Below are 275,409 nucleotides of genomic sequence, written 5' to 3'. Positions count from 1 at the left end.
TGGTTTATAATCCCCCACCAAAAAAAGAAAGCGGATTTTTAAAAGGCAAACCCCCCAGTTAGTTTATAAGAAATGCCCAAATTTAAAATGCCAAACCAAAATCCCCCTTTTCAGATTTTTCTGGTTTATAATAAACCTTTTTTAATGTTTTTTTTTTTGTTGGGTTTGGGAAAAAAATTTCCGTAAAAAAAACTGGGTTTTGGAACCGCTAAAAAAAGGGGGTTAAAAGGGGGGTTTCTCCTGGGTTTTATTTTTTTGGGGAACACCCCTGAAAAAACCCCTTGGGTTCATTTGGTTAAAATTTGAAAACGGGAAATGGGAAACCCTTTTCCCAAATTTATAGTTTAAATCATTTAATGAATTTCCCCAACAAACAGTTTTTTTTTAATTTAAAAAAATTCCTTTATAGGGTTTTAACAGGGGTTTTTTTTTAATTTTAAAAAAAGCTGTTTAAAAATTTTTACAAAGAAAAAATAAATTTCATTGCCACTTTTAAAATAACCCCCCTAAAATTTTAAAAAATTTTTGTTTTTTTTAAATGGTTGAAATAAGAATTTTTTTTGGGTTTTTTTTAATTTATTACCAAAAAAAGGAAAAAAAATTTTTATTGAAAACTTTGTTTTTTTTTAATTTTAAAGAAAAGGCAAAATTTTTTAAAAAAGGGGGTTTAACCCGGCCAAAAACCCTTGGGGATTTTTTAAAACTGGCCCGGTGGGGGGAAATTCCAAAAACCTTTTTTGGGGGGGTTTTCCTTTGGGGGGGTGGAACCTTTTTCCAAAAAAAAGGTTTTAAAAAACCCGATTTCCAAAAGGGGGGTTTTGGGGTGCCCCCTTGGGGTTTGGGAAGAAATTTTCCTTTTTCCCCGTAAAATCAAAAAGGTTTCTAAAAATTTATGAGAGACCCCCATGAAAAAAACCCACTTAGGTGTTGGGGATTTTCCCCAAAAAGGTGGATTTAGAGGGTTGTTAAGATGAAAAGGGAAAATTTTTGGTCGGAAGTGCCCTTTTTTATGTGGTGGGGTGGGGCAATGCAAGGTTAAAATGGGAAAAAAAACACGTTTCTTTTGGGGAAATTTTAAAATGTAAAAAAAGCTTTAATAAAAGGGGCCAAAAAGGGTTTGGGTTTTTGGGGGGGGTGTTTTTTGGAAAAAAACCCGTTGGAATTTAAAAAAAAACCCGTTTAAAAATTTACAAAAAGAAAAAGGGGAAATTTTGTCAAAGGCATTCAACTTGGGAACCCTCCACTTTTTCCAAAGGTTCAAATTACCCGAACAAACCGAAAAACCTGCAGGGGGCCAAAATACCCGAAATTTTTGGTTTTTGGATTCAAAAAAGGAAACCCCGAAAAAGTTTTTACAGAAAAAGTCTTTGAAAATTTTCCTAATTTTAAAATTTGGAAACTTGGGCCAAAAAAATTTTACCCTAAAAAACAAAAGGAAAAGGGTTAAATTTTTCCCAAAAACCCTTTTAAAATTTTAAAAAGGGAAAAAGGATTCAGGAAGCCGAATTTAAAGGAAAATTGCCCAAAAATTCCTCTGGGAAATTTTTTTAAAACAGTGGACAAAAACCCTTACCCAAATAGAAGAAATAAAGGTAAAAACCTCCCTTTAAAAAAAGACCCCAACACAATTCCCCAAAAGGGGAAACCCTTAAAATTCAGGGGTGCCGAGACTGTCCTTCAAGTTTTGGATAAATGATGGGAAAAACCTTTTTTAAATGGGGTTGGGCCCCTTTAAGTTTAAAAACATTTTTTGGGTTTTTGGCGTTTGTTTTTTTATGAACCCTTTAAATGTCAAAAAAAAAAGGGAAAAAAGAAGGAAAATGGAAATTTTTAACAGGGTTAAATAAGGAATTTCATCAAGCCGAAGGTTTGAAACCCCCCAATTCGGGTATTTTTGGTGATTGCTGGTGAGGGTGGTTTTTAGGCCCCCAAATTTTTCAAAATAAAAAAAACAAACACTGGGTTTTCTTTTGGGTCAAAAGGCCCGGGAAACATTTCACAAAAACCAAAACTGGCTTCAGGCTTAAAGGGCCCCGGGTTTTTGGTTTTTTTTGGACTGCAAAACTGTTTTTGGAACCCCTTTTTGAAAAACCCTTCAAAACCCAATCCAAGTTTAAAAGGATTCCTCAAGGCAAGGCGGGGTTTTGTCAACCTGCCCTAAATCTTTAAATTTTTTAAAGGGTTTTAAAGCTTAAAGGGGTTAAACCAGGGGGCCCAAGAAAGTGGTGAAACAAGGTCCGAAATTTTTTTAAACCAAAAAAAAAAGGAGACAATTTATTAAAATTTTTTAAAAAAGAAAGAAACCCCAGAAATAAGACATGGTTACACCCAAAAGGTTTGGTCTTGAACCAAGGGTTAAAAGGGGTTAATTCCCCTTAATTCTGGGGTTGGGTTCCATTAAAAGGAAAAAAATTTTTTAGCTAAAGGATTTTTAAAAAAATGAAATAAAAAACAAGAAAGGAAAAAAACCAAGGGGTTTTCTGAACCTTTATAAAAAGAAAGCCCAAAAAACTTAAAACACTTGAATTTTAATTAAAGGGAAAAAAACCCAACCCCCATCTCCTGGGAAAGGGAAAAACAGAAAATTCCCCTGACAAGTAAAAAGGAGTTTGCAAAAAATTTAAATGCTTAAAGGGAAAAAACCTGTTTTAAAAAGGGGTCCTTTTACAGGGACCCATAGGGGGGATAAAACAAAAATACCAAAGGCATGTGAAATTCCAAAAATTTTTCCCTTTTCAAAATTTTTTGTTGGCCCAAGCTTAGTAAAAGGGAAAAAAAAAAACCAAAAGAGAAGAAATTTTTTGAAATAAATTTCCTTTGTTTTTAAGGGAAATTTTCCCCCCTTAAAAACAGGGGGTTTTCCTTAAGTTTTTAACCATTTTTTAAATTTTTAAAGAAAAAGAAAAAAAATTTAAAAGAAATTGGGGTTTAATGTTTTTAAAACAAATTGGAGGGAAACCCCCAATTTTATTTTGCTTTGGAATTTTTATTTTTTGAATGGAAACCCAATTTTTCAAGGGTGAAGGGAAATTTAAATTTTTCTTAGGTTTGCAGGGGTTTGATAGGGTATTTTTGAAAATTTAAAGGTTTTAAAAATTTCATTTTCTAATTTGGCTGGGTTATGGGTCAAGGCCCCGGAAAACCCCTTTCCCTCGAACCTTTTTGTTTTTCCAGTTGGCATAAGGGCCCCGGGGTTTTTGGCCCTTGGGGAAATTTGTGTTTCGGCCAATTCTCTTTTTAAAAGGGGAACCTTAAATTCTTCAAATTAAAACCTTTTGGCTCCCAACCTCTGGGAAGCAAAGGATCCCCTTTAAACGAGAAGGGGGAAAAACTTTTTTAAAGGTTTATTTTTTTCCAGACTTTTTTGGAATTTTTTTCCCCAACCACAATGTTTGAAGGGGGGTCCCGGAAGGGATAAAATTCCCTTGGGTTTGGGCTCTGACTTATTTAGGCTCCTATTTTTGGAAAAATGAAAATAACCCGAAACCTTTTAAATTTTTGGGGACCAAAAAAGTGGGTCATTTAAATTTCTATTAAATTATTTTTTCCCCCCAGTTTTTTTCCCTACTCTCCAATGACCCGAAGCCCGGGTTCCCCAAAAGTGCCGACCCCTGGGGGCCCCTTTAAAAAGGGGTGGTTCGAAATGACTTAAAAAATTTAAGTAATGAAAAATTTGTTTTAACTTCCCCAAAGGTAAAAATTAAAATATTTTGTGGTTTTCAAAAAAATGTTTTTTAAAGCCCTCAAATTTTCCCCAGCAGGAACCCCCGAACTGTTTAAGGGGAAAAAAAACATTGGGCCAAGAAATTTTTGGGAAAAAAAAAATGAATTTATCAGGAAAATTGTAATTTAAAGGGGGAAAAGGCCAATTGGGGGTGATGGGGGTCCGGCAAAAAACCCGTTCCCAAACCAAAATTCACAAAACAGAAACCCAAAGTTTGGAATTATTGGGAAAAAGAAAATTTTCCCAAAAGCGCACCCAATTTTTGGGAAAGTTAAAACTTTTATTGGGCCCAAAGGGAAACATGGTTTTTTCCATTTTTTCATTTTCACCCAAAGGGGTTTCATTTGGCTAACAAACCAAAAGAAAAGGCAACAAAAATAATTAAAGGGGAAATTTTAAATTTTAGAAAGGTTTCAGGTAAAATTTTGGGCCCCTTGCCCCAGGCAACCTGACTCCCTTTCTGGTTTTTGAAAACAATGGTACCCTTTGATTGCTCTTTTAAAACCTTATTTTTTTTAAATTTTTTTAGGTTTTAAAGAAAAGCCCTTTTTTTATTTTCCCGGGGGGGAATTTCGAATAAAAAAGGGTTTTGGAAATAATTCTCTTAAAAAAGTTCTTTTTTTTAGGAATACGTTTTGGGGGGTTTTTAATCATGCACCGGATTTCATGTTTTAAACGCAGGGGAAAACCATTTGAAATTGGGGAATTAAATATTTCGAACACAATGTTTTAAAATTTTTAAAAATTTATTTTTTTTTAAAAAAAGTGGATTTTATGGGTTTAAAAAGGTTTTAATTTTTTTAATGGGCCCCCCTTCAACCTGTTATTAATTGAAAATCAGGGGGGTTTTGTGAGAATTGTTCCCCCCAAATTTTTAACCTCTGGGCCAAGAGGCCCTTTAAAAAGGGTGGCGCAAAATTCTCCCAAAAGGGGTGAAGCCCCTTTTGGGTTTTAGAAAATGTTTTTTTGAAAATTTAAAACAAAATTTCAAAGTGGGTATGAAACGGGGGGTAAGTTTTTGGGTTTTTAAAAAAATTAAATTTTTTTCAATTAAAAAGTTTCGGGGTAATTTTTGGGCCCACAAAGATTAAAAGATTTTTCCCTATGGAAAACCAAAAAATTCTCTTTTTTCCCGGTGCCCCCGGGACCGGCTTCCAGGTTCCCCGGAATTTTATAAGGAAAGGAGAAACTTTCCCCTTTTAAATTTTTTCCTTTTTAAATTTTATGAACGGGACAGGCTCTTAAAATTTTTTGGATCAAGTTTATTGACCCAATTTTCCCCGTTCTTTTTCTTTTTAAAAAGCCCCTTTTAAAACCTGCCCTGGTTTATAAAGATCAAGGGGGAAAAAAAGGCTTTTGGGCTTTTAAATTTTTGGAAGGAAATTAGACAAATTGGACTCATAAAAAAGAGTAATTAAAAAATTCCTTGTATGCAACACAACTGGATTGGTTAACTCCATCACTGTACATCAGATCATTGCTAATATAACAAATAAGAATGGGATTCCTTGATGCTCACAAACTTAGTTCTCGACTTGCCTAGATGGCCAATTACAACAGCATGTTATAATTGATAAATCAGCGCCGGCTTTAGGTTTTGGTGTGGCAGCTCAATATTTTCAGTGGGCCCAACTGCACACCACTAGAAACAATATTTGGATGAACCACTGGTAGTGTGGGCCAATCACAGGCCTTTATCTCGGTGTGACTGCAGCTTTGATTCTCCCACAAATTGGGGATGAATTGCATCCAGCTGTTGTCTCCATGTGGTTTGATTTATCTGAAATGGGAAGTATAAGAGTGTTTGAACCTTCTGCATCCACAATTTAAATCTACATAACTATATCAACAGTGGACTATGATCCCATACAAGGGCTGGCTGAATGTTTTGAAGAAATCAACAACTGGATGTGCCAGCATTTTATCCAATTACATAAAGATTAAACGGAAGTAACTGTTTTTGGTCCCAAGGACGAACGATTAAAGAGTCATTGCTCCGCTTCATTCTCTGATGCTAAAATCCACAAACCAAGCCAGACATCTAGGTGTAGTTATGGATTCAGACCTTAACCTGAACAGCCATATCAAGACAATTACAAAATCAGCCTATCACCTGAAGAATATATCAAGGATTAGGAGAAACTTGTCCATGCATTTATCCTCAGGAGACTTCACTCCTGTAACGGTGTGTTTACAGGTCTCTGTAAAAACTCAATCAGAACGCTGCAGCTCGAGTCCTCACTAAGACCAGGAAAGTGGATCACATCGCTCCAGTTCTCAGGTCTTTCCACCCACTTCCTGTCCAACAAACGATTAACTTTAAAATCCTGCTCCTGGTTTATAAAGCACTACAACTGGGGAGACGTGAGAAGAGCATTTGGTCTTTGTTAGCAGTCTGGCTGCAGAGTTCTGCACAGTCTGATGTTTATCTACATCTCGGCCACTGAGGCAGGTAAACAAAGCATGACAATAGTCCAAAGTAAGCAAACAAGAGCAGAAATATTTTCTCTGTATCGCTAAAAGATCAGATTTTCAGATTTTAGAGACATTCCTGATTTGGTAGAAACATGATTGTATCAAATTATTGTGTTATGTCCAAAGCTTAGCTCACCGTTGAAGGTAGCACTCTTAGCACAGTGCCCTTAATATTTGAGGTAAAGGGACCAAGCAGTGACTGGACTTGAATACGGAGGTGTTCAGGGCCAATGAGAAGGACCTCTGTTTTGTCAGAATTCAACGACACAAAGTTTTCCGACATCCAATCTCTATGCAGCTCTGTAGTTTGACGAGCTTTCTTTTCATTCAGAGGGTTTAATGGACAAATATAACTGTGTATCGTCCACATAACAGTAAAATGAGATGTAATGGTGCTGAATGATATGACCTCAAGGAATTATTATATAGAGAGAAAAGAAGTGGTGAAATTAGTCAGTTGAGACATAACATTTTCATTTTGAGAGATAGGAGGAGAACTACCCCAGAGCAGTTCCAGAAATACCAACCCAATCCTTCAATCCAACTCAACTTTAATAAATAGGTCTGTGTGAATGGGATTGTGCAACGCCCCAGAACAGACATATCAACTTTTTTCCGATTTATATCTTTTAAAATGTGACTTTATTTCTTTAGATATTCTTGAATGCAAATTATGTATTGGCATTTTTTAAAGAAACTTCTTAATGTTTGAACTGCATTTCTGGTTTGATTCACTTCTTACACTTTTTAGTTAGTTATATTTGAATTTCCAAAGAAAAAAGCAATAAAGACTTGTGAAAATTTTTAACAGATTCAAATATGGTTGAATCCCCCTCAATTTCATCAGACCTTGGTCTACTCTAGAGTCTTAGAAGATGTGAAACCAATTACAGGCTGATTAGTGGATGATTAGACTCAGGTGTGCAGGCCTGCTTTGATGAGGCTGATTGTCTGAATATAAAGTAAGACATGTTCACTACTCAGAGTATTGTGCTGCTTAGTGGGTCAGGCAGGAAGACAGTTTACAGTCTGAACCAGTTTGCTGTTCTTCAGTGCTATGAAGACCTCGTGTTTTTTGGTTCTCCTCCTGGTTGGACTGTGTTTCAGGTCATATTCTGCTTTTCCTGGCCAAGGTTACACTCAACATGCTCAACGTCCTCAGTTCACAAGGAGCTCCCAACACACTCTGCAAGCAAAGGATCCATCTGAGGAACAAGAGCAGGTGAATACTGTCCGAGTGACCTGCCATCCAGACTCATTGGAGATTATTATCCAAGCTGACATGTTTGAAGTTGGAGCTCCTGTCAATGGTGATGAATTACGCCTTGGAGTGGAGCTCAATGACAACTGTAGAGCTACATCGTCTTCAGAAGATGAGTACAGAATCCTTGTTGGACTCTTGGACTGTGGAACCAAACAAAGGGTAATGACTCTTATTTGCTTTCTTTTTAAATTAAAATTATTTCACACTATACAGTTTTAAGTGCATCTACTCTCCACAGATGACTGAAGACACACTGGTCTACACAAACGTGCTCGTATACTCTCCTGTGGCCTCTCCAGATGGGGTGGTTCGAATGGATGAGGCTGTAATTCCAATCGAGTGTCAATACGAAAGGTTTGTCTTTTAAAGTTAATTCCTTTAAAGTGCTCTAGATCCTATCTCACTTATGTTTTTCCTGTTTCTTAGGAAGTACAGTTTGTCCAGTTCTTCCCTCATGCCCACCTGGATCCCCTTCATGTCTAAACAAGCTGCAGAAGAAACTTTGGAGTTTGACTTGAGCATTATGACAAGTAGGTTTCGATCTTTTTCTAATGTTTTGATTTATTTTCCATCACTATTTGTATACATTTTTATTTTTGTGCAGATGACTGGCTTCATCGAAGAGGCTCTAATGTGTTTTACCTCGGCGAGCCCATCTCCATCGAAGCCTCCGTCCGAGTTGGACATCACACGGGGCTCCGAGTGTTTGTGAGCAGCTGTGTGGCGACACTTTCCCCAGATGTATCCTCTGAGCCGAGATACGTCTTTGTTGAAAATGGGTAAGAACTTGGAAGATTACTGCATGTGTGAAGCCTTTTATGACTACTGTGAATGCCGTGTGAAGGCGAATCAATTGTCTCAAGTGATGTTATGTTAGTTGGTGTTATCGCGTCTGAAGACGACAAAGTTATAAACAAATTTAGCTATTCAAGGGACCTTTAGCCGCTACTGGAAGAACGGACTAAATTCTCCCTTCTCTTCGCAGGTGTTTGGTTGACTCTGAGCTTCCAGGTTCTAGGTCACGCTTCTTATCCAGGACACAGGATGACAAGCTCCACTTGACCATTGATGCCTTTAAATTTCATAATGAGCACAGAGGAGAAGTAAGGCTCTACTTTAATGTGCGTAAGTCATTATTACACATGTAGATTTTTTTTTCTTTCTAGCGTCTACTTGTTTCCTCATGCAGCTCTACATCACATGTCACCTGAATGCTGTAGTAGCAAATGATGCAGAGGCAACAAATAAAGCCTGCAGTCTTGTAAATGGAAGGTAAGATCCAGTCCTACATTTGAATCATAGTAAAATGCAGAGTAAATGAGGGTGCGTGTGAATATTTCATTGCGTTTCAGATGGAGGTCAGCTGATGGTAATGACTATTTATGTGGCTCTTGTCAAAGTCACGATAAGCCGAGCAGCCCTGGCAAGTTTGGTCCTCGTGGGTTTGAGAAGCCACAAGAACCTGAACTGTTTTGGAGTGGACAGAGAACCAATACAGGTTGGGTTCCTTATAGGAATGTGAATGATGAGAGGGGGGGGGGGTGCAATTTCAGTCTTCTCACATGGTTTTGGACTTAATTATTTAGTGTTGGAGCAGGATGCACGAGTGGGTCCGATGATTGTCTTGCCAGCCAAGCAGAACAGTGGGCCAATACCTGTGGAGGATCTTCCTCCTGGTCTGAATAAATTCATCAGACCTTCACTCTCTGGCAGCCAGTGGAGAAGTGGAATAAACGACAAAATTGGTAAAGTTGTACTCTAAAAGCATTTTGTGCTCTGTTAAAGATCTTAACCTAATTTTCTTCTAGATAAGGGACTCCTTGTTTCACAGTCTACACCAGACGAGGTTGTGGTTCAGGCTTCAGATTCTAAGCAGATTCAAGATGAAAATGGTGGAACGCATTTAGAAGGTAACATTTGGAAAGATTTAATGCATCCAATTTGAAATCATGAATAAATGACAGTCATATAATTAAAATGACCTCTACTTGCAGATGAAGATGCTGTAGAAGTCTCTCTCCTTCTAGAAAAGGAGTCTCCCGAGGTTGACTCTGACTCGAAAGGTGCGGCGGTGGCCGAAGACGTCTTGTCACCCCTCAACGATGTCAGCCCAACTGTTCAGTTTACTGTGGATGTGACCAAAATGTCAAATGCTACTGAAACACAAAATGCCCTTTCAGATACAAATGACTCTTAAATATAATAAACTATTTCTTTTAAATTGACTCCTTGTTGTGTGCTGTTTTTCTACAATGCACAAAAACCTTGTTGCAGACTAGCGTGTAGTTTTAGTGGCAGCTCAAGAGGGTCCAGACTTGCAACCAGCTGAATACCCCTGCTTTCTAAATGTTTAAAGGAATGCTTTTGCCACCTGTTGCAGTTTCCTCCTGGTGCAAAAGGTTAGTGTGTACTAGCCACTAAAATGTTTGACATTGGGCCACACCAGAAGCAGTCAAACCAACTATAAAATGCCACAATCTAAACTTCAGAGAAGGGATAATGGATTTCTGAATGCTTCAGCTCTCAGTTTCTTGACCTTTTTCAACAAACCTGGTCATCTGTTGCAGAGGAGCTTCAACACTTCTCTGAGATAAGCTGCCTTTCCATTGTGCTTCAAGGCCATCACCATCATACCTGTGCCAAAAACCCAAACCGTCCTGCTTCAATGACTATCGTCCACCATAATGTGATTTGAACGGGTAGTCTTGGCACAAATCAAATCTATTCCCACACCCCGGACCCTTTCCAGTTTGCAGTCCACTGAGGATGCAATCTGCTCTGCCCTCACACATGGACACGAAGGACTCATGTGAGAATTCTGTTAAGTGACTTTAATTCAGCGTTCAACACCATGAGAGCCTCCTGACCAGCTGCATCACCGGGGGGGGGAGCTGCTCGGATGACAACCGAATGGCCCTGTGGCGTATAGTGAATGCAGCTGGATGCATCATTGGTGCTTCACTCCCCCCCTCACCTCCCTACATTTCACATATAACACCTGCCTCACCTTCAAAGGGACCATGATTGTGAGCAACTCCTGCCACCCCTCACACGGTCTCTTCAGCCTCCTGCCCTCTGCTGGACCAGACTGTCCAACAGCTTCATCCGCCAGGCTGTCAGGAAGCTGAACTCTCTCCCCACTCTCCCATTTCTCCGCCTTTAGACTTTTAAACTCAATGTCAAATGCTGCTAAAAAATAATTTTAAAAAAACTACATGTCTGATTGCTGCTAAAACACATATGCAAAGTCATTTTTTAAAGTTCTTAAATTATCAAATATATGTTGTCTAAATGTGCGTTGTTTACTGTTTGCACTGTATTACCTTATCACTTTAGCACATTTTATTATTACTATTATTTACTTTAAGTAGGACAAAAAAGAGAGAACCATACTTTTGATTTTCTGTAAATTCAACATTGGAATATTGATAATAAAGATGACTTTGACTTTGACAAAGTAACCGGATCAAGAGGATTCAGAAACAGAAGAAGACCCAGAAATCAAGACCTGTGTTACAGTCGTTAAGCGCAGCCCAAAGGCTAGCCTAGAACCAGTTAACAAGCTTATCGCTTACTTCTCGGGGTGCCTACCATAAAAATTAAAAAAAAGGCAGTTGCTTGCTAAGGGATACACTGAAGCACCTAAAAAACAAGAGAAAGGAACTCCAAGCTACTATCTGTCACGCTGAAAACATCCCAGAAAAGCAGAAAAGGCGTATTATACACCAAGTAAATAAATTGAAGTCAACATTGAAACCAAGTCCACCATCTCTGGAACATTTGGTTAAAGCAGAAATAATAATAATAATAATAATAATAATAACTTTATTTATATAGCACCTTTAAAAACAATGTTTACAAAGTGCTCCACAAAGAGTCAAAGCAAAACAAGTGGATTAGCAAGAAACCAATATTACATTTAAAAGTATATAATCAAATGAAAAATGAAAAAATGGAGCTCATACGACTAAGTCAGCTCCAGGAGTACGGAGATGTGAGAGGCAATACTGTATTGCCAATAATGTCCTGTTCAAGGGTTAAGCCTGACGCGTAGGGATGAGAGAATCTGAATAACAAAAATATGAGGTTGAATGTTTGAACTGTATTTTTGTATTTTTTTATAAATGTTCTTCATACAATTTTTAGTTAGTGTCTCACATATTTGAATTTCCAAAGAAAAAGAGAAAAGCAATGGAGAAAATATGTGTGAAATGTTTTAACAGATTCAACAGAATCAACCTCAACTTTATCAGACTTTGGTCTTGATTCTAAGACGGTGTGAAAACAATTAAATGTTGATTAGTGGATGATTAGACTCAGGTGTGCAGGGCTGCTTTAATTAGGCTGATTGTCTGAATATAAAGTAAGACATGTTCCCTATTCAGAGTATTGAGCTGCTTAGTGGTTCAGGCAGGAAGAAAGTTTGCTGTCTTAACTCGTTTGTAATTCTTCTGTGCTATGAAGACCTTGTGTTTTTCAGTTCTCGTCCTGGTTGGACTGTGTTTCAGGTCATATTATGCATTTCCTGGTCAAGGTTACACTCAACATGCTCAAAGTCCTCAGTTCACAAGGAGCTCCCAACACGCTCTGCAAGCAAAGGATCCATCTGAGGAACAAGAGCAGGTGAATACTATCCGAGTGACCTGCCATCCAGACTCATTGGAGATTATTATCCAAGCTGACTTGTTTAAAGTTGGAGCTCCTGTCAATGGTGATGAATTAAGCCTTGGAGTGGAGCTCAATGACCACTGTAGAGCTACAACGTCTTCAGAAGATGAGTACAGAATCCTTGTTGGACTCATGGACTGCGGCACCAAACAAAAGGTAATGTTCATTTTATATATTGCACATTTATATATTTTTTTTAATGCATCTACTCTCCACAGATGACTGAAGACTCTCTGATCTACACAAACGTGCTCGTATACTCTCCTGTGGCCTCTCCAGATGGGGTGGTTCGAATGGATGAGGCTGTAATTCCAATCGAGTGTCAATACGAAAGGTTTGTCTTTTTAAAGTTCATCTCTTTAAACCGGTCAAGAAATAGTCTCACTTGTATTCATTCTGTTTCTTAGGAAGTACAGTTTGTCCAGTTCTTCCCTCATGCCCACCTGGATCCCCTTCATGTCTACACAAGCTGTAGAGGAAACTTTGGAGTTTGACTTGAGAATTATGACAAGTAGGTTTCGTTCGTTTGTAATGTTTTGATTTATTTGCCATCACTGGTTATATACATTTTAATTTTGGTCAGACGACTGGCTTCATCGAAGAGGCTCTAATGTGTTTTACCTCGGCGAGCCCATCTCCATCGAAGCCTCAGTCCGAGTTGGACATCACACGGGGCTCCGAGTGTTTGTGAGCAGCTGTGTGGCGACACTTTCCCCAGATGTATCCTCTGAGCCGAGATACGTCTTTGTTGAAAATGGGTAAGCACTTGGAAGATTACTGCATGTGTGAAGCCTTTTATGGCTCCAGAGAACGTTGTGTGAAGGCGGATCAATTGTCTCAAGTGATTTCATGTTCTCTCAGTTGGTTCTGAAGACTATAAATTGGACTAAATTCTCCCTTCTCTTCACAGATGCCTGGTTGACTCTGAGCTTCCAGGTTCTAGGTCTCACTTCTTATCCAGGACACAGGATGACAAGCTCCACTTGACCATTGATGCCTTTAAATTTCATAATGAGGACAGAGAAGAAGTGAGGCTCTACTTTAATGTGATCAAGTCATTATTACACTCTTGGATTGTTTTCCTAAATTTACTTTTTTCCTCTCGCAGCTCTACATCACATGTCACCTGAGTGTTGTACTAGCAAATGATGCAGAGGCACCAAATAAGGCATGCAGTTTTGTAAATGGAAGGTAAGCGATCCGCCCGACATGTGAATAATAGAAAAATGCAGGGTGAAGTGTGTGATATTTTAATCGCTTTTCAGATGGAGGTCAGCTGATGGTAATGACTATTTATGTGGCTCTTGTCAAAGTCACGATAAGCCGAGCAGACCTGGCAAGTTTGGTCCTCGTGGGTTTGAAAAGCCACAAGAACCTAAATTGTTTTCGAGTGGACAGAGAACCAATACAGGTTGGGTTTCTTATAGAAATGTTTCTACTTGGAAAATACAATGCAAGGTTTCACATGGTTTTGGACTTTTAATTATAGTGTGGGAAAAGGCAGCACGAGTGGGTCCGATGATTGTCTTGCCAGCCAAGCAGACCAGTGGGCCAGTACCTGTGAAGGAGCTTCCTCGTCTGAATAAATTCAGCAGACCTTCACTGTTTGGCAGCCAGTGACTTTAAACAAATGATAACGTTGGTGAGTTTAACTCAAGTTCCATGATTTTGGCTCATATGTTGAAACTGTTTAATCACTTTGTGATCTGCAAAGAACTGTTGATGGATTTCTCTTCTAGCTGAGATAAGACTGCTTCTTTGTTCATAAGCTACCAAAGATGAGGTGGTGGTTCAGATTAAATAACTTGACACATTGTTGCACTGGCATGGCAGTTAAAACCTACTCTTATTTACAGGTGGGGATGGTGTGAAGGTCTCTGCCCTTCTAGAAAAGGAATCTCCCGAGTTGGACGTGGAATTAAAGGGAGAACCGCTGGATGAAAACCCCATGTCAACCCTCGACTGTCCAGTTTACTGTGGATGTGACTAATGTCAACTGCAACAGAAAATGCCTTTTCAGATACAAATGACTAACATATAATAAATTTGCTTTTTAAATGTATACTTGTTTGTTGTTGCTGAATGGTTATACTGCAATGCACCAAGAACTGGACTGTATTTGCAACCAGCTGAATACCCATTTTAGTTCAAAAGTTTTCCTTTTGCCACCTATAGTTTCCTCCTGGTCCAAAAGGGACTGGTGTATACTAGCCACTAAAACATGTATAAAATGCCACAATACGAACTTCGGAGAAGGCATACTACTAGATTTACAAAAATGTTTTCTGGTGGTTCTTTAACTTTTCCCAGTTGCCATTCAACATGTTTGCCGAGTATAATTGATAACCCTTCTCAGTTTACATTCTCCATATACTATACTTAGTTTGAGACTTGTTTGCTGTTATGGAAGTGGCCAGATGGTTTCAAGTATAGAAAGCAGAGACCAACTGCAAATAAATTGTTCAGTACAGAACTGCAAGAGATAAAAAGATGTGTCTTCAGTCAAACTCATAAATATTGAGACTTTCTGGTTTAGAGGTGAAGTCCTGGCCTGTGGTTTTGGTAACTTTTACTCCCGTCAACGTGAATATCGGATTGTTATGACTACAGGATAGTGCATGTATTTGAAGCATTGGGGAATAACTACAGCCAGATGGCATCAAGAAAATTTGAATAGGAGCTAGAAAGACCTGTCAAGCCCAAACGGGTAGTGCGAGTGAACTGGGAACATCTGGTGGAGGACCCTGTCACACATCCCGAGAGAGGTTGGGGACATAAAATCCGAGTGGACCATGTTCAAAGCTTCTATTGTGGAAGCGGCCGATAAGAGCTGTGGTCAGTAGGTCATCGGTCCCTGTCGTGGCGGAAACCCGAAAACAGCGGGGGGAGGGGAAAGCCGGCAAGCTGAAGAAGGAGGCCTTCCGAGTCTGGTTGGCCCACGGGTCTCCTGAAGCAGCTGACAGGTACTGGCAGGTTAGAAGGGCTGCAGCTGCGGTGGTCGCGGATGCAAAAACTCGGGCATGGGATGAGTTCGGTTGGCCTCAAGGAGGTTCTGGCAAACCGTCCGACGGCTCAGGAAGGGAAAGCAGGGCCTACCCCAGGCTGTACTCAGCAGGGTGGGGGAGCTGCTGACCCAGACGGAGGACATCGCTGGATGGTAGAAAGAGCACCTCGAGGAACTTCTAAATCCGGCCAACATGTCCCCTCTAGAGGGGGCAGTGCCTGTAGACTGGGGGGGGGGGGGGGGGTGCAACAATATCCTGGCAGAGGCAGCTATACAGTTGTCAAAAAGCTCCTTTGTGGCAAGATGCCGGGGGTGGATGAGATCCGCCCTGAGATGCTGAAGGCGCTGCACCGCACCGTCTTGGTGAAGAGGGAGCTGAGCCGGAAGGCCAAGCTCTCGATTTACTGGTCGGTCTACGTTCCAACCCTTACCTATGCTCACGAAAGAACAAGGTTGCAGATACAAGCAGCCAAAATGAGTTTCCTCCGTAGGGTGGCCGGGCTCAGCCTTAGAGATAGGGTAAGCAGCTCGGACATCAGGAGGGAGCTTGGAGTCAAACCGCTACTCCTTCACATCGAAAGGAGTCAGCTGAGGTGGTTCGGGCATCTAATTCGGATGCCTCCTGGACACCTCCCTTTAGAGGTTTTCCAGGCACGTCCAACTGGGAGGAGACACCGGGGAAGACCCAGGACATGCTGGAGTGGAGGGATTATATCTCCAAACTGGCCTGGGAACGCCTCAGGATCCGCCAGAATGAGCTGGAAAATGTTGCGGGTGAGAGGGAAGTCTGGGTCAGCCTGCTGGGTCTGCTGCCCCCGCGACCTGACCCTGCATTTATGCGGATGAGAATGGATGGAGATTGGAGAACTACCCCAGAGCCGTCCCAGAAATGCCATAACAACATAAGCATGTGTGGAGAGAATTGTGCGACGCCCCAGAACAGGCAGAACAACTTTTTCCTGATGTATATCTTGTAAAAAATTACTTCATTCAATTAAAATATTCTTTCATGTAAATTATGTAGTGGCATTTTCTGAATTGATTTTCTTTTTACAATTTGTTGTTACTTTAACGCATAGTTGAATTTCAAAACAAAAAAAGCAATAAATGTAGGCCTATGTGGGAAATGTTTTACCTTCAACTTCATCAGACTTTGGTCTTGACTCTTAGAAGGTGTGAAACCAATTACATGCTGATTAGTGGATGATTAGACTCAGGTGTGCAGGGCTGCTTTGATGAGGCTGATTGTCTGAATATAAAGTAAGTAATGCTACCCTACACAGATTGAAGTGCTGCTTAGTGAGTCAGACAGGAAGACAGTTTGCATTCTTAACCAGTTTGCTGTTTTTCTGTGTTATGAAGACCTTGTGCTTTTTGGTTCACCTCCTGGTTGGACTGTGTTTCAGGTCATATTCTGCATTTCCTCCCAAAAATTACACTCAACATGCTTCAATTCAAAGTCCTCAGATCACAGGGAGCTCCCAACACACTCTGCAAGCAAAGGATCCATCTGAGAAACAAGAGCAGGTGAATACTGTCCGAGTGACCTGCCATCCAGACTCATTGGAGATTATTATCCAAGCTGACATGTTTGAAGTTGGAGCTCCTGTCAATGGTGATGAACTACGTCTTGGAGTGGAGCTCAATGACTACTGTAGAGCTACATCGTCTTCAGAAGATGAGTACAGAATCCTTGTTGGACTGGTGGACTGCGGAACCAAACAAAGGGTGACTATTTTATGAAATTAATATATTACATACTAGACTAGTTTTAAATGCATCTACTCTCCACAGATGACTGAAGACACACTGGTCTACACAAACGTGCTTATATACTCTCCCGTGGCCTCTCCAGATGGGGTGGTTCGAATGGATGAGGCTGTAATTCCAATCGAGTGTCATTATGAAAGGTCTGTCTCTTAAATTTTATCTCTTTAAAGCACTCTAGACACTGTCTCAGTTTTTGCTGTTTTTTAGGAAGTACAGTTTGTCCAGTTATTCCCTCATGCCCACCTGGATCCCCTTCATGTCTACACAAGCTGCAGAGGAAACTTTGGAGTTTGACTTGAGAATTATGACAAGTAGGTTTCGTTCTTTTCTAATGTTTTGATTTATTTGCCATCACTACTTGTATATTAAAATTGTTGTGTAGATGACTGGCTTCATCGAAGAGGCTCTAATGTGTTTCACCTCGGCGAGCCCATCTCCATCGAAGCCTCAGTCCGAGTTGGACATCACACGGGGCTCCGAGTGTTTGTGAGCAGCTGTGTGGCGACACTTTCCCCAGATGTATCCTCTGAGCCGAGATACGTCTTTGTTGAAAATGGGTAAGCGCTTGGAAGATGACTGCATGTGTGAAGCCTTTTATACCTCCAGAGAATGACGTGTGAAGGTGTATCAAGTTTTGTCAGTTGAGTCTGAAGACTAAAAATTAAAAAAATAATGTTGGTATTTGAGGGAAGATTAGCCACTAAAAACGGACTAAATTCTCCCTTCTCTTCACAGGTGCTTGGTTGACTCTGAGCTTCCAGGTTCTAGGTCTCACTTCTTACCCAGGACACGTGATGACAAAATCCACTTGACCATTGATGCCTTTAAATTTCATAATGAGCACAAAGTAGAAGTAAGGCTCTACTTTAATTTGCTGAATTATATGCATGTAAATGTTTTCCCACATTTAATATTTTCCTCTCCCAGCTCTACATCACATGTCACCTGAATGCTGTAGTAGCAGATGATGTAGAGGCACCAAATAAGGCATGCAGTTTTGTAAGTGGAAGGTAAGAGATCAGCCTAAAATGTGTATCATAGAAAAATGCAGAGTAAATTAGGGTGTTTGTTTGTTTTTATGGCATTTTAGATGGAGGTCAGCTGATGGTAATGACTATTTATGTGGCTATTGTCAAAGTCAAGAGAAGCCGAGCAGCCGTGGCAAGTTTGGTCCTCGTGGGTTTGAGAAGCCAGAAGAACCTGAATTTGTTTCAAGTGGACTGGGAACCAATACAGGTTGGGTTCCTAATATAAACATTTATAATGAAAAAATGGAATGTCAGGTTTTACACATGATTTTGGACTTTTAATTATTTAGTGTGGAAACAGGAGGCAAGAGTGGGTCCGATGATTGTCTTGCCAGCCAAGGAGAACAGTGTGCCAATACCTGTGGAAGAGCTTCCTCCTGGTCTGAATAAAATCGGCAGACCTTCACTGTTTGGCAGCCAGTGGAGAAGTGGAATAAATGACATAATTGGTAAGTTGAACTCTATCATGTTGTGCTTTGTTAAAGATCTTACCTTATTTATCTTCTAGATAAGGGATTCCTTGGTTCACAGTCCACACCAGATGAGGTTGTGCTTCAGGCTTCAGAGTTTAAGATGAATCAAGATGATGATGTTGGAACAGATTTAGAAGGTAAAATGTGGAAAGATTGACCAAATCTTGATATTTTGAAGTTTTAATTAAATGTCAGTCATGTCACTTCAAACCACCTATACTTACAGTTGAAGATGCTGTGAAAGTCTCAGCACTTCTAGAAAAGGAGTCTCTCGAGGTGGACTTGGACTCAAAGGGAGCGGCGGTGGACGGCATGTCAACCCTCGACGATGTCAGTCCAACTGTTCAGATTACTGTGGATGTGACCAAAATGTCAAATGCCACTTTAACGCAAAATGTCCTTCATGATACAAATGACTCTCAAATATAATAAACATTTGCTGTTAAATTGACTTCTTGTTGATTCAGAGTTTTCCTGCAATGCAAAAAGAACCTTGCTAAAAAGACCAGTGTGTAGGTTTTAGTGGCACCTCTAGCAAGAGGGTCCAGACTTACAACCAGCTGAATACCCCTGCTCTCTAAATGTTTATAGCAATCCTTTTGCCACCTGTTGCAGTTTCCTCCTGGTACAAAAGGTTAGTGTGTCAGTCAAACCAACTTTAAAATGCCAAACTTCAGAGAAGGATAACTATGAGATGTTAAATACTGTTCAGAGCTCTTTGTTTCTTGAACTTCCCAACTGTCCAATTTCCACAGCAAAATTTAATTTTGTTGTCGTGGAGAAAATGTTTAGAATTGGGTGCTGCCACAACATATAGGGTAATGTGTGTTATACTTGTGCATAGTTTCATATTAGGCTTGTATTACATCTACAAAGATGATTTGGAGCGTATGCACACCTCTCCCCCTGACATAAGCGAGTGACCAGGAGGGAGACCAAAGCAACAACCTCCACATTCCTTAAAGTAACCTGATAGAACTGGTGCAGAGGTTAAACTGAGTGAAGAAACATGACATGACGGAGGTGGCACATGCATTCAGTTTATTTTGTATAGCCCAATATCACAAATTTGCCTCAAAGGGCTTTACAATCTGTGCACATACGACATCCCTGTCCCAGGACCTCGAATCAGGAAAAACTCCCAATAAATGGAAAAAAACCCTTTCACAGGGGGACAACAAAGGCAACCCTTCAGGAGCGCAACAGAGGATCCCTCTCCCCGGATGGATAGAAGCTCTAGATGTCATGTGTACAGAAGGAAGCATTGCATAGTTACATTAACACTCTGACAGATTGTATGAAAACTTTTTGGTAGGCATGGACCATGATCCAGACCTAAACAATCCATCAGGCAGATGGAGGTAGAGTGGGCGGGGCACATCAGCAGGTCCAATGGACCCTATAAGATGTGAAGTCACAAAGACTTTGGGGAGGAAGCAGAGTTAGTAATGTGCAATGGAGAGATGAAAATTCATCCATAACTAGAGTGAGAAGAGGAGATAGGTGCTCAGTGTATCCTAAAATGTCTGCCAGCAGCCTATAGCAGCATATCAAGTGGCTGGACCAGGTGAACCTGATTTAGCCCCAACTATAAGACTATCGAAGAGGAAAGTCTTAAGTCTACTCTGAAATGAGGTGACTGTGTCTGCCTCCCGAACTGGAAGTGGAAGCTGGTTCCATAAGAGGATCTTGATAACTGAAAGCTCTGGCTCCCATCCGACCTTTAAAGACTCCAGTAACCCCCGCATTTAGTGAGCGCAGCTCTATAGTGGGGCAATATGCTACTACAAGCTTCTTAACCCTTGTGTTGCCTTAGGGTCATTTTGACCCGAATCAATATTACACCCTCCCCCCGCCTTTGGGTCAATTTGACCCCATTCAATGTTTAACCCTTCTGTTACCTTTATATTTACTGACATATTTTACCCTCGGGGTCAATTTGACCCCAGCAATTAAAACCTCCAGAAAATTATTTGAATTAATATTGTTTTCCAAGTTTAAGTGTGAGGTACTTTATGTTTGTTTGTTGACTACCTAAATAGCCCTTTAAATATATAAAAAAGTTGATATTTCTTATATGTTTGACACAGTGAAAAACAGCCTGGGGTCAAATTGACCCGAAAGAACACCGACATTAAACATTGAATGGGGTCAAATTGACCCTAAGGTAACAGGAGGGTTAAAGAGAAAGATTAACTGTCTCGAAAATGACCAATGTATGCACCTAGTTACAGGGTCAGCAAAGTTGGTAGATGGACACTGCTGCATGAGTTTTCTGCGGAAAAATTCAAACTGAGTGCCAAATAATGGTTTCATTGCTCAGCAGCGGGTTGATACTCCAATCAAGAAGTCTATTAAGATTAGAAGGTCTTCATAAAAGGCATTTTTGAAAGTACCCACTGAGCAGCTAAGTTACAGTGATGGTAAAGCGTGGTACATTACTCGTCATGGGGTGTACCGCCTGAAAGAGTCTATTTGCACTGCTACATATCGGGGAATGGCCCTGAATGAGCAATTACTCAAAGGACCTAATCTCACTAACTTGGTCATTGGTGTCTTAAGATTCAGGCGGCACTTATGGCAGACATAGAGTTCATGTTCTACAAGGTGAAGATCCAGGAGGAAGATGCAGATCTGCGATGGCTTCTGTGGAGGCCAGAGGGTGATCTGGATGGCAAAGTGAAAGAGTTTAGGATGAAGGTTCACCTTTTTGGTGCCACATCTTCACTTAGCTTCCTATGCTTTAAGAAGAACTGCAGAAGTAGTCGAGACGGTGCAAAAAACCTGTCTAAAATCAGTGGCAACAAAGGATCAGGCAATCGGCCGAGACCTACAAGACTTTTTTTCCAGAGGAGGATTCCATCTGACCAAGTAGGTAAACAACAGCTTTGTTTTCCATACCTGAGATAGAAAGAGTTTCTGAAGTAAAAGACCTAGACTTCAGCCACAACACACTTCCCATGGAACGTTCCCTTCGAGTTCAGTGGTGCACAGAGACTGACAACTTCAAGTTCCAGATAAGTGTGCAGTACAAGCCTGTTACTAGAAGTGGAATCCTGTCCACTGTCAGTTAAACTTTATAATTAGTTGTGTAAACATTTAGAAATGAAGTTGCTTACTCTAAAGACTCATTACGCGTCAAGCTCACAGACCATACACAGTGGTTTGACCAAAGAGACATGGCATCATTTTTGATTAAGGAGTCTGGAGGGAAACAAAGACCTTCTGATTTTTTTTTTCGTAAACTAGCTGGCCTCCCTCTGTTTATGTGTGCTGTGGCTGCTCATATGACTAAGTCAGCTCCAGGACGACGGGGGAGAAATCCGTGCTGTGCAAGGAAACTCTTCTGTCAAAAAAAGAGTCCAAACTACAGAGTTGAGCCCATTTTGCAGGATGTGATACTTAAGCAATGAGGTACGAAAGGCAATACTGTATTGCCAATAATGTTCAAGGGTGTTCTTAGGCTCAGCGCGTAGGGATGGGAGAATCTGAAGAACAAAAATATGAGATTAATAGGGTTAATGTTTGAACTGAATTTTTTTTTTTTATGAACTTTCTTGATACAGAATTTAGTTAGTGCAATAAATATTTGAATTTCCAAAGAAAAAAGAAATAAAGGATATATGTGTGAAATGTTTGAACAGATTCAAATATGGTTGAATCCCCCTCAACTTTAGCAGACATTGGTCTTGACTGAAGGTGTGAAAACAATTAGAGGCTGATTAATGGATGATTAGACTCAGGTGTGCAGGGCTGCTTTGATGAGGCTGATTGTCTGAATATAAAGTAAGACATGTTCACTAATCAGAGTATTGTGCTGCTTAGTGGGTCAGGCAGGAAGACAGTTTACAGTCTGAACCAGTTTGCTGTTCTTCAGTGCTATGAAGACCTCGTGTTTTTTGGTTCTCCTCCTGGTTGGACTGTGTTTCAGGTCATATTCTGCTTTTCCTCCCAAAGGTTACTCTCGGCATGCTTCAATTCAAAGTCCTCAGATCACAGGGAGCTCCCAACACACTCTGCAAGCAAAGGATCCACCTGAGGAACAAGAGCAGGTGAATACTGTCCGAGTGACCTGCCATCCAGACTCATTGGAAATTATTATCCAAGCTGACATGTTTGAAGTTGGAGCTCCTGTCAATGGTGATGAATTACGCCTTGGAGTGGAGCTCAATGACTACTGTAGAGCTACAATGTCTTCTGGAGATGAGTACAGAATCCTTGTTGGACTGATGGACTGCGGCACCAAACAAAGGGTGATTTTTTTTTTTTTTATAAATTGTTTCACGCTATACTAGTTTTAAATGCATCTACTCTCCACAGATGACTGAAGACACACTGGTCTACACAAACGTGCTCGTATACTCTCCTGTGGCCTCTCCAGATGGGGTGGTTCGAATGGATGAGGCTGTAATTCCAATCAAGTGTCATTATGAAAGGTCTGTCAATTAAAGTTCATCTCTTTGATACACTCTAGAGTCTAGACCCTGTCTTTTTCTCTTTCTTAGAAAGTACAGTTTGTCCAGTTCTTCCCTCATGCCCACCTGGATCCCCTTCATGTCTACACAAGCTGCAGTGGAAACTTTGGAGTTTGACTTGAGCATTATGACAAGTAGGTTTCGTTCATTTTGTGTTTTTGAGTTATTTGCGGTCACTATTCATCTCTTTATTTTTGTTCAGACGACTGGCTTCATCGAAGAGGCTCTAATGTGTTTTACCTCGGCGAGCCCATCAACATCGAAGCCTCAGTCCGAGTTGGACATCACACGGGGCGCCGAGTGTTTGTGAGCAGCTGTGTGGCGACACTTTCCCCAGATGTATCCTCTGAGCCGAGATACGTCTTTGTTGAAAATGGGTAAGCACTTGGAAGATTACTGCACGTGTGAAGCCTTTTATGGCTCCAGAGAACGCCGTGTGACGGTGGATCAATTGCCTCAACTCATGTCACGTGAGTCAGTGTCTGATGTGTCTGAAGACTACAAATTGTATAATAATGGTTGGTATTGAGTGTGTTTAGCCACTACTGGAAGAACAGACTAAATTCTCCCTTCTCTTCACAGGTGCCTGGTTGACTCTGAGCTTCCAGGTTCTAGGTCTCACTTCTTATCCAGGACACAGGATGACAAGCTCCACTTGACCATTGATGCCTTTAAATTTCATAATGAGCACAAAGGAGAAGTGAGGCTCTACTTTAACGTGCTCAAGTCATTATTACTCATGTAGATTGTTTGCCCACATTTATTTTTTTCCTCTCCCAGCTCTACATCACATGTCACCTGAATGCTGTAGCAGCAAATGATGCAGAGGCACCAAATGAGGCGTGCAGTTTTATAAATGGAAGGTAAGTGATCAGCCTAAAATGTGTATCATAGAAAAATGCAGAGTAAATGAGGGTACGTGTGAATATTTGAATTGCATTTCAGATGGATCTCAGCTGATTACTCTGAATGTGGGCATTGTCAAAGTCACGATAAGCTGAGCAGCCCTGGCAAGTTTGGTCCTCGTGGGTTTGAGAAGCCAGAAAAACCGGAACCGTTTTGGAGTGGACAGAGAACCAATACAGGTTGGGTTCCTTATAGAATGTGTATGATGAGGAAAATGCCATTTCAGGCTTCTCACATAGTTTTGGATTTAATTATTTAGTGTTGGAGCAGGATGCACGAGTGGGTCCAATGATTGTCTTGCCAGCCAAGCAGCACAGTGGGCCAATACCTGTGGAGGAGCTTCCTATTGGTCTGAATAAAATCAGCAGGCCTTCACTTTCTGGCAGCCAGTGGAGAAGTGGACTAAATGACAACATTGGTAAATTGTTCCCTTTTGGGGGGGGGGGGGGATATATGATATATAAAAGAGATCTTAAATTATTTTTCCTAGATGACAAAGGACTCCTTGGTTCACAAGCTACAACAGAAGAGGTGGTGGTTCAGGCTTCAGATTCTAAGCGGAATCCAGATGAAAATGGTGGAACAGATGCAGAAGGTAAAATATGGAATGATTTATGTTTTACACAAACGACTGTCATAGCAATTAAAACCACCTCTACTTGCAGATGAAGATGCTGTGACGGTCTCTGCCCTTCTAGAAAATGAATCGCCCGAGGTGGACTCTGACTCGAAAGAAGCAGCGGTGGACGCAGACGGCATGTCGCCCCTCGACGATGTCAGCCCAACTATTCAGTTCATTGTGGATGTGACTGAAATGTCAAATGGAACTGATACACAAAATGTCCCTTCAGAAACAATTGACTCCCATACATAATAAACACTTTTTTTTTTATGTACTACTTTGTCTGCTGTTGCTGCATTTTCCTGCAATACACGATTGGACATAAAGTCAGTCATCATGAAATCGCAAAACAAATATCACCCTTATAGTAAAAGGATTTACAGCATGCATTTCTTGTAATGCCAAGTTAATGGCATCTGGTATTGCCAGCTTTGAATAAATCACAGACCTCATATATAAAGAGAGCTTAATTCAGGGAACTTTCTGGAAAGTTTACTTTCACTAGATATCTCCATGTATCAATCAACAACTTGAAATTAATTTGGAGCCACAGTCTTGCAGACTAGCGTCAATGCGATATTCAAAATCAGTTTTTGTCAATTTTTCATGTGTGCAAACATACAGAAGATTGCAATTACATTTCTCTTCTGTCCAAAGTGAATTGAATTGTGCAACATATAGACAGAGTGCAAAAATAGTAAAAGAACATGTAAACATATAGACAACATAAATTGAACTAGCAGCATTCAGACATGTGAGTCTGAAAGAGGACGGAGTGGGAGAGTTCAGCTTCCTGTGAGCCCGGAGGCTCCGGTATCTCCTCCCAGAGGGCAGGAGGCTGAAGAGACCGTGTGAGGGGTGGCAGGGGTCACTCACAATCGTGGTCACTTTGCGGGTGAGGCGGGTGTTTATGTCCTGCAGGGGGGGGAGTGAGGCACCCATGATCCTTCCAGCTGCCGTCACTATGCGCTGCAGGGCGTTCCTGCTGTGGTCTGTGCAGCTTCCGCCCCACACAGTGATGCAGTTGGTCAGGATGCTCTCCATGGTGCCGCGGTAGAAGGTGCACATGATGGATGGGGGGCTCCCTGCTTTCCTCAGTTTCCGGAGGAAGTAGAGGCGCCTCTGTGCTTTCTTTGCCAGCGATGTAGTGTTGGCTGTCCACGAGAGGTCCTCACTGATCTCCACCCCCAGGAATTTGGTGCTGCTGACCTGCTCAATGTCCGCACCGTTGATGGTCAGTGGTGGGTGATGGGTGTGGCCTTTCCGGAAGTCAACAACGATCTCCTTGATCTTGCTGTTGTTGAGCAGGAGGTTGTTGACTCCGCACCACGTGGTCAGAAGGTTGACCTCCCTCCTGTAGAGGGTCTCGTCATCCTTGGTGATGAGACCTATCAATGTTGTCGTCTGCAAACTTGACCATGTGATTGGTGCTGGAGCTGGATTTGCAGTCGTGAGTCAGCAAGGTGAAGAGCAGGGGACCGAGCACACAGCCCTGAGGGGCCCCTGTCCTCAGTGTGATGCTGCTCGAGGTGTTGTTGCCAACACATACTTTTTGTGGCCTCTCACTGAGGAAGTCCAGCAGCCAGTTACACAGCGAGGTGTTGAGCCCCAGCTGGTCAAGTTTGCAGATGAGTTGTTGTGGGATGATTGTGTTGAATGCTGAGCTAAAGTCTATGAACAGCATTCTTACATAGGAGTCTTTTGTCCAGGTGGGTGAGGGCTGGGTGGAGAGCAGAGCAGATTGCATCCTCCGTGGACCGATTTATATTCCCTTCCTTCAGCATCGATCATAGGCCCATCTTTCAAAGTTCGAATGGCATTTCAAACACCAAAAGCAAAAGATATCAGCAGGGCAAGAGAGGCTGAGTGAACTGCGTTCACCATTGTGCTCAAAACACTGCAAAGCCTTCTTCTCAGCACAATCAGTAAGACAAATAGGCTAAATTCAGAAATCCAAATTGTACTGAATTTTAAGTAAGGATGCAGAAGGTTCAAACCCTCGTTCCTAAATACAGCAACAGCTTGAAATTACTCATTAACTGATGTGGAAGAATTAAAGCTGCCGTCACTAAGATACAGGCCTCTGATTGGCCAAATTGACAGATATTGTATATAGTGGTGTTCAGATGGGGCCACTGAAAATATTGGCAGCATACCGAAACCAAAATATGTTAGCCGATTCAGTAATTCTAATATGCTCTTGTATCTAAGCAAGTAGAGATCAATATGAGGGTCAAATAATCCCATACTAATGTACTTTGCCTTCATGTTTCACAGTTAATGTTAGTAATGCTGATGTGCATTGACACATGGTACAGTTTTAATGTGTCCAACAAGCGATTTGTTTATCATGTTGTCCTGTCTCGACAAAATGCGCTTAAATTTGGAAGAAAACATTGACCAGGAATAAGCGTACTCAAGCTTAGAATCAGGCCTATAATTCTGCAAAAGCAACTTGTGGGTCAAAACCCACCACTTGGCAACCATCATTATACAGGTCAATATCTAGAGTTTACACTAAATCCTTTTCCATATGCATCAATTCCATACTTTATAAATCACTGAATATGTTGGCAACACTCAAATCTACAATTTTGTTCACTTTAGTTTAAAAGTTTTAGTTTGACTGACACTTCGGTGGACCACTGGAAAAAAAAAAAAAAACTACAATATTAAACCTAAAGCGGTATTCAGCTTGTTGCAAGCCTTGACCCTGTTGCTACTAAAGACTACTTCCACAAGGTTCTGTGCAGGAAAACTATGCATAAACAGTAATGCAGTCAAAAAGCAATAGTTTATTATATTTTAGTCATTTGTATCTGAAAGAGCATTTTCTTTTGCAGTTAACGTTTTGTCACATCCACAGTAAACTCAACAGTTGAGCTAACATCGTTGAGGTTTGACATGTTTTCATCCAGCGGTACTCCTTTTGATTCCAAGTCGACGTCTGGAGATTCCTTTTCTAGAAGGGCAGAGACCTTCACACCATCCATCTGTAATTAAGAGTCGGTTTTAACTGCCATGCCAGTGCCAAAATATGCATAAAGAGTTATTTAATCCTTCCACATATATATATCCTGCATATAATCTAAAGCCTGAACCACCACCTCATCTGGTGTAGATTATGAACCAAGAAGCAGTCCCAGTCCCTAGAAGTACTTTTACTTGCAAAGCCATTAAGACTATTATTTAATATTTCCACATATTGATTCTGCTTAGAAACTAAAGCCTTTAAATTGTGACCCAAGAAGCAGTCTCTTCTCAGCAAGAATAGACATGTATCAAAGTTCTTTGCAGAACACAATGTGGTACAACCACATTCAACATAAGGGCACACAAAAAAAATAATCATGCAATTTTGAGGCTCAACTTACCAACTTGGTCATTCATTTCAATTCACTGGCTGCCAAACAGTGAAGGTCTTCTGATTTTATTCAGACGAGGAAGCTCCACCACAGGTACTGGTCCACTGGTCTGCTTGGCTGGCAAGACAATTATCGGACCCACTCGTGCCGCCTTTTCCCACACTAAAGAATTAAAAGTTCAACCATTTGTGAAAACTGACATTGCAATTTCACATTATACACATTTCTATAGGGACCCCAACCTGTCTTGGTTCTCTGTCCACTCCTCCAAAATGGATTAACTGGCTTCTCAAACCCACGAGAACCAAACTTGCTCGGGCTACTGGGCTTATCGTGACTTTGACAACGACTACATGAATAGTCATGATCATCAGCTGACCTCCATCTGAAAAGCAATTTATAATAATTACACGCACCACAATGAGACATTTTGTGCTGGTCTCACTTACCTTCCATTTATAAGACTGCATGCCTTATCTGGTGCCTCTGCATCATTTACTGGTACAGCATTCAGGTGACATGTGATGTAGAGCTGCGAGAGGAAAAAAGTAACTGTGGGAAAACAACTAGATGTGTAATAATGACTTGATCACGTTAAAGTAGAGCCTCACTTCTCCTCGGATCTCATTATGAAATTTAAAGGCATCAATGGTCAAGTGGAGCTTGTCATCCTGTGTCCTGGATAAGAAGTGAGACCTAGAACCTGGAAGCTCAGAGTCAACCAAGCACCTGTGAAGAGAAGGGAGAATTTAATCTATTCGTCCAGTCTTGGTTAATCTCCCCTTAATACCCAAAAGTATTTTTTTTTTTTCTTTCATTTGTAGTCTTCAGACCTAACTGACATCACTTTGTTTCTTTGGCAATAAAGAGTTTTACCGAGTTGTACAATGCTTATCTTTTCAAAACAAGAACATGAAACACAAAATATGCAGATATGTGTGAGCCATCACGTTGAATCAGTCCTAGTGGCCGGAATGACGCTGCTCTACAAGTTTTTTTTAAACTGGGTTGCAGGCTTGATATGGACACCCGTGCTCAATGTGGAGCATTTATTTTGAAGGGAAACAGTGATCACAGAAGTAGGACGTGGCGAGTCTTCAAGAATCGTGGCAGTCACTTATTACGGTGCAACTTAAAAATGTACAGGCATTTGATTTCGCCGTGCATTTATTAATGACTTAGTTTTAATGCTGTGTACTTTGGTATTATGTGTAGTTCTCAATAAAAAGGTTGTGAAATAAAAGCTTCATTTCCCCTTGTACCACACCTGTATTACCTTCACACCCCACAGTTTGAGAACCACTGCTTTAGGAAATCCAGCCGCCTTCACACGGCATTCTCTGGAGCCATAAAAGGCTTCACACATGCAGTAATCTTCCAAGTGCTTACCCATTTTCAACAAAGACGTATCTCGGCTCAGAGGATACATCTGGGGAAAGTGTCGCCACACAGCTGCTCACAAACACTCGGAGCCCCGTGTGATGTCCAACTCGGACTGAGGCTTCGATGGAGATGGGCTCGCTGAGGTAAAACACGTTAGAGCCTCTTCGATGAAGCCAGTCAGCTGAAAAAAAGTAATATACATACATACACATACCTCTAAGTCCAAACATAATGAATAAAGAATACTTTATGAGTTAATAGTGACTGCAAATGAATAAACACATGAGAAATTAATGAAACCTACTTGTCATAATTCTCAAGTCAAACTCCAAAGTTTCCTCTGCAGCTTGTGTTGACATGAAGGGGATCCAGGTGGGCATGAGGGAAGAACTGGACAAACTGTACTTCCTAAGAAACAGGAAAAGCATCTTAAGATCGTGAAACAGCATCTAGAGCACTTTAAAGAGATGAGCTTTAAAAGACAAACCTTTCATATTGACACTCAATTGGAATTACAGCCTCGTCCAATCGAACCACCCCATCTGGAGAGGCCATGGGAGAGTATACGAGCACATTTGTGTAGACCAGTGTGTCTTCAGTCATCTGTGGAGAGTAGATGCATTTTTTTTTAAACTGTATTGTCACATTATTTAATTGAAATAAAAAAAACATTACCCTTTGTTTGGTTCCACAGTCCACCAGTCCAACAATGATTCTGTACTCATCTCCTGAAGACATTGTAGCTCTACAGTAGTCATTGAGCTCCACTCCAAGGCGTAATTCATCACCATTGACAGGAGCTCCAACTTCAAACATGTCAGCTTGGATAATAATCTCCAATGAGTCTGGATGGCAGGTCACTCGGACAGTATTCACCTGCTCTTGTTCCTCAGATGGATCCTTTGCTTGCAGAGCGTGTTGGGAGCTCCTTGTGAACTGAGGACGTTGAATTGAAGCATGTTGAGAGTAACCTTTGGGAGGAAAAGCAGAATATGACCTGAAACAAAGTCCAACCAGGAGGTGAACCAAAAAACACAAGTTCTTCATAGCACTGAAAAACAACAAAGTGGTTTAGACTGAATATTCTCTTCCTGTCTGACCCACTAAGCAGCACAATACTCTGAGTAGTGAACATGTCTTACTTTATATTCAGACAATCAGCCTCATCAAAGCAGCCCTGCACACCTGAGTCTAATCATCCACTAATCAGCCTGTAATTGGTTTCACACCTTCTAAGACTCAAGACTTCAAGATTCAACCATATTTCAATCTGTTCAAAAATGTCCCATATATTTGCTTTGTTGCTTGTTTATTTGGAAATTCTATAACGTGTTATAGTAAATCAAAACTGTAAAGAAAATGAATAAAATCAATACAGAAATTCAGTTGAAATATGAAGACATTTATTCAAAATGTGCCTCAACATAATTTACATGAAAGAATATCTAAACGAAATGAATTCCATTTTTAAAAGATATAAATCAGGAAACAATATCCAGCCGTCACTTGCATATCTGTTTTTGACAAGTTCCAGTTTTCTAATCTGTTACTACAGAGCTTCACGGGCGACTGTGGCTGCCTGTGACTGTGTGCTTAGCAGTGTCGTCCTTCAATCAGAGGACCAGTGTTTTGATCCCCGGTTCCTCCTATCCATGTCGATGTGTCCTTAGGCCAGACATTAAACCCCAAAATTGCTCCTGTAGCTGTGCCCATCGTATGTGTGTGAATAACAGTTTGTCCTAATGGGCAGGTGGCCATCAGTGTAGGAATTGGTGTAGTTAAAGTGTTTTGAGTGGTTGGAAGACTAGAAATGCGCAATACAAGTACGGGTCCATTTAACATTTAATCCAGGAGCTGCCTCATTATCATTAACTATGTTAGTTGTTCTGCCTTTTCTGGGGCGCTGACTTAGTCTGTGGCTGTTAAATTGTGGATTTGAAATTGTGCACAATGTTGTCCACACAAGCTTATTTATTTACGTTTTGTTGGATTGATTGGGTTGGCATTTGTGGAACAGCTCTCTTCAGATCTCTCAAATATAAAATGGTATGTCTCAATTGATTCAGTCATCTCCTTAACTGCACAGCATCAAGTGGTATACCTCAAGGATCTATTCTTGGAACACTTTGTTTCTCTCTGTATATGATTCCTTTAGATCATATCATTCAGTACCATAACCATTTTACTGTTATGCAGACGATACAGTAATATCTGCCCTCTGAATACATCAAGCTAGCCAAACTACAGAGCTGCATCGGTGATGTGAGAGACTGGATGTCACAAAACATTTTGCTATTGAACTCTGACAAAACAGAGGATCTTATCATTGGCCCTGGGCACCTCCGTAATCAAGTCCAGCCACTGCTTGGTCCCATTACCTCAAATAGTAAGGGCACTGCTATTATTTTTGTCATATTGTGTTTTCTCCAGTCAGCTGACTTGCCTGCCTGTTTAGATGCTATCTCATAGATTGCCACAATGGCCTGATATGAGCCTGGCTAGTCATATTCCAAAAAGGATGTTCACTGGAAACTGGGTTGTCCTGCCAAATAACAAGAAGAATGGAGTGTACCCCGTTGCATCACTCGATGTGCAATTGTAGGCATACAACACTTGACACTTGTCAAATCTTTCAGTCCTTCCTTTCCCTTCTGGGTGATGGGGAGTGGTGCGTAATCCTTTGATTCCATAGAGTTCAGCTGCTGATGCTATCCCTTGACAGCTCTACGATGAATTTCCCCAGGAAACCTACATTTCATAGCAAAATCGTTAAATTGTTTGTAGTTGCGCAGGCTTGAGCTTCGACTTTTTCAAGAGCAGAAAGTCCACCGAGACTAATATGATTGGGTGAATGGTTTTGATACTCATTGGAGCTTGTGTTGTTCGGTTTAGTTTCCTTTTCTTGAGGCCTTCACACATATTTGTCACGATGTGCTCCTATTACATTGCATTTTTGTCCAAAAGAAACAGTCTCTGATCAGATTAACTGTCCTTTCTGTGCCCAAATGACCAATTTGCATGTGAAGTTCTTTGAGCTGACATCTAGACTGACTCCACCTCTGTAAAATTCCATCTGCCTTGATCTCCAGTTTACTCCGTTCCCAGTGAAAAGGTATAAAATATAATAAGACTCTAGACTTGTGGATACTGGTCAACAAGAAAGCTCAGAAAAATCTTTAATCTCATAGTTGTCCTGTGATTTTTAAAGTTGGTGTCCCAAATTCACATTTTAGTAGCTAGTATAGCGGCGAACCTTTTGTACGAGCAGAAAACAACGGGTGGTAAAATCAAAACTGTAAACAACTAAAAAGCAGGGGCATTTTCCTGGTTGCAAATGTGGACCCTCTTGCTAGATGCCACTAAAGCCTGCACACAGAAACGTAACAAGGTTTTCTGAGTGCTTTGCACCAACAGCACACAAAAAGTACTTTTTCAAGCAAAAGTTTATTTTATGTAGGCTTCATGTGCATCTGAAAGGGCTTTTTGTGCAGTTGCATTTGACATTTTTGTCTCATCCAAAATAAACAGAACAGTTTGGCTGACATCTTCGAGGGTTGAAATGCCGTCTTCGTCCACCGCCGGCCCCTTCGATTCCAAGTCGACCTCCGGAGTTTCCTTTTCTAGAAACAGAGATTTTGCAGCATCTCCATCTGCAATTAGAGTCGATTTTTAATCGCCGTCTGTCGGCAATCTTTTTAAAAACATTACAAATATCTTACCTTCTAGATCTTTTCCACTATAGTCATGATTATAATCTAAAGTCTGAACCACCACCTCATCTGGTGGAGATTGTGAACCAAGAAGGAGTCCCTTCTCATCTAGGAGGAATAATGTATCATGATTACTTTGCAGAAAGTGCCAACAAATTAAAATCATGTAATGCATTTGTCAACTTACCAACTTGGTCATTTACTTCACTTCTCCACTGGCTGCCAAACAGTGAAGGTCTGATGATTTTATTCAGAACAGGAGGAAGCTCCTCCACAGGTATTGGCCCACTGTACTGCTTGGCTGGCAAGACAATCATCGGACCCACTCTTGCCTCCTGTTCCCACACTAAAGAATTTAAAATTCAAAACCATGTGTGAAGCCTTCCTTTGCATGTTCCCCAATGTACAAAATACAGAAGGAACCCAACCTGTATTGGTTCTCTGTCCACTCCAAAATGAGTCAGGTTCTTGTGGCTTTTCAAACCCACGAGGACCAAACTTGCCAGGGCTGCTCGGCTTAATGTGACTTTGACAAGAGCCACATAAATAGTCATTACCATCAGCTGACCTCCATCTGAAAAGCAATTAAAATATTCTCAGACACCAATATTTACTTTACATTTTTTCTATGATACAAATATTGGGCTGATCTCAATTACCTTCCATTTATAAGACTGCATGCCTTATTTGGTGCCTCTGCATCATTTACTGGTACAGCATTCAGGTGACATGTGATGTAGAGCTGGGAGAGGAAAAAAGTAAATGTAGGAAAACAATCTACATGTGTAATAATGACTTGCGCACGTTAAAGTAGAGCCTCACTTCTCCTCTGTCCCCATTATAAAATGTAAATGCATTGATGGTCAAGTGGAGCTTGTCATCCTGTGTCCTGGATAAGAAGTGAGACCTAGAACCTGGAAGCTCAGAGTCAACCAGGCACCTGTGAAGAGAAAGGAGAATTTAGTCTGTTCTTCCAGTAGTGGCTAAATGTCCCTTAAATACAGTTGTGGTTGGGCAAAGACCAGAATAATGCCAATTAAGAAGTCTAGAAACAAGTCAACACTCTAGGCAACTAAAACTAATGCATTTGCAACACCAAAACCCCGGAGTTTCCAATTTATAGTCTTCAGAACCAACTGAGAGAGAACAACATGACATCACTTGAGGCAATTAATCCGCCTTCACACGGCATTCTCTGGAGGTATAAAAGGCTTCACACGTGCAGTAATCTTCCTAGCGCTTACCCGTTTTCAACAAAGACGTATCTCGGCCCTGAGTATAGACTTGGGGAAAGTGTCGCCACACAGCTGCTCACAAACACTCGGAGACCCATGTGATGTCCAACGCTGACTGAGGCTTCGATATCGATGGGCTCGCCGAGGTAAAACACATTAGAGCGTCTTCGATGAAGCCAGTCATCTGCACAAAATTGTAAAAAATACTTTATTTGTTAATAGTGACTGCAAATAAGTAAAGACATGAGAAATGAAGGAAACATACTTGTCATAATTCTCAAGTCAAACTCCAAAGTTGCCACTGCAGCTTGTGTGGACATGAAGGGGATCCAGGTGGGCGTGAGCAAAGAACTGGATAAACTGTGCTGCCTAAGAAACAGAATTTAAAGTGAGACAGGGTCTACAGCACTTTAAAGAGATAAGCTTTTAGAGACAAACCTTTCATAATGACACTCAATTGGAATTACAGCCTCATCCATTCGAACCAACCCATCTGGAGAGGCCACAGGAGAGTATACAAGCAGGTTTGTGTATACAAGAGTAGCTGCAGTCATCTGTGGAGAGGTGAGGAGCTTAAAACTAGTATAGTGTAATAAAATTAAAATAAATGCATTACCCAATGTTTGGTGCCGCAGTCCACCAGTCCAACAAGGATTCTGTACTCATCTCCTGAAGACGTTGTAGCTCTACAGTTGTCATTGAGCTCCACTCCAAGGCGTAATTCATCACCATTGACAGGAGCTCCCACTTCAAACATGTCAGCTTTGATAATAATCTCCAATGAGTCTGGATGGCAGGTCACTCGGACAGTATTCACCTGCTCTTGTTCCTCAGATGGATCCTTTGCTTGCAGAGTGTGTTGGGAGCTCCTTGTGAACTGAGGACTTTGAATTGAAGCATGTTGAGCGTAACCGTTGGGAGGAAAAGCAGAACATGACCTGAAACACAGTCCAACCAGAAGGAGAACCAAAAAACAAAAGTTCGTCATAGCACTGAAGAACAGCAAACTGGTTCAGACTAAGCAGCACATCGACCTAAATATTGGAGCATTTCTTACTTTATATTCCGAAGCTTCATCAAAGCAGCCCTCCACACCTGATTCTAATCATCCACTAATCAGCCGGTAATTGGTTTCACACCTTCTAAGAGTCAAGACCAAAGTCTGAAGAAGTTGAGGGGGATTCAACCATATTTGGATCCGTTAAAAAGTCATATATATTTGCTTTATTGATTTTTTCTAAGGACATTCAAAATATGACAAACTAAAAACTCAAAAAAGAAAATCAATGCAGTAGAAACATTAAGAAATAAACCCAGAAAATGCCTCTACATAAATTTCATGAAAGAAAATCTAAACTACATAAAATCCCTTTTTAAAAGTAATAAATCAGGAAACTATATCAATCATTTTCATCCGTTTTTGACAAGTTCCAGTTTTCTAACCAGTCACCCCAGGGGCTATTATCATAAACTATTTAAGTTCTGCCTGTTCTGGGGCGTTGCCATAGTCTGTATTTTTATTCATCATGTAATTCGGTCCAGAGACGTTTACATATATTTCAGTTCTCTGCCAATGTATACTGTGTATAATGTTTTCCCCTTTTCAATACAACCAACTTTTAAAATTACAATTTATTTTCCACGTAGCCCTCAGCATAGTGACGCCTGAGTTATGAATTCACGATAATAGGTTCTTGGATATTGCATGAAAAAGTTACCAGAACAGTTAAATGAAAATACAAATGTTCTGCTGCTTATACTTGGACTGCTTCAAAAAAATAAGCAGCTTCTTCAGGACATTAGGGGGAAAGCTGTTTATATTTCTAACTTTTCAAAGTCATGTATTTTTAAATCTTGTTTTTATTAATTCATTAGATCCTAAGGACAAAATATTTTTTAAAAACTTACAGTATCTTCATATTCTCAGCCAATTCAATTATTAGATTTGTTTAATGTTCACCTATTACTTGTCTCTTTTCAAATGGGATCCAATGGCAGAAATCTTGAAAGCCATATCAACTTTTAAAAAACTCATAAGAGCCTCAAAAGGGGCATGTACTGATGCATTTGATATCTCTGGGGGGAAAAAGTTAAATGTAGCTCGTTTTAGCCACAGCACTTATATTAAGACAACTTTACTTTGTACCAAGGTACCCAGGTATGTAAAAATGAATCCTCTGAGTTAACAGTCTTCCAGCACTCTGTTGCCACTATTACACTTTTTATCCAGTAAAAAGCAAGACAGCTAGAACAGTCAAATAGGTTATCAAAAACAACAAAGAACTTAGGCCAGTTGATTTTAATGTCACAACGAAAATAAAGAGAATCATCATAATTGACATTGATTGTCTGGATTTCAGTCGTTTGCCTACTTGCTGGGGAAAACCATCAAAGGACCAAGTGTTACACTTCTACATGCCACGATATCTGAAACACAAAAATGGGCATAAGGACATTTTGTTGGGACTTTTACACAAACAGGTTTATACCGACATTGCGATTCAAATCTACAACATACCTTCAGGGATCAGACGTCTCAGATTTGTGTAATAGTCTGGAGTACTTTTGTAGCAGATACTGTCACAACATTGACACACATCACTGGCATCCACATTTATCCATCTAGAGGGAGGATACAGATTTTCACAATGTTATTTTTTGTTTTAACATTTGCAACAGCCAATGTATTTGAAGTTTGTTGTATTGTATTCCCAGACCTATAGTTCTTAGTTTCCATGTTTGCTCAGTTTCATTGTCGAAAACCAACTGAGTCATAACGTTTGTTTTGTTGCATTTGAATGGTCTAAATTTGCTGTGCGGACATTATGGTAGACAGTAGCTAGTTTTGATTTAAAACAATATAGGATAGACACTGACATTAGCTTTTAAATGTATATGTCCATCCATTCGAACCAACCCATCTGGAGAGGCCACAGGAGAGTATACAAGCAGGTTTGTGTATACAAGAGTAGCTGCAGTCATCTGTGGAGAGGTGAGTGAGCTTAAAACTAGTATAGTGTGTAACAAAATCTAAAATAAATGTACATCAACGCGTTGGTGCCGCAGTCCACCAGTCCAACAAGGATTCTGTACTCATCTCCTGGAAGACGTTGTAGCTCTATTAGTTGTCATTGAGCCCACCCAAGGCGTAATTCATCACCACATTGACAGGAGCTCCCACTTCAAACATGTCACGGATAATAATCTCCAATGAGTCTGATGGCAGGTCACTCGGACAGTATTCACCTGCTCTTGTTCCTCAGATGGATCCTTTGCTTGCAGAGTGTGTTGGGAGCTCCTTGTGAACTGAGGACTTGAATTGAAGTATGTTGAGCGTGAACGCTGGGAGGAAAAGCAGAACATGACCTGAAACACAGTCCAACCAGAAGGAGAAACAAAAACAAAGTTCTGCATAGCACTGAAGAACAGCAAACTGGTTCAGACTAAGCAGCACATCGACCCAAATATTGGAGCATTTCATTTATATTCAAGCTTCATCAGCAGCCCTCCACACCTGATTCTAATCATCCACCACCAGCCGGTAATTGGTTTCACACCTTCTAAGAGTCAAGACCAAAGTCTGAAGAAGTTGAGGGGATTCAACCATATTTGGATCCAAAAGTCATATATATTTGCTTTATTGATTTTTTCTAAGGACATTCAAAATATGACAAACTAAAAACTCAAAAAAGAAAATCAATGCAGTAGAAACATTAAGAAATAAACCCAGAAAATGCCTCTACATAAATTTCATGAAAGAAAATCTAAACTACATAAAATCCTTTTAAAGTAATAAATCAGGAAACTATATCAACTATTTTCATCCGTTTTTGACAAGTTCCAGTTTTCTAACCAGTCACCCCAGGGGCTATTATCATAAACTATTTAAGTTCTGCCTGTTCTGGGGCGTTGCCATAGTCTGTATTTTTATTCATCATGTAATTCGGTCCAGAGACGTTTACATATATTTCAGTTCTCTGCCAATGTATACTGTGTATAATGTTTTCCTTTCAATACAACCAACTTTTTAAAATTACAATTTATTTTCCACGTAGCCCCCAGCATAGTGACGCCTGGAGTTATGAATTCACGATAATAGGTTCTTGGATATTGCATGAAAAAGTTACCAGAACAGTTAAATGAAAATACAAATGTTCTGCTGCTTATACTTGGACTGCTTCAAAAAAATAAGCAGCTTCTTCAGGACATTAGGGGGAAAGCTGTTTATATTTCTAACTTTTCAAAGTCATGTATTTTTAAATCTTGTTTTTATTAATTCATTAGATCCTATGACAAAATATTTTTTTAAAACTTACAGTATCTTCATATTCTCAGCCAATTCAATTATTAGATTTGTTTAATGTTCACCTATTACTTGTCTCTTTTCAAATGGGATCCAATGGCAGAAATCTTGAAAGCCATATCAACTTTTAAAAAACTCATAAGAGCCTCAAAAGGGGCATGTACTGATGCATTTGATATCTCTGGGGGGAAAAAGTTAAATGTAGCTCGTTTTAGCCACAGCACTTATATTAAGACAACTTTACTTTGTACCAAGGTACCCAGGTATGTAAAAATGAATCCTCTGAGTTAACAGTCTTCCAGCACTCTGTTGCCACTATTACACTTTTTATCCAGTAAAAGCAAGACAGCTAGAACAGTCAAATAGGTTATCAAAAACAACAAAGAACTTAGGCCAGTTGATTTTAATGTCACAACGAAAATAAAGAGAATCATCATAATTGACATTGATTGTCTGGATTTCAGTCGTTTGCCTACTTGCTGGGGAAAACCATCAAAGGACCAAGTGTTACACTTCTACATGCCACGATATCTGAAACACAAAAATGGGCATAAGGACATTTTGTTGGGACTTTTACACAAACAGGTTTATACCGACATTGCGATTCAAATCTACAACATACCTTCAGGGATCAGACGTCTCAGATTTGTGTAATAGTCTGGAGTACTTTTGTAGCAGATACTGTCACAACATTGACACACATCACTGGCATCCACATTTATCCATCTAGAGGGAGGATACAGATTTTCACAATGTTATTTTTTGTTTTAACATTTGCAACAGCCAATGTATTTGAAGTTTGTTGTATTGTATTCCCAGACCTATAGTTCTTAGTTTCCATGTTTGCTCAGTTTCATTGTCGAAAAACCAACTGAGTCATAACGTTTGTTTTGTTGCATTTGAATGGTCTAAATTTGCTGTGCGGACATTATGGTAGACAGTAGCTAGTTTTGATTTAAAACAATATAGGATAGACACTGACATTAGCTTTTAAATGTATATGTCCCATCGGTGGTGGCGATACTCTCAAGCACCCTGAAGATAAATTATTAAGAGTAAAAACAAGAAAAATCACCTTGAATTGACATAATTGCAGGCCTTGTTGGTGGGGCTGTTCTTCCACATTGCAGAGGTTACTTTCAGCTGGCAAGTTATAAATATCTTTTTTTTTTTACAAAAAAATAGAAATGTCACCATACAACCTGGAAGAATTTCCAAATGTTGAAATCAACAAAGTTCTGAAAATGCCTCACCGAGTTCCTTGAATCCTGGTGGAACAAGAAAGCGTCGAGCTGCAATTGAAGCGACGAAGCACTCTTTCTTCGTTGGAATAGTGCATTGGATTTATACTCTTTAGCATCAGTGAGGCATCTAAAAAAAATATATATTTAAGTTTCTCAAAGTCGAAAGCCAGATTTGTTTCATACTAGAAGTTACCCTTACCCATGGTTTTCAATGAAGTAGTATCTGGGAACTGACATTGTGTCAGGTGACAGAGTGGCGACACAGCTGTCAATGAAGAGCTGTTCTGGTCCTGACTCAGGACCAGTGTAAGATGCCTCGAGGTGCAGGAGTTCTCCAATGTAGAAGACCGGTGAGAACGTCTCACTCGTCCAGTCAGCTAAATGTAGACACGGACGTTACTGCATGCACACTAGTCAACACAAGCACGTTGCACACACACACGTACCAGTCATCAGCTTTAGAGAGAACGCAGCAGGTGAAACCTCTGCAGGAGTGGAGGCCAGTTGTGGCAGTTGATTAATACTGCTCACAATCTGGGTCCTGTCAAAGTAAAAAAGATCAATCATGAAGTCACACAACAGCTTCATTGCAAAACAATTATACAAATATCACCTTTTATAGTAACAGGAAACAGGAACTGCAGCATATGACCTTCTTGTAATGCCAAGGTAACCAGCAGATGGTGATATCATCAGCTCATTGGAGTAAGTCACGTAGTCATCATATATCTAGAGACAAATATTTTAAATCAGGGAACTTTCTGGAAAAGTACATTTTCAATCATCATCATGTATCAAGCAACAACTTACAGTTAATTTGGAGCCACAGTCTTGCAGACGAGCTTCAATGCGATATTCAGCATCACCAGTAGCAACAGCTCGGCACTGACTTTTGTGTGAATGCTCTGGTTCTCCTAAAAAAAGCTCCTCTGGAGACACAAGACGTCCATTTTTATACAGGTCAGCCTTTACCAAAATGATCATGGAGGCGTCTGTGCATTGTACACGGACTGTGGCTCCATCATCAGGTTGTGGCCCGCTGTCTTCCGCCTCAATTCTGAAATTGCCGGTTTTATATTCCCTTCCTTCAGCATCGATCATAGGCCCATCTTTCAAAGTTCGAATGGCATTTCCAACACCAAAAGCAAACGATATCAGCAGGGCAAGAGAGGCTGAGTGAACTGCGTTCACCATTGTGCTCAAAACACTGCAAAGCCTTCTTCTCAGCACAAACAGTAAGACAAGTAGGCTAATGATAATTTCAGAAATCCTAATTGTACTAAATTCTAAGGATGCTGAAGACTCAAACACTCAATCTTAAATACTTCCCAGTTCAGAATAATTAAATCACATGGAGACAACAGCTGGATGAAATTACTCATTAACTGATGTGGGAGAATTAAAGCTGCAGTCACACCGAGATACAGGCCTGTGATTGGCCCACACTTTGCCAGCGATGCGCCCAGATATTGTACATAGGGGTGTTCAGATGGGACCACTGAAAATATTTCTGCAATTTTAAATGCTGTTGTAGTTGGCTATCTAGGTTAGTTGAGGAATCCCACACTAATGAACTTAATGGCTTCATGTTTTACCGTTAATGATTGTTCTCATGTGCATCGACTAATACCGGGACAGTGACCATTTTGAGTTCAACAACAATCCAGTTTCAATGTGTTTCCTACATTGTTCTTAAAATTGTCCTTTCTCTTAAGACAAACATATAGCTTTAATTTGAAGGAGTACATTAATTGTAAGGAAGAAAACATTTAACAAGCATACCTAAGTTTAGAAACACCTCTCAGAGGCAAATATATCAAAAGTATACAAAAGTCACGCTTTCACTTATCTAAAAAATGTACTTTAAAAACACTTTAAAATATTTTTACTGTAGTATACATTTAAGAAATATATTATCAGAAAAAATATACTTTAAGTGAAAGTTCTGTGCAATTACTTTAATGTACTTCTTTGAACTTTGTTTTCAAACATTGTTTTGTATATTTCAAAATGTACACTTTAAATTACCATTAAAACAATGTATTTAAAGCACATTTGATTAATCATGTTTTTAAATATACCACTTTTTTGGTATATTTTAAGCAATATTTGAGTGTACTTTTTCATGTTATTATTTCAATATATATATAAATATATAATATATATTGTAATGTGTTAAAATGTGTTACTCTGAAAATGTACCAAAAGCTAATTATTTTAATATATTTTATATCTTGTCGTTTTAGTATATCTTAATCATGTTTATATTTCAGTACATTATGGGTACATTTTTCTAAATGTTAATTATTATTGATTGTGTGTGTGTGTGTGTGTGTGTGTGTGTGTGTGTGTGTGTGTGTGTGTGTGTGTGTGTGTGTGTGTGTGTGCGTGCATGCGTGCGTATGTGAGGGGTCAGAGAGAGGGCCAGTGTGTGTATGTGTGGTGGGTGTGTGTGTCTGTGTTAGGGGTCAAGAGTCAGGATACGGGGCCTGGTGGTCAGTGTTCCACTATGATTCTAAAGTGTCTATATACAAGCTATTTTCTATTAATTTATTTCTACAGATGTTAACTTTATGTCTTAAATTTTGGAAAAAGCTAACATTAGCTAGCATTTAAGCTAGCTAGCCCATCAAGTACAATGTGTGAAACCCCCCGAGAAGAGCTTCAGTTTAAATGTAACCACAACTTGCGTCTCAGCAAACGCAGCGTGCTTATTAGCAGGTGCAATGATATTTTTTTCAATCTTTCAGGGCCACTCTTGAATTCAGTAAGCATGTTTTTTATTTATTGTTGGTGTACGTGGCTTCACCGACCATGAACGATGCAGTAACATGGAAGTCAGGGAAGGGACCTCATTGGGAAATGAGTCCAAATTCGAAACAAGTTTATCTGTTTACTAATTTAAATGTAATGTACAGTGCACTTCTATTACGTAACTTTTCACTTCTTACTTTTGATGAAACGGAAGCATTTTTTTTTAGTGCTGTGAAAAATAACGTGTTAACTCAGTTAATTAAATTACAGGTTTAACTAGTTATTTATTTTTTACGCATTTAACGCATGCGCAGAATGAGCTTCCAATCCTTCTGTTGTTGGTCGTCGGGACGAAAAAAAAGTCACTTGCAAAATGAGCTTCCAATACACCACTTCAATCTGAACTATGTCCGCTCTCATGCAGACGGTCTGTTCATCGGTAATGATCCTTCCGCAGGTTCACCTACGGAAACCTTGTTACGACTTTTACTTCCTGTAGATCAGGGTCTCAACACGTCGATCGCGACCTGCCAGTCGATCGCGGCGTAGTGTCGGTAGATCGATGACATTAAAAGATTGGCCCGCCTGACATGTTCTCTATAGCACGTCTTTGTTCTTTTATTAAACTAAACGCCTGTTGTTGATCGATCTCCACAGCAGCATGTCATTTCTGTCTCTTCGCTGCGTTAACACTTATCGATCTCCGCCTCGCGCCACAGAGCTCCGTGCGCTCGCATCGGGACCGAGCAAAAGAAAAGTCACTTGTCAATCTGTCCACCTGTCCGGGCCGGTGAGGTTTCAGCTTTGCAGCGGTGTCCCCGCCGTCCCTTTCATCACGGCCCAGTTCATGAAGAAAACCCACACAGTCAGTTTGCCTCAGCAACTGCTAGAGGAAGACTAGAGGCCTTTAGATTGTATCATGGTGGAGTTAATGGTTGACAAACAAGAGAAAAATTTTCTGTTTAACCCTCCTGTTACCTTTACATTTACTAACATATTTTACCCTCGGGGTCAATTTGACCCCAGCAATTAAGACCTCCAGAAAATTATTAGAATTAATATTGCTTCCCAAGTTTAAGTGTGAGGTACTTTATGTTTGTTTGTTGACAACCTAAATAGCCCTTTAAATAAATAAAAAAGTTGATATTTCTTATATGTTTGACACAGTGAAAATCAGCCTGGGGTCAAATTGACCCCAAAGAACACCGACATTAAACATTGAATGGGGTCAAATTGACCCGAAAGGTAACAGGAGGGTGAAACATTCTGTTTAGGATGAAGATGTATTAATGTTCCATATGGAAGAAAACTGCTAAATAACTGCTGAGTTGCAGCACCATTGTATAGAAGAATGTATAAATGTATATATCCGTCTTTTGTCATAAATCTCTATGTTCTCACAAAATATACCGAGAATATCGGTAATATGTGATTAATCATGATTAAGCCACAAAAACCTGTGATTAACCCGATTAAAAAATGTTATCGTTTCACAGCCCTAATTTTTTTAAATGGCAGAGGACGGTAGCGGTAATTATTAACCGTGGCTGTGCGACCAGGGAAATATTTGTTTGACCTGTACAAGTAGAAATATTGGCATATTGACAGTTCCTCAATGTTAGACCTGATTTACTGTTAAACCAATATTGGTTCCACAATATTTCTTGTCTAGTGAAAATAAGAAAAAGATGAATGTACACTACCATTCAAAAGTTTGGGATCACCCAGACAATTTTGTGTCTTCCATGAAAAATCACACTTTTATTTATCAAATGAATATAAAATATAGTCAAGACATTGACAAGGTTAGAAATAATGATTAATATTTGAAGTATTAATTTTGTTCTACAAATTTCAAGCTCAAAGGAAGGCCAGTTGTATAGCTTATATCACCATCATAACTGTTTTCAGCTGTGCTAACATAATTGCACGGGTTTTCTAATCAGACATTAGTCGTCTAAGGCGATTAGCAAACACAATGTACCATTAGAACACTGGAGTGATAGTTGCTGTAAAAGGGTCTCAATACACCTATGGAGATATTTCATTAGAAACCAGATGTTTCCACCTAGAATAGTCATTTACCACATTAACAATGTAGAGTGCATTTCTGATTAATTTAATGTTATCTTTATTGAAAAAAAGTGCTTTTCTTTGAAAGTCATCCCAAACTTTTGAACGGTAGTGTATGTTGTTCCAATTTCACACAACAAAATGGGTAAATATCTAGAGTGAAGCCTTTTCTTTATTTTTAGATACATATTTTATTTAAAAATCACTGAATGTGGTGCCCAATTGATCATATTTGCAACATTTACACCGGATACTTTTTTAGACAGTATTTGTACGTGGCAGAACATAATATTCTTGATACCATCTGGCTTTAGTCAGTCCCCAAATGCTTCAACTTAGATGCTGCCGCCATACCTGTTTGACATTGTTTTCATGAAATGATTAAAAAGGTTTCACCTAAACCACGCTCAGGACTTCACTACCTTTGAACCAGGATGGTCTTACTAATGTTCATTTTAGTAGAAAAGTTCACGCCACCGTTCAGTACTTCTGAAAGATTTGACATTCTACATCTTCAGAATCAAGTTTAATATTCAGACTTTTATCTTGACAGTTATGCACTGAACCATTTTTTTTTTTTTACAGTCTGTGTGCAACAATTTAACCTTTTTATGGCCACATCTATAACAGCAATGAAACAAGTGTCCCAAACTAAGGCCAAGTAAATTGTGCAGTCACTGGAAAATATATCCAGTATACACAAAGCAGACTATGAATATGGCCTATTGATGTGGAAACTGGACCATTGGGTAAAGTTCAGGAAACACTGGTGCTCAGAGAAGCCAACACTTGCATCCCAAAATCACATTATAGTGGCTGCTATCCACCACTCACCTTTTGTACCAGGCAGAAACTAACAATTGGTGGCAGAACCACATCTTTAAACCTTTAGAAATAAAACAGGAGCATCTTGCTAGAGGTGCTACTAAAGCCTAAAGACTGATCTAACATGGGTATTTTTGCATTGTAGGAAAACAGCATCGAATGGCACAAAAAAGTCGTAATCTAGAAGCAATAGTTTATTATATTTGGGAGTCCTTTGAAGCCGAGATGGCGATTTGTGTTGCATTTGACATTTTGGTCAAATCTACAGCAAACCGAACAGTCGAGGGTTGACATGCCATCTTCGTCCTCCACCGGTCCTTTCGATTCCAAGTCAACCTCGGGAGATTCCTTTTCTCTAGAAGGGCAGAGACATTGACATCATCATTAGCTGTAGGTAGAGGTGGTTTTAATTTCCTTACCGGTGCCACAATGTGCATTTTTATTTAATCTTTCCAAATCTCAATTCTGCTAAAGCCTGAACCACCACCTCGTCTAGTGTACAATATGAACAAAGCAGTCTCTTCTCAGCTAGAAGAGAAAGTCATCATTAGTTTTCTTTGCAGAGCACAAAGTGCTTGAACATTCAACATTTGGGCTGGAGAAGAAAAAGAAAAATCGTGCAACTTTAACTCACCAACTTTCTCATTCATTTCAATTCACTGGCTGCCAAACAGTGAATGTCTGCTGATTTTATTCAGACGAGAAAGCTCCTTCACAGGTACTGGCCCACTGGTCTGCTTGGCTGGCAAGACAATCATCGGACCCACTCGTGCCACCTTTTCCCACACTAAAGAATTACAAGTTCAAAACCATGTGAGGCCTTGCATTGTATTTTCCCCAATCATGCACGTTGATATAAGGAACCCAACCTGTATTGGTGCTCTGTCCACTCCAAAACGGTTCAGGTTCTTCTGGCTTCTCAAACCTACGAGGACCAAACTTGCCAGGGCTGCTCAGCTTATCGTGACTTTGACAAGAGCCACATAAATAGTCATTACCATCAGCCGACCTCCATCTGAAAAGCAATGAAATATTCACACGCACCCTCATTTACTCTGCATTTTACTTTGATTCACATTTTGGGATCATCTCTTACCTTCCATTTATAAGACTGCATGCCTTATTCGGTGCCTCTGCATCATTTACTGGTTCAGCATTCAGGTGACATGTGATGTAGAGCTGTGAGAGGAAAAAAGTAAATGTGGGAAAACAATCTACATGTGTAATAATGACTTGATCACATTAAAGTAGAGCCTCACTTCTTCCCTGTCCTCATTATGAAATTTAAAGGCATCAATGGTCAAGTGGAGCTTGTCATCCTGTGTCCTGGATAAGAAGTGAGACCTAGAACCTGGAAGCTCAGAGTCAACCAAGCACCTGTGAAGAGAAGGGAGAATTTAGTCCAATTTATAGTCTTCAGAACCAACTGAGAGAGAATAACATGAAATCACTTGAGGCAAGTGATCCACCTTCACACGGCGTTCTCTGGAGCCATAAAAGGCTTCACACATGCAGTAATCTTCCAAGCGCTTACCCATTTTCAACAAATACGTATCTCGGCTCAGAGGATACATCTGGGGAAAGTGTCGCCACACAGCTGCTCACAAACACTCGGAGCCCCGTGTGATGTCCAACTCGGACTGAGGCTTCGATGGAGATGGGCTCGCCGAGGTAAAACACATTAGAGCCTCTTCGATGAAGCCAGTCACCTGAAGAAAAAAAAGTGTAGGTATATAAATAGTGATGAAAATAAATCAAAACATTAGAAAAGAGGAAACATACTTATCATAATGCTCAAGTCAAACTCCAAAGTTTCCTCTACAGCTTGTTTAGACATGAAGGGGATCCAGGTGGGCATGAGGGAAGAACTGGACAAACTGTACTTCCTAAGAAAGAGGATAAACATTTAACCAACAAAAATGGGAACAAAATGAGGACGTTGTCTAAAGCTCTTTAAAGAGATAAACTTCCAAAGACAAACCTTTCATATTGACATTCAAATGGAATTACAGCCTCATCCATTCGAACCACCCCATCTGGAGAGGCCACAGGAGAGTATACGAGAACGTTTGCGTAGACTAGTGTGTCTTCAGTCATCTGTGGAGAGTAGTTGCATTTAAAACTAGTTTTAAATAATTTACTTGAAGAAAACAAAAATTAATATTACCCTTTGTTTGGTTCCGCAGTCCACAAGTCCAACAAGGATTCTGTACTCATCTTCTGAAGACATTGTAGCTCTACAGTGGTCATTGAGCTCCACTCCAAGGCGTAGTTCAGCACCATTGACAGGAGCTCCAACTTCAAACATGTCAGCTTGGATAATAATCTCCAATGAGTCTGGATGGCAGGTCACTCGGACAGTATTCACCTGCTCTGGTTCCTCAGATGGATCCTTTGCTTGCAGAGTGTGTTGGGAGCTCCTTGTGAACTGAGGACTTTGAATTGAAGCATGTTGAGTGTAACCTTTGGGAGGAAAAGCAAAATATGACCTGAAACAGAGTCCAACCAGGAGGAGAACCAAAAAACACGAGGTCTTCATAGCACTGAAGAACAGCAAACTGGTTCAGACTGGTTCAGACTGTAAACTGTCTTCCTGCCTGACCCACTAAGCAGCACAATACTCTGAGTAGTGAACATGTCTTACTTTATATTCAGACAACCAGCCTCATCAAAGCAGCCCTGCACACCTGAGTCTAATCATCCACTAATCAGCCTGTAATTGGTTTCACATCTTCTTAGACACCACGGTCTGATGAAGTTGAGGAGGATTCAACCACATTTGAATGTGTGAAAACTGTTCACACTTATATGCTTCATTACTTTTTTCTTTGGAAATAAAATATGTTAAACTAACTAAAAACGGTATCATTAAAATACATACAGAAATGCAGTTCAAACAATAACCCTTGTGTGGTGTATTTCAAATTCAACAAACTATTTTTTCAAAATATTCTGATATTTACTTCATCCCAATTACAAATATAAACAGCATATATGGTTATTTTCCTTTTACCTTTGTTAGATACTATTGAGGAGTTATTGTGCTACATTCTCTCACTCATAATTTAACTGCCATAAATATTATTTGTCATTTGTAATAAGTTTGGTTATATATTATTATTTGTAGGCTACAACTCGTTCTGTTGAATATTGGTTTGTTTTATTTTGCATTTAATGGGAACTATTTGTGTCCTATGTTGCTCTGGGACGCATTTGGTTGCAACCATCTCAAAGAGACATGTGGTTGTAGCTAGTTTCTAAGAAGTGTAAGTAAGCGAATCATAAGTATTTAAAAAGTTTCCCTCGTGGTTGTGTGCAGCCAGTGAGGTACGTTCTTTATGTTTTGTATCATTTTTGGGGGAGAATCAAAGCTGCAGTCACACCGAGATAAAGGCCTGTGATTGGCCCACACTTTACCAGTGGTTCAGCCAAATATTGTTTGGTGTGCAGTTGGGCCCACTGAAAATATTGATCTGGTACACCAAAACCTAAAGCCGTAACTGATATCAATTCTAACATGCTGTTGTAATTGGCTATCTAGGCAAGTCGAGAACTAAATTCATGAGCATCAAGGAATCCCATTCGTATGTACTGGTTTCACTGTTATATTAGCAATGATCTGATGTATAGTCATAGTTGAACAATCCAGTTGTGTTGCATACAAGGAATTTTATTCAAGTTCATTTTCTGGATGCCATCTGGTTAGAGTTATTCCCCAATGCTTCAAAAATATGTATAGATCCTGTAGTCCTATGGTATTCATAAAAAGGTTGCCCCTAAAACAGATCAGGATTTCTACCTTTCAACCAGAAGGTCTCACTCTTCATAAGATGCAATATTCTGCCTAAAACCACATCTTTATATCTCTGCAGTTCTGCACTGAAAATATTTAATTCCAGTTCTTTGTGCATTGCAGGAAAACCATGAAGCAACAACAAACAAGTAATACATTTAAAAAGCAAATCATTTATTATATTTTAGAGTCATTTGTATCTGAAAGGGTATTTTCTGTTGCAGTTGACTTTTGGTCACATCTACAGCAAACTGGACAGTCGAGGGTTGACATGGGGTTTTCATCCAGCGGTTCTCCATTTAATTCCACGTCCACCTCGGGAGATTCCTTTTCTAGAAGGGCAGAGACCTTCACACCATCCACCTGTAATTGAGTGTCGGTTTTAATTGCCATTTAACATTTGGTTCTGCTTAGGATCTAAAACCTAAACCGCCACCTCATCTGGTGTAGAATAAGAACCAAGCAGTCTCTTCTCAGCTAGAAAGAAATCCATCAACAGTTTCTTTGCAGAGCAACAAATGTGCCTGAACATTTCAACATATGGGTCAAGAATTAAATCATGCAATTTTGAGTTCAACTCACCAACGTTATCATTTATTCCAAGTCAATGCCTGCCAAACATTGAAGGTCTCCTGATTTTATTCAGACGAGGAAGCTCCTTCACTGGTACTGGCCCACTGGTCTGCTTGGCAAGATCATCGGGCCCACTCGTGCCGCCTTTTCCCACACTAAAGAATTAAAAGTCAAAAACAATGTATAAAGCCTTGCATTGTATTTTCCAAGCAGACACATTTCGATGAGGAACCCAACCTGTATTGGTTCTCTGTCCACTCCGAAACGGTTCAGGTTCTTCTGGCTTCTCAAACCTACGAGGACCAAACTTGCCAGTGCTGCTCGGCTTATTGTGACTTTGACAAGAGCCACATAAATAGTCATTACCATCAGCTGACCTCCATCTGAAACGCAGTTACAATATTCACACGCACCCTCATTTACTCTGCATTTTTCTATGAGTCACATTTTGGGCTGATCTCTTACCTTCCATTTATAAGACTGCACGCCTTATTTGGTGCCTCTGCATCATTTACTGGAACAGCATTCAGGTGACATGTGATGTAGAGCTGAGAGGAAAAAAGTAAGTGTAGGAACACAATCTACATGTGTAATAATGACTTGATCACATTAAAGTAGAGCCTCACGTCTCCTCTGTCCTCATGAAATTTAAAGGCATCAATGGTCAAGTGGAGCTTGTCATCCTGTGTCCTGGATAAGAAGTGAGACCTAGAACCTGGAAGCTCAGAGTCAACCAAGCACCTGTGAAGAGAAGAGAATTTAGTCCGTTCTTCCAGTAGTGGCTAAACTTCCCTTCAATACAGTTGTGGTTGGGCAAAGACCAGAATAATGCCAATTAAGAAGTCTAGAAACAAATCAACACTCTAGCCAACTAAAATTAATGTATTTAACACCACAACCTGACTTCTCAGTTTCCCATTTGTAGTCTTGAGAATTTGACATCACTTGAGGCAAGTGATCCGCCTTCACACGGCGTTCTCTGGAGCCATAAAAGGCTTCACACATGCAGTAATCTTCCAAGCGCTTACCCATTTTCAACAAATACGTATCTCGGCTCAGAGGATACATCTGGGGAAAGTGTCGCCACACAGCTGCTCACAAACACTCGGAGCCCCGTGTGATGTCCAACTCGGACGGAGGCTTCGATGGAGATGGGCTCGCCGAGGTAAAACACGTTAGAGCCTCTTCGATGAAGCCAGTCATCTGCACAAATTAAAAGTAAAATAAATATATATGTAGTGACCACAATTAAGTCAAAACATGAGCAATGATCGAAACCTACTTGTCATAATTCTCAAGTCAAATGGTAAAATTTCCTCTGCAGCTTGTGGAGACATGAAGGGGATCCAGGTGGGCATGAGAGAAGAACTGGACAAACTGTACTTCCTAAGAAACAGAAAAGGATTTTTTAATAAAATGTTGAGACAGTGTTTTCAAAAGATGAGCTTTGAGACAAACCTTTCGTAATGACATTCAATTGGAATTACAGCCTCATCCATTCGAACCACCCCATCTGGAGAGGCCGCGGGAGAGTATACAAGCACGTTTGTGTAGACCAGAGAGTCTTCAGTCATCTGTGGAGAGTAGTTGCATTTAAAACTAGTATAGTTTGAATTAATTTAATAGAAATAAATGAATAATTACCTTTTGTTTGGTGCCGCAGGCGACAAGTTTAACAAGGATTCTGTACTCATCTCCTGAAAATATTGTAGCTCTACAGTAGTCATTGAGCTCCACTCCAAAACATTCGCACCATTGACAGGAGCTCCAACTTCAAACATGTCAGCTTGGTTGTTAATCTCAATATGGTCTGGATGGCAGTCCTCGGACACCATAAATATTATTTGTCATTTTGTAATAAGTTTGGTTGTATATTATTATTTGTAGCACGACAAGGCCTAACAACTTTAAACCTTAAGTAAAAGGGCATTATGACTGGTTGCAAATATGGACCCTCTTGCTAAAGGTGCCTGGTCTGCTTGGCTGTAGACAATCACGGACCCACTTGTGCACGCCTTTTCCCTACTGAAGAATTAAAAGTCCAAGACCATGTGCTTGAGCATGACATTGCATTTTCCCAATCCTTTAAGTTCCTATAAGGAACCCAACCTGTAATAGTTCTCTGTCCCACTCCCAAAACAGTTCAGGTTCTTGTGGCTTCTCAAACACGGACCAAACTTTAAGTAGTAGGCTTATTGTGACTTGACAAAACCATAGATGATCGTCATTATCAAGCAACCTCCATCTGAAACATACCAAAATTCCACACACAACCTCATTTTTAATCTGCATTTTCCTTGATTCATGTCAGACTGGATCTCAATTACCTTCCATTTATGGACTGCCGCCTTATTTGGTGCCTCGGCATCATTTTGCTACTACAGCATTCAGGTGACATGTGATGTAGAGCTGGGAAGAGGAACATATTAAATGTGGGAAAACAATCTACATGTATAATAAGGACTCGGGCCATTTAAAGTAGGCTCACTTCTCCTCTGTGCTGTTATGAAATTTAAAGGCATGTATTCAAGTGGGCAGTGTCATCCTGTATTCCTGGATAAAGCGAAGTTAGAACCTGGAAGCTCAAGTCAGCAGGCACCTGTGAAGAGAGGAGATTTAGTCTGTTCCTCAGTAGTGGCTACAATCACCCTTCAATACAAAAACATTTTCTAATTTGTAGTCTTCCAGACCAAAACTGACATCACTTGATTAGCATTGCAACGTTCTCTGGAGCCATAAAAACCCACACATGCAGTAATCTTCAAGCGCTTACCATTTCCCAACAAAGACGTATCATCCAGAGGGATACATCTGAGGAAAGTGTCGCCACACAACTGCTCACAACACTCGGAGCCCGTGTGATGTCCAACTCGGACTGAGGCTTCGTGCCCATAGGCTGGCAGGTGAAACTACAGCTAGAAACCTGCCAGTGACCAGTCGTCTGCGTATTACATTCCTTATATTTGTATATACCTATATCTAAAGTCAAAACATTAGAAACTACTTGCTCATAATTCTCAAGTCAAACTCCAGTTTCTACAGCTTGTTTTAGACATGGAGGATACCGGTGGGCATGGGAGAGAACTGGATAAACTGTACTTCCAGAAAAAACATTTAAATGAGCCAGGCCAAATGTCTAAAGCGCTTTAAAGAGGAGTTTCTAAAGACTGGACCTTTCTATTGGCACTCAAATTAGATTACAGCCTCATCAATGAATACCCCATAAGGAAGAGCCAGGAGGTATCACGAACACGTTTGTAGCAGACAGTATGTCTTCACAGTCATCTGGAGAGCAAATGCATTTAAAAACGACTATATAGTGTGAAATAAATTAATTCATGTCACAACCAACATTACACGTTTGGTTCCACAGTCCACCAGTCCAACAAGTTCTGTACTCATCTTCAGAAGGCAGTCTTAGCTCTACAGTGGTCATTGAGCTCCCTCCAAAGGCGTGGTCATCACCAGTGACGGGCTCCAACTAGCTTATGTCAGCTTGGATAATAATCCCAATGAGTCTGGATGGCAGGTCCTGGACCAGTATTCCACCACTCTCTCGTTCCTGAGTGGATCCTTTGCTTGTTGGGAGCTCCTTGTAGACAGGGACTTTGAATTAGGCATGTTGAGTGTAACCTTTGGGAGGAAAAAGCAGAATATGACCACAAACACAGTCAACCAGGAGAACTGAAAACCTTAGGGTCTTCCTTCCTTTTTGAAGAACAACAAACTAGTTCAGACTATAAACTGTCTTTTCCTGCCTGACCACCTAAGCAACACAATACTCTGGTAGTGAACATGTCTGACTTTATACTTCAGACAATCAGCCTCATCAAAGCCCTGCACCTGGGTCTAATCATCACTAATCTGGCCTGGTTTCTTTACCTAAGGCTCTAAGGTAGACCTAGGTCTGATTCATTTGAGGTTGATTCAACCATGTTGAATCTGTTAAAACATTTATTATTTCACAATATTTGCTTTTTTCTTTTTTCTTTGGAATTGAAATATGTATTACTAACTAAAATCTGTATACAGAACATTTTTTAAAAGCAGAAATTACAGTTCAAACATTAGCATAATAACCCTCATATTGTTTATTCAGATTCTCTCATCCCTATGCGTCAGGCCTAAAAACACCCTTAGACAGGACAGTGTTAGTAATCCAAATCACCCTCTGGCTCTGAGAAATCATATCAGATCTGCATCTTCCTCTGGACCTTCACCTTATAGACATGAACTCTATATCAACATAAGTGCCACCTGAATCTTAATAGGACTGTGTCCGTGAGATCAGGTCTTTTGAAATCGTCATTTCGATGGAGCCAATTCCTGATACGTAGCCACAAACAAAAATCAAGAATACTTGTATCTTCAGGTAGTACAACCCGTGGTGAGAATGTACCAAGCGTTTGCCATCACTGCGACCGAGCGCTGCTCAGTGGGTATTTCAATAATTACTTTCATAGAGACCTTGTATTTATGGGAAATTCTTGATTTAGCTTTCACCGTCAAACTCATGCAGTAGTGGTCATCTACCAACTTGCTGGCCTATTAACTAGTTGCATTGGTGATCCCTATCGGAGTTCATTCTTCTCATCGCTTCTGATAAATCCATGCTTGACCAGAAGGCTGAGATGACCAACTCATTTGCAGTCTCATGCATTGAACCAATATGTGTCAGATTATATAACCGCGATGAAACAAGTGTCCCGAAATAAGTCCAAGTAGTCAAAATATACAGAAAATACTCCTCTACCTCCATCTGCCTGATAGCTCCCTTTCTCACAACTATTCATACACCATCATATTTCATTGGATACATTTTAACTCTGTCCTTCATACATGGCATCTGTACCCGTCCATCCAGAGGGATCCCTCCTCTTGCTCTCCTGAGGTTTCTTCCATTTTTATTTGGGAGTTTTTCGTGATCTGAAGTGAGGTTCTGGGATAGGGTTCTCAGAGTACACATTTTAAAACAGAGGAAATTTTATAATTTTGAGAATGGGCTATACAAAATAAAGAAGTGAATTTAGTTTGGAAATGGAGGAAAGGTCAACGTAGAGAGCTCAGAAAATTTTCAATCTCAATTTCCCTTCTGAAGTTTAGATTGTGACATTTGATAGTCGATTTGACTGAAGAACTGGTCCCAAATTTAAACATTATAGTGGCTAGTATACATCATCCTGCCCTGTTATTGGGAGGAAACTGTAACAATACAACAACTTTAAACCTTGAAATATAAAGAATATTAAACTGTGGTTTAAATAGTCCATTTTATTTGTGCATTGCAGGATAACTGCATCAACAGCAAATTATACATTTTAAAAGAAATAGATTATTGTCATTTGAATCTGAAAAGGCATTTTCTGTTGCAGTTGACATTAGTCACATCCACAGTAAGCTGGACAGTGGGGGTTGACAGGGTTTCATCCAGCGGTTCTCCTTTAATTCCGATCACCTCGAGTTCCTTTTCTAGAAGGGCGAGACCTTCACCATCTACCTAAATAGAGTCAATTTGGTGCCATACGAAATGACATTTAAAATCTCGAATTCCATTTAGAATCTAAAATCTGAACAACCACTTTATTTGTAGTTATAAACCAAGAAGAGTGTCTTCTCAGCTAGAATAGAGAATAGTTTGCTTTGAGCAAAACCTAGAAATAAAAATAGTAGGCTTGAACATTCAACATGTGGGCGAAAAATTTATCCTGCTGCGTCAACTCACCAACTTTGTCATTATTCCAATTCACTGGCTGCCAAACAGTGAGGTCTGCTAATTTATTCAGGCAGGAAAGCTCCGCCACAGGTACTGGTCCACTGGTCTGCTTGGCTGGCAAGACCAGTTATCGGACCCCTTTCGTGCATGCTTCCCACCTTTCTAAAATTAAGTTCAAAACCATGTGTGAGGCCTAGCATTATATTTTCCCCAATCATGCTGCGTTGATATAGGGAACCCAACCTATATTGGTTCTGTCCACTCCGACAGTTCAGGTTCTTGTGAAGCCTTCTCAAACCTCGAGGACCAAACTTGCCAGGGCTGCTTTCGGCTTATCTGACTTTGACAAGAGCCACATAAATAGTCATTACCATCAGCTGACCTCCATCTGAAAAGCAATGAAATATTCTGCCGCACCCTCATTTACTCACATTTACTTTTGATTCACATGTAATTTAGTCTTACCTTCCATTTATAAGACTGCGCCTTATTTGGTGCCTCTGCATCATTTACTGGAACATTCAGGTGACATGTGATGTAGAGCTGTGGAAGGAAAAAAAATTAAATGTGGGAAAACAATCTAATGTGATCAGAGTATATGCATGTAAAGTAGAGCCTCACTTCTTCTCTGTCTCATTATGAAATTTAAAGGCATCAATGGTCAAGTGGAGCTGTCATCATGTGTCCTGGAAAATAAGCGTGACCTAGAACCTGGAAGCTCCAGAGTCAACCAAGCACCTGTGAAGAGAGGAGAATTTAGTCCGTTCTTCAGTAGCGGCTAATCCCTTAAATACCAACATTTTATTTTCTAATTTGTAGTCTTCAGACCCAACTGACTGACATCACTTGATCCATGTTCATGGCGTTCTCTGGAGTCATAAAAGACTTCACACATGATAATCTTCAGAAGTGCTTACCCATTTTTCAACAAAGGCGTATCTGGCTCAGAGGATACATCTGGAAAGTGTCATCACACAGCTACTCACAAACCTTTCGGGCCCGTGTGATGTCCAACTCGGACTGAGGCCCGATGCCCGATGGGCTCGCTTCCAGGTGAACTACGTTAGAGCCTCTTCGATGCTGTGGTCGTCCTGAACAAAAATAAAACATATATAGTGATGAAATAAGTCAAACTTGTTAGAAGAGGAACCCTACTGGTCATAATGCTCAAGTCAAACTTAGTTTCCTCTACAGCTTGTTTAGACATGAGGATCCAGGTGGGCATGAGGAAGAACTGGACAAACTGCTTCCTAAAACAGAAAAACATTTAAAGGTCAGACTGAGTTCAGAGTGCTTTAAAGAGATGAGTCTTAAAGACAAACCTTTCCTTGACATTCAATTGGAATTACAGCCTCATCCATTCAACCACCCCACTGGAGGCTACAGGAAATTATCACGAAACACGTTTGTGTATTATGAACCAGTCGTCTTCAGTCATCTGTGGAAGTAGTTACATTTAAAACTAGTGGTTTGAAATAATTTAATAGAAATAAATAGATCATTACCTTTTGTTTGGTGCCCATGATCACGAGTTTAACAAATTCTGTACTCATCTCCTGAAAATATTGTAGCTCTACAGTTGTCATTGAGCTCCACTCCAAAGCAGTAATTCAGCACCATTGTGGGAGCTCAACTTCAAACATGTCAGCTTGAATAATAATCTCCAATATGAGTCTGGATGGCAGGTCACTCGGACAGTATTCACCTGCTCTGGTTCCTCAGATGGATCCTTTGCTTGCAAGTGTTGGGAGCTCTTGTGAACTGGGGACTTTGGATGAAACATGCGGAGTAACCTTTGGGAGGAAAAGCAGAATATAGTACAAACACCAGTCCAACGGGAGGAGAACCAAAAACCACGGGTCTTCATAGCACTGAAGAACAGCAAACTGGTTCAAGACTGTAAACTGTCTTCTGCCTGACCCACTAAGCAGCACAATACTCTGAGTAGTGACATGTCTTGCTATGTTCAGACAATCAAAAAGCCTCCATAAAACGGCCACACACCTGAGTCTAATCATCCACTAGTCAGCCTGTAATTGGTTTCACACCTTCAAAGAGTCAATACCGAAGTCTGATGATAAAGTTGAAGTTCCTCCCATATTTGAATCTGTTAAAACAGTTCAGACATATTCTCTTTATTGCTTTTTCTTTGAATTTCGTCACGTGTTACACTAAGTAAAAACTGTATAACGAAATTTCAAAAAAAACACAAATGTATTTCAAACATTAACACCATTTCATCATTTTACATTGTTGGATTTTCCATCGATAAACAGACTTGTGAACTTAAGAACAGGACGATGTGGCAATACAGCACTGCCTCTCGTATCTTATTGCTTAAGTATCCCATCTTGCAATATGGGCTCCTCTGTGGGTGGAGTCTTTTTATTGACAGGAGAGTTTGCTTGCACAGCATTGATTTCTTCTGCATACTCTGGAGCTGACTTCGTCATATGAACTCCATTTCTGCTTTAACCAAATATTCCAGGATGGTGGACTTGGTTTCCAATGTTCACTTTAATTCATTCATGTGCTGTTTAATAAGCCTTTCCTTTTCTCTGATATTATCAGGTTACAGATAGAATCTTGAACTCCCTTTCTCTTGTTTTTTTAGGTGCATCCGTGTATCCTTCAGTCTAGACAAACCACTGCCTCTTTTAATAGTATACCCCGAGTAAGAAGTGATGAGCTTGTTAACTGGTTCCTAGACTAGCCTTTGAGCTGTAACATGTCTTGATTTCCTGGGTCTTCTTCTGTTTCCTGGATCCCTCTTAATCCAGTTGCTCTGGCCGTTCACTTTGGTTTCAGCAAAAATGGGGACCTTGTCTCTACGTCTCTCTTGCTCTGGATGAACTTCTCAGCTTTCAACCTTGAAGCCTGGTCAGCAGGGATTTACTGCAGAAGGTTGACATATAGCATATTGTTTAGGCTGAGAATGCTCCACTATTGTGGTAACTCTGATGACGTCTGAAGGTTTTGAAATAGCGTTTTTCATTTTAAAAGGTGCCTAAGCACCGTGGTTTTTCAGTCCAAAAGCTGATTCCATAATGGAACCCTGAAGTTCCATTTTGACAGCCTGCTATTAGTTCCAGTCTTGGTTTGTGACATGTTTTCCAGTGGTGTCACTCTTGGGTTTCCATTAGAGAACAGTGTCTGTTGTTCTACTCCATGTTGGTGAACACATTATAGGAGGAGCAGTGTCTAACCATCCTCACCAGCATCAGCAACAAGGTGCAGCTGTATGCCACATTGTGGGAGTTCCTAAATCGTTCTGGCTTGATGCATCTGGGTATATAGTCCTGCTAATACCTCAAGTCTATTTTCCTTCTCTGTGTCACAGCCATGCTTCTTTTGCACAGACCTCCCGAGATGGCTTAGCTGGCATCATAGAAAGCAACGCCAGAAGCCCAAAAGAGGTGCAGTAAATAGAACTGACAATGGACAGGATCCCACTTCTAGTAACAGTGTCACACATTTATCTGGAACTTGAAGTGATCAGTCTCTGTGCACCACTGAACTCAAGGCACGTTCCTTGGAAGTGTGTTGTCACTGTTGTGTCTAAGTCAGGTCTTTACTTCATCATCTCTTTCTATATTAGGGATGAAAGCAAGGCTGTCCAACTGTTGTTCTTATAGTCAGATAGGAATCCTCCTCTGGAAAACAAGTCTTGTAGTTCTGACACATTGCCTGATCCTTTTTGTTGCCACTGATTTTGAACATACAAAGGTTTTAATACTTTCATCCCTCCTGTTATACTGTGGGTCAAATTGACCAGTTTAAAGTTTGAAAATCTAGGAAAAATATTTTAAGTACTTTTCTGTATACAACTTTTCTGCTTACATATTTAGTGTAATCAACGTTAAAAACAATACAATAAAAATATCATGTATTTACAGCCTACGGGTTTATATATGAGATTATGTTCAGGGTCAGACGACTGGCGGTGAAAGTGGAGGCGCTACAAGTGGTCAGAGAGTGTCGTTAGACTATTTCTTTCTTTGTAAATGTGGGACAGTCTTTCTGACTCCCTCACACAGGTTTCAACACACTCACACACAAACACCCCTCCCCCCCCAAAAAAAATACACAACCCTGTTCAAAGCCCCATATAAGTTATTTTTGTTTCAAACTTAAAACAAAAGCTTATGTTTGTTATAGAACCATCTCTATCGGATATACCCCATCACCACATATGAGAAAAACACTTTCAGACCAAACATTCTCCCTAAATACACCTTTGTGGACCTTACCTTGTACTAATGTAGGTTTTATTTCTGTGGGTGTCTCTCCTCATAAATATAGTACTTCTAATTGACTGGGAGAGACACACCCCATTCATCAAACTCAGGCGCACACTCCAACGACCCCACCTGTGAGAGAGAAATACAGATACTATTTTATTGGGAACCTTGGTTTTCCTCTTGGAAAAGTCCACACATTATAAGGGAAGGCCAAACGCTAAAGGTTGCTGAGAAGTACTATAACGTACACTCTGCAGATAAATACAACTGCACCAAGAGGTTGACTGTGCGGCCTTTAGTCATCTTTTATAATATATGCATCTTCCATTCTAAGTAAAACATAACTAACGTTTACTTTCAATACAAATCCTTTGACTCATTTGGCTTGATTTTGAGTAGCAGATCATTATAACCCAACTTGTATTGAGCCTCTTTTCTCTACACTGACCATTTTAAAATAAGCTTAAAAAATACAATTTGGAGAAATATGTTGTATGAGCAGATACGTTTTAAGATTTTTCAATGTGCCACAAAAAGTTTGAATATGCATTTTCTCTCATTAAAATGACAAATTCTCCTGATTGGTCTATGAGGGTGAATAACTAAATTCCACTAAAAACTGATTTGTTTGTAATGTCATGAGTGATGAGTTTAAACTATAATTAGGATTTTTTGGTTTCCACGATATACTTTTGGGTGATTCAATATTAACGGGTCAAATTGACCCAGGAACATCATGGCTGTATACGAAACAAACATAACGGAGGGTTCAACCTTTTTAACTAAAAGGGTATTTAGCTAGATTTAAATCAGTCAGTTCTTTGTGCATTACAGGGCAAATATGCCTCAACAACAAACAAGAATACAGTTAAAAAGCAATGGTTTTAGCGTATTATACTTTGGAGTCATTTGTATCTGAGCATTTTGTTTGCAGTTGACATGTTGGTCATATTCACGATAAGCTTCTGAACACCAGTCGAGGGTTGACATCGGTCCCATCCAGCGGTTCTCCATTTGTGTTGATTATGAACCAAACGGTCTCCTCTGACTGGAAATAGAAACCAGTTTTTTTAGAATATCTGTTTTTTTAACATATGGGCCAAACAAAGTTAACTCACCAACACGTCATTGTTCCTTTGCCAAACAGTGAAGGTCTGCTGGTTTATTCAGACCAGAAGGAAGCTCCCTTCACAGGTACGTACACTGGTCTGCTTGTGGCAAGACAATCATAGGGACCCACTACTTTAACCACCACACTAAAAATTACAAGTCAAAAACCATGTGTGAAGCATGACGTACATTCTCCCCATCGCACACGTTCTATAAAGACCCAGCCTATTAGTTCTCTGTCACTCCAAAACGGTTCTAAGGTTCTTCCTGGCTTCTCAAACCTCCGAGGACCAAACTTGCCAGAGGGCTGCTCAACTTATCGTGACTTTGACAAAGAGCCACATAAATAGTCGTACCATCAGCCGACCTCCATCTGAAAAGCAATTAAATAATACACACCCTGTTTTACTCTGTTTTCTACGAGTCACATATCGGGCAATCCTTACCTTCATTTACAAGACTGCATGCCTTATTTGGTGCCTCTGCATCATTTAAATGCAACATTCAGGTGACATGTGATGTAGAGCTGTGTGAGGAAAAAAGTAAATGGGAACACAATCTACATCAATAATAATAATGACTTGATCATTAAGTAGAGCCTCCTTCTTCCCTCTCCTCATTATGAAATTTAAAGGCATCAATGGTCCAGTGGGCTTGTCATCGTATCCTGGATAAAGTGAGACCACCTAGAACCTGGGCTCAAGTCAATAAGCACCTGTAGAGAGGAGAATTTAGTCCGTTCTTCCAGAAGTGGCTAAATGTCCTCAAATACTGTATTTCTTTTCTAAATAATAGTCTTCAGGTTGACAACATAGACTACCATGGGGCTCTGGAGCCATAAAGGCCCCACACATGCAGTAATCTTCAAGCACCATTTTCAACAAAGACATCTCGGCTCAGAGGATACATCTGGGAAAGTGTGGCCCTGACTGCTCTGAGCACTTTCATGGACGTGCTTGATGTCCAGCTCGGACTGAAGCTTGATGTCAGCAGGCTCATGAGGTAAAACAGGCCGACCTCGATGAAACCAGTCATCACTCCCAAAATTAGAAATGTATATAAATAGTGATGTAAATCGTCAAAAGCATTACAAAATGGCTGAGTCTACTCCAAGGCTGCATTCAGCACTACTGAGGAGCTCAACTTCAAACATGTCAGCTTGATAATAATTCTGATGGCAGGTCACTCGTGACAGGCTCACCTGCTCTGTTCCTCAGATGGATCCTTTGCTTTCAGAGTGTGTTGGGAGCCCTTGTGAACTGAGGACGCTTGAATTGAAGCATGAGTGTAACCTTGGGAGGAAAAGCAGAATATGACCTGAAACAGAGTCCAACCAGGAGGAGAACCAAAAACACGGGAGGTCTTCATAGCACTGAAGAACAGCAACCTGCCTCACATTGTAAACTGTCTCCTGCCCACTTAAGCAGCTCAACACTCTGAGTAGTGAACATGTCTTACTTATATTCAGGACAATCTCGCCCACCGGGGCAGCCCTGCACACCTCAGAGCCTAATCATCCACTAATCAGCCTGTAATTGGTTTCACACCCTTGGACACTATGGTCTGATGAAGGAGGATGATTCAACCACATTTGAAATGTGTGAAAACTGTTCACACTTTTTATATGGTTCATTACTTTTTCTTTTGGAAATACAAATATGTTAAACTAACTAAAAAACGGTATAATTAAAATACATACAGAATGCAGTTAAAATAATAACCCTGTGGTGTATTTCAACACAAACTATTTTTTCAAAATATTCTGATATTTACTTCATCCCAATCACAAATATAAAATAGTATATATGGTTATTTTTAATTTTGTTAGATACTGCTATTGAGGGAGTTATTGTGCTACATTCTCACCATAATTTAACCGCTATAAATATTATTTGTCATTTGTACAAGTTTATTGTATATTATTATTTGTACAAGGAACTCGTTTTGTTGAATATTGGTTTGTTTTATTTTTGCATTAATGGGATCATTTTGTGTCCTGTTGCTCTGGGACGATTTGTTGCAACCATCTCAAAGACATGGTCAGAAGTAGTTTCTTTGAAGAAGTGTAAGTGTTTAACCGCAAGTATTTAAAGTTTCGTGTTGTAGTGTTAAAGTGAGGTACGTTCTTTATGTTTTGTGTCTATTTTTACCGTGTAATGTCAACGCCAACCTTTTGCGCTAAATGTATTTTGTACAGTTCGATGGATTGTGAAAGTGGATGGTGATTTGAGGTTGATTGAAGTGCTACAGCCACAACCAACAGAACACAAGAATGATGGTGGCGGTAATTCCTGGAGGAGGATACATAATTTCATTAATTTGTTCTAAAACATTCTAGAAACTTAATCAAAATCAATCAGGCCCTTTGAGCATGAATATGATGATCAGTTTAGATACACCACACCGCAAAACTATTTCTGTGTCCCACACCCATTTAGCTGAAGAAGTAGTAACAAGATTTGTCTCACAAGAAATGTGGTGGAATGCGAGAGAAGACAGGTGTCAGGATAACTTGTGCACTCTAATGCTAATTACCACAAACACCTGAGACAGGATTACATGCCAAGTGGCACGAACAGGCCACAACAACTTAACCTTAAGTAAGGCATTGTTGGTTGCAAATATGACCTTCTTGCCAGTGCTACTAAAGTCTACACACTGGTCATTTTAACAAGGTTATTTGGGCACTGCAGGAAAATTATAGCAACAACACACAAGTAGTCAATTTTAAAGCAATAGTTTATTATATTTGGGAGTCATTTGTATCTGAAAGGGCATTTTGTGTTGCATTTGACATTTCGGTCACATCCACAGTAAGCTGGACAGTTGGGCTGACATCGTCCAGGGTTGACACGGGCTGACTGACGTAATGACATCGTCCAGGGTTGACACGCTGGCCCACAGCCCGTCTTGTCCACAGCCCTGCTTTTGTGTCCATGTCCACCTCGGGAGACTCCTTTTCTAGGAGTGTAGAGAGGATCCCAAAATCTTCATCTGCAAGTAGAGGTGGTTTTAAGTGAAAATGCCATTTATTTAAAACAGTAAGTGTTATAATCTTTCGATATTTTACCTTCTATATCTGTTCCACCATTTTCATCAGGATTCTGCTTAGAATTTGAAGCCTGAACCACCACCTCTTCTGGTGTAGATTGTGAACCAAGGAGTCCTTTGTCATCTAGGAAAAAGGATTTAAGATCTTTCTTTGAAGAGCACAAAGTCTTTGAACAGCATTTCCAACATCTAGCCAACCCACCCCCCCAAAAAAGGAAAGATCAATTCACCAATTGTATCATTTAGTCCACTTCTCCACTGGCTGCCAGACAGCGAAGGTCTGCTGATTTTATTCAGACCAGGAGGAAGCTCTTCCACAGGTACTGGCCCACTGGTCTGCTTGGCTGGCAAGACAATCACCGGACCCACTTGTGCCGCCTTTTCCCACACTGAAGAATTAAAAAGTCCAAGACCATGTGTGAAGCATGACATTGCATTTTCCCAATCATACAAGTTCCTATAAGGAACCCAACCTGTATTAGTTCTCTGTCCACTCCAAAACAGTTCAGGTTCTTGTGGCTTCTCAAACCCACGAGGACCAAACTTCCCAGAAGTAGTAGGCTTATTGTGACTTTGACAAGAGCCACATAGATAGTCGTCATTATCAGCTGACCTCCATCTGAAACATGTAAAAATTCACACACAACCTCATTTAATCTGCATTTTTCCATGATTCACATGTCAGGCTGGATCTCAATTACCTTCCATTTATAAGACTGCACGCCTTATTTGGTGCCTCGGCATCATTTGCTACTACAGCATTCAGGTGACATGTGATGTAGAGCTGGGAGAGGAACATATTAAATGTGGGAAAACAATCTACATGTATAATAAGGACTCGAGCCCATTAAAGTAGAGCCTCACTTCTCCTCTGTGCTCATTATGAAATTTAAAGGCATCAATGGTCAAGTGGAGCTTGTCATCCTGTGTCCTGGATAAGAAGCGAGACCTAGAACCTGGAAGCTCAGAGTCAACCAAGCACCTGTGAAGAGAAGGGAGAATTTAGTCTGTTCCTCCAGTAGCGGCTAATCTTCCCTTCAATACAAAACATTTTCTAATTTGTAGTCTTCAGACCAAACTGACATCACTTGATGAGCATTTACACAACGCTCTCTGGAGCCATAAAAGGCTTCACACATGCAGTAATCTTCCAAGCGCTTACCCATTTTCAACAAAGACGTATCTCGGCTCAGAGGATACATCTGGGGAAAGTGTCGCCACACAGCTGCTCACAAACACTCGGAGCCCCGTGTGATGTCCAACTCGGACTGAGGCTTCGATGCCCATGGGCTCGCCGAGGTAAAACACGTTAGAGCCCCTTCGATGAAGCCAGTCGTCTGCAAACATTACATTCATATATATATATATATCTCAAAGTCAAGACATTAGAAACCTACTTGTCATAATTCTCAAGTCAAACTCCAAAGTTTCTTCTACAGCTTGTTTAGACATGAAGGGGATCCAGGTGGGCATGAGGGAAGAACTGGATAAACTGTACTTCCTAAGAAAAAGAAAAGGCATTTTAAATAAATAAGACCGTGTCTAAAAGCGCTTTAAAAAGAGGAGTTTCTAAAGACGGACCTTTCATATTGACACTCAATTGGAATTACAGCCTCATCCATTCGAACCACCCCATCAGAAGAGGCCGCGGGAGAGTATACGAGCACGTTTGTGTAGACCAGTGTGTCTTCAGTCATCTGTGGAGAGCAAATGCATTTAAAACGAGTATAGTGTGAAATAAATTAATTCATATTAAAGCAACATTACCTTTTGTTTGGTTCCACAGTCCACCAGTCCAACAAGGATTCTGTACTCATCTTCTGAAGACGATGTAGCTCTACAGTAGTCATTGAGCTCCACTCCAAGGCGTAATTCATCACCATTGACAGGAGCTCCAACTTCAAACATGTCAGCTTGGATAATAATCTCCAATGAGTCTGGATGGCAGGTCACTCGGACAGTATTCACCTGCTCTCGTTCCTCAGATGGATCCTTTGCTTGCAGAGCGTGTTGGGAGCTCCTTGTGAACTGAGGACGTTGAGCATGTTGAGTGTAACGTTGGCCAGGACACGCAGAATATGACCTGAAACACAGTCCAACCAGGAGGAGCACTGAAGAACAGCAAACTGGTTCAGACTGTAAACTGTCTTCCTGTCTGACCCACTAAGCAGCACAATACTCTGAGTAGTGAACATGTCTTACTTTATATTCAGACAATCAGCCTCATCAAAGCAGCCCTGCACACCTGAGTCTAATCATCCACTAATCAGCCTGTAATTGGTTTCACACCTTCTAAGACTCTAGAGTAGACCAAGGTCTGATTCATTTGAGGTTGATTCAACCATATTTGAATCTGTTAAAACATTTATTATTTCACAAATATTTGCTTTTTTTCTTTTTCTTTGGAAATTGAAATATGTATTACACTAACTAAAATCTGTATACAGAACATTTTTTTAAAATACAGAAATGCAGTTCAAACATTAACCTTAATAACCTCATATTGTTGTTATTCAGATTCTCTCATCCCTATGCGTCAGGCCTAAAAACACCCTTGAACAGGACAGTATTGGCAATCCAAATCACCCTCTGGCCTCCACAGAAATCATATCAGATCTGCATCTTCCTCCTGGACCTTCACCTTATAGAACATGAACTCTATATCCAACATAAGTGCCACCTGAATCTTAATAGGACACCAATGTCGTGAGATCAGGTCTTTTGAGTAATCTGCCATTTTCATTCAGGGCCAATTCCTGATACGTAGCCACACAAAAAAAATCTAAGAATACTTGTATCTTCAGGTAGTACACCCCGTGGTGAGGAATGTACCAAACGTTGCCATCACTGCGACCGAGCTGCTCAGTGGGTATTTCAATAATTACTTTCATGAAGACCTTGTATTTATGAAATTCTTGATTTGGCTTTCACCGTCAAACTCATGCCGTAGTGGTCATCTACCAACTTTGCTGACCCTGTAACTAGTTGCATTACCTGGTGATCCTATCGGAGTTCATTCTTCTCATCACAGCTTCTGATAAATCCGTATTGTACTGCTTGACCAGAAAGGCTGAGATGACCAACTCATTTTGCAGTCTCTGCATGCTGCATTTGAACCATTCTGTGGCAGATTATATAACCGCGATGAAACAAGTGTCCCGAAATAAGTCCAAGTAGTCAAAATATACAGAAAATACTCCTCTACCTCCATCTGCCTGATGGCTCATGCCTACCAACTATTCATACACCATCATGTTCATTGAATGCATTTTAACTCTGTCCTTCTGTACACATGGCATCTATTGCACCCGTCCATCCAGGAGAGGGATCCTCCTCTTGCTCTCCTGAAGGTTTCTTCCATTTTTTATTTGGGAGTTTTTCGTGATCTGAAGTGAGGTTCTGGGATAGGGATGTCAGAGTACACATTTTAAAACGGAGGAAAATTTATAATTTTTGGGTGGGCTATACAAAATAAAGTGAATTTTAGTTTGGAAATGGAGAAAAGGTCAACGCCAGAGAGCTCAGAAGAATATTTCAATCTCAGTTACCCTTCTGAAGTTTAGATTGTGACATTTGATAGTCGATTTGACTGAAGACAGAGTCCCAAATTTAAACATTATAGTGGCTAGTATACATCACTGCCTGTTGGCCCAGGAGGAAACTGTAACAATACGACAACTTTAAACCTTCAGAAATATAAAGAATATTAAACTGGTTGCAAATAGTCCATTTTTATTTGTGCATTGCAGGATAACTGCATCAACAGCAAACTATACATTTAAAAGAAATAGATTAGTCATTTGAATCTGAAAAGGCATTTTCTGTTGCAGTTGACATTAGTCACATCCACAGTAAGCTGGACAGTCGAGGGTTGACATGGGGTTTTCATCCAGCGGTTCTCCCTTTAATTCCACGTCCACCTCGGGAGATTCCTTTTCTAGAAGGGCAGAGACCTTCACACCATCCCCACCTGTAAATAGAGTCAATTTGAATTGCCATGCAAATGACATTTTAAAATCTCGATTCCATTTAGAATCTAAAATCTGAACAACCACTTTGTTGTGGATTATAAACCAAGAAGAAGTGTCTTCTCAGCTAGAATAGAGAACAGTTTGCTTTGTGAGCAAAACCTAAATAAAAATAATGGGCTTGAACATTCAACATATGGGCCGAAAAATTTATCCTGCAACGTCAACTCACCAACTTTGTCATTTATTCCAATTCACTGGCTGCCAAACAGTGAAGGTCTGCTGAATTTATTCAGACGAGGAAGCTCCGCCACAGGTACTGGTCCACTGGTCTGCTTGGCTGGCAAGACAATTATCGGACCCACTCGTGCCGCCTTTTCCCACACTAAAGAATTAAAAGTTCAAAACCATGTGAGGCCTTGCATTGTATTTTCCCCAATCATGCACGTTGATATAAGGAACCCAACCTGTATTGGTTCTCTGTCCACTCCAAAACAGTTCAGGTTCTTGTGGCTTCTCAAACCTACGAGGACCAAACTTGCCAGGGCTGCTCGGCTTATCGTGACTTTGACAAGAGCCACATAAATAGTCATTACCATCAGCTGACCTCCATCTGAAAAGCAATGAAATATTCACACGCACCCTCATTTACTCTGCATTTTACTTTGATTCACATGTCAGGCTGATCTCTTACCTTCCATTTATATGACTGCACGCCTTATTTGGTGCCTCTGCATCATTTACTGGAACAGCATTCAGGTGACATGTGATGTAGAGCTGTGAGAGGAAAAAATTAAATGTAGGAAAAATCTAATGTGATCAAGTATATGCATGTAAAGTAGAGCCTCACTTCTTCTCTGTCCTCATTATGAAATTTAAAGGCATCAATGGTCAAGTGGAGCTTGTCATCCTGTGTCCTGGAAAATAAGCGTGACCTAGAACCTGGAAGCTCAGAGTCAACCAAGCACCTGGGAAGAGAAGGGAGAATTTAGTCCGTTCTTCCAGTAGCGGCTAAATGTCCCTTAAATACCAACATTTATTTTCTAATTTGTAGTCTTCAGTCCCAACTGACTGACATCACTTGATCCGCCTTCACACGGCGTTCTCTGGAGCCATGAAAGGCTTCACACATGCAGTAATCTTCCAAGTGCTTACCCATTTTCAACAAAGACGTATCTCGGCTCAGAGGATACATCTGGGGAAAGTGTCGCCACAGCTGCTCACAAACACTGGAGCCCCGTGTGATGTCCAACTCGGACTGAGGCTTCGATGCCGATGGGCTCGCTGAGGTAAAACACATTAGAGCCTCTTCGATGACGCCAGTCGTCTGAACAAAAATAAAAACATATATATATAGTGATGAAAATAAATCCAAACATTAGAAAAGAGGAACCCTACTAGTCATAATGCTCAAGTCAAACTCCAAAGTTTCCTCTGCAGCTTGTTTAGACATGAAGGGGATCCAGGTGGGCATGAGGGAAGAACTGGACAAACTGTACTTCCTAAGAAACAGAAAAACATTTAAGAAAGAGGTCAGACTGAGTTCAGAGTGCTTTAAAGAGATGAGTCTTAAAGACAAACCTTTCATATTGACATTCAATTGGAATTACAGCCTCATCCATTCGAACCACCCCATCTGGAGAGGCCACAGGAGAGTATACGAGCACGTTTGTGTAGACCAGTGCGTCTTCAGTCATCTGTGGAGAGTAGTTGCATTTAAAACTAGTATAGTTTGAAATAATTTAATAGAAATAAATGAATCATTACCTTTTGTTTGGTGCCGCAGTCCACGAGTTTAACAAGGATTCTGTACTCATCTCCTGAAAATATTGTAGCTCTACAGTTGTCATTGAGCTCCACTCCAAGGCGTAATTCAGCACCATTGACAGGAGCTCCAACTTCAAACATGTCAGCTTGGATAATAATCTCCAATGAGTCTGGATGGCAGGTCACTCGGACAGTATTCACCTGCTCTTGTTCCTCAGATGGATCCTTTGTTTGCAGAGTATGTTGGGAGCTCCTTGTGAACTGAGGACTTTGAATTGAAGCATGTTGAGTGTAACCTTTGGGAGGAAAAGCAGAATATGACCTGAAACACAGTCCAACCAGGAGGAGAACTGAAAAACATGAGGTCTTCATAGCACTGAAGAACAGCAAACTGGTTCAGACTGTAAACTGTCTTCCTGCCTGACCCACTAAGCAGCACAATACTCTGAGTAGTGAACATGTCTTACTTTATATTCAGACAATCAGCCTCATCAAAGCAGCCCTGCACACCTGAGTCTAATCATCCACTAATCAGCCTGTAATTGGTTTCACACCTTCAAAGAGTCAATACCAAAGTCTGATAAAGTTTAGGGGGATTCCTTCATATTTGAATCTGTTAAAACAGTTCAGACATATTCTCTTTATTCCTTTTTTTCTTTAGACATTTAAATACGTGTTACACTAAGTAAAAACTGTATAAAGAAAATTTCTAAAAAACACAGAAATGTATTTCAAACATTAACCCGATTAACTTCATCATTTCGTTATTTGGATTTTCCCATCACTAAGCTTCGGGCTTAACAACAAACTTGAACAGGACATTATTGGCAATACAGCACTGCCTCTCGTATCTTATTGCTTAAGTATCCCATCTTGCAATATGGGCTCCACTCTGTAGATTGGAGTCTTTTTATTGACAGGAGAGTTTCCTTGCACAGCATTGATTTCTTCTGCATACTCCTGGAGCTGACTTCGTCATATGAACTCCATTTCTGCTTTAACCAAATATTCCAGAGATGGTGGACTTGGTTTCAATGTTCACTTTAATTCATTCATGTGCTGTTTAATAAGCCTTTTCCGCTTTTCTCTGATATTATCAAGGTTACAGATAGAATCTTGGAGCTCCTTTCTCTTGTTTTTTTTAGGTGCATCCGTGTATCCTTTAGTCTGAACCAAGCCACTGCCTCTTTTAATGGTAGCCACCCCGAGAAGTAAGTGATGAGCTTGTTAACTGGTTCTAGACTAGCCTTTGGGCTGTAACACATGTCTTGATTTCTGGGTCTTCTTCTGTTCCTGAATCCTCTTGATCCAGTTGCTCTGGCCGTTCACTTTGTGGTTTCAGCAAAAATGCAGGACCTTGTCTCCACCACGTCTTGCTCTGGATGAACTTCTCAGCTTTCAACCCTTGAGAAGCCTGGTCAGCGGGATTTACTGCAGAGTTGACATAACGCCATTGTTTAGGCTGAGAATGCTCCCTTATTGTGGTAACTCTGTTTGATACGAAGGTTTTGAAGCAAGCGTTTTCATTTTAAAGGTACCTAAGCACCGTAGTTCTGTCAGTCCAAAAAACTGATTCCCATAATGGAACCTGAAGTTCCATTTTGACAGCTGCTGTTAGTTCCAGTCTTGGTTTTGTGACATGTTTCAGTGGTGTCACTCTTGAGTTTCCCATTAGAAGGGAACAGTGTTTGTTGTTCTCCATGTTGGTGAACACATTATAGGAGGCAGTGTCACAACCATCCTCACCAGCATCAGCAACAAGGTGCAGCTGTACCGACTGTGGGGTTCTAAATCGTTCTGGCTTGATGCATCTGGGTATGCTAAGTCCTGCTAATACCTCAAAGTCCATTTTCCTTCTCTTTGTCACAGCCATGCTTCTTTTGCACAGGCCTCCCAAGATGAGCTTCGCTGGCATCATAAGCAACGCCAGAAACCCAAGAGGGTCGTAAATAGAACTGACAGTGGACAGGATCCCACTTCTAGTAACAGGCGTGTCTTGCACATTTATCTGGAACTTGAAGTGATCAGTCTCTGTGCACCACTGAACTCCAAGGGCACGTTCCATGGGAAGTGTGTTGTCACTGTTGTGTCTGAAGTCTAGGTCTTTTACTTCATCATCTCTTTCTATGTTAGGGATGGAAAGCAAGGCTGTCCAGCTGTTCACCCACTTGGTCAGATGGAATCCTCCTCTGGAAAACAAGTCTTGTAGGTCTCGGCCGCTTGCCTGATCCTTTGTTGCCACTGATTTTAGACATACAAGGTTTTTAGTACTGTTCAACCCTCCTGTTATGTAGCGGGTCAAATTGACCAGTTTCAAAGTTTGAAAATCTAGGAAAAATATTTCTAAGTACTTTTTCTGTATACAACTTTTTCTGCTTACCTTATTTAGCGTAATCAATGTTAAAAACAATACAATAAAAATGTCATGTATTTGCAACCCCCCCTGCAGGTTTATATAACAGAGATTATGTTCAGGGTCAATTTGACCTGGCGGTGAAAGTGGAGGCTACAAGTGGTCAGAAGTGTCACGTTTAGACTATTTCTTTCTTTGTAAATGTGGGACAGTCTTTCTGACTCCCTCACACAGGTTTCAACACTCACACAAACACCCCTCCGCCCCCAAAAAACCACACAACCCTGTTCAAAGCCCCATATATAAAGTTGTACACATTTCAAACTTAAAACAAAAGAAACGTGTTTGTTATGGGAACCATCTCTATCCTGATATGTGCCCATCACCACATATGAGAAGCACTTTCCAGACCAAACATTCTCCCTAAATACACCTTTATTGGACATGCAACACTAATGTAAGGGTTTATTTCATGTGGGTGTCTCTCCTCATAAATATAGTACTTCTAATTGACTGGGAGAGACACACCCCATTTCATCCCAAACTCAGACGCACACTCCAACGACCCCACCTGTGAGAGAAATACAGATACTATTTTGACGGGAACCTTGATTTTTCCCTGCGGGAAAAGTCCACCCACATTTATAAGGGAAACCAAACATACAAAAGGTTGCTGAGAAGTACTACAACATTACACTGCAGATAAATACAACTGCACCAAGAGGTTGACTGTGCTGGCCTTTAGTCATCTTTTATAATATATGCATCTTTACATTCTAAATAAACATAACTAACGTTTACTTTCAATACAAATCCTTTGACTCATTTGGCTTGATTTTGAGTAAACGGGTCATTATGACCCCGAACATGACGGGCGCCTCATCTTTTATCTACATGACCATTTAAAAATAAACTTACAAAATACAATTTGGAGAAATATGTTATTGTAGACAAATGCAATTTTGAATTTTTCAATGTACCTAAAAAGTTTGAATATGCATTTCTCATTAAAATGACCAAATTCTCCTGATTGATCTATGAAGGGGTGAATAACTAAATTCCACTAAAAACTGATTTGTTCGTAATGTCATGGTGATGAGGTTTAAACTATAATTTAGGATTTTTTGGTTTCCGACCACTTTTGGGTGATTCAATATTAACCGGGTCAAATTGACCCAGGAACATCATGGCTGTATGCAAGAAACAAACATAACAGGAGGGTTAAACCTTTTTAACTAAAAAGGGTATTTAGCTGGTTACAAATCCAGTCCAGTTCTTTGTGCGTTACAGGCAAACTATGCATCAACAACAAACAAGAATACAGTTAAAAAGCAATCGTTTATTATACTTTGGAGTCATTTGTATCTGAAAAGGCATTTTTGGTTGCAGTTGACATGTTGGTCATATTCACAGTAAACTGAACAGTCGAGGGTTGACATGCGGTCTTCATCCAGCGGTTCTCCATTTGTGTCGATTATGAACCAAGAAGCAGTCTCTCCTCAGCTGAAATAGAAATCCAGTTGTTTTTTCCAGAATATCTGTCTTGAGTGCTTGACTATTTTTAACATATGGGCCAAACAAAGTTAACTCACCAACTTTGTCATTAATTCCTTTTGCCAAACAGTGAAGGTCTGCTGATTTTATTCAGACCAGAAGGAAGCTCCGCCACAGGTACTGGCCCACTGGTCTGCTTGGCTGGCAAGACAATCAGAGGAGCCACTCGTGCCGCCTTTTCCCACACTAAAGAATTACAAGTCAAAAACCATGTGTGAAGCATGACATTACATTTTCTCCCTCCTCCTCCCCCTATCATACACATTTCTACACCTCACCAGGACCCCCACATAGACCCACACAACTGCCCCTCTTAGGCACACACACGCACACTTACTGTAAATATTGTGTTGTTTTTTATTGTAAATAGTGTGTACTTGTTGCCCTTGCACATTCCTGCTGAGCATTGCCACTTTCATTTCACTGCACACCCTGTGTGTGTATGTGACAAATAAAACATCTTGAATCTTGAAGGAACCCAACCTGTCTTGGTTCTCTGTCCACTCCAAAACGGTTCAGGTTCTTCTGGCTTCTCAAACCGCCGAGGACCAAACTTGCCAGGGCTGCTCAGCTTATCGTGACTTTGACAAGAGCCACATAAATAGTCATTACCATCAGCCGACCTCCATCTGAAAAGCAATTAAATATTCACACCCTCATTTACTCTGCATTTTTCTACGAGTCACATGTCGGGCTGATCACTTACCTTCCATTTACAAGACTGCATGCCTTATTTGGTGCCTCTGCATCATTTACGAGTACAGCATTCAGGTGACATGTGATGTAGAGCTGTGTGAGGAAAAAAGTAAATGTAGGAACACAATCTACATGTGTAATAATGACTTGATCACATTAAAGTAGAGCCTCACTTCTTCCCTCTCCTCATTATGAAATTTAAAGGCATCAATGGTCAAGTGGAGCTTGTCATCGTATGTCCTGGATAAGAAGTGAGACCTAGAACCTGGAAGCTCAGAGTCAACCAAGCACCTGTGAAGAGAAGGGAGAATTTAGTCCGTTCTTCCAGAAGTGGCTAAATGTCCCATAAATACCAACATTTCTTTTCTAAATAATAGTCTTCAGATTTAACCAACATAGACTACCATGGGGCTCTGGAGCCATAAAAGGCTTCACACATGCAGTAATCTTCCAAACGCTTACCCATTTTCAACAAAGACGTATCTGGGCTCAGAGGATACATCTGGGGAAAGTGTCGCCACACAGCTGCTCACAAACACTCGGAGCCCCGTGTGATGTCCAACTCGGACTGAGGCTTCGATGGAGATGGGCTCGCCGAGGTAAAACACGTTAGAGCCTCTTCGATGAAGCCAGTCATCTGAACAAAAATATATACAAATAGTGATGGCAAATAAATCAAAACTTTAAAAAGATTGAAACCTACTCGTCATAATGCTCAAGTCAAACTCCAAAGTTTCCTCTACAGCTTGTTTAGACATGAAGGGGATCCAGGTGGGCATGAGGGAAGAACTGGACAAACTGTACTTCCTAAGAAACAGAAAAACATTTAAGAAAGAGGTCAGACTAAGTTCAGAGTGCTTTCAAGAGATGAGTCTTAAAGACAAACCTTTCATATTGACATTCAATTGGAATTACAGCCTCATCCATTCGAACCACCCCATCTGGAGAGGCCACAGGAGAGTATACGAGCACGTTTGTGTAGACCAGTGTGTCTTCAGTCATCTGTGGAGAGTAGATGCATTTTTAAAAACGGTATATTGTCAAATAATTTAATTGAAATAAAAAACATTACCCTTTGTTTGGTGCCGCAGTCCACCAGTCCAACAAGGATTCTGTACTCATCTTCTGAAAATATTGTAGCTCTACAGTAGTCATTGAGCTCCACTCCAAGGCGTAATTCAGCACCATTGACAGGAGCTCCAACTTCAAACATGTCAGCTTGGATAATAATCTCCAATGAGTCTGGATGGCAGGTCACTCGGACAGTATTCACCTGCTCTTGTTCCTCAGATGGATCCTTTGCTTGCAGAGCGTGTTGGGAGCTCCTTGTGAACTGAGGACTTTGAGCATGTTGAGTGTAACCTTGGCCAGGAAAAGCAGAATATGACCTGAAACACAGTCCAATCAGGAGGAGAACCAAAAAACACGAGGTCTTCATAGCACTGAAGAACAGCAAACTGGTTCAGACTGTAAACTGTCTTCCTGCCTGACCCACTAAGCAGCACAATACTCTGAGTAGTGAACATGTCTTACTTTATATTCAGACAATCAGCCTCATCAAAGCAGCCCTGCACACCTGAGTCTAATCATCCACTAATCAGCCTGTAATCGGTTTCACACCTTCTTAGACAGCACGGTCTGATGAAGTTGAAGGGGATTCAACCATATTTGATTCTGTAAAACATTTCACATATATTTTCTTTTTTTTCTTTGTCAATCAATAATGTGTTACACTAACTAAAAACTGTAAAAAGAAAATTGAAGAAATGCAGTTCAAGCATTAAGAAAAAACGTAGAAAATGCCTCCATATAATTTACATAAAGAGTATTTAAACCAAAAGTCTCTTTTTAAAAGATATATATCAGAAAACAATATCCAGCAATCCTGTGCATTTCATTTTTTGACAAGATCCAGTTGTCTAACCAGTTACTCCAGGAGCTGCCTTATTATCATAAACTATGTTAGTTTTTCTGTCTGATCTCGTATGTTTATGTAGTTTGTACTTGGCCGTCGTATTGTAAATTTAAAGTTTTGCACAATTTTGTCAAACAGATAAGATATATACTTTATTAATCCCCAAGGGGAAATTAGTTCTCTGCATTTAACCCATCCTTAGTTATTAAGGAGCAGTGGGCTGCAGTGATGCACCCGGGAAGCAACTGTGGGTTCAGTGCCTTGCTCAAGGACACTTCGACTTGCAACTAATGGGGAGAGCCGGGATCGAACCGACAACCTTGGGGTTGCAGGACGACCCTCTTACCCCACTGAGCTACAGCCGTCCCCAAACAGGCCTATTTATTTAGGTGTTGTTGCAATGGTTGTGTCAGCATTTCAATAATTCCTCTCTGTCAAATAGAATATTTCATGTGTCATCGATTCATTCATCTCCTCAACTTTATTTAATGTACATATTAGTTCATGTAAATTATAGAAAAGCACTTTCTACATTTTGTTCTTAATGTTTGAACTGCATTTCGGTATTACATTTTAATCGTTTTTAGTTACTGTAACACAAAAGAAAAAAGCAATAGAGCAACTATGTGTGAAATGTTCTTTCATGTAAATTATGTAGAGGCATTTTCTATATTTATTTATTAATGTTTGAACTCTGCAGCATGTGTACTCACACAAACTAAGAAAATAGATCACATTACTCCTGTATTAGCGTCAATGCACTGGCTCCCTGTAAAAGCAAAAATCACATTTAAAATGTGCCTTGATTGGTGATGCACCATAATATCTTAATGAGCCTGTAGTACCATATTGCCCCACTAGAGAGTTGCACTCACTAAATGCAGGGCTACTTGTGGTTTCTAGAGACTTAAAAAGTAGGATTGGAGCCAGAGCCTTCAGTTATCAAGCTCCTCTTCTATGGAACCAGCTTCCACCTTCAGTCCAGGAGGCAGACACAGTCACCTCATTTCAGAGTAGACTTAAGACCAGTGTTGCCAGGTCCGCGGTTTTCCCGCGGAATTGGGCTACTTTTGAAGTGTTGCCGCGGGTTGAATTTTTTGTCCGCTGGTTCAGGTAGACCTATTTTTCATGCAAATTACATGAATATCTTTAAATAAAAATCCATATTTTAAATGAAATAATTTATTTATACCCAAATCCTACCAAACTGACTCTAGATCAGCACATACACACATTTTATTTATGATAATATACTGTATCTAATTACACAAGGCCATTTTAGGACCTAGGTGAAATAACTGTTTTGGGAATACTGCTTTTAATGCTGGCATACTAAACATTTGGTGTTACTTTGTAGATATTAATATACATTTGGCAATGATAGCAATGCTGTTGGACTTTAAAAGCAGTGTATATGGTTTGGCACGGGCATATTTTGAGTTCTGATATTGGGCTGGTTTTTGGGCTGGTTTTATTGGCCATTGGGCTGGTTTTGTCACACAGACCTGGCAACCCTGCTTAAGACTTTCCTTTTCGATAGTCTTATAGTTAGGGCTGAATCATTTTAGGATACACTGAGCACCTATCTCCTCTTCTCTCTCTCCTTATGGATGAATTCACATCTCTTTATTGCACATTACTAACTCTGCTTGGGTCTATTGGACCTGTCTGATGCTGTGGCCCTGCTGATATTGGACTATATAAAATAAACTGACTTGACTTGAATTGCATTTCTGATGTGATTTTGTTTTTACAGTTTTTAGTTAGTGTAATACCTCATGTAATTTCCAAAGAAAAAAACAATGAAGCAAATATTTGAGAAAAGTGACTTCATTTAATTTAAATATTCTTTCATGTATTCTTTCATGGTATGGAGAGGCATTTTCTATGTTTTTTTCTTAATGTTTGAACTGCATTTATGAGTTGATTTTGTTTTTACAATTTTTAGTTAGTGTAACATTTGAATTTCTAAAAATAAAAGCAACACATAAATGTGAAATGTTTTAACAGATTAAAATCTGGTTGAATCCGCCTAAACTTCATCAGACCTTGGTCTACTCTAGAGTCTTAGAAGATGTGAAACCAATTACAGGCTGATTAGTGGATGATTAGACTCAGGTGTGCAGGGCTGCTTTGATGAGGCTGATTGTCTGAATATAAAGTAAGACATGTTCACTACTCAGAGTATTGTGCTGCTTAGTGGGTCAGGCAGGAAGACAGTTTACAGTCTGAACCAGTTTGCTGTTCTTCAGTGCTATGAAGACCTCATGTTTTTCAGTTCTCCTCCTGGTTGGACTGTGTTTCAGGTCATATTCTGCTTTTCCTCCCAAAGGTTACACTCAACATGCTTCAATTCAAAGTCCTCAGTTCACAAGGAGCTCCCAACACACTCTGCAAACAAAGGATCCATCTGAGGAACGAGAGCAGGTGAATACTGTCCGAGTGACCTGCCATCCAGACTCATTGGAGATTATTATCCAAGCTGACATGTTTGAAGTTGGAGCTCCTGTCAATGGTGCTGAATTACGCCTTGGAGTGGAGCTCAATGACAACTGTAGAGCTACAATATTTTCAGGAGATGAGTACAGAATCCTTGTTAAACTCGTGGAATGCGGCACCAAACAAAAGGTAATGATTCATTTATTTCTATTAAATTATTTCAAACTATACTAGTTTTAAATGCAACTACTCTCCACAGATGACTGGAGACGCACTGGTCTACACAAACGTGCTCGTATACTCTCCTGTGGCCTCTCCAGATGGGGTGGTTCGAATGGATGAGGCTGTAATTCCAATTGAATGTCAATATGAAAGGTTTGTCTCAAAGCTCATCTTTTGAAAACACTGTCAACATTTTATTAAAAAATCCTTTTCTGTTTCTTAGGAAGTACAGTTTGTCCAGTTCTTCCCTCATGCCCACCTGGATCCCCTTCATGTCTAAACAAGCTGCAGAGGAAACTTTGGAGTTTGACTTGAGCATTATGACTAGTAGGGTTCCTCTTTTCTAATGTTTTGATTTATTTTCATCACTATTTATATATATATTTTTTTTTTTTTGTTCAGGCGACTGGCTTCATCGAAGAGGCTCTAATGTGTTTTACCTCAGCGAGCCCATCGGCATCGAAGCCTCCGTCCGAGTTGGACATCACACGGGGCTCCGAGTGTTTGTGAGCAGCTGTGTGGCGACACTTTCCCCAGATGTATCCTCTGAGCCGAGATACGTCTTTGTTGAAAATGGGTAAGCGCTTGGAAGATGACTGCATGTGTGAAGCCTTTTATGGCTCCAGAGAACGCCGTGTGAAGGTGGGTCAAGTGATGTCAGTCAGTTGGGTCTGAAGACTACAAATTAGAAAATAAATGTTGGTATTTAAGGGACAATTAGCCACTACTGGAAGAACAGACTAAATTCTCCCTTCTCTTCACAGGTGCTTGGTTGACTCTGAGCTTCCAGGTTCTAGGTCTCACTTCTTATCCAGGACACAGGATGACAAGCTCCACTTGACCATTGATGCCTTTAAATTTCATAATGAGGACAGAGAAGAAGTGAGGCTTTACTTTACATGCATATACTTGATTGATTGATATATTTATTTGTCGTTTGCCAGAGTACAGGTACAAAAGCATCGAAATTACAAGAAAGGGTGGATGAAAGATTACAGCATAACATGAGGGAAGAAGGCGAGAAAAAACACCAACCCCCCGACTATGCCCCGAGAGGGGTACAGTGTGGGAGCAGGAAAAAAACACCTGAGCACATAAGCACATACATTTTAGACATGACTTGCAACGAGTAGGAAGGGGGGAGGGGAGGTAATCCAACAACTGGGTGATCTAAGCCCATCCATTGGGGGCAGAAGGTAACCAGCACCGACAAGCAGCCAGCCGGTCCGGCGCCAACACAGCAGCGCCAGCCACAGCCCCGTCCGGTCCCACTGGGGGTAAAAAGCAGGCGAAGGCGTGGGATGGGGGGAGGGGGGTAGTGAATGCAATCAGTATTATTGAAAGTGCGTGTTCTGGTATGTCGTCCTCCCCCAGGCCACAACAGACAGAGTTCTCAGTCCGCAAGATGGTCGTTGCCATGGAGATAGCCTTGAAAGGTCCTGGGAGAAAACAACCACAGGTGTCTGTGGATAGGGGGAAGGGAATGAGAGAGGTTCTCACTTCAGCGATCTTCAGGGGAGTTGTTGTTCCAGTAACGGCCTTGGCCAAGGCACCGTTCTGGTTGAGGAGCCAAGCAGATAAGATTGGGATTGTTTGGTCTGCCAGCAGCTACATCCAATTTGCGCACCTGCTATTCCACCACTTTCCTCCCATTTTTCAAATCGATCCAATTTCGTCGGGCAGCCTTAGGGGGCTTTTAACGGCTGTCACCGTTTCCTTAATTTTCCGATAAACCAGGGCAACGCCAAATCCAAACAGCAGAAATCCTGTAATCATAGTTCCGAATAGGTAGATGTCATCTACGTCCTCCACGGAAAGGCTGCTAGGCACACATTAGATTGTTTTCCTACAATTACTTTTTTCCTCTCCCAGCTCTACATCACATGTCACCTGAATGCTGAACCAGTAAATGATGCAGAGGCACCAAATAAGGCATGCAGTCTTATAAATGGAAGGTAAGAGATCAGCCCAAAATGTGACTCATAGAAAAATACAGAGTAAATGAGGGTGCGTGTGAATATTTTATTTGCGTTTCAGATGGAGGTCAGCTGATGGTAATGACTTTTTATGTGGCTCTTGTCAAAGTCACGATAAGCCGAGCAGCCCTGGCAAGTTTGGTCCTCGTAGGTTTGAGAAGCCAGAAGAACCTGAACTGTTTTGGAGTGGACAGAGAACCAATACAGGTTGGGTTCCTTATATGAACGTGCATGATTGGGGAAAATACAATGCAAGGCCTCACATGGTTTTGGTCTATTTATTCTAGTGTGGGAAAAGGCGGCACGAGTCGGTCCGATGATTGTCTTGCCAGCCAAGCAGACCAGTGGGCCAGTACCTGTGGCGGCGCTTCCTCATCTGAATAAATTCAGCAGACCTTCACTGTTTGGCAGCCAGTGAATTGGAATAAATGACAAAGTTGGTGAGTTGAAGTTGCATGATTCAGTTGTTCGCCCAAATGTTGACTATTTAAGCACATTTTTCTTTTTTTTGCTCACAAAGCGAACTATTTGATTTCTTTTCTAGCTGAGCAGAAACTTCTTCTTGGTTTATAATCCACAACAAAGTGGCGGTTCAGGCTTTAGATTCTAAGCAGAACCAAATGTTAAATGGCAATTAAAACCGACACTCAATTACAGGTGGGGATGGTGTGAATGTCTCTGCCCTTCTAGAAAAGGAATCTCCCGAGGTGGACGTGGAATTAAAGGGAGAACCGCTGGATGAAAACCCCATGTCAACCCTCGACTGTCCAGTTTACTGTGGATGTGACTAATGTCAACTGCAACAGAAAATGCCTTTTCAGATTCAAATGACTCTAATCTATTTCTTTTAAATGTATAGTTTGCTGTTGATGCAGTTATCCTGCAATGCACAAATAAAAATGGACTGTATTTGCAACCAGCGTAATATTCTTTATATTTCTAAAGGTTTAAAGTTGTCGTATTGTTACCGTTTCCTCCTGGGCCAACAGGCAGTGATGTATACTTGCCACTATAATATTTAAATTTGGGACTCTACTGTCTTCAGTCAAGTCAAATGCCACAATCCAAACTTCAGAAGGGTAACTTGAGATTTAAAAACACTTCTGAGCTCTCTGGTGTTGACCTTTTCGCAGCTGTCCAGTTTCCAAACCTAAAATTAACTTCATTTTTCAAATATTACACATTTGCCTCAGGGCTTTACAATCTGTACACAGACATCCTTGTCCCAGAACCTCACATCGGATCAGTAAAAACTCTCAAAAGAGCCTTTCACGGGGGGAAAAATGGAAGTCCTTTAGGAGAGGAACGGAGGAGGATCCCTCTCCTGGATGGACAGGTGCAATAGATGCCATGTGTACAGAAGGACAGTTAAAATGCATTCAATGAATAGTTGGTAGGCATGAGCCATCAGGCAGATGGAGGTAGAGAGGAGTATTTTCTGTATACTGACTACTTGGACTTATTTTGGGACACTTGTTTCATTGCGGTTATATAATCTGCCACAGAAGGGATCAAATGCAGCAGGCAGACTGCAAAATGAGTTGGTCATCTCAACCTTTCTGGTCAAGCAGTACAATACAGATTTATCAGAAGCTGTGATGAGAAGAATGAACTCCGTTAGGATCACCAGTTAATGCAACTAGTTACAGGGTCAGCAAAGTTGGTAGATGACCACTACGGCATGAGTTTGACGGTGAAAGCCAAATCAAGAATTTCATAAATACAAGGTCTTCATGAAAGTAACTTGAAATACCCACTGAGCAGCTCTGTCGCAGCGATTGCAAAGTTTGGTACATTCCTCACCACGGGGTGTACTACCTGAAGATACAAGTATTCTTTGATTTTTTTCTCTAAAATCAGTGACTACAAAGGATCAGAAGGTGTGAAACCAATTACAGGCTGATTAGTGGATGATTAGACTCAGGTGTGCAGGGCTGCTTTGATGAGGCTGATTGTCTGAATATAAAGTAAGAAATGTTCACAACTCAGAGTATTGTGCTGCTTAGTGGGTCAGGCAGGAAGACAGTTTACAGTCTGAACCAGTTTGCTGTTCTTCAGTGCTATGAAGACCTCGTGTTTTTTTGTTCTCCTCCTGGTTGGACTGTGTTTCAGGTCATATTCTGCTTTTCCTCCCAAAGGTTACACTCAACATGCTTCAATTCAACGTCCTCAGTTCACAAGGAGCTCCCAACACACTCTGCAAGCAAAGGATCCATCTGAGGAGCAAGAGCAGGTGAATACTGTCCGAGTGACCTGCCATCCAGACTCATTGGAGATTATTATCCAAGCTGACATGTTTGAAGTTGGAGCTTCTGTCAATGGTGATGAACTACGTCTTGGAGTGGAGCTCAATGACTACTGTAGAGCTACATCGTCTTCAGGAGATGAGTACAGAATCCTTGTCGGACTGGTGGACTGCGGCACCAAACAAAGGGTAATGTTTTTTATTTCAATTAAATTATTTAACAATATACCGTTTTTTTAAATGAATCTACTCTCCACAGATGACTGACGACACACTGGTCTACACAAACGTGCTCGTATACTCTCCTGTGGCCTCTCCAGATGGGGTGGTTCGAATGGATGAGGCTGTAATTCCAATTGAATGTCAATATGAAAGGTTTGTCTTTAAGACTCATCTCTTTAAAGCACTCTGAACTCAGTCTGACCTCTTTCTTAAATGTTTTTCTGTTTCTTAGGAAGTACAGTTTATCCAGTTCTTCCCTCATGCCCACCTGGATCCCCTTCATGTCTAAACAAGCTGTAGAGAAAACTTTGGACTTTGAATTGAGCATTATGACTAGTAGGTTTTGATCTTTTCTAATGTTTTGATTTAGTTTCATCACTATTTATATTTATATTTTTGTTCAGATGACTGGCTTCATCGAAGAGGCTCTAATGTGTTTTACCTCGGCGAGCCCATGGGCATCGAAGCCTCAGTCCGAGTTGGACATCACACGGGGCTCCGAGTGTTTGTGAGCAGCTGTGTGGCGACACTTTCCCCAGATGTATCCTCTGAGCCGAGATACGTCTTTGTTGAAAATGGGTAAGAACTTGGAAGATGACTGCATGTGTGAAGCCTTTTATGGCTCCAGAGAACGCCGTGTGAAGGTGGGTCAAGTGATGTCAGTCAGTTGGGTCTGAAGACTACAAATTAGAAAATAAATGTTGGTATTTAAGGGACATTTAGCCGCTACTGGAAGAACAGACTAAATTCTCCCTTCTCTTCACAGGTGCCTGGTTGACTCTGAGCTTCCAGATTCTTGGTCTCACTTCTTATCCAGGACACAGGATGACAAGCTCCACTTGACCATTGATGCCTTTAAATTTCATAATGAGGACAGAGAAGAAGTGAGGCTCTACTTTACATGCATATACTTGATCACATTAGATTGTTTTCCTACATTTACTTTTTCCTCTCAGCTCTACATCACATGTCACCTGAATGCTGTTCCAGTAAATGATGCAGAGGCACTGAATAAGGCGTGCAGTCTTATAAATGGAAGGTAAAGATCATCCCAAAATGTGCATCATGGAAAAATGCAGAGTAAATGAGGGTGTGAATATTTCATTGCTTTTCAGATGGAGGTCAGCTGATGGTAATGACTATTTATGTGGCTCTTGTCAAAGTCACGATAAGCTGAGCAGCCCTGGCAAGTTTGGTCCTCGTGGGTTTGAGAAGCCAGAAGAACCTGAACCGTTTTGGAGTGGACAGAGAACCAATACAGGTTGGGTTCCTTATAGGAACTTGTATGATTGGGGAAATGCAATGTCATGCTTCACACATGGTCTTGGACTTTTTAATTCTTTAGTGTGGGAAAAGGTGGCACGAGTGGGTCCGGTGATTGTCTTGCCAGCCAAGCAGACCAGTGGGCCAATACCTGTGGAAGAGCTTCCTCCTGGTCTGAATAAAATCAGCAGACCTTCACTGTCTGGCAGCCAGTGGAGAAGTGGACTAAATGACAAAGGTGTGTTAAAGTTGTTTATTTTTGGCCTATATGATGTTAAAGCACTTTGTCCTCTGCAAAGAAATATCTAAGATAAATTATGTTCTAGACAAGAAGGGACTCCTTCTTGGTTCACAATCTACACCAGATGAGGTGGTGGTTCAGACTTTAGATTCTAAGCAGAATCAAGATGAACATGGTGAAACAGATATAGAAGGTAACATTTTGAAATATATATTTATATTTTTTGGGATAAATGACACTGTCATGGCATATAAAATGACTTCTACTTGCAGATGAAGATGCTGTCCAAGTCCCAGCCCTTCTAGAAAAGGAGTCTCCCGAGGTGGACATGGACACAAAAGGAGGGGCTGTGGACGAAGACGTTGTGTCAACCCTGGACGATGTCAGCCCAACTGTCCAGTTTACTGTGGATGTGACCGAAATGTCAAATGCAACACAAAATGCCCTTTCAGATACAAATGACTCCCAAATATAATAAACTATTAAATTGATATACTTTTAATTTGACTACTTGTGCTGTTTTCCTGCATTGCTAAAAGGACCAGTATGTAGGATTGTGGCATCTAGCAAGAAGTTCCAGATTTGCAACCAGCTGAACCTCTGCTTTCTAAATGTTTACGTTGTATTTGACCCTCAGTACAAAAGGAGTTGTATAACCACTAATGTGCCAATTTTGGACTTTCCATTAAGTCAATGAAAAATGTTCATTGAGGATGATGGGTCCCACAGCCAAACCAGTTCAGAACACTGATCCGGACCACATCTGTCACACATGTTCTTAGCTCCTCACTAGTTGTTGGCCTAGAGTTATGCTTTGAATGCAATGTGTTTTACAGTGTAAATGGATTTCTTATAAAAAAATATGGTGTACAATATTTTCTCAAACTATCAAATGCAAAGACTTGATGTGTTTGTAAGAGTTACAACCGGCCCTTTGAGGGCAGCCATGATGCTGATGTGGCTCACGGAGAAAATGAGTTTGACACCCCTGCTGTAGATCCTCATTGCATCTTCAGTGTAAAACTTATTTGGAATAATGCATTTATTTTAAAGATGTTGGGTCACAAATGTATTGTACCATATTCCATTTCTCTCATGGATCCCCTGAAATGCTGCTCGCCACCTTTTCTGATCGCATTAACATTTAAATGACTGCAGTTCCCCACTGTGACCAGTAGAGGTCAGTGAACACTCGACTGTCAAGTTCACTGGCCAAGGAAGATGCAACATTTCCAGTGATGACTATAAAAAGTAAAGTAAATATAAAAGTTATTAGATTTCACAGGTAAACACTTTTTAACAAGTAGTCTGCCGTCATCAGTAATTCAAGTTAGGCTGGAAATAAATGCATAAACTACAATTCTGACCAGCTGAAGCTAACGTAGGTTACTATCATTCACAATGTCAAGTTAAACCACATAATGTACAGGTATTAAAATAACCTAATATTTATAGATACGAATAAAAGAAAAAAAACCTTAATAAAAACACGATTCCTTTCAAAGTGTAGATCTTGGGCCAGGAACAGGGAAGTCGGATACAATTGAGAACGTACACAGATGACGCATGCGCACAAGGTACATACACGAGAATACCTTTAATACTACTGCTGCAGTTGCTTAGACGCTGCTACAATATCACTATCAGCCGGAGAGCCGCACGTCAACTACACCTCTCTCTCTACACTGCACAGCTAGAAACACGTCCTTGTGTTGTTGATTTGTTTGTGTTGCCATTTTAGCCAGCTGCTCGCTTGCTCCGGGACATCATGTTTACCTCCCAGACCTCGTCCTTCCAGGATTCGATCGACGTGGAAGAGAGAGATGACTTTGACAGCGAGGAAATTGCAGGATACAGTCAGAAACATCTGTTGAACTGCTACTACACCATCTATCTCTATCAGGGCACACGGTAATGCTCGATACTGCTCGTCCCAATGTCTGTTTTCCAATCGATAACAGCTCTGTTGCCACTTTCGGTCTGTGAAGGAGATTTGCAAACGTGTTACGTCACGGTGACATGTTCTACGTACTAGGAATAAGGCTAATATGTAATAATGTTATAACGTGATTTTATATATATATATATATATAATTTTTTCTCGTTTGGGTTACATGCAATCCTAAACATATTGTAATCCTACAGGACTTCACACTGTGATTGTTATGTTCTCCTTGATACAACCAGCTCCCTGTGAGTCTCCCTTTCTGTATCACGGTTCAAATTATTATAAGGCCAATGATTCTTACCCCCTCTAAAGTGCTGTTCAGGATTTCTGGTGCTTTGTTGTTCCTGAACCTGCTGACCGTGACACTCGTGCAGGCAAACCCAGATGCACACTACAATCTCACCAGGTGATGAGTAAACTGTCGATTGTCGTAGATCTGAGGCTTCTGTGGAAACTGGGGCATGGAACCAGAGCCGAGCCGACTCCACAACCAGTCAGGAGGACTTTAGGTAACAAAGGAGCCATCGCCTACCTTCTCGTTTCTCTTTGTGCATTGGTGTGTCCACGGGCCGCGTCCAGACATCCACTCTCCATGGACTCAATGCTGTGTTCACTTGTGGTTTTGTTCTGATTGGTCATTGTTGTCCTGCTGAGTGACATGGCCTTCAGGTCGCTCACATTGTTGAACCTGTCTCCACTTCCAAGTGTCGGGTGGAGTTGGCAGTGTTGAAGCAAAATGGCAAAGTACGTTCTGCGTGTGACTGCGAGCTATGTGACTCCGTTGTGTGTGTGTGTGTGTGTGTGTGTGTGTGTGTGTGTGTGTGGCTAACGCTCATCAGCTTTCTCCATCTGTTCTCATTTGTCTTTCGTGACTTCCGAACTCCTCATTGTCTCCACTGACCGCTCGTATCCGCACTGATCTTTCTGCCCTGCCCACAGCCTGACGCTTATTGACAGCAGCCTTCCATCGGAGGCCGAGCCGGAGCTGCAGACGTACATTTCAAGGAGGCTCGGCAAAGGTGCCCTGCTCGGAGGCATGGGCAACATCGCCACCGTGGAACTCAGGTGACGACAATGTTCCCTCACGTGACACCTTGTTATTAATGGTGTATTATACAATGCGTGATCTGTTCGCTTACATCACAGTGATGCAATACGTTCATTCAGCTGGAAATGTACGTTCAGACGTGGACAACATAAGTTGATTGCCAACAAATGTTTTTATTATGATTGTATCTGCTCTCCCCAGTATCCCAGAGCAGGCAGTGGGCTGCTACTGCTGTCTCCTGGAGCACGCCCGGTCTCCTGAACAGCCCGATGCCGACGGAAACGGATATGTCATCTGCTTCATGGGCGGCTCTGAAAAAGGACTCAACATATATCCTTTGGGCACAGTTATATATTGCATAGTGTCCTCATGAAATAAACCTTCATTCTTAGCATCATGCAAAGTCCTCCAGACGTACACTACCGTTCAAAAGTTTAGGGTCATCCAGACAATTTTGTGTCTTCCATGAAAACTCACTTTTATTTATCAAATGAATTGAAAATTGAATAGAAAATATAGTCAAGACATTGACAAGGTTAGAAATAATTATTCATATTTGAAGTATTAATTTTGTTCTTCAAACTTCAAGCTCAAAGGAAGGCCAGTTGTATAGCTTATATCACCAGCATAACTGTTTTCAGCTGTGCTAACATAATTGCACAAGGGTTTTCTAATCAGACATTAGTCTTCTAAGGCGATTAGCAAACACAATGTACCATTAGAACACTGGAGTGATAGTTGATGGAAATGGGCCTCTATACACCTATGGAGATATTTCATTAGAAACCAGACGTTTCCACCTAGAATAGTCATTTACCACATTAACAATGTATAGTGTGTATTTTAGATTAATGTTATCTTTATTGAAAAAACTGCTTTTCTTTGAAAAATAAAGACATTTCTAAGTGACCCCAAACTTTTGAACGGTAGTGTAATTGTGTAGATAATCCTTGTTCTTGTCTGCATTGTTGTCTGACCTCCACATTGTTGCGACGTTGTACAGATAACCAGGCCACAGCATAAAGTCCTTGACCCGATGCACGTTTAGATTAGAACTTGATAAATACGTCCAAGGCCTGCATAGCAGCCTGCAGACCCCAGAGGTATGTGGCTGTATGAACAGTGCGATGACGTTATATGAATGCAATATTGATTTGTGTGGGTGCGCTTGTTTGTGTGTCAGCTGCAGAACCTGGAGACAGAGGTGCGTCCGTATCTGAGCCGGTGGTTCGAGGAGTCCGTGATGCACATTTATCGGGTGGTGCAGCTGGTCCAGGGCAACATCGGCTTCTTGCTGCACGCTGTGAGTCCCGCTTCTTCCCTCGAGGGCACGCCCAATACAGATGAAGAGAATCGTTTCTCTCTCTCATAAGAAAATAATCGCCGGTGGACCTTTACAATGAAAACAGTATTCTAATTGTTCTGGTTTGAGCCGTAGCACAAGTTTCTGAGCCTCGGTAAATCAGAGGATGCACCTTGGTTAAGGCGGACAGTGGATCGCTGTATTTTTGTTGGAACATTTCCTTGAGCTACTGCGATCCAATGTATTTATTTAATCCTTCATAATCTGTGTGAATGCATGACTTGCATTCTCCAGCACAACGTGTTTCATCCATTAAATGTTCTGCACACAGGCGCTGAGTCACACACTTGTGGAGCTCCATAATTCCGACGAGAGGACAAAGGCTGACGTGTCCCGGTGAGTTTGGTGACTCTGGTTTCTCTTTGGGTTTGTTGGATGTTAAATGCCCGTTGTGTTCTGTACCAGGTTCATCAAAGCGGCCGGTTTGCCGGGTCTGTCCCAACACGACACGGCGACGGCTTCTCTGTGTCCGGCCATCTCCGAGGACGCGCCCTGTGACCTGATCATCGACTGCTCCACCAGCCCACCCACACTCTCTAACACGGGTAAGCCCCGACATGAACCAGTTGAGGACAACTCGTTTTGTGTCTCCGTCCTGATGAAGATGTTTCTCCCCCAGTCAGTAATCGTTTCTGTGATGACTGGACTCAGGCGTTTCTCAACGCTGCGGAGCGGTGCAATCCTTTCCTGCTCAGGCAGATTCTGGAGAACTTCAAACTTAAGGTCAGAAAACCAGCACCGAGACAGACGATAACATGTGCAGGTCGAGTGCAGCATACTTTTGTATTTTCTGTATAATTTATTTGGATTGTAGCTGCGAATAAATTTCGAATAAAAAAAGGATATAACAATGCCTCTGGCTCACAAGATAGAGAACCAGCGCTCGGTTCCTCTCGGCAGATACACAGCGCAACATTGTTTTCCTTCTACTCAGATGCTCGAACTGTCCGTCATTCAAATTGCTTTCCCTTTTTTTCAAACATCTCGTTTCCTCCTCTCGACCGACGGCCACTCGCACTCCGCAGGCCATCCAGGACATGAACAACCTGAAGCGCTTTGTGCGCCAGGCGGAGATGAGTCACTACGCCCTGTTTCGCTGCTGCCTCTTCCTCCAGGGCTGCGGCAACGGGGATGTGTTGCTGCAGAACGCCCGGGCGGAGCACAGCGACCTGCCTGAAGCCTGCAGCATCATCGGCGTGCTGGAGGAGTTCCTCAGGGAGCAGGCCCGGGCCCGGGCTCAGGCCTGAGTCCATAGATCACCTGGTCACTTCTGAGCCCAGGACCACGTCCTATGTTCGGATCTGCTTTGGCAGATTCAACATTTAAATGTTTTCTATGCTTCCAACAACAAATGTGTCTTTCATTGGGGGTTAATAATAGTTAATTGATATATGTAACATAATTTATTTTAACAATGGTTATTGAAGATGATGCTAAAACTGAATTGTGGCTGTAGTGGCTCATTCTCTTCGTTTCTCTTGTAAATGTGTTCTATCAGTGTTTCACAATACTTTGAACCAAATATTACTACTAGTGTGGAATTATCTTATTTAATATCCAAATGTTATTATTTAGTATTTAATTGATAGTACTTGTTTTTTGATAAACACATTGAGAATGCACCAATCACTTTTATGCATTGCTTGTTACATAGGCCTTGTTTGTACTTACATTTAATCTCAATACATGCACTACAATATTATTTTTTGTTATGAAAACTTTGACTGCACATACATACGACTATCAAATGATATTAGATGTAATCCTTATATGTGAATACAGTGTTCTAGATAGTTTCATTTTTGGATAACATTTCATGTTTGCATTCACCCGCTGAAGACGACATTTAGTCTTCAGCTTTGTATGTTTAGTTTCAAACGTACAATAGTAATACCCACAGAAAAATCGTCTGTTTAAAACAATTTAAACAAATGAAATTAAAATGGAGAATAAAAGATAATTAAAAGTGCTCACAGTAGATGTTGGCATGCCTTTATTTTCCTCTCATTGTATCTGCAACATGTTCTGATATTCATTACACAAAGGGTTAATACAGCAATATGATGTTTACACTGTCGAGCAGGGGACATGTAAACGTCTTTTGACTTGTGAACCACCGTGTGACCGAGCTGACCACAGTGCGTCTGTGTGAACACGTCTGTGCCGTCTTCTCTGGAGTTATAAATGGCTGTTATTCTTAGTCTGAAATAAATACCACAGTTGAACCTATTTATTTTGTGTGTATATTTACATAAACACAATTTATATATATTATATATATATATTATTCTATTCTTTTATCTGTTGCATGAACACAGTTTGTTTTGCTCAAACCAGTAAGATAATTAAACACAAAGTTTCAGATATCAGGCAGCACCCGTCCTGCTTCCCTCCAGTCCATCGCTCTCATATCCTCCAGACGACCCCGTGCTCCGGCTGCTCCTCTGCAACCACAAACAAACCGCTGAAAGCTTGCAATATAAAGATGATCACAAATATGCAACAGCTGCACATGTGGCTTTTGTTACATAAATCATGATGTGTCACTTTAAGCAACTGGCTGGCGCATAAGAAGTAGTGAGAAGACAATAACGTGGAGCAGGGTTTACCTAAAGTGTGATCAGGCATGCTCCTCAAAAGAGAGTTCGGTACTTCATAGATGCTCTCTGCGGGGTGGGACATGATGGAGAGAAAAAAATGTTTTGGTATAACCAATATATTAAAAGCAATCTGCTGGGGAGTAAAAACAAACCTGTTATCTCACTTGGATGTTCAGCAGCCCTCCTGTAAGAGAGAGGAACGTCGTACTCGCCCATCTCCGTTGAAGCGCTGCTCTCACAAACCTCTACAAAGACACATGCTGGACATTTAAACCTCTTCATACTGTGTGTTACATCATGTTGAACACGACGTCTAAAGAGTTTCTACGATTGTACCGTTTCTACGTGGTAGTATGTCGTAGTCGCCTTCTGGTGTGTCCTCTGCATGGCTCGGCCCGCTGGCCCGCTCAGGACTCTGAGGACTGTCGACGCTGTGGCCTGAAAACACAGAAGTTGGTGAGTAGAACCAACCGCAAGATTACCTGTGAAGCTGGAACTGGACAAAACCATTTAAAGTTCACCATTATGATGCTGGGAGCTGCGGTCCGGAGGTGTGTTGGGGGACGCGGCCTCCTCGTGGTTTGGCTCCTCAGACCGCCAGGTGAGGGAGGAGATGCCGCTGGTCTCAGGCTGGATGTGGTCCGAAGGGGCCGAGAGGGGCCGAGCAGGGAGCGACTCCATCGCACCGTGTGAGGAGGCGGGCGTGCTGCCGCTTATTCTCTCTCGCTGCTCGCACACGTCGAGGCTGAGCGGAGGAGAAATGGTCAGGACTGTGGATCATTGCAGTGAAAGTTTAGATCCGCCGTGAAAGGAAAAGGCCCTCTTCTAGCTTACCGTGTGCTCCTGGAGCCTGTGACCCCGGAGGTCAAGAGAGTCATGGCTTGCCATAGGAGTCCTACCCACTGCTTTCTTTGAGCTGCGGTCTCTGCTGCCTACACACGTACACACACACAGCTTTAAGTTGGCACCCTTAAATCAGACCTGCCTCACTCAGTCTGCCAATTGATCGGCTTGCGGTTGAACCACAGCGATGATGACTCACCAACACCTTCCTCTTTCCATTCGTCATGATGATCTCAAACAGGAAGCGCTTGCCATCAACTCTGTGGACCTCTCGCACGGACTGAACCTGGTCCAGGAAGCGGACGGATAGGTAAAGACTTAAGACCTCGCCGTAGAGACAAAGCGACAGCGGAGGAGGAAGTACCGATGTTTTACAGAAGTAACGGGAGCAAAAACACGCAATCATAACTAACAATCTAATGCTCACTTAAATTACAAGTATTAGCATCAAAATATATACTTCTGAATAATATATATTGTCAGAATATAATCAATAACTGAAGCTGTCAAATAATGTCGTAGTCGACGCGCGAACAATTACTTTAAAATGTTACTTTGCTTCTAAAAACTACAAAGCGGTTTCCCATAATGCAACAGTGCTGGTGGAGGACTCACTGTGTACATGTAGTAATGGCCTCTCAGGTGTGACTGTGAAGAGAGCAACATCAACATCACTTTTGTGTCGAGATCTTTAAAAAGAAAGAAAAAGAAAACTAGCCTCATCAGTGCGCTGTGAGCTCACTTCAAAAGATTATTTTTGGCTCCAGAAACAAAGTGGACAAGAAATTCCACACTCAAATTCACTTTTGAGCTTCTCTAAAGAACATCAGAGCAAAAGTCTACTCACGGCGCAGCCGTTCTTCTGTGTATAGAAGAACAAGGTTGTATTTTGAAGCCTGAACCAATAGGTCACCCATCTCAATTTCTACGGACAGAAACATTCGACGACACAAAGTCCTGTTTTTATAAACACACGCCCACATTTAATACCAAGATAGTTTGCCACTTACCAGATTATCTTTTCTTTTCTGCAGGAAGCCTTCAAACAACAACGTAGTCCCGTCTGCAGACATGTCACCCCTCAGTAGATGGACACACACACCCACTGGTATCATGAATACCTGTGGAGGGACTTCCTGCTCGCAGCAGCGCCGCTCACTTCTCCATTCTGCCCACAACAGTTCATCTGACATCTGTCACCCATCTGCTTTTACAATGACCACGACTGCAACATCAGTGGGTGAAAATGTCATTTATTACAGATATTTAAAACCATTTCTTTTCCGGTGTTGATGTTAAATTAGGCTTCATGTCAGCCAATAATAAGCATACACGGCCGCGCCGCATCAAACTATGTCTTTAGTGTAAATGCTGGAGAAAAAGAAGCACTTTCATCATGTTAAGGTGGGAGAGGTGCACCGAATGGCTGTTTGTTAGTCGCAGAATCTGTTGCTCTAGGGCGCTTCTAACTTCATGAAAATATAACATGAGGGACATTTATTCAAACTCTAAAATAAAAACAGAAGCCGAAGATCATGACACACCGCTTCAGACAGCGAGAATACTAAATACAAAAATACATGGAAAATATAAATCCCTCAGACTGCTTCACGCGAAACAGTCAACAAAACAGGTTAATAAATTAACACACAAAATAAACAAGTGCATGCCAATCGTGATCGTCCTCGTGTAACATGTACCTCTAACGCCTGTCAGGTGTTGCCTCTGGCTTTTGATGCGGCCTACGGGTCCAATCCTAAAATCTTTGAAGAATACATACATAATATACTGCATATGCACATCTATTAACAGGGTCAAGTCCCTTTGTGGTGGTGCTGTGTATGGCCGCCTCGCTCTGCTCTCCAACCATCACTAATAATACTGACCTGAGAAAACAAGGACTGGATCAGCTGGAAACCTCCAGTGACTAGAAATGTCTGGACTAGACTCGACCAACAGATCACAGAATTCCAGTCAGCATTTACCAAGTGAGCGATGGACACGAGATCTCCAATGTGACCGGCTCCTTTTCCCACAACTTTAACAAACAAAACAAAACCCCACTTTTTTTTTTTTTATGCATATAAAAATTTACCTACGATTTTACTCAGTTGTTTCTTGCTCGTGTTGCATTGTGGGAAGGGGATGAGGTGAGGTTGGGGGCTGAGGCAATGGGCCTGGTTGGTTAGGCAGCCAGGCTCTTGAGTCTTTCGGGTGGGGGAGGCAGAGTCAACGGGGGGGGAGGAAGCAGCGGTCTGGAGCCGTCCGATCACCGGTGTTTGAGCAGCGCTCTGTACATGGCGAAGCCCAGCACGGCGAACACCGTCGCCCCGACGCTCGCTCGCAGCCAGAAGGTGGAGTTCTTCAGGTCGGCCTGAGCCATGTGCCTGAGGGGGCGGGGCCAGAGACACAGAGCGGATGAGGCAAAACACAGGAACAAATACAGCCAGACAAAACCGCTTCATCAGAACTGGGCCATAAGCCATTCTTATTATGACTTATCGTCTCTCAATAGAACCATCCAGTTGTGCGTCAAAATATTCATCATTGATTAATTGTCTATTTACTTATTAACTTAACTATTCATTTATTGAACTACCTGAAAACATGACAATTTGTGATATACATTGTTTTTGAGATATGAAATGACAAAAGATAGAAGATTGTGGCCATATTGTTCAGCCCTGACACAATGCAACTCACTGAACTAAAGTCTCAGTGGGATCAGGGGCCAAAGGACAAAACAAGGTCATGTGCAAACTTCCTCAAGTCATCATAAATGATGAACATCAGCGCCCTGTGATACCAACTTGAAACAGGAACACATGTTTATCTTGACAGTTGGTTTAGTTTGGGTAGACAAAGGAAAGGTGTTGCACTATGAGGAGCAGCTAGAGTTGCACTGGGAGGCAGAAACTAGAAGAAGAACACCGAGCTGGCTAAGGAAGTTGAATCCATCAAACGCATACTCGCTGTTCCGGGATAAAACTATACCCCCCCCTCTCTCTCTCTCCCCCTTTACCTTTATGGGGGCATTAGCTGCTCAGCAGAAACCTCCATAAAGTTGGACCCCTCCACGTTGGAGACGACTGAAACCTGCTGCGTCAGCTGAAATCCTCCTGACGGCAGGCGCCCCCCCCCCCCCCCCCTCCACCCAGCCCAGCAGCCTTCAACACACGGTTGCCCATGTTGTGCTCTCACACACACACACACACACACTGAGATACAGAAGGTAGAGCCGAGTGATATTTACATTTAATATTTTCATCAGTGAATAATACGTTTCTTGATTAATTTGTCTATTAAAAAAATATAATATATAATAAAACCGATATTGTGGTCAAAGACTTTAAATCATCAAGATTTTGGTTGAATGAGATTCAGTTGGTTCAGTTTCTTGGAAGCATTGTGGGTTTTTTCTGGGCAGAGGAAGTTTAGATTCATATTTTGTTTAAGTATCAATAGTTAAACCAACAACACTGTAAGTTTGTCAAATAATATGGGTCAAATCTGATCGGATCCATATCACTCAGCTCTACCAAGCCGGGACATAGATCCCTAAAAACACAAGCTCAATACCTGGTCACTGCACACAAACACACACACACAAACGTCGAGTTTCTTTGGAAATATCGTTCATCTCCAATTTGAAAGAGCAAACAAAAATAAAACTAGAGGAAACATTTTGTATTCCCTCTGCACCAGTTCCCTAATTGCCCTCACACATTTTACTATGATTACTTATCATTCCTGTGACTTATGAAGATTTTAATTTTGCACGATGACTTCCCAGTCAATGAACCCGCCCCCTCTAATTAAAAACACCAAGCTCTCAATAATGTAGCTATGGACAGACGAGTGACCCTTCCCAGCGAAGGCCCGAGGCGTGCCGTCGGTTATCCGGAGAGCCATGCGACATAACAGCAGCAGATTAGCAGAGAGTGAACACGTGCAAGAGGAAGAGGAAGAGGGGCAGCCAGAAACATGCATTAGAACACCTACGGAGTCGAAGGAAACACACAAAGACAGGAAATACAAGATGGGAAAAACAGGATGAAATAACAGGGTGATTGAAACAGTACAATCAAATTAAACATACAAAAAACACATTTTGATTTTAAACATCAGCCAGTTTTAGGAAGTCTGAACCCAAAGCAGTTATCATTATAATTGATTCAAACAAAAGGTCCTTTTCAAAATAAAGCGTCTCCTGTGGGTGTAGACTTCCGGATTAAGAATAGAAATGAAGACAAAGGGAGACTGAAAACATCATAGACAATGCATCCAGCACTCTTTGATAATGGGTTATGGCGGGTGACAAAGAAAGCTAAGAATTGTAATACTGGTATGCGATGACAAAGACATCACATATCAAACATGCAGACATCCATGACGTTTTCAGTTCGGCTGAAGCACAAACTGAAGAGAACGCTGGTTTCTCTCATTCTGTGTGCGAACATGTGCCCGTTAGTCCAGGTTTACAGTTTGCATATCCACTGCAGGACAGGAGGGGGCGAGCACCGCTGAGGGAAGCGCCAATCACACCATACTGTCAATACTCATTTTTAGGGATTACTTTATTATTTAAATTAAATAGAAACACACACCTCTGAATTAAATGAAACTGTCTTGCAAGTGAACAACATCTTTGTGTTTTCTACGGGTTAGTCGGGGTTAATCTGCACTGCACAGGCAAACGGCATCATGCGCTCCCCACACGGTCACCTCCCTGGCTAGCAGCCTGAGCGTTAGCCGGCACAGCGAGGACACACTTGGCCGCGTCGCCCCGTGCAGAGAGCGGCTGGGCCGGCTGGAGCTGGAGCTGAGACCAACACACCTCACGTGACCAACGGGTTTCAGGCAAATGACAAATGAATGAATTCTGAGCTCGCGAGCATCCATGGAGGATTCATCCGAAGAGCATTCGTCTCCCCTAAGAGAGGCTGGCGGAGCGATCCTGTTGACGTCATGTTTGATGAGTGAACTCCTCACTATGTCGAAACCATCACGTCTCGGACCCATGGTTGAGAGGATAACTTTGAACTTTGTCTTTCTTTTTACAAGCTAGGTACAGCACTAGCCTACTTACTTACTTATTATCTCTGCACTCTCCTTTCTTATGTTTATTTTTGATAACCTGTTCCTGTACTTAATACTGTTAATACTGTTAATACTGCATACACTTTACCACTATGTACAGTGTGTTTTCTGTACAGTGTTTTATTTTTTACATATATTTTTCATATTACTATCATTATTACGGTTACCATTATTACTATTATAGTGTGTTTGTTTTGTACCTCTGTTGACTCGGAGAACCCTGCAAAAATAATTCCGATGTGTCTGGACTGCTGGTCGAGGCACAGATGGCAAATAAAAAACCTTGAACTATACAACCAGAGATGGTTCCACAAGCGTCCCCTTGCTTAGGGGCAGCAGTGAAACCCTCCGGATGGCAGCTATGTGGCAACACGGCCAAGCTAAGGGGGAATTTCTCTCAAAGCAATCGCCAGAGTATTCTATTATTCACTAAAGGAAATCTAAAGCACATGCTTTGTCCCAAGGCATCGCCATCGCCACATGTTCAATCGCATCCCAAAGTCCCGTTGTCTTCCCTGAAGTGGATATGCAGCGTAAACCTGAGCCCAGCAGAGCACTGAGGGGGAGCGGAGCGGCCGTCACCATCAGCGGGGTTAGAGAGCTCGGGTCAGAAAGGAGCCTCTCTGTGACCCCAGAGGAGAGGGAGGAGTCTATGTTACGACACGAGAGCTTATTCTAGGTATGGACCTGTTGAACAGGACCCGTCGGAGTCGGGCCTTAAAACTGCGCAGCAGCTCCAACTTGAGGAGGTTCTGACACAGGCAGTACGTGCACCTGCTGGAGGCGCACATGCAGCGGAGGCGGGCGTGGCTGCGGAAAGACACACAGAAAATGCGTGTATTCACCACCACAGAGCGACAATATGTACCACACAACACGGGGAGGGGGGGGGGAGGAGGAGGAGGCCAAACCCAGACTGAGAACACACAGGAGCTGAACCCTGCACTGCTGCCATTTACCTTCACTTCTTCATCTCGTAAAGTAAACTACGTTATTAAATATATTAAATACATATCTAGATTTAACGGTCAAGGAGAGTAAACACAAGGAGAGGAAAACCACAAAGAAAGGAAGGTATCAGTCAGAGAAAACAAACTAAATACATCCTCAGGAGGTAAATAAGGCGAATAAAAAAATAAATGTAGAAGCTCTAAAATTCTGAAATGTTTGGTTTCTGGGCACTGGAACATTTCTGGGACCAATTTGGCTCAAAAGAGCAAAGATGTTTAGCTTTGTCTACAGTGTTACGACGTTATAATTATTATTTGAACTTCTTTTAAACCTAAAGCATGAGCTAACTCAGGCGTACTCAGATCCAGATCAATTGTGATCCGATAACAATGAGTCGTTAATGAGAACGTCCTTAGAAACCACACGGAAATATAAAACAGTGAGGACGTCGTCAGCGTCGCACCGAGCGCTGCCGCGTCACGACGACGAGGCATCCGTCTGCCGTCTTAAGTTCATGGGCTGTGACCTATCGTAAACATGTATAACATGATATCCATGTTATACATGTTTTGCTGGAGTTAATGAAGCTCAGTGATTTGATGAATTTCTTTCAGATTAAAATAAATGTCTTCACTGCAAATTGGTGCAACCTCAGAGGAGATGAACATCTATTTGAACTGTGACTGTTAGTTTGATCTGAGTCCTCAGAGTTTACCTTTATAAATGGCCTTTTATCGTAATATTAATTAGATTAGTTTCATAAAGGTTGGGATAGTGTATGTGTTTTATGAATATATGTAGTGCTGGTAATTAACAATTCTAAATGTGTGAATTATTTTCCACAAGAAGAGAGGCTTAGCTACAAAGAATCCTTTTTTTTTTATCTTATATAAATAGATGAGAAATCCCCTCAGAGTTGAAGTCCTGTGCTGCGTTGACATCTTAAAAAAGGAGCAATGTGTAGCATTTAGTGACATCAAGTCACTAAATGCTACACATTGCAAGCATGTCAGAACCAGTGTGTTGGGTTTGTCCATTCTGGGCTCCCGTACTGGCTACTGTATTACGAGACATGGCTATGCAACATGGTAACAAGAGGACCTCCTCCCAAATACACAAACTACAATCATGAACTAAGGAAAACATAGTTCTGAATATTCTAATGAATATTGCAAATTCATCCCTCTAAATCCTCCACCATGTTCCTTTAAATAACGAGTTCATATTCACCGTCTGAAGCACACCGAGATGCAGCTGTGCACGGGGGACACGGTTCACTCAGGTGTAAAGGGTTAACGATAGGAGCCCACTAAGAGGAATACTCACGGATACATGGCCATGGTGGTGATTCTCGTGTAGATGTCTTTGTTGGGTGCGTCGGTCATGCTGCATGTGAACGGCTGGGGCGGGTGGAGCTTGTGCTTACGGCAGAACTCGTGCGGCGAGAGGCTGTAGTGCTGCCGTACCTCGTGCAGGTCCGACTTGGCGGCGAGCACCACGCACGGCGTCTTGCTGTCCATGAAGTGTTGCTGCCAAACACAACCGCTGACCGTTACTCGTCAGGGCGTGCGCAGCAGGAGCCGCCAGGTGCATCGGAGCGGCGGACATACGTACCTTGTACACTTTGGCGCAGTATTCAAAAGAGCTCGGATTGTTGACGTCGTACACCAGGCAGACCACGTCACAGGCGAGGTCCGCCTCGGACAGGAAGTCAAAATCGGGCATCACCTCATGGAGCTGAACGCGTGCAGACGAGGAGATGAGAGTGCGGCAGAGTATTCATGGATGAAGTGTCAAACACACAGATCACGCAATCGTCTCACGAGTAAAGAGTTCTTACCAGCAGGTACTTCTCCTGACCGTAAACATAGGTGGTGCTGATGGCATAGAAGGACTTGTGGTCTTCTCTAATCCGCCTCTGTCCCTGAGGTGGACCACAAACCAGGTCAACAACAGACGCCCAGCGAGACTATTTACTTTAGTCAAGACACGGGTTTGAAGAGGGACTTGTCCGCCATGATTTCCACTGACCTGCAGGTTCTTGCCCAGGAAGGCTTGGAGGAAGCCGCTCTTCCCGCTGCCTCGGTCCCCCAGGACGTTGCAGCGGAAGACGCTGCGCTGGGTCTGTTTCTTCTGCAGATCGATGCGCTTGTTACGCGTCACTGACAAAAACAGCAAGAGCAGACATGATCAACGCGCTGGAACATCGATGACTTCTTTTTTTCTCCAAACCTTTAACATTTAAATATCCATTTAAAATGTAAGACACATAAATGAAGAAAGAAAAGGAAACGACACGATATAAAAGCAGAACTGTATTTTTTTTATCCTATTACTTTTTAAAAATAGGAGTTGAAAATAGTATAGATCTCTTACCTGTGATGGCTGCAGCTTGGGACTCCTGTTCATAGATGATAGAGTAGCCAAGGTAACCCAAGTACTCCAAACTACGCTGGACATCTAAATATGTTGTTAACCTGCCACAGAAAAAACACGAGCCCCGATGAGACAGACAGCGCGAGACATGGACACCGGCATGTCTTTGTCGGATCCGTGTGCTCGACGTCATCGCGCCGTGCAGCACCGTCCATGTGTCCAGGTTGTGTCGGGACCAGACGTGTGCGAGCGTGTTTGTTCATAAATGCGTGCCACACTCACGTCCACTGGGAGAGGTATCCCTGGTATGTGATCCATCCCTGTTCGTTGGTGCCAACCGTGTGGTTGACGTCGGGACCCCAGGGCATGTAGGGGAACACTTTGAACAAGTCCTTCACCTCCTCTGGCGACAGCGCACAGTCCCTGTCCTGAATCACGAGTGGTCGAATGCGTAAAAAGACACAGGATATATTTTATAAAAACTCATTTTTGCAGAAAAGTGGTTCTCTGTCAAAAATATTAACTCGATCTTTAAATACAAATTTTTAAAAAAGGTATTATATTTCTCCCCACTGACTTTGTCGTGCTTGTCAAAGACACTCTGGAGGAAGAGGTAAGCATTGTGGTTCAGCTCTGTGGTGCAGTCTGGGGGCATCTTGATCCTGAGACACGGGGACGCACAGAAACCATCAGTCAACAGAACGCTGAGGCACTGATTCGGCTTTCAATCGTGTCAAAGACACAAACAGTGTGCCCGAGTCACTGCAGGTCATATCAGATCATATCAGATCATATCAGTCTACCAGAGCAACAACGATCGAGAGGAGGAAACGATATGCGATCACAAAATGAGGTCATTTCAAAAGAGGAACATCGATACGACTATATATGATAACATAAAGATGCTATTATATCCACACTAAACACCCTTTTGGATACAGCATCTACAAATATGTGGGATCTCTGAAGTCAGTGTAATAACCTGCAGTGCACTTTTAATACATTTAACATGAGGGTTGCAATCACATTACTCAAATCAATCAGAAATGGGAGGAAAAGGATTTTGTAAAAGGATTTTTTTTCCGCAACATACATCAATCGGCATCTATTTACCTTTAGATTATTATTATTAATATTATTATTTGGTGTTTTTGTCAAATAGTTCCATCTTCTCAAATGAGGATTTTCTTTGTCGTTTATGAAAGTAAACTGAATATAATCGGGTTTGAGACATTTGTTCAAATCAAAGAAGCAATTATAAACGTAGAATACATCTCATTGGGCTGTGGGGAAATTAACAAACTTTCACCACCATCTGTCATTTTATAGACAAAGAAATGTCAGCAATTGATTAAAAAAATAACCTGCAAATCATACGACAAAGTAAACAATCATGAGAAACAGCCCTAAACATAGAATTATAATACAAGTGTTAGTGATGTACTTGGCATACAAATACTTAGTTTGCAAAGCTTCTACAGCCGTTGGTGAGACCTGGTCACTCATCACAATAAACCCTCTTAGCATCAACACTGTAAAACCATCACAGGGCTGATTCAGCCAAGTAAAAGTTCCTCTTTCCTGCCTCCACCGTATATAATAATAATAATATCATAAAAACACAAACGATCTGTACGTCTGCACTCACATGGGGAACAGGTACTCCTGTGTGAGCTCCAGGTCGTCGTCATAACCAAACCTCCGCAGCACCGTCCAGGTGGTCTCGTGTCGGCCTCGCTGTATGAAGAGAGTGTGCAGGAACAGGAAGCCTACAACCAGGAGCCACACACAGGAGAGCGGATGAGGTCATGTTCATTAACTAAATGGATTAAAAGGATAAGCAGAAAAGAGGGATTGTCGAGCGGACATGAGAACAAGAAACCCCGCGGGGTGTCGGACCTTGAAGTGAAAGTCCGTTGTCCTTGACTCCGTCCGCCATGTTCCTCCTGACCACGTTCTTTACATCCTCTAAGGCCTGAGGCGCCAGCGGCGTGTTGAAACAGGTTCTCTGCAGACAGACGCAACAAGCGGAGCGTTAACGTGCGTCTGCAGAAAGGTTTTCAGTGATGTCACCAGCTGCCACCTTAAAGCAAAAAAAACATCCACAATTTAAAAAGAGGCTTCGTAGGAAGTGGGAAACCATTACCTGGAAGAAGTTGAGCTCGTTGTCATTGAGGATGCCGTCGTTGTCCAGGTCAGACACTTTGAAGATTCTAGTTAACGACTTAATGCAAGAAGGCTTCAACTGTAAAAGAGAAGACACACACACACACACGTCACTGAGGCGGCTGCATCAAAGTGCAACAAAGAAAGTGGCGTGTGTGGAAGGAAGAAGAAAGGAGGATTTGGAGGAGGAAAGTGAGAGGGAAGGTGTGAGAGGAAGGTGGAAGAGTGGGGGAGGAAAGGGAGGACAGAGGGTGGAGGTGGAAGAAATTAAAGGGTGTGCATGTAGGGTGGTGTATGCGTGAGTTAAGAGTGAGGGTGGTCTTTGTGGAGGGAGGCAGTCAAGAGGGGTGGGGGAGGGGTGTGGGGGAGGGTGTGGCTAAACAGGAGGACCTCGTGGAGAGTGACCTCCCGGGGGACAGGGGAGCAGGGAGGTGACCTGGGGCCGAGGGGGGTGCAACGTGACCCCTCGGCGAGGGACCTGAAGTCTTGGTGTCAGCTGCAGGAGGCCGACGGGCTCCGCGGAGCACAGTGCTCCACGGTCTGCCAGGTGCGGGAGGTACCCAGGTTACTAGTGGCGGGCCTGATCCCCAGTGGATGATGGGATTGATGCAGCTCTGGCTGGCCTTTAAGCAGCATCCATTCTCTCAGCTCACCTGAGGCTGCAGGCCCAGTGGCTGGCCGATGAGGTGCTGGGGCATGATGGAGCCATGGTCTCAGCTGCCTTGAGGGCATGGGGCCTGGCGAGCCTGCTGGTGGGGCTGCATTCCTCCTCTGCAGGAGAGGGACAGATGAGGCCGGGAGGGGGAGGTCAGGTTTCACCTCTCCCCCAGGTCACCAGGTTAGGCGTTGAGCTCCCACCCAATCAGGGGTGTCTGTCCCACAGAGGTGTGCAGTGGAGGGTGTAGTCAGCTCGTCACTGGAGTTGCCGGAGTGGCTGTTGTGCAGAGGAGCTAGCAGATATTGGCTCCCACGAGCTGGAGGAGGAGTGCTGTTGGTGTGGTGGGCTCAGTTCCAGTGGTGGACAGAGGGAGTCTAGGTGTCCTATGCCCAGGAGCCTGAGAGGTGGTTCCAGCCTGTGGCGTGTTTCCCTGCAGCAGTCAGTGAGCATCCCACCTGCCAGGGGAGGGGAACGTGGCAGTGGGGGGCTCTGAGATCTGTGAGCTCAGATGCTGATCGTAAACAGGATCCAGTCGTGTGAGGATGTCGGAGCCTGTCCTATTAGCTCTGTTGAGGAGGAGCCATGTAGACTGGGCAGATCTGTAGTGGTTAGTGGTGGGTCTTTGGGTGGGTGAGGGTCTGCAGGCAGAAGGAGGACCCGTGGGGTGGTTGACTTCATGACCACAGAGGCTGGAAGGGTCGGCCTGTAGTCATTGAGAGCTGTGGATCTTGGGTTTTGGGGACGGGGATGATGGGCTTTTTTTGGGGGGAGCTGGATGATGGTGTGAAGATGTGGGGTGAACAGGAGGGATGGAGCAGGGAGGTGTGATCAGTGTGGAGGAGGTGGAGTGGAGCTGGTCACAACAGCTGCGGGGGTGGAGGGGAGGCAGGCCAGCCTGGCGCTGCTGAAGTTGGCTGCTTGAGAGGATGTGTTGCTGTCTCTGGAGGGATGAGCTGAGAGGTGTGAGCCTGGGATGGGTGGTGTGGGTGGGGTGATGGTCTGATGGGCTGGGATGATGGGCTGGGGGGGAGGGCTCAGACTTTGGCATGGCTGGAGGATTGTCTCAGGACTGCTCCATTGCTCCGCAAAGCACACATTGAGTTTGGAGGTGATTTGGGGCTGCAGTTGTGTGAATGCCTGAGCCCTGGGCTGAGGGTGCTTAGAGCTTATTGGCCCCTGCCAGTTCCAGACAGAAGAGTAGCTGAGAGAGAAGCAGTTTCTCAAATTTTGCTCGCCAACTATCTCTGTACAGGCTAAACCTGTATTTGCTCCTTCTGTACTGGTCCTTTCCCAGTCTCTCTTAGACTGGTCTGAACCTTGTCTTAGCTTCAGGCGCTGTTATAACTGGGGATTGATGGTTATTCACCGTCACCCTGGAGAGCTGCTGAAGGAAGCTGTCAGCAATCAGTTGAAGGGAGTGTAGTTACAGTACTCATCCCAAAGACATCCCACGTGGCATCCACAAGGCATCCCCAGCAAGTACAGCAGAGCCTCAAACCACACTCAGAGCCTCACACTTCCACTGTTCACTTCAGGTCTCACCACAGGTTTGCACCAGGGTCTAGTCTCCTGTGGTCAGATGGTCCCAAGAGGGTTCCAGCTTCCCAGTGCAGCAGGGGACCAGTGTAGGGGCCCTTGTAGGTGTGTGGCTCTTCAGTGGTTCTCTGGTTCTCTCTCGCATAACTATTCTATATGGGAGTTCGTACGAGTTCGTGTTTTATTTAGATCCTCAATAAACAAAGACTAAAGGGAAGGTCCGCTTTCAACTAATCGTCGGGAGCCAGGGTCCGCCACTGTAGGCACGCGTTCGCCGCTGCGACATGAAACTCTATGAAATGAGCCAGAGCGAACTCCGTGGGGGGATGAAGGTTTTGAATGAATGTCCAAGATTCCCAGTGAGTGCGTGCTGAGTCCAAGTTTTTCACACCGCTGTGCCGTTGTTGAGGTACCAGTTGAGGGTACCACTTTGTTTTTCCGGAGACTCGGAGGATCCGGTCCGCCGGTCCGCTGCTGGAAGTAGCAGCGCTGGGGAGAAGCTGCGATATCCTTTCGCCCACCATGCCATGAGTCCGAGGACAGAGGATGAGAGAAGCATCTCCCCCTCCCCAGAGGCAGCTGGAGTTCGGCCCCAGTTGCTGGGACAGTGGAGCGGTTGTGGAGAAAATATGCCCGCAGCCCCGGCACGGATCCGAGATCCCCCCTGAGTTAAGCCCTCTCAGCTATTTCGTCGGCCTCTCTCAAGCTGTCTGTGACCTTGCACAAAATTACAAAAATGTCAGTAACTCCACAGAAGTTAAAGGCGTTGGAAATAAATCCGTTGTGTTGTTCACAGTGTTCATCTCTCTGGTGAAAGAGCTCAGGAATCACAGCAGAAAACATATTTTAAGGCGAAAACAACAAAAAAACACATCCGCCTGCGCGCGAGGCGGCCGTCCGCGGCGCCATCAGCATGACCAACATGGAGCTGGGTGGCCGTCAACGTATCCTTAAGTGAAGGCAGTGTGAGGCCAGGGGCTTCTGCGCGGTGGGTCGCTCATGTCATCAGGTTCACTTTCAAAATGTTTATTTTTCCCTTGGCTGCTGCTCGTGACCGGGCTCGTCAGTTAACTCAGAGACTCGGGTGTATTTGGGGCTCCTGTGTAGCGACTTTTGGACTGAGAGAGAAACATTTTGTCTAATTGTTTTTTTCTGAGGATCATTAAGCCGACAACCTCCGAATGTATTCATCACCTTTAGGACCAACGACAGAATTGGGAACAAAAACTTATTTTTTAGGAATGTCGTCTCTCTTTTAGGACCAATCGTAGAGCTTTTGCTTGAGCTCGACACTGATTATGACTCGAGGTGAGCCTGAAGATACCCACTAATCGACTTTAATGACTTTCCTTTTAAGCATTTTGGTATTTTTGAATGAATCTTACAAAGACATTATTTAAAAGCCTGTCGGATCGGCGCATCCTAAATTCAGGAGGGATCATTTTACACTTGGTATAATCCTGACTGCTCTAGATTTGTAGACTTTTTCCACAAAAAGCATTTTAGTAGAGAAAGCACAAAATAATGAAGGCTCTCTTATAAACCTTATCAGAGCTGAAATGTCTCCTGTAGAGCTCACCTCCTTCTCCTCTGGGCAGTACAGGGGTCCTGTCGGGTGGAGAACAGCCTTTTGGGCGTAGTAGAACAGCTCGGAGATGTTCTTCAGGTTTTTGGCAGAGCACTGAGGGAAAAGTACATGTGTGTGAACTCTGGACACTTATTTGCACTGTGGCTATACAGTGTATATGTTTGAAAAACATATTTATTATATTTCACATTCCTTATTTCTATTATGTAATCTATTGTAGCTTTATGGACATACTTTACATTTCTCATATACACACATTATATATATATATATATACACACACACATATTTATGTATGTATACATATAAATAAAGAAATAGAAGAACACAAAATAATAAATATATGAAAATGTAACCTACTGTACCAAATTAAATATTTCCAAATTCATCATCAGGAATCCACACAAAACTGCAGACTTAAATAATTCACAAAGAAATAAAAATAAAGAACCAATTAACTTCACTGTAAAATTTAAAAGTACTTAAACTTGAGTCCTGTTTTCAATACAGAGTTTTTGCAGAGTAGTTCTAAATTGTCAAATATTTGAGTGCATCTTTCGCACGGATGAAGAAAGACAGAGAAGCAGGACACTGGTCGAACTCCGAGGTCACATGTTCATACGAGTCGAGCTCTCACCAGCGGAAGTGTCCTCTCTCAAGTCATCTTGTCTTTTTAACCTTGTAACTAATCCATCCGAGGAGGGCACGACACGAGACGTGTGCGGAGGGAAGTTTTGAAAACACTAATGCAGAGTAAGAGACACACAAGCCTCTCAACACACTCACAGTCCATCAGTCCGCGGCCTTGGAGCGACGGGTGGAGCAATGTCAATCTATAAATGACTCCGAGTGGAAGTGGAGTCCGGGGCTGGAGTGCAGCCCGGGAGCAACTGGGGGCCAATCGGCCCCGCACACAGCCGGCAGGTCACTCGTGTTAGAGTTCATAATGCATCCCACAATTCATCGCTGCGTCGTCAAAGTGCTTCCTTTGACATTTAACTGAGTGGGTTTGTATATGAATGTTTTTATTGATCCTTTACCTCTACACAGGTCTCGATATCCTGGTATTGATTCATGATTGGCAGGATGGTCTCCATGCTGCTGTGTTCCACCAGGTCCGACTTGTTGCCCACAAGGATCAACGGTACCCTGAAGAGAAGACATTCATCACTGATAGAGCCACAACGTTCAGTCAACTCATCAATGAGTTGATAGGAAAATAACAGGCCGCTATTTTGTAAATAGATTCATCGTTCAAGCAATAGTTTCTCTATCTTGCTTGATATACTCGCAGGCTCTCCACAGGGAGGATCTGCTAGTTTTGTTTTCAAACTGAATATATTTAGGTTTTAAACTGTTGGTTGACCTAAACTAAAAAATGTAAAGTTGTCAACTAGGACCCAAGTAGGAAGTGAGGGGCAATTACATATTTTTTGTCATTCAAACAATTAATTGAGAATTGCTGATGAGGACAATAGTCAGTACTACTACATTATGTTCTCATGTAACCCAGGATCAGCTTTTATCACCTTGATGACATCTTTAAATAAAATCATTGCTCAGCATATCAACAAATCTATATTCATTCATATAGTTTATAATGTTGCAAAGGCAAAAACGGTACTGTATTTTTAATATAGTTTGGCAAAAGGTTTAGTTGGCATCAACATAATGTAAATCTCTAGCTCCCACCACCCTGACATGACCCACAGTCAACACACAAACACACATCTCTCAAAGTGACACACACCTGCTATCCTTGTCCGTTCTGTCATTTATGAGTGGAATCCAGTAGCTGGTCACCTAGCGGAGAGTAAAGCACAACTTCAAACACTGCAGCCGCACAAACATTCATCAGAATCAGAAACACATTTTCTCAGCTTGAGCTGATGACATACAGCAGTTATGTGTTTGATTCACTGCGCTGAGAGAAACCATGCTCACCTTTTCAATGGACTTCTTGTTGTTGACCGAGTAAACTATGCAGATCACATTTGCCTGTCAAGACAAATAGCAATATTAACACTTGGACTACAGACATTACAAGCACGGATGAGTGCGAGAGAAGTGAAACCAACCTTTGATATTTCTTGGTACAGCTGCTCGTCCGACTGTTCTGCCTCTGAAAAGGTGTCAAAAAGACTCATCGGTACCGTGTTTGACATGTTATCAAGCCTTGCGGTTTAATCCATCGATTGCTTCTAATATAGAGGAGCATTAGAACTATAACATTGTTCTATATCGTTAAAAAATGCTTATCTACAGATTTGCCCAAATTAAATAAGCATATTGAATACATTACTTCGACCGTTAGCTTTGGGCCAATAGAAAATAGAATATGATTGTAACATGTATCAATTACTTCATTGTTTTTTACATAAAGCATTTAAATATCATTGTAATTTTTCTCACCATGTGATGAATAAGTTATCATCAAATTTTTATCTCAACATGATTCAATTGAATTATGTTTAGGACTATGAAACAGATCTGATGTATTTAGGTTGAAGCGTTTTTGAAGAGAAATAGTACCAATGGCATATAAGAGCACAAATCGTGGAAAGCAGATGCTTAATGTGCGTGTGTGTGTGTGTGTGCGTGTACGTGTGTGTGCGCGCATAGTTACCCGAGTAGTCCACTATGTGTGTGGGCACCCTCTCTGGGGTGACATCGGCTGGGATGGTGATCTCTTCAGCTCGGAGAGGAACCTGGAAGACAGAGGACGATGACACAAACTTCTGACAACAAGGAAGCCGTATGCGATATTGCATTCGTCCTGTTTTTTCATCTCTTTACTCTCATGTTCTGAATTCAACAAATAACAATCAGACAAATCAAAAAACTGAACCGCTACCAGGATGATTTATACCGTTTCTTCGATACATACCTCATCAGGAAACTCCTCACTAACCAGAGACATTATCAGCGACGTCTTCCCCACCTTGGCTGTACGGGCAAAGGGGAAATATATATTTAATTACAATCTGAAATTCCACACGTCTTTTACTGACACTGGGTCATTGACATGTGACCCCTCTACAATTTCTATTGAGCATTCTGGGTAATATGTTAAGTGGCAGGGCACAGATAAGATGTTGAGAGCTGCAGCAAAGTGCAACGGCTCCCAAACAAACACTCCAAATTCTGTCACAGAGCAAAACCAAAAAACACAAGGTGGAAAAATAGTTTCTGAAATTAAGACCATGAAAGGTAGATTTGACAATGAGAGGCACGTTATTCAAGATTAATTGGAATACATATTCTAAACCCAAGATTTACTTTTTTACTCAAAGTTTACGCATTATGTTTTTACCACATGCTATGAGTAAACAAGCAAAGAATATCAACCAAAACAACAACAAACCATTGACTATATTATATATATATATATATTACATCATGATGTTACTATTCATATTCACAGATACATATTTGACAGCCATACTCTGCTGGGCCTTTTGTGTTCGAGTATAAAGCAGTCGGGTTGAATGTATTACTTGATTAGCCTGTTCATACAGTTATTTTGTTATTCAAATTTGGTAATTGATTGATCAAGCAGAAAGGCCAAATATGTGCGTCCACCTTACACGGTGTTAGGAGTAGCTGGTCTGTTTTATATTATTGGAAATTAAATAACTTTAATTTTCAGTTAACGTTTTCAGTTAAAGGACAAACTGAAGATTCAGGCTGCAACTCCCTCAGTACGTGGCAGTAACCTGCACAGCATGACTGAAATATAAATAGTCCTGACAACATATGAAAACCTAAGAGAACAAACAGACCAGGTGAAACCCAGTTAGGTTAGGTCGGAATTTATTGACTGCTCTTAGTCCAGTGTCCTGGGAAATGGCACGATCTTGTAATTACATAATATATACCCATATTCTATTTAGTATACAGTGCACCTCTATGCCAACTTTTGCTGGAACAATTAGTTGAAAAACAGGGAATTTCTTGGCAACTATTTTCAGAATGTATGAATCTTTAAGGTCACTATATATTAATTTTTTTATGAATCGGAATATATTCTGCTTTTAAACTGTTGGGTGTACAGCACAGGCGATTGTAAGACACCACCTTAGGCTTTAATACATTATTATTGTGGAAACTCTGACTTTCACTGTTTTCTGATATTTGTAGGACCAAACAATTTTTAAGAAAACAATCAGCAGATTAATAAATACAAATATTATGACTTTTTCACTGATCAGTTTTTCTGTTGATTTATGTTACCGGTCAAATACCGAGTTTATATTAGGTATTTCAGGCACAATCTAATCAAGTCCATCACGACAGGGCTGCAATAATAAACACCTCCTTCATCATGCCCATCACAGGAGGGCATTCACAGCCTCTTCCTCAAATGATATCTGGTTATCAGAAGTAATGTATCGAGTATAAAGACATGGAAGTTCATGGAAACACTCGTGATTAACACTCATGCACCACGAGATACTACGATACTGATGAATATTGACTTCCCCAGCCCCTCGCCGCTCGGACATAATCCCAGGGCGGAGTACATTGTTGGATTCACAGGGTTCATCTGCTAACTGTAGCTTCTAGCTCGACTAGCATGTTAGCTCGCTCATAAAGCATTCAACCGCCTCGGGATTGAAGACGCGTTCTACTTACGTTCCCCTACAAGTAGTATCCTCACGTCCTTCCTCATGTTTGACCTTGCTTCCCGCTACAACAAGGGCAGTCTGTATTGAGTCGTGAAGTCCTCTGGAGGCCGTCCTCCTCCAGCTCCCCGAGCGTCAGGCCCGCGCGGTGAAGTCCTGCCGCTGTCAAATCTTTGTAGGACAAACCGGACGGACAGCTTTAGGTGCTGCTCCGAGGTTTCTACGCGCTTCTACTCAACGTGGGACTAATCAGCTCCGGAGTAAATGCTATTTAAACAGTAGTTTGTGGCACGTGTCGCTGTAATTTCGTGTTAATCACACTCTTTTCGGCGCTTGCATAGCATTTCGCAGTAGATGGGTAGACCCGACCTCCAACACCCGGCAACTACAGTAAGTCAGAAGGGACAAACTTCCGCTTGAATTTAAAAACGCGTTATGCTGTCCTCTGGCTCCAAAGACACGGATTTATAGACTACATTCTTATTATATATTTACTTGCAAGTCAAGGGGCTACATTTATATTATCGATCATCTGCAATATTTTATAAAAGTGTTTTCATTAAAAAAAAATTTTTTACTTTTATTCAGAAATAAGATTCAGAATATGATTCATATCTGTGAGATTGGTGAAGGAGAAATAGCATTCATTAAATTAATGTATTTTATAACTACTGTACAAAATGAAAAAAACAACTTTGTTTGGTTTTTATGTTTTTATCATGTGGGCTTTTTAAATTATAGACAGCACCTTGTTTGTTGTGTACAACATACATTTTTAAATTGACATCCATCAGCAATAGTCGCAATTGTATATCGATGCACTGAGCAGCTCACAATTATGTTAATGATAATAATGAAAACATGGTTGCACACAAGTTAAAGCAAAGTAACATAATCATGGTCTCTCAAGTTACTCACACTTTAAATGTCATGTATTCTATTGAAATATATTGCATGTTTTATAATATCTGAAAATAGATCATATATATTAACTAATCCACACATTTGACTTAGAAAAGGCAGTTTATTTTTCTGGGGTTATTGTCAAAATACATGTTCAAAATGTAAAATAAAATGCTTATTCATTGCGTAATTGAAAATGTAAAAAAGTAAGAAACGTCATAAAAATAGTATGATGTTCACCGAGTATAATCTTCTCTTCCAATATAACAGTATTGATCTTGTATATATATATATATATATATATATATATATATATATATATATTGGTCATGAGAGTGGATTTTAGACAATCTGGTGAAAGTCTCAAATCCATCCTGTGGTACAGAGGACGGTCAGGATGCATTACCACAACACAAATATGAGAGTCAGTTATGATCCAGCGATGTTCATCTGATGTGCTGCAATAGTTCAGTCACATTTGTGTTTTCAAACGCTGAAGTCTTCTCCCTCTCGTCCTGTTGGCACACCGGTCTGCTGTTCATCTTTTAAACTGAATGTTGGCTTCAACTGGAATGAGAAACCAGGAGTATTAGAGCGAGTTCATACGGATGCATAATGCAACGTTTGAATAAAACAACTTTTTCCCACATAAGTGAAGAAACAGATGCTTTGTTTGAGGTCCCCAGAGGATGAATCCTACTATTCCGGTGTGACCCTGGCTGTTCCTTTGCATGCACCCATCCATCCTCTCATACTCCACTGGGCTTACCCAAAATGCAAAAAGTTTAAGCTTTCACATGAACAGTAATGACTATTATGCCCACTTTACACTGTGGACGTGTTGACTGCATTCTGCAGCCTTGCTTACTGGAATAATCCTGCGGGGCCATGGGCCTAGAGAGGACCTGCCGGAGGGCGTCCAGCCACTCCTTCTGCTCCCTCTCCTGCTCGCACATGAAGACAAACTGTCGCTGCGGCGTGGTCACCGTGACGCCACACTTCCACTTGTTTCCCTGAGAATGCTGTGGGACACACTCCTTCGCGGAGTAACCATTGTTCTCTGTGCCGATGAAAATGACCCCCAACTCCTCTGCATCCTGCGCCTCACAAGCATGAAAACACATTCAAACGCGATGGTGGTTAAAGTGCTGGACAGACGTCCTCACAGCGACGCACAGCATTGAGTCAGAATGAGAAGTCCTCACCAGCTGGTCTTTGAAGTACAACAGCTTCCTCTTTTGAGAGTCCAAAACAAACCACCTCTTTTTGAACTGCTCCTTTTGCTGTTAAAAAAAACACAGCATGAATTAAAATATTTTCCATACCATACACATCTATTCTTATGAAAATGAAGTTCAAGTGTGTTTGAATATGTAAGAGGAATCGAAACACACCATCAAGAGTTCTACGACTAACGCTGCTGATAGAAGCAGTTCAGTGCTGACGAAATAAATGTACAAACAAAATATATAAAAACATGCATCTGCGTATGTTTCCCTTTTTTTTCTTTAATAACTTACCAATGGCCCCGTCTTTTCCATGTATCCCTCTTTGAGGTAGTTTCTTGTTATCTTTGGTATCAGCTGACAAAGAGGTGTAAAGGTACACGAGTGTTAAGCTTAAAACTATAAAAGCCACTTTGCTGAAAGGAAACGTTTTCTTAAAATATTTAAAGTGCATTTTAAAGTGCATGAACATCTGGAAAACTTTGTGTCTCTTTATTTGGTGACGAGAAGGTTTGATGCTCACTTCTTCGTCGCTACCAGTCGGGTACGCCGTCTTCAGGTACGCATAGCGAGCCGCACGAATGGCGTTGAACCATGTCACGATCACCTAGAGTAGAAGAAGAGACTCTGAGCTTCACTACAGAACTACAGAACGACAATCATTATTCCTGTTTTTATACTTTGGATGATCATGCAGTCCCACCTCAGAACTCTTGTGATAGACATAGAGGTTCCTGGTGTGAGCGCCCTCTTGGTAGCTGATCTGCAGCCCTTGAGGATGACCGATCTTCTCCGGTTGAAAAGTGGCGTTGAGGTCCCTGATGGAGATTATGGCTTTTGGGCCTTTGGACTCCTGCATCACAAAACATAGCACATCAGATTTTGAAGAAAGGACGCCACAGCTGGATTAAATTAACATGCAACTGTTTGTGCACTCATGATAGCAACATCGGATGGCAGAGTTTCGATGTATTATTTAGTGGAGACATTCATGGCCACTAGAGGAGGGAGTGTAATAACTTCAGCGATCCACAACCTTTCCTTTTTGGGCGGCAGGTCAAAATGTAAGTTTCTCCAATACTTTTGGTTTATGTCCTTAAACTTTCTAATACACTTTCTAAATATTAGCGTGTTAGCGCACAAAACCCAGTTGTAGAAATTGGTCAACATTATACCCAATAAAAATATCCGTTGTTACTGTGAGCACTTATCTCAAAGCACCACTGTGCCTCACATTAAGTTTCGGTGGAATAAGATCCAATAGAATAAATGGGAACACATAAGAAATAATAATAAAAACTCAGCATCTTTTACTATGAAAGAATATAAACGGTTTGATTTATGTAGTATGTATAAGTATTATCATTTCTTCGTTGTGTCTTTCCTATGCCTTTGCAACTCAATACCACCGGCCTGTCACATCCCTGTAAAGGTCCTCGGGATCAGATTTGGGATCAGATTTGGGATCAGCTCATGACCGACTGCGGTTCAATTGTGTCCGAGCTGCCGGGAACTCACATCTTTCTTGTTGTAGTAAGTCAGGGTGAAATCTCTCTCCGATAGCACAAACTTCCTCTTCAGAAACTGTGTGTTCTCTTTCCCTTTCTTCCACAGCTCCCCTTCGTAGAAACCTGGTAACAGATCCATGAACAGAAACTGAGTCACTGCGTTGTAATGTTTCACAAAGAGTGGCCAGCTTTTACTTCCTGTCGGTTCTGTTGTGCAAAGAACAGGTTTTTCTTGCACAGTTGTGCATGTGTATGAGGAACCACATCGGCTTTACACCAAAAGACCGATTAGGGTAGATGTTCCACGGTAGACACGTGTGTTATAAAACAGAGGAAACATCACCTGTGGTGTATGAAATTGGCGGATACTTGGTTTCTCCTGTGAATTCCAGCCTTTCATATTTCGCCCGAATCCACTGCTCTTTTAAGACTCTGCGGTTCAAAGGCGAACATAAAAATCATCTTAAGACGGGGAAAACCACAGAAAGCCGTGAACATACGCTGCAGTGTCACCACGACAACGTGATCTTTGATCTCGCAGACACCATATGAAGAATGTTCCTTCTTACTTACGCACAGTCGTGTTCCTGGGGCCGGTAGTAGTACGCGGGAACAGCTTTCTCAAACCGAGCTCTGGCGATGTCGTTGCCATTCGACTTCATGAACTTCCCAGATACCCCCACCCCCAAAAAAAGACACACATGAAGATTACACACAGACACAAGTTGTCCCTTCACCTGAATAACGACTATGTTATTACCATAGCAATGACAGCATGGGTGGGGACCATACCTCCACCAGCTCATCCTCCCAGAAGTCCAGCGTTACGGATTTGACCCGGCTGCACAGGCTGCGATGGATGCCGGAGCAGGTCAGACACACGAACACCCCGAGCTTGTAGGACGCCCAGTGTGGATCTGGGATGTGCAGAAGAGGCGGGATTTAGATTAAACGCTTTTCAACCATAACCCCCTGCTCCTCTCACTCTGGGGGCCATGAGTACAACGCATTCCTATGCTGGAAATGCAGTGTTCGGTGCCAGGTTTTGTTTATGAAAGAAATCTATTTAGGAATAGTTTAATATGTAATAACTTTGAACCAATATTTTGACACAAAGACCTATTATGCCTCATTGAGATTAAAAATCTCCTTTACAAGAGTGTCCTGTCCAAGACAGCAGCAGTAGCGCATTACAACGTTTCAGACAATACAATATAAAACAGTGACTGACAATATATATTACAATTTAAAAAAAATTAAAAGATAATTTAGATCACAGCATGAATAAAAACCAAAACTAAGACTCAAGTCATCATAACCCAGTTCACCCATGTGCACATACCTCCCCCAAAGAAAACATCTAACCAGATGAACCTACTCCAACTCTTTTATTATAGTAGTTGACAACTTGACGTCATGTATTAAAGTGTGTAATGCTGTTCAATATTATATAAAATCAAACTACCAGTAAACACGACCTGCTTGGCATGCTTTGATAAAACGACAATCACTCTCATCTGAGACTAGCTTCATAACTGTCAACAATAACAACAATAACAACACTCTGAAACTTCCTGTTGGTCACTTACAATTTGTAAGTGACCAACTGTAACAGGGGAGATTCTGATAAATATATAGATGTATGTTTATTTGAAATAAACTTGAAAGAGAAACCGAGCCTGGTAAAGACATGAAGAGCCCTCTTACCCGGAGCTCCGCAGTCCGCGCACCGGTCGTTGAGCGGCCGCTTCAGGAGCTCCAGCAGCAGCCTCTTGTTCCGCTCATGATGCGCCATTTCGGCTCCAAGTCAAAGTTTCTTCTTCTGGAACGACGATGAATCAAAAAGTAAACATGGCGGTCACATAGTTGCACACGTTGCAAAATATGCAACTGACAAAAATTAAAACTGGAACTTGAGACAGAGATTTATGGTGGGGCTGTTCCAACACAGAGCGTCCAGCTGCGCGATCTGAGCCACAGCAGACCGAAACACTGCGCGTGGATCCTTCCTGACGCCGCACACATACACACACACACACGCACACGCACGCGCACACACGCACACACACACACACACGCACACACGCACGCACGCACACACAGTCGCAATCAGCCGGAACCGGTCGAGCCAAAGAGGTATTCAATGCGCTCACACCCAAATACCAGCCACCCTATAATTACGGACTGAGGTTAAGCCAAACACAGCCAGCCCGCCGGATTATTTTCATGAAATATTAGTTTCAGACTTTCATAAAATTAGTGTTAGTCAGCTCAAAATAAATATAATCAATACTAAATATTATTTATTATATATATTATTTATTTTTTAGATGACTTCAACTTTAATTTTCTGAAAGTCTGTACAATAATATTTCATGAAAATAATCATGGACACATCAGGTCATAAATAACAAGAATGGAGTGTCATTTTTGTATATATTTTTATTCATCTGCTTTAAAAAGTCAAATATTAATATTATTTTATTTTTGACATTTCATTTAGAAATCAAACATCACAATATCTTGATTGTCTCTGAGTGACACCTTGAGGTGGTCTTCTATGAATCAGAAGTGAAATGATGTTGTAACTATGCACCATTTAGTTCTAAATCTATTCTGAAATTAGAGACACATTTACTCATGAATATGAATTTCTATGTTTTATTTAGAAATTCTAAATCAGAATATCCCAATATTGGAATAATTAACTTCTTTCTTTTATTCATCATTCATACAATTCATGATTTTTCATCCATTCATTTAGTTTAATCTATTACTATATCTGGATTTAAGGGCGTATTCCGTCATATCACGTTCACCGTTGCTCTTATTTTGAAGAGTTTTCACACGCTCGTACCGGTAATGCCTGCTATATACATGTACTGAAAAAAATAAAATAATGCACATACACTTCTTTATTTAGTTGTTATAAACCTTTATTTGGTCACAACAGATACCCACTGTGAATAATGTGTACATACTGAGAAAAAAGATTCATTTAAAAAAAGAAACTCATCGCTGAGTTATGTGAAGGTGATTTAGGGCTGACGAATACAACAGATCTTTAACACACACACCGCCTTTACAAATTCTATTTCACACATTAATGATACACACTTGCTCCTCAAAATAGATTTCTACGAAATAAAAACACTTTGCGAGATGCAAAGCAAATTAAGAAGAAGCGTCGATGTATAAAACACTACTGTACAAGACTCACGGCTTAATATTACAAAAATCATATAAAGTAAAATCTTTAGTGCATTCTTTGAAAGCACCACAAGATGCGCCGAATGAGACCGCATTTGACGTCAATTAGCCGTGAGCCCTTCAGGTGAGAATACCTTCAGTATTCAGTCATTTCCATCTCAGAAGAAACATGTGGAAGCCGACGGTCCTCTTTGCGCAGGCGGCGCCGACCCGCTCGTCCAACGTCGAGGTCTCGATCATAAAGAGACAAAAGGCACCAGTGACATCCGTTGCTGCCTGAACTCCTCGGGTCACAACACAAACTCTAAAAGTGTTCCTTCCTACAAATCTACAGCCAAAATTCATGGACCTTAGAAGTGTGACCACTCGGAAGGGAATGTTTGTTTCGGGCCTCGGTGTGATCGGGAACACGCGTGTTCAGGGGAAGTCCTCAGCAAGCTGCTGTCGAGTGCTCTTGTCGAGACCCAGGTGGATCGCATCCAGGTAGTGCAGGAACCTGGAGGGCAAATAAAAACAGCTCAGTTTCCTGTGGACCCATTTCCTCAGACGTGGTTGCATTTATACGAGCTGCATGTATAAGATTACAATCAAGTTGACACTTTAACACATGTATAAGAAGCCAGATGCTTGGACATACAACTAAAACGTGCATCATTATACGAGTTAGCTCCATCCACTGTAAACAAAGACCTGATGGAGAGACGAGCTACGGTTTCTGCATGCTCACCTTCGTTTAACTTTGCCCTGCTCCTTCAGCTGCTCTGATTTGCAGATGGTGCGAAGGGCTGGCAAGTAGTCGAGAGCCGCTGCTTGTCTGTTGGCCGGAGTACCGAACACTCCTCTGAGCATCAAACACTCCATCGCTTCTCTCCTCCGCTGGACCAGCCTGGAACAGATCGGTCCACATTACCTTTCTGTGCTCTGGTTGAACTCGTCAGGATTAGAATTATTCCTGCGACTAATATCATGCTGCTGACTGAGCCCCAGTGCGTTAGGTTTATGTTGTACAGAAGATGATATTATCGAGTAAAGAAAGGCTAGTCGGACTCACTGTGGTTGACTGGGACCGTCCTGAGTGAAGCTGTAACCTTCTCGATGAGCGGCCACAGGGAGGGTGAGTGCTGCTGCAGCCTCCTGTCCCACCTCGCCCTCTAGTGGCTGGACTTTGTCCCAAGCCGCCGCGACTGAAACCCGACACTTGTGGAAGCTTAGAGCCTCCACAGCAGCCGGGATCTCCAAGACGTGCGTTACTCTTTCCCAGCTGCCCCGGTCAGACTCGGCCCTCGACTCGTCCGTCATCCCGTCTTTCACCACTGCACTGACCAGTGGCATCCTTTTTGGATCGTCGCCTCCTTCCGGATGAACCATCAAAGAGTCCATGTACGACATGTTGTCGAAAAAGTCAGCTATTGATTCTAGACACTGGGAGATCGGGACACTTTTTACCCGCTCCTCAGGAGTCAGTGGCTTCCTCTTTACCGCCTCCGAAACTAAACTCCTTTTGACGTCCTCTTTAGCCTGAGGAGCTTCCTGCGGCTTGCAGAGAGAAATAAAACCGTCTTCTGAGTCCGAGTCCGAGTGCAATCCATCCTGGCCGGGTAAACTGTGCCGCTTCTTGCTCTTCCTCATTCTATGGGACATCTTGATTGGACTGCCGTCGTCCGAGCACTCCGCTGACTCCGCCGTGTGCAGCGGCCCCGCATGTGGAGGCACCTCTGTTGCTTTAGCAGAAGGACGGTCCTGCGATGCAGAAACAGATTGCTCTGCTTTGAAGGTGGAGGTAGTCAACTGTGTGAGCGGGAGAGGTAAGAGTTTCTCAAAGTTGGAATAGAGCAGGTCCACTCCTCGCCGCTTGCTGTTGGCCAGCAGCTCCCAGCACATCTCCTCCACCGGACTCTGTTGACAACGCATACCCGGTCATTCAAAGAAACGCTCACTTTATACCTGTTCTGAGCTCAGAAGGGAAATGTAGGAAATTAAGAATTTACCTGGAGCCGCTCCCAAATGTCTCCGTCGGGTTCAACGTTCAGCAGACCCAGCATGCTCTCAGTGCAGCCGGTGTCACAGGGAGGAAGAGTGTCAGTCACTGCACACGCAGACTCTTCATCAGCCTCTGGCTTTAGTTCAGCTTTGAATGCAAATGAAGGAAGGGGGGGAATACTTATTAGAGTAATAAGGCAAATTATTTGTATTGCACTTTTCTTAACACCATTGTGGCAGCTGTGTCTGATTTGGCCTCGGCTGCTGGTGATTGGCAATCAGTCAGCAGCCGAGGCCACCCTTATAAAAGCTCCCACTTGAGAGTGGAGGGGGAAGGTGAGCAGAGGCGCATGTTTGGCGGTCTGCTCGGTGTGTGTTTCGAGAATAAAAGCATGTCTTCGAGCAAAACCTCTCTGTGTCTGGCGGATCCTTGGTGCTGGTGGGGGAAGCCCACGGGTGGCGGGGTCAGGCCTGCTACAACCATTACAAAGTGCTTCTGACATGAGAGCGAGAGAAAGTTATTTAATATACAGGACTGTCTCAGAAAATTAGAATATTGTGATAAAGTTCTTTATTTTCTGTAATGCAATTAAAGAAACAAAAATGTCATGCATTCTGGATTCATTACAAATCAACTGAAATATTGCAAGCCTTTTATTCTTTTAATATTGCTGATTATGGCTTACAGCTTAAGAAAACTCTAAAATCCTATCTCATAAAATTTGAATATTTCCTCAGACCAAGTAAAAAAAAAAGATTTATAACAGCAAAACAAAATCAAACATTTGAAAATGTGTTTCGAGTTAATTCGACGATTCAAGTGATTTGTTTAATACCCTACTAGTATACTTTTTCATGATATTCTAATATTTAGAGATAGGATATTTGAGTTTTCTTAAGCTGTAAGCCATAATCAGCAATATTAAAAGAATAAAAGGCTTGCAATATTTCAGTTGATTTGTAATGAATCCAGAATGCATGACATTTTTGTTTTTTTAATTGCATTACAGAAAATAAAGAACTTTATCACAATATTCTAATTTTCTGAGACAGTCCTGTACAGCAAAACAATTGAAATATATAATATTGTCGCCGTTAAAATAAAAGAATGTTGTGCTTTGCGGTTTTGAAACAGTATTTCACTCCATGGTCACCTTCGGTTGAAGGTCTACATTTAGGTGAAGCCTGTGTACATACGAGCTTAGCTGGTCAGAGAATTAACTTGGAGCTTCATATCATATTTAACTCTTTTCTAAAGGCAACACAAAGCCAATGAAGGGATGAGAGCAGAATACAGAGTTACAGTAAGATGGGATGAAGTAAAGGCATGGAGAACTTTCTCCAGGTCAACAGCACACTGAAATAAATGAATCTGAAGAAAGCTGGTTAGTTATCGAGAGAATAAAGCAAAGCTAAGTGACCAACATTACTATTCTAACGTGTTCGTCGGTTGCCACCAGCTCAGCTTCTCACCATGTTTAATAGTGTGCGTCAGCGGTCTGGTTACGTGGCGGCCGCCTGCGCTCCGAGCCCAGAACTGCAGCTGCAGTAAACTCTGCCGGATGTCACATCCATTGAGTCGGAGCAGAGAGCCGACGTCCTCTCGGTCGGTTCTCGTGTCCTCGGCCAGACACAACAGCCGCAGGAAGCTGCCCACATCCAACTGCACCAGAGAAGAAAGACGAGAAACGGACAAGTGAAAAGACGAGAAACGGACAAGTGAAAAACCGACTGAGACTTACCGATCTCTCCTACTTTTTAATTAGGATTAAAACATTTGTGATGAATAATTGTCCACTCACCACTGAGGGCGTTTTGAAAAGGATCTCTTCAAAGTTGCCATCAAACATGGTGGTGAAGGCAGGATCTAAAAAAAACACCCACGATTTAAATTAAATTCAAAAGACCAGAAAGAAAGTATGAATAAATCCAATCAACGTTTGAAAGTTCTCCTCCTGCTCACCGCTGGTAGTGAGGATGACTGGCCTCTTCGTAGTGGTCATAAAGGTCTTGATGGCAGCTAGAAACCCAGAGTCATCATCAAAAATAACATCAACTTCTTCAAACAGGATAAGCGAGGTGGCCGTCTTCTTGCTCTGTTCTTCATTGTTCTTCTCTTTAGCGGTGGGAGCTGATTTGCAGTCTTTTTTCTTATTGGCACGCTCATTTGCTTTTAGAACTTTCTTGGAAGCCGCTATGTGAAGAGAGAAAAGAAACACAAATACTTACTATTGAAGTGCTGGTATACACTTTTCATTAAGGTTACCCTATAAAGGCAAGTAAACAATTGGCACATCTGAAGATGAAATGAACCTGTTTGGTCATTCTTCTTATCGTTAGGGGTCTCCTTGGTGGGTTGACCCGTTTTGAAGAAGTTCGCCAAAGAGGTGGGAGCCAGGCTTCCTCTTTTAGCACCTCTTGGGGACTGGGGGTGTTTCCTGGGAGAGGAAACCACTCTACGGGGAGAGTTAACCTTTCCTGGAAGATGAAGTTGACAACCAGGAATAAATGTACAACAGTTCAAATCACACAATATGCAAAAAGAAGTTCCTCAATCACAAGCTCATTATAAAAAGGGTATCAATGTTAGCCCGGTACGTACTGGGCGAGGATCCAAGCTTGAGAGTGTCAGCGCTGCTGCCGTAACTGTTGAAGTAGGTGGGTTTGTGGGCGTTGACCCCCTGACTGTCCACCTGGTGAGACTGAGTGGCTTCCTTCAGCTGGGACAGAATGAGACGGCCACTACGCTGAGATGAAGCATTCACCTCAAATACCTTGAGGGAGCAGAGAGACGTTAGGGAATGCAGTTCCCTCACAGACGTCACAGTTCTGGAGCGTGAAGCGGTCGTACCTTGAAGCCCAGCTCCTGGGCACAAGCGTAGACGGCAGCAGTCTTTCCTATTCCAGTCGGTCCTGTGATGAGCATCGTATTACACAACATGTCCTCTCCGTCCTGGGAGACCTCTTCTCCGCAGTCCCAGTCCGAGTCTGAGTCTGGACACGAAGCGACATCATTCCGTCAACACAAACACACTACAAGCCGACAGAACTAGTTGTAAAAGAAAGAAGAAAAAAAGGATATTAATGTCTCTAATCTCCCACCGTTGCTGCCTTCCTCTTGTTTCTTGTCTTTCTGCTTCTTTCTCTCTTCTCGGTCTGCACGGAGTTTCCATTCCTTTAGCCAGCTGTATGAAAAGGAGAAACATTAAACATTTGTCTAAACGTTCCTTATACGATGGCCCTAAGCCCATATTGTGCTTGTAGTTATGCAATAGGCCGACACCATTGAAGAGATAGAGAATAAAGCAAATATGCTAAATGATTAGTGGACTGTAATTTAGATTTCTAGTCTTCCGACCACTCAAAGCACTTTACGAGGGGCCACCTGCCCATCAAGACTCTAAACTCATTCGAGCATATGTTCACACCGATGGCACAACCTTCCAGAGCATCTGAGGTTCCTTATTTTTGCCCAAGGACACGTCGACATGTGGACTGGAGAATCGAATCGCTTGGAAGCCGACCCGCTCTCCCGATTGTTTCGATAGAGGTGCAGTGAAAGCTGTTCTAGTTCCTCACCTGTGCAGCCTCCTCACTGAGGCAGTGTTACCGATGATGTCACTGGAGTGCTGGGGCTGATATTTGTCCGTCCATAGCACGTCCTCTCTTCCCACATCTGTAGAAACAAACACGTTCTACATTACTTCTCACAGACAATGACGTCAACAGACACCTACGGGATCAATTAGGCGAGCAGGTGAACAACGAGGACACTAGTCCCCTCTCACTGGTGTACCTTCGAAGATATTCTATAATCTTTTTTTCATAGAAAGTGTTTTTTCACTTGTTTTTTCTCATACTTACACATCGGTGTGGTACATTACAGTGGCTCTATTTTTAGGACTAAACCTCTAATTCTTCAACTTTGCCCACACTTCCCTATGAGAGCCAATCAAATGTGTCTTTGATAATAATAATAATGAAACATTTGCAACAAAAGCTATATCTGGAGGGAAAGTAAAAAAACAAAGTGAAAAAAGTTTTAGCTGAACATGTCAGCCTGTCCAAGACATTTAAATATATTTCTGTCTTTCTTTGCAAGCTTGCATTGACTTAAGGTTTATTGGACGGACGCAAAAGTTTCTTATGTCATTGATGTTGCTTCCCATTGGTTAATTTGCCATATTGTTTATTGATCCCAAAGTTCATAAAGAGAAACTCATTAATAAAAATGTGTCGATTCAGATGTTAAATGTGATATTTCACCTTTTCTTCCAGTTTTCTCTCCCAAAGGCGAGTCATCAATAAAGACCACAGAGTCGTCGTCATCAGACGGGACGGGAGCAGTTTCGACAGAAGGCAGAGCGTTCTCCTCCTCCTCCGGACTTGCTCTCCGAGCTCGTCTGGTACGCCGCCCCCTTTTGGTTGGCTCAGGCTCGGATTTCTTTTCTTCTGCACAGTTGGCCCGTTGCTTCTTGGCCACCTTCACAGACATTCCCCCCTCGTCATCCATCCTCTTCCTCTTCCCTCCGACTGGTTCAGCTGGCAGTGTGGTGCTTGTGACTCTGGTTACAGCCTCTGCTTCCAGTAAGTAACATGCAATGGATGTTGAGAATAATCTTTTAAATTACATTCAAATTGTTTTTCTATTGTGGCTGGTTTGGAAGAATTAACTTATTAAATACTGAACACATTTGTGCTTTAACAGCACATTAAATAACAATTCAAAGAGCTGTGTTCTGATGGCAGATATCAGTGAATAAATACGGGATAAACACTGAATAGTGTCACAATGAAATCAAGCTCAGTAACAGCCGAATACAAACTGTTGAATACATCACATCTAATCAATGAGTGCCTGCCAGACTGACCTGAGGCTGGGCTCTGCTGCTGGTCAGCGCGTCTCTTGAGGAAGCGAGTGGTAAACATCTGAGCGGGGAAGGGAGGGTTAGAGGCGCTGACCTCCTCCATTAGAAGCTGCCGAACACTTTCAGAGATCTCAGGCCTCCAGCCAGAGCCCTTGGAAAAGGGAGAAGGTACTTTCATCAAATAGTGTGTTTGCTGTTTAACCCGAATACACGACGTGATGCTCAAAGATACAAACTAAGATAGAATCAAGAATTCAAGTATTAAAGTAAATAAATACAACACGGGGAACCTGGCAAACAGGTAGCAGGTATTGCTCCTGCTAAATGAGAGACTAAACCATTGCTCATTTCGACATACCCGTTCAAAGAAGGTTCTACGTTCTGGTTTCGTCCTCACACAAAAGGAACCGCTCACAGATGGAATTGAGTTGGATGTTTGACACCAAATCTCTTTCAGATGAACCAGTAACGAAGACTCGGGCCACAGTAGACTCCAGAGAGGGCAATCTGTCAATACACAATAATAAATCACTTAGGAAATACATTTAAGTTAAAGCAACAAGTCCTGCATTCAAAATAATTAGTTAGTTGTACTGTAAAAGTAAAGAGTACTTATTATGCACAATTGCTCATTTTAGAATTATTAATATAATATTAATGAATTAAAGCTGATTATAGTCGTCAGTTTTTTTTTTATTGTGTACATTATTTAAATTTCACTTTAATGAAAGTGAAGCTATTCTTATTTGATTTGTATATGTAATATTATATCAAAATGTATGATTTATTATATTTTTTAGTATGAAGCTTAACATACAAATTTAAGTTGTCAAATAAATGTACTAACATGTTGTAATGTTTTCCACCACTGTCAACATGAAGATGCCAACATTTATGTATTTCTATGAAGATTGTGAGTTCACCGTTTGATGATTGCTTTATGTGAATAACTGGTTGAAAGGAGGAACAGGAGAGCGAGTAGGTCTCCCTGCTGGCGTCCGTCTTAGCGATCTGTTTCCTGAACGACTCGGGCAGGCCACTCTTCAAGAACTCTTTGCGCGCTTTGAACTGCTCATCATCCTGGGAGTTTTCAGGGCTGCTGTCATCAAAGATGGAAATCACCGCAGACGCCTTGCGAGCAGTCTCCTCTTCGCCCAGCGAGGCCACTTTGGAGCCTGTGAGAAAGAAAATACAGCAACAATAGATTAGATTTCTCCTAAAAGCTAAACGGTAAATGATGATCTTAGAGCGGGAAAGATTACCTGTGACAGTCTTGGTCTCTTTGCCAACAGATGCTTTTCCAAGAACTTCATTTAGACTGCGCAAAGGCTTCCGGCGTTTACTCTTTGCTGGAGCCGTCTGGTCCTCCTCCAGGTAGATGACAGAATCCTGAAAATCAAAAACAAATAATTATGAGAAATAAAACATGAGTGAAGTACACAACTTGTTGTGTTGTATTGTGGACGTGTCCCAATGTGGAACAAACCAAAACAATACAAGATGATAAAAGGGTCTGAGAGAAGAATCAGTTACACCAATGATTTGATATTAAGTTAGCGAATTGGTTTAACTTTAAAAATTGCTTTATGGGTCTGTTTGAACGGCAGTGATTACCAAAGACTGAGTGGACACCGACAGGTGGGTCTCATGAGATGTTTTTGCCCAAAACATTTGCATCATTCCTTCCATAATCTTGAATTTAACATTCATATCTACAGTACACCTTTGAGCCACATGAGGGAGCCATATTAGTTTGTTTTACTCAAGAGGAATAAACAAGAGCCTATTCATGGTATTTAACATGTGGATACATTTTTTTAAATAACGGATGCTTAAAACGAAGTTGTCTAATTTCCAAATTACTGGTCAGGAACATTGATAGTCAGGAACATTAATTTAAGCACAACTTTGTTCTTCTCCCGATTTATATATACGATTTGGGAGACAATGGACGACACGACTCCCTGCCAGAGAGTCTGTTCGTACCATCACTATGATGGCCTTTCAATAACTCAACCAATTCATCTACAAAAATACAGACCACCCCTTCAACAGTGGAAAGTGATTCATCTTGTGTGTATTTAACTGTACCTCATCGTCACAGTATCTCATCTTGCTGGAGGCCTCATTTCGCGACGAACGCCTTACGCTGCTCTTTTCCTTGTCGGCTGTTTTTTTACTCTGCTGAATCACTCTGGCTTTCTCTACCAACTTCTTTGCTTGTCTCCTTTTTTTAAAGTCATTTGATGTCTGAAAAAAAAAAAAAAACTTGTAATTATGATGTATAAAATATGTTGTTCCTTGTCAAGTTAGCACAGCAAACATAACATTAACAATCGGTTTAATCTGTAATATCATACTTACTTTAGTAGCTAAAGAAGTGTTTACGCCACTTCCACTTTCCGGCTTGGTCGTGGGAACATTTTTATGGACTCTTGTGAATTTAATTCTTATGAAAAAGAAAAAATAGAATTAGAAAATGAAAAACATAGGCAACATTAAAAAGAACCATTACACGTAAATAAATTCATGCACACTCAGTTTATTGGGTCGCTAAAACTCATGGAGGCAAAAGACAATCTTTGTTACAATGTTCTGGTGTTTAAACTTTTATAAAGATGTAGAATGACGGTTTGAGAATGTAGTTCGAGGTGCTGTTGAATTGCATCGCATTACCGACAGGTGTTTACAATATTTTGCCACCCCGTTTATTCATGCCAACGAGAGTTCCCAAAATAAAAGAAACAACTCACTGCATGCATCATGAAATTCAGTCCTCAAAAATGACCATAGAGTTGAATACTTCTCCAAAACAGTTGCAGCAAAGTGTTTTACAATATAATCTTCATGAATGCAGGACTGTTATTAGACTGAAATAGTTTACGCTTTGTTTTACCCAAATAATTGGCAGCTGAGTGTATACATGCATCCACAATGTTTTTCACGGATGAGTAAATGTATGCATGTGTCACCTGATGGGGCTTTCTTTTGTGTCAGGTGGGCACACCATCTCTGCTACAAAGACTGTGCGTTTGGACCTGCGTCTCTTTTGGGTGGACATGTTTGCAGGACTGTCATTGGTGGATGCTGATGGAGCAGCAGCAGCAGCAGCAGCAGCAGCAGCCTCGTCTTTTGACTCGTTGCATTTCCTGGTTTTTCTTATAGAGCTTGTTGGGATGAGCTCTGGTGCTTCTCGGACTACAGCTTCTCTTTTGGACCGCCGCACTGCCGGGATGGAGGGAGTTGAGGTGATACGAATCTCTTCTATTTCATCATCAACGTCACCAACTGCGGCCACCGTTTCTTCCACAGCTGCAGCATCATCATCTGATGGAATGGTGATTGCTGCTTCATCTTCTTCTTTAGCCTTCCTTTTGCCTTTTCTGGCAGGTCTCTTTTTAACTACCTTGTCTTCCTGAGAGGTCGCAGGAACTTGCTCAACAGAGGGTGGAATTGCATCATCAGCATCTGATGGAATGGTGATTGCTGCTTCATCTTCTTCTCTAGCTTTCTTTTTGCCTTTTCTGGCTGGTCTCTTTTTAACTACCTTGTATTTCTGAGAGGTCGCAGGAACTTGCTCAACAGAGGGTGGAATTGCATCAACATCTTCAGCAACTTTGTCTGCATCATCCCCAGCTTTGTCTCCGGGTTGCTTCTGCTTGCTCTGGCTCTTAACAGTTTTGCATTTGGACCCATCCTGACTGGGCTGTTTGAAGGCAGCCATGAACTGCTTCCTCTCCACCACACTGCACTTGGGCATGGATTCACTCTCAAGCACAAACAGCTCTAGATCCTCCTCTTGAAGAACCACATTGGATTTACGCTTGACGGTCAGAGAGGAAGAAGGAAGTTGGTGTTCGGCCTCCAAGCGAGGAGACGATGCAGGGCTCATCGATCCTTTTCTCCTGGTGAAGATAGAAGCTAATTTCCCCCCCGCCATGGCTGCTTCTTGTTTTGGTGAGATGACATGCACTTCAGCCTGGATGGTGACAGTTCGGGCTGAGACTTGAAACGGTGACTGATAAGAAGCAACACTTTCTTTAGCTTTAGGGATGGCCAACTGGTCAGTGTCCATTTCTTCCGCCTCCGTTGAGATTTTACTTTCGTCTCCTCGGCCCCGTTCATCTTCTGTGTCCTCCTCCCCTTTGCCTCGGCTCTGACTCCGCACAAAATCTTCAAAGGAGATCGTGACTGTGCTATTGTTTAACACCGAGACCTCGTCCACATCGACCTCCATACTGACGTCACACAAGGAGCTCTCTTTTTCCTTCTCTGGTTCTGAATGCTTTGCCTTTCGTGAATTTCGTGCAACAGTTTTCACTTGTTTTGCTTTGTCTTTTGACGGTACGATTGGAGATAATTCAATACCGGTTAGTAGTGGATTCAGTTTGACATTGTTCCCACATTTGGGACCATCCTCTTCAAACTGCTCCACACTGACAGTCTTAGTGGCAGCGGCACAAGCCTCAGCACTAAACTGGCTAATGAGGGCGGCTGTCTCACTGCCCAGCAGACCACAGCTGCCGATTGCTTCATCTGCCGAGTCCCTGCTATCATGTCGTTTCTCTACTACCGGGCTGCTCGCCTCTTCTGCGGAGCTAAAGATTTCAGCCTCCACAAGTTTTCGTACAGCTTTGCTGGCCTTTCTCCTCTGTTTCTGAGACTGCCGTTTCACGGCTGCCTCTGGGCCTGTGGGTTTTTCTGAAATCTCAGGCGTCTGACAGTTCTCTTTCAATTGTTCAGGGGTGCTGGTCTTTTCTTTAGAGGACGGTGTCTTGTGGCCAAAGTAGTCAGTGATGCTGTTGGAGCGCGGAGGTGAAAAGGGTTTCTCCGCAGGCTTGGGCACGGGAGAGAAATAGTTTGTGATTGTCTTGACAATAGGACTGCCGCCATCTTTGCGAGATTTCTTGCAAGGCTGTCAAGAGTGAAAATACATAATGAATGAAAACATTTTATAACAGCTACCGAATGCTATATAAGGTCCAAATCAGAGTCATCAACATACCTGGGTGTCAAAGTCCTCAATGACGGATGCCATAGCTACAACACCAGCCATCATTTAAGAGACCTACAGCAAAAAGAAATATTAAGCCAATGCTGACTGAGCTGGGCAGACATTAGGTACTATTATTATCCAAACATCAGTGTTATGTGTTGCAATCTCATTGTCCCGGTATCAAATCCAGTTGGAAAGCTTTATCACGTTTACATTTCCAGTCCCTTTTTCCCAGTTATTAAATAAAAGGCAAAAGCGCCATAAGTGTTATTATACACAATTATTATTTTTGTTTTCAATAACCTCTCATGCTTCATCACTTAAAATGAAAAACCTCAACACTATGTAATGTTTACAACAAACACTGCACAGTTCATTTCCCATCCATATATTTTTCTATCGGACAATGTTGACACTGTAAATAGTTACAATGCACAAAGTACTATGAAACAGCATCAATAACACACTATGCAGGAAGGCAAGAGTGCAGGTGAAGCAAAGTATGGATACAAAAAGTTCATACACAGCATTTCATAGAGGGGTCAGGGGCCTCTAACATAATTTAAACGTATGTTATTCGTGACATGGCGCCATGTTTTTGCAAAATGACAGACGGGTAAATAAGGTTAAACACTCACCGATAAAAGTGAACCGGTAACTTGCTGCTACTTCAAATAAAGTCTTCTTGCCTGTTTCCTGTTTCTTATTCACTTCTCCGAGTGAGTGGCTGAACAACAGACGCAGAGTTCATTGCGTGAGGCGGACATGTGTGCCCTGAGCCGCCACACGGATGAATTTCACTGTAAAACAACAAGCTAGCAGACTTCGGTCGACGCTACTCTCGGAGCAGCTTCGCTCCTCGCGGGTCCCAAAAGTGGTCCAAACATCTTCAACATGTCAGCCACGGACATACGGACGCCAGCTGGAAAACGTTACGCGGATACTCTCCAAATTGGTCCAAGTAGGAATACAGAATACATGTTTCTTGACGTATGTTGGTCTTTCAAAAACGCGCCAGAGCAGTCGAGGACGAAGAGCGCCAAAAATACGTGACGTATTTTGCCTGACCGGATTCCACCAATCACAGAGAGGGAACTACCGCCGTCATCACCTGGCGGGGTGAGCCCCGAAACAAAGATGGCGTCTGGGCTCGCATTTAATGGAGAGGAACAACTGACAGCTACCTCTGCTGGCTGCGCCAAGCCGACTCAACATAGAGGTCTCATTTATTTTACAAGTATGAAATAGCTTACTTTATCATCACACAGTATGTTAACACGTGTTTGTCAAGATAAAAATAATTACAATGAAGGCAATCAAACTATATTTAACTGTCCCCAGTAATAGGTTATGTGATTGTTTTACATATAATTGGTTACAGCATAAAATTGCTGCAAAGTTAAAATATTTACTCTGTACACTCTGAAGTTTTACAAACATGTAACCACTTACAAGTTACAAATTCACATAGTTTGACATTTAATTAATCTATTTGCATCATCTCTCTGTACTTTATTGATGTTGTGTGTTGTTTTCAATGCCATATGTAAAGCACTTACAGCTGCATATGAAAGGTGCAATATAAATACACTTATTATTATTATGATTATTATCTTGATACATAGACACACAATAACTGGTACATTCAGTCCAACTGTTTTCCATGTTTACCAAGGAAGATTGTTTTAAGTTCAACAACATTAATGTCAGTCAGAGTGGATGGAATGTCTGTGTACTTTTAAGATGTGTTTTATTTCTGTTATATAACAAAGCTTTAATAGTACTATGTCTGTATTTTATTGCATAGTTGTGTACTTTGGTCTCTCACCACCTTCAAACCTTGTCAATAGAGAAAGATCAAAAGAAACATGTCACACCCTGAATCTTTAACAATGCTCGGTAAAAAAAGAATAGCTTTGGAATACTGGTATTGTATAGTATAAATTAATACAGATATGCCAGTGACCTGCAGAATAGGTTCAAGTGATGTTGTGGCACTATCTGGCCCAATTCATGAATTAAAGTTGCAGTTGACTTTCACAACAAGTTTTCTCAAAAAAGATTTAATACAACATTATATTTGGTACTCTGTTATGTAACCACTTATGGAGTGCTGTACAGATTTATAATGCCACTTTACTTTTTACTATTTATTTTATATTTAAAAAAAAGCTATTATTACCTTGAGGCGTGGGTTTTATACTCATTATTTTAATCTGATTTTTAAAAAGAGAATGCGCCTTCCCGGCCGCCGTAGCAGCTCCGATGTTTGCCTTGACCCGTTAGTTTCATGATTTTCCTTCCTACCGCCGCTGCAGCTCCCGGTTTCGTGCCCTCGCCTCTCTGCTCGTCGACATGTCGGAGTTCAACGCGGTGCCCCCGCCCGGATCCGAGGACCCTCTGGAAGCACAGGCAGTTCTCGGGAACGGAGCAGGTGCCATCATAAAAGATGCGTTTGCGGATGCGGTGCAAAGGGCCCGGCAGGTGAGGAGATGTGACGGGCAGCGACGTGTTTGGGTTGGAGGCAGGGCGAGCTAACGAGTTAGCTTGAAGCTTGACTTCGGTGACACGGCGTGTCACATGACACGAGGATAATTCTCCTGAATTCACTTCTGTTCATGAATTAACTGTTGTTCCTAAACGCACAGTTGAGTTAGCGTTACGTCTTGTAGTGCTTGTTGTTCATCAGCGAGCTGCAAGACTATGAACAATAGCTTACGAGAAAGTGACATGGGGGATACAGACTCGAGATGATATGCATTTTATTAACTGTGGAGGTGGTTTATGTCGAAGTAATGCAGGCAGTAGTTCATCAAACTAGCCAGGAAAAAAAGCCAACAGTGCATCAACGTATAATGATCCAATGTAAAAGCTAACGTGACTGAATAAAGTCTAATGTTATGGCATCCACATAATCATAATAATGATGATGATAGAAAGATAGATTAGCAATGCTACCGCAGCCACCTCGCCAAAAAAGTCAGAAAAACTAAATCAGACAGTTATAAATATATAATTTAAAGCCAAATCATAGACAATAACTAAGATACAGTGAATATACCAATAAACTGATAATAGACTTTAATATCGACTGAAAACACACTGTCCAGACTGTTGTAAGAAGCTCAGTCAGATGTGTAACATATACTCATACACTTGTTCAATACATGTTTTTTTTTCTTGGCTCAATTGTCATGGTGAATCTTACACTTGTGTTTCAGATCGCAGCCAAAATTGGGGGTGACGCTGGTCCTCCCATGAACAACAACACTGCATCGGATGGCTTTGCATTCACTGCACAGAAACGCCAGCTGGAGGATGCAGGTACTGGTGACTGCGCTTCTCAGGGCGCAGTCTCCTTGATCTCCCGTGGCTCGGGTTGTGCCTCATTTGTCGCTTTGGTCAAAAGCGTTGGCCAAATGAATAACTATGAATGTTAACCTTCTGTGTATTGCACCCTGATGACGGCTGTAGATGCAGAAGGTATTCTCTCTGCAGTCCTCAAGGACACGTCACACTCGCACAATTGCAGTAGTTCTTTTCTGTTTTTTCCTCACCTGACAGATGAACCGGAGAGCAAGAAGCTGGCTGGAGAGAGCGACTTGGATTCAGCCAATGCATTGTGTGAGTTCATCCCGCTACTCTTTGCTTTGTGATTTTGTTTGTCTTTTGGGACGACAGTAGCTCTGTCTGTGTGTGTCGCTGGTTTAAGTCCTATCACAGACCAATTATGCCGCGCGGACTGGAAGCCGGAGAGGTGCCAGTTCGCCTCCTGGTCATTACCGATCAGCCTCTGAGCAAGGCACTGGAACCTCCAAAATGATCCCCAGTGCTCTATAGTAGTTGACCCCTGCCCCTAATCTTAGGTTGGGTTGAATGCAGAGATTAGATTTCACTGAGTGCTGTGCCGTGTGACAAAAAAAGTTGATCTATATTTCACATGTTAATAACTCACAGTGGACTCTATTAAATAAAGACATCCAGTGGTGCAGTACTCCTGTTCCAGTAGTTTGCCCCTCTACCCTTGTCCGTCCATGTGTCTCCTCCTCTGTGTGTCTCTCAGACAATCAGTAATACAAAACCTCTCCTGTGCTCGGTTTTCTCCCCTTCTCTCTTCTCTGGTGTCCCTTCTCAGCTATTGGTGCACAGCTAGCTGCTCTTTCACAACAAAGGTGAGATCTCATAGCGTTCAGTTGATTGCGTATTATGTAGAAGTGTTGGGCCTTTGTTTCATGGCAGTGGCCATACAAACAAGATTGTGGCAAACATTTTTATTGAAAGTCTCCTTTTGGCTGACTCTGTTTCCTCTGTTTCCTTCATTGTCATCCTCGCATGCCGATGGTGTCAGGCCCGCCTCCAGCACAGAGGAGTACAGCGTCCCCGACAGCATGGTGGGACTGAGTGAGTGCAGCCCAACTGCTTCTGTTTCTGCAATATAAGACACAATCGGACCCCCTACTGATAATGTCTCCCACCAATAACAGACAGTTTGCTCTCTCTTTGACCCCAGTTATTGGCCGTGGAGGTGAACATATCAGTAAGATTCAACAGGAGTCAAGTTGCAAGGTTCAGATAGCGCCAGGTACCGTCTTCTGTTAGCCGTAACAGTTATCCACAGTTATACATTATTTGTATAGTTTACAATTCAGTATTTTCCTTTTAGATTTTTAACTTAATGTCACATTTGTATGTACTCCATGTGTGTGTCCAGACAGCGGAGGCCTTCCAGACAGGTGTGTCACTCTCACAGGTTCCCAAGACTCCATACAGTAAGTGTCAGTCTTAATGGAAATAATAATAATAACTTTATTTATATAGCACCTTTAAAAACATAGTTTACAAAGTGCTCTACAGAGAATCAAGGCAAAACAAATAGAATGGTAAGATACACATATAAAATAAAAAACAACAGACAAACTAAATTAGGGGAACCAAAAAACTGCATAAAAGGACGGCATCACTTAAAAGCTGTTCTATATAAATGGGTTTTAAGATGTGATTGAAAAGAAGAAATAGGCTCATTTTAGTTTTATGTGGAAGAGAAATTATTACTTATGCTTCCGTGGGTTGGCCTGTGTACTCGTCTCCCCTCAATCACAGAAGTGATGTTTGGCCCAATAATGTTGAGGATGATGGAATTTGTTTAAAGCCCGATTCTTTTATGACAATATTTAAGAGAGTAACCTATAATGACAATTGCCATCGTATCAGCGTAATAACATAACTTAGTCAAATGTGCAGTAACTGGTAAGCTTTGCCCTGGCCAGGAATGCCAAGAGTCTGTTGGATGAGATCGTGTCACGAGGGATGGGTACCCCCCCCTCCTCCTATCACGAGTCCACCAACGGGGAGAACGGCACGATGCACGAGATGATGATCCCAGCTGGCAAGGCCGGCCTCGTCATTGGCAAGGGAGGAGAGACCATCAAACAGCTACAGGTATAGTGCATTACTTTTGCATTTGTAAACTGTGACTATCTTTAACCCTTGTGTTGCCTTCGGGTCAATTTGACCCGATTCAATGTTTCACCCTCCTTGGTCAATATGACCCGATTCAATGTTTAACCCTCCTGTTACCTTTATATTTACTAACATATTTTACCCTTGAGGTCAATATGACCCCAGCTATTAAAATCTCCAGAAAATTATTAGAATTAATATTGTTTTCCAAGTTTAAGTGTGAGGTACTTTATGTTTGTTTGTTGACTCCCGAAAGAACACCGACATTAAACATTGAATCGGGTCAAATTGACCCGAAGGCGACAGGAGGGTTAAATATTGAATCGGGTCAAAATGACCCGAAGGCAACACAAGGGTTAAGGATCTCTGAGATAGATTGAACTGAACACTTTGAAAAGTTGTGTTTTCAGATTGGCAATTTTGCAATGTGGTAACTTTAGTTTTACACATTTAAAAAATGGATTTGTATAATTCATGAAGACGCACACAACCATCATTTTTTTAATTGTGTGATATTCCAGGAGCGTGCAGGGGTGAAGATGATCCTGATCCAGGATGCCTCTCAGGGAGCCAACGTTGACAAGCCCCTGCGCATTATCGGAGAACCTTATAAAGTCCAGGTACATTTTTATGAAATCATCTCAACAACATAAATGTGGTTCTGCGATGCCGTTCTTTCTAATTATCATGTTTTCCTGTTTAGCAAGCCCAGGAGATGGTGCAGGAGATTCTGAGGGAGAGAGACCACGGTGGCTTTAGTGAAAGAAGTGACTTTGGCTCCCGAATGGGGGGAGGCATGGATGTGAGTGTGAGTGTGTATGAGAGTGAGTGTGAACGATTAGAAGTAGGATTAGTTGTTTTAATCCAAGTTTTAAAAATGTATGTTTCCCACTCAGATCCCTGTACCAAGACACTCGGTCGGTGTGATCATCGGGCGCAATGGAGAGATGATCAAGAAAATCCAGAATGATGCTGGAGTTAGGATACAGTTCAAACAAGGTGATGACATCATAAATATTCATCTATTTTATCTCATCAATGTCAGGACCACATGGCGGTTCGATGCCTGACGCCACCGACACGACGCAGATTCATAAAGAAGTAACCTTAAACGACACTCATGGGGCTCCGCCTCTTGTAGTCTTTTACAGAATGATAAATGCAAATGAAAGACACCCGAGCGATACACTTTGTGTGCTTTTTTACACAAGACTTTGTACAGAGCCGGTTTTTCTCGTTCTTGCTTTTCTATTGACTAGAGGTGCTTTATTGAACAGGCTGTCCTAGTGATGGGTGTGTCTGCAAAGATCTAGTGTTACAAACGACAACATTCTGTTGAACTGGTATTCCACCTCCACGGCTTGTGTGAGCTCTTGTGTTGGGTGTTGACTCTCAGAACTACACGTGGCCCTTCCACATGAGTGAGTCAGAATATCAACGGTGCAGCGTAATGAAGATTTAATCTTTCTTACAGATGACGGGACTGGTCCAGAAAAAATTGCCCACGTCAGCGGTCCCCCTGACCGCTGCGAGCACGCCGCACAGATCATCAACGAACTGCTGCAGAGCATCAGGGTCAGGGAGGAGGGACAAGGGGTATGAATCACTCTGTCACGCAGTGTTTATAAGGCTTTTGTCCCCTCGTCAACTAACACGCACAAACAAACCCTAAAAAGCAGTAAATGATGATGATGAAGATCTTCATCAGTTGTGGATAACAGTAAATGTACAGCAGTAAAATAACATAGGATGTTATTTTACTAAGGCTTTCTCTCTCCAGCCACAGGGTCCCCCGGGACCACCAGGCATGCCGGCAGGCAACAGGGGCCGAGGCGGGGGTCAAGGCAGCTGGGGGTCCCCTGGAGGGGAATTGACCTTCTCTATCCCTGCCCACAAGTGTGGACTCGTGATTGGCCGGGGAGGAGAGAACGTCAAGTCCATCAACCAGCAGACGGGGGCCTTTGTGGAAATCTCTCGACAGCCGCCCCCCAACGGAGACCCCAACTTCAAGATTTTTATCATTCGAGGCTCCCCGCAGCAGATCGACCACGCCAAGCAGCTCATTGAGGAGAAGATTGAGGCACTGACCATTCTTATTTTGTAGTTACATCTAGTAAAACTTTTCTTTTGTTCTTCTTTATTTGACGTGTGATTATGTCACGTGCTACAGGGACCTTTGTGTCATGTCAGCCCCGGGCCAGGTGGACCAGGTCCTGCTGGTCCAATGGGCCCCTACAATCCCAACCCATACAACCCCAGACCGCCTGGGGCGCCCGGACCACCGCAGTGAGTAGCTACAACTAATGTGCAGCTGTTTGTATCACTTTCCAGTCGCATTTAAGGAGGTGTTTTATGTCGTGGTGATGTTCCTGAGAGGTTATGAAGGATAAAGTATCTATGTTCTCCTCAGCGGTGGCCCTCCAGGTCCTCAGCAGTACAGCCCACAAGGCTGGAGCAACAGCTTCCAGCAGTGGCAGCCCCAGGCACCCCATGACCCCAGTGAGTCACCTTTGACCTTTTCAGGGATCAAGGTTTAATTGTGCTCACTTTTGCATGTTGGGTCTAAACGCTTCAACCCGACGACGGTACTTTCATTCCAGCCTTTAGGTTTTTGTGTTTACCCTCCCAGTCATTTCAGATGAGTAATGACATTTCTTCTGATTCTGGGATGGTCAACAGGGGTACTGATGGAAATGTTGTCATGAGATGCAGATGTCTTGACCTTGAGCTGCGCTGGCTAACCCTGTCTCTGTTTCCCCCCTGGTCTGCAAGCCCGGTCTCCAGGCCAGTAGCAGGGGCTCACCCTCATCCTATGAGGACCTCACACCCTCCACCCTGCATCTTTTCTAGGCAAGGCAGCAGCCAATGACCCCAATGCAGCCTGGGCAGCCTACTACACTCAGTGCTACCAGCAGCCATCGGGGGCTGTGCCGGCCCAGTGCCCCGCTGACCCAGCTGGCCCAGCTGGAAGTGCCCAAACTTCAGGGGACCAGACCCAGCCTGCCCAGCCTGCCCAGCCTGCCCAGGCGCCGGGGGGCCAGTCGGACTACACCAAGGCCTGGGGGGAGTACTACAAGAAGATGGGTGAGGCTGCACAGGAACACCATCGTCGCTTTGTCTGCTGAGCAAACGATTGCGTTTGTACTGGTGCTAAAATGATTTGGTGGTTTAAACCACCATCAATCAATTAATAATTTAAAAAAGCAAATGCTGTTATTACATAAACGATAGAAATCATCAGATCAATCAATTTGAATAATCAATCATTTCTATTTAAGTGAAAACAAGGGAGTCTTTTTCTTTGGTGTGCTAAAATCAGGGGTTGGGGGATTTATTTATGTTTTAAGTAAAACCGTCATCTCAATGTTTCATATCACCCGATGCATTCTGGTTGCTCGGAGTATTCTACATCGAGTCACTTCAACACATCGCTGCATACTCAAAACCGGATGGAGAGCGAGCATGCAGTGTGGATTTGGGGACACTTTGTTCTCCAAGGGGGAACTTTGACTGGTCCTGGAGTCGAGATGAATGCCGTGGTGAGCGGGCTCATGTCTGCTTTGTCTGTCACCTCTAGCCCAGGCAGGTGTCTCTGCTCCTGGGACAGCAGCTGCAGCGCCAGGAGCAGCAGGGGGGGCGGCATCCCCACCGGGGGGGCAGCCGGACTACAGCGCAGCCTGGGCGGAGTACTACAAGCAGCAGGCTGCGTACTATGGACAGACGGGACAGGCCCCCGGGCAGCAAGCCAACCCCCAGCAGGGACAGGTTGGTACCGAGGCTCCAGTGGGGGTTTTCTATCCTGACCCGTTGCATCCGACACACAGCGCTCCCTTTCATCCATCTGAATACATTTCATGATAAAAAGTTGATCCTCATCACACAAAGGATGTGCCTCTTTTCAATCGTTTGTGTTTTAGACGCAGTGAGAGTTCACGGCAGACGGGAGAGACACGGGGAGACGGGACGAGGAAGACCACCCGGACCTTGAGGCCAGGATCACGCCTGTTTTTAATTCCTTGTGAGGGGAAATAAAAACCGTCCTCGGCACCAAACACCACCGGGATACTTTTTAATAGAAATATGAACTGAACGAATGTTCTAGTGCTTTGCTGCTGGGAGGGAGAAGACTGATAACCCCTCCATGACCGGTGCACAGCTTCTCAGCGCTTCTGCGTATGTTTATATGTGCCGTTATGAACATGGAAGCCTTGAAGCGTGTACATTATAACGGAGGAGTTGCCAACAAAGCTGTCTCATCTTCTTTTTATTTACTTCTTAAGGCCCATTTTTATAGCACTTCATACCCCTGTGTAATGCACATAGCCATTAGGACTATAAGCCTGTTGTGTATCTGGTACAGGTGATAATACGTCAGAGAAATCCTTTTTGAACCTGATTTGCTTAATGTCTTGACTTAAAAAAAAAAAAATCTGAAATAGACCATTTCCCCCTCAGCTGAGGCGTGCATGTTATTTCAACGTGTGTACAATTGGATTCTTTTGCAATATTTTGTACGAACGAGCCTGTTTGACGATGTTCAGATGGAATTCCAGTGTTGATCGGTGCATGTGGGCTGACTAATAACTGCTGGACCGCTTCAAAGGAAGACTCAGAACAACCCTTCACCTGCAGAACGGCTTCTGGTGGGGGTGACATGCCAGGTATGGGAACATGTGTCCATTCAGGAGGCCACGACAGGCAGTGAGTACTTGAAGGTTACAGGAGTTATGGGCCTCGCACCTGGTGAAGCGTCTTTGTTCGACCCTGCCGTAAATACCAGTGTGTGTGTGTGTGTTTGGGGGGGGGGGGGGGGGGTTCTCTCCTTGTCTTAGTTTGTTTTGCATTGTTTTTACACACCATCTGCAGTTCAAGCAACTCTTCTGCATCTTGAGAAGTCCAATCGGCAGACGGGAAATAAAAAATGCTTTTTTAAAGAATTTGGCCAATCCGAGTTATCTCACACAGCTCGGAAACACGTGGTGCCAGTGGGCAGTTTGACATGTTGGGACCTTGATTTGGAGGTTTCTGTTACCCTCTGCGGTTCATCATGCTGCAGGTCATGTAAAGAATATGATCACGACACACTTGAACCAGGCTGTGATTTTGTTTCATCTCGAGGTTGCACTCGATTGCTTTTCTGATGATGGATGCCAACAAGAATGTGTTGATCTTTTTTCCTTCCCCCGAGTCATTGTGTGCAACCGATTTGAAACGTGGTCTTCCAGTGGGTCTTACTTTAATATATATTGTATATTTACAAATATTCAGCAATACAATGCTGTTGGTTTTGACTTCCAGATATGTATCAGGTATGAATCATGTATTCTGAATGGCAGCTGTGAGTCTGCCCTTGGCAGCAGTGTTGATATTGTGAATAGATGACCACCAGCAGCAATACTCTGAATTAAATTGAGGCAAATGTTGATTACTGTCATGTGTGTGTTGAACATTTTGTTGTCTTTGGTGTTCTATTACAAACAGTATGTACATAAAAGCCCGGTCTGCGGTACACAGTTGCGATAAATCGCCACTGCATGTCACTATTCGTCTTCTGCAGATTAATCCGACAGTCCTGCCAAGATGAAACCCAGATATTGAGAAATATATTTGTTAAGATCTCTTTTGAAATAAAAATGTGCGAGGATGATCAAGTTTGGTCCTGCGGCCCAACAGCGGAGTCATTGCAGCCGTCTGTACGTGGATTAGACCTTCAAACCTCAGGAAAGTATTTGTGCCATAACACATCAGACACAATTGGTACTAAACCCAGAACATGTAAAATACACATGTTTACCTTTTTATTTCTGTAATGCAGCATTTCCAGTTAACATATTTGTAATTGTCAAAGACTGAATGTAGTGGTTTTTCCTCCAGTGTCGTGTGTGTGAGAGCCAGGAAGTCCGTCCGTTTGACGTCTGACTGCATTTAACAAACAATTGCTGAACCTAAAAGAAAATAATGTGCAAGAGGGCAATTTTAAAAATTCTTTAATTTATATCTTTAAAATTAAAAACATCTGAATTGCATTCTACCACCTCCAAAGGCACAGTCATACTTAGAGCAGACCCAATTCATAAAACACTGCCACTGAACATCTTTTTTTTTCTCAATTAGTTATGTACATGAGAAACAATGCATAATAAAAATGACTAAACATGTTCCTCTTACCGGGTAAACAATGGCCATTCTATATGCTGTAGATCATTTAAAGACTGGAGTGATATGTACTCGGCTGTAATAGCATTGGACTCCACTTCGAGGACGATGTGCTGGTTTCAAACAGGCAATGCTTGTTGAAAACATGACATTGTATTCAAAAATCCCAGAAATGACATGTTTACGACAACCAATCGTGACGAACAGTGTTTACGAATATGAATGTCTGAAGCAAAACAAAGCCATTGGCAGGAGGGCGAGAACACAAGTGAGATGAGAGCACGGGGGAGGGAGATGAGTGTCGGCGGAGGGCTGTGCAGAAAGAGCCATCTCGCCTCTCACCACTGAACCACACGAGCGGTACGAAATATGACACCTGCACTCCACCAATAAAAGACACACACCTAAGACTTTAAAGAAAAATGAGCAAAAATCATTTTAGGTAACTGTCAGAGATGTGGTGACTATATTCAATATGTGCAAAGAGGCAGGGCCTTAGCCTGTTTGTGGAAAAAGTCATCAGATATGATATAGGATTGATAACTGAACGTACAATCACAAAGCAATAATGCACACAAAGGTTGTTTACAATGTGTGACGACACAGCACCATACACTGCACAAGAGGTTCACTTAGTGACAACAAAATTCAAAATAGTGGATACATATACAGTAGAATATAAGTACATCACCGTTCTTACTCAGGCACAGTCCTCGTTAAAATGTAGAAAGGTTATTTAAAAACAGTGGATTCTGGGGTAAAAGTGCACAGGTTTGGCACACACACTGGAAAGTATATTGAGATAAGGCAGGAAAAGTATACATCAAAGGAAAGTGAGGCACAGAGGAACTTATTGGATGGACAGGAATGAAGAACTTTGAACATATAAATATGACACGTAGAGTACCTCTCTCACGGAACCAGATGTTCAATTAAAGAGAGGATTTTTGCAGCAACTAATAGGAGCCCCGATTGCACAGCCGTAGCTTTATCTTTACGTGTGTGTGTGTGTGTGTGTGTGGCAGCTGCGACAGGCACTCCAAGAACACAAGAACGGTGTCTTTACAGGCAAATCAAATCAAACAGGAAATCTATACACGTCTCCCAAATCAAAGCCTGAATGAATACCTTGAATTATATACAGAAGAAAACCATCAACACTTGGCATGAATCACTCTCTCACACACACACACACACACATATATACACACACACAGGTGAACACACTCCATCATGGAAAAGCATGTTCAGCCTCCAGAAATAACAGCAGAGCGATGTGACCCCCATTGCACACACACACACACACACACACACACACACACACACACACACACACACCTACACACACACACACACACACAGAGAGATCACCCACCCCAAAATGCTGTCTGCTGTCCCTCAGGAACAAAACAGCTTCCCTCAGTATTCAATAAATTATCAACAACTGAATTCTGCTGTTTCTGTTAACAGGTCGACTTGGCTCCCTCCTGTAGAAGCTACCGTTACACACACACAAACACACACACACACACACACACACATCACAGTATTTTCAAGACCACTTTGATATGGCAGTGACAGTTTTAGGAGGATCGAGGGTGAGCAGTAGCTCCTCAGCAAGGAGGCAGCGAGGCTACAGGTTGAGATGTGAGGACAAAAAAACATGCCTGGCTTTAGTTCATTTTTACAGATCAATACAACTGAGGGTTGAAATGCTTTGTGTTCCTCTGGGTTTTGAAGCCACTTCCTATTGCACTGCCAAAGACTGGTCTGGAATCAATGGTGCGACAGCAGAACTCGATGTTTTGATTGTGTGTGCGTAAACAAGTGGGACAGTTACAGTATGCACACACATTTACAAGATCTATATACATGTGTCAAGTGTATAAAGTAGTGTTCTTTGTACATCCATGTGTGTGTGTGTGTGTGTGTGTGTAATTCAATATAATCAACACGCGTCTATCTGTGTTACGTTGTGTTTAGATGTCCGGCGATCCGGTCATGAAGAGGACTCTCTGGTCCATCCGGGCCAGCTTGGCGGGCGGCTCCAAGGACTCGTCTCCGAGCACGACCGCGTCTGAGGGAAGAGACAGCTCCTGACCTTCGTCGTCACTCTCCTCATCCTCCTCCTCTTCCTCTTCTGTGATGGACACGGGGAAATTAGTCAGTAATAAAGAATGCTTGAAACGCGGCTGTGGTTTGTCTACGGTAGAAACAACAGGTGTAAATTACCTTTGTCAGGATCCAGCTGTAGACCCCGGCCTAAACTGGCAAACTAATGGCAAGAGGGGAATGTGTCATTATTGTATATACGGCTCACATTGTTGAGTTCATGTATGTGTGTGTGCTTTAGTACCTCTCCCATGACAGCAATGGGGGTTTCTCCTTTAGCCTGGGCCACTCGGTGCTCTATCAGGTAGTACATGTACTCATCGTACAGCAGGCGGATCAAGTGAAAGGAGCCAAAGCTGGCTGCACTCCTCAGGGTCAGGTCCCTGATCACCATGGAACTGAGGAGCAGAGATCAGTATTCATGTGTTCTGTGACGGCACCACTTCTTCCTCTGAACCACAAATAAGAAGTATTTCTCAGTGATTCCTGCTAACAAAGTTCAAAGCATCAAGAGAGTCAAGAGAAGGAGAGACTCAGTGAATCCACTTCATTATTCATTGATATTAATATATATATAGATATATGTATATCTATATATATATTAATATGTATATATATATTCTGCTGATTCTATTTCATAATGTCCGACAGTGATTTGACACATTCATCCACGCAGCTGAGATGAATGAAACCTGATAGTAAGTGATGCTCGGATCATTACGGTGGTCTTTTTTTAACTTAAATGTGGTTCCTAGTTCATTATACTGATTTAAATGTCATGTGTATGATTGATGAAGTTTAAGATAACACATTTATTACAGCGAGCATTCCTCTCTTTTTGGAACACTTGATTGACAAAATGCGATCTAACAACCATTCATTTTTGTGAATTTAAAACCGTCACACCCGTCATGACCTTCAGGCTGAACATGCAACACAAGTGTACATTCACACACATTTGTTCATTTACTGTGTAACAAAAGCTTGTAGTTAAATCTCACAGCATTAACAAAGACAACAAAGTAGAATGGAAATTAAGAATTGCCAAATGCCTCCCATCACACCTGTAAAAGGACCACTTGAGTAGGAAGAGCTTGGCGGCTTTGGGGAAGGCGGGGCTCTGCTGGTAGGGCTTGAGCACCTGGGAGACGACTCCATCCAGCCACGCAGCCCACTGCTCCAGGGAGTTCTGCTGCTGGAGGGTCAGCTTGAAGTCCTGCTCCAGCCGCTGGACGACACGGTCTTCACACCGGCACACCCATGAAGCCTGCTCCTGCAAAGGGGGGACAGGATGCATCAGTCAGAAGCAGTCACACCTGGCATTTGTAGAACCGGCAGAGGGCAGCAGGGTGACCAAATGTTGAGACAGACTTCAAACAGAAGAAGTTGAAGTCCTTTGAAATACATTCTCTGCCACATTGTCTATAACAAGACACTAAACCCCTCCCAGGTGCAGGTGCAGGGCTCTTGTATTTAACAATGTGCTCTTCAGTCACTGGAGGAAGGGGGAAAAAAATCTTCTGAGAAATAGCAAGAGGGCTTGTTTTAAGTTCGAAGAAACCGAATGTTTCATGCATCAAAACCACAGGCCACAGCAGAAGGTGTTGCATATGCTCAACACCAACACGTATGCAAGCTTACACCACAAACAGGTGAAACCGACGTGAGTTCCCAGCGCACAACGTTCAGGGACCAAACCGACCTGGACGTTAGCGAAGTCGACGCGGTTCAGGTCGGAGAGCATCTGGTTGATCTGGGCCGTGTTCTGGAGGACAGCGCGGGCTGCCTGGGCGAGATGGTTCAGACTGGTGTAGCGACGCAGTGTCTGGGCAAATGCGTTGGCTGATGTTACCTGAGAGAACACAAGGAGAGAAGGATGAAAGGGCAAAAATATCTATCACCGAATAGAGCAGCTTTTTTGAGGAGGGGAGTATTGTATGTTCAGCTCTGGCCTGGGCCTTAATGAGAAGAAGATACATGTAACAGGCCCCTAAGGTAGACGGTTCCTATCAAGAATACTTGTTATTTTCAATTTAAATGATTTGCATAATTTAACAAAAATGAGGGGGCAAATTATAGGACTTTTTTTTTTAAATCAGCTATAGCGCCTTTCAAAGTATGACTTCTAATAGTTTCTAAACGTGGAATCCGTCTCAGCTACATATTTCATAATGGCTAATCCTGTATGCTGAAGAAGCTTTCCTCCGTGGCTCATGAAACATGTCGTTCCACCAACTGCAAGCGAATCCAAGTGGCGTGTACCTTGATGCGGACCATTTCCTCCGGGATGTTCATCATGGCATTGGTCAGCCAGCTCTCCAGGCTCTTGGCAAAGTTGCGGATGGCTTGAGTTAAGGCACCTGTGGGCAAAAAAAAAGGATTAAGGACTTTAATACTGGTCACTTCAGAGTATGTTTTCATTTGTCTAATCCCTGAGAATGTACCAGGAGGAAGGATTATCAAACATGGTGAACATAGCTACGAATCAGATTTCTTGGCCACGTGACCAGATTTCTAATGTGATTCCAATTTCCTTGGGAGACAAATATCGAGGGCATGGCAATATTTCTTCGTCAGCCGTTCAGCAGGGATGGAAGGAAAGATCATTTCTCATAGTTCTAAGTAATTCAATTCAAACCCTGAGTGAGTCTCTACTGCGCAGCAGCAGGCGTGCAATAAGGAACACGTCACTACAGAGCCAGTCCATCGTTCCAAATGTGTCAACCAAGAAGGAGTAAATTCCTATTATATGTCCAATATAGGGTTGACCTCTGTTCTCTCATAGGTAAATGGTTCAATTAGGCACTGAGTTAAAGAATGGCTCTCTGTGTGCAAAGACTGTAAGTATGAATACATGTGCTTGAATGGCAACTGTAATTATTTGTGTTACAACTATAAAAAATAATGTAATGGCAAATTCCAAATGATATATTGTATGTTTGACTCCATGATCACACGTGTGTAATAGTAAAGCCGTACTGGGGATGGGCCTCAGGACATCAGGGATGAGGATCTCCACCAGGGCCTGGTACAGGCTGTTGTCACAGTCCCGACTCCAGCGCAGCACTGGGTCATACTTGCACAGCACCACCAAACAGGACTTAGGGAGGCGCTTCTCTGACTCGTCATGACTGTCAAAACATGTGCATGCCAGTTTTAATTACCTGCATTCTGTATAAAATGGTACCGCTACTTCACGAGGAGAATCTAATCTTCACACTTTTGTTTAGGATAGAATTTTGATAATTTGCCTTTAAGTTTTGACCACTCACACAGCCAACGTGGCATCTCCAGCCTGATTCTGGCCGAACCTCCAGAAGGTCTTCCACAGAGTTTCCACCAGGGTAAACTGCAGGTTGACCATCACATCTAGTATGGCCTGAAGACACACAGAGCACACTTAGATTATCACAAGATCAATAAGACACACAAAGTGAGAAAAACAAGGACATGATCTAATAATGCACCTTGCTAATGTGGGCGGAGTACTTTCAAACCTTTTTTCTTTTCTTATTTTTCAGTGAGCCGTCCTACACTACAAGTCACCCAGGGTTCATTCATTCAAAGTAGGCTTCCCTTGTTTCACTAACAGCTAGATAGAACACATAAATACTCAATAGGTGGCCGCCAGCTAACGGATTACCTTTCATTCACTTACCTCACAATGCTCTCTGTACAGCAGCTGAAAGCTCTTTATGTGCTCCAGCTCAATTCCCTCTGGCAGAGACTTCCCCTGGAGGTCGATGTCGGGGAAATCAGGGAGAGCTCGGGATGCATCTGGAACAAAAGAGCACGGGATAAACAAAGATAAATCACATTATTACCCCAATGAACAGTACATCATTTTGTATGACACTGACTCATACATTTCCTTTTAGACAAACCATCACTTTCATACCTGTAGGTATTGATTTACTGTTCACTGTACACACCTAGGAACTGCTGGTACTGCTGAACCTGGGTGCTGATGTCCACCTGCCCTGACCCCGGCTGCTGTTGTTGCTGCTGGCCGGCTCCGGCTGCTGTGCCGTTGGTCAGTCCCTCTACTTTATGCACAGGCTTCAACCTGATAGGGACCAGGACACAGTCCATGTGATAGGGTAGATGAAACATTCAGATCCCCACGAAGTGCCAAGTGTATCTCATCATAAAGCAGGCGTTTGGAGCCGTGAGATGATTTGATGTTGATGACAGACAATAGACGTGTGTGCACCTCTGTTTCTGTGAGAAGGGCTGCTGCCTCATGGCCAGATGCTGCTGGTCTTCCATCAGGCGGAGAAGAGAAGAGCCCGCCTTGATCCTCAGCCCATAGTAGTGGTATTTAGAATTACCCCTGTCAGGACGAGATAAATATGTTTTTATAAAAAAGTAACTTGTGATGACGAATCTTTCTCCCGCAGTCAATCTATAGAGGAGAAAACAAGTATGTGTGAGGAAAGAAGTTTATGTTGTCTATATAAACCTGTGGTAACGCCCCCTACATGTCACAATACTGACTGATGTAACTATATATATATTTATTTTAATTAAAAAAACATATGATATTGTTTAATCAAACCCATAATACAAAAACATTTCTAAAAAGTCAATCTCACATGCTCACTCTCCCTTCCTTTATGAAATTCACTCACACGCTCTCTGCCTTCAGCTCTACTCACATTTTCTCCTGCACCAGGAAAACATTTTCCATTGTTCGAAAGAGCAAAAATACCCATTGTTCTCCTCCAGGGAGTCCTGATGGGTGTCCACTAATGTAGGTCTAAATGCTTTTGTGTGTATAAAGAGGATTTCTGTGCTACTCATGTGCATCACTGTTGTGAGGCGAAGTGAGTCCTCTGTGTTTGTCAGTTCTCTCTGTGATGTCAGGTTGATATCCAACATGTTGTATCCTTCAAATACATTTAAAAATCTGCACATTAGCAAAGCTATCAATACAAACAACCCTGTCAGGTCAGCCGTGTATGAAAGGGGTATGTGTGTTTATGGACTGTCATGTCTTCTGTACACGAGTCCGGGTGTCTGATGACCCGTCTTACCGTGTGCCCAGGCGTCGTGTGCGTAGCCCCATGAACACAGATCTAATGAGTTTCCCGAAAGATGCAGCATTAACAGGCTCGAGCTTCTGCTCCTGGCAGTGCAGCAGATAGTGGCAGTAGAGGGTGGAACGTGGCAGACTCACTCCTTCTGCTGTCTCGTAGTTGTCCAGCAACCACTGTACCTGACACGCAGGCAATGAGAAAAGGAAACAGCTGGTGCAGTCAGCAAAGCCAATAGATACAAAAACGAAGCTCGACATATGTACACACAAAAATAGGCACTTGTATTTGCCCACATAATTCAGTTGTGAAGCACATGCGATCACATGGATTCACAGTTACAGATTGTTGATCCGTTGGGAATGAAAACACAAATACTTTGTTTGCGTGCCGTGGCATACAAATGTGGTATGCAATGAATGAATGACCTGCAATACTGATGGGATGCTTGCCAAACATAGGTTGGTTGCCATTATCATGTGGGGTTAAATAGTATGAATTTGGGATGAACAATATATTTTTGGGGCATTTCAGGCAAATCAAAAATGCCCCTCATCACATGCACTGTAATGATATGAAGATTATGAGGCCATGGTTTTGTTTTATTTCAGCACAGTTAAAAATACTGTATGCTACGACACATCTTTATGTGATCCGATACTCCAAATTGTGCATCATCCGCAGTGAATATTTTCTGGTCTCGATACAAATCTCCATATTTGTAATTGTGCTTTCCACAGGACAAAACTATGGCGTCATCGGTGTGCGACACCAAAGGGTTGTGGGGATGAGAAGGAAACGAGAAGAAATTCCTGCGCTTGGCGCCTCTGCATACCTTCTTGTCTGCCGACGGCACGCTACCCTCCTCGCCCTCTGTAATACTCACAGTGGCTGGGGAGGCGCGGGCGGTGTGTGAGTAGTTCTGACTGTTGCCAGCTGCCCCTCCGCTGCTGCTGCCCAGCATGTAACCCCCCTGGATCACATAGCTGCCTGCTGCGCCCCCGTTGGTGCCTGCACCATCTTCTGACCCATTGGTGGTGCCACCTGTGCTCACCACGGTGGCCCCTCCCCCTCCTGCACTGGTGGACTGGGCAACAAACATGGACACACCCCCTGTCGTGCCAGCATTGACAGAGACCGGTAGAGGTGTGCCAGTGGTGGAAGCCTGTGAGCCTGAAGTTGGCTGACCTTCATAATACTGGGCAGCTGTGGTCTGGGTGTACAAGGGAGTGTCAGTGTAGGGAAAAGTGCTGGAACGCCTGGATGAAAGACACAAAAAGATGTGTTAGGAAAAAGTAAACTGTAAAAAGGGAAAACATAATGTCTAGACATGGGTATGCTATTGATCGAGAGTTGTATTCTAACATGGTGCTGGTTGTGTAGTTGGTCTCTCCATCCACATACTGCACTTGATTGGCAAAGACATGTTGCACTGGCACTGGTGTGAGCTGCTGCTGGACCTAAGGAGTGAGCACACACACACACACACACACATTCAAGAAATGCTTTTCTGCCTAGCTAAACCATATCAACTGTATCTTGCCTGACAATCCTCCGAACACCTTTCAGTTTCTTTTATAACATACGTTTCTTAACTACAGACATATTCTCTGTTCCCATGACTATATGGCAGCAGTCACCCTTGTGTCCCTGACCTACTTGGAAAGCAGTAGTTGTAGCTTGCCACGGTGGCTGATCGAGGCCTGAGCTTGTGAATGCAGGCTGGGCTCCTCCTATCTTTTCCTCGGCACACACAGAGTGCAAGGCCAGTGACTGGTAATACTGAAGGATGTCCATGGGGAGATAGATCCGCCTGCTGCAGCAATGGCTCATGTAGTCTGCTGATACCAAGGCCTGGCACGCTGGCTGTCCTACCATATGTTGAAGTGGCCATTCTTCTAGATTTGTATCCCTGACTAACGCTGTCTCCTCACTACAAGGAAGGAACTGGAAGGTTTTGACCACAGATGTGATTAGTTGGCTATTATTAAGCCACAATGTGAAGAAGTTGGGCAGTAGTGGATGTCATTTTTGTTATTGTCAGACATCATATTTTAGCACCAATGACATACTGTGTGTGTGTGTGTGTTTGACTGACCTCCTGGCTGATATGAACAGGCTGTAGACTGGTGACACTGAGCTGAGTGCCTGGCTCAGTCTTGGCTATCTGAGAGGTGGCCTGCACCACTGACCTCTGCAGAGACAAAGATGATACATCGTTTTTAGAGTCAAGGCAACATTCATTCCATCATGTGTGTGTGTGGATACAAGCATATATTACCTGTTGACCAGCCTGTACCTGCTGAACAACCTGCGTGGGAACTCCTGTTTGCACCACAGCTGAAGGGGGGCTGGAGTCTGAGAAGCTGTCACTCGAGTGAAGGGAGCCCTCTGAAGGAGGAAGGGAAAGTAAATACAATCACATGTTGGTGACATTATTTTACTTTCATAAAGTTGTTGATATGCTGCCATTTTGAAAGTGTCCCACTTGTTCATTCCACCACTCAGTCACTATTGTTAGTTTCTGAACAACAAACCTAGAAAACTAAATTGTTTCTTCTAATATGTGAATGTATATCTTAGTTTTATAATCTTTAAAACTATTACAATAAATAAATATGTTTTAACTTACTGTCCTTAAGAAAATACAATGTTATACATTTTAATGAAGACAGATCTTACTCTTTAAAATATATGTGTGTATACAAACCATATCTGAAAAATGAAAGACCATTCAAAGGTCACCATAGTAATTGTAATGTAGGGTAATCACTAAATATAGATTTAAGAAATGAATCACTGCTTCTGCCCAAATGGCATATAATGGTATGCTCTTACCTGTGACAGTAACGACGATGTACTGAGGAGTGCTTTGAGAATGTCCAGACTGTGTGGGGGAGCCCTGGATCTCTGCAGTCACATACTGTGTCTGAGGAGGCTGGACCTGTGCTGTGGACTGGGCTTGACTAACATCTGCAGGCTCCGGAGTGGTGATGGAGGTGGCTTGATCAGTGGGAGTAGTTTGGTCTGTGGATGTGATAATAGTGGGAGTGGCCACGGTAGCCTGAATCTCAGCCAGAAACTGAGGGGCAGTTGTAGGGCTCGAACTGGCATCCGGTTGCCCCGTTGTCACAGTCACCCCCTGGGGTTGAGCCGCTGGTTGGATCTCACCTACGTAGCCTGATGTGGCCATGACAACAGCTGGGAATCACACTAGGACAAATAAACTAGTGATTAGTTATACATTTCTAGTATATATAAGTGCTTCAGAATGAGTTCCAGGACGAATCCTGGTAAATGTGTATTTGATAGACATCTTTTGAGGGTAAACGGATACAAGTCCCAACTTTTGGAGGATGGAGCAAATTGTAATGAATCACAGATTCCAGAATAATATAACTTTTGAAGTGATCTCTACAGAAAAATACATTCATGTTTTGGAGTAGGCAGTCCGATGAGAGAGACAATGCTTAAACATGAGGCGCAAGTGATGTTTGCTGCAGGATATGTAATAGTGTAGGTGGAAACCACACACACAAACACACTTGTAGGACTACATTTGCTGAGGGTTTGCACACACATTTCGGTGTCTCATTACCAGTAATGTGATCTCACATCCTATGGCCATTGTCATGCTTTATGTCACACACAATTATGAATATTACATGCTACACACCTTATCCTAAATAAGAGAAACATTTTAATACAATAGCCTTTATACTAACTTATAAACCTCTCTTCTTTGTTCATATGAAAACAGACAACGTTAGCACAGAGGAAGATCATTGTTGTGACTGAAAACTAAAATCTGTGTTTTCAAAATAAAATAGCCTTTTTAAAATTTGGTTGATATATGTTGACGTTATAGGTCAATTAGAAACACGACACGGTATTACATATCGAGCTAAATATGTTCAGAAACACGTTCATCTGGACTGGACCTGCAAAGCACATCCAGAACGTCTTCTCTCGCCACGCCCCTCAAACGCTAAATGTCCGCTACCTGCCTGCGCCTTCAACTCCCCATCATCGAGGACGACATTTCAGTCTTAAGTTAGTCTGGCTTGTCCTAGGACGGGTCTCATGTCCGTTTTAGTCGCACTTTTAACTGGACTATCCTAATGTTGTCTTTCTTCACGTCATGTAATGTTACATCGGGACGTGGGTTTGTGCCGGGAGTTGCTGAATAAAAACGTACGAAACCGCCACACAATGCCCGTAAATGACCGTTAAAAAAAGACGAGTGCCCGTTACTGGTCGTTCGTTCCATTAACGGCCAGCAGCAGCGAGTACGAGCATGTCGTGACAGCACTGATGCGAGCTATCGAGCTAACTGGTCTCTCCAACAACCGCCATTTTGTACCTTTTGCATTTGACATCGCCATAACAACGGCCTGCTTGAGTATGCGTCTGTGGCCGCGTCGTCATGGCAGAAACAGCCCCATACAGGGAACGAGACTCGACTAATTTACCAAAACGACGTTTGTCTTGCAGGTAAACCTCGGCTAACACTGGGAGGCAGTTACCTGATATGGCTACTGAAACAACGAGGGAAGAAGGAAAAAAGCAATAGCACAATTCAGTTGAAGCATTATTGGAAATAAAATATCCCCTGTGTGTAAAGAGCTTCACCTCTGTATCCACGTGTGTATTTCCCACCGGTTAAATGTCTTCTTTTATTTTTTATGGCGGGTTCAGTTGTTGTTGTTGTTGATTCTCGTTGCTGGGTTCTTGTCGCCAGGGCTACCGTGGCTATGGTGCTTCGTCCTCACCAGGGCAACTGTTGCTACCCATCCGCTTCCTTCCCTCCCCCTCTGCTCTGATTGGCTGAGTGCTGCCAAATTGTCTTAAAGTCACACAGCGCATTTCCTCCAGAGTCCTGTAGAGAGAGAGGCTCGTCACAGGAAGTTCCAGATGCTCGATTGTCACGTGAATCACGCAGGTCCAATCCCAATGTCCCCCCTAAACCCTCAAACCATAAATTAATTGATTTGCAATATAAATAAAGAGGAAAGGCACATATTTAGATTCATCCATTTTGTGTTAAGTTAAATATGCGAATAAGTGAGGACTAGTAAGTGTAACAGCTAGAGTTACCTGCCTTGTTGACATATTTTAGGCAAAAGTTATCTTGTTCTTCGGCCACTAAATCTTATAATCTATAATCTTGAGATTTGTATGTGTAGTGGTGAGTTTGCAGATTGCAAGCAACAATGTACCCCTCCCTTCACCCATCCCTTCCCAGGCATGTCTAGAACTACGGTGGCCGTCTGGTAGGGATAGGTATCTTTAGGATTTTATTATGACATGGAGCTACTCTTTTCAATAAGCAACACTTTTTCATGACTAAATAATTGCTTTCAAAAACACATATAGGATTCAAAAAACTAATTAGAAGTTATCTCTAATTTAGATATAACTAAATATTGTTTCAGTGAAATAATGTTTACAACAGCCAAGTCACTATATAGAGAAATCAGTATCTCACCGGACATACTGTACATCTAAAATGCAAATAAATCGATGACCTTTCCGAGTGAAGTTTATAAATGATAATAATCTATATGAGGAACACAGTCATCGGGTATCAAGCTGTCTTCTGTTTTTCTGACTGCTTTGTCTCAGCAAGGAGATAAGTTTACAATAACAAACTAAGCAAAACAGATGTATACAGACAGCAAGCTTTTGTTGTAGCTTGTTTGTAAAATGATAATTAAAACCTTTTGGCCAAGCTTCTGTGCTGTGCTTGCATCAACATAGAGGCCGTGGATGAGAGACTGCAGACAGAGCAAATTGAAGTATGGGTTGCTTTCATTTACATGTTGAACAGATGTATTGATAAAGTACTGGCTTTTTACTGGCTGGTTCTATGACAGTAACGTAAGTGGTCATGAACTCAAATAATCTTGATGGCACCCGGTTCACTTCAGTGTCTCCACCGCAGCCATTCTGCATACTTATCTTGTTGTACCTGTGTGTCTGCTGGAGAACTTCAGGCGACAGAGAGCTGAGGAGATGACCCCCCCCCCCCACACACACACACACACACACAAAAACGTTAACCAACATAAGTGCATTATGTCATGTGGACAGAATGAACAACTTAACAGAGTTACAACACATTCAATGCATGTGACAGAAATGATTGATTCAATGAGAGCAGTAAGATGGAAAATTATGGAAATATTACGACTACTAATAATAACCGCAGCGGTGGACACAGTAGAATAATAATGACAATAGAAACACGAACAGTATCAGTAGTCGTGTGACTAATAATAATATTAGTAGGTGTCAGCATGGCAGTAGGGGTAACCTTGATTTATGGAAACCTATGAGGCAAGAAAGCACAGAGAATCCTGGAAGAAGCAAATTTAGTAATGTGCATTAATGTTTGCAATCTAGGCCTAGCATCATATTAAGGTCCAAAGCAAACCTGAACCCTAACTGGAAGTCTTATTGAAGAGGAAAGTTTAAAATCTTCTTTTAAATGTGGTGACTGTATCTGCCTCTCAGACTGAAGGTGGAAGCTGGTTCCATCAAAGAGGAGCTTAATAACTGAATCCCTGGCTCACATCCTACCTTTTAAGAAGGAGAAGGATTTAAATGTGATTCTTGATTTTACCGTGATCCAGTAGAGAGCAACTAATACTGGAGTCATGTGATCTCTTTTCTTAGTTTTTATTTGCATATGTGCTGCAGCATTCTGGGTCAACTGGAGAGATTCAGGAGACTTATTAGAGCAGCCTGAAAAAAAGGAGTTGCAGTAATCTAGTCAAGAAGTAACAAATCCGTGAACACATTCTTCTGCATCGCTTTGGGACAAGATGTGCCTGATTCTTTAGATGTTACATATAGGTGAAAAAAGGCAGTCCTTGAGATTTTTTTTATTTGGGAGTTAAAGGACAAGTCCTGATCAAAGGTAACTCAGACATTCTTTACGGTGGTGTTGGAGGTCAGGGCAAGAAACTATATCGTGAGATTATGGATTTCGGAGGTGCTCTCGGCCTAATAAAATAACTTGGGGCAAAACTGAGCCATACATCTCCAGTACTAATAAACCTTATGCAAGGAGGACAATTTCTTTAATTTCTTGCGTGTGCCGGTCAACACTTTTGGATAGCATTTAAGGATAAATGAATTCTGTTGTAATATCACTTAAAAAAATGTTCCGCAACGCTCATACAACGGAACATATAAATGACAACACCTGCTACTGATACGCAATTTTTTATTTTATTTATTCAAAATAACCCCTTAAATCAAATTATACAGCATGGGCCATATTATTTGCAATTATTTACAGTGTGAATGGTTTATACGGTTAGGTTTTCATATTGCTGCCATGGCCTCCACAGGTCACTTCTGTGACAGATGTGTTAATGAATGTCAGGGTGTGCACCCTCCTAAAATGCCATTTTATTTGCTTGCTATCGTCACATTAATTACAAATTCATTGAACCCATTGTAATTTCCTAAACGAGCGACCTTTGACTATGTGGATACACAGATAAAAACGTGTTTTATTTTTGTCTGACTCATAATAAGACTTCTATGTTATCGGCCTTTGGAAATGTCACTGGTCCTGGCTTTGTCCTCCCAGTTCACCTTTTGGTAAAGAGATGACAGAATAAGCAATTTTCAAGAGAAAAGGAAAATTATACAAACTGATGTTATGCAGGGTCTTGTGTGGATTACAAATGGGAAAACAGATGTAAATAATTGATAGCGGTCACAATGGCCAACATATATATCCGTAGAGGTGTCAGCAAATGTTAAAACTCATGAGGGAATTAAATTAAGCCTGAATTATTGATTTCATGTGTTCAGGTGATGTGAGATCACTATGTGTTTTATTTTCCTATTTAATTCAAGATATTACCTTTACAATGCACCTCTACTCTTGGGACTTTAGATGTTGATCGATTTATACAAATCGGTGTCAGCTGCCAACTTGAAGATTTATTTTGAAAATGTGATAAATCCTTGGAAATTCTTTCTTGCTTTGATTTGACTGATACTTTTATATATCCATGCATCTCACACAACAATAAATAGTGTCCGTAGGAGACAGCAGACTATCTAGGAAATTTAATAACTTATAGTTTCACATCCAAACAAATAAAATGTATATATCTGCAAATACCATGCTCTTTTGAGAAACACATACAGAGTTGTAATCGCTGAGCATAATTACATTATTGTTAATATTCACTACATTGTATTCACATCCACTACTATATGACCTACGGTTATGGCATTTTTACATGTTAAATGTAAGTGATGAGATCATAATATTGAGGGACATTAAAAGGGACAAAATTGCTTCTCATTCTGAAACCCAATTAGATCATGTGACAAATAAAACATCTTGAATCTTGAATCTTGAAATCTTGAATCATCTGACATATACGTTAATTTTGCCACCTCTGGTCCACTTTTTGTCTCCATAAAGGTCTCTGACTATATCTCTCTTTCAAATCTGTGCTTCTTCCGGAGACAGCCTGCGTGCGCAGTCTGCAGGGCTCCGAACCCCTTTATAAACCACACCTGGGTCAGCTGGAAATTCAGAAGCCAAGTGGTGCTCAAGGCAAATAACAGTTTTCAACCACTTCTGTTTCGCTTTATTTCCTCGGGGCACGATGTGGAACGCTGTGGTACTGGCTGTGTGTCTGCTGGTGGCCGGGGTTCAGCCCATGGACAACCAAGTTTATGGGGTGAAACTATGTGGCCGAGAGTTTATCCGGGCAGTCATCTTCACCTGCGGAGGCTCCCGATGGAGACGTTCACTGAGGAGCGCAGGTGAGCGGCTCAGCAGATCTATTATCACCATTAGGATTTCATCTGGGGAGGGAAACATAGTCATTCATTGTATGACATCTACTCTTTGTGAATTAATAACATGTCCATGATGAAGTTTCTGTCTTGACCTTCCTCTGCTCATCAAGCGTGTGGCTTTGTCCACATCAGTGGAGGGAAAGGAAACTCACATGTTATTTTAAGGGCAGACAGGCAGAGAATACGACCGTTATTGAACAATCATCTTGTTTGTGAGTTGTCTACATCAGCATTCATAGTGGACAATATGCTGCAATCAGAGAGCTTACATTCTCATTTAGATTAAATGTATAATATTGAAGCCCTTAATTAAAAAACTCCTTGAATCCCATTGCTCCTGAATAGAGATAATGGGCAGTGACTATTATTTAATGTGTGTGTGCAAGACAAAAAGTATTCCCTCATTCTTCATTTCCCATTCTATTCCCACAGATGTTTCTGAGGACCCCTTCAGCTCCCGCCAGGAGGATTCCTCGGAGGGTTTGAGTCACAATCCTGCGGTGGAGAGTTTTCTCCAGAGGAACAGAGACCTAAGCTTCACAGCCAGAGACAAACACGAGGGAGTCTTTAGCCGGCCGGCCCATTCTTTCATTAATGAGGAAATCCTGGAAGCCCTACGCAACGCTGACCGCAAGGGCCGGGACGTGGTGGTCGGCCTGTCCAATGCCTGCTGCAAGTGGGGCTGCAGCAAGAGCGAGATCAGCTCCCTTTGCTGAGATTCCGCCTATACGCCACCTCAGTGAACACAAACACACACACACACACACACACACACTTTCTTCACTCTTGTGTTTTCAATTAAACTGTTATACAAACTGTTTGCATTGTTTAGTTTTTAGTATCTATGAAATGTATGGAAAGGGCTGCCATGTGTTCAAATTGTTTATATTTCTGTTTAAGCCTTCAGGCTTTGTAACAAACAGCCTTAATTTTTCAGTCTTGAACCATGCTGTTTTGTCTTTCCCAAGCACTATCAAACATATTGCTATTAACTTATTCTCATTACCAGCTGAGCCCAAGAGAAAGAAATGTAATTCTGTTGTCATTAATATGTATTCTTGATTGTTAGTTAGAGGTAAATTGTCCGTATTTAGTTTTTGTTTCATTTCACACAATGAGTGCTCATTGGGTTAAAGGTTCAGATCCATAATTTAAAAAAGTGTGAAAAGAACCACATCATTGCCTTTTTAAGTAATGTTGAAATTATGTTTTCAATAGCCAAGCTTAATATAGTCTAAAATCACATGAAATATGCTGTGCTGTCATATTTCATGTGAAGCATTTGATGCGGCTACATACTTCCTGAAAAAAACTCTTCAAGACAGTGACATTTTTGGTGATGGAGGAAGTATCAGATCCAGATCCTTCACTTAAGTGCAAGTCCAGTTATATATTATACAACACGCCCTATGCTATGAATATACAACATTTAAATACATTTTAAACAGAGTAGAGCAGAAGTATTCGCAACATTCAAGCCACATGGACCTAAAGTAGCGAAAGCATCGGCATTAAAATGACCCATACATTATTATGTTATTATACTGATTTATACTGACTGAATTTGTAAGCAGCAATGTAATGTCATAGTTGGTAAAGAAGATTAAAGTTGTGAAATGGTTAATGTTGCGGGAAAGAACAAAAACAATCGACTACACACATTTTTATTAATTCTGGGACTTCTTCTCCAAAAGTCCCTTTGTTTTTATAAAACAATTGATGATTTGGGCTTCGAAAGATTATAAAATCAAAAGCACCAGAAAAGTTTGGAGGTGAAATCACGACAAGGAACTGCTACAACTCGTAGACATCTGAAACACGACAAGGGGTCACAGGTCAAAAAGGTCAGGAACCACTGGTTCACCTCTAACAATGCATTGTTAGTTTATATCTTTATCTTAAAAAAAAATGTAAACTCTTAAAAAGTATACCGCTGTCTGCTGTGAAATAGATAGTTTAATATTTGAACTTGGACGAGTGGTTTCATGTCGTTGAAACTGGATCACACAGACAGCAGGAAGTAGACTGAGCTCTGAACATAGGAAGGCTTGGTGCACATGCGCGCTTCCCGTCACTGGCAATTCCAAGGCGGGGCTTGCCGGGTAAAAGCTCAACTGAATCAAACTTCACAACAAAACTATTTTTTGGACACAACTCCTTGTAAATCCTGTTTCAATTCGCCGGAGAATGCGCGACAGCCTGCCCGGCGTGTCTCGCGATGAGGTAATTAATGAAACAGACAATGAGGATATATAGTTTGCTCACAGAGAACAACAACATTACATTTATTACAGAGTGCAAAGAATACAACTTAACAACAACATCAACAAGTGAACAATCAATACACAACATCAACGGAACAAAAATCCACAAAAGTACCATAAAGCCCAAGCTGCTAATAAGTGTTAATCTAGTGTTACTGGAAAAGTAAGATATCTGTTTAATAATCTTAAGTCTCGAAGGAAGTGTTTCCTGTCTCCGACGGAAGATGTAGAACTTTCTGCTGTCCCACTGTCAGCGGGGGCTCGTTCCAACAGTCTGGATGTAGATTGAGGAGCGAGGCGATGTAACAAGACGTGAGCGGGTGCAGGAGTGAGCGAACGTGGGGGGGTGCCGGTGCACAGAGAGCGTAGACGGGTGACCCGTCTGCTCAGAGCCAACGTGTCCAGGACCAGGTGACAGGTGTTCGGATGTGAGCGGAGACCCCACCGTAGCGGAGAGCGAGAGAGCGGGAGTGGAGTGGTTGGAGCCAGGGAAGAGGCTGAAGACTGGTGAGTGGCTTGATGAGGTCGGGTGGCCAGAGGGCCTGCTGCATTCTACCAGAGCTGGACTGGAGGAGTTGCAGTGCACAGGCTCCCAGAGCTTTGACAGGCAGAGCGCCGCGTTCAGAGCAGGTAGTAATGACCAGGGAGTCATGCCGCCTTCTGAGTAGTTGCAGAGCCGCTGCGATGTATGGCGCCTGATGTACCTGCAGTGTTCAGCGTCACCCGAGCAGCAGAGTTGAGTCAGGGAGAGTGGACTTGTCAGGTTTCTGTCAGTCAGTGGAGGGGTGGGGTGGTGTTGAGAAGGAGGGTGGGGTCAGGGTGGTAGGTGTCTCGTCCTTCAGAGCAGTCTAGCAGTGGTTGACGGAGAGGAGACAGTCAGACAGGCAGAGATTCGTGAGTCAGATGTGGACAGAGCAGTGGTACAGCATAGAGAAACCCAGAGATCAGCAGGGTGAGATAGGTGGGCTATGGTAGCCAAGTGGAGATTGAGAGAAAGCAGAGAGAGAGAATGACGGAGAGAGAGAGAGGGAGGAGAGAGAGAGAGGGGAAGGAGAGAGGAGGGGACCCAGGAGAGAGGATTGAGGGTGCGGCAGATCCTCAGGGCAAGATCAGAGAGGTGCAGAGTGAGAAGATGGTACAGTGAAGAGAAAGAGCAAGAGAGGAAGAGTGTTCACAGGAAGAGAGTCTCAGAGTGTCAGTGAAGGTGAGGCAGAGAGAGAAGGAAGAGAACAGAGGAGAGAGGCTGAGGAGCAGAGAGGTGACAGAGTCGAGACTGTCAGTGAAGTCGAGAGCCTTCTGAGGGCCAGCAAGGAGGGAAGCCCGGCCTTGAACTGGAGAGAAGAGACACTGAGGGAGGAGACTGATAGGCCCAGAGTTTTGGAGAGAAAGATAGCTCGAGAGAAGTTTTGGAGAGCTTGTAGAGAAGAGAGCTCACTTCAGTTGCTGTGGCGTGGGTTTTTTGCTGAGTCTCTCCTCTCCTTCAGAGAGTTGGGGAAGCCCTCAGTTGAGAGGGAGGTGTTAATAAGATGGGAGAGGAGGCAGGTCAGAGGTCAGGAAGAAGCTGAGAATGGGGAGGCTGAGGGAGGGAGAGGGTCGCAGGTGGTCGGGAGGGAGAGTGGTCGGTCGGGGGGAGGTCGATGAGAGAGGAAGGAAAGAAGAGGAAAGAGAGGGGAGAAAGAAGGGATGAAGATGTGTGATGAGGAAGATGGATTGAAGGAGTTGCGAGGTTTGCTAATCTGTTTGTAAAATAGTCGACAAAGTGGTTCGGCAAAAGGTGGAAGAGGAGGGGGAGGGGGGGAGGAAAGAGGTTGAGAACAAAGGAGAGAAGTTTTTGGAAAGAGAGAGAAGGAACTTGATTTTTGTCAGGGGTTTTGGAGCTTTTGGCTGCAGAGATAGAGAGAGGAGAGAGGAGAGAGAGATGAGGGAGAAGAGATTGATCTGGCTGATTCTTTTGTTTTTTTTTTCCGATTGCTGCAGAGGTGGCTCGTGGCCGGTCCGGCAACCACCTGGGAGCCGACCCGGAGAGGCAACCCTGAGGTCGGAGATTAAAATTAAAAGAAAGAAGAGAAAGAAGAGGAGAAGAGAGGGAGAGAAGAGAGAGTTAGGATGCGGATGAGCAGTGAGCATGAGTCAGAAGAGAGAGGGAGAGGACAGAGGAGGAGGGAGAGAGAGGAGGAGGGCGAATGGAATGTTTGCGCGTGTGGTGCAGAGTAGAGATATGGGTGGGTTGTCAGTACCAGAGAGCGAGAGAGAGTAAGAGATGAAGAAGTGGTCTGAGACAGTATTAGATATAACATTCAAAGTCGAACTTATTCTGCGACTTTATTTCACTGGAGTATTTTCACCGCTGTGCTTCAATGTAACTCAGTAGCTCATAGTTATATCACGACATCTGTATTGGCTCATTCACTGGTGAGTACATAATGGGAATCTGTGTGTCACGTGACGTCAGGGTTACAAATGTCCAACATCGATAGCGGCCTCGGTCCGTGTGTACGTGAAGTACGAGTGTGTTTAACCCGCGTGTTCTGTCCCCCTTCTAGAGGCCCGGGTCCAGATGTAATGGCCACACTTCTGTCCATCTTGCTGGTCATCGTGCCAAACTGTTTAGCCTCAGGTGAGCTGACCCAGTGCTTGTGCACATGTTACCTAAATACTGTGCACGTTCAATTCCTCCTATCCCCAGGTGCTTTTCTGCTTTTGTATACTTTTACTCCAGCGTATTTAAAATCCTCAGCTATTACCATTTTATTGTAGGCCACCTCCTTAATATATTGTTTGTGTATTTTATTCAGTCAATCAAATCAAATACAATACAATATTATCCTATATAATATACAAAAGAGAAAGACTGAAAAGGTATAGGTCGAAGCAAAAAATGCTTATAAATTCCTATCCTAATATATGATCAGCTTGTAAGAAATGGAAAAAAGAAACTACCCAAGGGAGGTAAAGCGTGTACAAACCTCAAATTCGTCCGGCTATAGCATTGCAATATTAATTCAATATCAAGGACTTTATGCAAGCTTTGGTATATTCATGTAAAAAGTCGAGAAGATACTTCAAAATGTATCAACCACAAATTATATAGAAGATGTTTCATGGTCTTTTCTGTGCAGCACGTGTTGTGCAAGCTGAGCGTGTTTAAATTTAGGGCTCAATGCAGATCAGATAACCGTAAGTTTTTTCTAATTCAAACACTGACCCTCTATGATGTTGTGGTACTGTATTGAAGAGGAAGTGGGGACAAGAAAGGGGTGCACATGGATCCAGCCTTTTCAAAGTTCTCATTTCCTGTTATTGTTCCTGCACTTCCTTGTAACATGCTGGTTGCAGGCTTTGAATTGATCAGCACTATAAGTGTATGGGTTTTTGAGAAATGGGTAACGGTGACAGTGTGACAAATAAAAAAAAAAAGGTGTGAGTGTTTGCGGGTGTGTGAGCGGATTCACAAATTTATGAGAAGGACTCTGTGTTTTTATTCCGATGAAGATCATGTTTCTATCTGATGCACTTCAGTCTTCTCTCATATATTCTCTACATTGCTATTATTACAAGTAAATCTTTTTTGTGACTATTTTAAGTGGTATAAAAAAAAGAAGAATCCAAACCCAAGTTTTATTTGAAACCATTTTTTCTTTTCTTTTCTTTTAGTACGATGAAAACAGAATCTCTTTTGATTTCATCCCGTGCCCTCTGTGTTCCTCCAGCTCCTCCTGCTCCTCCGTCTCTTCCTCAGTGCTATATTCGATGTGGTGAGGAAAACGATTGTGTAGATATACACTGTAGCTGGGATCCAAAGCCGGACCCTGAGACGAACTACAGCCTGCACTGGGAGCCAGCCATTAGCGAGTAATCACAACCAAAGATATTCTTTCATTGTCATCTGAAAACTTTAGAGTTTAATAGTCTGATAACTTTGGGAGAAGCCTCATGAATTATTTCGACTCCTTTTTGTCTTGTCTTCCAGGGAGGGGAATGTGATCAATGGGACCAGTTCTGATGGGATTATCCAGCGAAAACACTTCAAGCATGGGGAGCTTCGTGTTTGGGTCCAGGCTAAGAACCAGCATGGTTCGGCCACATCTCAGGATGCTCGGTTCAATACGGCTGATATTAGTGAGTCCGTCCTGCGCATTCACGTTGATGACTACATCACCACAACCAACTATAACAACAGTAATGATAGACTTAGTAGCACTTGACACCAACCAAAATCATTATAATGTACCTGTTTAAATGGGGAAAAGTTGAGACTGACTTTTGAGACTCTTATAATTTATCTTCAAATGATTGATTTTGATTTAAGTGACATTTCCTTTTCGATTGCTTTTGTGTTTCTCTCTCTGTTTCTAGTCCAGCTGCTCCCTCCTAAACTCTTGTTAGTCACCCATGAGGAGTCTTTAGAAATTTCCTGGAATTCCACCTGTGATGAGCAGCAGTTCTCTTGGGGGCATTGTGACGTCCAATATCGGATTGAGGGAGACCAAGTCTGGCTGCAGGTGTCTGATTTAGGTTTTGTCTTCCACAATTTTCCTTTTCTTCGCAGCACGGTCCACACTGTGTAATGTAGTATGTTGACATTGAGAAGAAAGTGCTAAATGTATTATTGTCCTGACGAAAAAAGATCTTGCAAGAGAAACTGTATATCATTGATCGTGTAAAGCCTTATCAAATGAATGCATGCTTGTTCCCCCCCTTTCTACACAGGACATGGATATATTCCATGGCAGCTATACAGTCGACAGTCCTCAGCCCGGCACAGTCTATGAATTTCAAGTCCGCTGTTCCTGTCACACGGGCTTGACGAGTGACTGGAGTGCAATCTACAGAATACGAAGCACAGAGACGGGTGAGTCCTCCGGTGGGATGTGGTCTCCAAGTTCAGCATCAGCAAAGAACTTGGAGAAGGTTGCAAAACGTCGATAGATTCTGCTGTTTGTTTTATGCCGTTTTTGAACTAATGTATTCTCATTACCAACTACCCAAAATCTACCACATTTACATATTTTTGGTTAATAAAAAAATTAAAAAAGACATTATGTCACCAAATCTTATGTAAAAAGGTAATAATGAAACGCCTGTAGGATTTACATTTTGTAATACATTAGTATTGTGACAAAAATTGCTGATTGTAGAAAGAAATATACCAAACATTTAATTATTTACAATATTAACAGTTGAAGCTGCATTAATAACATGTCGTACATAGTTTGACATTTTGGGAAATACGCTCACTTGCTAAGGGAGAGATCGAAGAGCAGATGCTAGTTATTCTTATATCTATATGCTAAATATGAAGCTGTTACAAAAACACCCACCGGCACCTGTGAAGCTCACTAATTAACACGTTATGTCTTGTTTGTTAGAAAAGACAGTTTGGCATTTTACAGGGGTTATAGGTGCAGCACCAGTTCCTAGTAAACTAGAAGAGAGAAGTTCATATTCATGCCCATAAACCCCTTGTAAAACAGCCAAATATACCATGTGTAGTTTAGTGCGCTGTATTTTTTGGACAGAGCTAGCTGTTGTCCCTGTTCACATTAGATGCTAAGCTACCCTGCTCCTGGCTTTATCGTATCGATATTTACCATTTCAATATGAACAGTATGGTGACAGTAATTATGTAAAGATTAAATAAAAGGAAAGAATCCAGTTCAATAAATAGGCATTTATCTACTGAAACCGGGTCTAATTCTCCCATTAACTCTGTTGTTCTCTCCTTCTTGCTAATTGTTCCACCCTCGTTTAGCCCCAGATGGAGACTTGGATGTATGGGGGGATTGTGGGATATCCCATACAATCTCTGACTGTGTTGTGACCTGGAAGGTAGGTCCACACATTACCGACAACCGCTATTCTCTGACTAATGTGATGAACCGCGGTCTCACTCTATGCAGACGCTCTACTCGTTAACCTCTTCCTTCTCTTCGTCCCTTCCAGAAGCTTCCTGTATCTCAAGCTCACGGTCTCATTCTGGGATACAAAGTCAGGCTGTCTTACAATAACAACGCCTCAGAGATGCTGACTGTGACCCCGGTTCAGCCACTGGGCCGTGTGGCCTGTGAAAAGATGCAATGCCCCTTCACTTTCCCTCTGAAGGATGCAGCATCAGTCAGCGTGTCTGCCTACAACACTCATGGTGCCACAGTGCCTTCTTATCTCGCGATGCCAATACCAGGTATCAACTGTCATTCAGTCAAAAGAAATCTTTTCAGAGCCACAACTAAGAACTTAGAGGCAGTCGAGAGCTTTAAAGTGACTGCTTCACAATTACGATATGTATTTATGATCTAATTCCCCAGTTCCACCACTTGTATTTCTCCTCTTCTTCTTTTCGTCTCTTGCTCAGGTAAAGAAAAAAACGAGCAAGCTATTCGCCTCGTGATGACCGAAGAGAAGCTCACCGTGTCCTGGGATCTGCCCTCGCAGCTCTCAGACCACCTGCAGGAATATGTGGTGCAATGCAAACAAGCAGGAAGACCTCCGGGTCACGGATTTGATTGGATCAAAGTGAATAAAAGCCAGACAACAGGAATCTTTGAGGGTCTGTTTCACTTGGTTACGTTCATGCAACAACGCTGTTTAAATATTTCAAACATCTGATCGAGTAGGCCCAGAAAGTGATGGAGAACATGAATTCAAAGAAACCATCGTTCATTGATAATTTGTTAGCAGATATTTTCAACTTCAAGAGCAAATCTTCACAAAGACTTTCATTAAGGTTGGGCGTGTGCTGTTTGGTGTGTGTCTCCACCTACAGGTCAATATAGAAAATACACACCCTACCAAGTGTCACTGTTTACTGTCTCAGACAGCAGTGAAGTCCGTCACCTCTCATCAGCTATTGGATATTCACTTCAAGGAAGTAAGTGTTAATGCATTGTTTTTTTAGCTGTCTTTTAAAAATATAGCTCAAACGTCTCCTACTATTAAATGAAATATACTTGTAATCATTATGTCCCTTTCTCTATCACTTTTCAGCGCCCTCCACAGTGCCATCATTTAAGGTCTTTTACATCGCGCCCACTGATGTGACCCTGTTTTGGAAATCTACTCCCCTCGCAAAGCAGAATGGAGTGATCCTGTACTACCAAATAATAGTAGAGAGTGGAGCAAACCCACAGAAAGGTACATTCCATTATCCGAACCGCTTATCCTTTTTAGGGTCGCGGAGCCCAGCTGACATGAGGCGAAGGCGGGGTTCACCCTGGACAGGTCGACAGTTCATCTCAGGGCACATATATAGACAGACGAGCAGTCACATTCACACCTACAGGCAATTTAGAGTCAAATTTACCTGCATGTCTTTGGACTGTGGGAGGAAGCCGGAGAAGGGTCCCTCAGACTCGACTAACTTTGGTATCGATTTCACTTTTCATCTTGCATCATCATCAACAGGTCGGATTGGGTTTTTGACAACATACCTGCCAAACTAATGACGTTGCCATCAGACTCAGCTGTGATTTGTTTGTAGTCGTGACGATGAGAAAATGTCAGCATGCAAAAGTAAAATGGTGAAAATGTTAATATGATGCCTGCTAAACAACAACATGTTAGAATTGTTATTGTTTTTTAAACAGTATTGCTGTTATCTTTAAACAACATAATTCCATGGCAAGACGTACTTTCAGAATTTGTTTTAATGAATTTAATAGTATATAAATTACAAATATTTTAGACGGCATCAACAACACTGTAGAATGCGCACGTTGTCACAACAGTTACACTTGTACTTCAATCCTGCTCATAGACGATCAGCGGCAAAAAAGTGTTTATTTATTTATTTACATCCTACAAAATGTTGACGGTAGCCTTTACCTCAAAGCACTCCTGGGCCTCAGTGCAGCCTCAGAGAGCAGCTAGCACGACTACGTTTTGTTAAATTAGCTTAAATAGTTTGTAACTCAATTTCAAATCTATTTGTAAAATAATTATACATAATTTAAAAAAACATAAATAAAGAAAAGTGGTAACAGGCAAACTGAGAGAACACTTGGTTTGTGTCTGTCGGCTGTTCTCTGGTTACTTCAGCTCACTCCACACAATGTGTCTCTCCTAGTGTACAACGCGAGTGTATCACCACAGCGGGACAACGAGACCTTCCAGCTGCTGCATCTCAGTCCTGGACAAGAGTACGAGGTGCGGATTAGAGCCGTGACTGCAGCCGGGCCCGGAGCAAATGAAACGGCAAAATTCAAAACGAAGCACCATGAACATTTTGGTATTACACCGCATCTTCGTTGTTTCCTCGTTGAACATGATTTTTTACAATATGTGGATTAATTGATCAAGTTTCTCTAATTTCTATGTTTCAGGGCACTTGGTAGCAGTTGTGCTTGGAATCAATTTGCTGGTCGTGACGTGCGTTGCTTTGGTTTTATACAGGTGGGAGAATCATTTTAAACCACTTATTTTATAGTTATGAAGTTCTCTATCTCTAAACGTAGCTTTGCTACATCACGTTTGTTTTCCTTTTTGTTGGTAAATACTTTGACTATTGCACAATAAAATGGTGCTTTACATTCTAAAACTAATCACACTTTACATACTTCAACAAGCAAAATATTATATTTGTCAGTGCTGAGATGCTAAGGGTACAAAGGATGTTTAGTTAGAATTCTCTACATGCTTGTTTCATAAAATGTTGATGTGAACATTGAAGCATACATTAATGTACACATTTTCTTTTCAATTTAATTGAGGGTGTCTTCAGCTTGTCTGTTTTTAACTCCTATGTGTCTTCCAGTGCTTTTCGTGCTCCGTGTTTTCTTTACAAAGTGCCGAATGCCCGCAACAGCCACATTTTCCGACACATGAAGCACGTAAGTAACAGCACCTCTGAGTCTAATCTCGGAACTGGATTGACGCTGATTGTTGATGCCACTATTTTGCTATTCAGCTGGTAACGGCTTATTCAGTTTACAACTAACACGCTCACTAATAAAGTGAAGTTGGAGTTTGTTATTGTGTTTTACCAAAACAACAAAATACATCCTGGTTCTGTGTCTCTCTGTATAGATGAATGGCTCCTTGTCTTGGATCTGCATCCCCGTCTATGAGCCCAATCCCCAGATCTCTGTGTTGGAGGTTGTGGAAATCCAGCCGTGGGCTTTGAGTTCCTCCCTGGAGAAAACCTCTGACCCTGACAGGTTCACTAGGCCAGTGGTCGGAGACGGGGGCTCAAAGACGGACTGCCGCGATGATCAGAGGAAGGAAGCTGTCGCAGAAGAGGGTCATGGGACAAACCACAGATACGGAAGAGAGGAGTACAGCAAAATGGTTGACTTCGATGAAGAGAGAAACAGGGGGGAGAACGGAGAAGATGTTTGGAGCTCATCAGAGGAAGAACAGCCGGAGTCGGGATACGAAAAGCACTTCATGCCCACTGCTTTTGAAGTACTGGAAGTTTGATGTTTCTCTGTTGGCTCATGGACATTCATCTCAGACGTGTTATATTTTTATACTTCCTTTAAACGTACAGAAAATGTTCAATGTGGAAATGTTATTTTTGACATTGACCCTTTGGTCAGGCTGCTATAGCCTCTCTACAGGACCCAGGAGGGCAACTCGGGTCATTGGAGAGATTAGTGTTTTTTTTACCATATCGTGTTCCCTCTATTTTTTTAATAACTTTTCAAATTTCAGTGACTACCTATGTAAAAATGTTAATGTCAGAATTATTTTGGCAACATTATTGCACCTTTGAACTATTCATTTTTATAGGTAAATAAATGTACATTTTTGCGTCTATCATGTATAAATAAACTATTTTAATAATGGTCCGACTGCAGAGTTTCTAACTTGTTTGATTTAGTTCACTTTAGTGACAAAACAGCGATGCAGGTGGATGATGGATAGAAAGATAGTGTATTCATCCCCAGGGGGAAATTGTGACAATATATGTGTGACATATGTATATATGTGACAATATATACAATACAATAAAATAGCAGAGCAGCACATATTACATTTAAGACAATTAAATAATAAAGAAAATGAAAAGGGCTGTGTATATAAAGTGAAAGCAGTGCAAGGTTTATTGATATTCAACTTGAGGAGGATCTGGCCAGAGGTGATTTATTATACAGTCTTATTGCAGTGGTCAGGAATGTTCTCCTGAATCCGTTCTTGTGACAGCGGAGCTGAAGCAGTCTGTTGGAGAACGTGCTCCGCTGTCCCTGCAGTAGGTGGTGGAGAGGGTGGTCCGGGTTATTCAATATAGACAATTATGTCTTCAGTGTCCTTTTCTCCACCACCTGGTCTGGATAGTCCAGTTTTCAGCCAATGATGGAGCCGGACCTTCCTCACCAGTTTAGTGAGTGTTGGTGTCTACGGCTCCAATCCTGCTCCCCCAGCAGATGTTGTCTGCTGGGGGAGCAGACAACACTGCTACAACACTTGCTACACTTACAAGCTCAGTAAAAGTGTTGGATTTCAATTGAAGCCAGATATATTTTTAGGAAAGAGGAAATTTAGTTTAAAATGTATTCTCATAACTAACAACCCAAGATCTTCCACATTTACATATTGTTGGTTAATTTTGAAAAAGAAAGACATTATGTCACCAAATCTAATGTAAAAAGGTAATAATGAAACGCCTGTTGGGTTTACATTTTTTTTAGTTTTGTGACAAAAAGTACTAATTTTAGAAAGAAATATAACAAACATATTTAATTATTTACAATATTAACAGTGTTGAAGCTGCATTAATTAAATGTAGTACATATTTCATTTGATCTGTGTGTTTTTTGTGTGCTTAATAATGAACCATTATTAAAACAATTCGGAGAGAGAAAGAAAAAAAAGCAACAGGGTTTCTGTAATCTCGCGAGATTAGCGAACTGTGTACTCGACAGGAGCCGCCACGGGTCAATTTCAATCGGCGTGCTCATTTGAACAAGAGGAACCGCTGCGAAGCGACGGGTGGAGAGCGGCCCAGCACGATAACGCAACTTTCAACTAAATATTGTACGTATAGTGTTTACACGCGCGCGTACTTCGACAACAAACTACGCTTCAAACGTATTGTACATCGATCGGCGGGTGAAAGGTGTTCTGATTAAGCGAATATTAGCCAAGTGTCAATTATATAGCGTTAGCTTTGCCATGCTAGGCGCGTCAGACTAACTGCTCAGCGGCGAAACGTGTTCACCAAGTGTGTCTCTGTTTCTGACTGTTGGCGACGTGTTAACTGCCATCCATTACGTTGGTATTCAGATGCGTGCTTATTCTAGAGTGAGGATTCGGTCCAGAGCTGCGTGTCGGTCGTAGATGTCGGTATTTGCCTCTTTTCCTGCCCGGCACATTGTAGCCGTGGTGCGCCAGGAGTCGCCGTGTCGAGCAGGCCCGAGCCAGAAGGGAAACTTTACTCGCTCCGTGATGTATCTGCGTGAAGCCAATCTTAAATGATAAGTCTTCAACCGACGACGTGCGTCGACAACGGACGTTATAATGAAAGTAAACTCACTCGCCTCGTCGCATGTGGTCGATGTGAAACCACACGGGCCGCTTCGCGTTAGCGAGGAACCGGACATGGCGGCCCTGTTACATCGCTAACTTAAGCCGCGACAACTTTTCTTACTCTCTCGCCAACCGCAGTGAGTCCGACTCTTCGAGTAGATCGGAAGTTTCTGGCCCACGTGTCGTCCAACGCGGGGTTTGGAGTTTGAACCCGACATTATTGGGCACAACGTGTCTGTGGAGCAGCGGGCCGGTGGGGGTCGGACTAACGTGGGGCGGCTAAACCGGGTCACGGATTTGAACGGGTCATGTTCTCTCATGTCGTGTTTTTTGTGTGTGTGCGCCACAAGCCGATTTTCAATTATATTTTTAGGCGTTGGCTTTCTGATACTCGACCACTGCAGCCTTGATCTTATCTCTCAAATTACCCCTGAACGTTACCTAACTCGTGGGGCCCCTGGCGGCCTTAGACCTCACCATGTGCACAGTTTCTTCCGACTTTTCTACCCTGTGGGTTATTTCCTATTTCTTCTTTAACATTTTGTTTGATTAAGTTTATTAAACGGGGGTAATTTTGTTGAATTACACTTAAATGATTTTGAGTACACACGGCGGTTACTGTTAAGTGCATTATAATTTGAGTAACAGTCAGTAATACTCGGTAAGGTTAAATGCACTTGGGTATAACGTCTGGTTGTAGAGACGTTTGGCAGATTAGTTTTAATGTGTATTTGTGTAAGGAATAGTTGGCGTGTAAGCAGCATAACTGCATCGAAAGGAACTTAATACAAAGCTAATTACATGGTTTCCTTTTCTATTGCTTTCCTAAAAGTAGTTATGCAAGTGGACTTTGGAGATGATGCATAAAAAAACATCTGATTTACATTGATGGTTTTATTCATACTGTCTGATCCTGAAACCACATGCTTGCTTACTTCACCTTTGTTCTACTCGGTAATCAATGTGCATTATTCGAGTATGCATGCAAATAACTATGTTAATGTATGGACTACATTTTGTATGTTTGTTTTTATCAGAATGGAGTGGCAGCCAGATGAGCAGGGACTCCAGCAGGTCCTCCAGCTGCTCAAAGACTCTCAGTCACCCAACACAGTCACGCAGAGAGCAGTCCAACAAGTATCCTACTACAGTCCAGTCTGAGGGTGTGCCTTGAGAAGCTGGTGGTTTACTATCTGAACAAATAATGTGACGCATGATGTTAATCTGTACCAAGATGATTTATTGCCATTTTATCAAGTTGGGAGTGCTATGCACATTTTTAAGATTTGTACACTCATTCCAGAGTGTGGGGGAGGTAGAGGGGGGGGGTGCGTAAGCAGTAGTTGGGAATCTATTTCTCAAACATCACATGTATATCTTTAACATAGTTGGACTTTTAAGTCTATCTTGAATCTGGAGATGATGAAAACCCCAGCTCATTGATTCATAATGAAACATAATGTTCCTATATTTTCTGATCCAGACATATTCCACGTCTCTTTGCTAGACTATTGTTCAAAAGTGGTTTATTTAGCTCCTTTTTAAATTGTCAGTGTACAGTTTTATCATATTTGCGTCTTTTCGATGCATAAAAATACAAAAATATTTATCGATTGCTGCTTGACCGCCACGTAAATACATATGCCTTGTTTTGTGTGCAGCAATCAAAGCAACGTCTGTTTTTCTGATGGGGAAACATATTTTTACACTCATTCCAGTGTGGGGGGGGGAGGGTGTAGGGGTGTACGCAGTTGTTCATGTAGCACTCACTGATATCCGACACTTGCGTCAGCTGCAAAGCCTGGGAAGTCTTTTTTTGTTGCCACGTGTACAATTGCAGTTAAAGACTTTTTATGGCAGACTTTTAAATCTTTTGATGCCTTTAGCTGCATTTATGCTCTCATTGTATGAACAAACAATGTGAATTATATTTGAGTGAGCTAGCTGTTAATATTGGAACTGTTTATACACGAGTCATTCTGTGTAGTGTTCTCTCTATATATATATATCTCTCTCAAACTCTTCTTGGCAAAGAGTTCATATGTTTGCCTTAACTGCCTTGCTAGAAACTTGAACAACTCAACCAATTCCCCGACTTCAACAACTATCTCATCTTTGTTCTCACACGACTCAAAACAGAAGGTGAGTGGCCAGATGTGTATTTCCTCTTTCAGCCATTTATAACACCCAGACCATTGAGCCACAATGAAGAGAGTTCCTCCTCTACTCCCCATACGCTTAAAAAGTGTTATGTACTTTAAACTTTTAATATTAGAACGTTATAATACAAATAGCCCAAGACAGAAAATGTTACATTTTTGGCGTTGGTTAAAGTGATTACAATTGGGTAGAACTTGGAACTGGTACCTGGCCAGGTAAAGGCTGGGTAGTTTATGCTGATCAATTTAAATTGTATTTAAAAATCAAACTACCGCCTGTAGAATTTTGTAGATAATTTAACAACCATGTTCCAAATGCACAGACATTATTTGTGCACTCTAAGGTTTCTATCTAAACATATTCGTACTTCTTTTGTTCACTTCCCGTCCTCAGACGAGCCGACTCGCTCCCTGAGCGGTCTGATACTGAAGAACAACGTTAAGGCCCACTACCAGAACTTCCCCCCAACTGTTGCTGAATTCATCAAGCAGGAATGTCTCGGCAACATCGGAGACCCCTCGCCGCTCATTCGAGCCACCATTGGTGAGTTTTGTGGCCGTTGTATCGTAATGCAGAGTCCTTTCCCGCTTTCCCTCTGTTGCACCTCTGGAGATGATGCATAACATTTAAAATGCCTGATTGTCCGTGAAGGTTTTTGTATTCATACTGTCTGATCCAGAGCTGCTGCAAAAGCAACCGCTAACAGTCCCGTGACCACCAAATCGCTCTCTGACATTTGGTTTCTCTCCTGGTCCTCCAGGCATCCTGATCACTACCATTTCCTCCAAGGGAGAACTACAAACATGGCCTGAGCTGCTGCCCCAGCTCTGCAACTTGCTCAACTCTGAAGACTACAACATCTGCGAGGTTTGCACTTACCCTGCTCTGCCCTTGTTTTCTTATGTTATAAAAAGGGACTTTTCATTCAGGGCTTTTACATTTTTTTTAAATTAAACCGTTGCTCCACCCCAGCAGAGGCAACAAAGCTTACGGGAGGGAGATGCCATTCAGCGTAGTTTGTACATGCATCCTAAAACGAGGAGTCGACATTTATTAATTACAAATATTTGCATGTAAGACTAGGGGGGTTGGGTCTTTTTTTGTGTGCATACATTTTGTTGTTTTTTATACATTTTAAGTGACCCTTGAAACATTAGGACTCTATTTCTCAAACATCACATGTATTTTTTTTTAACAGAGTTGGACTCTTAAGTCCATCTTGAATCTGGAGATGATGAAAACCCCAGCTCATTGATTCATAATGAAACATAATGTTCCTATATTTTCTGATCCAGATTTTTCACGTCTCGTTGCTAGGCTGTTCAAGAGTAATTTATTTTGCTCCCCTTTTAAATGGTCAGCTTACACTTTCATCATATATGCGTCTTTTTGATGCATACAAATATGAAGAAAGATTTATGGATTGCTGCAATCGAGACAAATGTAGATTAAGGCAGAATATTTGTTGAATGAAAAGCATCTCTGAAATTTTAAAGTTGGAATAATTGTCTGTTCAATGCACTCGGTACCTTTTTGCTTCAGTTCTATTTTCTGATGCAGTCTCACTCTTTTCTCTGTGTTCTTGTATGTTTGCGTTTGATTTGACAGCCTCTCTGTGTATGTCCGTGTCTCAGGGCTCATTTGGAGCACTGCAGAAGATCTGTGAGGATTCGTCGGAGCTGCTGGACAGCGACGCTCTGAACAGACCTCTCAACATTATGATACCAAAATTCCTCCAGTTCTTCAAGCACTGCAGCCCTAAGATTAGGTACAGGAGAGGAAGAGACTCATCGGATTGTTTTTAAATATCTGGGCGTGAAGCATAATAACATCTGACTGACCACGAAGGACGTTAGAGTTACATTATTGGCTAAAAGGATTCCACTAGAAATATTCTTCTTACACGACACATTTTTTTCTTTGAATTTAACGGTAGGCATTAGTGCTTTTTTATGTATCATTTTTGTTGGTTTTTAAACATTTTAAGTGACCCTTGAAACATTAGGAATCTATTTCTCAAACATAAAATGTATATCTTTAACAGAGTTGGACTCTTAAGTCCACCTTGAATCTGGAGATGATGAAAACCCCAGCTCATTGATTCATAATGAAACATAATGTTCCTATATTTTCTGATCCAGATAGTCCTCGTCTCTTTGATAGGCTGTTGTTCAATCGTGGTTTATTTAGCTCCTGTTGGTATAATATGCATTTTACGCCACTTGTTTCACTCCACTGTCAACATGTATTTGCTGCAGGTCCCATGCGATCGCCTGTGTGAACCAGTTCATCATTGGCAGAGCCCAGGCCCTAATGGACCACATTGACACCTTCATAGAGGTGAGCTGTGGGTTGTGTATCGGCGGCTGAATTGGACTAGACGGCAAACCTGAGAAAGTTGTTTGTCATTCTCTCATTTATGAAGTTGTTATTTTTCTTGATTCCAATAATTTTATTACTGTATGTATATTTTAAAATTACTTTTATTTATGCTATAATTAGGGAATCTTGAATTTCTTATTTAACCGTTGCTCCAGTTATATATATATTTATATCTGCTGGGATTCACGTGAAGCCTCCGAACATAACAAGATGTTTGATATGCGCCGCCCCAGCAGAGGCAACAAAGCTTACGGGAGGGAAATGTCATCTAATATTTTAAGTGACCCTCGAAACATCAGGAATCTCTCAAACATCACATGTGTATCTTTAACAGAGTTGGACTCTTAAGTCCATCTGGAATCTGGAGATGATGAAAACCCCAGCTCATTGATTCATAATGAAACATAATGTTCCTATATTTTCTGATCCAGATATATTCCACGTCTCTTTGCTAGGCTGTTGTTCAATACTCGTTTATTTAGCTTCATTTTAAATTGTCAACTCACACTTTTATCATATGTAACTTTTTTTTATGCGTACAAATATGAAGAAAAATGTATGGATTGCTGCATAACCGCCACGTGAATACTTATGCCTCGTTTTGTGTGCAGCATTTGAGACAAATATATTGAAGCTGAATATTTGTTGAATGAAAACCAAATTTGAAATTTGTCAGAACAAATAATTGAAACTCCCATTTAAAATTACTTTTATTTCTCTCTGTGCCTCTAGAGCTTGTTTGCGCTGGCAGCAGATGAGGACTCTGAGGTTCGAAAGAACGTGTGCCGAGCCCTGGTCATGTTGCTGGAGGTCCGCATAGACCGCCTCATCCCACACATGCACAGCATCATCCAGGTAAGTGGATCTGCTCAACCACCTGTGGGTCGCCTGTATGCAAGGTGTGGTAGACGCACACCAGAGTGGACTTAAGTCCGTCTTGATATGATGAAAACACCCAGCTCATTGATTCACAATGAAACATAATGTTCCTATATTTTCTGATCCCGATTTGCCACGGCTCTGTGCGAGGCTGTTGCGCACCCTTTAACTCTTTACTTTTGGTTGTTGCCAATCTCAAATGCATACTTTGCACATCTCCTGCAGTACATGCTGCAGAGAACCCAGGACCCTGATGAGAACGTGGCCCTGGAGGCCTGCGAGTTTTGGCTGACATTAGCGGAGCAACCCGTCTGTAAGGAGATGCTGTCTGGACACCTGGTGCAGTGAGTAACGTATTAACTACTGATGGCGACGACGTGGATCTCTATATGCCAGTCTGTTTTTATACTTTGGAAGATGTGGTTCTTCTCATAATTAACTTCTTCATATCAACTTGATGGTTCTGCGGTCTTAACCAAGCAAGTCTCCTCCTTCTCCCCTCTTCATACAGACTAACGCCTATCTTGGTCAACGGGATGAAGTATTCAGAAATAGACATCATACTATTGAAGGTGAGCTCTTTGTTCATGTACTCTTTTACAATATCTTTCTATCTTTTCAAGCTCTATTTATAATGCTGTCATTATAATTCTATATCAACATTTGAATGCACACATATTCACACGCATATTTGAAAACTGTAATAGACGTTTTTAATGTTACAATAAGACATTCGATACAGCCCTATTTTAAGTACCACGGGATGAAACATCCCTTGTCGCTTTTACAGGCTGAGAACATCTTCAACATGGCGTTGCACTTTTAAATCAGTCTTGCATCTGGAAATGATAAAAACACCCAGCTCATTGATTTACAATGAAACATAATGTTCCTATATTTTCTGATCCAGATTTGCCACTACTCTGTTGCGAAGCAAGTCACAGATTTGATTTGTGTAATATGCATTTCAAGCACTAGGTGGTGCTAGGTACAGGTCGAGGCCGGACTCAGGTTGGCCTGGTTGGAGAGTCAACACAGTTTTTGACTGTTTGGACAACTTTTTGGAGATTTGTTTACATTTTGGGATCAAAATTATTGGAAGTGGTGGACACTAAGTGAAAACCAGTGGCAAAATAAACGCCATAATGTAAAGTAATGGTACCATAAAGTAAAGTAATGGTACATTTGTATCTCGTTTCTCTGCGCACATGTCTATACAATAGAGATCAATCAGCAATTAAAGTGAAAGACTCATCTGCTGCACTCTTATATTATGTTGCTCAATTGCGGGACCTTTATCTCAACACATTTACATTTGTTCACACTTCAGAGGAGACCCAGAGTGAGATCCATTGACCTAAAACGGTTGGAATTTGTTACTTAAATAAATAACAAAATCCCAAACAAAGGCAACCCAAATGTGCATTCAAAGGTGCAACTGTACGCTGATGACGCAACAGGAAGAAGATTTAAAACTGGTCCGGGGGCTGTTTTTGGAAGTCTGACTCAAAGTATTCGTGGTGATGTTGCTGAAGTAAACGTTGTGCGTTTGTCCAGGGAGATGTCGAGGAGGACGAGGCCGTACCAGATAGCGATCAGGACATCAAGCCCCGTTTCCACAAGTCGCGCACTGTCACACTGCAGCACGAGGGAGGGGAGGATGAGGAGGCCGAGGACAATGACGACGACGATGACGATGATGACGACACACTGTCAGACTGGAACCTGCGTAAGTGATGGAGAAATAGAGTTGGGGTGAAAATGTGGGAAGGAGCACACAGACGAGATTAAGTCAAACCCAAAACCTGACAACATGTAGAATTGCCTCTTTCTGCAGGTTGTACATAGAAGTAGAAGCATAATTCACAACACAATTGCCTTTTGTTTCATGCATAACTCTATACATGTAAAAGCTCTTCTGCTGTCGAGTCCCCTGTGAAACAAAACGCCCAGCAGGTTGAGGTCTACGACTGACTTGATGTATTTTTGATGCAGGAAAGTGTTCCGCTGCAGCGCTGGACGTGCTGGCCAACGTGTTCCGCGACGACCTGTTGCCCCACCTCCTGCCGCTCCTGAAAGGCCTGCTCTTCCACCCCGACTGGGTCATCAAGGAGTCTGGCATCCTGGTCCTGGGGGCCATAGCCGAGGGTAAGATTGACACACTAATGGTTTCTCTGAGATCCCACACGTTGGCGAGTTTAGTCCTCGGTGTCGATGTCTTGGCGACTCGAAGCTGAAAGAGATGCGTCTTGTTTATGGATCATTTGTTAAGCGTTAAACATTGAAGTGACATTTTAATGAAACTATGCGAGTCTTTAATATTTTTCAACCTAACCAAACATAATTTGGAGGACAAGCAGTTGTATTGACGGGACATGTACCTTCAATAAAGAGTTGGACTTTTAATTCCATCTTGCATCTGGAAATGATGAAACACCCAGCTCATTGATTAACAATGAAAATGTATGTTCCTTATTTTCTGATCCAGATTTGCATAATCTTAGCAAAAACCCCAAGAAATGTTTCTACTCTAGGAAAAGCGGGGAAGGTTGAAGCTCTGTATAGATATTGTAGCTGTAGTGTGGTGAGAGGGCATAATAAATGACTACTACATATGCCAATGAACCGGTTCAAATCTAATAATAAAAATAGAAGAAATAAATAGCTTGTGCACACAATATAAATGATGCATGTGTGGTCCTTAAAGGTGCAATGTATAACATCTGGCTCACTATGGCCGTGGTTTTCACTGCATCTTAGAAGTCCTGCACCTCTGGAAACGGCCTGATTACGGCTAGAAGTGTTTGTACAGATGAACAGTACAAATCTGATTATTGTCCTGTTTTAATAAAAAAAATCATTTTCCTTTCCCCTTGTTCTCTCCCCTCTCCGTGCCGTAGGCTGCATGCAGGGCATGGTCCCCTACCTGCCGGAGCTGATGCCCCACCTCATCCAGTGTCTATGTGACAAAAAGGCCCTTGTGCGCTCCATTGCCTGCTGGACCCTGAGTCGCTATGCTCATTGGGTGGTCTCCCAGCCTTCTGACTCCTTCCTCAAACCCCTCATGACGGAGCTTCTGAAGCGCATCCTGGACGGCAACAAGAGGGTGCAAGAGGCGGCTTGCAGGTGAGCACATCCTTCATGTATCTTTCCTCTGCCGGCAGAACCGTATCAATCGATTATTGACTTGCCCTCCGCTGTGGTTTTCTCAGTGCCTTTGCCACCCTGGAGGAGGAGGCGTGCACAGAGCTGGTGCCCTACCTGAGCTTTATCCTGGACACACTGGTGTTTGCCTTTGGGAAGTACCAGCACAAGAATCTCCTCATTCTTTACGATGCCATCGGAACTCTAGCCGACTCGGTGGGCCACCACCTCAATCAGCCTGTAAGTCCCTGTAAAATAGCACATGCAAGATCATGCTTTTACTCCTTTCACTTTGTAATAAATAGCTTTTTATTATCCCAATATTGATCTTTGCGCTTGATTATGTTTAAACAAATTTCACATTTGTTATTTACACTTTCTCAGGAGTACATTGAGAAGTTGATGCCCCCCCTCATTGCCAAGTGGAACGAGCTGAAAGACGAAGACAAGGATCTCTTTCCACTACTAGAGGTGAGATGTTGTTTTAGGTGATTTAAAGTAGTCACTTAAACATTTTAAGTGGCACTCTAAACATTAGTATTCTAATTATTTAAAGTTGGATTTCTCAGTCCATCTTGAATCTGGAGATGATGAAAACACCCAGCTCATTGATTCACAATGAAACATAATGTTCCTATATTTTCTGATCCAGATAGGCCACAGCTCCTTCTTAAATTGTCAGCCTACACTTTTATCATAGTTGTGTCTTTTTGACACATAAAAATATGAAGAAAGATTTATAGAAATGCCTCAATTTGCCAAAGCAATCGAGAAAAATAGTTTAAAGCAGAATATGAATTGAATGAAAACCGGCTCTGAAATTTGAAACTGGTTAAATCTGTGATTTTCAGTACTTTGGCTTCTGGATGCCACGTTCTGCAGTTTGAAATGTTGCTTTTTAGAATTAAAATGTTGTGAATGCAGCTTTAAACTATTATATACAGCAGGCCTATTCAACTAGCGGCCCGTTTGAGTTTAACTCTGGCCCGCAAGACTGCCTGCAAATCACTATAGCTTGGTAAGAAAAAATAAAACTGACGGACACGCCTCTTTTATACATTGAGACATCTAACCCAGAGCCATCTAACCCCCCCCCCGTCAACAATCCTTCTCGCACAGGTGAGCATCTGGTGCTGATTTGATCAATATTCTGTGCGGCCCTCACCCCCCGTGATTTTCTTATTCGGCCCACTTGCTACTGAAGTTGAATAGCCCTGATATACAGCAACGCATTGATAAAGTTGTTTTAATGGTCATTACAGCCCCAGGCATGTGTAACTATAATCATCTTTGTTTTTTCCAGTGTCTGTCGTCGGTAGCGACCGCCCTGCAGAGTGGGTTTCTGCCTTACTGCGAGCCCGTCTACCAGCGCTGTGTCACACTAGTCCAGAAGACTCTAGCTCAGGCCATGGTGAGGATGCAAACACTCGGCCACTATTAGAGCATTACGGGATCTATTTTCAGAGACGTTAGAACTGCTCTGCCGTGTGTGCAGATGTATAACCAGCATCCAGACCAGTATGAGTCTCCCGACAAGGATTTTATGATTGTCGCCTTGGATCTGCTGAGCGGCCTCGCTGAGGGGTTGGGGACTCACTTGGAACAGCTAGTGGCCCGCTCCAACATCATGACCCTGCTTTTCCAATGCATGCAGGTATGAGTGTTTTCGTTTCATCTTTTTATGGATGTGGGGGAGGGGAAAGGAACTGAAGGTATGCAGTTCTGTTTCGTTTGAACCTAGATGTATTGACCACACTAAGCGTTCTGACTTGTGTTGCAGGACACGATGCCTGAGGTGAGGCAAAGCTCCTTCGCACTGCTGGGGGATCTAACCAAGGCGTGCTTCCTCCATGTGAAGCCCTGCATTGGTGAGTGTGCTTAATCAGAGCACTAACTGAGTGACCGTTGTCCTCTACTCTCTGGCTATCAAAATTGTAACCTTTGTGTTTCCATGTTCTCCCTCCAGCTGAGTTCATGCCCATCCTGGGGCTCAACCTCAACCCAGAGTTTATCTCTGTGTGCAACAATGCCACCTGGGCCATTGGCGAGGTCTCCATGCAAATGGGTGAGAAAGCAGGTGGTCGTGCTTACTGTTGCTGCATTTTGGTTTGCTCACTGAAAACAAGTGCTCAGTATCTGGATATGATGAGACACCCAGCTCATTGACACAAAATGAAACATTTTGTTCCTATATTTCTGATCCAGCTATGGCACAGCACATGTTGCGTTGGATGGTGCAATTGAGTGTTTGCAATCTTGATTCTGTAGGGTTACTTGTGTAAGAAACCGCACTGCCTTTTTGAAAAATATAATATCTTTCTATGTAAATGGAGACAAATGTTTTACACCATTATGACTTGGGCTTTCCCCTTTACGAAAATCTAATGGACCAAAAAAATACAACCTACATCTCAGGAAACCTGTTATGCTCAGACCGATGAGTGATCATAAAGTCATGGTGCATATTTTAATCGTGATATTAATGTTTGTCTAGGTGCGGAGATGCAGCCATATGTGGGCATGGTTCTGCCACACCTGGTAGAGATTATCAATCGACCCAACACACCCAAGACGTTGCTGGAAAACACGGGTACACGCTCGCGCGCACGCACACACACACACACACAAACAGTAGTGCATACGCAGTACAAGTTGGAATTTTTTTAAGTAATGGGGAACTGTCTGTGGAGTTAGTGTGACGTTTCTTTCTTTTGTCTCCCTGTGTGCAGCTATTACGATTGGCAGACTGGGTTACGTCTGCCCCCAAGAAGTTGCCCCACAGCTCCAGCAATTTATTAGACCATGGTGAGGTTATCGTGCTGATATTATATACCCATATTGATTTATTAGGAGACAGGGTTTTTTTGTGTTTCAAAAATCCCGAAAGCCTTTCCTCTTGCACTTAGTCTGGATAAAAGGTTTTTTTTAGTTTAGGAAAGAGGAGACGTGGGTGGGAAGAGACATTAATGTATCTGAACATAAAGCTCCTTAGCAACCAAACTGATTATTAATATGCTCTACTTTTGTCTCGTCGTCGTGCCTCTTCCCAGGTGCACATCATTGAGGAATATCAGAGACAATGAGGAGAAGGACTCGGCCTTCAGGGGAATATGTGTGATGATCGGTGTCAATCCTGCAGGTGTGGTGCAGGTGAGGAATCTACCTTACAGCTGTTGAGGATGCTGGGGCTGTCCAGCAGACTTCCCTCTGGAAATGATGACACACCCAGCTCATAGATAAACAATGATACATTTTGTTCCCAAACTAATTTTTCTGATCCGGAGTCGCATCGTCACCCCTGGGACTTCTCATCTGAGCTCTGACTTTTATGGTAACCAGTCCCCTCTCGTTCCAGGACTTCATTTTCTTCTGTGACGCTGTGGCCTCCTGGGTCAACCCCAAGGACGACCTGCGGGACATGTTTTATAAGGTGAGTGCCTCAGCAGAAGGAATGCATATCGCTGACTTCCACCCTGTCGGACGTATCGTTCTGATGTATGACTAGTACCTCATTGTCAGAGGAGTAATGTTCATAAAATGCTCCTTCACGACGTGCAATGCTTACTCGCCACTCTATGATGATCACTTATTAGACATTCGAAATCTGATTTCATGGTGTGGATAATTTTTGAGACTGAGAAGTGTGCAGAGCTTGCTGTTACGGAGAGCATTTTTTTAAACAAAACTGGGTCATTTTCACTTTCAGAATGGCACAAGTGAATTCTCATTTAAGTTGAGCGAACCGTCAATTGCTTAAAGCCACTGTTTTACAATATTTACATAACGGTCTAAGTCAGCCCTCCATTATGGTTTCCTATTCTCTTCAAGATCTTGCAAGGCTTCAAGGACCAGGTTGGAGAAGAGAACTGGCAGCAGTTCTCGGAGCAGTTCCCCCCGCTGTTAAAGGAGCGCCTGTCGGCCTGCTACGGCGTCTAACCCAATCTCTGTGTCCACACAGGACACCAACCTGTTAGGTATGTCCAGAGACACGCTCGCACTGTTCTCCCCTCAACCATTCATGAGCTCCACGCTCACTCCTATTACGCCTTTGTAATCTCTTTTCTCTCTTCCTGTCTTCCCCCAGGTTATTGTAGGGGAGGGTTACTGGGGAACTCATTGCACTGCCCAGATTGTGGGGAGAAACCAGAGCTGGAGGGATGTGACTGGCCTTGTGACCCTCCACTCAGCGGATGGCCTCCTTTCCCCCCGGCACCCTGTGTGTCTCTCTGAGGGAGGGTGGGAGGAGGGTGGTGGGTGTGGGAGGGTAAACTGGGGATATACATATACCTCTCGGATTAAACGCCTCACTAAATCCAACACTCTAAAGTGACTTTCGCCAACCGCACCGCAGGGATCCTAGGTAGGCGAGGACAGAAAAAAAGGGGCTGGCTTTGACCGCCTCTTCCTCAATTTGATTATTCTGTTAAGATAGCTGACGGCTGGGAGGGGGTGGGGGGGAGGTGGCAGATGGGTACATACAAAATAATTATCTGAACCAGCATAGGGTGCCACAGTCCCAAATACCACAATGCACGAAGTCCGTAGACTCGCACATGTAGACATGATTAAACGGGCAGAGGCTAAACAAAACACATGGGATGCTTTTACTCTGTAACAATGCAGGAAATGTGCACAGATTGTTTGCACCTTTTTACAGCGAAATTGCATAAACCATTTGGTGTGCATACACATGGGTCTTTTCTCCTTTCACATGTGCATTTAGCTGAAATAATTTCCTTCCTCTTCCCTCAGTTTCTGAATTCCTCTCGAATCATCGGTCTCTTTTATTTCCTCATTTGAGGCAAAATAAAGATGCAGTAGGTTCGTCCTCTAAGGTTTTACCACCGCAGTACCAAGTTATTGCATGGCATTTGATCACCTCTTAAGTGACGCATGTTTAAGTGAATGTCTGTCTTGTTGCTTACTTTGTTTAATACATTGAAGTCGTCAGTTTAGGGAGGCTGCCATAATTTGAAGCGGTCAGGTGCTTGGTTCGTTTGTCCTCCCATTCGTACATATTGTCTGATCAATGTCCCTTTAGGTTAAAGGAGGCCGTGTGTGTGTGATCAACAATTGCTAGATTAATACAGGAATCCGCTTAACTCTGCAACAAGAGTTCAAATACTGTAGGCCAGTCGAGAATCCTTTTTGCTGCTGCTTCGTTTTTAGAGACTTTAAGAAACCGACTTAATGAGAGCGATAAGACATCACCGAGAATGAATTGATTCTTACTGATATAAATGCACTTTTTCTTTTGTAAGAAATTTAGAATTTAAAATGTAAGACTAACAGTAATATACTGATAATGAGACATTAGTTTTTTTTGATAAGTGATTTTAGGACTGATAATGGTAAGCGGTGGGGGAAATGACAAGGTAAGACTTGAGGCCTCTTAACATAGTTAGTTTTATAATATAGCTCCTCCTAAAGTGGATTGAATAGGATTCAATAGGAGACGGGCGTCTTAATTGCAGTATTTTGGATCCGTGTCAAGAGCACCCGTCAATCCATATCTGAGTTTCCGTGTCCCCGTCTTTCTCGCCAAAGCGGTTTGTTGAACGGTGACCGCTTGAGGCGTCTCCCGGCCATGATCGTTGCATGCTTTTTCAACAAGTCATTTTATAACTGGTCATTTGGAGGAATCTACCTTTTAAGAGCTTTGTCGATGGCATTGCAACTTGTTGCTGGACTAATAAGGTACTTCAGCTTTTGATCAAACTAGTGATTGACAATGCCATATATTCACCCGTTGATACTGTGTAGGATTTGCCTGGGAATACACTGAGTTCTAATAGTTCTCCCCCGACACTGGTTAGCTTCTGTGAGAGGTGGTCTTTATCCAGATTTATCTTTTAGTCATTGTTCATAGTGGACGCTTGTAATGGAAGTGTGTATGGCTGTTTGCCTGTTGCTGTTTTACTATAAAGATGTGTACTTGAGTACTGCTTAGATGTAATTTTGCACCAGTGCTACAAAGAAGTTGTATCCGGGGTGTAGTTGGTCATGCCTGGCGGTCAACACTTGCCTACTAGTTAAGTTTTCTCAAATCTCATGAAAACAACGGTCGTCGCTGATGGAAAACGCCAGAATCGGTTCCCTCCTGAATATCGGCTCACGTCAACGATTATGTATTTTATAAAATAAGGACTAGTGCGTTTCAACACCCCACAAGGCCGAAACTGACGGCATCTCATCCAGGTTTAACTGGCGGGCAAGGGTTGCGATGCGAGGCGGCCACTCCCGATCAGCTCTTGGAGTAGCAACTGGTGACGCGTCCTTCACGTGATCATTCAGAAGGACGCAGCTCCTGTGCCACAAATAATTGGTAATAAGTTGAGGCATCACTAGGCCCATGTTGTGATACACTATGCTCTACATACAGAAGTAAAATTAAATGCAAGTTGGCTGCAGATTGTTGTTTTTTAATTTTTTTATTTTAATCCTCATGTGACTTTTGTTTTTATTAATTTATAATTTTTTTGTTTTATTTTTTTGTGCTCCAGAGCACAAATTCTTTTGGACTTTAAAAGTTTTTTTTCCCCCTTTTTATTCTTTTTGTTTAAAGAACAATTTTGTTTTCGTTGTTTTATAGCGGACGATTTGATATGTCAAAGTTGATGTGGTTGGACTGAAGGAGAGTCGGTGCTTGTTGCATATACCTGAGGGAAGAATGTGGAAAACTAATTCATAACTGTTTCAATCTATCACGGCTGGCAATTGAATTTGATGTAGTACCTTCTTTTTTTTTTGCTGAACTGTGGTGCAGATTGGATGTTATCTGATGTATCCCTTTTTATTTAATTTTGTGAATAGGGGAAATAAATTGTTTTCTATTAACCTGAGTTGTCTGAACATTTTGTTTCTTGTGTGAGCCGAAACGTTTCCGTCAGACTGTAAACATCTTAAACCGTAAGATGACACATTGTTCCTTGCGTGCGAGAAGCCGTGTTTCTTTTGCAAATAATGAGCCGATACTGGAAAACATGGCTGAGCCAAGTCAACAATGTACAACTTGTTTTACTAAATCGTCATTATTGTTCTTCTGCCACGTATCGGAGCCGTTTTAAAGCTCGGCATATGAGGGTATTATCAGTCCATTGTTCATTTTGTAGTTGCAAATTCAAAGTGAGTGTTTTTCACACGGTCATGCATGTATTTTTGATACTACTGTTGTCTCCAGTAGTTTACATTTATTGCAATGGTAATCAAATATTGTTTTACATTGGAATTTGACTGCTAATGTGTAAGTTGCATTGTGGGTAAAGTTGGAGCCACATTTTGACTGAAGAAAAGCATCTGCTTTGATTGCAGCACATTTACACTTTTTTTTTTTTTTTACATGTTCCTTGATGTAAAGATTTTACAAATCATCCCCGACTGGACGCTGGACGTCAAGCAACTTGGACTGTGTGCCGCTCCAGACTCTGGGACCTTGATGTTTGTAAATAAAAATGCACTTTCATCTGAAAAGATTACTTTGGAGCACTGAGCTCCAGTCCTGTTGCTCTCGGCAGTTTAGACGCTTTGGATGTTGTCGCTGGTTCAGGCGGTGCTTAATGACACCTGGAATGTGCTAGAACCAGACCGAGGCCATTCGAAAACTCTCAGATTCCAGCAACAACTGCCACATTCCTTGACGTAACCAGCTTTGCAAGTAACGAAAGTAGGTGTGCGAAAACTGAGTGACATATGTAAAGAGGGAGTTGACAGAGCCAAATTGGGTTGGGAAAGACATGTGGAGGGAGGTTGTTGTCTTCACTACTGGATCCAGCTCAGGTTTATTTGTGAAACTTGGTTCCAAATAAATTTTTGTGAAGTGAACTGATCCAAACTCTGTCCAGTGGGTGTTCGATTACTAAGGGCCAGTGTGAGTATCCTGTGGTGTCTCACCAGCAGTCAGATAGGAGAGAGATACAAGTTTATATCATCAGGTTCAGAGATTAGTCAGAATATATCAAGACGGACCTGCAAGAAATCCTGTCAGCAAACCATACAGGTGATGTTATAATTGACCATCGAGATACTCTAATATGCAATACAACTGTATTTCCAAATGCCATTTCAGCTTTTTATTAATAATATAATACTTTATTTATGCAGCACAAAACACAAAGTGCTTTATGTGGTTGAACCATGAATAATACCATATAGGACTGCAGTGAGCTAAATTAAATCAGACAAATACAATACTGTAATAAATGAATATAATGGAATACAATTTTGTGCTTGTGTTAATAAAAAGAAAGTGTTTTTACACTCCAAACAGTACTGATTAAGAAGATTAGCCGAGCGTTTTAGTCTCCTCAACTATTTCTAGTTTTTTCTGCGGTTTATGGTTGCTGTCATCGAGAGAGGAAAAAAAACAATCTCAAAAATGTTAATTGCTCATTGTTACCCCACTTGGATGTTGGACCGTCGCTGTTTGTGCACAGTTTGCTTCCTTTCATCTGGAGCAGGGGAACGTTTCTCTGTGCTCATCTTAACTTAAGATGTGCACGGATGCCCCTGAGAGAACGTCTAGTGAAGAGAGACGAGAGTAGTTAAACTTCTGAAATATACAATGTTTGCATATTTATAGATTTTGGCTTTTTAAAATATAATGGTAATGGTTTTTAACAAGGCATTTGAGCCTTTTTATGGAAAAATCAAGCTTATTAATTCAAGTGTGCCTCAAAACATGAGTAGAGGGGATCTTATCGGCCCTGATACAGTTTGTCTCTGTACTTCTGTTTTTCTCTGTGGTGTCCTCACTGGTTTGAACTGGGTGGGGTTCAGCTGAAAAAACGTGACAGGTTGGGTTTCTTCTGGCACTTTAAGTGATTGTTGTCTTTTGATAACAGTTATTGTGAAGTTACTGCCGGGGGCTGGAACTGAAATTCCTTTAAACAATCTACGGTCCCATCTACAGACCAATCTCTAACCTCCCCTTCCTCTCTAAGATCCTTGAGAAAGTAGCCACAAATCATTTGTGTGACTTTCTACATCATAATAGTTTATTTGAGGGGTTTTAGTCAGGATTTAGAAAACACCACAGCACAGAGACCACTGGTGAAAATTACAAATGACCTAATGGCATCAGATAAAGGACTCATCTCTGTACTGGTCTTGTTAGACCTTAGTGCTGCATTCGACACCATTGACCATGACATCCTATTACAGAGACTGGATCAGTCGATTGGCATTTCAGGCACCGCACTAATTTGGTTTAAATCCTATTTATAAGATCGATCTCAGTTTGTATTTGTAAACGATGACGCCTCGATGACCACCAACGTTAGTCCCGGAGTTCCACAAGGTTCTGTGCTTGGACCAATTTTATTTACCTTATACATGCTTCCTTTGGCCAATATTATCAGGAAACACTCAATAAACTTTCATTATTATTCAGACGATACTCAATTTTATCTATCGATCAAACCAGAGGAGACCAACCAGCTCACTAAAATTCAAGCATGTCTTTAAGACATAAAAACATGGATGACCTAAAACTTCTTGACGTTAAACTCAGACAAAACTGAAGTTATTTTGCTCGGCCCTGAACACCTCAGATCAATTATATGGCTACGTGGTTTCTGTAGATGGCATCGCCCTGGCATCCAACACCACTGTAAAGAATCGTTATCTTTGATCGGGACTTTAACTCCCACATATAGCAAATCTCAAGGACTGCATTTTTTCTTATGTAACATTTTTAAAATCCGGCCATCCTGTCTCAGAAAAACTAGTTCACACGCTTGTTACTTCTAGACTAGATTACTGCAATACCTTATTATCAGGCTGCTCTATAGTTACATATTGATGACTAGTTCATGACAGTGTATTTTATGGTTCTTTCAGACTATATGGCGCACCATATCCACCCATTGGTTGGACCTTTGTACAGAAACTTTGACCCTGTGCCAGACAATACACCAAAGATCCAGGGCTATGACTTCAACCAGGGAGTGGACTACCGCGCCCTGCTGAAGTCCTACCTCAACACCGGCTTCCAGGCCACCAACTTAGGTCTCGCCATCCAGGAGATCAACAACATGGTAAGAATAGAATATACACTTTTATTTATCCCCATGGGGGAAATTAGTTCTCTGCATTTTAATCTTTTTTTTTCCTTTATTATTGTGGGTGTGTGAGCGCGGGTTCAGTGCCTTGCTGCTTGCTCACTTTGACTTAACGACAACAACTAATGGGGAGATCGAACCCACAACCCTGCGGTTGCAGGACGGCCCTCTTACCCCACTGAGCTAAAGCCGCCAGATGGGAGAACCTGGTTAATGAGTATGAGCAAATGAAAGTGCCAATTATTACAGTCGGATAAGTTATCAAAGCTCTGCAGATGATACGTAACCGTACACATTTATTTACATTTACACATAAGACTTCAGAAAATCCAGACCATGAAAATAATAAGAAATGACAGAAGAAGTCAAGAGGCTACAGGCTGATACAGCAGCCCGTAAAACTGACAGTGGAGGGGGAAAGAAACATTTGAGTTTTATTTTAGAAATAACTTAGGATATGCATTTTAAATAGATTTCCTTTTAGCTTGTGGTCTACAAAAAAATAAAACCCGCATTTTCCGTTCCGCTCCACATCCACAGATAAAGAGGCGTGAGCAGCCGGTGAAGGCGAGGAATGGAATCGTTGAAGATCCGTCCACCTGCCCCTGCCTCAGGAGCTGCACCATCTTCCTCAGTTGCACATCAAACCTGATCAGCTGTGGAGTCAGGGAGAGTATCCGCTACCTCGCAGAGCACAAAATGGTACGACCCTCTTCAAATATATTGAATCAATAGAAAGAAATTGTTAAAAACACATATTGTTTCCACCACACTTTCCATTTGTTCCCTGATGTATTGTATAATTGTTATCTCTGTATAGATGGATGTCTTCGTGACCACAGCTGGAGGCATAGAGGAGGATCTGATCAAGTGTTTGGGCCCAGTTTACATTGGAGACTTTTCTATGCCTGGCAAGGATCTGTATGCCAAAGGGCTGAACAGGTCGGAGAACATGTCAGATATAATCCGAATATGATACCGAACAAATTTGACTAAAATAGAATAAAGAGAGGTTTCACATAAGTGAACATTACCAGAATGCTAACACGCTGACAAACTTTTCACTGGTTATAAAACAGGCTCTTGATATTATTACTTATGACTATGTATTGATTATGTTATCAGAGGATTTATAAAAGGGACTCTGATGCACCACCGACGCCAAAATCAACACAAGATGAAAGTTCCTTGTAGTAGCATGGAGTTGACGTAGCTTTTTTTGGGTACACTATCAGCATTATTTTGAGAAGACTTCATTTCCTTCTCGGGTAAATTTTTGTAACTGCAGGACTGGAAACACTCTGATGCCAGAAGAAAACTATGAGAAATTTGACAAATGGATGATGCCGATCTTGAAGCAGATGCTGGAGGAGCAGAACACTCAGGTGCTTGGACCACATTTTTAACAGTCGTTTACCCTTTTTCTTAAATATATATATATTATGTATATATATATATATAAATAATGAAATACAAAATTAAAATATTCCTAAAATTAGTTAAATTAAACTTAATTTTGATACTTAATATTAACACCATACTATTAAAATCCCTTTCGACTCGCTCTTCGAAGGCTTTACACCAGAAGTTGATCGTGCTCATCTGTTCATTGTGGCCGCTGAGATGTTTTGATCCGCTCACTGTAGTTTTACTTTTGTTGCGATGTTACTGCTTTCAGGGCGTTCGCTGGACTCCATCTAAAGTGATCCATCGGCTGGGCAAGGAGATCAACAACCCTGAATCTATTTTCTACTGGGCCTACAAGGTGTGTTGTCCTGGTGCTCATTGGGCTAGTGATCTGGGACAAGCTGCAGATATAATTGGAACAACTTAACCAGCTGTTTTGTTAAACCAATGACGAAGACATCTTGATAACTGTGAATAGGAAGCGTCCTGGTACTGTGTGCAGGGACATGTCAGCATTCAGGAGGGTTCTGTCTCTATTTATTTTAGTTTAGCAAGTAACCAAATGGAAATAGATAAAAAATACCAAAATGAAGCTGCTGTTAAGTCCAGCTTGTATGATTGCCAACTCTCACTTTTGCAGTTTGTCTTTTTCCCCTACTCTTTATTTCCTCCTCTTGTTTATTTTTGAACCAAGAAGCCAGATTTATTTGTATGTTGGGATAGAAAATAGAGAGATCATGCCTGAAGAGAAACATGTTTTTTTTAAAGAGGCATAATAAGGACTTGCAATCAGACTGCGTCTTGTAATATGAGACACACTAATATGTAAGCTAAAAACGTGCCTACCAAATAGGAAGATATTTTGTACAAACCACTGTACAATGTGGGTCCAAGCTGACGCCGTCACTGAGCAGTGATGTGGGGTCCGTTTCAGAATAACATCCCCGTGTTCAGCCCCGCCCTGACGGACGGCGCCATCGGGGACCTGTTCTTCCTCTTCTCATTGACGAACCCTGGTCTGGTAGTCGACATAGTTGAAGGTAAACTAGCCCTCATTGCTGCAGACTTAATTACCTTCGCATTGAAAATGTGGAAGGTTATGTTTTGATCGCTGTGTATTTATTTGTGTGTGTGTGTGTGTGTTTGTGTGTTATTCGCATAACTCAAAAAGTATAAAACCGAATCGCATGAAATTTGGTGGGATTCGATTTTGGGATCGATCGGGTCAAAGGTCAAGGTCATGAAAAGGTCAAAATCTTCTTTGAATCGCATGAAATTTGGTGGGATGATTGGTTATTATCCGGGGACCATTTGATTAGATTTTGGGATCGATCGGGTCAAAGGTCAAGGTCATGAAAAGGTCAAAATCTTCTTTTTACCATAGCTCGGTCAATTTGTATCCAATTGGCATGCAACTAATGCCAACATGTGGCTGCGGCGAAGGTATGCGCTCTACCGAGTGCCCGTTCTAGTTTGTCTCTGTGGTGTTCCTTGGTCGTACACATTGCATTTCATTCCAGATATTTCAAAGTTGAACAACCTTGTATTGGCTGCCAACAGCAGCGGGATAATTGCCCTCGGCGGAGGCGTAGCCAAACACCACATATGCAATGCCAATGCCTGGGTGAGTTATTTCTGACATGTTCAGTCATTCCCATTTTCACAAATCGATTTGCACACTCGCACAAAACTGCTTTGTCTCTTTTCAGAGGGATGGAGCTGACTACGCGGTGTACGTGAACACAGCGCAGGAGTTCGATGGTTGTGACTCGGGGGCCACACCTGATGAAGCCGTGTCCTGGGGCAAGATCAGAGCAGTCGCCAAACCTGTGAAGGTATCTGTTACCAGTTGGATCTATGTGATACTTGTCTCAAGGTTATGTACTATAGTGTTAAAGACTCTTTTTGGTCTGTTGTTTTCATAAACATCTCGTCATTGTGTCTTTCCAGGTGTTTGGAGATGCGACCATAATCTTCCCCTTATTAATGGCAGAAACCTTTGCAGTTCATGCCAAGGGGACGACTGGCGAGAAAAAAGAATGAAACCAATACCGTCTCCAATACTTTGTGTGATTTGAGTTGGCTTGCTGTGAGCATGTACATTTGAGTTTGGATTTAATCATATTGGTTTATGTGTTGTGTTGGTTTATTCAGAATTTCACCACAAATTATGTGACACTTTCCTCTTTCTACACTTAACTCTGCACTTCTTCTATGCAAGTTAATTTATTGTTGATTTCATTTAAATGCATTAACTGTACTTTAACTCCATCCCTCTTAGTCGGGACTAGGCTGTGTCCTTAGGCAATATCATAGAAGATACTAAACATGTTAAAAAAAACTGAAATCTACTGTCTTTCTCTTTTTTTCTATTTCTGTTTTTGGTGCTTTCAAAATAAACTTAAATCTCAACTCGAAACTCTGGTTTGTGAGGGAGGGCGGTAGTTATCCTGTCGCTATCCCATTTTTGCAACCTTCTTTGCATTTGTAGCATCCGAGTAATGTTGGCCCATACTTAACTAATCACTCACTGAGACCCCTTGGGCTTGGGGTAGGTAAAATAGGCTTGTCAAATAGTTTCCTAACGAAGTCACCATCATCGACTATTCCATGAATAGATACAATCTATGGAATTTTACACAGTTTACAAACCATCTTTAATCAGTTACTGGTTTCTAACTAACATCATCTTTAGTTATTGTTGATCATGGTGACAAGTGAGAGTCCTCCAGGGTTTTTATGCAACATTAAGAAGCCACAGTTTATGGGCGAGGTTGTTAGTTTTGAATGATATTCCAAAATGGACAGCATTGACCATTAAACAATCTACACAGTGCAAAAATTGAAACATAATACATTTACACTATATATATATTTTTATTTTAAATATAAAGTCCACAAGTCCACTAGCTTGAACACAAGTATTGACAAGAACGGATATTGAGAAACGGCCTATTATTTGAAACCGGAACCGGAAATAGTAATCATACTGTTCTGAACGTTACTGCCAGTAGTTCGCCTTGACAACCGTTCACGTTCCTACTTTACGTGACATTTCAGTGTCCGTTTGGCTTCTATAACAACAACTTTAGGGGAAATGGCCACAATGTTGCTTCACTAAACTCGGGCGACGACGTCAGACCAACGGTTAGTCTTGTTAACGGCTGGACTTGTAAATAACGGGACGTTAGCTCCTTGAAGCTAATGTTCGCCTTCTGTCAGGTTCCTCTGAAACGAGTGTTTTCTTGTTCTTTTCAACAGACACATGTTGCAGATAACGTTGCAGCCAAACTAGACCGTTTGAAACTCAAAAGAAAAGGATTGTCCTCAGGGTTAACGTTAGCTAAAGCTTTCTTCATTGTATCTCTGAGTTGTAACGGTGCCAATGTTTGTCAGTTGACGCTGAGCTAAGCCCTCCGTACTTTTATAGGTATTACACATACAACCGAAAATAACATGGAAATATGTTAGGGTTAGTTTAAAGTAATGTCGGCTCGCTGCGTATGAGCATCGTGTGCTGAGAGCTAGAGACCGTGATGACGTCAGAGTGCAGGGTGAACCTGAATGAACCGGAAGCGGGGACACCCGGTGACCAGGGGGGTCCATCCTCTGACCCCGTGACATCTCCCAGCAGTGAAGCGTCTGGGCCTGACCTGCAAGGGTGAGACCGTCTTTCACACTCAGCCGGCTGTTCACGTCTCACAAGGATATGATCTTAATGACTCTATATGTGTCTTCCAGTCTTCTGCCGGCTGGTGCCCCGTCACCGGCAGACATGAGCCCCTCGCTCTCGGCTGAGCCGAGTGGCTTGTTGTCCCTACCGTGGGAGATGGTAACCCACATCGCCTCACACCTTCCTGCTCAGTGTGTCATCGCTGTGCTGCCGAAGGTCAGTTTGAAAGATATTTGCTTGTCACCTCCCTAAAATTACTTTTCAAGATGTGTTGTTGGTACATTTTCGTGCGAATTTATTACTAAATTAAAGTATGTTCCCCAAAAATACATTGGAACAATAATAGTGTCATCAATTCGCAATCAAGGTAAGGTCTTCGCTTTTTTGCAGGTATAGATTCCCATAATCAACATATATTATTTAAAGCTACCCTGTGAAGTTTTATTCTAAACATACTCAACAAGTTATGTTTACTTTGAGTATTACTCAACATGCATTGTTTTTACCACAGAGTTAATTGAGTTAAGTGTATTTTCTTCATCATAAATCATTTGTTAAGCTGATTTGTAAAATATATTTTACAATATTGTTTATTGTCAAGCAGTCTTCTTCTCTGTCTATGTATTAGTGTGTGGTTAACACATTCAGATCAGTGGATGGAATAGTGTGAAACCATTGGCAGGAATGGGCCTCGTGTCCCGCACATGTGCGTTCTCATGCGTGTGTCCTTGCTGACCAGAGGTCAGATACTCCACAGGAAACCTGTATGACTGACAGTCTTGCAGATATTGGACATTTTCCCTCTTTCTCCTCTTTTTAGGTCTGTCATGCATTGAGTAATGTGGGTAAGGACAACACTGCTTGGCAGCTCCGGGCACGCAGGCTGATAGGATCACGTACTGGCTTCCCAGTGGGGCCAAGGGAGGACTTTGACTGGCCGTCTGCTTGCCTGGAGATGGAGCAGCTGATAACCTGCTGGACATGTCAAGCGCGACTTATGGCGAGACAGACCAAAGAGGACGAGGAGACGAGGGCGCAAGTTAGACTGCAGGGTCGGGAGCCTGAGGCAGACGATCGAGAGGATGAAGGGCTGGGAGCTGAAGCGCAGGAGGATGCGTATGATGTTGATGAAGGAATGGAGGTGGCGATGGAAGGTGACGAGGATGAAATGCAGCCCATAGGAGGTGGGGACCTACTTGCAAGATTAAGAGAGGATTTGGAAGAAAGACTGGAGGATGATGCAGCAGCACTAATGGCAGAAGAAAGGGACCACAGGATGGTGTTTGGGGCTAATTTGGGTCCAGCTGGTGCTCTTAATCACCAAGAGAACTTGGCAGACCCCAGGAATCTGGGTAATAGAAGACCCGTAGAGATGGAGCAACGCCAACCCCTCAGAAGTCCGAGCCCACCTCCACCGCTGGAATGCACCACCCTTCCTTCGGACCACATTGCCCCGGTCAACGCGGTCCTCCTCGTCGGGGGAGAGGGGGCAGTTTGTGCTACAGGCTCTAGAGATTGGAACGTTAAACTGTGGGATCTCCAGGCGGGCTCCGGTGGCACACTGCTGCACACATTGGGAGGGCGGGGCGACTTCAGCTCCCATCGGGGCTGGGTCTGGTGCCTGGCATCTCAGGGACCTCTGTTGGCCTCGGGTGGCTTCGACAGCACCGTGAGGCTGTGGGACCTGCAGGCAGGTGGGGCAGAGAGAGGCCTGATCAAGTCCGGGGCTGCTGTCCACTGCTTGTCGTTTCGGACGGATGTATTGCTGGCTGGTACATTTGACAGGAGGATCAGCATGTATGACACCAGAGGTGAGGGGGATGTGAACGTCATTTACATCTCAAGTTAGTGGCTGAGTGTGCGTAAAGTGCAAATACGTGTAATTGGCTCTGAAATGCGATGAGAGGGCAGTAACGCATGACATCACTAAAACACATATTTTTTTATAGCAGTTTGCCAAATTAGGCAGACAAATCACTGAGTTTCTAAAGGTTATTCCTGATATAATTTGTCTACAGCTGCTGAACCCCTGGTGAAAAGCCTCCGTCTCCATGGTAACGCTGTCATGTGCCTAGCTGCAGATGACAAGTACATCATCTCTGGGAGTAAAGACTGCACCGTGGTCGTCTATGACCGAAGGGCAGACAGGGGGTTGAAAAAACTTCGGGTACATGCAAACACACACACACACACACACACACACCTAGTTTTTTACATATGTGCATTCATGCTTAGATGCAGCCGATACCAAGACTAACTCCAACCAACCTCTCCGTTTCTAGCTGAGCTCTTACCTGCTGTCCATGAGCTACAGTGGCTCTGAAATTTGGGCGGGCGACCACAACGGCATGCTCCACTCCTTTTCCATGCAGGCGGGGACCTTAAAGCCTCTGTCCCAGTTTGATGTGGGGCACACGGCTCTGCTCACGGGGATCCACAGGTCCCCCGGAAGCCTCTACACCTGTTCCTCTGACCGTACTGTCAAGGTAGGACGAGGGTACTTCTTATTTGCTTTGCCTGGTGAACTCAGCCTGCTATTGTCATCTGGTGTATTGTCTTGTATTGCAGGTACATATCCCTAGTGCGCCTCCAAGGACATTATGCACACTGCGTCACCAAGCCGGAGTTAATGGGGTTAGTGCTTTGTGCCTCCACGTGTAGATAATTACAACTGTTTACCTTTTGAAAGATTATTTTGTAACTTTAAATAAATAAAAAAAGATCCGACTCCTGACCAAGGCATGTAACTTAAGAGCAAATTAACTATCGGATCTTTTTTTGGAAGGTGAAAAATATCTTTACCAACAAAGAAACGATTAATAAAAGAAAAAAACTGAAGCACAAAGTCAATATCAATACAGTATCAGAATTCTGTGTGTTTGTTCTGTGTTAATTAATCCAGACAGGCTCAATCTCATTTTAAAAATGTTTTTCTTCCTGTGTCTCCACTCTACTCCGCCTGTCTGTCTTCAACTGTCAGCTGAGTGTGGAGGCTGGAGTCCTCGCTGTCGCCCCGGGGGACGTGTACGTGGATGTCTGGAGGCCCAGAACATGAAAGACCAGAAGCATTTTTGAGTTTACAACAATTGCATCACGCGACGCTTTGCAGGCCGTCTGGTGATATCGAGACACGTGTTAGTAGCAGCGTAACAAGTCAACAGAAGAAGGTTTTTCAGTTGAGCCTTTTGTGGTAAATATAGCCAAACAAATGCTTTTATTTGCTGCACAAACAAACACAAAAGCTTTTTTAAATATCCATTTACATTTTTCGAATTAAGCTGTGATGCAAACATCTTGGTGGAGTTGGGAAGATTCGGGTCTCCTGTGTTGGTTTAGCAAAAAGCCCTCAAGCCTTTATTTTGTAATACCTTTTTAGAATCTGTGGAGATATTCCTCTAAAAACTAAAAAAAACTAATTGAACACAGGAATTCGTTTACTCGTGATGTTTGTTTGTCCTCTCCGTTTGTCTGACGTTTATCTCCTCTTTTAATTGTTTAAACAGTGAGCAAACTAGTTTATAGTATTCACATGCTCGCAAATTCACTGACTCCATTACAGCAACAGACGTTGAGCCAAAAGCACGAGTTACTTCGTATGTACAGTAACATCTTTGTATCGAAGCCCTCGGTGGCACACGATTGTATTTGTAATGCTGTTTCTTTCAACTCTCCTCAGTGCGAATCTGTGCGTGAAAACATATAACTATTTAATTGCTTGAATTAATTTAATTATGATGCCCAACACTTGACAGATGCCTATATTAAGAGACTTCTTCCCAAAGAAGAGGTCATTGAATAGCCTGAACACCAACTGTCTGATTTATCGTCCAGACCTGAGGGGAGTTATGATTGAACAGCGCTGTGCTCAATGTTTGGACAAAGCTGCTATTAAAATGTCTTAATTGTCTACTTGAGTCTTTGGTCAAGTTACTCATGTAATGCCTCATTGTTGGAAGGTTGAATCAAACATTTCAAGTTCCGACATTGATTTTGTAATGTTGTAACTAAGCCACTTAAAATAAAGTGGAAAAAAGGAAACTTTATACAAAGAAAAATCCATTCCTAATTTCTTCCTCACCGTTACCTGGAGCTGTCTTTAAATAAGATGACAGACTATTGGTTCACACTATCTCGCTGGTCGGCAGAAGAGGAATTGGTTTATTTAATACACATTTGACAGCAGAGAATCTGGTTGTACTCTGGCAGGAGTCGGCGTCCTCGGCTCTTCTCCGTACTGTCAAAGCAGCACACAGCTCTTCTTATCTTTGAAAGGGTTGGACGAGGCGGCGATGCCGGTGAGCAGAGGGTCGTGGCGCCTGTGCTCCTGACAGTACCGGACCAAGTCTGCTGCAGTCAAGGAGATCTGCTTGGGACAAAAGTGGACTGAGTAGCAATGATGTAATCATGTAAAAACATTGACATTGGATGTTAATAAGAGAGAGATGAAAAGTTTCAGCACAAAATATTTTAGGATATAAGCTCATTTTCAAACAGCTGATGTCATGTCGAGCAGTTTATCTGGTGAAGCTACAGCCTGCATGCAATCTACAGATCATTCACATACCTTTATTCTCTCCATGCCTGCCTCCACCCGAAGTTGATCCACCAGTTTTTGAACCTGTATAACACTGTTGCTGCTGCACATCTTTCCTGACATTGCCTTCAGTAGAGAGGCTGAACAACAAACTGCTATCTGGACTCAGTATCCATCAAAACCCCCAAAAGAAGCGTCAGGAAAATGATTTGGAGAAGAAGTTATTTACCCAAATCCCAGAGCGTCAGCACGGGTTGTGCGGGAGTCTGAGAGGAACCTGACTTTGCTTTCACCTCTGTACCTTGTTTTTATTCACTGTTGGGGGCAGTTCAAAGGCTCTGTGATATAAAAGGTCATGCAGCACAGTATGGGAAAAGTCACAAACATCACACATTACTTCACACAGCCACCGTAGATGAAAAGATTATTGACTGAGGCATTATGCTGCATGCTTCAGATACGCTTTCTGCCTTTAAGCCACAATGTGTTTGTTTTTTATAAAAAGGTTCAGCTGAGTCTGTGCAATACAGGACTGTCTCAGAAAATTAGAATATTGTGATGAAGTTCTTTATTTTCTGCAATGCAATTAAAAAAACAAAAATGTCATGCATTCTGGATTCATTACAAATCAACTGAAATATTGCAAGCCTTTTATTCTTTTAATATTGCTGATTATGGCTTACAGCTTAAGAAAACTCAAATATCCTATCTCTAAATATTAGAATATCATGAAAAAGTATACTAGTAGGGTATTAAACAAATCACTTGAATTGTCTAATTAACTCGAAACACCTGCAAGGGTTTCCTGAGCCTTGACAAACACTCAGCTGTTATAAATCTTTTTTTTACTTGGCCTGAGGAAATATTAAAATTTTATGAGATAGGATTTTAGAGTTTTCTTAAGCTGTAAGCCATAATCAGCAATATTAAAAGAATAAAAGGCTTGCAATATTTCAGTTGATTTGTAATGAATCCAGAATGCATGACATTTTTGTTTTTTTAATTGCATTACAGAAAATAAAGAACTTCATCACAATATTCTAATTTTCTGAGACAGTCCTGTATTTGAAAAGTGGGCCATCATCATTTCACGTGTTGATTTTAAAAGGAAAAGTTATTTTGAATCTTAGTTCATTTGGTTAAATGTGTTTCCATTGTTACATCTAGAAATATTGTAATTTACTCGTACATCTAGCTGAAAGCTGGCGTTCATAGTTGTAGAGTGATACTTTACCTGCCAAACACAAAATGAGTTTGTAAAATGCACTGTTAAAACACATTTATTTTGTCAGATTAAATAAAGCCATGTACAATAATGTAACGTGTGACTAAACCATTCCTCAGAATGAGTAATATTATATACTAGATCATTGATATTGTAACTACAATAAGTTACTTAATATAATATATGTATTAATATATATATAATATATCTAAATATATATATTAATTATATATATTATAAATATATAAACATATTTGTATATATACATATTATAAATATATATATATATTCAAACTTTAATAAGACTATTTGATTCAAGTTAAAAGGTGGTGCAATTATGTACTCATTCCCCTGATTAATGCGAATTCAAACATTTAAGAAATTCTCATATTAAATATCCACAATTATTTAAGATTAGACAATCAGAAACTTATGTATGTCGGTTAGCACATAAATACAGTTTGGTCATGTTTGTCCCTCTACACTTTCCGTAGTCGGAACTTGTTTCGCAGGGGGGAGGTCTCATGTGTAGTTTAAAAGTAATGTAAGTCTTCTGTTGTCGTTATTCTTGTGCCCGCTGACAGCCGACTACTACACATCAACACACTTCTCTTCAAGAAAAGGTAGCTGTGTTCTTCTCTTTACATGTTTAATCACGACTAAAGCCCTCCGATACGACTAACCCAGCTCACAGTTAGCTCCTCATCTAACGTTAGCTAACAACAAACCGCATTGCCTGAATCAAGGGTTATAGCATTTCAGTTTTTTGATACATTTGCAAAAAATAATCAGAAAATAGTTTTCCACCTTGTCATTATTGGTTATTGTCTGTTAACAGGGCGAATCCAGACTTGTTAATATAAATCTTACATATTGAAGGTTCTGATGTGTTCGTCAGATTCGTCTGAAATTCAGAATAACATAACGTAGCAGCTGGAATATGTGTCTGATAAGAGATATTATGTCTGCTGCTCAAGTTTACACGACACGACAACACTCACACATGTTATCTGTACTGTTAGATGAGAGAGCTGAGGAGAGGGAATTCTCCTCTAGCGCCAATCAGAGGTCAGGATGATGTGATATGAACCTGTGACGAATTCTGTGTATTAGAGGGCCGTACTTGGCTTAGGGAAGAGAGTTATTTTCCTATCAAGCTGTGTGTTGTCGTTTAGACTCCCGGTGTTATTGCAGCCGCTGCGAGCGCTTGTCCTTTGCTTGTGATCAGAGAATGCATCTACCAGAACGAGAGAAGTTGTTGGCTGAATTGTTCCGAAGGCTCGACCATGCATCCAATTTTGACGCGCGCTTTTACTCTTCCAAATGTAATATATTGCACACAGAGCACAACGAAATCAGCCTGACTGGTTAAACTGGATCTTTATTGACGTGTGATCTGTTAAATCCTCATCCATTATCACAAGCATGCAATCGGCAGACTGAGATTACTTCCATTGTTACTTGCTCGGGGCTCTTCCCTCGATGACACCCACATCCCGAACCTGTTCTTTTTGCTTTTGCAGTCAAATGGCAGACCGTGGGCTCTCTGCTGCCAGGGAGGCCGTCCTCAAGCCAAGTTGCGACCTCCCAGAGGACATACCACAGATCAAAGGGTACGACTTCAACCAGGGGGTCGATCTCCAGGCTGTGCTGAACTCCTACATCACCACGGGCTTCCAGGCCAGCAGCTTCGGGTTGGCCGTTCAGGAGATCAACCTGATGGTGAGAGGAGGAAAAAAAAGATGAATATCTTCACACCTGGGCCTATTCAACAAACACCATCTGTATGTCGAGAATATGTTGTACCCTGATGATACTGTATCAATCATGCATATTCACGACCCGCTGGTCATTCTGTCGATCATTTATAATGTTGACCATTGCTGTTTAACGTCTTCACACCCGCAGATAGAGAAGCGCCTCGAGCCAGTGGAGGAGGATGAAGGGAACGGGTCGGATGAACACCGCAGCAAGTCGGGCTGCACCATCTTCTTGGGTTACACCTCAAACCTCATCAGCTCCGGAGTGCGAGAGAGCATCCGCTACCTGGTGGAGCACAAAATGGTACACATGTGTATACACTTTCCATGACTGTAGCTGCATGCCGGGCACCAGCTAAAACAATCAACCACTTCAACAGGTGTATCAGAATCTGTCTCGTCACTCTGTCGTAGGTGGATGTGGTTGTGAGCACAGCTGGAGGCATCGAGGAGGATTTCATCAAGTGTATGGCGCACACATACTTGGGAGAATTCAGCATGTCTGGCGCGGAGCTCCGCCAGAAGGGCATGAACAGGTAGGCGACTCCTGCTACTCTCGCATCCTCAGAATGATGCGGTTCAAGGATCATTTAGTGTCGTTCTGCAACACAGGGTCGCACAACCAAAAGCGGTGGTAGTCTGTTGATGAAAGTCAAGAAAAACCAGTGGTGCAATCCTGCGTTAACTTAATTTGCATCAGGAGGAATGAAACTAAAACAATTGCGAATTCTCTGGTCCGATAATATGGCTGACATATGAACAACCAAATATATCATACTCCACTTTGGAAGCCCCAGTTTATATGTGAGATTCCCTCACTTGTTCATTTACGTCTGGTGCAATTGTTAATCTCCTCCTCCTCCTCCTCCTCCTCCTCCTCCTCCTCCGTGCTTGCTGGATGTAGGATAGGGAATCTGTTGGTGCCCAATGACAACTACTGTAAGTTTGAAGACTGGCTGATGCCCATCCTAGACCAGATGCTGTTGGAGCAGAACACAGAGGTGAGTCTCTCGTCTGAGGAGGGCTTTCCTGGGTCAAAGACATTCTTAGACTACTAACAATTATATGGGTTAGTCAACTTATTAATTAGTTGATTAAATTGACAGATCTGTAAACTTTTTTCCACAAACAATCACTTGAAAGCACTGCTTTTAAACCTTTTGTTTACCAGATGTGCTCATTAGTAAATTAGAAATAAGTCATTCAGCATAAATAAGTAAATAAAATGAGGAATCATTAAAGGAATCATGGTCGACTAAGAGTGGGAAGTCCTACTTTTCAGAAACTATATGACACTAGTAGTCATATTTGACCTTGGCATGATGGATTAGCATATTGTTTGTCTATTAGTATTAGCATATTGTTTGTCTATTAGTATTATGTATTAGCATATTGTTTGTCTATTAGTATTATGTATTAGCATATTGTTTGTCTATTAGTATTATTTATTAGCATATTCTTTGTCTATTAGTATTACGTATTGGCATATTGTTTGTCTATTAGTATTATTTATTGGCATATTGTTTGTCTATTAGTATTATTTATTAGCATATTCTTTGTCTATTAGTATTACGTATTGGCATATTGTTTGTCTATTGCACAGTTGCTAGTATGATGTCCTCACATAAGACACATGTTCTACAAAGTTAATGTTGCTTTTTATAATATTTGCCTTTTTCTTATTTCAGGGCACCCGTTGGACTCCCTCCAAAATGATCCATCGGCTCGGCAAAGAGATCAACAATCCCGACTCTATCTACTACTGGGCCTACAAGGTGAGTCTTGGGTTACATTGGGAATGCATTGTATCACAAGGGACCCCTTGAAAGTCGTGGCAACACGACACTGTGAATTAGACGTGGTGCTCCGTTTGTGTCCACTCGTCAGTCTTTGTATTATTTTGTGTTCCAGAACAACATTCCGGTGTTCAGTCCGGCCCTGACGGACGGCTCTCTGGGTGACATGCTCTACTTCCACTCTTTTAAGAACCCAGGCCTGATTTTAGACATCGTGGAAGGTAAAAGTGACACCGCTGCTACCGACGGGATCACCACGAGAGTCTCTCTGATATCCGTTGGTCGTGTGATGAATGGGGACTTTTTATTTCAGATATTCGCAAGATTAACAGCCAGGCGGTGTTTGCCAAAAGGACGGGCATGATCATCCTGGGAGCGGGGCTGGTCAAACACCACATTTGCAACGCCAATCTGATGGTAACTCCGTGATCTGGGTTTATTTGAGCTTTTCATACTCGTGGTGACATCATCAGCTTTTATATACAACTCTGCAAAGAATGTGAGTTTTCCATCAGTATTGGAATGTAACTTGCATTCACTCAAATTGTGTGCAATTTTTTAAGGAATTTTATCTTGGTATTTCCATTTATTACTCCTTCACCATTCCACGACAATTTAGGTGAAAATACTGTTTTATTTACTATTTTTAATTAAGTAATTATGATTACTTTTCACATTACAATTTTCCATGTGAATAATATCAAAGGCTTTTAAAATATGATGCATTGTTTGAGAAACAACTAACCATATCTAATATTAAGTGTATATTAGTTGAAATGAGTTTTGTTTTTATGAGAACTGTAAGTGCATTTTTAAGTGACTTTTCCAATGCAGGACTGAATACTTCTTCATTTACTGATGGCCGTGGACAGTTTGTGTGAAATTGTGTCAGACTGTGATAAAGTTTAGAAAAGTATTGTTTTCTCCTGTCAAAATACACGAGGCAGCAAAGCGAACCTCCAAACCAGTTCCCCTCTGACGAGCTGTGTGTCCGTCTCCTTGCAGAGGAATGGAGCTGAACATGCGGTGTTTGTGAACACGAGTCAGGAGTTTGATGGCTCTGACTCTGGGGCCAGGCCTGACGAGGCCATATCCTGGGGCAAGATTAAAGCAGATGCCAAACCTGTGAAGGTACTGATACTCTTACCGTAAATATTAGCCTTTACCATTTATTACTTTTTTCTTTCCTAGAAGTTATTATTTTGAAATGTCTTTCCTTCTTCTGATTCACTCACTTAAATATATCTTCCTTCTGCCACTAAACTGTCTTCAAAGATGTATTTGTATTTGCCCTTAAACTGTTTTTGTCTGACAACAAACAATAACACTTACTGTTGGTGTTTGTTTGTGTTATCAAACATGCAGAGACACTTGACAGCCTTTTGCCAGTGTGAGTCATTTGGAAACTGCTCGACTCAACAACAGATTTAATCTAGAAATTGTTATCAAAAAATAGGCACAGCATCTATGATGATGATGATGATCCATCACAAGTGGCATTTAGCTCCAATCTGATGATACAAACTACAGCTGACAAACGGCTTTTAATTTGGCTTTTTAATTGGGCCCTCAATTTGATATTGTTTTTTATTTTAATAATTTCATGAGCAAGAGCGGGGGTGGTCGGAAATTATTTTTCTCGAACATCATAATTGGTTACCAGACAAATAAGGATGATGGCTGGACCACTGAAACATAAAAGATAACTTTTATATCACGGTTGTCCACAAGGTGGCAGTGTTGCACAGCGTTTGATTCAAGTGTGCAGCGTCAAAGCGCCAAAACATAAATGTGAAAAGCAAGGACTGCACTCCGTTTGATGCCCAAGTGTGTAACACAGCACACACACACACACACACACACACGTGAGCTTACAGAGAACTGCTTGTTTGTTTCCAGTTGTACGCCGATGCCTCTATAGTCTTCCCTCTGATCGTGGCCCAGACCTTCGCTCTCCACGCCGACAGGCTGATCGCCAGCAAGAAAACCCCTTGAATGGTTTCCCTGTTGAAGGCTCTGTGAGAGACGACCAGCTTTGTTCCTCCGGCTCTTCCCTTGTTGGACTCCGAGTAAAACCTTAAGTTGGATCTTCTCAACATTTCTGTTGAAAATGCAAAATTAAGATTTGGCTACTTTAAAAAGAAGAGTCAGTGGTGAGGGTTTCCTGTTGTAATGCTTTCCATAAGGATATGTATTTGTCTCTCTCTTCAGATAGCTGAGATGGGAGCATGCTGTTGTATGTACCAAAGAGACTGTGGATAATGTTTAGCCGAGTGTGTGAGTATGAGAGAGAATAGTAATACACTCAATTGTATAAAAAAAAAGCTGGGATTTATTTGAGAAACTGTGGCATGGCACTACCTCACTTGTAGGATGGACGATGTTTCTCTAACTTAATGAGGACTAAATTAATAATTTCTGTCTGTTACAGACAGACAGACAGAGTGTGAAGAGGAGAACACAAGAAATAAGTGCTCACCGACAATTACATTTTAAGATTCTAAGTTTAAAATTACCTGTGGAGCTCCTCAGTTGCATTTGGAAGATACAAACTGCAGAAAGGGTTTCAGTGGTTGGACACTTTAATAGAAACACCTGTACAATCAATTGCTGTTTAATAAGTTTTTGGTGACCTGGAAAATCTGTAAATTCGACTCCATGTTTATTAAAGGCGTTGTGTTTTAAACTGCATATGAGGGGGTAGATTATTAGAAATGTCTCTGAATTGAATGCAGTACAACGCCACCACTAACGATGAGTGCAACGCTGAAGCACATGATATACACACATTTAACACCTTCGACAACACGACCACAACCTTAACGGCATCATATAAGCAGACGTCATGGCATAACACAAAAAGTGGAAAGGTTATTCATCTATTTTTATAAGCCGTAAATGTTACAACCTGTTTTTTTTGTCCTCAAACATCCTTCTGTGAACTAAATAGACATTTTGAAAAAGGTTGTCAACTGAAACCAAGGCTTTAGACAGTCAGGGAAAACCAAAGCGAAGCATCTCATTCACATCTTCACAGAGGCGAAAGTTGAGTGAATGATGTCTGCTGAGTTCCTCCCCTCTGCCCCCCCCAGGGGCTCGTAAGAGCATCACAACTTACTGCATGTGCGGTTAGTGCTCACTCAGTGGGCGGGCCTCTCGGCTCCTTCCCTTTCTGCTTTCCTAGGCAGAATGAAAATCCATAATGTTGGATAATGATGAAGCCGTTTCCCATTCTAATACATCGGATGGTATTGTGGCAGTGGATATTTCCTCCGGCTAATCACTGCTCCCATATCCTTTACAGTTTACACACTTCCATTTTCAACCCACTTATATGTGCAGGGCTTGCAACGGAAATGTGGTTAGTTTTTTGTAAAATGTGTTTATAATATATTCACGAGTTGTTAAATGTGTCTTTTTTTGTTTTCTTGTGGTAATGGTGACCTATTCATTTTTTTAAACGGAGAAGTGGAATTCGTACTTGGATAAGGTCAACTTTCCCAAAACCTCAGCCACATGTGACACACACACACACACACACACACACACACACACACACACACAATTTGGGCGTTTCTGTCTTGGTACAAACTGCTTTTCCATTCAGTCTGTCTATCATTTCCTATTGGCGGCGGCACTGTGTTGACACAGGGCTTGACAGATTTCTTTAAAAATACAATGATGTATGGATTCTCAGCACTATAGAAACTTCTGTTTGCTCTGTGCTAAATGGAAAGATTACAGATATACCGAAGGGCTGAAAAGAGTGAGCTTGTGCGTGTGTGTGTGTGTGTGTGGATGAGCTGTTGTCACGCTATGATAATATTGTCTAGCGTCTGCTCAGAGCAGACAGTGTTTGGCCCCTCCTCCTCTGAAGAACAATCAGTACACTGTGTGATGTGTATAGGGCCACTGCAGTTATAATGGCAATTATGTCTTCTCCCGGCCAGATTGGCAGTTTTTTTTTAATGGATATAGAGAGATAGGGAGGGAGGGAGTACAAAGTAGAAAAAGACCGAGGGAGAGCTGACCTGCTGCACAGCTGCAGGGTGGGGTGGACCTCTGAGGAGTAGAAAGGCAATACACTGTGGGTAGATTTGTGGGCATTTGCATGTCTATCAATTCAAGTTCGCACACAAGGCCACCATTTCCAGTCAGTCGCGATTAATGAATTTCAAAATGTGCGATTAATTAGTTAATTTTTTTAAATCGATTGACAGCCCTAATATAAATATATATATATATTTATATATATATATATTTGTGTGTGTATTCATTAAATTGCCCATAAATGCCTAAGTGCATTTTCACTTCTTCGTGTAGTCCTCAGGGGCGTCTCTAGGATTAGTGAGAGTGTGCTCACCTGTGTGCGCGGATGTGTCGGCGCGCACATCGCGGCAGGGCGATGCGACCCGAGAAGTGTTAACGGGGTTGCTGAGCGATTAAATCTATCTCTTGTTCTGCCTGTTTTGTGATATACATGCCTAAAAGGCGCCTAATATTTCTAGACTGAAATAATATCGGCATTATAATTATTATAACTATGAGGATTTTTGTTGTTGCCTATTTTGTGGTGCCCCCTCAGGACTTGGTGCCCAACGCGCAGCGCGTAGTGCGCGTTATGGGAGCGGCGGCGCTGGGCTTAGCCCAGAAGAGTGAAGCAGCGAAATGTTTAGACATAGAAACACTCTCAGACAGCAGCTTGCTGTTACGTGCGCCTGCTGCCAGCCTGACTCCGCTGTTTTGGGTGAATGACGTCACGTGCGACCTGGAGGTGTTAACCACTTGTGTGCCAAATCTTTTTTTTAAATTAACATTCGGGGCTAATGGTAGTCGTCCTTTATTCTGTCGCTCTGACTCCTTCTCGCTCTGTTTACCTGTTATGTTGCCATGGGAGCTCCCGCCTCAGAAGCCTATTGGCCAACCGGCGGCAGGTGAGGGAGTGCGTGGGTGTGATGGACGAGGGAGAGAGAGAGAGAGAGAGAGATTTTTGAAAAACTTTATTTCAAACTGTGCACCACATAAACCAAATTGCAATCAACACAAAACATTTTAACTGCAGCACCAATCCTGAAAAATAAAATTGTTCATGGTGCTCAAGTTCTTTTATAACAAAAAACAAAGCTGCTCCACTGAGGCCAGGAGGTGTCCTGCCCTCAGTCGACCTCGCCTCTCGCCCTCTTCTCCTCATCCTCCACCAGCAGCACCTTCCTGAGGTCGCACAGGATCTTCTTCAACCTGTAAAACTCCTGCGGAGTGAAGGCTCCTCTCTCGTCCCTCATTGTGAGGAAGGTGGCAGAGAGGAAGAACTTGTCCTGGCAGAAGTAGTCCTTCACCTGGACATGCCACACCTGCTTTGTCTTTCGGAGGAAGTCTTTCAACTCCTCCACACTGTAGTGAGGAAGAGGAGTAGATTCCTCCTCCGAGCTGGACTCTGGCTCCGCCCCTCTCCTCCTCGACCTCCGTCTGCCCGCCGTCACCTTCTTGGCCTGTGGGTTTTCTCCTTCCTCCCTACACTTCCTCTTTAGCCGGGGGACTCTGAGGCTCTCCTCCTCCCCCTCCATGTCCACCTCACTGTCCGACAGCACCACCTCTCTGGCACCTGTCCCCAGTGCAGGTGTCCGGTTTTTTTTTCAAATTGGGCTACTTTTGACGTGTTGCCGCGGGTTGAATTTGTTGTCCGCTGGTTCGGGTAGACCTATTTTGCATGCAAATTACATGAATATCTTTAAATAAAAATCCATATTTTAAATTAAATAATTTATTTCTATCCTACCAACTGACTCCAACTGACTCCAGATCAGCACGACATGGGACACGCACACACACACACACACACACTAAAGCTCGCTCCTCTCTCTCAGTCCCCGCCGACCGATCCCAACAACTCTGGTAGTAGTTAGTGTAGCTACACTGGAGAAACATGCCACCGGTGTAAGTGCTAAAACGGGAAGAAATAATACGAAGAATGGGAAAGTGAAAACGGAATTAAAGAATGGATAGAACGGGATGATACCAAAGCTTTTGTCGGTGCAAAAAAAAACGATTGATTCACCGCAGTGACAGTGAAACCAACCACAGCAAAAAAAAAAACACATTAAAATGCTGCCGTTCTCCAGTTGTCGTGTGCGTACATTGTTTGAACTATAAGTATCTGATAAAAATATAGTGAAGCAACATGATAAGGTGTTTCAGTTGAAATAAGGTATTTCATTAACTACAGTAAATGCATATGAAGTAAAAACAGTACATTCATGTTGTCCAGGCAGGGAGGAAGAGAGAAGCCTCAAGACAAAGCAACAGGTTAGTTTGTCCGTCAGTGAATTGGTCTACACCTTCACAGAGCTATATTTTATTTATGATAATATACTGTATCTAATTACACAAGGCCATTTGGACTAGGTGAAATAACTGTTTGGAGGACCTAGTGAAATAACTGTTTCGGGAAAACTGCTTTTAATGCTGGCATACTAACCATTTGGTGTTACTTTGTAGATATTACAATACATTTGGCAATGATAGCAATGTTGTTGGACTTTAAAAGCAGTGTATATGGTTTGGCACAGGCATATTTTGAGTTCTGATATTGGGCTTGTTTTTTGGGCTTGTTTTATTGGCCATTGGGCTGGTTTGGGCTGGTTTTGATTGGCCATTGGGCTGGTTTTGTCACACAGACCTGGCAACCCTGCCTGTCCCCCTCTCTTCCTCTGACTCTCCTTTGTCCTCCTCTTCAACTTGTTGGGCCACCTCAGCCCCACCCTCTTCTCTCCTCTCCTCCTCACCCTCCTGGTCTGCACCAGCCCCTCCCTCCTCTCTCCTCTCCTCCACCTCCTCACTCTCACCCTGCTGGCCTGTGACCGTCTCCCCCTCTCCCTCCTCACCTTGCTGGACTGGCCCAGTGCCCCCCTCCTCTTCCTCCTCCACAACCTGCTGGGCGCACACCCCCCGACACTACCACCTCGTTCACCTTTGGCCCACTGTCTAAGAACAGAACCACCGCTCCGTTCATACGGGCAGCGGACCTCAAGCAGTCGTCGCCGACCACGTCGCCCACTGCCAGCCCCACCTCCTCCTCCGAGCACGGGAAACTCGGCGCCACTCTAATCCCGTGTGCCCGCGTGAGGAAGCTCAAGTCCTCCATGACTCTAGCTCCCCGCTAGCTTATTTACGCATTAACGCGCACAGACACACAAACAAAAACCTCCGTGAACTCACACACTCACAGACATTCAGGTGAATCCACACTCACAGGGCTCTCAAGTGTCACGCATTGAGCGTGACACTCACGCATTTCGGTCTTAAGTCACGCACTCCCGCCACACATCGTATTTCTCAGGCTGAAAAAAACTCGGCTATTTAATGTTTTAATGTGCCGCAGCACGCAAACATGAGCCGCGCTGCCCTCACCGTGGAGGAATCAAGCGCTCCCCTGGAGTTCTGCTGTGAGGAGCCACTTATCAGCCAATCAAAAAAAAGAAATGGGCTACACAATAGCCAGTCAGAAAAAACCCCGTATCTGTTGTATCTGGGTAAGATTTAATCCAGCAACCAATGAAAATAAAGCATCCTGGAATTGCGCGCGACTGACTGATATCCGAAAATTTCGTTCTGGGGGTGCTGATGGAAATGTCACTCTTGTCTGTCTTCAAAACTTGAGAGCCCTGCACTCACAACAAACATACCTTCTTAAAACGGCACTTTTTAACGGGGAAAAACACCGTTAGACAAACAATTCGCCTCCACTCCACAAACTCACGTCCTCTCAGAGAGAGAGAGAGAGAGAGGTGGATTGCAAGTGACTTCGACCTCCACCTCGCGCGCCTTCCTCAGAAACAGGAAGTCGCCCGTTGAACCGCCGTCTCCTCCTCTGACTCAGCCGGCTGAGTTGCTACAGCAACCAGCCGGCGGGGACAAACATCCGAATGGTTTCCTCCTGCGATCAGTCAGTGCGAGCACAGCGCGTTATGACGATGATCAATGGAGAGGACATGTCGCTCACCTCTCTGACGTGGAGACCTGCTGGAGGCTCTGTGCACGCTGTTAGTGCACAGTCGAGGACAATAGTTGAAAGTAAAATACTGATGGGTTTGGCTTAAAAACGTAATTATTCACATTGTCAGTCATTTGACAATACTTGATTAAATACTATATGTAAACATGAATATAATAACATTTAAACTGACTTTATCCCAGCTCGATTTTGTGTAATTTTGTTGTTGTATTTATGTGTTGTGTTTTACAACATTACACACGACGTAAACTTGTAAAGGTGCCTGTGCCATGTATTTTAGGTTGTTGGCAGATTTATTCTTTGTTAAATTGACAAAATGAGAAGTCAGACTTTTAGCTATAAGGACGTAGGGCAGAATAATGCTAAACATTGACTACGGTAATATCTGAACTCATTTTTACAGTTGCTGATTGTCAGATTGCAGCTTAAAGATGGAGGAACGATAGAAAGATGTTCATACCTCTTAAAGGTTATCTTTGAAAGAAATGATTGACAGCATTTTCAGTATGTGTAATTATGTAAATATGTCTCAACATATCCTGACAGGATACAGATTTCCATGAATAAGTAAAGCATAATGTCAACATGGACATTATGCTAGCTCTGATGCATTCATTGGACTTTGTGAAATATTTATAATGAGGCACCAAATTACAGGAAAACATTGATTTGAAATTCATATTTTTTTACATTTGACCGTTAATGTTGCATTGAAGCATTTTTGTAGATAGATTTGTATTTTCTGAGTTTTTGTTGTACGATGGATACAAGACAATTTTTGTATTGTATTCACTCGAGTGTAATGGTAACATGAAACTTTGTCATTTTCTGTCTGTTATCTCTGAAAAGATTTTCAGCTTTACAAATGTGTGCTAAAAGTCTCTGACTGTGCAGAGTTCATGAGAGGTCAGAAGTTAATGTTGTGTAATTGCACTGTGACCAAATGAAAGCCACACACCGTCAACATATATTTTGACCATAAACAAGTCGGTCAGAAATGGACATGCAGGTGCCATGAGAGCATTCAGACTTTATTCCAGTCACAGACAAAAGTAAACTTATTAAAGTGATGCATGCTGAGAGGAGGAACTGTGTGTCAGTGAGGTCTTTATCTGGAATGAACAGCAGCATTTGAGGAAGCTACAGGGGGAAAATATTGTTTTTTTGATAAAAATTGTGTTTGTGATGATGTATTTGAAGACATGTTGGAAAAAAATACAAGACACATCGAGTACTGCTTTTTCAAATAAATTTAATCTGAATGAAACTTAATGCACACCATATCAACCATCATATTTATTTGACATATTTTGGGCAAAGGAAAAGCAAAGGAACATATGAAAAAACACTAGCTTTGTTATTCAGATTTTAGTGGTTCGTATATGCAATAAGAGATCAGGCATAAGTCCAAGTAAAGTGTTTCATTACAGAATGTGAGTGTGTACATCTGTTGAGGAAAATATGTTGCAAGTAGGAATTCAGTGGGACAAATGACTTTAACAGAAACCAAAATGATGTTTAGTCATGGTCAGTTATTTCAAAATACATTTATTTTAAAATCCACGTACACATCCAGAATATAAAGCAATATCACAGGATACAGGCTTATAGTTGCATTAAAGTGTGCTGTGTGTGTGTGTGTGTGTGTGTGTGCCACGCATGTGGAAAGGAGACCAGTCTCCTGTTCCTGCTGAACTGAGCCAGCCTACGTCACACACTGATTATCAGCACAGCAGGCACAGGAGTCCGACTCAGCAGGGTTTGTGTGTGTGTGTGTGTGTGTGTGTGTGGGGGGGTGGGGGGGGCAGCCGTAACTATGCATCCACACATATACAGAACATTCAGATAAACAGACACTGATAATCTCGCAGAAATCAACAGGTGGAGCATGAATGAAATATGAACGCACACAAAGTTACACACATGCACACACACACACACACACACACACACAAACGACGACAAAGGATGAGATGTTGCTCGCCCTACAGGAGCGGTCTTCGGCGCTAATGAGTCAGCTGACATTTAGCGGACATTGACACGCTGAAGCTGCACGATGTCAGCCAATGAAACAGATGACCAGTTTGGACCAGCAGCTCATGGGCAGTGATGCCTGCTCCCGCACAGCCCTCTTGACCTCAGTGCCTCATTCTCCGCTCACATATTTGGCCACGCATGTTGACGATTTTCCCCACATGAGGCGATCAGGTGTGAGACTACAAAGAGAGTACAAGAGTCATGCTTCTGCCTCTATATGAGCAGACTGATTTAAACGAGTACGTGTGTTTAGATACAACATTTTCTCGCGGAAATTGGATTACGGTCACGTTTCCATCCAAATTTCAGAAATGATACAGTCTTGTCATTGACGCGTAGATGGAGACACAATTTTCACGCTTCACATTTCCATCCAGTCTGAAGGTGTTGGTGTGAAGAGTGGTGGTTTCGATGCAGTCCGGCCCCTCCCTGACCTTTACTCTCCCCCTGCAGGCTGCAGCCCTGTGGCGGCAGAACTTAACCACTGTGAACATGGCGGACACTCACTGCTCACATGTGGGTTAAGTCCTGCTGCCGCACAGCCCGGTCGCACCAGCATCTGTTCGTGACAGAGAGCTAGACGGCTGTGTTTGCCTATGCAAATCAGAAAACATGGGTGTGCCCGTGTGTGAGTTAACAAATTTGTCTGTGCTTCTGAGACACAGGTGGTTTTCTTCATGTCAGCCATTGGAAATCCCTGGCAATGTGATTCAGTCCTTTAGTCTCAAAAATCACTCGGCCAGGAATTCCCCTGGCCAACAGAAACGACTATCACTTAGTGGAGAGAGGACGAGTTGAAAGCATGCGGAAAACAAAAAAGGAATACCACAATGGGGCGTCTCCATAACTGTCAACCTAATACATAAAGCTAGAGGTCCAATCCCTCTTCTATACCTCCGTGTGAAAGAGTGAATCATCACAGTCGTCCCTGTCGGCCACAGTCAGTAGTCACCGCGCTCTCTCGGCCTCGTGTGTACTGTGTTCGTGGTTTGTCAACTCCCAGACTTCCCGTGGCCTCTTATAAAAATAGCTTTTCAATGACAGAATGGAGAATTAGGTTAGAAGGAAGTGGCCAGTCAAGTGGCACTCCCTTTAAAGAGGTTTGCGCCCGCTCTGTTCTACTTCTGGCCCTTTATCTGTGCCCCTTCTGTGGAAAGAAAAAAGACCGGAGAGCACTGGGACGTGTTTCCTTTGCTGCTAAGCTGCTGCTAAGTCTCTTTTGAAATTGTCAGGAATTTTAATGCCGAGTAAAGAAAACTGTATTTATATGCTATTGCTACTGATTACTGCGTGTTGAATGATACCTGATATCAAAAAGCACATGAAGTCATCACCTTTGCAGCTGCACCTATTACTCTGGATTCCTTTTTGTTGAAATGTACCTGTCTGGACATATTTAGATCCATCGTGAATGCTATTTTGTTAGCCTCCTTAAGTCTCTCTATTTCCAGCAGCATGAATAGTCCACCATGTACAAGGTACGAGTCATCTGGGCACTTTGGGGGAACTCCAGAGTCTGAATAAGTTCTAGCCGGCTGTCTGCTGTCTCTGAGGGTCTCCTGCATCATTGTTGTCACAAACAAATCGGCTGCATTCAGGTCTGAGAAAGAAATAGTAAAAAAAAGTATCTTCAAGAAAGCTGAATATTTTTAAATTCCACTCAACAAATCAACTTGTATTCCAATCTTTAAGCATCAAGCCCACATCTCAGTGCTGAACCTCTTTCTAGTTTCCTCCAGGCCAATGTTCCCTCTCTCAGCCTGTGGTCAAATCAACCAATAACACATTGGGATTGAGAAACTACGGGGAAGAAAAACCCCAATGTCTCTCTCTGTCGGCTCCCTCTTTAAACTTTGTGAGCGTCTCTCTTTTATACTCAGATTATAGAACAAGAAGCCTCTTGATGGATCCAGCTAGATTAGCGTAATTTGAGGGCCAGGTTACGACAGGTATCATTTGTGAATCAATTCATGGGAAACTAAAGGATCCACATAAAAGTGAATCTTTGCACATTTTGTGTTGCGTCTCAGTCTTCACATGTTGACAATAAAACGTACCATCTTAAGAGAGAAGGTCATTTAAGGTTCCAGCACCCATCAAAGACAGTCCTCTAACTCCATTTGAACTCCTCTCCTCCATCAACCTAAAACCCTGGATCCCGCCATCCTTTCATCTGGCGGTGGCTCCCTCGTGTGTTATTTTCTCTGCCTTTTCATCTTTTCCATCGGTTTCTCTCTTCCCCTTCGCGTTCCCCCTGTCGAACCCGCAGCCTTTAATGTCCATGAGCTCATTCCTTCCCTTCCCCTGTAATGATGGTGCTCTGCTTGACGCACGCCGTCCAACACCTCACCTCAAACGCTCGCTGTGAGGATCTCAAACGTGTCTCACTTTTTATATTTTGGGCTTGTTTCGCTTTTTGAGCGCTACGGTCCAGGAGCCGGGCGGTCCTGTTGTTCTCCTCTCTTAAATGAGATGTTTATTATGCTTAGAAATAATCATAAGGTGGGCGGCCACTTATTGGCAGCTCATAATTGTGCCAACCTGTTGCGTCCTGATGGAGGTGTAGAGGAGGAAAAGTCGTGTCACTGGGTGACGATGGTTAGCAGAGGCTTTGTGTGTGTTCTAAGGTTATATTTGTGCACACAACGTATGGCGGCCCAAGTGTAGACGTGGCCACTCGCTGTTTTCTCAAACCGTCTTTCCCCTGCAGCCAGATCGCAGAATTGACATTGCCGTTTACACAAGGGCACACAGTTAAGTGGAAAAGCCTCTGTTGAGACAGCTGGATCTCACCCCCTTGTTGTTACAACACATATCTTCTCTCTCCCTATGTCCTTGTGCGCACACACACACACACACATACACACGTACGCACACGCACACACATTAAGAAATGCACACATCCTCACAGGCGACGCAATCTGCTTTTCCGCACATCATATGCTCACTTATCAATAAACAAACGGGTATGTCAGTGGGCTGCCGGGCAAACAAGGCATGCGAGTGAGCTGCGTTCTCACTGTGTCTCTTAACCAGGAATAGTACAAAAACATACCAATGTGACATCATTCACACCTCCAGGCTGTGAGGCGCTCCACAGAGCAAACAGTGGGTGGAGGTGACCCACCGGCCGACTGTATGCTGCTATTGTGCACTTAATTAATGATTAGTTATCAAGCTAAAGCGCATGCAATTGTTGTATCTTTCCACTGCATCTTTTCTTTTACGGAGAGCAGTTATTTTCCAACACCAGCCTCATGTGAAATCAATCTAAGTCTAATGGTTCAAGACATTATGTCAGCATCGGAGCACAAGGGTTATAATACCGTCTGAATGTCCTTCTTAAACTGTAAACATGCCACATTTGCTTTTTATGATTGCTGTCGTATCCATTACACAGCAGAAAGTGTGGCAGCATTTCCTCTGCAACATAAAGAACATTTTCACGACAAAGTTTCCAGTCTTTTATACGAGCAGATGCGTGGATTCTAATTCCACTGTAAAAAGCAAAAAAAAGAAAGAAGGGGAATTACAAAACCGATCCAGCCAACTAAAACCTGACCTCACACACCTTGCAGCGCAGCAGCACCACACCCTGGCTCTCTGCCAGACAGACTGTGTGTCTGGGTATGTGTGTGCATGCGAGTAAGATTGTATTTGTTTCGTGTTGCGTGTGAGGGCTTCATTATTGCTGAGGCCGTGACATTCAGTGACATTCAGACAAGGACTCGCGCTCTACTATGGGCCCTTTCTCTCTCTCTCTCTTTCAGATTCCCTCATTTAACCCTCCTGTCGCCTTCGGGTCAATATGACCCGATTCAATGTTTCACCCTCCTGTTACCTTTATATTTACTAACATATTTTACCCTTGAGGTCAATATGACCCCAGCTATTAAAATCTCCAGAAAATTATTAGAACTAATATTGTTTTCCAAGTTTAAGTGTGAGGTACTTTATGTTTGTTTGTTGACTCCCGAAAGAACACCGACATTAAACATTGAATCGGGTCAAATTGACCCGAAGGCGACACGAGGGTTAAAAGGGGAGCGTACATTGGCTGGCCTGGAATCAACACAACGCACCACATGTGGGACATTAGTGTCTGAGAATAAAAAAGAAGTATTTTCAGCTCTAGATTAAAAAAAAAGAAAAAAGAAAATTGAAGGAGAGAAAAGCTTAAAGTCTCTTCGGGCTGTAAAGCTTGCCTCAGCAGTGAAGAACCCAGCCCGAGCCCGTGGTCCGCTCCCTGCAGCCCAATGCGTGTAATCCTATCCTCAGCCTGATCTGTTGCCAAACACCCTCACCACCACCAGCCCTGTACTTAGTGTACAGCCGCCCTGCTGCCACTGAACCACATATGCACAAATTGATGCAGAAACTACACACACACACACACTTTTATTCCACTACGCCACGGTTTCCTGAGCCTGGGCCGATTCCTACGTATTGCTGCTGGGCACACCCACCCAGTCGGCCCACTAAAGCCACAGCTTGAGTACTGGATCCCCTCTCTCCTCCTTCTCCTCCTTTTATCCTTCTTTCCTCATCTTATTCCTCCCTCCATTCATCCATTTGGCCGTCCCACCACAGGCGCTCCAATCCAACGATTCCTCATGTAAAAGGCAGGATAACGATAATTACCTCTCTCTCTTCTTTCCCATATCTTTTGGCGTAGAGATTATCAAGAGTCACAGTGCAACGCAGCAGATCCCTCAGTGGGACGAACTCATTCTTCTCTTTCAATCTGTGCTTCAGCGTCACGTTAATCTCCTTCAGCTCCGGTTTTCGCCCTCAGTCCCAGAGGAGGAACCAGACGGGACGGCGAACAGGAAGACGGAGCCTGCCGTCCCTGAGCGGTGGCTGAAAGTGGGTTAGCTACAGTAGCTGCTGGATTCCCTTCCTTTCATGGAGGTTTGGGAGCTCGCAGACTTTCAGGGCCTCTGAACAATGAGAGGAATGTTTGAGCGGCTCCGGCTTCGCTCCACCGCTAACATTACGTCTCTCGGCTGCTTTTACTAGAACTTTTTATGACCCCCGTTCCCACTCTGTGCTGCCAACAACAGACTGATAGACATGGAGACAGACAGAGACACGCATGTGGGAGACGGATGACAGACATACTAGAAGCAGACAAACAGGTACAGGCAAACTCATTATGCGGTAATTAATTCAGACGGTTGGAGATATCATCAAACAGACAGACAGACAGAAATTAAGCGATCCCAAATAAAGGAACTATTTACATGTGACTTTTGTAATGGAGCCCGTCCACAGTGGCAGACCTCAGTACAGGCCAATAGTCCAGTGGCAACATTTAAATACATTTGAACAGCAGGCACACGTTACTGTCGCTCCACGTGAATAACTGTCCCGATCAACAGGTTGCAGGAATTGCCGTGAAGTGAGTGTGAAGGGCCTCTCTGTGGAAGACCATTGGTTCAAGACAAAAAAACAAAAAAGGTCAAAGTGAAGCGTTCAGGTTTGCTGGGTCACAGAGTCATAAAACAGTGAAAAGGCAACAATCATCTTCTGAGCAGAGGCCGGCGCGATGCTCCACCTACCTGACACAACCGTTTGTACTCCTTTCTTCAGTCTCTCTCTCCTCTCAGTGTCACACTCTGAAGTTGAACTTCCCAGTTGTCTTTCCCCTTCTCCCTCCCACTCTATCTGTCTCTCTCTCTCTCTCTGTTTTTGTCTGTGTCTCCCAGTCTTCGTCTCGTGGGTCTGTTTCTCCCTCGACTGTGCAGACAGGAGTGTGTGTGAACGCGAGTGTGTCTGGGAGCCAGACAGGGTGAGAGTAAGAGAGTAGGCGGGCCCAACACAGAGCAGGGGATTCCTTCATGACGATGTCAGAGGACTGGAGTCCCTCCCTTCTCGTCCTCTCCTCCCCTCTTGTCTCCTCTCCTCCCCTGTGCATGGCCGAGGCTGCTGCGAGAACACAGGAAAGGGGGCAGGGAGATAATTGTCTGCACAGCTGCTAATAAATGAGCGAAGGCTGTTTGAGTCAATAGCAGGCAGCAAAGCCCGGGATAAACGTGCAGTGTTTCAGGGGTAGAACGTGCCGAGAAAGTTTACGACACTCTTGTATGTTGAAGAGGTCAACAGATGTGCTTAGAAGTGTACATTTGAGTACGTTGCAGTAAGCGTGACATTCATTGTGGAGACATTAACATCGTTGTCATAACAAGAGAAAGTCTTCTTCCCTGTATTTTACTGAGGAGAATAAAATATATAAATCCCACAAACAAATGCAAACTGGGAGCATTTCCATAAACTGGTTTGGAGCGAAGGACCAGCTCCAGTGTAGTCATGGTCACAAGTTGGTGCTCCAGGCCTAATCCACCGTTAGTAGAGTAGAAGAAGAAGTGGCAAAGAGGACACATGATCAGTGCTGTTAGTTCATTCTTACAGAAATCTCCTTGTAGGTTTAGATAATAAAACATTTAATAAAAGATCAAGTTAAACCTCTTTTGCTCCATCCCTGAAGGCAACTTTTCCAATGTGACTTTATTTGGCGAGAACACTTCCATAATCCAAGTCCCATATTTTCTACAAAGACCGCTTGAAGCGTAAAAACTTTTCTGCAATTGAGAAAGTTTTATCAGATGTCCCGGTTTCCAAATACAGGTTTTAAATACTTTAAAATGACTTTATTATTAATATGTGAATGGAAACAGGGCTTCTTAGGATTTACTTTAAATCTCCCCGCAGTGAGGACGGCTTCACAAAGAAAACAGCAGAACTGTGGACATGTACATCACAGCGTTTGCCACTTCAGATCCGGATGAGGCCGTTGTATTGGTGAGTGAGGTGCTTGTGTCCAAGCAAGGTTTGATGCACCTGTCAAGCAGCGGACCCCCCGCCCCATCACCACCTCCACCACCACCACCAAGGTACACTCCCCTTTCCCACAGAGAGACAGTAACACGAGCTTCAGAGAAGGTCTATTAGAGGCTTTATGACTTCCCCTTCCCTGTAGCCTTTGCGTGTGTGTGTGTGTGTGTGTGTGTGTGAGCGACAAAGTCTCGCACAGACAGCCACGCCCCTGTGAGGGAGTGGACGTCACACATTACACACACACACACACAAACACACACACACTGTATGTGTCTCTTAGCAACGCATACACTCAAGCTTAGTGAAATGACTGCTTGCCAGTAAGACTCATCACGATGACGCGTCGTTTATCTTCAGATGGGATAATGTCTTGATTTTGGACCTCGGTTTCTTGTCAGAGGGGATTTACAACATTTCCTAACAGCAGGAGCTGGATGAATTGTGATGAATAGCTTTAATTTTTAATTGTTAGTTAGCAAAAAGTGAAGTTGGTTATAACGGAGTGGAGTAGAGCTTCATAAATGTTCCTTTCTGCCTCCTTTTCTTCATTTCTCTTTACGTGTGTATATTTGTAATATATAATCTATCTGCTCATATCATGTAAAAAAGGTCAAAGTGAGGCTCAATAGTCAAATAAACTAAATAGTCTTCAGACAGAGTTAGACAATGCGATAAACTAAAAAAGAAAAATAAGAAGTTTCCATCTCATTTCTGTGGTATAACCCTTGATGCGTGTCGTGCACACTCCTCTCTACCTTGGCCTCACAGAGATGACACTTAGCGTAGCCGCACGCAACACCAGCACTGTAATGACAACGATGCTCTGGAAAGCTACTCGTCACAAGACTTGAGACAACTTTTAGTTTCGACCTTAAACCGGCGCAAAATAATATCCAAAAAGACTTGGTATGTAACTGTAAAAAATGAAGCTATATCTTACTACTCTTTCCCAATTGTCAATTAATTGAGAACAAACTCTGGTGTGCGATGTTTAGCAAGTGTTTTTTGGAAAATGGTGCTGAAAGAGAGTCTGTATCTGTCAAACGTGATCAGCTCTATGGAAAGTGTAGTGATATGCAGGCAGGGTTGTTCCCACTGTGTGCGCACGTGAGCTTTGTCTGATTTCAATCAATTTTAAGATAACAGGTACATAGCAAAGTGTGTGTGTGTGTAGTCACAGTAGGTGTGTGCATTTGTATAATAAAGAAGTCGTCCATTGCAACATTAACCTCTAACTAAGTTCACTGTGGATGCAGATCATGAGCTCCGCTGTGGATTCATGTCGGAAGTGTGTCATCTTTAGTTAATGGTTCATAGTTTATGCTGATGCTTTAAGTTAGAGGCCAAAGTACAGACTCATGTGTGTGTGTGAGGTCAAATGCATAAATGTTTCAAAACATGTTTTTCAGTGTTTGATCAATGTCGACCAGCGTAGGTGTAGATGTGTGCGCGTCAACGGGTCACACGGGACGTTCGACTGAGTGACCATCTTAGACAGTGAGTCAGACGACTGCAGCGACTCTAATCAAGGCCACCGGGAGTAAAATAAAAAAATAAAAAAATAAATGTTGTTGGTTGTCATGGTGAGTCAGATTAAATTATGCAACAAGCAGTGGAAAATGGTTTTGGAGAGAGAAAGAATTGCACCAAGAGAAAGAGCTACTATCTGTGAGGTATCAACGTACATTCTCATGGACAGTTTCTGGAACACTTCAAGGTGTTTACAGATGTCTTTGCCTGCAATAAGTAAACACAATCTAAAAATTAGCATGGGAAATGATGCAATACGTCTTGAAAGTCCCTACATCTCACTTCTCTCATAGACCATTTATTTTATCTCTCTGTATGACAAATAAGAAGCTGGTTAACTTTAAATATTCTAATAAAAATGGTTTCCACTACAGAACTACACTATAGAAATGTAATCTTTTGTCAAGTTTAATGATGATTATTTAAAGTTGAACCTACAATTTAGACATAGGGTAATACTTCTCAACATACTGTGGAGAAAAGCTCTATGCTTCTGTAGCTGTATATTTTGGTACACATTTTGAATGAGGTTTTGGCCTTTTACGTTTACCTTTTACTTTCTCATAGAGAAGATAAGTTACATTTATATATACTGTAAAAAACAATCTTATCTATAACATGGAGATCTGTATATGAGTATACTCTGGTAGTAGTGGGCCTCTCAACTCTGTCAATCCTTCATCCCTCTCCTCCTCCTCCTCCTCCTCCTAGCAGCCTCGGGTGATCCCGCCCTACTCCCGGCCTCTTCCCCCCACCTCCCCCTTTGACCCACACCGGGGACATTTGAGGTCATAACTTAACTCCACCTCATCCATGCTCGACTGGATGTTACTGGAACCCCGTACAAAACTCGAGACCAGCACGTCTTAACCGAGCTCCAACCGGCCAGCCAAGAGGCTCCGAATGGATCCACTTGACTTTGACTGGTCTGACCTTATTTTCTCTTTCCAATGCTCTCCCTCCCTCCCTCCCTCCCTCCGTCTTCCTCCCTCTCTCCTCCCTCTCTGGTATTTATGTGTTGGCAGTTACCGTGGAGACAAGACACACAAACACTGCGGCAGTAGACAGGAAGTGCTGCGGAACCACAATGGCGTCACTGCGGCTCTGCGCTCGCCCTCCCCCTCCTTCTTTCTCTCGGTCTGCCCCAGCCAGCGTGCGTGCTATTATCCTGAGCAAGCTATATGGAGACCACACTGCTCCCTCTCTCTCTCTCTCTCTCTCTCTCTCTCTCTCTCTCTCTCTCCGTTCTCTCTCATTGCTCTCATTATTATTCGCATTGCTTTTTCAGCTGTGGTCCTCTCTCTCCGTCTCTTCACTTTCTATATACCACATTAGCTGGAAAATCTGTGTCTGATTTGCGGTGTCTGGGATGCCTGGTTGATGTGCTGAAAAGCTGTTTTAACGGTTCAACCTGTCTGCAGGGCGTTCACCGTGGAGAAGCTAGTCCCGTTTCAAAAATGGGTCAAAGAATGTGTTTGTGTACTCTATGTTTTGGAAAAAACGTCAGTGTGGTTGGGTGTCTGATTACAAGCACACTTTGTATGTGTCCTGGGTTTATGACCGAATGAGTTCACTGGCGAAGGAAGAGGCCGATCTATAGCGAGGGCAGCGGCAACGAGAGGATACCAGGTCTGTGTGTGGTCCTATCGCGGGCTCTTACATCAGACTGGCATTAGTGTACACATGCCTCCTGTTCTCCCTCTGTCTTTTTACAAATCACAGCTCTAAGTATACTCTGGAAAGAACCCCTTGAGAAGATACCGCCCTCTCCCCCTCCACATGCTAAAAATATCCAGCCACCTTTGCGACCCCCTCCTTGCTGACGTTTCTTCCTGTCCTCACTCCCCTCATTCGCTTGACTGCTGCCCCACTCCACTTCTTCACATCTCGCACTCAACGCCAGTTGATAATCTTACACAACTCCCAACTCTTTTTTTGTGTTGGGACTCCTTTCTTCTCTTTTTTTGTCCTAATTACTTTATATCTCTTGTCCGCTTCCACCTCCTCCCAGTATCGCTCTCCTCACGGCGGCCTCCTCTCCCAGTGCCTCAAGGCGGCTTGGCCTTTTTGCTGACACAGACAGTCATCCATCCCTCCGTCCATCCAGACATCCAGCCAACCAGTCTGTGGACCAACCAGCTGACCACCCAGCCAGCCAGCCGGGTAGAAGACGCCCGCTGAACCGAAGAGTTCACTGGACACACAAACTGAGAAGAAACCGTGGAGGATTTTCTTCAAGTCAACTCACAGTATGGTAGCGAGTAAGAGAAGAAATTTAAGAGCAAGATGGGAAGATTAAAAACATATATCAAGATTAACTTTATTGTCCCACATTGGGGGGAATTTGGATTGGGCTTCCGGCCATGCTGCATCCATAAAACTCAAACCACACATAAAAGTCAAGTGAAAGAATATAATAAGAAAAATGATGCTGAAATAGATACAAAAATCAGTATCATCTATTTATCAACCAACTCTGTCTGTGGGAGGACAAAGTTTGAAAGAGCATTTGCATAGATAATTGTGAATTGACATATTGTCAATGGCACTGCGGCTGGAAAAGAGGAATACACAAAAGGGATGAACAGAAAAAAACGAGATGTGGTTGTGCAACTGGCCAACGCGTTTTCCGTTTGAGGAAGTGATTAAAAGTTGTGTACTGTACATGTAAGACGGTCATTTTCTGTCTTTGTTTTTGTGTCTGTTGTGGTGGTCAGCGAGAGAGGAAGCCTATCTGTGCCCATATGGCGTCTCCGTTCCTCCATTCAACCGCTGACATCATCCTGAGTGACACGCGGCCGGGTGACTTCCTCCGTCTCATTAATCACTCGTGTGTTAACAGGCGCACACACTCCCATTCCTGTGCCCTTTACAGCTCCGCACTACATTCCTCCTTCCCTCGTTAGCTTCTCGACTCCAACAGCAGCCTCCAGTGCTCTTTACCAGCTGGCCTGCCCACTAAGCAGTGACCTTTGACCCTCCTCCTTCTCTCCGCCATACAAAACCTCCTTGCCATGCTTTCTCCACCTGCCGCTCACCCGCTGTGTGAGGGGCGAAACCAGACGAGACGGGGTCCGTCGGTTTATACGGCGGCAAATCCCAGCAGAACTTTTCAAATAGAGCAAGTCGAGACCATACTTTTTAATTTTATTCACAGAGACCCTGCATTATCCCATGAGCAAGCATTTGGGAGATGAAGACCCCCCCCCCCTTTAACAGGAAGAAAGCTAGACCAGAACAAGGCTCTGGGTGGGTGACTGTTTGCCTTGACTGGTCGGGTCAAAATAGGCATCTTGTTTTTAACTGGAGTGTTGTTCAAAGTTGAAGTGTGTACTTTGGCTCTCTTGCACTTGTGTTGGGAAACTGTGGAAATAGAAGGGAAAAAAACTGTAAAACAAGCCACAACCGTTGGAGGACAGGTGATACTTCTCCTGTGTTATCTCTACAGAGATAAACCTGAGAAGAAGGGTCAACACCGGGCTCTGATTGGCTGATTTGAGCTGAACTTCTGCACATTGAGAGGAACAGGAAAAGTAGGGGAAAGTTGCACGCAAAAATAAAAAGCATCATGATTTATTTGTTTAACATTTTGGAAGAGTTCATATGGTTAGATAACGGTGATTACGTATATTGCGGAACATTTTACATATTACTTGAGGAACAATCTTGCGAAAGCTTTGGCAATATATCATGGTATTAAAGCGCATTTTGAACTGAATGAAGAGGACAAGACAAAGATGAAAACAGGGAGTCATAGAGTGGAAGTGTTTGGGAAGTGGAGCGTTGAGAACTTGCAGTATATCAACTTTTATGATACTGTAAAAACACACTGATACATCTTTGCAGGGAGATGAAGGGGGTCTTTCTGTCAGGGTCCACAGTAGCCAAAACACACATTCAGCGTAGGATGAGCCATGGCCTGTAACTGTGTGTAAATCACAGCCCACACACATAAATCTGCAGACTCCTCAGTGTAAATAAAGTTAGTCAACTCCACCACCAAAAGAACTTTTCCACTGAAGCAACAGGTCGTGGGAAAATAAACGCATCAGTCAGGGGGGACGGAGATCACGACGGAAACAAGAATAATCAAACTGGTCAAAAGCATTATGTGAACAAAATCGGGTTACTTTTATCCAGTTTGCCACAAAAACAGAGATTTTCTTTCAAATTAAGTAAAATGCCAATTTTTTGGTGCAAAACCAGGTGGCCTTCCTAAATGTGTAGGCGTCAGACAATAAATGGGTGGTTTAGCAAGTTAAGCCAAGGTGTGCACCAACTGGGTGTGCCCGTGTGTGTGTGTGTGTGTGTGTGTTTCCGCTACCCCCACCCATGTGAAGTGTGCTCTTGGGAGAGGGAATGTGCCCACACTCTGGTGCGTCGGCTTCCCTCCATTTTGGCACATGCACGCTCCCATCCCGGCCTCGTCTTATCCCCCGTCATCTGTCTTACCCGTCTTCCTGTCTTACTTTCCCCTTTGTTTCTTAATTTTTTTTTGTCGTGAGAACAAACCATCAAACTCCTTCTCCTCTCTTTTCTGTTTTTCTGCTCTCTTCCTCTCTGTGCATGTCGGTGTAGCTGTCCTTATTTGGCTTCTCCTCGACTGAGCGGGAGTGTGAGTATGAATGTGGCTCTGTGTGTGTGTGTGTGTTTCCTCCTGACTGTGAGTCACTGCTTGTCTGACTCACGAGCGCTAACAAAAACACACCGTTGCCATGGGGACCCCCACCCCTCCCCTTCCTCTCCCATCTCTCTCTGTCTCCCCCTCCTTGTCAGTCTCTTGTTTCTCTCTCCTTGCGGGCACCGCTGCAGCCCAGGCAGCCCTGGCACTGTTACATGGGTGGCACTCTAACTTGGGTGGGATGGAGGTGGTGAATGAAAACAGGGAAACAAAATGTTTTTAAGTAAAGGTGAAACCTTGTGAAAACATTGTTTGTAGGCCTACAGAAAACCTGAATTACAGTCCAGGAGCCCGCAGGAGGACAGAAACCAAAGGGTGCAAGACAAACAACCATCTATCATGAGCAGGAAGTAGAAATGCCAGTATTTGCTGAGACGGGTTAAAGAGAAAGTGTTCGACTGTGGCTCTATTTCCTGCTTCTACTGCTCTGAAATGGCAGACAGCTTTGAACTGGGCCTGTTCTTTGATGTGCTGGCATCACCACGTGGTCTTGCCATGACCTCGGCGTCGCGTTTCCACAAAGATCAGGTTGGGCACTGGCTGTGTCCTGGCCTCACGCTGCCCGTGTTTGGCTGACTTCCTGGACGGTAAATGCTGGTGGTGCGCCAGCTAGTGGACAGAATATATTCTTCTTCCTGACTGACATATTGTGCTGGACCCTTTTTGGGGTCGTGTCAGTTGACATGATGTCATAACGGCAGTTAGTGTCGAGATTGGTTTCAAGACCACTTGTTGAAGGTCTCGATTGGAAATCAACCGCTTTCTCACTCAGTCTTGTCCTCGAGATTATTTCATCAAAACATTTCTCGTTCACACTTATACATGCACACACAAGAGGTGAATCCAGATAAATCTGTATTTGTTTTCTGTGGGGGTGTGGATCTTTCAGATCGCTGTGGGGATATTTGCATGTCTCACGTTTCATCGTACATGTGTCCTGCAGTGTGGGACTCTGGTGTTGATGATGACCTGCTCTCTGGTTAGCGTTGAGGCTACATGTGAGCTACTGAATGACGTCTCTGATAGACCACCTGATCACAGACACGTTTCAGATATCCAGTTGTTACCAGTTCCCCTCAAACTTCTCTCTTTTTTTTTTCCCACACTGTGGGACAAATAAAGGAATATCATATCATGTCATATCATATCATATTAATGTCATTTAAATGACCAAATACAGCATAAAAACACAAATACAGATCAGATTAGAGAAGAGTAGAGTCCACAAATATATGAAGCAGAACTATTTCAGGACCCCTCAACTTTATAAAGTCACACTGTGTGTCACACACACAATGTTCAATACACGTTTGACCTCTGTTTAACCTTTGTGTGGCCTACTAGCTCTCGGCAGCTGGCTGCTGGTGAATTGCCTGAGAACAGGCTGAAATTGAAATTGTACGCTGGCGTAATCCTCAGAAGAGAGACGGAGGTTGGGAAGGAATGAAAGAGAGGAAACAGGCCCAAATGGGAGATATTGAAGTCGCCTGACCAATAAAAAAAAGCAATAAGAAGGAGGAATGTGAAAGAATAAGAGGTTGGTGGGAAACAAAATGTTCCAGAGTACGGACTAGAGAAGCTTTGAGAGATGACGGCAACAATTGAATGTATTCAAAAACGCCATTGTCACACTTTATTGAAAAAAATGCAACCTGCCATATATACTGTATACTTATACTGTATATACATCAGCCATGGTAACACAGAGGATTTTTTTGTTGCGACAGAACAAACAGAGTGAGCCCGACTGCTCACAGACGGACGTACAGATGAATCAAGACACTCGGGCTGGCAGAATTTATGGGAACAAAACAAAGACAAGATGTCCACGTAAATGTCTCTCCAACTTGCAATCCCTCTTGTTGTAATGTATTTGATCAACACTGCCTGGATTACGACACGTATACCTTCCCCACAGACACACACACTGTGCTCCAAATATGTGTCTGACAGCTGTCCCTGTGTGTAGTAATCCACAGTAAGCTCCCTGGCTCCCAGACTCTTTCAGTAGATCCTCCAGAGCATCTCTGACCTCACCGTGTAGCCTCTCCTCCACTCCCTCTCACTCATGTTGATCACACCCTTTCACTCCAACATAATATCTGCTGCTTTCTTTCCTGGAACCGGGCCCATATTTAATTAACGAAATGGTAGGCCTACGACATTTTGGGGAAATGCTCCCATTTGGTGAAAGTCAGACGAGAAGATTGCCATCATGCTCGTGTCTGCGTCATACATATGAAGCGACCACGAATAGCCGGTTAGCTGTATGCTAAATATGTAGCAGCTGGTTAGCTTAGCTTCGCAGAAAGTCGAGACTCAGGGGCAAACAGCTAGCCGTGGCACCTCTAAAGCTCACTCACGAACATGTTGTATCCTGTTTGTTTAATCCGCACAACAACAAAACAAAAGTTAAAATCGCTTCGCAATTTTGTGCAGGACTGTGTCTTGGCCCTGAGCTGTTGCCAGGCAACCAGTGGAAGTTACTGTTCCTAACCTAGAAGTTGTCGGACACAACCCCAACAAAACCAGCCAGGATAAACATCTACTCTGTTTAGTTACGGTCCCCCTCTATTTGTGGTGCAAGTTTGCCCTCTGCTGTACACTTCAAGCCTCCGCCATCATGAGAACTCCTTCCTTTCTTCAACCTTCAGGTTTTCATGTTCTCTTCACCAATACATCTCTCGTTACGCTGGACTTTCGGAGAAGAGGTTACTAGTGATGCATTATCAAGAGTGCTAAATAACAAGTGACATGAACTATTCTTTAAATAAAGCTGATCTGATGATTAGTTAATGAACTCAATGTAAAAGTACAGTTCCATGTCGGAGACATCACACACAACCAGTGCAGGCAGACATCCTTCTCTTTGTGGGGGATTATTATCTCGAGGGCTGGAGGTGGAGGGTCTCAACTCTTTCACAGTGATCTTCTGCCAACTTTGGAATTCCTCTGACTGATGGGCCAAAACTCCCACAATCATTAATGTCATAGTGTCCATAAAAACTCTTTAAATGCAGTCCATGATGATGGGATACTGTTTTTTTTTTAAATAGTTGTTTATACTTTTTAAATATAAAAATAATTGTCTCCCTCATTTGTTTGATACAAGTCTCTTACGTAGGGAGAATAGGAAGGTTAATGTAGAGAGGATTTGGGTAAATGTCCATGATGCTTTTAAAGACGCTCCTCCTTCTGAACAGTGTGGTTTTCGCAAAGTATTCACAGTTTTTGCAGTCAGAAAGCACTTTCTTCATGTCGCGCTTTCAAGAGGGAAAATAAGCTGTTAAATGTTAAATCCAGAGTACAACTTTTTTCTTTTGTCACATTTAATTCCAGGAAAAAAAATATTCTGTTGTATGGGGGGGGGGGATATTGGTCCTTCCTCGTCCTCGCAGGGGGCGACAGAGAGCTCACATTCCCGGTGTTTGTTGTGTCCTTGGGGAAGTCGTGAGGGGGGTCTCAGAAGTTGCTGAACAGCTCATATTTCTTCATCCAGTCCATCTGCGGCGCCTTCTTCTTTTCTTTGGCATGGACCTTTAACTTTTCTTCTGCGGCCGTAGCGCTCAAACTCAGGCCCATCTCAGCGAAAGGGTCCATCAGCCGGCCGCCGTCATCGTCCGCCAGCTGGACGGGAGGTGTTATTGGAGATGGAGAGACAGACATAAAGGTTGAGGGAACTGTCTTTCATGTGAGACACCAAAGACCAAGCACAGCAGCACATATGAATGCTCACACCCACCTGTGTGCTGTTGCCCTGGCTGCTGAGGTCGGAGTGTGTGGACCTGAAGGAGCTGCCGTTGATCTGAGGGTTGGGGGAGCCGTTGGATATGGACGGATCGTCATTGTCTGTGAAAACAAGCCAATATAGTGTTGTTTTTCACTGGTGTATACTTTATAATTGTTATACATAGTTCATATTCAAAGGGATGGGATCTCAGTCCACAGATGTAAGTCTCAAAGGTTTGATTGAAATGTATTTTAAGGTCTGAGAGTGAGATGAGTCAAGAACTCACACTTCATTTTACAGGTCCATCGAAATGTAAGAATTTCCCAAGTTTCCCAGAAAGAAATATGTAATTTGCATCCAATTAAAGTGTTGAATTAGCTTACTTTCATTAAAATGTTTCACGTCTATCCAGACAAGTATCTCACGTCCTGTTACAACAACAACAACCACCACCTTTATTAATTCCAGTCACAGGAGCTACTCCTCATCCGTTTTTAAAGGCTGAACTCATTTTAAACTATTGAATCAAATAAATCAAAGTACCAAAGTATTTAAAAAACGGTGGGTCCAAATTACGCTTGCACAGAAATGGGTTTTAATGTATATTTCTTAAAGAAATTATGAAACTCTAAAATTAGATGTTACACAGATTATTTGACAACCTCATTCTTTGCAGTAAAACACCTGCTTTGACTTTCTAATATGTCCACAACAAACTTGACAATGGTGCCTCCTGAAAGCGTATATCGACCACACGGTCTTTAGTTAGTGCAGTCTCAGTTACCTCTGAGATGGCTGACGATCCCTCTCCTCTTGAAGTGCTCGTCTGTTTCCGGGTCCACCACCAACAGCCAGGTCTCATCTCCCCCTTTCTTTATGAAGGCCACCACCTCTGCATGCCGCATACCCTCGATGCTCACGCCATTTACCTGGAGAGCACAGAGACAAAGATAAAAAGTTAAGAGAATGGTTTTGTAGGTTAGTTGTTATAACCTTTGCTTCTCCATCAGCCCACTGACCCACGAAGGCTGTCTGAGGGTCAAGGGTGGAAAAAAAGAGCCCCACCGCACTGAAGGTTTTGTAGCATGTGGGGAAGTCTAAATGGCGCCGCGTCTCGCCTTCTCCACTGGAGGCGCACCCTCAAGGCTTCCAAGAGGGCGCTTTGCCATGTGTTGTTTTAGTTTGGACACGCGTTCCTTTCGAAGAGGGACGGTCATCCACTGATTCGTTATTACCTTTGACTCTAATTGAACTAAATTGAATTCAACCATATCACATGGTTACATTTGTTACATTCGATGTCCCGCTTAGTCCCAAAAACGCTCAGTAAAAGTACAATACCAAAACATGTTGGCATGGCCAAGCTGGACTGTCAGACAGTTAATTGTGATTTTTGCCTTAGAGGCGTAAACAAAAAAATCTTTCTTTTTTTTAACACAAATCTCCTCAAGTTAGTTGGTCAAGTGACATTTAGTTTTATTTTGACTAGCACCTGAATAAACCTTCACATCCCTCTTTTCTTTCATTGTTGACATCAAACACTGTGCTACCTTATTTGTCCACTAAGGGGAGCCGTGGGACAACAGACACTGATACGCTCTCCAACATGACTCTCAGAAGCATGTGCCTCTTCACACAAGGCAACAGTGGTTCAGGAAAGCGTTAAGAACAGCTGTACATCCAGCAGTAAAGTTATGATTTCCCACAATAAAAGAAGACTCATTGTCCATACTTTCTAAAAGTGATTTCACCTCTCATGAAACAATAGGGCGCAGAAACAGCCCAACAGAGGGACATAATAAGTGCAATAGCCTGCATTGGAGGACTGCCTTGTCTAGACTCTAACCATGGCCTCTCTGAGGCCGGCAGCTTAGCATCACGCCAAGTTAGTGTTGATACACAATCAATTATTGACGGCTCTCCTGGGCTCACGGCTGTAGTGCAGGTTTCAGGTGTCCGAGTCCTGAGGGGGGGGGTTGTTTAAAATTCACCGCTTGTTAAAATATTGGACGTTTAAAGAAGAGAATGAAAATGTTTCTCTCATTTGTAGGTGAAATAGGTCTTTAGGAAAATATGTGCAATGAGAGACTTTATGAGAAAGGGGGGAGAGAGAGAGAGAGGGAGAGAGTGGACAGAAGACTACACAAAGAAAGAGTGGAATCAACAGATGGCGAATGTGAACAGTTTTTCAACTTTCTCTCTTTCATATACAAATAAAAAAATCCATCCCTTCTTCCCAGGACTCATGACAGACAGATAAGACGGACTGACAGACAGTCAGGCAGTTTGATACGAACAAGCATCTTTTTATTCAGCCAAACAACAGGTGTTGTGTCATATTTCACAGCCCGATATTAACAGTGCATCCCACACAAGGCAATACACTCTGCTCTCTGCCCACTAGGCTAATTAATACACGCTGCAGGAACAGTACAGACGCTTATTTCTCACGGGACAATTGCTCTGGGAACATTTTAATACTAAAGTGTGTGTGTGTGTGTTTAAGTGAATATCTCATCAAAGCCACCCTTTCTGCCACGGGGGGGGGGGGGGGGGGGCTTTTCTACTTCTCTTGGTTTTAGATTTTATTTCTTGGATCATAAACTCAGTGACCAGGCGGCCGACTATGAGAGGTGATTTAGATGTTCACAGCTCCAGGACCAGAACGAGCTGTTAAAGGTTAAGCACGACTCAGAGCTTCACTGCCTATTTCTGGTTTCAAATTAATATGGCAACTGGTTTTGGTAATGAATTAGAGGGAATTTATGTGTTTTGATTTTTTTCAGTGGCAGGATTACTATTTGATATTTGATGATTGAAATAAAGGACAAAGGCTCTTGCAAAAGTAATTGTTGTCTTTATTCATTGTCCCTGCCCCTCAATAAAAGGTCTGCTGATCCCTGCCTGACCTCAGTTAGAATACAACTACAGTCTTACCAGAAGCTGTGTGAGGCACAGCGGTGCTTTGAGCTAGACGCCAACGGCAAAATGCGAAAAAGTGACAATGACGATTCTAACATGCTGATGCTAAGCAGGTAAACGGTAGCCTCTGAGAATTAAAAGTTAACGCAAACTACAGCAAAGGATGATGGGAAATCATTTGTTTTGCGGGTGTTTTTCCTAAAGCACAAATACAAACCCTCATGATGGAGGAAAAGTCTGCACACCGCCTCCCCAATTAAATGACTATGTAACAGGTTTGTGGTTGTCACCAGTAGGTTTCTCCCCCAAGCATCAAAGGACGAGCATCCAGGAAGGATATTTGGTCTTATCTTTTGTTAAAGACTGCAGACTTTGTCTCTGCTCTAGACTCTCGCTCCTCAGTCCCCACTGCTCCTTTATGGAGACAAACGTGTACACAGACAAATTGGCCTCAGCTGGCGACGAGTTAACAATCGGCCACCAGCTGAGGCCAATTAGACACTGTTCCCTGAACACCCCCCCCCCCCGCTCTGCAGCCGAGCCTAAACACCCCCCCCCCCCCCCCCCCGCTGCCACAGCCTGCACAAGAGCTTGTCTCCTGTGGGAACTACACATGCATGCACAACGTTACATAACAACCCCCCCAGTAGTTGTTGAGACATTTCAGTCTGAACCAAAGTGGCGGACAGACCGACATTACCACAGAGCCACGCGGCTGGCATGTTTCAAAACTAAATCCTGTTTTCGTTTTTTCACGGTTGCCGGAAAAACAACCAAAACAACACAACATAGTGTCGTCTTGTGATGTGATGAGCGTGAGAGAGCATGCGCTGATCATCATCATCATCATCCAGGTGTGAAATCACTGCGGGCTGATCTGTGGCCTGTCATGAAATGATCTCCAAATGTGTTCGTGAGTACTACTGCCAGTGAGTGCGGTGCACTTTCCTATGTCCATCGATGTGTGTGAGAGGTCCAGAGTGTGCATTGTTGAGCGCAGGCAGAGCAGAGAGGCCGATGAGGCATTCAGCGGTGTCACTGCTTCTGCCAATCATCGGCAGAAAGCCAAGCTCTCATCGTAGCCTCTACAACGCCGGCCGCTGCTGATACACCTCCAGTGCAATGGGGCGTGGTGAGAGAAAGAGACGGCGAGAGACGGAGAGAGAGAGAGATCTGTGTCATGGTTGTTCACCTCTCCAACAGGCTGCTGACAGATAACACAAACACTCTCTTGACGCATGGTTAAAGACGGTTGCAATTATCAGTGTGTGGGCACACACACATGCATGCACACACACACACACACACACACACACACACACACACACACACTCACACATAACAGCCTTAGATATTCAGGCCAAACTAAACTTAAGTGCAGGGATCAAGTTTTTAAGCTGGTAGAAATCACATATTTACCAGTATGCTTAGTCTCATGAGGTTGACTTAATAGTGTCCCACAAGAAATGTAAGATACTTGCAAAAACAGTGCAAATATTAAGCATTGATATAAAATAACAAAAGAAAAATAGAGTTTAAATATCTTTAGCAATCTCCAAATTTAGTTTGTTTTTGAGCGATTCAACTTGGGCTGCAACCAACCAATCACTTCTCTTGATTAGTCTGGAAAGTGTTATAGTGAGAAATAGTAAAACGTCACACGTTTGTCCTTTTTATCCGACTAACTGTCCGAAATCAGAAGATAAAAGCAGCAAATATTTACTTTTGAAAAGCTACGTTTAAGAAATAGATTTTTTTTTAATGCTTGAAAAACTAAACAATTCATTGAAAAATAGTTACCAAAATTGTTGTGAATTAAGTTTCAGCTTTAACTATGGGCATTTTATCAGATATTTTATTCTATTTCACGTCATTTTGTATTCAAATCTTTGCTTTGGCAATGTGGACACATGTGCATCATAGAAATACAACATCACGTGTCCATGCAGAGCTGTAGGGAGGAGAATGGTGTCATTAGTGACCTGCTGCAGGATGTTCCCACACACTCTCATCAGCAGTCTAATGTTCCCGTGGAGCGACAGGACATCAGTGTTTTCTAGTGTGGCTGAAAAGTGAACACTATTATGCCTTTTACAGACAACTGCAGCTCTGCTTGGTGGTCCTGAGCATAGTTATCAGACCTGATGGTTATCCATGTTTTAGTCCATGCCGTTTATATTACAGTCCAGAAACAGCTAGTCCGGCTCCACTTGCAGCCAAGAAGTTGTTCCATTTCTTGACACACAACCCTCGTAAATATCAGCTAGTTCTTGTTTTACACTTTGGCTTTTATACAGATTAAATAAAACCGATAATGTGTAATTTATTGAGTTTTTCATTACCTTTAGGCAGAGCCAGGCTAGCTCTTTCCCCTGTCTCCAGCTAAGCTATCTGGCTGCTGCCTCCACGTACAGGAAGCACAGGAACTGTGTCAACTGATCTCAACTTAAGCAACACAAAATCGTTCTGTTGTGTCAAGCAACTTTTTAAGTCCCTGCAAGCTTATTTTATGAAATGTATTCATGAACTACTCAAAAATGGAAAAAATAGATGCATGTAATGTAATAAATTAAACAAAAACTTTATGGGAAAAATGTTTAACATTTCATTTGTGGAAAGCAAATTTCTTCAGGACAATAAAGGTTTTATTCAAAACCTTGAATATGATTCTTTACATGCTGGGGGACCCTAAGTGAACTCTGTTTCACCTCACTGTCACTATCAGACCCAACTGGGTTGCTGTTTGGCCTGTTCTGCAGTGTGGTCTGGGCCCTGATGTACAGCCAGAGAGGCCAAAGGTCATGGGAATGAAGGGTGAATGTTGTGTGTGTAGATGGAAAAAATGCCTATGATGAGGGAATATTTAGGAAGAATCGAGATGACTGACTGTTATTTGTACAGTCAGATTTAGTAAATCTCCAATATTTCAGGTGCTCTCCTTCTGTCTTACACATTCCTTTGTGTGTAAATAAGAAGTTCCTTTGCAAACACAAGCAAAGACATCTGTTGACTTTGAGTGTGTCATGGAGTAAAACTGAGAGAAGGTCACCTAAGCATAAACGTAAATCTAATTGGAGGTAATGGATTGGATGATTGGATGACAACACTGATTCAGTTCAATAGACAGAAAACACACGCTCCTAAGTGGCAAGTTGAGGGGCTACAAGAGGCCCCTCAGGGGATGTTTTCACACTCAGTAAATCTTAATATTCTCTGACATGTACCAGACTAAACCAGAATCATCTATAATATACACCTCATTAGTGTGTGACCATATTTCATAATCTCCTCATTTGTCTTCACGGGTCTGCAAGTATATACTGAAGCGCTCACATAACGTTTAATATTCTTCCAACTATTATCACTACTACTGCGGGGGTCCCACCCACCTGTTATCTTCTTAATAAGCACACACATAAAACCCCACAAACCACTCCACAACACAGACACACAAGGGGTGTAACATTGCATCTGGTTATGTTACATAAACATCTGAGTTTGTATCTGGATGCGGACCTGAACCAAAAGTGGTTTGAAATCATTCTAGACAGCATCATTTTCTTTAAGTTGTTTTTCTATTGTCATCTATACTCGTGACCAGCCACCAACATAATATTAATATCACTTATGCTAATCAAAAAATAAAACATGATTTGTAATCGGACCCCATATAATCCCAAAAAAGAAAGCTGTGTGTTAACGATCCGTATGGAAATTAATATTGAAAAATAGTGTCTGTGGGTTCACGTGGAATTAAAGCGGGTCTGAAGTGTCAATAAAATGAACTGTTTGTATCAAAGGAATCTGAATAGTGAATCTGTCTTTGTTAATGTTCCACATTCATACACAACGATGAAATGCAGCCCGATGCAGCACCACCACAAGCTCAAACTACTCGATCGTTGAATGTGACATCATCAGCCAGGTAGATTTACTGCATGCCGCCGTCGTGACGCTCCGGCCACGCTGCTCCGTCTCACCTCTATCAGCCGGTCTTGTGGCCGGAGCCCGGCGTGGTCCGCGGTGGATCCTGGGTCCAGGGAGCGGATGTACTGTCCGGGCCTGGATCGGTCACTGTGGAGGTTGAAGCCGTAGCCCGCGTCAGAGCGCATCAGGTGGCACAGACGCGGAGTGAGCTCGGACGGGGCGGCTGGGGGCCGTGACTCGGATTCGGCCTCGGCTTCAGCCTGGGAGAGAGCCTCCTGGAAGAGAACGAGAACAAATCTTTAACACAGGTACAAAACAAACACGCACAAAAGCAAAGGTTCATCCATTATTACTCCATGATGACAAACCATGGGAAGAAGATAGCAGAAGAGCACCCTGTAGAGATGGGATCATTCTCAGCTCTAGGAAGTAGCTTGAAAATACAGCCAAACATTAGTGCATTGTTTAAAAGGTATCGAAATGGTGCAGCATATGTAGAAAACCCGGGGAAGACAGTGTGGCACTGTCTGCAGGGCATTTTAACACAGCAGGTGACTTCAACACCAGCGGAGGCACTTTACCCGTTTATAACAACCACCTTTCAGGCCAGTGACTCAATTATACGAGAAATGTGAGGGCCACTTCAAAGAACTCATGAATACTGTCAAGTAAAACGGTGATACACTCGGTTTGGAAACTTGAAGGCAGTGTGGAATTGTTTTAAAACCTTTCTTCCTGATAGCCATCAGGAGGATGCAAAAAGATGTCTGATTGTAGTATCCTAGGATAACATGACTTCTCTCTTGATTTATTACATCAGTAAACATTGTAAACATGAGTTTATGTTCTCAAACGCTAGTTTAAAGTCTTTTTCAATACAGCATGATGTTCATTTAGTAAATGATGGTCTTATTTAGAGTAAAATAAACTATAAAGCAGGTAATGCTTTAGGGCGGGGCTACCTTGTGATTGACAGGACACTACCACAGTGTTAGTGTAACAGTTTAAACTCCCCTCACCTGCCTCTGATCACTCCCTCGTTAGTCCCTCATTCCCTTCACCTGGTCCTCACGCCCTTCTCACCTGCAGCCCATCCCCTCATTAGTCCCTCACTATCACTTGTCCTCTGCCAGATTGTTTTGTGTTCTCAGACCAAGCCCTTGAGAGGTCCACTGTTTGTTTCTTCAGTCTGTTCCATTCTTGACAAAGACTAAGTAAAAGATCTTTAAGAGTATTATCTGTCTCCTGAGTTGTGCATTTGGGTCCACCCTACATCCCGTCGTGACAGTTAGTAGATCTGGGTGTTTTTGTCTTATAACTTTAACTCTCTTCCAGTGTCCTTTGAGGTAATTAATGTTAATTATAGCCTTTAAAATTGTTTTCTTATTCAGGTTTGGGTCATACTGAGCTGCCACTTCTAGTTCCCAAAAACCAAGATGGCACCGGCAAAAGTGAAGAACTCGAGGCTGTAAAACCGTAGTCCACAAATCAATGGGTGAGGTCTTATATGCAGTCCAAGATTATAAGGAAATGCAATTTGACTAAATCACATTGTATATTGTGAATAATATACAATAATTCTTCACTATTTTACGTCATTCTTTGTCGATCTATGTTCCTCATTATGTTTCCATTCATTGATAGAATATATTTCATTATGGAGCTTGATAGAACCTGTATACTTTTACCTCGACAGTGTAATAATCACACTGATTTACCACCTACACACTGGGAAAAGAAATGTGGAGTGAGAGAAATGATAGCCGGTTACCAACTCTGTAACCTCATCTGATATTAGCTGTGAGGCAACGCACAGGTAGAGTGGGTGTTGGGTGACCAAATATCGGTCTACATACGCTGCACATATTGTGTGCATGGGAGAGATCTGCAATCCTACGCAACACGGGACGCCGATTGTTTTCTACGTGAAGCTACCATCATGGTCCAGCTTGGGTCTGCTAAAAATACATATGAAGTGTGTGGGCAGAGAGAGAGAGAGAGAACGGTTCTGCAGAGAGAGGAGAAGATTGTTGATGATGTATTCTGACAGAAAGAAAGATGTATGACCTTATTCATTTATTTGACCTCTATCTCACCTTTAACACAACTGTGTGATCAGCGCAAATTCATGTTGGGGATCGTGGCTGACCCTCGATCACACCACCACTGACTGAAAGCTACCCCTCGAATGTTTAAACAAATAACACAGATGGTAACATATAATTGAATTTCAGGCACTGAATTCTTTAGGGGTCTGGGCAGCTTGCGCGGAGAAGGGGGGAGAGAGAGAGTAAAAGCAAGAATCCCTCAAGATCCTCCTTTTCCTGGCTGTAGATCGGGTTGGGCTGCTGGGTCAGAACTTCCAAGGCGGAGAAAAATAGATTTTGAAACAAACGTATTAGCATCGATGCAAAGGAGAAACATGGCAGGAGGAGGGAGAGGAGGAAAAGAACAAGCAGGGAGGGAGAGAGAGAGTGCGTGGGAGTGATCGAAATTAGATGCAGCGAGAGGATTGAAAAACAGAGTTTGAGAATGGAAACAGTGGAGTTAAGAGTATGCAGAGCCCGGGTAAATACAGCAGACGGATAAATACACAGCGGTGCAGAAAAAAAATCAATGACAGAAGTTTCCAGTCTGCGACCACGGGGAGAAGAAGAGATTTCAGTGGGACTCCTCTAACATAAACAGTGAGAGTAGCACAGCTGGAAGTCATTATGTGGGGGAGACGCAAGCGTCTGCCAATCTAACCCCGGACTCCCTCTCAATGCCTGTCCCCCCCCAGCCATGGGGCCTGTGCCATCTCCCAAAGCCTCATTGGAGCTTTGTGAGCATTTTGGAGGCTGTCGACTTGGTGTTGGGTTTGATCTGAACGAGCTTCAGCTGCGTCGAGGACGACGACCCGGCGGTGTGTGTCCTGGCTTGTATGTATATGTGTAAAGGAAAAAGACTCCTCTCCGAACCGAGAGGCCATCGAATGTTTGTTTGAACTCAGGGTGTTGAAAACATCATGTTTTTTTGTGAAAAAAAAAAATAATGTTTTGATTGGGGAGTGAGAGAAATGAGACGCAATGTTTTTTCCCCCCCTTTGTCAGCAAACAAGCGTGACATCAGGAAAGCGGCCGGTTATCAGTTTCTGTCCTCATGGGAGGCCCCGCCGGAGGAACGGTGGGGAAAACACTGTCGTGGCCATGTTGTGTTCCGGGCCCCGTCAATGTTCACATGGAACATTCCGCAATAAATCAGGGTGCTTTCCCAAAATTGGAAACAACATGGAATATTTTACACCCACAGCAGAACATTATGAGAACATGATCAGAGCGTTAAACACACACACACACACACACACACACACCTACTCACTCACTCACACACACACACACACACACACGTGTGCACTGACCTCTGTGTGACTGTGGCTCACTGAGAGGATGTGCGGTCCCTTGGATTCCTTTAGTGTCGTGTCAGCCTTTGTTTCTGTCAGTCTCTGTGAGTGCATGTGGGGGGGGTGGGGTGGGGTGGGGGGACGACGACGACAGTGTACACACAATACCTGTGTTTGGCGGAGTGGTTGGGTTATGCAATTTTGACTTCTTTTTTTGGCGGGGCATCATTTATTGCAACATGAAACGTCACATATGAGAAGCTTTTTTTAGAAAGGACAGGAATTGAATGTCTCAGTTTAAATCTGAGCTAAATTCACGCACATGATTCACAGTTCACTATCCGCCCCCTCTTAGTTACGGTTTCTACCGTTGCTATATGAAGCTTTGAGTTTTTACTAAGCATCATTTTGTGCCGTCATCACCACATTTTATTAACTTTAGCTAGTTAGCTAAACTGATGTCATCTTTGTTAGTTGGTTGAAAACGCTGCCTCCAGCTTGGGGCTCGTGGGATACCTCCATATTATATCATCATTGTGACATGAGACTAGATATTGTCCAGTGATAATGGATATCGTAATGTCGTTATATAACGGTTGTCCTTTTCTGCTTTTAAAGGCTGCATTAAAGTATAATTATGTAACTCTGAACTTACCACAGTGGTCTGGCTGTTCTATTATTTGCCTTTATCCACTTAGTCATTATATCCACATTACTGAAGAATTTCTATCAAAGAAATCTTCAGCATTAATGGTAATTTGTGTGTCTATCTGTGTATTTCCCTCTGCATCCGACGGCTGGCGGGGGTGTTGGCAGTTGATGAAACTAGATCGCACCTTGTTGAATAATTGAGCGGTGGCCGACTGCGATGGATGGATCATGAACCCTTTCACAGCCAAGGATCATTTGCTCACTGTTGTCCTGCAGTGTGCATGGGCATGTGTGTGTGTGTGTGGTGTGTGTTTGTTTGTGTGTGTGTTGGTGTGCTGTTATAAGTGTCTTTGAGTTGCTACAAAGAAACTTTAAATCCAGTGTCGGTGTGCATGAAGCATGCAAAGCATTTGGTCAACAATGCTCTCGCTTGCATGCGTCCCAAAAGCGGATTAACGTAAATTTCTCATAAATCCGCAGGTCAAGTTTCCTTTGAGTCCTGAGTCAAAAGTATGCAGTTTGTTTTGCTTAACAAAGGTGTAACAACATGTACAGGACTGTCTCAGAAAATTAGAATATTGTGATAAAGTTCTTTATTTTCTGTAATGCAATTAAAAAAACAAAAATGTCATGCATTCTGGATTCATTACAAATCAACTGAAATATTGCAAGCCTTTTATTCTTTAATATTGCTGATTATGGCTTACAGCTTAAGAAAACTCAAATATCCTATTTCTAAATATTAGAATATCATGAAAAAGTATACTAGTAGGGTATTAAACAAATCACTTGAATCGTCTAATTAACTCGAAACACCTGGAAACACATTTTCAAATGTTTGATTTTGTTTTGCTGTTATAAATTTTTTTTTTATCTTGGTCTGAGGAAATATTCAAATTTTATGAGATAGGATTTTAGAGTTTTCTTAAGCTGTAAGCCATAATCAGCAATATTAAAAGAATAAAAGGCTTGCAATATTTCAGTTGATTTGTAATGAATCCAGAATGCATGACATTTTTGTTTTTTTAATTGCATTACAGAAAATAAAGAACTTTATCACAATATTCTAATTTTCTGAGACAGTCCTGTATATCTTAGGACCTATTTTCAGTATGACATGTGTATACTCACTACAAACACACATCCCATTGTGGATAAATGACCTGTTGATTTAACTACACGACAATAATGTGGGCAACAAAAAAACTTTTAACAAGCAGATATAATATACTTAAACTAATCAATTAATACACAGGTTAAACAAAGAAAGCATTGGGTTAACCATTTTCAGTGAAAATCCAATCCACAGTTAAAATAAAAAGGTAATTTATCAGTTTTTGGCCTTCATGTCATTTTTAAATGCCTTTCCATAACTCAACCTAACATTGGTAGCCAGGTTTGTTTATGTTATTTCCTAGCACGGAGAATAATCAGCCATGGAGCTGTCTATTTTCCAGTTGGGAGTGCAATGTAGAAATGAACATAACACTACATTGTTAAAAAAAAAGATAAAATCTCTGCATTCAACACAATGACTGAAATGCCCAGAAAAGGGACATTTGCCTGGAAGCAGCAGAGAGTTTATCTCTGAGAATCCATCATCTTATTTTACAATGGAGCGCTGACTAGAAACATAGCGGACTGGTATGATGCCAGTGGAGTACAAACAACTGCAGCACCTGGGACCTTTGCTGATGTCACGGTTGACCACTGGTTGTCATGGAGACAGCAGTGGAACCAGTAGAGCCAGTTTCCTTCTGAGGTGTATATACAGAGCCGTTTTTAATTCAGGTGAGATAACACATCCGTATTTTAGATTTGAATAGTTTGAAGAGTTTTCTGGGTACATTGCTCGGCGTCTGTGTGGCAGCACAAGGCAGACTTCCTGACTTCTCAAAAGTGTAAGCGAAGCCCATATGAGGATCATTTAAAAGGGCTTTACCAAATTAAGAAAATGGATGCGTCTCAGATATTTTGGCCATGACAGCGCTACCCTCAAATTGGGTATGTATGTGCGTGTGTGCGTTTGCAGCTGCTTTAAGTGTTGCTCAATCAGAGAGGAAATGAGCAGATCTGGCCAGTTCTCAGTGGGCGAGAAGGAGAGAGGAGTGGGAAAGCAACAAGAGAGAAAGGAAATGACAGGCAGCTGGACCAAACCAGAGAGGGATTTGGAGCTTGTGAAAATTAAATGAAGGAAAAGGGAATAGGGAGAAAGAAAAGTGAGGAAATAAAGCGAGAAGACAAAGACAAAAAGGATCTCGATAACCAACAGTTTGACCCACTGGTGTTGTGCAGTGTTGCGTAACAGCGCCGCGATGCAACGGCTCGATGGCTAGCTGTGTGTCCATCGTGCTCTACCTGGACCTGCTGAGATCTAGTCACACAGTCTCCTGCTCTGCTGCAGTGTGTGTGTGTGTGTGTGTGTGTCTGTGTGTGTGTGCAATGTGTGGTACCTGCTGTTTAAGTGTTTCTGAGATCATAACTCTTGAGAATGTGAAAGAAACAGACCAGCATTGAGGTTGAATGTGTAAAAATAAAAGAAACAAAAGTGAAGGCATCTCCTGGGAAAAACAAGATAAAGTATTCAGGGAGCAAAATAATAGCATTAGTCACGGAGCAAGTTGTCATTCTTTCCTGTAGTCCGTTGACAATACTCAGATCTATCGTTGCATGTGTTGGACTCAAATTTGATGGATAGTTTTTGACGTAAAGTTCAACCCCTGCTCCAGAGATGAGCCATTGTAATACATCTCATTCACTTTCTTGCAGAATTTAATGCCAAGATTGATGCCACTTTAATGTAGAGCTGGAACGCTGGTGAGCTTAGCTTTGCATACTGGTTGAAAAGGAGAAACGGCCAGCCGGCTATGTCCAAAAGAAATAAAATCCGTCTCCCAGCACCTCCAACGCTCACGATATTAGCATCAATACTGTCATTTATTATCTTTCACTTGCATTTTAATGCTGAAAATCACTGCTTGTTATGTTATTCCAACTTCTGTCACACGGAACTAAATATCTGATATAATTTACGTCTGCAGCTCAACTGTGACTGAAAAGTGGGAAGAGTCCTGTGAGTGCAAAGATATTGTGAATTGTATGGTAGCTGGAGGCTGAACTGAGTGCGAATGAGATCAGGATGATATGAAGGCCCTCAGCCCGACTTGGTACATTCACAACTAGCGCAGAGCTAACGCGTTGATGCGATTCCACTGTGCCTCCTCACAACCCTCCAAAGTGTCACTTCATGCTGTACAGAAGTCTACATATCATTACTGTTCTCCCCATTACCCGAGGTGTGTGATCTAAAACCAACGAGCCTCAGCGATGCCAAAAATAATATGTATTTAATTCACAAAACATGTCCTCGAAGAACATTACAAAAGTCACAGCGGTCATTGCACCACTCATAATCCAAGAATTAAAATGTCCCGGCGTATGTGTCCCTTAACCCTCGTGTTGCCTTCGGGTCAATTTGACCCGATTCAATGTTTAACCCTCCTGTTACCTTTATATTTACTAACATATTTTACCCTTGAGGTCAATATGACCCCAGCTATTAAAATCTCCAGAAAATTATTAGAATTAATATTGTTTTCCAAGTTTAAGTGTGAGGTACTTTATGTTTGTTTGTTGACTCCCGAAAGAACACCGACATTAAACATTGAATCGGGTCAAATTGACCCGAAGGCGGCAGGAGGGTTAAATATTGAATCGGGTCAAAATGACCCGAAGGCAACACAAGGGTTAAGTGTTCAAAGAACTCTTACAGAGTTTAACATCGCAGAAGAAGAAGAAAAGAAGAAACTCGAGCAACACAACAGGCTTGCTGATTCATAGATCTTACATTCGAGCACTAGTATGTGGAGGAAAGCTACCTCTGAAGAGCCTTTTGATAATAAAAAAACAATACTTCAGAATAATTGGAACCATAATCGAGTTGTTTTTCATCAGAAGGCTTTTGTGACTTCATGCTGTGAGTGCGTCGGCTACACAAGTGTTTGTACATGTCGCGCTGAGGCAGCCTCTCTGGGAAAGAATGCAGCTTTAGATCTTAAGACGACCATAAGAGCAGGATTTAATTTTTTAATTGGATTTTCATGGACCTGCAGAAACTACAGAATTGAGATAGATATAAAGAGAGAGAGAGAGAGAGAGAGAGAGAGATCCAAGCAACAAGGGGTTTAAAATGATAAATTCTCTCCATCTCTCCATCTCTATCTTTCAACACTCCATTGTTCCTCAATCTCATTTCGAGGTTCACCCTCCACGTCGTGGACTCTTTAAACCCTTCCGCCTTTCTGTCCTCCTCTTATCTTTCAGTGCTGCGTCTAATAATATTTATTCATATGTAGTCAAGCGGCTGCAGAAGACAACATTTCTGCCAATTTGCATTTAAATGTCAATCGAAAATGTGTGGGCTGCTGGCGAGGCTGATATTTTCAGCAGTTATGTGCTGTTATGTGTGTGTGTGTGTGTGTGTTTGTGTTTGTATAAGTGTATGTGTGTGTGTGTAGCAGATGAGGGAGAGAGATTTTTAGGGCGAATGTGGCTATTTCATCCTCTTCTTCTATTCTCTGTTTTTTTCGGTCTATCATTAGATAACTTTTTCCATCTACCTCTGTTTACACGCCTGACAGGACAGCAGTTGTTGTTGGTGATGCAGTGTGTGTGTGTGTGTGTGTGTGCGAGCGTGTGTGTGTGTGTGTCCACACCCCTGTTATCAGTCTGCAGCAGATATTCCTCGTCACTTGGTTGGCAAGCCTGGGAAACTGTAACCCTTTTTTTAGACCAAAGAATTAATTAAGAATTGTGAAAATAGTAAAAATTGATATTTAAAAATAATTAGTTGTAGCCCGATAGGTTTGTCTTTTTAAACCTCTGGATACCATTTTGACACTTTCAATTAAAGAGACACAAATATCCTCTATGGGAGAGGCCTCAGATGACATCAGGACAAAGATTTACGCAGTTTTGTGTGTGTGTGTGTGTGTGTGTTTGTCCAATAGAGACAGCATGTGTATATAAAGTCATTTATCTTGTCTACTTTCCAAAGCATAATAAATAGATTACAGAGGATTCCTGTCTGCTGCTCACACACGTAAACTAAACCTGTCGTATTGTTTCTCAAGTCGATAGAATTCCCAGTTGATCCACACGGACACGATCTCTCTCTCCCATCACATCGACTTGACTCCCACAAAGAGTGTGTGGGAATGTGTGCTGGCTCACTACTGAAGTATACATGTGCTCGCTAAATCATAAACACACTTAGCAACACAAGAACGTCTCAGCAAATAAGGTCCAGCAATAAATAATTATATGTAGCTACAGTGTTTCTCTCTCTCTCTCTCTCTCTCTCTCTCTCTCTCTCGTTGATAGCAAAGCAGCGTGAGTGGATATTTCCAAAGCGGACATTAACTGATCAAATACAAGTGTATAGATTTCAAAAAGGGATTTCTGAGATCAGCCCCAGAGGATTCAAAGATGTCACGAGCAGACCGGCTCGTCTTCACACATTGTGACCCATGAGGGCGAATCAAAAGCAGAGTAATCTATAAATAACGCTCAAGATTTGGGTCAATGGTCTTAACTGCTACAGTTATACATTTTGGATAGGAGGAGTTCAGAGAGGATGTAACAGCTTCATAACCAGTCCAATCATAGTGTAGATGATAATAAGGTGAGTTTATTCTGGAGCCAGTACTCGTACTGTTAATGCAAAGAGGCTGACGTTGTTGTCATGTGATTTCTATTCCTTGATGCTAACGGTCTAAATGTTATATTCTGTCTACCTTGAAGCGTGAGTGGGCTTTACCGCTCAGGCAGCTAAATAGCTTTTTAAATTAACCCCTTCTGGAAAAGCATGAATAACCATCTCCAAGTAAGAAGGCGATGAAAGCAGTCAGATTTAAAAAACAATAGGAAAATAATGATCAAAAGTTGGGTTAAAATAATGATAAAAAGATCATTCATACATTTCTAAGCCTAACCGCTTGAGCCCGGTTCTGTAATGTATGTGTTTCATGATTCAAACATGATTATGTCAGATTGTACCCTTGAATTTGAGGAATTTTATGGACCATTGTTTTCGGGACGTCAGAGTGCCGGTTAATCCTGACTTTTATAGATACATAAAGTTGTGTGTCCTTGGCATAGCAGTGCAAATAAATGTTCTGATTACTTATTGTAATAAGTAAGTCAAAGTAGAAGAGGACCTAAGAGATGGTGTTCTTTATTATTTCATATCAAGTGATGTAATCACTGTAACCTAATTCCATAACGCAGTGACAAAGAACATTTCCTGTTGAATTCAAACATTTATTTTTGCTGGTAGGAAGTAGGGACAATGTCTTAAAGTCTGAATATCTAATCAGTGCATTGAGAGATGATACATGGAGACACACAGCTGCCTTCAATCATACACCCACACACGGTTAATACAAGACACTCAGTTGTTCAGGTCGCTCCTACATTACCCACCTTACTAATTCCCCCTTTCTTTTCCATAAATCCCCAGACACACACACGCACACACACACACACACACACACACACACACACACACACACACACACACACACACACACACACACACACACACACACACACACACACACACGTTCCCCACTCGTGACCCGTTCACATCCCACAGACTGTGTTTTTACTCCAGGAATCTGGTTTACTCTTATTCAAACACACACACACACACACACACACACACACACACACACACACACACACACACACACACACACACACACACACACACACACACACACACACACACAGAATTCGGCCCCCTGCATCTTGACGTAACACAGTTGGTATTCAAGCGAGGGGGACTGAGAGGGTCTTGAACACCAGCTCCAGATGTTAGTAAAAAGCATCACACACTGAGTTACTCTCACAATCGTACTGTCACTTAAAAATCAAACGTACGGGACTTCATATTCCATCTGATATGGTAACAAAAATCCTTAATATTTACAGTAAGTAAAAAGAAAAGGTTTTGGTAGTCGACATGCCAGGTTAAATTAAGATGAAACAAATATTATGCCAAAAAAGAAGACTTGAAGAGGATTTGGACAATGTTTCTAAGCCCCCACATCACTTGAACTGTGCGGCCACTGTTCGGCCGTCAGAGTATCCGACTGCACGCATCCTCACATGTTGTGTTTATTCAACAGGAAACAGCCTCACATGTATCTTGTCCATCACAGTTCACATCTGGGTGGCAAATCGTGCACAGATGATCACATGTGCTGACTCCCTCCTGTCCTCTGCTATATGAGAGCCGACAGGCAACATCTTTTCCTTATTATGACGGGCAACATGAGAGTCAGAGAACAGGACAAGGGAGGGATGTCAGGCGGCCATCAGCTCATTCTGTGTTATTATAAAGTAATGGCCAGACGTGATTGTGTTTTGATACCAAGGTCACAATGATACCTAAAGAGAAATGTGCCCAAAAAGAAAGTGTGTCTTGTCATGACAGTCAACATCTGCACAGAGATGGAGGAATAATTCGGACAGTTTGCTGCAGTTGTGGGTCCATTTATGTCTGAACATCATCGTAGAGAGAGAGCGCTCTTTCTTCTCTTCTGTTGCTCTCTCTTTCTCTCATGGATACACAAGTTTTCACTATTTGTGTTTATTCAATCCTGACCCCATGACCTCGAGCCTTGACCCTTAAAGCGGTGCTTTCTGTCCGGGGTTTTCCCACACAGATCTATTTCACTCCCAATGCTCCACACATGCACAGGTTTAAGTATCGAGAAGTTCTCTGGAGGAGGATTTTAGGAAAACTGTTGGGCCACTCATGAGCACACACACACACACACTGAATAAAACACAATATGTTGTGAATGTTCACACAAAGCCGTAATACATTCCTGATGTTGCAAAGACACATGTGTCCTCACAAAGACCACCTCCACAAACGTACACCCCGACTCTCACACTAACTGTTTTAACAGATGTGTGTGTGTATGTGTGTGTGCGCGTGTGTGTGCTCGATGGGGAGCTGATGATCACTAGCAGGCCTTTGGCAATCCTGCACATGATGCAGTGACGTTTATTACAACTAAAGTGCTGTTCACATGTTAGTCTGTGTGTTTGCAGCTGGACAATTCATCTGGACTACTGTGACTGTGTCTGCCTGAGTTGTGTCTGACTGAGCCAAGCCATTAGATTATGTTTCAGAGCTTTTGGAAATAATCATATCAAAGGCCAAACTCATAATGGACAGATGCGAAAAGAGAAACAAAATTACCGCCCCAAGATTTGTACGCATGTTTTCTCTCAGTTGCTCTTTCTCACACATCCTTTATTTCGCGATCTTTCTAGCGCACTAATTGTCCTTCCTAACAAGCCCCATGTTATACCCGCCCACCAGAAGTGCAGCAGAACTGGAAAGAGTGACAGAAAAAGACTCCGATATGTTTGTGTGTGTGGTGGAGGCCTCTCCACCAACAGAGAGGGATCATCCTGGCCAGGGACACAGTTTCCACAATACAGCTACTTCCGTATAAGCCAGGGACATGTCTGTTTCCATGTGGCTGGAGAAAATATATATATATGATATTGTATATCTCTGCCTATCCGGCATAACAATATATATGATATTGTATATCTCTGCCAATCCGGCATAAACATATATATGATATTGCATATCTCTGCCTATCTGGAATAAAAATATATATGATATTGTATATTTCTGCCTGTCCGGCATAAGATAAGATAAGATAAGATAAGATAAGATATTCCTTTATTAGTCCCTCAGTGGGGAAATTACAGGATCACAGTAGTATAGCTCACTGATAAAACGAATAATAAAATAGAAACAAGTAATATAATAAGCATTAAAAAAGAAAACATCAGTAGAATATAATAAGCATTAAAAACAGTAGAATATATGTACAGACTGAATAAAAAGTATATATATATATATAAACAAAGTATATAAACAAAAGTACTTCAGCATATTGCACATGTTGTTGCACCAGGTAGTGGTAGAGTGATAAAGTGATAAACTGCTGAGTGACCAAGTTCAGTTTGGTTGTGAAGTGGAGCTCAGCCGGTTGTGTAGCCTAACCGCAGCGGGAAGAAAGGACTTGGTACCTCTCCCTCAGACACCGGGATGAATCAGCCGGTGACCGAAGGAGCTGTGCAGCGCTACCAGAGTGTCCTGCATGGGGTGGGAGGCGTGGCTCATCATGGACGACAACCGTCATCATCCTCCTGTCCCCACCACTTCCACGGTATCCAGAGGACCGCCCAGCACGCTGCTGGCCTTCTTTATCAGCTTGTCCATTCTCCTCCTGTCAGCTGCAGTGATGCTGCTGCACCAGAAGACCACTCCGTAGAAGATGGCTGATGCCACCACAGAGTCGAAGAAGGTCTTCAGGAGTGCACCCTGCACCCCGAAAGACCTCAGTCTCCTCAGCAGAAAGAGTCTGCTCTGTCCCTTTTTATAAAGTGCATGTATGTGGTCGGACCAGTCCAGTTTGTTGTTCAAGTGAACACCCAGGTACTTATAAGATTTGACGATCTCAATGTCTAGTCCCTGGATGCTCACCGGTACCGGAGGTGGTTACCCCGGCGGAAGTCCACCACCAGCTCCTTGGTTTTACTGGAGTTAATCTGGAGGCGGTTCCGCTGGCACCATCCTAAAAAGTCCTGGTTTAGCTCTCTGTATTCCCTGTCATCATCGGCGGAAATGAGGCCGACGATTGCAGAGTCATCGGAGAACTTTTGCAGGTGGCAGTTAGCAGAGTTGTGGTTGAAGTCCGATGTGTAGATGGAGAAGAGGAATGGAGCCAGAACGGTTCCTTGTGGGGCTCCTGTGCTGCAGGACACCCGATCTGACTCGCACGTATCCGCACATACTGAGGACGGTTGGTGAGGTAGTCCAGGATCCATGCGGTCAGGTGGTGGTCCACTCCGCTCTGCTCCAGCTTGTCCCTCAGAAGCAAAGGCTGTATGGTGTTGAAGGCACTGGAGAAGTCGTAGAACATGACTCTCACAGTGCTTCCAGCCTTTTCCAGGTGAGAGAGGCATCTTTGTAGCAGGAAGATGACGGCGTCATCCACCCCGATGCCAGATTGGTAGGCGAACTGGAGTGGGTCCAGGGATGAACTGGAGTGGGTCCAGGGATGAACTCACCAGAGGGCGGAGATGGGCAAGGACCAGCCTCTCCAGGGTCTTCATGAGGTGGGCTGTCAATGCCACCGGCCGGTAGCTATTGAGGTCCTTGGGCCGCGGGGTCTTTTGGTACCGGTACCACGCATAAAAATATATATGATATTGTATATCTCTGCCTATCCGGCATAATATTAAGGTCATCACTATCTCTCGGAGTCAAAGGTGATGAATGATTCCAACATCTCAGAATGTTTTATTATATTTAAATTGGTCAGGAAATACATTTTATTTGCATGTGTGTGTGTGCTTGCGAGTAAAAAACAAAAGTTTCTGGTGGGAAAGTGACACCTGACACTTTATCTTGAGCTTTAATGGCACACCCACATGACATGCCTGAGCACACGTGTGTATGTGTGTGTGTGTGTGTGTGTGTGTGTGTATGCGCAAAGGGAAAAGACCAGAGCACTGACACCTCAGGTGTGTGCTAAGTAAGATAATACGTCTCCAGTCTGAGACGTATTATCGTATTATCTTCCTTTCTCTCTGAAGCAGGCACAGCGGACTCAGTCAGTCATGTGTTCAATAAGGCCGATTGTCTGCTGGCCAGAGAATGGTTGAGCAAGAAACAAAAAATTGCTTGAGCGATGAAATAGTGACTTAATAGAGCTTAAGCTTTAGTTTAATAAAATGTTATCTCCTGTTGTCACAGAGATGGAATGAGAGAATATTTCCGTAAAGTGTTTTTTACCCTCTGATGTTGAGTTCATGTCTGTTTTTAAAGAGCCCACTTTATTTTACTTGGCTTTCAATGTCAATATAGCATTAATACCCAGCTGGGATCCTCTGAAATCATGTTAAAGACACACAACTTGCATTGTTCTTTCTAGACAGAATTATTGTCATGGTGAAAGTGCACTGATTTACATTTTCCAACAATTCACTTGCAGTATGTTAACTCCACGTATCACACACAATGAACAAGACGGACGTTGATTAATGAAGAATACTTTAGGTTGCTACAGCAATATTTGAAGTAACTTTAAACGTAGGAGCTTAGTGAGCAGACTTATTGTTAAGTCAAAAGTAGTTAAGAAGTGAGTGATATTCTCCGTGACAGCAGCACTTCTCTCCATCAAAAATAAAACTGGGCAGGCTTTTATAACGTTGTGTAATTCACAGTAGGTTGTGGTCAACATTAATGGCCTATTAAGACCTGAACATTGGATTTCTAACAAAATGGCTCAAATGCATTTGTGCCGGAGAGCTTTGGTAAAGAAAAGAGCAAAATAGAGAAAATTGCTGTCTTGTCATGATTGATAGTTTTTGATATTGAGTTAGAAATGCAGCGAAAAGAGGAAAAATACAGCCAGTGTCATGTAACCCAGGGAATACACACACACACACACACACACACACACACACACACACACACACAACTCCTCGTGGGGAGATTTATTTGACAAATGTGCAAGTGATTACAGTTTGCAGAAAAGGCTACATGTCTCCCCACGTTACTGATGTGACCTTGTGCATGTGCCTGTAAATGTGTGTATGTGTGTGTGTGTATGTGTGTGTAGTCTCTGTGCGTGTCCTTTAGGGTCTGAGAGAGATGCACATTTGTACCTGCAAAAGAAATCCTTTTGCTTTGAGAGAGAGGACAAAGAAAACAAATTGTAACAAATTCTCAAGCTTTGGTGACACAATGTGTGTCCACAACCATATTATATGAGATTAGATTAGATTTTGATACAGAAATAGCGCCACAACGAATGCCGTCACACACTTGACAGGTGTCTAGTTGAGATTAAAATGAAAGATGGGTGTGGTTTAAGTGGGGCAAGTGGGGCACTATACGCCCTTGGTCTGATGTGACGTTGCGGTATCACAAGATGGGCTGTCATTTTAGCCTATATTTGTTTACATTTGAGTTCCTTGCCAACATTAAAACAATGTGGAATTAGATATTAGCAGTTCCTTTATGCAATGTACACATGGATGAACAGACACATATCACTACATTTCTTTGATAATAAAAGAAAAGTAAAAATAATGAAAAATGAGAGAGATGCATCAGTAGAGTGCTCAGTCTCCACGAGTTGTGCCTGCAACGACCACCGCTGTATCATGTGACTCAACTTCTTCCTTCTTGTGTGTCAGACCTGCTTTGAACAGGTAAGCTCTTATTTTAATCGGTGCAGATGTTTGCACCTGCTCTGTACAGACACGAGTTTCCTCTCTGCGTTTGTTCAAGTTTCAGTGAACTCGAGGTTGATGCCACAAAAAAAGGCAACAACTACGAGAGGTCCTTGAGCGTGCAGCTATAACCGGGCACCCAAAATAATGTGCAGGGTGCTGGAGCAGAATGCTAGATTGGCTGATGACAGACATCGAGGTGCACTCACTCACTCACAGACACACGCATACACACACAGATACGCACACACACACACACACACGTCGATCGCATGATTCTCCTGAACCGTGTTGCACAGCCCAGTTAATAATGGTCTCTGTCTGAACGGGTGTTGAATGTTTTACAATCTCCAGCAGAAGATAAGTTGCTGACAACCTGCAGTACACACCCATCACCACTGACATACTCACATACAGTAGGCACAGTGCCGAGTACGATCAAACCCCCACTCTCCACTCCCCCGGCCCACTGAATGGGGGCCCACTTCCTGAAACTCTTTCCAACAAAGCTTCAAGGTTGTTCTTGGCTGCTCTCCCTCTTGAGTTCCCTCAGTCCAGAAGCTGTCTGCTCTCCATCGCTCCCTCTTTCTTTTTCTCCTGCCTTATCGTGACGACAACAACATGAGAAGAAATGTACCGCTCTCAACAAGCTTCGCTGGAACTTGTCACAGCAAACTGAGTTGACTTTTACGGACATGTTTTCTTTTCAGCTCAGATTATTCACGTGGTGATGGAGGATGATCAGTCTGTTTCCCCTGTGCTTTGTGGTGGTAATTACATTGCACTGATTGCCAAAGCTCCTTACCAGCAGCATGGTTGAATGACTCCAAACACGACGTAATTTGCTTTATCAGCGTGCAGTGTCAATACTGAGTCTGCAAATCTGTGGCGGAACAGCTTCCTTTGAGATGGGACAGGAAACATTGAGCTCTTTGCAGACTCCCGAGGTGCCGATAAAGTGACAGCGGCAGGTTTTAGTGCTCCAGCCCCAACAAGAGGTCTCTTCTGGTCAGTGTAAGAGTAAATAATGTTGTTTCAAATCCATGATCCAACAGCAGCTCAAACACTTCTCATGCTGTTCATTCGCAGTGTTGATGCCTATTGGCTCATCCTCCTAAACTTTATTTCCGTCCTCCATTAGAATCACGGAAGAGAGAGAGAGAAACAAGAGGCCTCTAAGCATTTCCTGAACCCTCGCTGGGCCAATACGACCCAACCAGGGACTAGGATTTCTCTCCACAGGTCACAAAGCCAGAGCTGAACAAAGACGCACACACACACGCACACACACACACACACACACGTTTAACTGATTGGCCCTGTTGCCGCTCACATACGGGCAGGGCAAAACCTAAGTGAAAGCACATGTTTGTGTGAATGCAGAAAGCAGAAGTTGGGCTGCCTCGTCTCTCTGATACATGAAACCAAACTCCGTCAGATCTTTGCGTTCCAGGAGAGACGGAAACACATCCTGTTTTCCATGTCGACGTCGAAGAACAAAACAGTGAATTATAAAACCCTAAACTAAAATGTATCAAATGACCATTGAGAATTATGCAACCGACTGTGACAACGAGTGTGTGTAAATAAACACATGAAGATGAGAAGTGAGTGGCCTGTAAACAACACTCTCTCTGGAATATAATTGCACAATAAATGCAATATTTATCACACAAAGGCATTCAGAAAATCTCCCAGCCAGCCCTGTTCCTTCATACATTTATCTTTATTATGATTTCTGTGGATTTCCTGTTCAGCAGAGCCACTGCGTTGTCCGTTGCCAGATTCCTAACATCCGACGGGTTCCGACCTCTGACCTCTGACTTCTTTGACCCCTAACAGAACATCTGGAGCGCTTTCAGCTTGCCATGTTCTTCCCTCAGGACACACAGATTGATGAACAGGCATATCTGACGCCACATGAATGGACTTGCATGACATCCTCTATATGTAATCTAATCTGAAACTGGCGGAGCATCAAGAGAACACGTCTGAGGTGAAAGCAGGTCTGAGCTGAGGAGAGTGCTCAAAGGAATGACTCAGGATCTGCAATCTGTTTGCTAATGTGTTTCGTATTTTTAATTCTTGGTTTTGGAAGTTGACAAATCTGTTTGACGGTCAAAGGAAACTAAGTCTGAAGCCAGTTATGTGTTGCTGTACTAAGGAGGAAGAGTGTTGGCGAGGACTGGTCATCCTCTTTATGTTGGCAACAAATAATCTCAATGACTTAAATTCCATCAATGCAAGAACCTCACATATTAAGAAAATTTGGGAAACACACCTGCTCTGCTCTTTCTTGCTGAGAGTTCGATAAGAAGCTTGATTCCACTCTCACGGTTGTGCACTCAGTACGAAGCTGCAGTCAGCAGCAGGTCACATTCATTCAGCACAACGACTGGACACATGAGGAAACAGCTACCCTGGCTCTGGTCAGAAGGGACACATGCTCTGCACCTCTAACATATGATATCTTGTTTGTTTATCTTGGACTCCAGGACATGACCAACAAATATTCCCACACTCTAGAAAATCACAACTTTTCCTTTTTTACAGTTCGTTTTTTCGTACTGGTTAAAAAAAACAAGGAAAAAAACTAATTAATGAGCGTTACTGTAAGAGCCAGATTTATGTTGCCTTTGGAAAGAGCCAGGCTAGCAGTTTCCAGTGGATATGCTAAACTAAGCTGACCAGCTGCTGACCATATATTCATATTTAATTTGCAGACATTTGAGTGATGCACTGCAAGAAAGCAAATACGCATATCTTCCAAACTGTAAAAATAAAAATCACTATGTCCATCAATATGTGAATATTTGCTGATTTGCTTTGTCTTCTTTGATGTGTACATCTGACCTCTCAGTCAGATGTACACATTCGAGAACAGCTGCCATGAGCCTGAGAGTGGGGCCAGCTCCTGTATACTAGATTAGTACATCAGGATAACCTCACATATTAATGGATTAATACTTATAGATCCACCTTCGGATATACCTTTTGAAATCACACACCACTTTGTCCAAATGTTGAACCAACAGAAGTTCACTGTTCACTCTTGCTGTGATGGAGGAGGACCAGCTTACCTTCTTCGTGGCCTTCGACGGTGACCTCCTGGTGGGCTTCTGCACCTGGCCTCTCAGCGTGACCGGCTGCTTGGACACCGAGCCGTTCTCCCGCTTCTTGCTGGGGGAGGACGGGACTGACGACGGGGGCGGTGTGGGGGAGGCTGGGGGAGGGGAGGAGGAGGAGGAGGATGGATGCCCGACCATGAGGACGGCCATCTCCTCTGTGGCTGTGAGGCGGAGGCTGCGCAGACCTTCATGTGTCTCCTGGTCCACCACCAGCAACCGGGTCTCGTTGTCCAGGGCTTTGATCCGCTGTACCACCTGAGGGACGGGAGAGGACGGCATCGTACTGGTCATTTGGTTTGAAAGGGCAATAAAAGAACATATGCGTCAATGCACATAGACTGCAGCCACAGGAGAAAAGTCAGATCTCATCAAAGAGAAGATTATTTTGTTATCCTTTCTCTTATAGCATCCAGTCAGCGCTAGAACATCTTTCTATTGAACACATTCACACTTCTCTAGGCCATGTGGGTGTATGGTGATAGAAATACAAGCGTAGACCAAAATATCAGTATGCAAGATGGAAATTCATTTTCGAGGCAAAAAGCCCAACATTTGATGGTTTCAGCCTTTAAATGTGTACAGTGGTTGCTTCTTCTTATCTTACCATTAAAATAAAATGTATATATTAGACTGTTCAACAAAACAAGATATTTGATGAAATGATGGGCTCTGCGAATCACTTATGAGTCCAAAATATGCTCCGACTCAATCCTTCATATGCCGGGCTCTCTAACAATCAAACATCATTACCTGACAACACACACCACTGAGTCTTGTATCATCCTTTGTATTAACTTAAATCAAAAGCACGAGCGCTGCGGAATTGTTCTTCTATTAGAGAATATTCTCAATTTACTGAGAGGCTGTTGGTGTGGATGTTCCTCTGTTTCTGTGAGCTGTAGCCTACAATTGTTATCTGCTGTCTATCTGACCACCAGCCAAGACACCAACAGTGGTCTCAGCTTCTTTAGTCAACGCATAACTGCTGTCCATCCAAACAAAGGGACTGTGCAGGTCAACCCCTTGTATCTGACATTGTTTATGTCACAGTGCAACTATGGCACAGTCAGTGTGTATTCAAAGCAGCGTGTGCTTTCATGTGGATACACTTTAGGAGCTAAAAAGTTTCACTGAGGGGTGTGTGCTCGGCTGAAAGCGTCCCAGTGCCATGATGCACGCGCACCAGCCATGTGTAACCTGTTGATATCGACCTAACCACTGCGCATGCAGGCAACTAACGCGCGTGCTGTGTAGAGTGACGTAGAACCACAAATATGAATGCACATCAACTTGCCTGGTGGTGTGTCTCTTTCTCCACGTTGACCCCATTCACTTCCACCACACGGTCCCCGGCGTGCAGCCCCGCCGCTTCTGCAGGGGAGCCGCTCTCCACTTTGCGGATGAATTGTCCGGTCTTTCCTTTCTCGCCGTGCAAGTGAAATCCATACCCGCTGTCTGCCTTTGTCATGACACAAAGCCGCGGTTTCCGCGCGCTGGCCATTTCGTGTTCAGCCTCCAGGAGTGTTCAGATAAAGTGTAATGATTAAAATGCACGGATGAGCGTTTAGGAGAGCGGGCGCGGGGCTAAACTTCCACGGAGAGGAAACATGTCTGTCCGATGCCCACGCTGTCCCCACTTGTGAATAAAGAAAGATGAAATTCCAATGCAAACTAGCCCGAGTGCACTTAAAACAGACGATCCACAGTTTTTTAAAAAATGCAAGAAAAAGCTGCAAACTTTAAGAAAATGATGTAACCAGTCCTCCAGGTCTCGTGTCCAGCTGAAGCGCACTGCTGGCGACTCCAACACCGATGCGTCGAAGCGCGCACCGACTTCAGAACCTCCAGAGGAGCATCACCGATCTGACTGCAGACGTACTGTTTGAGTCGAGCAGATCACCGCGCGCTCTCCTCTTTCTCCACTTTTATCCATAACAACTGCTCGGACGATGTGCATGCAGGTTTGATATAGACGGCGCAGTGTTAGCGCCTTGCGCGCTGTAGCACCACCTCCCTCTGGCGCGGCTGCCTATTTGAGCCACTGAGGAAAGTGAAATATTCAGGGCAGACACCGAGGATTCAAAGTGAGACAATACTGCCCCTGGGCGGCAAGTCCGGTTCTGTTGAATACTTCTCAACATACAGGGACAACTGTATTATTACAATACTATAAGGCTGCTGTATGTCACAATTAGCGCATGCATTACATGGTGCTGTTGTTTGATAATAAAACACATAATCGCCTCCAGTTAAACTTTTTATAAATTAGATATAATTGTGATATTACTGTTTTATGTCAAAACAATCAAATAAACTATTTATAGTAATTGCGATATAGCCTACAGACATTTAGCGTTTAATTTAATGTAGCGGTGCCGTATCTTACGGTGACCACTCGAGGGCAGTGAGCACTCAGGATTCAAAGTGTAAAGCATCCATCCACTCCACGTCGAGAGAGAGAGAGAGAGAGAGAGAGAGCGAGAGAGCGAGGGGGGGGGGGGGGGGGGGGGGAGAGAGAGTGAGAGCAAGAGAGATATGCACAGCTCCTACACATAACAAGTTCCCCGATCAGTGGCGTCCCTATTCATCGTAGAGGATACGCTCACTTTGTGCACGTAAAGCTCTTATTTCAGTTTGTTGGATCTGTATTGAAGTCAAAGGAACAACTGAGTGTATTGTATTAACCGTGTGTGGGTGTATGATTGAAGGCAGCTGTGTGTCTCCATGTATCATCTCCCAATGCACTGATTAGATATTCAGACTGTAAGACATTGTCCCTACTTCCTACCAGCAAAAATAAATGTTTGACTTCAACAGGAAATGTTCTTTGTCACTGCGTTATGGAATTAGGTTACAGTGATTACATCACTTGCTATGAAATAATAAAGAACACCACCTCTTCTACATACTTTGACTTACTTATTAATTCAATTCAATTCAAATTTCCAATTCAGATCATTTGTATAGCCCATTTTCACAAATTAAAAATTTGCCTCAGGGCTTTACAATCTGTACACATAGACATCCCTGCCCCAAAACCTCACATCGGATCAGGAAAAACTCCCAAATAACCCTTCAGGGGAAAAAAAGGGAAGAAACCTTCAGGAGAGCAACAGAGGAGGATCCCTCTCCAGGATGGACAGGTGCAATAGATGTAATGTGTACAGAAGGACAGATTTAGAGTTAAAATAAATTCAATGAATATGACAGAGTGTATGAATGGTTGGTAGTTGGCATATTCCATGATGAAGACCTCCACAATCCATCAGGCAGATGGAGGTAAAGAGGAGGAGTGAGTGGAGTCTCAACAGGGCAGTGGCATAGTTGGTAGTAGGCATATTCCACGATCCAGACCTCGATGATCGATCAATTACAATAAGTAATCATAACATTTATTTGCACTGCTATGCCGAGGACACCCAAGTTTATGTATCTATAAAAGTCAGGATTAACCGGCACTCTGACATCCCGAAAACAATGGTCCATTAAATTCCTCAAATGCAAAGGTAAAATATGACATAATCATGTTTGAATCATGAAACACATACATTACAGAACCGGGCTCTAGCGGTTAGGCTTAGAAATGTATGAATGATCTTTTTATCTTTATTTCAACCCAACTTTTGATTATTATTTTCCTATTGTTTTTAAAATCTGACTGCTTTCATCGCCTTCTTACTTGGAGATGGTTATTCATGCTTTTCCAGAAGGGGTTAATTTAAAAAGCTCTTGAGCTCAAAGAGAGGAATGGTTCTAGAAGAGGAAAATGATGAACTCTATTAAAGACAAGACATGAGTTGATAGTTAGTTTATTAGACAGTTTATTAGATAGTTAGTTTATTAGATAGTTAGACATAAGCTTAACTCAATCAAACCATGTCAGTGACATATGGTGTAATACAGAACAACTCCATGTGAAGATAATTTATATAAACTGATATTCATAATCAGTGCTCACTTTTTTAACCTGCAAGCTAACTGCGGGATGTGTAAATAACAGTTTGTTCTTCTCCCCTGAAGGAGGAGTGTGGATTTTTCCCGGTAACCATTTCAACGTGCTTATGGCATTGTTTTCGGATTATAAATAAATAAAAAAGAAAAAATATATATTATATATATATGTATATATATAATATATCCTTCAAACAATTTGAACCCCACACTGTTTTATATCGTTGCATTTATTAAAGAAACGGTGAAACAAAACCCAACCACCATTATTAAGAAACAAGTCGGCTCAGGGAAACGTATAAATGCCTCCCTCCATTTAGCGGACAGCGGATTATTCTTTAAATGTATTTTTGTGGAAAGTCATCTGGTCCAATGAAAAAAGAAGATATTTTGACTTCTTGTTTACTATTTTTTCATTAAAACTACTTGAACTTAATTTACAAAAAAATAAAACCATTCATTGTTCCATGCAGGCACGTCAGCTGTCCTCAACTGGGTTGAATCTATGCACGGTGAACATGCAAAAATACGTCATTGTTCATATTTATGATGGCTCCTGTAATTCAATATTCCATATTATAAATGACCAATAATGACCAATTATGTTAAAATGTCCACTGTTTCTAACACACACAAATGTCTCCTATCCATCTAAAGTTCCATTTTAGCAAGTAGTTTTTAAAACAAGCTCAAATTCACCATACACACTGTCAACGTGGTCTTGTTTGGTTTAAATAACAACTCTGGAGATGCTACACTGTTGTCCAGAAACTTCCCAAAAATGATCATAGCTGCTAAACTTCAGAGAAGAGATAAAACTAACAGGCCAAATTACAATTAACCAACAAATGAGTGACCACTCTAGTTAAAGCAGCACACATTAAATACTGAATATATTTCAAATCAAAGAGTGAAACATGGTTGAGTTTCATATAATAGCGTGACTCCTGGACAAAATAAATCACTGATCTGAGGGAAATGACCTATATTATCATGGCTCACATGATAAATTCAGCATAACATTTATTTCCACAGCACTGGTTTAATAGTTGGTCTTCTTAGAGGGACAGTTTCTTAGGTAGATCTTAGCGTAAGATGAGTTTATTAATACCACTCTCTCACGTCTGACAGTTATCGTCCCAATGAAACAGAGATTAGAGCTTTTTAAGCTTTTTTAAAGCTTCAGTCTTGTGACGTTTGCTCTGCTTGAGCGGTTTTATATGACGGGCGGGGCTAATAGACATTATCTCTATGGGTCACGCATACTAAATATTTTATGGGGATTATCAGGCAGACTATGGACAGAGCCAGGCTGGTTGTTTCCTCTCTATGTGCTAAACTAACCTAGCCTATTGCTGACGGACAGATACGAGAGTGGTATTGCTCGTGTCATGTAATTCGAAGCCGAACGTTAATAAGCATATTGTCAATCTATCGCAATAACAGAAACATTGTTCTTACTCCAGTCTTTCACTGAGAAGCGCGTATGACTCAAAACTTCCTGCACAATTGTGTCTTAGTGCTATGACATGTACATTATACTGAATTGATCAAGACTACATAGATGAATAATAGCAAAAAGCATCAGCAGCAAATAAAATAAAAGTACATGAGAAAACAAAGGTTTCTCACAAAAAATTCTCACATTTAAAAAAGAGAATTCTGTTTCTGTTTTTGTTGTTGTCTGCAGTTAAGGTAAATACAGCTACTGGAGATGTTACATCATTTTACAGTTTCATGATTCATGTTTTTTGTATTGTACAGAGATCTCATAAACTTAAACTAATGCTTCGTTCAATGCAGTCAACCCAGTTACAGGACAAAGACACGAGGAACACACATAAATGCTGAGATCTGTGAGGAATGCTGTCTTTTCTCTCTCTACTTGCTCCTCTGGTTCACTCCACAAATGTCCCAGTGATTGAGGGACGATAAGCTTAAAGACAGGAAATACCGATCCATAAAAGTCCCAGAAATCAATCATCCATGTAGCATGTTGCTGCACTCTAATACATGGAGAGGCAGCTTGAAAACTCATGCTCCATTCGTCTCCTGAAACAACAAAAACAGAGATTAGGGACACAAGAAAGACTCAATGACACACTTTGACATATGTTATTGCTGCTGCAGTCAATGAAGGAATTAGTGGAAATGTTTTCGTTGAGTTACAACTTGGGGCTCAGTTTTTTCCTGTCCGTTACATAAAGTGGACTTCATCTCTGGAAGTCCGATTTTTAAATGTTCAGACATCAGAGACACTGGGCCCTTTTTTGTAGGGGCCCGCGACACTCGTGCACATGTACACTGCAGATTTGGTTTGGATATAGTATGATCCTAAAGTATAAGTAAAATCAAGACATGTTTAACCTTTTAATAATACAATTTAAATGTTTTATTTAATGTAATCTATTTAAAGGACAATAATGACGTATTCCTCTGTTTCCACCACTTTTTAAGTTTGAGCATACCGGCAAAAATAAGTGGTAATACAGAAGAATGTTATTACAGGCCACTCCCACCAATTCACGTATGAATGACACAGCAATATATGAGTCACTTGTGTGCACTATGAATGCCTTTCTTACTTTTTGCTTCTCATTTGTACGCCATGTAGTCTGCGATATATAAACAAATCTGCATAACTATAAGACGCTCTCAACAAGTAACGGTTGTATACAATAATAATAATAAACAATAATATTTGTGGCGTGTTTTCTGTACTTATGTGACGTTATTTACGAAGGTATTTTACTTAGGTTAGTAATTTCAAACTAACAATTATGTTTTTCCTCAATCTAAGTGGTTTGGTTCCTATAAGATGTTTTAACCCTGTGGCATTTATATGACACGCAAAAAGTCATAAATCTGTACTTCTGACATTTATGAAAAGTCGTCTCATTTCTTAACCTTCCCATGAGTTTGGGCTGCTTCTTCAGAAATGACTTGCATCACATGAATATTGTTTGCACACTACCTGAATGCTTTGCATTTTTCCATTTTGTGTTGAATTTCTGGTTGGCAGAACAGGAATGTGGCTTTCCGTGGATGCAGTTTGAAACCTTCCCGTCTGGCTTGCAGTTCCAACACCATTTGGTTTGTGGATGCAGAGCACTTTCTGGAAGCTCTGCCGGAAGTTGTCAGAGAGGAAGGCATAGAGGATTGGGTTGGCGCAGGAGTTGACGTAGGTGAGGATGACCAGGAAGAAGTAGATTGTCATGTTGATATTGTTCTCCGGGATGATATGAACCAGGTTGACAATGTTGGTGGTGAAGAAGGGCAGCCAACAAAGTACAAACACCAACACAATGATCACCACCATGCGCGTCACCTTCCGCTCCGACTTGCGGCGCTTAGTCCGGCCTGCGCGCACACCTGCTGACCTCACCTGAAATGGAGGCGGTCGTTTGAAATGGTTTTATAAGAATTTAAAAGAAGAAACTTTTAAAAAAAATGATTCAGACAGCAATAAAAGCCAGACAGGCCAATTGTATCTGTTGTATTACCTTGATGACGATGAGCAGGTAGCAGAGGCAGATGATAACCAGAGGACCAAAGAAGCCCAGTATGGATGTGTAGAGGATGAAGACGATGGCATGCAGTTCATGCGGCTCAGGCCAGGTGATGTTGCAGGCATTGACCTCTTCCTGTACATGTGAGTAGATTGTGACCGGCAGCACAATCAGAAAGGACACAATCCACACCACAGCATTGAAAATCTTGGCAACCTTTGGCTTCCTCCATTTGACACTGCGCATAGGATGAACCACAGCCAGGTAGCGATCGATGCTCATCACCGTGAGGCAAAAGGTGGAGCTGAACTGGCTCATGGCATCAGCAGTCATGTACACCTTGCAGAATAATTCCCCATACGGCCAGTAGGAGAGCACACTATTGGTGCCTAGAAAGGGAATGCCCAAGATGTAGAGTTCATCCGCCAAGGCTAAATTGAGGATGTACAGGTTGGTTACAGTCTTCATCTTGGTGTAGCGAATCACCACGTAGATGACCAGCGTGTTACCCAGAAGACCCACGATGAAGACGCTGATGAAGACGACGAGGGTGAAAACATTGAAGGGCATTAGCGCGGCCGCTACTGAGTTATTGTTGTCGGTGGAGTTGGGGTTGGGCTGGTTGGAGGACGAGTTGACATTCTCGGATATCAACGTCCAATCGTCGTAGCCATCCATGTTGAAGGAGGAAGGGTTGTTGTTTGGTGTCTGTTGGGATTACGAGAGGAAATTTATCACTAGAAACAAGATAGACATAAATGTACAATCATATGAGATACTGAACAATCTATGCTTAAAAAAACAAAAAAACATAAACATTTTTTTTGCTGAAAACACTAATTGTGCCTTGAAATTCTGGTGGACGGAAGTTCTGCATTTCAAATAATAGGCATAAATACAAAATTAAACTATAGTATAATAATTGCGTGCCAAAATTAAAAGTGTTTTTTTGGATCATAAATGTGCATTAATGTTCACCTCACTTTAATGTTGCAGCTGATTATGATGGAGCTAATATGAATTACTTCATGGTGCAGGGTGTAGCTAAACCTATAACAAGTATAATTAAAAGTATACCCAAGTAAAGATCAAAAGTAACTCTTTACTTTAGTAAACAGTTACATTCCACCACAGATTAATGCAACTGGATGTTGGGGAATTTAATCATTACATCTTAACTTTATATTTTATTTCAACTGTAAGAATTAATTGTCTATTGATTGAAGAGTTGTCGTTATTTGCATTTTGCGAGTCAATCTAAACTAAAATAGTCTTAAAATAAAAATATAAAAAGAACACCAGACTGAGTAATTTTGCATGTGGTCTCACGGTTGTGAATGTATATTTTGAATATACATGAATATATGATATTAGATCAATGGCCAACTGGCAGCCTATAATAATGAATTGCATCATGTCTTTGTGAAACTACATCTGTCCTTACCTGGTGCCTTGCGGGTGACCTAAAATAACAATTGCCCTCTAGTTGTCAGACGTTGCATCCCGAGGCTGTGAAAATGTGTTGCGCAAATAAATGGTGTGACGTAAAGATTCACTGAACCGCGCTTCAAAACACGGGAGTGACGCGCAGCCCGCAGCGAGGTGTTGAGAAAACAAACACCCTGGAAGGCCCTCTCCTCTCCCCGTTTGGCTTCACATTATTCACCAAACTATAATAACTGTAGCCCTCAGTCATGAGATGCGTGGCTTATTCAATCTGAGTTAAAAAAATAATAAAACCTTGGTGCCACATACTTTCCAAACACAGTAATACCGTTTCATGTCCTCTGTTAGGAAAATACAACTTTAAAAAAGAGAGAATTCATATTCATTTAATTGAATAAACACGTGTTTTTCATATTAAATTCCGTGACTCTGGAAGATGGGATGGGACTTACCTGCGCGCTCCGGAGCGCCGTCTCCTCTCCACTATAGGATGGAGTGATGCTCGTCTCCCGCGCTATTCACGCGCTTTGCTCTGAGGTCAACATCCACTCTCTCGCTCTTGCCCCCGGCCGCTCGGAAGAGAAACCATCTCACACTTGACTTTTCATCTTGAGGCATTTTTCTTGCCGTCCGCACGCGCACGTTTCCATTTACAAAGGCGCAACAAGCGGCATCTTCCAGGACTTTCCTCACAGCTCGAGTTCGACTGAAATCCTGCGCACGGAGAAATGCGTCCCTCAGCTGAGGAGGTGTCTCTCATAGATTCACTGAAGCACTGCGAGTATTTAAGTGGAAAGCATCACCCCACCTTTGGAATCCGAAGGTCCCGCCCATGGGTGGTTGTTATCACCCCACAGCACAGCACCTGTAGGTGAAAAAACACACAAATAACCTTTTTTTCTTTTCTCTGAGTATAAAGCATCCAGTGAATCTTAAAGTGATACAAACTTCTTTTGTACCCACTGTGTGTGTGAGCGACATGAAGAAAAGTAAAATATAAAGTCGGACGTTGATGACTATTCTTTATGGGCCCTGTTTGACCAGTCCAAATGGTACATGTATGATCATTGGGAGTGTGTATTGCCCTGCAGGGACAGTGGTGTGTTGTGGCACTTCATGGAGAATGATATGTTTCATTGAAACTGCATTTTCTCCGCTGCGGTCAACACCAGCTCTCATTTTCAAGGTTAACGACAACGTCAACAAAAACTCTTTGGACCGTGCACACCCGATTTCCTGTCGTCTGTCAGATGAACCTGTTCGTCCAGATTTTAAAACAGTCTTTTCTTACAACTGTAGAGGTCAACAAAAGCTGTTGGCAGTACAGAAGAAGCAGCCAACGTAAACGTGTTCAACAACCAGACGACAGGGTACATATAGAAGAGAGCGAATGATGTACACTGAGCTCCCAGTGTCACAGTGTTCGGCTCATTCAATTTCATGAACATTTTGCCCCGCCGGCCATCTTTCCAGCATACCCTCCTCCATGCCGGACCTCTCCAACGTTATACTTCACATCTCCATCACATGCCCTCGGACCTTTCTCCTTTCATTGCACATCCCGCCACACCCATCATGCCCTGCAATGACCTCATTGCCCTCACATGAGCTTCTCTTCCCATCTCCTGCACCTGCACCTTGTCATCAGCCCCTTGCTATATATAAATACCCACTGATAAACCATGGACCTGCCACAGATGGTACACTTTTCTTACTTTTTTTTTCCAGATGCCAGTTGCAGCAGCTCATGCTATTTTTCCAATTATTTATGTCCCCCAAGTTGTCCTTACATTGCTGTTGTCTTGTATTTCTTATTTCATATTCTGTTCACGTACTCACATTATTACATTAGCTGCAGTGATCTCATTTCCTTGCTTGAATTGGTTTCATCTAAACAAAACTGCCCGAGTACCAAGAACCGAGTTCATAAAAACAGAGCACACGCGCAATAACTACAATGCAGAACCAAAAGGTTTTGTTTTATTCAAAAGATCAAAGTTACCGTAAAACTATACTCCTGCATATTCCTTTTCTTCCTGTGAGACCAGTGTTACAGCAAAGTGACCACCAGCAGTTCATAGAGGATACATTATGGATGTTCAGCACTTTCTTCATACTTTTTGTAAAATATATATATATTGTTTTACTTTGCCTTGATTTGACATGATGTGCATTATTGTTTTAATGTAACTTCTGTCTTGTGTCTGCCAGTTGTTGCCAGACTGCTGCTGAACTGTACAGGATCACATTGAAAATAAAGATGACACTGAACAGTCCTGTTCTTTCTCCCGGCTCTTTCACCCCCCCCCCCCCCCTCTTGCTCAGATGAGTCATTCTGGCTTCAGGCATGGATATTTCTATATCAAGCTTCTTGTCTATTGGCATGTGCACCACGATCCTTTCAGTTTGGAGTCAGTCGCCGACTTCGTTCTCGGGGGATTGGAGAACTCTCTGAAGGTAACGGGAGTGCGACGGTGTGTGGTGTTTGTGGCCCACGGGAGCAGAAGTCCCCTGAATCAATATCTCTGATCACCAAAATGAGACAGAACCTTTTGTCTGTGGGGGAGGATGGAGGGAGGGTCGGAGGCAAGGGTTGATTGGAGGAGAAAGACATGAATGAGATTACAGAGAGTGGCGACTCTGTGGCTGCCGCTGTGTTTCGATGAGTTTGTCTTAAAACTAATCATAGACAGAATATACAAACAATCAATCGGTCTCTGTGCTGCTTGTTGTGTGTTCAATTTATTTATAATGAGCCGGCCTACAGCATCCATAGACACTATTTTAAAGCCTTTATGAGTCGTGTGTCTCCCAGTGGTTTGTTTGTATCACGGTACATTCATGTAATAACTGTTTAATGCAGTTGTAATTAAACTTTGTATTTTAGGCCCTGGTCTCAAAACAGCTGTTTTCATGGGGCCATACTTATTTGCTTAATGATGTTTATTTTCTGCTTTAATTATCAAATAAATGTTGAGACAAATGATAAGTTGTAGAGGCTTGCTTTAGCTGTCATTTATTGTAGCTGTTCATCTGCACACAGACTCCAGATGGAGCTGTTGACAGCCGTGGACTCGTCCAGCACAGACTGGATCAAACATGGACGTTACATACATGTCACTGTTGATTAACCTGTGATTCTGGTGGCTGCGGCCACCTCATTTCTGGCTCATCAGAAAATGAGCAAAGAGGTGGACCCACCTGTCACTCAAAGTGGCAACGCCCTCAATTATGGCTAACTTTAATCGTCAATACAATTTAAATAGGTGAATAATATAGAAATTCAGACCCCAAACTGGACCAGGCTGTGTAAATGTTCATTCTTTCTGTAAGGTTGGACATTTTAAACTTGGGGTTCCATGGACATAAACTCTGTTCATCACATGTAGCAGACTTGAGTTATAGTTTTTCATTTTAAAACAAGCTAAAAATATTGGGCTGTTATAAGAGGAAAACGCCCTGAAGCTCGAACGTGAGAAAGTGAGACTTTTCTTATATAGCTCACGTCATCACCTTCATATGAGCGAAGCTGTGTGAGTGAAATGTCTATTGCTTTGTATAATAGTTTATTTCACTGACTGCACTCTAGGTAAACACTAAAATATTCGAGGATGAAAGATTTAACCAAACCTGTATTTTGTTCCAGCTGATGCTAGTTTACTATAAATAATACCCACATCCCCAGATATAGTACTGGTGCGTCACTGTGAAAGCAATACTGCTGTGTTTACCTCTGAGTTTATTAAATTAAATCATTTAAATGTTAAAGTAAATTGAGTTGATGGAAAAGTTTGAAGTACTATCTTAATACCTGGAGACAATATGGAATACATATTATCCAGGAAGGAATTTGACTGTATACTCATGTTTCTTTTGTCATTATGCTAATAGATTGCAGTACCTAATATTCCTGTTAAGGCCCCCTTGTACTTGCCCCTGTGGGACAAATCATACTTAATTAGGAAAGACCGAAAGGCTATATTCATTTTCTAAAGTGAACAGATTTGACAATCATAATTAGAACTTGCCATGTGAGATGATGAGGGAGGAATTTTCCAAAAAAAGACACATCATAAAGCATTTTGGCAGCATTAGACTTTAGCGGAGGTGACAGTGTCAGCCTGCCTTTAACCCCTGAGGAGCTGCACAAAGTGGAAGCTCAAAATAATCACTCCCGACGTTCGGTGTGTGTGTGTGTGTGTGTGTGTGCGTGCACGTGTTTTAGAGAAATTAAAACATGAGAGAATATCACACGTATAATCATGGTTATATTTTGTAAATGTGTTTTTTAATATCCACTGAGAATAATCCACTTAAGAATCACTGGTCTCGTGCATTTGTGTCCTTCAGAAATCCAAATCAAAGCACTTTGCCAACGTGTCTGACGGAGAGAGACTATTGACCTAAACGCCTTTCTGACAGACGTGAGAAAAGAAAAGTTACATTTTCACGCCTCAGTTGCTCCTTTTGACTTGAGTTCACTCACACTGATTGGTGTGCCAAGGAGCACAATAGCTCCGAGATTTCAAGTGAGATTTAGATGTCGTCCCTTTAAGTTTCCAATCGGTTAAAAAAAAGAGAAAGAATGAATTGACGTCATACTTCTTCTAGATCTCCGTCCCTTCCTGCCACATCACTGAGGAAGAAAAGAAGGTAAATAAGAAAATAAGAAAGCTAACACCTTGCCACAAAGCCAACTCCATGTGCTGCAGCTGCCTGTTGATTAGAGGATTTTCTTTTTCACATTTCCCACACATGCTTCCGACGTCTTCTGTCCCTGTGAGTCTCACATTGGTTTCTTCTCTCCTCTTTCTTCTTCCTGTTTGCCTGTCAGTGTTCATACGTCCACACATTGATCAGTTCTCCATCTGTAGGCAATTACTTGATCGCACAAAAACACAGGAAAGGACTTTTTATGCCTCACGGCTTAAATACATTTCAGAAAATATACTTGCTTTCTCTCTCGTCGAGATTCAGAAAATAATAAATAAATACCACTCTTATGTCTTCATGATAAACACAGAGCTATACCACACACTGCCGGTTAGCTTAGTTAAGCTTAAAGATTGGAAACGAGGGGAAACAGCTGTACGGAGGGAACAGGATCCACCTGCACCGCTATAGCTTGGACTATCTTTTGGCGAGGTGCAGTAACTTCCCGACTTATTTACTGTACAGGTATGAGTGTGGTATCTAATTTAATATGCATATTACGCAAAATGTCAAACTCTGTGTGTAACACACTGAATTTGAATACGACACTGTAATAAACTGAATCGTGAGCTCACTACCTCCACTGTTTGAATACTCTTTGTGTATCAGGATCCAAAGTACTGACAGGCTATTGTTTTATTTTTATGACAGTGAAACTACAGTTTTAATCATAAACAAACTTAGTACATTAATCGTGTACTGAGCTATTAACATTTCATTATTTTAATCACCGATCTGTGTTAACACCAGATAAAGCATTAGCGGAAGATATATATTGCATTCAGCAAACTTTGAAATGGCTTCTTTTTGTTCACAAGTAATTAAACCCAGGACTCCAGTTGTTCTCAGTTTGTGTTCGTTTTGATGAGCAGCAGCTCACTCGTTACTAACAAAGAACACCAGATATATAGAGTAGGCCGTGTCTAGGGTGTAAACAATAGCGTTGATGATCGCCATGAATGTGACCACCAGAAGTTTATCCCAAATACAGAGGGCGCCACACGCAATGGGTCGCTTATTTCCGCGGAAACTATACAGTGGCCAGATCACCATCGCTGTCATATACATCACTGCTGCCAAAATGTTGTAGACGATCACAACCTTGTCAAAGGAGAATGGAAAGAAAGAGGTCAGTCGTCCAGTGGAGAGCAGGATTATGAGGATGGCGAAGATGAAGCACAAGCAGTACACGGCCACGCACCACTGCAGTTCTGGGGAGCCGGAGAACTGGCTCTTCTCCAGGGACGTGAAGATGAGACAGGCGAAGAACGCCTCCAGCATCTTCATGATGCCGGGCAACGTGGAGAGGAACCCGCTGTTCTGCCCACTTGGACGAAGGCGAGTCAAAGCCACCTCGCCTGCGTAAATCCCAAAGCAGACCCAGGACACCACGGAGGCCCCGATCTGGCGGTGGCAGGTCTGGCAGGTGAAAAAGACGGGGTAGATTATGGAGGCAGAGAGGCACATGAGGCACGCCAGCATGGCTAAGGCAGTGGTGAAGTCCTCCCAGGCAAAAGGTAATTTGTCATTGACGGCTGTGAACTCCAGGATGAGAATGACAAGGGTGAAGAAGAAGCAGAAGCACCAGGTGAACATGCACCACGCCCAGTAGGGAGATGAGACGTACCCCACTGTTGCAACCAGGCTAAAGCATATACAGGTGAGGATGGCCGCCATTATTCGTATGATGCCCACAGGCTGGGTGAGCGCCCGTAAGTCCACACCAATCATGGCTGGACAGGGTGAGCCCGTTGGACGTATACAAAAAGGTATTCCAAAGTCAGTTGATTCTGGTCAGTACAGCGAGGCCGTGTTTTCCAAACCAGGTCGTGTTGAAGAAATCCATGTAGAGCCTCGAGCGGGTGTGTTCTCTGAAACTGAAGCTCAAAGAGTGGTTGAGTCTCTTCAAACAGAGCATCCCAGGCTTATCTGCACGGTTTATGGTTGTGTTTCTCTCCGCGGATTGGATGCCGGCTTAGCGTTATCATATTCACCTCAGGACACAGGCTGGACTCTGGTCCTCCAGCGCTTGGTTCTCCAGCACAATGAAGAGGCGCGCAGGAGTTCTCTTGATTTATTGTACTTTGGTGGGACACATTGGAGAGTTTGAAGAATGGATTTTTCTGGATTTTATAGAATAAAGATTATACTTCAGAAATACAAAAAAATTACCTTTTTAACAAAGTAGAAAATCTACCTTCACACCAAATTGACAGGAAACTACACTATGACGTTTTCTAGTATTTACTTTAGTATTATGATCCATTACATTAGTGTTAACCAAAAGCAAAACATATGAAAACTCTCCTTTTATTCATTGGAAAAGAAGAAAAAAGTTTTTAAAAACCTTTAAAAAAAGAAGAAGATCCCCTGCAGTGTACGACAACCGACGCATTTAATAGATTATATCATACTATCTCTTGTGTCTTCCCTTGAGACTTGTGTTTACAATATCATTATAATATCTATAATAAAGCAATGCTTTGGACTGGTCTCTTAGGTCCCTCCAGTTGATCCAGAATGCTGCAGCTCGTGTTCTCACTAAAACTAAGAAAAGAGATCACATCACTCCTGCACTAGCTGCTCTGCACTGGCTACCCATAAAATCAAGAATCACTTTTAAAATTCTTCTCTTAACCTACAAAGCGTTGATTGGTGATGCACCATCATATCTTAAGGAGCTTGTAGTACCATATTGCCCCACTAGAGAGCTACGCTCACTAAATGCGGGACTACTTGTAGTTCCTAGAGCAGACATGGGCAAACTACGGCCCGCGGGCCACATCCGGCCCGCCGAACTTGTCCAAATCGTGACTTTGTTTACTTCCGGTGTGCGTTGGCGCGGAAAGTACTCGTCACACAAAAGCCTTCACCATGATTTGTCAATCCGTTTGTCTGTCAACATTTTGCGGAAAAAAACAACCAATGAACACTCAGTAAATCACAAGGGACCCGCCCACGACACAGGTGAAGCTCATTTAGAAACAGCCGCAGTGATTTTGGCAAGCAGCGCGGAGCCTGGAGCAGCTGCAGAGCCACGAGGAGGAACACGCAGCCAGAAGAGAGCCACTTGGACCGGGTAAGAGTCTTTACTACACGTTACGTGTCCCGGTGTCCGTCCCGGTGTCCGTAACTTGTGCGCGGTGCTGACTAGTTTTGTATTTTACAGAGAGGATTCACCAGCGCCTGCAGCGCAGCCTGCAGCTCCACCTGCCCGGCCAGCAGAGAGCTCTCGTGACATCATGACATGATGTTATTATAGTGAAGCCATATTGTAAATAGTTTGTCAATAGTTGTGTTCTGTTTTCTATTTCACAACATGTATATAATGTAGAATTGTTATTTATTTATGTACAATACATATTTATATTTAAAAAAAAAATGTATTGGTCATTTTTTATTTGCACACACCCCATGAAACTATCTGCAATATGAAGTCATTTCTCAGTCCCATCCTTATCATTTTGGTGAATGTGTCACAGACCACATCATTTTTACTAAAAAAACGTTAATACAAAATTTGGTTTTCCTCATTTATTCAATTCAGTTTATTTGTAGAGACCAATTTCACAAATTTGAATCGGGAGTGCTTTACAATCTGTGCATATAGACATCCCTGACCTTTGACCTCACATCGGATCAGGAACAACAGAGGAGGATCCCTCTTCAGGATGCACAGGTGCAATTACATGTATCTAGCATTGTATTCAGATATTTCACTGCTTTTGTGAACTTATGACCTTTGGTAAACCAATTTCAAACAACAAAACAGTTCGTCCACATGAGTAAAGGTGTGTTTTCAGAAGAGATATGAATAATTTTTAAAAATCGAACTTCAATTGTCAGCTTTAGGGTAATATTTTCTCGAGTAAAGCGCTGTCAGTCTGTTTGTGACGGGGTTCATACACATGCTGACCAGATGATGCCGCACATTGCCCTCATTTTAAAGACCCCTTTCTAGTTTCTGCTGCAGGCAGGATATTTAATACAGTCTATCTCAGGACAATCCGTCCATTATTTTGCGGGGTTTAAAACAATTAGAAATTATTGAGCTTGAGTATTTCGTTGGGTAATAATTTGTTTTGAATGTTGAAAGTGATTCCATTGATCTCTTTCCAGTAAATGTTGATTA

The 275,409-nt window shown here is 42.3% G+C and overlaps 29 protein-coding genes and 1 pseudogene across 51 annotated transcripts; 14 read left to right on the top strand and 16 right to left on the bottom strand.

The window, feature by feature from the left end:
* The first annotated feature begins 7,249 nt into the window (after positions 1–7,249).
* Positions 7,250–10,132, top strand: LOC130188538 (zona pellucida sperm-binding protein 3-like). The gene is made up of 11 exons (XM_056406935.1): positions 7,250–7,622; positions 7,702–7,817; positions 7,890–7,993; positions 8,068–8,242; positions 8,449–8,566; positions 8,653–8,735; positions 8,816–8,961; positions 9,050–9,208; positions 9,272–9,373; positions 9,458–9,567; positions 10,082–10,132. The coding sequence occupies exons 1-11, from the start codon at positions 7,257–7,259 to the stop codon at positions 10,130–10,132; spliced, it is 1,530 nt and encodes a 509-aa protein (XP_056262910.1). The 5' UTR covers positions 7,250–7,256.
* Positions 10,133–11,921: 1,789 nt separating this feature from the next.
* Positions 11,922–14,059, top strand: LOC130188954 (zona pellucida sperm-binding protein 3-like). Its single transcript, XM_056407532.1, has 9 exons — positions 11,922–12,287; positions 12,350–12,465; positions 12,539–12,642; positions 12,715–12,889; positions 13,042–13,159; positions 13,240–13,322; positions 13,397–13,542; positions 13,621–13,773; positions 13,988–14,059. The coding sequence occupies exons 1-8, from the start codon at positions 11,922–11,924 to the stop codon at positions 13,749–13,751; spliced, it is 1,239 nt and encodes a 412-aa protein (XP_056263507.1). The 3' UTR covers positions 13,752–13,773; positions 13,988–14,059.
* Positions 14,060–16,491: 2,432 nt separating this feature from the next.
* LOC130188537 (zona pellucida sperm-binding protein 3-like) lies at positions 16,492–21,480 on the top strand. Its single transcript, XM_056406934.1, has 12 exons — positions 16,492–16,863; positions 16,930–17,045; positions 17,113–17,216; positions 17,288–17,462; positions 17,641–17,758; positions 17,833–17,915; positions 17,996–18,141; positions 18,224–18,382; positions 18,442–18,543; positions 18,633–18,736; positions 20,969–21,106; positions 21,391–21,480. Exons 1-12 carry the CDS (start codon positions 16,492–16,494, stop codon positions 21,478–21,480), a joined length of 1,707 nt encoding a protein of 568 aa, XP_056262909.1.
* An 807-nt stretch (positions 21,481–22,287) lies between these two features.
* On the top strand, positions 22,288–24,661 carry LOC130188536 (zona pellucida sperm-binding protein 3-like). Its single transcript, XM_056406933.1, has 9 exons — positions 22,288–22,659; positions 22,727–22,842; positions 22,912–23,015; positions 23,084–23,258; positions 23,464–23,581; positions 23,662–23,744; positions 23,827–23,966; positions 24,047–24,205; positions 24,486–24,661. The coding sequence occupies exons 1-9, from the start codon at positions 22,288–22,290 to the stop codon at positions 24,659–24,661; spliced, it is 1,443 nt and encodes a 480-aa protein (XP_056262908.1).
* Positions 24,662–27,805: 3,144 nt separating this feature from the next.
* On the bottom strand, positions 27,806–30,204 carry LOC130188969 (zona pellucida sperm-binding protein 3-like). Its single transcript, XM_056407551.1, has 8 exons — positions 29,833–30,204; positions 29,645–29,760; positions 29,462–29,565; positions 29,164–29,338; positions 28,386–28,503; positions 28,224–28,306; positions 28,017–28,159; positions 27,806–27,936 (listed from the first exon to the last, which is right to left on the bottom strand). Exons 1-8 carry the CDS (start codon positions 30,202–30,204, stop codon positions 27,806–27,808), a joined length of 1,242 nt encoding a protein of 413 aa, XP_056263526.1.
* A 2,302-nt stretch (positions 30,205–32,506) lies between these two features.
* Positions 32,507–35,090, bottom strand: LOC130188535 (zona pellucida sperm-binding protein 3-like). Its single transcript, XM_056406931.1, has 9 exons — positions 34,719–35,090; positions 34,541–34,656; positions 34,368–34,471; positions 34,112–34,286; positions 33,690–33,807; positions 33,527–33,609; positions 33,296–33,441; positions 33,055–33,213; positions 32,507–32,523 (listed from the first exon to the last, which is right to left on the bottom strand). Exons 1-9 carry the CDS (start codon positions 35,088–35,090, stop codon positions 32,507–32,509), a joined length of 1,290 nt encoding a protein of 429 aa, XP_056262906.1.
* A 3,787-nt stretch (positions 35,091–38,877) lies between these two features.
* On the bottom strand, positions 38,878–40,843 carry LOC130189295 (zona pellucida sperm-binding protein 3-like). The gene is made up of 8 exons (XM_056408078.1): positions 40,460–40,843; positions 40,263–40,378; positions 40,096–40,190; positions 39,849–40,026; positions 39,659–39,776; positions 39,481–39,566; positions 39,028–39,131; positions 38,878–38,936 (listed from the first exon to the last, which is right to left on the bottom strand). The coding sequence occupies exons 1-8, from the start codon at positions 40,841–40,843 to the stop codon at positions 38,878–38,880; spliced, it is 1,140 nt and encodes a 379-aa protein (XP_056264053.1).
* A 4,743-nt stretch (positions 40,844–45,586) lies between these two features.
* LOC130188961 (zona pellucida sperm-binding protein 3-like) lies at positions 45,587–47,840 on the bottom strand. The gene is made up of 9 exons (XM_056407541.1): positions 47,469–47,840; positions 47,283–47,398; positions 47,084–47,187; positions 46,836–47,010; positions 46,561–46,678; positions 46,398–46,480; positions 46,171–46,316; positions 45,936–46,088; positions 45,587–45,656 (listed from the first exon to the last, which is right to left on the bottom strand). Exons 1-8 carry the CDS (start codon positions 47,838–47,840, stop codon positions 45,958–45,960), a joined length of 1,245 nt encoding a protein of 414 aa, XP_056263516.1. The 3' UTR covers positions 45,587–45,656; positions 45,936–45,957.
* An 8,518-nt stretch (positions 47,841–56,358) lies between these two features.
* Positions 56,359–66,627, bottom strand: LOC130188534 (zona pellucida sperm-binding protein 3-like). Its single transcript, XM_056406930.1, has 13 exons — positions 66,615–66,627; positions 65,550–65,893; positions 65,364–65,479; positions 65,180–65,283; positions 64,945–65,119; positions 64,647–64,764; positions 64,484–64,566; positions 64,256–64,401; positions 64,013–64,171; positions 63,802–63,906; positions 61,933–62,023; positions 56,536–56,630; positions 56,359–56,471 (listed from the first exon to the last, which is right to left on the bottom strand). Exons 1-13 carry the CDS (start codon positions 66,625–66,627, stop codon positions 56,359–56,361), a joined length of 1,662 nt encoding a protein of 553 aa, XP_056262905.1.
* A 1,035-nt stretch (positions 66,628–67,662) lies between these two features.
* LOC130188966 (zona pellucida sperm-binding protein 3-like) lies at positions 67,663–69,889 on the bottom strand (annotated as a pseudogene).
* Positions 69,890–73,277: 3,388 nt separating this feature from the next.
* LOC130188953 (zona pellucida sperm-binding protein 3-like) lies at positions 73,278–75,558 on the bottom strand. Its single transcript, XM_056407531.1, has 9 exons — positions 75,193–75,558; positions 75,007–75,122; positions 74,824–74,927; positions 74,583–74,757; positions 74,294–74,411; positions 74,131–74,213; positions 73,908–74,053; positions 73,463–73,610; positions 73,278–73,373 (listed from the first exon to the last, which is right to left on the bottom strand). The coding sequence occupies exons 1-8, from the start codon at positions 75,556–75,558 to the stop codon at positions 73,474–73,476; spliced, it is 1,245 nt and encodes a 414-aa protein (XP_056263506.1). The 3' UTR covers positions 73,278–73,373; positions 73,463–73,473.
* Positions 75,559–78,291: 2,733 nt separating this feature from the next.
* Positions 78,292–81,090, top strand: LOC130188876 (zona pellucida sperm-binding protein 3-like). Its single transcript, XM_056407418.1, has 8 exons — positions 78,292–78,663; positions 78,734–78,849; positions 78,920–79,023; positions 79,099–79,273; positions 79,461–79,578; positions 80,569–80,651; positions 80,734–80,879; positions 80,960–81,090. Exons 1-8 carry the CDS (start codon positions 78,292–78,294, stop codon positions 81,088–81,090), a joined length of 1,245 nt encoding a protein of 414 aa, XP_056263393.1.
* A 1,644-nt stretch (positions 81,091–82,734) lies between these two features.
* LOC130188533 (zona pellucida sperm-binding protein 3-like) lies at positions 82,735–85,664 on the top strand. The gene is made up of 11 exons (XM_056406929.1): positions 82,735–83,106; positions 83,177–83,292; positions 83,372–83,475; positions 83,544–83,718; positions 83,906–84,023; positions 84,096–84,178; positions 84,255–84,400; positions 84,485–84,640; positions 84,729–84,836; positions 84,916–85,055; positions 85,641–85,664. The coding sequence occupies exons 1-11, from the start codon at positions 82,735–82,737 to the stop codon at positions 85,662–85,664; spliced, it is 1,542 nt and encodes a 513-aa protein (XP_056262904.1).
* A 580-nt stretch (positions 85,665–86,244) lies between these two features.
* On the top strand, positions 86,245–91,231 carry c23h17orf75 (chromosome 23 C17orf75 homolog). Of its 3 annotated transcripts, XM_056406427.1 has the most exons (10): positions 86,245–86,554; positions 87,026–87,100; positions 87,531–87,656; positions 87,841–87,969; positions 88,682–88,742; positions 88,823–88,942; positions 89,274–89,338; positions 89,408–89,547; positions 89,622–89,725; positions 90,028–91,231. In XM_056406427.1, the coding sequence occupies exons 1-10, from the start codon at positions 86,412–86,414 to the stop codon at positions 90,247–90,249; spliced, it is 1,185 nt and encodes a 394-aa protein (XP_056262402.1). In that variant the 5' UTR covers positions 86,245–86,411; the 3' UTR covers positions 90,250–91,231. The 3 variants fall into 3 exon arrangements, with proteins under 3 accessions (XP_056262402.1, XP_056262403.1, XP_056262404.1); XM_056406428.1 differs by lacking the exon at positions 87,026–87,100; XM_056406429.1 differs by lacking the exons at positions 86,245–86,554; positions 87,026–87,100 and adding an exon at positions 87,108–87,335.
* On the bottom strand, positions 90,979–93,460 carry LOC130188208 (uncharacterized). Its single transcript, XM_056406430.1, has 10 exons — positions 93,456–93,460; positions 93,293–93,370; positions 93,061–93,093; positions 92,645–92,731; positions 92,437–92,534; positions 92,124–92,347; positions 91,939–92,040; positions 91,755–91,847; positions 91,612–91,668; positions 90,979–91,446 (listed from the first exon to the last, which is right to left on the bottom strand). Exons 3-10 carry the CDS (start codon positions 93,067–93,069, stop codon positions 91,409–91,411), a joined length of 708 nt encoding a protein of 235 aa, XP_056262405.1. The 5' UTR covers positions 93,070–93,093; positions 93,293–93,370; positions 93,456–93,460; the 3' UTR covers positions 90,979–91,408.
* A 221-nt stretch (positions 93,461–93,681) lies between these two features.
* Positions 93,682–111,808, bottom strand: rhot1a (ras homolog family member T1a). 4 transcript variants are annotated; one of them, XM_056406426.1, is made up of 21 exons: positions 111,456–111,808; positions 109,708–109,766; positions 109,447–109,528; positions 108,899–108,942; positions 108,765–108,818; positions 108,571–108,623; positions 107,861–107,969; positions 106,812–106,913; positions 103,019–103,117; positions 102,772–102,880; positions 102,521–102,641; positions 101,450–101,534; positions 101,155–101,300; positions 100,873–100,973; positions 100,528–100,658; positions 100,337–100,420; positions 100,111–100,233; positions 99,823–100,025; positions 98,233–98,355; positions 97,163–97,261; positions 95,610–96,443 (listed from the first exon to the last, which is right to left on the bottom strand). In XM_056406426.1, exons 1-21 carry the CDS (start codon positions 111,490–111,492, stop codon positions 96,377–96,379), a joined length of 2,031 nt encoding a protein of 676 aa, XP_056262401.1. In that variant the 5' UTR covers positions 111,493–111,808; the 3' UTR covers positions 95,610–96,376. The 4 variants fall into 4 exon arrangements, with proteins under 4 accessions (XP_056262398.1, XP_056262400.1, XP_056262401.1 ...); XM_056406423.1 differs by lacking the exons at positions 95,610–96,443; positions 97,163–97,261 and adding an exon at positions 93,682–94,832; XM_056406424.1 differs by lacking the exon at positions 97,163–97,261.
* Positions 111,809–112,145: 337 nt separating this feature from the next.
* adap2 (ArfGAP with dual PH domains 2) lies at positions 112,146–117,050 on the bottom strand. 3 transcript variants are annotated; one of them, XM_056407224.1, is made up of 11 exons: positions 116,790–117,050; positions 115,875–115,999; positions 115,656–115,747; positions 115,426–115,514; positions 115,093–115,205; positions 114,278–114,427; positions 114,098–114,181; positions 113,869–113,931; positions 113,554–113,631; positions 113,217–113,445; positions 112,146–112,915 (listed from the first exon to the last, which is right to left on the bottom strand). In XM_056407224.1, exons 1-11 carry the CDS (start codon positions 116,875–116,877, stop codon positions 112,887–112,889), a joined length of 1,140 nt encoding a protein of 379 aa, XP_056263199.1. In that variant the 5' UTR covers positions 116,878–117,050; the 3' UTR covers positions 112,146–112,886. The 3 variants fall into 3 exon arrangements, with proteins under 3 accessions (XP_056263199.1, XP_056263200.1, XP_056263201.1); XM_056407225.1 differs by lacking the exon at positions 113,217–113,445; XM_056407226.1 differs by lacking the exon at positions 116,790–117,050 and having other exon boundaries at positions 115,843–115,962.
* A 943-nt stretch (positions 117,051–117,993) lies between these two features.
* On the bottom strand, positions 117,994–131,445 carry atad5a (ATPase family AAA domain containing 5a). Of its 2 annotated transcripts, none has more exons than XM_056407604.1 (22): positions 130,775–131,445; positions 130,146–130,208; positions 128,113–130,055; positions 127,505–127,589; positions 127,232–127,390; positions 126,403–126,529; positions 126,064–126,315; positions 125,499–125,647; positions 125,144–125,291; positions 124,539–124,853; positions 123,852–123,948; positions 123,375–123,457; positions 123,124–123,266; positions 122,875–123,046; positions 122,586–122,750; positions 122,236–122,466; positions 122,075–122,139; positions 121,746–121,935; positions 120,281–120,420; positions 119,344–120,188; positions 119,020–119,178; positions 117,994–118,788 (listed from the first exon to the last, which is right to left on the bottom strand). In XM_056407604.1, exons 2-22 carry the CDS (start codon positions 130,197–130,199, stop codon positions 118,710–118,712), a joined length of 5,601 nt encoding a protein of 1,866 aa, XP_056263579.1. In that variant the 5' UTR covers positions 130,200–130,208; positions 130,775–131,445; the 3' UTR covers positions 117,994–118,709. The 2 variants fall into 2 exon arrangements, with proteins under 2 accessions (XP_056263579.1, XP_056263581.1); XM_056407606.1 differs by having other exon boundaries at positions 124,539–124,850.
* A 199-nt stretch (positions 131,446–131,644) lies between these two features.
* LOC130189037 (far upstream element-binding protein 2-like) lies at positions 131,645–139,602 on the top strand. Of its 3 annotated transcripts, none has more exons than XM_056407651.1 (18): positions 131,649–132,620; positions 133,358–133,460; positions 133,701–133,760; positions 134,272–134,308; positions 134,485–134,537; positions 134,647–134,718; positions 134,848–134,905; positions 135,404–135,575; positions 136,118–136,216; positions 136,300–136,404; positions 136,493–136,595; positions 137,071–137,192; positions 137,377–137,676; positions 137,767–137,882; positions 138,007–138,095; positions 138,447–138,680; positions 139,174–139,361; positions 139,514–139,602. In XM_056407651.1, the coding sequence occupies exons 1-18, from the start codon at positions 132,492–132,494 to the stop codon at positions 139,520–139,522; spliced, it is 2,049 nt and encodes a 682-aa protein (XP_056263626.1). In that variant the 5' UTR covers positions 131,649–132,491; the 3' UTR covers positions 139,523–139,602. The 3 variants fall into 3 exon arrangements, with proteins under 3 accessions (XP_056263628.1, XP_056263626.1, XP_056263627.1); XM_056407652.1 differs by having other exon boundaries at positions 131,651–132,620; positions 136,300–136,398; XM_056407653.1 differs by lacking the exons at positions 139,174–139,361; positions 139,514–139,602 and having other exon boundaries at positions 131,645–132,620; positions 138,369–138,539.
* Positions 139,603–141,567: 1,965 nt separating this feature from the next.
* On the bottom strand, positions 141,568–153,739 carry rfx1a (regulatory factor X, 1a (influences HLA class II expression)). 5 transcript variants are annotated; one of them, XM_056407638.1, is made up of 18 exons: positions 153,533–153,739; positions 151,739–152,113; positions 151,182–151,291; positions 150,999–151,094; positions 150,305–150,360; positions 149,736–150,159; positions 148,901–149,082; positions 148,078–148,197; positions 147,797–147,930; positions 147,523–147,641; positions 147,137–147,243; positions 146,844–146,995; positions 146,127–146,224; positions 145,567–145,716; positions 144,929–145,137; positions 144,109–144,262; positions 143,985–144,027; positions 141,568–143,892 (listed from the first exon to the last, which is right to left on the bottom strand). In XM_056407638.1, exons 2-18 carry the CDS (start codon positions 152,091–152,093, stop codon positions 143,732–143,734), a joined length of 2,670 nt encoding a protein of 889 aa, XP_056263613.1. In that variant the 5' UTR covers positions 152,094–152,113; positions 153,533–153,739; the 3' UTR covers positions 141,568–143,731. The 5 variants fall into 5 exon arrangements, with proteins under 5 accessions (XP_056263613.1, XP_056263612.1, XP_056263611.1 ...); XM_056407637.1 differs by having other exon boundaries at positions 150,266–150,360; positions 153,560–153,739; XM_056407636.1 differs by having other exon boundaries at positions 150,266–150,360; positions 153,533–153,738.
* rln3a (relaxin 3a) lies at positions 152,268–158,454 on the top strand. Its single transcript, XM_056407642.1, has 3 exons — positions 152,268–153,335; positions 157,532–157,702; positions 158,171–158,454. The coding sequence occupies exons 1-3, from the start codon at positions 153,215–153,217 to the stop codon at positions 158,452–158,454; spliced, it is 576 nt and encodes a 191-aa protein (XP_056263617.1). The 5' UTR covers positions 152,268–153,214.
* A 1,395-nt stretch (positions 158,455–159,849) lies between these two features.
* On the top strand, positions 159,850–169,784 carry il12rb2l (interleukin 12 receptor, beta 2a, like). Of its 4 annotated transcripts, none has more exons than XM_056408031.1 (15): positions 159,850–159,961; positions 162,546–162,619; positions 163,713–163,757; positions 163,973–164,121; positions 164,359–164,504; positions 164,713–164,854; positions 165,755–165,831; positions 165,946–166,183; positions 166,355–166,549; positions 166,766–166,870; positions 166,987–167,133; positions 168,065–168,226; positions 168,321–168,390; positions 168,752–168,827; positions 169,024–169,784. In XM_056408031.1, exons 1-15 carry the CDS (start codon positions 159,926–159,928, stop codon positions 169,414–169,416), a joined length of 2,055 nt encoding a protein of 684 aa, XP_056264006.1. In that variant the 5' UTR covers positions 159,850–159,925; the 3' UTR covers positions 169,417–169,784. The 4 variants fall into 4 exon arrangements, with proteins under 4 accessions (XP_056264006.1, XP_056264002.1, XP_056264003.1 ...); XM_056408027.1 differs by having other exon boundaries at positions 163,657–163,854; XM_056408028.1 differs by having other exon boundaries at positions 159,871–159,961; positions 163,713–163,854.
* A 1,093-nt stretch (positions 169,785–170,877) lies between these two features.
* On the top strand, positions 170,878–186,872 carry LOC130188337 (transportin-2-like). 3 transcript variants are annotated; one of them, XM_056406642.1, is made up of 25 exons: positions 170,878–170,973; positions 172,503–172,602; positions 173,532–173,607; positions 174,019–174,168; positions 174,386–174,492; positions 175,260–175,393; positions 175,884–175,965; positions 176,740–176,862; positions 177,112–177,230; positions 177,398–177,458; positions 178,444–178,615; positions 178,882–179,034; positions 179,787–180,012; positions 180,099–180,270; positions 180,415–180,501; positions 181,334–181,441; positions 181,538–181,684; positions 181,811–181,898; positions 181,997–182,095; positions 182,525–182,620; positions 182,760–182,835; positions 183,081–183,180; positions 183,386–183,460; positions 183,859–184,004; positions 184,115–186,872. In XM_056406642.1, exons 2-24 carry the CDS (start codon positions 172,504–172,506, stop codon positions 183,964–183,966), a joined length of 2,658 nt encoding a protein of 885 aa, XP_056262617.1. In that variant the 5' UTR covers positions 170,878–170,973; position 172,503; the 3' UTR covers positions 183,967–184,004; positions 184,115–186,872. The 3 variants fall into 3 exon arrangements, with proteins under 3 accessions (XP_056262617.1, XP_056262616.1, XP_056262618.1); XM_056406641.1 differs by having other exon boundaries at positions 181,526–181,684; XM_056406643.1 differs by lacking the exons at positions 170,878–170,973; positions 172,503–172,602; positions 173,532–173,607; positions 174,019–174,168 and having other exon boundaries at positions 174,413–174,492; positions 175,234–175,393; positions 181,526–181,684.
* Positions 186,873–186,963: 91 nt separating this feature from the next.
* On the top strand, positions 186,964–193,883 carry LOC130188338 (deoxyhypusine synthase-like). 3 transcript variants are annotated; one of them, XM_056406644.1, is made up of 10 exons: positions 186,964–188,026; positions 189,868–190,064; positions 190,629–190,790; positions 190,909–191,030; positions 191,377–191,473; positions 191,767–191,853; positions 192,430–192,535; positions 193,016–193,119; positions 193,205–193,330; positions 193,446–193,883. In XM_056406644.1, the coding sequence occupies exons 2-10, from the start codon at positions 189,873–189,875 to the stop codon at positions 193,536–193,538; spliced, it is 1,089 nt and encodes a 362-aa protein (XP_056262619.1). In that variant the 5' UTR covers positions 186,964–188,026; positions 189,868–189,872; the 3' UTR covers positions 193,539–193,883. The 3 variants fall into 3 exon arrangements, 2 of the variants coding, with proteins under 2 accessions (XP_056262619.1, XP_056262620.1); XR_008830603.1 differs by lacking the exon at positions 193,446–193,883 and having other exon boundaries at positions 193,056–193,119; positions 193,205–193,224; XM_056406645.1 differs by lacking the exons at positions 186,964–188,026; positions 189,868–190,064; positions 190,909–191,030 and having other exon boundaries at positions 190,719–190,790.
* A 608-nt stretch (positions 193,884–194,491) lies between these two features.
* fbxw9 (F-box and WD repeat domain containing 9) lies at positions 194,492–199,075 on the top strand. Its single transcript, XM_056406825.1, has 8 exons — positions 194,492–194,642; positions 194,757–195,156; positions 195,237–195,384; positions 195,989–196,979; positions 197,187–197,335; positions 197,451–197,654; positions 197,737–197,802; positions 198,149–199,075. Exons 2-8 carry the CDS (start codon positions 195,032–195,034, stop codon positions 198,221–198,223), a joined length of 1,758 nt encoding a protein of 585 aa, XP_056262800.1. The 5' UTR covers positions 194,492–194,642; positions 194,757–195,031; the 3' UTR covers positions 198,224–199,075.
* A 330-nt stretch (positions 199,076–199,405) lies between these two features.
* On the bottom strand, positions 199,406–199,842 carry LOC130188995 (guanine nucleotide-binding protein G(I)/G(S)/G(O) subunit gamma-7-like). Its single transcript, XM_056407595.1, has 2 exons — positions 199,733–199,842; positions 199,406–199,531 (listed from the first exon to the last, which is right to left on the bottom strand). The coding sequence occupies exons 1-2, from the start codon at positions 199,823–199,825 to the stop codon at positions 199,406–199,408; spliced, it is 219 nt and encodes a 72-aa protein (XP_056263570.1). The 5' UTR covers positions 199,826–199,842.
* A 1,605-nt stretch (positions 199,843–201,447) lies between these two features.
* Positions 201,448–207,174, top strand: dhps (deoxyhypusine synthase). 2 transcript variants are annotated; one of them, XR_008830626.1, is made up of 11 exons: positions 201,448–201,550; positions 202,451–202,649; positions 202,836–202,991; positions 203,102–203,223; positions 203,592–203,688; positions 204,376–204,462; positions 204,599–204,704; positions 204,797–204,900; positions 205,489–205,614; positions 206,383–206,552; positions 206,695–207,174. XR_008830626.1 is itself a non-coding variant. In XM_056406908.1 (10 exons), the coding sequence occupies exons 2-10, from the start codon at positions 202,455–202,457 to the stop codon at positions 206,476–206,478; spliced, it is 1,089 nt and encodes a 362-aa protein (XP_056262883.1). In that variant the 5' UTR covers positions 201,448–201,550; positions 202,451–202,454; the 3' UTR covers positions 206,479–207,174. The 2 variants fall into 2 exon arrangements, 1 of the variants encoding a protein (XP_056262883.1); XM_056406908.1 differs by having other exon boundaries at positions 206,383–207,174.
* A 22,011-nt stretch (positions 207,175–229,185) lies between these two features.
* On the bottom strand, positions 229,186–259,646 carry LOC130189080 (Na(+)/H(+) exchange regulatory cofactor NHE-RF2). Its single transcript, XM_056407738.1, has 6 exons — positions 258,953–259,646; positions 257,611–257,913; positions 238,212–238,433; positions 232,094–232,238; positions 231,322–231,428; positions 229,186–231,206 (listed from the first exon to the last, which is right to left on the bottom strand). The coding sequence occupies exons 1-6, from the start codon at positions 259,157–259,159 to the stop codon at positions 231,042–231,044; spliced, it is 1,149 nt and encodes a 382-aa protein (XP_056263713.1). The 5' UTR covers positions 259,160–259,646; the 3' UTR covers positions 229,186–231,041.
* Positions 259,647–264,541: 4,895 nt separating this feature from the next.
* On the bottom strand, positions 264,542–265,796 carry LOC130188530 (somatostatin receptor type 5-like). Its single transcript, XM_056406926.1, has 2 exons — positions 265,113–265,796; positions 264,542–264,994 (listed from the first exon to the last, which is right to left on the bottom strand). The coding sequence occupies exons 1-2, from the start codon at positions 265,794–265,796 to the stop codon at positions 264,542–264,544; spliced, it is 1,137 nt and encodes a 378-aa protein (XP_056262901.1).
* Positions 265,797–272,086: 6,290 nt separating this feature from the next.
* LOC130189355 (myeloid-associated differentiation marker-like) lies at positions 272,087–273,008 on the bottom strand. The gene has a single exon (XM_056408151.1). It carries the CDS (start codon positions 273,006–273,008, stop codon positions 272,154–272,156), a length of 855 nt encoding a protein of 284 aa, XP_056264126.1. The 3' UTR covers positions 272,087–272,153.
* Positions 273,009–275,409: the final 2,401 nt, after the last annotated feature.

The sequence above is a fragment of the Pseudoliparis swirei genome, chromosome 23 (assembly GCF_029220125.1).
Source record: "Pseudoliparis swirei isolate HS2019 ecotype Mariana Trench chromosome 23, NWPU_hadal_v1, whole genome shotgun sequence".
Classification (NCBI taxonomy): domain Eukaryota; kingdom Metazoa; phylum Chordata; class Actinopteri; order Perciformes; family Liparidae; genus Pseudoliparis; species Pseudoliparis swirei.
Note: the sequence above shows the minus strand (reverse complement) of the source record. Positions and strands in the feature narration are given on the sequence as shown.

Coding starts and splice junctions, on each gene's coding strand:
- rln3a (XM_056407642.1), top strand. CDS start 153,215: ATGCGAGCTATCGAGCTAACTGGTCTCTCCAACAACCGCCATTTTGTA. Junction 153,336..157,531: donor GCCGCGTCGTCATGGCAGAA/ACAGCCCCATAC, acceptor TCGCTTTATTTC/CTCGGGGCACGATGTGGAAC. Junction 157,703..158,170: donor ACGTTCACTGAGGAGCGCAG/GTGAGCGGCTCA, acceptor CTATTCCCACAG/ATGTTTCTGAGGACCCCTTC.
- LOC130188338 (XM_056406644.1), top strand. CDS start 189,873: ATGGCGCACCATATCCACCCATTGGTTGGACCTTTGTACAGAAACTTT. Junction 191,031..191,376: donor TATGCCAAAGGGCTGAACAG/GTCGGAGAACAT, acceptor TTGTAACTGCAG/GACTGGAAACACTCTGATGC. Junction 191,474..191,766: donor TGGAGGAGCAGAACACTCAG/GTGCTTGGACCA, acceptor TACTGCTTTCAG/GGCGTTCGCTGGACTCCATC.
- LOC130188535 (XM_056406931.1), bottom strand. CDS start 35,090: ATGACGAACTTTTGTTTTTTGGTTCTCCTTCTGGTTGGACTGTGTTTC. Junction 33,442..33,526: donor TGCAGTCTTATAAATGGAAG/GTAATTGAGATC, acceptor ATTGCTTTTCAG/ATGGAGGTCAGCTGATGGTA. Junction 33,214..33,295: donor TGGACAGAGAACCAATACAG/GTTGGGTTCCTT, acceptor TAAATTCTTTAG/TGTGGGAACAGGAGGCAAGA.
- dhps (XM_056406908.1), top strand. CDS start 202,455: ATGGCAGACCGTGGGCTCTCTGCTGCCAGGGAGGCCGTCCTCAAGCCA. Junction 202,992..203,101: donor ACCTGGTGGAGCACAAAATG/GTACACATGTGT, acceptor ACTCTGTCGTAG/GTGGATGTGGTTGTGAGCAC. Junction 204,901..205,488: donor TTTGCAACGCCAATCTGATG/GTAACTCCGTGA, acceptor GTCTCCTTGCAG/AGGAATGGAGCTGAACATGC.
- LOC130188533 (XM_056406929.1), top strand. CDS start 82,735: ATGAAGACCTCGTGTTTTTTTGTTCTCCTCCTGGTTGGACTGTGTTTC. Junction 83,719..83,905: donor TACGTCTTTGTTGAAAATGG/GTAAGAACTTGG, acceptor TTCTCTTCACAG/GTGCCTGGTTGACTCTGAGC. Junction 84,179..84,254: donor TGCAGTCTTATAAATGGAAG/GTAAAGATCATC, acceptor ATTGCTTTTCAG/ATGGAGGTCAGCTGATGGTA.
- adap2 (XM_056407224.1), bottom strand. CDS start 116,877: ATGGCGCATCATGAGCGGAACAAGAGGCTGCTGCTGGAGCTCCTGAAG. Junction 115,515..115,655: donor CCCCAGGAACACGACTGTGC/GTAAGTAAGAAG, acceptor TTTGAACCGCAG/AGTCTTAAAAGAGCAGTGGA. Junction 114,182..114,277: donor TCTATCACAAGAGTTCTGAG/GTGGGACTGCAT, acceptor CTTCTACTCTAG/GTGATCGTGACATGGTTCAA.
- c23h17orf75 (XM_056406427.1), top strand. CDS start 86,412: ATGTTTACCTCCCAGACCTCGTCCTTCCAGGATTCGATCGACGTGGAA. Junction 89,548..89,621: donor ACCCACACTCTCTAACACGG/GTAAGCCCCGAC, acceptor TTTCTCCCCCAG/TCAGTAATCGTTTCTGTGAT. Junction 89,726..90,027: donor TGGAGAACTTCAAACTTAAG/GTCAGAAAACCA, acceptor CGCACTCCGCAG/GCCATCCAGGACATGAACAA.
- LOC130188969 (XM_056407551.1), bottom strand. CDS start 30,204: ATGAAGAACTTGTGTTTTTTGGTTCACCTCCTGGTTGGACTTTGTTTC. Junction 29,566..29,644: donor ATTGAGTGTCAATATGAAAG/GTTTGTCTTTTA, acceptor CCTGTTTCTTAG/GAAGTACAGTTTGTCCAGTT. Junction 28,160..28,223: donor TGCAGTCTTATAAATGGAAG/GTAAGTGAGACC, acceptor ATTGCTTTTCAG/ATGGAGGTCAGCTGATGATC.
- LOC130188538 (XM_056406935.1), top strand. CDS start 7,257: ATGAAGACCTCGTGTTTTTTGGTTCTCCTCCTGGTTGGACTGTGTTTC. Junction 7,818..7,889: donor ATCGAGTGTCAATACGAAAG/GTTTGTCTTTTA, acceptor CCTGTTTCTTAG/GAAGTACAGTTTGTCCAGTT. Junction 9,374..9,457: donor TGGTGGAACGCATTTAGAAG/GTAACATTTGGA, acceptor CTCTACTTGCAG/ATGAAGATGCTGTAGAAGTC.
- rhot1a (XM_056406426.1), bottom strand. CDS start 111,492: ATGAGGAAGGACGTGAGGATACTACTTGTAGGGGAAC. Junction 101,301..101,449: donor TCTTTGACAAGCACGACAAA/GTCAGTGGGGAG, acceptor CTCGTGATTCAG/GACAGGGACTGTGCGCTGTC. Junction 98,356..99,822: donor ACCACCATGGCCATGTATCC/GTGAGTATTCCT, acceptor GTCTTTCCGCAG/CCACGCCCGCCTCCGCTGCA.
- rfx1a (XM_056407637.1), bottom strand. CDS start 152,093: ATGGCCACATCAGGCTACGTAGGTGAGATCCAACCAGCGGCTCAACCC. Junction 147,642..147,796: donor GCAGTACCAGCAGTTCCTAG/GTGTGTACAGTG, acceptor CTTTTGTTCCAG/ATGCATCCCGAGCTCTCCCT. Junction 144,028..144,108: donor CCATTGCTGTCATGGGAGAG/GTACTAAAGCAC, acceptor TCTTGCCATTAG/TTTGCCAGTTTAGGCCGGGG.
- LOC130188537 (XM_056406934.1), top strand. CDS start 16,492: ATGAAGACCTTGTGCTTTTTGGTTCACCTCCTGGTTGGACTGTGTTTC. Junction 17,463..17,640: donor TACGTCTTTGTTGAAAATGG/GTAAGCGCTTGG, acceptor TTCTCTTCACAG/GTGCTTGGTTGACTCTGAGC. Junction 18,544..18,632: donor TGTTGGAACAGATTTAGAAG/GTAAAATGTGGA, acceptor CTATACTTACAG/TTGAAGATGCTGTGAAAGTC.
- LOC130188337 (XM_056406641.1), top strand. CDS start 172,504: ATGGAGTGGCAGCCAGATGAGCAGGGACTCCAGCAGGTCCTCCAGCTG. Junction 174,493..175,259: donor AAGACTACAACATCTGCGAG/GTTTGCACTTAC, acceptor TCCGTGTCTCAG/GGCTCATTTGGAGCACTGCA. Junction 175,966..176,739: donor ACATTGACACCTTCATAGAG/GTGAGCTGTGGG, acceptor CTGTGCCTCTAG/AGCTTGTTTGCGCTGGCAGC.
- LOC130189295 (XM_056408078.1), bottom strand. CDS start 40,843: ATGGTGAACGCAGTTCACTCAGCCTCTCTTGCCCTGCTGATATCGTTT. Junction 39,777..39,848: donor TACTTCATTGAAAACCATGG/GTAAGGGTAACT, acceptor TATTTTTTTTAG/ATGCCTCACTGATGCTAAAG. Junction 39,132..39,480: donor TGCAATTATGTCAATTCAAG/GTGATTTTTCTT, acceptor TCCTCCCTCTAG/ATGGATAAATGTGGATGCCA.
- LOC130188995 (XM_056407595.1), bottom strand. CDS start 199,825: ATGTCAGGAAAGATGTGCAGCAGCAACAGTGTTATACAGGTTCAAAAA. Junction 199,532..199,732: donor CAGGCATGGAGAGAATAAAG/GTATGTGAATGA, acceptor TGTCCCAAGCAG/ATCTCCTTGACTGCAGCAGA.
- atad5a (XM_056407604.1), bottom strand. CDS start 130,199: ATGATGGCTGGTGTTGTAGCTATGGCATCCGTCATTGAGGACTTTGAC. Junction 122,467..122,585: donor TAAGAAGAATGACCAAACAG/GTTCATTTCATC, acceptor CTCTTCACATAG/CGGCTTCCAAGAAAGTTCTA. Junction 119,179..119,343: donor GACGGTCCCAGTCAACCACA/GTGAGTCCGACT, acceptor GATCTGTTCCAG/GCTGGTCCAGCGGAGGAGAG.
- LOC130188534 (XM_056406930.1), bottom strand. Junction 65,120..65,179: donor TGACTTGAGAATTATGACAA/GTAGGTTTCTAA, acceptor TAATGTTTGCAG/ACGACTGGCTTCATCGAAGG. Junction 56,472..56,535: donor TGACTTGAGCATTATGACCA/GTAGGGTTCCTC, acceptor ATTTTTGTTCAG/GACGACCACAGCATCGAAGA.
- LOC130189037 (XM_056407651.1), top strand. CDS start 132,492: ATGTCGGAGTTCAACGCGGTGCCCCCGCCCGGATCCGAGGACCCTCTG. Junction 134,906..135,403: donor GGTTCCCAAGACTCCATACA/GTAAGTGTCAGT, acceptor TGCCCTGGCCAG/GAATGCCAAGAGTCTGTTGG. Junction 136,217..136,299: donor GAGAACCTTATAAAGTCCAG/GTACATTTTTAT, acceptor TTTCCTGTTTAG/CAAGCCCAGGAGATGGTGCA.
- fbxw9 (XM_056406825.1), top strand. CDS start 195,032: ATGACGTCAGAGTGCAGGGTGAACCTGAATGAACCGGAAGCGGGGACA. Junction 195,385..195,988: donor TCATCGCTGTGCTGCCGAAG/GTCAGTTTGAAA, acceptor TCCTCTTTTTAG/GTCTGTCATGCATTGAGTAA. Junction 197,803..198,148: donor ACCAAGCCGGAGTTAATGGG/GTTAGTGCTTTG, acceptor TTCAACTGTCAG/CTGAGTGTGGAGGCTGGAGT.
- LOC130188876 (XM_056407418.1), top strand. CDS start 78,292: ATGAAGACCTCATGTTTTTCAGTTCTCCTCCTGGTTGGACTGTGTTTC. Junction 78,664..78,733: donor AATGCGGCACCAAACAAAAG/GTAATGATTCAT, acceptor TACTCTCCACAG/ATGACTGGAGACGCACTGGT. Junction 79,274..79,460: donor TACGTCTTTGTTGAAAATGG/GTAAGCGCTTGG, acceptor TTCTCTTCACAG/GTGCTTGGTTGACTCTGAGC.
- LOC130188536 (XM_056406933.1), top strand. CDS start 22,288: ATGAAGACCTCGTGTTTTTTGGTTCTCCTCCTGGTTGGACTGTGTTTC. Junction 23,016..23,083: donor TGACTTGAGCATTATGACAA/GTAGGTTTCGTT, acceptor ATTTTTGTTCAG/ACGACTGGCTTCATCGAAGA. Junction 23,582..23,661: donor ATAATGAGCACAAAGGAGAA/GTGAGGCTCTAC, acceptor TTCCTCTCCCAG/CTCTACATCACATGTCACCT.
- LOC130188208 (XM_056406430.1), bottom strand. Junction 92,348..92,436: donor ACAGGCTCCAGGAGCACACG/GTAAGCTAGAAG, acceptor TCCTCCGCTCAG/CCTCGACGTGTGCGAGCAGC. Junction 91,848..91,938: donor CATACTACCACGTAGAAACG/GTACAATCGTAG, acceptor GTGTCTTTGTAG/AGGTTTGTGAGAGCAGCGCT.
- LOC130188953 (XM_056407531.1), bottom strand. CDS start 75,558: ATGAAGACCTCGTGTTTTTTGGTTCTCCTCCTGATTGGACTGTGTTTC. Junction 75,123..75,192: donor ACTGCGGCACCAAACAAAGG/GTAATGTTTTTT, acceptor TACTCTCCACAG/ATGACTGAAGACACACTGGT. Junction 74,054..74,130: donor TGCAGTCTTGTAAATGGAAG/GTAAGTGATCAG, acceptor ATTGCTTTTCAG/ATGGAGGTCGGCTGATGGTA.
- LOC130189355 (XM_056408151.1), bottom strand. CDS start 273,008: ATGATTGGTGTGGACTTACGGGCGCTCACCCAGCCTGTGGGCATCATA.
- LOC130188954 (XM_056407532.1), top strand. CDS start 11,922: ATGAAGACCTTGTGTTTTTCAGTTCTCGTCCTGGTTGGACTGTGTTTC. Junction 12,466..12,538: donor ATCGAGTGTCAATACGAAAG/GTTTGTCTTTTT, acceptor TCTGTTTCTTAG/GAAGTACAGTTTGTCCAGTT. Junction 13,543..13,620: donor TGGACAGAGAACCAATACAG/GTTGGGTTTCTT, acceptor TTTTAATTATAG/TGTGGGAAAAGGCAGCACGA.
- il12rb2l (XM_056408027.1), top strand. CDS start 159,926: ATGCGCGACAGCCTGCCCGGCGTGTCTCGCGATGAG. Junction 163,855..163,972: donor TGGGAGCCAGCCATTAGCGA/GTAATCACAACC, acceptor CTTGTCTTCCAG/GGAGGGGAATGTGATCAATG. Junction 164,122..164,358: donor GTTCAATACGGCTGATATTA/GTGAGTCCGTCC, acceptor CTCTGTTTCTAG/TCCAGCTGCTCCCTCCTAAA.
- LOC130189080 (XM_056407738.1), bottom strand. CDS start 259,159: ATGGCCAGCGCGCGGAAACCGCGGCTTTGTGTCATGACAAAGGCAGAC. Junction 238,434..257,610: donor CGTCGAAGGCCACGAAGAAG/GTAAGCTGGTCC, acceptor GTTCTCTTCCAG/GAGGCTCTCTCCCAGGCTGA. Junction 231,207..231,321: donor GCCAGGGCAACAGCACACAG/GTGGGTGTGAGC, acceptor CCTCCCGTCCAG/CTGGCGGACGATGACGGCGG.
- LOC130188530 (XM_056406926.1), bottom strand. CDS start 265,796: ATGGATGGCTACGACGATTGGACGTTGATATCCGAGAATGTCAACTCG. Junction 264,995..265,112: donor ACCTGCTCATCGTCATCAAG/GTAATACAACAG, acceptor CCTCCATTTCAG/GTGAGGTCAGCAGGTGTGCG.
- LOC130188961 (XM_056407541.1), bottom strand. CDS start 47,840: ATGAAGACCTCGTGTTTTTTGGTTCTCCTCCTGGTTGGACTCTGTTTC. Junction 47,188..47,282: donor TTTGAATGTCAATATGAAAG/GTTTGTCTTTGG, acceptor CCTCTTTCTTAG/GAAGTACAGTTTGTCCAGTT. Junction 46,317..46,397: donor TGCAGTCTTATAAATGGAAG/GTAAGAGATGAT, acceptor ATTGCTTTTCAG/ATGGAGGTCGGCTGATGGTA.